The sequence below is a fragment of the Camelina sativa genome, chromosome 14 (assembly GCF_030686135.1).
Source record: "Camelina sativa cultivar CO46 ecotype springtype chromosome 14, ASM3068613v1".
NCBI classification, from domain to species: Eukaryota; Viridiplantae; Streptophyta; class Magnoliopsida; order Brassicales; family Brassicaceae; genus Camelina; species Camelina sativa.
In genome coordinates this window covers 26,684,142-26,899,605 of record NC_141893.1, presented here as the reverse complement: position 1 = coordinate 26,899,605, position 215,464 = coordinate 26,684,142, and the positions used below count along the sequence as shown (strand labels likewise).

The 215,464-nt window shown below is 36.8% G+C and overlaps 17 protein-coding genes, 3 long non-coding RNA genes and 7 pseudogenes across 33 annotated transcripts; 6 read left to right on the top strand and 21 right to left on the bottom strand.

The window, feature by feature from the left end:
- Positions 1-8,937: 8,937 nt before the first annotated feature.
- LOC147928676 (uncharacterized protein At1g43920, Chloroplastic pseudogene) lies at positions 8,938-9,476 on the bottom strand (annotated as a pseudogene).
- A 15,900-nt stretch (positions 9,477-25,376) lies between these two features.
- LOC147928675 (uncharacterized) lies at positions 25,377-26,214 on the bottom strand. The gene is made up of 3 exons (XM_087486233.1): positions 26,142-26,214; positions 25,999-26,089; positions 25,377-25,932 (listed from the first exon to the last, which is right to left on the bottom strand). The coding sequence occupies exons 1-3, from the start codon at positions 26,212-26,214 to the stop codon at positions 25,377-25,379; spliced, it is 720 nt and encodes a 239-aa protein (XP_087342359.1).
- A 534-nt stretch (positions 26,215-26,748) lies between these two features.
- LOC147928674 (uncharacterized) lies at positions 26,749-30,000 on the bottom strand (annotated as a pseudogene).
- Positions 30,001-34,292: 4,292 nt separating this feature from the next.
- LOC104742268 (putative purine permease 20) lies at positions 34,293-35,828 on the top strand. The gene is made up of 2 exons (XM_087485591.1): positions 34,293-34,452; positions 34,539-35,828. Exons 1-2 carry the CDS (start codon positions 34,410-34,412, stop codon positions 35,663-35,665), a joined length of 1,170 nt encoding a protein of 389 aa, XP_087341717.1. The 5' UTR covers positions 34,293-34,409; the 3' UTR covers positions 35,666-35,828.
- A 57-nt stretch (positions 35,829-35,885) lies between these two features.
- LOC104742267 (pentatricopeptide repeat-containing protein DWY1, chloroplastic) lies at positions 35,886-36,713 on the bottom strand. Its single transcript, XM_010463255.3, has one exon. The coding sequence runs from the start codon at positions 36,711-36,713 to the stop codon at positions 35,949-35,951; it is 765 nt and encodes a 254-aa protein (XP_010461557.1). The 3' UTR covers positions 35,886-35,948.
- Positions 35,886-38,559, bottom strand: LOC104742266 (octanoyltransferase LIP2p2, chloroplastic). Its single transcript, XM_010463254.3, has 5 exons — positions 38,044-38,559; positions 37,673-37,937; positions 37,425-37,575; positions 37,015-37,338; positions 35,886-36,924 (listed from the first exon to the last, which is right to left on the bottom strand). The coding sequence occupies exons 1-4, from the start codon at positions 38,175-38,177 to the stop codon at positions 37,031-37,033; spliced, it is 858 nt and encodes a 285-aa protein (XP_010461556.1). The 5' UTR covers positions 38,178-38,559; the 3' UTR covers positions 35,886-36,924; positions 37,015-37,030.
- A 3,392-nt stretch (positions 38,560-41,951) lies between these two features.
- Positions 41,952-43,627, top strand: LOC147928673 (uncharacterized). Its single transcript, XR_015580599.1, has 2 exons — positions 41,952-43,191; positions 43,279-43,627. It is a non-coding gene; the product is annotated as an uncharacterized LOC147928673 (long non-coding RNA).
- On the bottom strand, positions 43,433-48,130 carry LOC104742265 (uncharacterized). Of its 2 annotated transcripts, none has more exons than XR_015580598.1 (15): positions 47,821-48,116; positions 47,636-47,731; positions 47,383-47,533; positions 46,919-47,016; positions 46,488-46,549; positions 46,294-46,385; positions 46,079-46,202; positions 45,832-45,918; positions 45,481-45,571; positions 45,207-45,321; positions 44,725-44,825; positions 44,341-44,406; positions 44,179-44,266; positions 43,953-44,013; positions 43,433-43,863 (listed from the first exon to the last, which is right to left on the bottom strand). XR_015580598.1 is itself a non-coding variant. In XM_087485723.1 (15 exons), the coding sequence occupies exons 2-15, from the start codon at positions 47,709-47,711 to the stop codon at positions 43,665-43,667; spliced, it is 1,404 nt and encodes a 467-aa protein (XP_087341849.1). In that variant the 5' UTR covers positions 47,712-47,731; positions 47,821-48,130; the 3' UTR covers positions 43,433-43,664. The 2 variants fall into 2 exon arrangements, 1 of the variants encoding a protein (XP_087341849.1); XM_087485723.1 differs by having other exon boundaries at positions 45,214-45,321; positions 47,821-48,130.
- Positions 48,131-49,204: 1,074 nt separating this feature from the next.
- LOC104742263 (exocyst complex component SEC3A) lies at positions 49,205-56,093 on the bottom strand. Of its 2 annotated transcripts, none has more exons than XM_087485851.1 (25): positions 55,712-56,093; positions 55,154-55,224; positions 54,915-54,995; positions 54,679-54,746; positions 54,453-54,555; positions 54,137-54,285; positions 53,615-53,732; positions 53,399-53,503; positions 53,100-53,201; positions 52,887-53,024; positions 52,575-52,703; positions 52,410-52,490; positions 52,256-52,330; positions 51,902-52,072; positions 51,651-51,807; positions 51,508-51,572; positions 51,238-51,411; positions 51,077-51,156; positions 50,779-50,860; positions 50,395-50,492; positions 50,194-50,302; positions 50,000-50,068; positions 49,811-49,876; positions 49,637-49,726; positions 49,205-49,533 (listed from the first exon to the last, which is right to left on the bottom strand). In XM_087485851.1, the coding sequence occupies exons 1-25, from the start codon at positions 55,884-55,886 to the stop codon at positions 49,423-49,425; spliced, it is 2,667 nt and encodes an 888-aa protein (XP_087341977.1). In that variant the 5' UTR covers positions 55,887-56,093; the 3' UTR covers positions 49,205-49,422. The 2 variants fall into 2 exon arrangements, with proteins under 2 accessions (XP_087341977.1, XP_087341978.1); XM_087485852.1 differs by having other exon boundaries at positions 51,241-51,411.
- A 7,289-nt stretch (positions 56,094-63,382) lies between these two features.
- Positions 63,383-67,181, bottom strand: LOC104742262 (protein DETOXIFICATION 33). The gene is made up of 9 exons (XM_010463249.3): positions 66,538-67,181; positions 65,287-65,482; positions 64,854-65,199; positions 64,674-64,760; positions 64,531-64,587; positions 64,211-64,449; positions 63,997-64,115; positions 63,767-63,853; positions 63,383-63,675 (listed from the first exon to the last, which is right to left on the bottom strand). Exons 1-9 carry the CDS (start codon positions 66,808-66,810, stop codon positions 63,622-63,624), a joined length of 1,458 nt encoding a protein of 485 aa, XP_010461551.1. The 5' UTR covers positions 66,811-67,181; the 3' UTR covers positions 63,383-63,621.
- A 4,001-nt stretch (positions 67,182-71,182) lies between these two features.
- LOC109128723 (uncharacterized) lies at positions 71,183-73,339 on the top strand. Its single transcript, XM_019235578.2, has 2 exons — positions 71,183-72,148; positions 72,608-73,339. Exons 1-2 carry the CDS (start codon positions 71,183-71,185, stop codon positions 73,337-73,339), a joined length of 1,698 nt encoding a protein of 565 aa, XP_019091123.2.
- Positions 73,340-77,174: 3,835 nt separating this feature from the next.
- Positions 77,175-81,039, bottom strand: LOC147928672 (uncharacterized; annotated as a pseudogene).
- A 1,530-nt stretch (positions 81,040-82,569) lies between these two features.
- LOC104743909 (uncharacterized) lies at positions 82,570-86,065 on the bottom strand (annotated as a pseudogene).
- A 3,228-nt stretch (positions 86,066-89,293) lies between these two features.
- LOC147928671 (uncharacterized) lies at positions 89,294-90,263 on the bottom strand. Its single transcript, XM_087486232.1, has 2 exons — positions 90,192-90,263; positions 89,294-89,821 (listed from the first exon to the last, which is right to left on the bottom strand). Exons 1-2 carry the CDS (start codon positions 90,261-90,263, stop codon positions 89,294-89,296), a joined length of 600 nt encoding a protein of 199 aa, XP_087342358.1.
- A 9,359-nt stretch (positions 90,264-99,622) lies between these two features.
- On the top strand, positions 99,623-103,599 carry LOC104742261 (type IV inositol polyphosphate 5-phosphatase 11). Of its 5 annotated transcripts, none has more exons than XM_010463247.3 (8): positions 99,623-99,981; positions 101,070-101,141; positions 101,294-101,444; positions 101,595-101,725; positions 101,838-101,914; positions 102,439-102,564; positions 102,663-102,838; positions 103,126-103,599. In XM_010463247.3, the coding sequence occupies exons 2-8, from the start codon at positions 101,098-101,100 to the stop codon at positions 103,420-103,422; spliced, it is 1,002 nt and encodes a 333-aa protein (XP_010461549.1). In that variant the 5' UTR covers positions 99,623-99,981; positions 101,070-101,097; the 3' UTR covers positions 103,423-103,599. The 5 variants fall into 5 exon arrangements, with proteins under 5 accessions (XP_010461549.1, XP_019091344.1, XP_010461548.1 ...); XM_019235799.2 differs by having other exon boundaries at positions 99,626-99,981; positions 101,084-101,141; XM_010463246.3 differs by having other exon boundaries at positions 99,626-99,981; positions 100,792-101,141.
- A 2,847-nt stretch (positions 103,600-106,446) lies between these two features.
- LOC104742260 (polyadenylate-binding protein RBP47C') lies at positions 106,447-109,598 on the bottom strand. Its single transcript, XM_087484992.1, has 6 exons — positions 108,954-109,598; positions 108,210-108,678; positions 107,989-108,047; positions 107,731-107,861; positions 107,544-107,640; positions 106,447-106,893 (listed from the first exon to the last, which is right to left on the bottom strand). Exons 1-6 carry the CDS (start codon positions 109,368-109,370, stop codon positions 106,729-106,731), a joined length of 1,338 nt encoding a protein of 445 aa, XP_087341118.1. The 5' UTR covers positions 109,371-109,598; the 3' UTR covers positions 106,447-106,728.
- Positions 109,599-110,680: 1,082 nt separating this feature from the next.
- Positions 110,681-111,976, bottom strand: LOC104743907 (uncharacterized). 4 transcript variants are annotated; one of them, XR_015580670.1, is made up of 5 exons: positions 111,817-111,942; positions 111,579-111,685; positions 111,370-111,384; positions 111,156-111,277; positions 110,681-111,050 (listed from the first exon to the last, which is right to left on the bottom strand). It is a non-coding gene; the product is annotated as an uncharacterized LOC104743907 (long non-coding RNA). The 4 variants fall into 4 exon arrangements; XR_015580671.1 differs by lacking the exon at positions 111,370-111,384 and having other exon boundaries at positions 111,156-111,292; positions 111,817-111,976; XR_015580669.1 differs by lacking the exon at positions 111,370-111,384 and having other exon boundaries at positions 111,156-111,292; positions 111,579-111,737; positions 111,817-111,958.
- Positions 111,977-112,037: 61 nt separating this feature from the next.
- Positions 112,038-113,484, bottom strand: LOC147928670 (uncharacterized). Its single transcript, XR_015580672.1, has 2 exons — positions 113,368-113,484; positions 112,038-113,281 (listed from the first exon to the last, which is right to left on the bottom strand). It is a non-coding gene; the product is annotated as an uncharacterized LOC147928670 (long non-coding RNA).
- A 689-nt stretch (positions 113,485-114,173) lies between these two features.
- LOC109128846 (precursor of CEP1 pseudogene) lies at positions 114,174-114,833 on the bottom strand (annotated as a pseudogene). The gene has a single exon (XR_015580676.1). The product of XR_015580676.1 is annotated as a precursor of CEP1 pseudogene (transcript).
- An 8,227-nt stretch (positions 114,834-123,060) lies between these two features.
- Positions 123,061-124,817, bottom strand: LOC104742259 (putative carboxylesterase 2). The gene is made up of 2 exons (XM_010463242.2): positions 124,357-124,817; positions 123,061-123,789 (listed from the first exon to the last, which is right to left on the bottom strand). The coding sequence occupies exons 1-2, from the start codon at positions 124,695-124,697 to the stop codon at positions 123,186-123,188; spliced, it is 945 nt and encodes a 314-aa protein (XP_010461544.2). The 5' UTR covers positions 124,698-124,817; the 3' UTR covers positions 123,061-123,185.
- Positions 124,818-125,161: 344 nt separating this feature from the next.
- Positions 125,162-128,597, top strand: LOC104742258 (succinate dehydrogenase subunit 5, mitochondrial). The gene is made up of 5 exons (XM_087485845.1): positions 125,162-125,200; positions 126,702-126,965; positions 127,158-127,468; positions 127,566-127,751; positions 128,334-128,597. The coding sequence occupies exons 2-5, from the start codon at positions 126,800-126,802 to the stop codon at positions 128,388-128,390; spliced, it is 720 nt and encodes a 239-aa protein (XP_087341971.1). The 5' UTR covers positions 125,162-125,200; positions 126,702-126,799; the 3' UTR covers positions 128,391-128,597.
- On the bottom strand, positions 128,520-130,247 carry LOC104758043 (uncharacterized). 3 transcript variants are annotated; one of them, XM_087485846.1, is made up of 3 exons: positions 130,026-130,247; positions 129,233-129,509; positions 128,520-129,118 (listed from the first exon to the last, which is right to left on the bottom strand). In XM_087485846.1, exons 2-3 carry the CDS (start codon positions 129,377-129,379, stop codon positions 128,684-128,686), a joined length of 582 nt encoding a protein of 193 aa, XP_087341972.1. In that variant the 5' UTR covers positions 129,380-129,509; positions 130,026-130,247; the 3' UTR covers positions 128,520-128,683. The 3 variants fall into 3 exon arrangements, with proteins under 3 accessions (XP_087341972.1, XP_087341974.1, XP_087341973.1); XM_087485848.1 differs by having other exon boundaries at positions 129,233-129,409; positions 130,026-130,209; XM_087485847.1 differs by having other exon boundaries at positions 129,233-129,422; positions 130,026-130,188.
- A 7,144-nt stretch (positions 130,248-137,391) lies between these two features.
- Positions 137,392-138,888, bottom strand: LOC104743906 (putative xyloglucan galactosyltransferase GT12 pseudogene; annotated as a pseudogene).
- Positions 138,889-153,946: 15,058 nt separating this feature from the next.
- LOC147928669 (uncharacterized) lies at positions 153,947-154,847 on the top strand. The gene is made up of 2 exons (XM_087486231.1): positions 153,947-153,952; positions 154,041-154,847. Exons 1-2 carry the CDS (start codon positions 153,947-153,949, stop codon positions 154,845-154,847), a joined length of 813 nt encoding a protein of 270 aa, XP_087342357.1.
- An 11,215-nt stretch (positions 154,848-166,062) lies between these two features.
- LOC104742255 (uncharacterized) lies at positions 166,063-166,487 on the bottom strand. The gene has a single exon (XM_010463239.2). The coding sequence runs from the start codon at positions 166,388-166,390 to the stop codon at positions 166,250-166,252; it is 141 nt and encodes a 46-aa protein (XP_010461541.1). The 5' UTR covers positions 166,391-166,487; the 3' UTR covers positions 166,063-166,249.
- Positions 166,488-168,446: 1,959 nt separating this feature from the next.
- LOC104742254 (uncharacterized) lies at positions 168,447-168,916 on the bottom strand. Its single transcript, XM_010463238.2, has one exon. It carries the CDS (start codon positions 168,831-168,833, stop codon positions 168,681-168,683), a length of 153 nt encoding a protein of 50 aa, XP_010461540.1. The 5' UTR covers positions 168,834-168,916; the 3' UTR covers positions 168,447-168,680.
- A 24,993-nt stretch (positions 168,917-193,909) lies between these two features.
- Positions 193,910-195,731, bottom strand: LOC104743904 (superoxide dismutase [Cu-Zn] 1-like; annotated as a pseudogene). Its single transcript, XR_015579367.1, has 7 exons — positions 195,503-195,731; positions 195,393-195,412; positions 195,122-195,217; positions 194,899-194,930; positions 194,722-194,797; positions 194,486-194,539; positions 193,910-194,130 (listed from the first exon to the last, which is right to left on the bottom strand). The product of XR_015579367.1 is annotated as a superoxide dismutase [Cu-Zn] 1-like (transcript).
- Between the last annotated feature and the right edge of the window lie 19,733 nt (positions 195,732-215,464).

The window sequence follows — 215,464 nt, the reverse complement described above, 5'->3', positions numbered from 1 at the left end:
TGCTTAAAACCTTATTGTTGTAAACATTACTTGACTAGAATTGATGGTTGTATAAATCACCTTAACTAGTATTTAACCATTGGTACACCACGAGACAACCTTTTTTATAACTTTTGTATTTAATATTCATGATTTTTTTTTAATACAATGTTTGAGTTTAAAACAAAATATATAGATGTCACAATGTTGCAACAATTTCGCTACTCCTCTGTGACCACTTTGTTAATCTATTTGATAGTTGTCTAATTATTCAATAATGACTACTATGATGGTATTATAGAGTAAATCAAATAGTTTATGAGATTAAAATTTTGTTTTGAAATTTTCATAAAATTACAAACCTTCTTATGAAATAATATATAACTCTTTAGAATGATTGTAACCTTGCTGCCCCCTCTCCAACATTGGAACTCTAGCTGTAGAACTCCTCTACCTAGACCTGCTTGTATTAGCTTTATGTCATGATCAATTTGTTTAGTATCGGTCTATGCTTGGTCAAGTCGAGGTTTTCTAGGTAGCAGAATTGTGTTGTCTTCAGAATTGCTTGATAGAATTTATTATTGAGGCAAGTTGACTAATGGCTTTTGGATGTATGCAATGTGTAATGCTAAGTTTGAAGCTGTACCGTCTGTTTGGTTGCATCCGATGTTTGTCCCCATTGGTCCCTTTGGTCACACACCGCCACTTGATGGAAAGCTTGGATCTGATCTCATATCTCAGGATCAAACCAGCTACAAGCCTTGTGTGGCATTCCTTAACCTCCATTGCCATGAGTTTAATGCGAGGGAGGATCAACCTGCTTTGTCACAGTTTGACACCGATCACATACGAATCATGGTTGTAGATTTTTTCACAAGCATGAGGTTTGATCCTAACAGGTTGAAGGACTTTGCTCCCATCTTATTGAGCCCTCTCAAGTTGGCGAGAATCCTCTTAAGTGTTCCCCCAGTGGAACCTTCTTCTTCAAGCTCGATCTCGTTATCTGCTAGAGCTGTTTGTGACCATTCGTTGGTCGAGGATATCGTGAAGCTCAACTTCCATGACGAATCCGCTGTGGCCCCAACAGATTTTTCAAATATTGCTAGACATGGTAAAGTTGAAAAACTCATGGAGCTCTTACCATTATTTCCCTTTGCTTATCCTGTACTTTGGTGTATGGACTCACCTCATTTGAGGCTTTAGTATTAATGGAAGTTATATGACAAAAGTATATATATATATATAGGGTACTTGTGTTGTTTCCGTCTTGTAAAAACTCGCAGCAAGTACCTAAAAATTTATAAATCTACAACAAAATGTCCGATGGAATTCAAATAGTACCTTATCTACTTGATGATGAATTTGTTAAAATCGTCAGGCTTCTCACAATTGAGGGGTTATCATTCCTTGGTCCAATATTGAAGTCTAGTCGTTAAGGAGTCATAGTCATCTACATGCCCGAAGTTCTAAATGATGCTGATATCTACAACATTTGTTGTCATCTTTCTTGGTTCCAAACATGCGAGAACCCAAATGGAAGGGCTTCATAGAAGTTTTTTTAAAAGATGCTTAGAAGCTGGGAACAAAATAGCAATCTACTACGAAGGCCTCCAGGTTGTAGCCGAGGATAGAGACATTAAGCGTTGTATTGCACTTCTCAGTTGTAAAAATCGCGCAGAAGCTGATGCGACACTTGCATGTGGGATTCTATCTATGTTAGATGAGAACGAGGAGATGACTGTTTATTATCTTCACCAGTTTGATGCACATCACTAACCATTGCAATCAGACGGTTTAAGGCTTATCAGTGATGATGTATTCAAAATGTTATCTAAATATAGGACGACGCTCAAAAATACATACATCGATTCACTTGCGTATCCTTTCAGTTCATTTATCCTGTTGTATGGAGGTATGACGCTATTATCAATTCTATTGAGACTATGACATCTTGTCTACAAAATGCGGTCTGTGGTGGTTGGTCAAATCTATCTGTGAGATCCTATTTTTTTGTTTTTTGGCAGCCAGTTTTAATCTAATCGTTATGTACTATGTTGGGTATTAATATGAAATGCAACGTTTGTGTAATATTTATGTACGCACTCTGTTTTCCTGTCCCATTTTATTTCTCATGTACTCTTATTCCTTTTTCCTTGTCCCTTATGCTTAAGATGTTTCTATGTGTTTTTGTTTTCCCATATAATATATGATGGTTTACCGTGTTCCCCACTCACTTGCTAATATGTTTGATGCATTTTCTTACGTGAAGATAATTACAACATTTTCGCCTCACGTTCATTTAAAGTAAAAACCAACAAGTTGTAAATATTCCTAAAAAGGTTGATTAGATTGAAGTAAATGTATAATATAATTGTTTTGATATGGAAAATATTTGAAAACAACCCTATTTATGACTTATTTGTTGAAACTTATATCTCTTTCATTGGCATGTGTTCGAGATACACATTCTATCGTGGGTATATCCACCTACCAAGACTTTGAACATATTTAAAACATACTTAACAACATGATGAAGAAGTACTTATGATAATATTCACTATTCGCGTTAACACAATGATTTGACGTGGACAATATGTATTAAGTAACACGAGTACACCCATCGTTCTAAAACTTATAAATTAAACAAAATAAATGCTACATTGCATATATATAAATAAGTTAAGTATTAACATCATAAAAAGAGAGAGAGAAGAAAGAAATATAACATCTATCTTTAAACTTAGTCCTCCAAAAACGCAAGACTGCAACAAATGGTTTGTAAGCAGAAGGCCACCAATGATTACCAAAGAAATCAGCTGCTACATTGTACGCGACACATTGCAACCCATGACCACTAAAAACAGTAACATTAATATTTAGCCGTCAAAAGACATTCAATTTCTTGGGTTCACAATAATCTAATAAATGTAAAAAACTAATAATCGATTAAAATGTCTCACTCTAGGTTCATCATTGAAAACCAAATTATCAGATCTTTTCGTTATAACGAACAGCAGTTGGATCATCAACATGTATCATTGGTTCCACGCGGACTATTTCCCACATCGTATCTAACATGTCAAGAGATTACAATTAGCGGCATCGATGATTAATAATATTACAATATAACCAGTTATACACGTTACCTAAGCAGAAGATGTTGGCCAGAGCAGACCATCCATCATTAATCTTGTCTAAGGTTTGGTAGTCCATGAATTGATTGTTCAATAAGCTATCAATGTTTTCAAGAATTGTGTTTGTAGTGAATTTGATCCGGTAGTTAGTATCTACAACCTTCACACCGGAACTCTCGACTTCAACCTTGAAATTTAAAATGGTTTTCCACTCATCCTCCTCGATCCCTTTATGTATGCATAACCGGTGAACAAGGTTGTCACTTATTGTTGCTTGCATCTTGTCACCCTACCGATCATGGAAGAAAAAACAGTAATTTTGATTACAACCATGATAATAATTAACTATTGAATGACTTTGAATACGAAAGTTACTTAAAAATACATCGCAAACAACCAGTCCAGAGGTGAAAATGTCGTCATCTCTCTTGTTCCATTTCCTTATGATCTTAACAGAAACCTTCCAATCATAACGCACTAAATGGACATCGTTAAGTCGGTCAAAATGAACCATAACTTTGTAACAATTTTTTTGAGGAGGATGTCGTATTGTAAGAGACGAATGAATATGAAATCAGTGAGATTGTCTATTTTATAAGCGGCTAACGGTGACCTTTCGGTTTACCCTTTCGGGTCTTTTCAAAATATCGTAATTGTTAGTGGTTGTAACTCTAAACCATTTAATTAGATACATCACATCTAATAAATGATGAAAACCGTGACAAAATAAATTGTAACTTTTAATAAACTATAATCAGGCCCAACCCACATAAAATGGGCTGAATAATGTGGCCATGGAAAATAATGTCGCCCACATAATGTTCAATATTTTCCAATTAATAGAAGGAGGAAGGTCCATAAATATATGGTATTTCAGATCCGTACACCAGTTTTAAAGAAATTTGCTAATATTGGGTAAAGATAGATGATCATGCAACTGGCGAGTAAGGCAAAGATAGTTTTCCGGAGTTGATACCCGGTTTATTACCTGTACACAAATAGATTTAACATGGCGATTGTTACACTCTCGTCCCCTAAAGTCGTACTCTTAGTTTGTTAATGACCGTCCGATTGAGTTATAGTTATAGATATGTACCCTTTGTGTTCATGTTACTACCACAAAATCCATTATTTATATGTTACTACCACAAATTTAACTTACAAAAAAGAAAAACACATAATGAATGACACGATTATCATGACATTATAAGTCCAAACATAGAAAACAAAATGCAGATTTAGGCTTCTTAGTTACTATTACAACAATGAAATGGTGATGATGATTGCGAGAACCGATTTGTCTCCAATTATGCGTCGGTGGTTGATTTCAGCTGCTTATAAAACTAAACGTCAGTCTTCAGTTTGCGGATTTGGTCTCTTGCGTTAATAAACGCCACTTTTTGCCATCCGTGTTGACTCTCTTTTACTCCGACAACATCTAGGGTTCCTCAAACACTGTGATATCTCACACCGGGTAAATCCTTAACCCTTCCCCTGAGGTGGCTCGCTGTCTACCAAGGCAAAGAAATCAGATCCCCTATTGAACCTGATGTTAATCATGGCACACTTGTATAACGCTGGTGCGAGTTTGCATTAGTCGACGACATTAGTACAGCCAGAATATCGCTGCAATTGCAGAGGGGGGACCCTAACGGAAGGAGCGAAACTGAACTAAAGCTAGTGTTATAGTACATGACTAACTAATTTTTCAGATTGGATATGTGAGACGAAAAAATTAATATGCAGTGGGCAATGTAGTTGAGCTAAAGAATGATGATGCTTAGGGGTGTCCATTACGAGGACGCATTTCAAATGGCAAATAAAGCAAATTTGACAGATAAAGACGAAATACATGTCATTTCCTTGAGAAATAAAGTAATGGCAATGCCTGATACTGATTTGCTACTCCGCCAAGGAAGGCATAGGTCAACACATTCTATTATCCTAGTAGGACATGATTAATTCCTCCACCTGATTGTGCCAAAGTGTGCAAGAAAAAGTATGGGCGTTTTGAAAACGAGTGCAATGACTGTTATCTATAGTGGGTTTTGAGGCGAGTGTACAAGTTGGTCTGACACCGTACATGCAGCAGTGTATGGCCAGGAGTAGAAGTAAGGTTTGATAACGGAAGAGGTGTTCAGCCAATTATCCTTCAGCTTCGGTTTACCCTATGTAGGATCCTTCTTCCGACTGTATCCATGTACTCTGTCAATAGGTTTTGTAATATCGTAACTTCATGTGCCATATGAGAAGATTGTAATTTCGTGTGCCAACTGGTTTAGTAATATATTCAAATTAATGTGAAATATGACAAGGTTGTAATATACGGTGTCAACTAGACAATTATAGCCGGTGAACAGGTTCGAATATATAAACAAAATATTGAATTGAAGTTCTGCGACAAAAATAAGGGGTTTAACATTAGATGGGCGTTGGTCATATGTTAACGAAACATAACTCAAATTATAACCATACATTGGGACAAATAAATTAAAGGGAAAAATGTCATAAAAAGCCTGAACTTTTCATTTTCGTTGAATTAAAGTCTGAACTTTGTATATGGTGAATTAAATGTCAAATTGTTTGTTGACTTACCTTTTAAATCTCCAACTTTTGTTGACTCGGCCAATTTGAGAACAAAGTTAAGTCACTAAACGGATGAATTAAACGCGGTTAAGTTTCTGTCAATGAAACCGTTAGCAGTTAAACCACAGTCGTTTTAAGCAAAACGAAAACCCCCAAATCATAAATCAGTTATCTCTTGCTTAGAACCCTAATAATTAAAAAACCCCAAATCGTAAATCATCTTCTTCAATTCTTCGATTCTTCTTCGATTTCATCTATTCTTTTTAATCGTTAAGTAATGGTGAAAAAAAAAGAAGCTCTCTACGCGTCATCCTCCTAAACGAAAGAGGGTTGATGTGGAATCGACATGAGACAAAGTCGGATCAACTTCTCCCAGCTTGGCTGCTCCCGAATTGACTGCTCCCGGCTTGACTTCTCCCAAATTGACTGATGGTGTAAGGAATGCTCTTGTACTGTTTGCTGGTGATGCTGCTGGTGAGAAAAACCGTGACGATGTTAGTGAAGATGACTGTGAGGTTGTAGGAGAAGAAGATTGTGATGGTATTGGGTATGAAGATACTGGCGATATGGATAGAAATTGTCTTGGTTTAGAAGAAGTTTTTTGTGAAGAGGCAGTGAATCAATTTGGAGAGAATGCAAGAGATGAGGAAGACTTGACCAATGCAGATAGTGGAGATGATATTTGGGAAGAAGAGAAGATTCCAGATCCTTTATTTGATAGTGAAGACGAAGATAATGTTGAAGGCGATAATGTCGAACATGAAGATCCTGAAGAGCTGCTGCATTTAGGGAAAACGTTTAGGTCTCCAGATGATTTCAAGCTTGCTGTTTTGAGGTACTCTCTTAAAACTAGATATGAAATTAAGTTGTATAGATCACAAGCTATGAAGATTGAGGCAAGATGTACTTATGTTGACGAGAAAGGTAAGTGCCTATGGAGATACTATTGTGCTAAGATAAGAAGAAACACAAGATGCAAATAAATCAGTATGATGATAAGCATAGATGTGTGAGGTCAGGTTACAGTCACATGCTAAAGCGAGGAACAATAGCTTCGTTATTTTTAGAGAGGTTAAGAAAACAACCCAAAGATCACCAAACAAGAGATGAAAGCAGAGATTAAGAGAGAATACAATCTGGAAGTTAGTGAAGAACAGTGCTCAAAGGAAAAATCAAGACTTAGGCGAGAAACGAGTGCTGGTCATCAAGAACACTTTTCACGCATTTGGGATTATCAAGCTGAAATTCTCTGATCAAATGAATCGTGAATTTTTGAGGTTGAGACTATTCCAGGGCCAACAGCGGGAAGCTTGCAACGGTTATATCGTCTATTTGTGTGTTTAAAATCACAATGAGATGCATGGAAGCAAACATGTAGACCCATATTAGGAATAGATGGTGCTTTCTTAAAATGGGATATAAAGGGACATCTATTAGCTGCAGTTGGAAGAGATGGAAACAATAGGATAGTCCCAATTGCTTGGGCAGTGGTTGAGATTGAGAATGATGACAAATGGGACTGGTTTATGAGGTTACTCTCTTCTAATTTGGGTCTTGGGGATGGAAGCAAAATAGCTATACTATACGACAAGCAATCAGTAAGTATATTTCTGTTTGATATATGTTTTTTTGTGTTTATATTGTCTTTTAACTAAGGTTATTTATTTTGCAGGTTCTTGTGAAAGCTATCTATAGCATTCTCCCCAAGTAGAACATCGTCAGTGTGCTAAACATATTATGGAGAATTGGAAGAGGGATAGTCATGATATGGAACTACAACGTCTGTTTTGGAAGATTGCTCGCATTGGAAAATACAATATGAATATGGCAGCATTGCAGAGATACAATCCAGGTACTTTTGCTTCCTTATTAAAAACTAAGCCAGAGATATGGTCTAGAGCTTTTTTCAGAGTAGGCACATGTTGCAATGATAACTTGAACAACCTGAGTGAATCATTTAATAGAACCATACGCCAAGCTAGGAGGAACCTTTACTAGAAATGCTTGAGGATATTAGGAGACAATGTATGGTTAGAAATCAGAAAAGGCATATTATAGACAAGATTCACGAAGAGAGCACATTTCGAGATAGAATAAATGATAGAAGGGTCACAGTTTTGCATAAGAAGCATGGCTAGGAATGATAGACAAGAGTTGGAGTTGCATGATGATACTTACTGTGTAGATATGAATGATCGCACATGTGGATGCATTAAGTGGCAGATGACTGGAATCCCATGCGTCCATGCTGCTTCTGTTATCATAGCAAAAAAAAAAGAAGGTTGAAGATTATGTCAGCGACTGGTACACAACAAAAATGTGGCAGAAAACTTATGAAGATGATATTGCGCCTGTTCAATGTCAGACTGAGTGGCCTAGGATGAATTGATTAGGAGTTTTGCAACCACCATGGAGAAAAGGCAATCGTGGTAGACCTCCTAGCCATGTTATGAAGAAGGGAAGATTTGAAACTACCTCTTCAAGCACCACCAGATTATCACGACAAGGTAGAGTAATGACATGTACAAACTGCAAACAAGGTCATAATCGACTATCTTGTAGCAGATCAACCGAAAAGGCCAAGAGGTCGACCAAGGAAGGACCAGGTTTGTCCTTAATTTCTTGGTTTATGTATGTTAACACAACAATTTCTCAGTTTATGTATGTTAAATTTAAATTTCTTGGTTTATATCGGAACCAAGGAATGCATTGTTTGGACAAGGACAAGCACAATCACAAGGAGAATCACAACCACAAGCAACACAGTGTGAACCTCAACAAGGATCACAACCCTCTCAAGGATCACATATGCCAGCACCACAACCGCAAACAACACAGTGGGAACCTCAACAAAGATCACAACCCTCTCAAGGGTCACAAATGCCAGCACCCAAAAGGCAAGTACATAGGACTCCAACACCAATACCTTCAGAACCACAATGGGAACAACAAGCACCACAGAGGCAACCAGCGTCGGGAGGTTGGACATCATGGTTTCATTGCTCAAGTTGGGATGAATGATTTATTTTGTAGTTTGTAGACCGTGAGTTATGTTTCTTTTGTTGTCACATGAGTTATGTTAGACCATGAATGATGTCTCTTTTTTTGTTTAGTAACCCCTTTATTTTGAATGAACCATAACTCTGTCTTTTATTATGAATGAACCATCTCTAACTCTTTCAACGAAACAAACTGATTTCATTACCAACCATACAAACCAACATAACGGTAAACAACACTAATAACCGAGAAAAAACTTGGGTTGTTTTACTTTACCAACCATTAGGTAAACAATGAAAATTGTCATTACACAAAGCCACAGAAAACACAATTTCCACAACAGTTTAAGCTTGCAGATGTCTCTTTTCCTTTGCATTGCATCTTTCTTCAACTCTTGCATAGAAACATTGAGCTCAATTAACTCAGCTTTGGCTTTGACAATCTCATTTGCCGTGATTCCTAGTTTTGGTAATGCATTTTCAACTTCCACATAGACAGCATCCTCGACCCACTTAAAAAAGTGACTCTAATGCATAACAAACAAAATTACCATTACCATAACACACAGAAACAACATAAAAAAACTATGACCTTGCACTTACATCTCTCTTGCTTGTCCACGAGCTTGCATCTCGCTTGTCAATGCAACGGAAGAACGGGCGTCCAGGATTATCTTGAGTTTTTTAATGTAAATTTCAATACACGTAATCCACAAACACACTTCAAGGGCAATCCACGATCACCGATTATCACTGATGTCTCCGAGCTAGAACTCATAGTAATTGGAAGAATAAATCAAAATCGGATGAAAGTGAGAAGAAATAAAGAGGTATCGAAAAGAAATAGAGACGAATCGAAGAATTGAAGAAGAAGATTTACATTTGGGGGTTTTTAATTTTTAGGGTTCTGAGAAAGATATAACTGAATTATGATTTGGGGTTTTCGTTTTGCTTAAAACGACTGTGGTTTAACTATTAACGGTTGCATTGACAGAAACTTAACTGCGTTTAATTCCTCCGCTTAGTGACTTAACGTCGTGCTCAAATTGGCCGAGTCAACAATAGTTGGAGATTTTAAAGGTAAGTCAACAAACAATTCGACATTTAATTCACCATATACAAAGTTCAGACTTTAATTCAACCAAAATAAAAAGTCTGACTTTTTATGAAATTTTCCCATAAATTAAATCAGAAAGTACTATTTAATCAGTGTCTATGAAATTAATTAAAAACACAATGAAATTAATTAAATTTGTGGCTTAATAAAATGAATATTAAAAAACATTGTTAATATCACCAAGGACTGTAAACCTTTCTATGACCTTTCGATTTTCTCCCTTTCAACTTCTGTTATTCGTTTCTAACTTTTACTGGAGCCATGGCCGACAACAAACGCATGAGTTCATCTAGGTTTGCAGAACCCCTCGCGGACTCAATAAATGGGCCTTTCAATTCTAATATTTCTGACAATCCATCGGACCCATATCATTCGAGATGGTCTTCAACACATGAAAAAACTGCGGCACCTTCTCTGGTGCATGCAGGTGGAGGAGCTTACTTTGCCAGAAATGCAAGTATTATTTTGTAAAACTGGTGACCCACTACTGATGGCTTCTTCCGATTTTTTAAGCGGTTATAGAGAATCTATATTTGAAACGGTTAAATTGGTCCGATCACATTTCTCGATTGGTAACTGCTTTGTGGGGAAAAAAATTTAAACAGTTAGACGTTGTATCCCTATATATATTTCTCTCTAATTTCAGTAGATAGAGGAAACTAATTTTCTGAAAATTTCATAATTCTTGTGTAGCTATGGATGAAAACAAAAATTTGATGATGTCTGAGGAAGACCTACAGTGGCGTACACTACCTACACGACTATTTCCTGTGGGGCTGTACCCTCAAGGAGGAAGGTTGAACATATACTCAAAACCATATCTTATTTGAACATTGGTTTCAATATTGGGAGAGAAGATTCCAGAAATGGCTAAATTATGGGGATCACAGTTTAATAAACTTTTCATCCTGCCCATGCAGATGTCGTCAAACTCTGTAAAGGTCATACATGGCCTTCTATCGCAGCAACTAGTAACAAAGAAGAAACATGAAATGTGGATTGCATTTGGTGGCAAGCCTTTCAGTTTCAGGTATTCACTTTGTGAATTCCACATAATTACTGGCCTAAGATGTAGACCGCTACCTAGTCCACCCACAACTTCCCCTAGACAACGAAGAGAATTATGTGGGATTACCTATTTGGGAACAAATGTAACAACATGATTGTCAACAATTTGGTTAACAAGTTAACAAGCTAGAGAAAGAAGATAATGGTTCGTGGAAAAGGCTACCATTCGCCTTTCTCATCATTGTTGACAGGTTGCTTATTTGCTCCTACAAGACACTAGAAATATCACCAGATTTCATGGAGATGTTAGTAGACCAGGAATCTTTCCTTGCTTATTCATGGGGAAGATTCTCCTTCTTGAAGACATATTTCATTTCAAGTTTGAGGCAGTCGAACAGTGCATGTTACGGGTTCCCTCTTCATTTACAACTCTTAGCGTTTGAGGCAATATCTTTGCTGAAGACAAAGAAACCAAATGCGGAAGACATGACTTTGTTTCTAGAAAACCCAACTGGCTGTACATCTACTGTAACACTCTTGATTGAGGAGTCAATTTATGCTGTAGAATCCCTTCCAGAGGTATGTTGTTATTGAACTGTACTATATAAAATAAAGTTTTGCATCTATTTTATTTTAAACATTTGTACAATATTACTGGTAGAACTTCGATTTTAATGTTAGGTTGTATTTGTTATATAGCTGGTTGTACACCACATATTAGATGTTGTGGACTATATCAATGAGTCGGAGTTGTTATGGGAGGATGAGACAACGTAAAACTAAGTTCACATACTCCAAAATTATATTGCACTCCAGCATCCATTCATAGATGCAGACTTTGTTGTTGGAGCCAACTAGATGATATCTAAGACAGTAAAAAAAAAGCCGTACACCAACCTAGAAGTCTTACGTAACCGATATGGTGGTTCACACCTGGTAGGTGATTTTGTATCCCGGGTGAATGAGAAAAAGATAAAAAGAAGAGAAACGATCCTCATGTTGAGATCATGGGAGAAGATGACGTCCTCTCAGGGTCATTGAAGGAAAAAGTGAGTAGGTTGCGTAAGAAGAAGAGTGTGGAAAAGGAGACGGAGCCTCTAAGCCGTTCCTCGCTAAAGTAAAAAAAGAAAGGTACTTCAAAAGTAACCTTCATGAGAGATGATGATATGGAAAATGAACATACTACGACAAGTGGAAGTTCTGATGCGGCTACCTAAACAATCACCGCCAGTTTCTCGAAATTGAGGAGGTTGATTAAAGAGGAGCACATAATTCTCAAGGCTGAAATTCTAGAAGAGCTGGATAGGAAGGTATATTGTAAAGGAGAAAGCACCATCATACGAAACCACACTAGAAGATGATGAAGGAAAGAGAGCTCAACATGACGCAAACAAACAGCCAAGGAGTCAACAGAAGGTCAATGTAGTCGTAAACCTGATAATGATAACATGGAGGATGGTGGTGGAATCAGTGATGGTATATAATATGATCATATATTAGGGGAGTATGGTCTATCTGCAACAGTCCTCAAAAATATCTGCAGGGAGTATATAGTAGAAGGTGGACCTCCAATCAAAACCGAAGAGCAACAAAGCAGAGGGGAATCGATCAAGGAGACAGAAGTAAATAAATACATTGTGTACACTCCATATTATGTCATGTACTAATCGGATTTCACTTACACAACGAAGGGGAGCCAGAGACTGAGAGTAGTAGCCGAACCCATACTATTGAGGACATAGAAATGACAAAGGTATGTAAGCGACCCTCATATAACTAATAATGAGTTGCAATGATGTCTGCCTCATTAACTGTCGTCAATGATTAGGTGGCTGAGATTGATGATGGTGTGGAATCCACATCACAATATGAGACTACTAGTCTCGATGGTGTAGAGTCATTGATAGTAGGCTTTTTACACCAGGATATCAATTCCCTTATGCAGTTGCAATACAAAGGGTTATTAATCTAAATGGTTGTTATGCTAGCAGATAAGATGCAATCAATAACAAGCAAGTCAAGCCAAACAATAACAGGTGTATATGCTAACAACATAAGGTGAACATAGAACAGAAAATAGAAACTAAGAACTACTCGACCATGGTACACTATGCAAGCAATCGTGTACCAGTTCGGGTTATAAGCAAATAAGAACAAAAATCAAGAACAACTCAAATTACCACACAATCAAGCAATCGATTTCATGATTGGGTTGGTGATCGAGTTGATAATAAGTTGTAAATGATGAAGATACAAAAGCTCGTAATGATGGAGTAATTGGATCATAGGTATCGTTAATCAACTTAAAATGTTTTACAAGCCGCATTCAAGCTATTTCCTAGACAATGAACATCAAAGCTATAACTAATCCAATCTCTTGGCATAAGCTACTCTGAATTTATTACTCCCTTACCCAACTCTCATTGGAGAAACATAATCAAACATGCAATAATAATCAGTTCATTCATGTCAATAAACTCCTTACACATTTAATCTTTTAGGCGAAGTGAGCAAATATCTGGCATTAGTTAATTCAGACATTTCATCAAGCACCCCTCGGGGTGGAAATGTTTAAGATCTAATCTCAATCTCTTAGTTCGAAATTAGCATTAAGAACACTAGTCCATAAGGGAAATTTCATTAAAAAAATCAATCTAAAACATCATAATCGATTAAGAACGCCTATCATCTTTATAAACTTTAGTTCACTACTCAGATTTCATGGCAATTGACATAAACTCAAAAATGAATAAGAATTGCTTAACATAAACGTTAGAAAAAAATTAATCGAAATAATGAAAAGAATCAAATGAAATACATAATCAAAAGTAGAAGAACCACAAACCAGAAAAAAAAAAAAAAAAAAAAAAAAAAAAAAAAAAAAAATCCTAACAAAGTTTAAGAAATGTAACATCGGCTCTCAGTTCAGGTGGTGTCTCTCGCTACCCCCCCCCCCCCCTCGAAAATGGGTTAAGAGAGGGTACATATATGGAAACCACTTGACCTAGCCGCAACTGTCATTTGAGGCGTCTACACGAGGCTAGGGTCGAACTCCTCTTTGGATTGAGCTTTGAATGGTTCTTCTTTTGCTCGGCTTCACTAGTTCGGGTTGAACCCTTGGGCTGCTATTCTTTATGATCACACCTTCGGGTTTAATGCTCAGGTTACTCCTCTTTTTCTCATTTCCTCCTTCTCTCTTTCTTGGTAATAACCGAAACTTGTCCATCCTCATTCTTGCTCTTTTTAAGCTCCAACGCACCTATTGTTATCCAAAGTGCAACAATGCAGCAATGCAACACCCTAAACAACCTAAATGCAAATATCTAAGGTTAGGGACCTAAAAACTCTAAGGATAGACTCAAAACAATGCAAGATATGAATAAAAACACTACAAGAAAATCATGTATTGTTAGCATCCGAAAAACGCTATCGAACAATATCATAGCGTTTTAGTAAACGCTCTATCATCGCCCCCGATAATAGGCTGACACATTAGATAGCGCTTTACAGCATGCTATTATGTTTCATCAAATATAGCATTTTTCTATGCAATCGTATATTCAATAATAGCAATTGTACTTTGCTAATAATTATTACAGTATATTTTATTGAAATTAAAATTTTCTGGGTTTTTTTTAGTTTTGGATAATATAAAAAAATAAAAGAGAAACATGTCATAAGTTTATAAAAGTTAATTTTTATTATATTTATATGAAACAGGGATACAAAATATCTATATTACAAAGTAAAATACATAATTAAAATAAATTTAAACAACTCTTGTATTTAAACTTGTAAATTTTCCACACTCTTGAAACTTCTTTGATATCATTATGTAATCAGCTTCAACCTGCAACAAAATAACACAAACACATGAAGAAAAAGAAGCATTAATAATCTAAATTTATAGAAAATAATATAGCAAAGTGATATGCTTTTAGAGAGCATGTTTTGAGTACCTCGGGTGAGTTGAGCCTTGAGTCCTTTAAGCCTTTAAGCCACCTAGTGCCCCAATAATTTATGAACACATCAAAAATTAAACAGTCTGAAGATACAAGAGACTAAGACAAATATATACTACTAACACGTACCATGGAGTTCTTAGTTACTACGACATAACCAGCTTTACAAGTGTCAACCACCATAGCTGACATTTCATCTGAGAAACCCACCAAAGAAAAAAACAATCTTGCACATAAGAACTCAAGAATTCTCAAAAGATGAAACAAAATAGCAGTTCAAAGGTTTTAAAGGGAAACACACATCCACTATACATAGATATACAATGAATGAAAAGGGAGGAGAGTTTCTCTGTCGACTGTCGCACATAGCACAACACCCTTTCATAATATATGAACAAATCAAATCTAGAACCACTCTTAAAAGCTGTTCACTCTCCACGATTTCAAGCATAAGCAACCAAACACGGAATCAACAAAACTAAGATAATTCACAGATTTCACAAAACCATTAAACAAACACATGACTTGAAATTAAAACCTATCGAAACCTACAACAAATAAGAGAACACAATTCAATCACTGATCAACCAACCCTTAAGAATCAAAACTGAGATGAACAAGATTGATTATAGATAGAAACACTCCCCAAACAGATCTAGAAACCATGATTTTGATTTGATAACTTTGAATCGCTAGCATGATTGAGAGGAGATCCGACGAACCTGTGGCGAGTGCTGTGGTTGTGTGGTCTTGAAAGATCCGCCCACTCTCGTAATTTGGAGACTCTCCTTTCACGTTACTCCCAAATTCCAGATTATTGGTGAACCCTAAATCAAAATCTCAAACACCAAGAAGAATTAGGGACAAACTCACTGCCTAAGATGTGGGAACGACAACAGATCTAAGAAACGATGATGGAGCCATGAAGGCAACACAGACAAAGACGACAGGGATGGAGGAAGAATCCGAGAAGCGATGTTTCTGGATTTGGATCTGAGGAATTGGAGACGAAGGACTCGGAGGAGATTCAGATGATGATATGGCTGGAGTGTGTGAATCCGAGATCTGAAGCGGGATTGTTGTGCTAGGGAGGAGAACAAGAATTATTGGGAAGATAAAGAGACTGTGTGTTGGTATTTTTCTCGTAGAAGAGACTGTGTGTTGAAAGAAAGAGATAAGATTGTGTATTTGTTTGTGTGTGTCGTTTAAGTGTTTAGGACAACTGAAGTTTGGAGATAATTTTCATTAAAATTTGGGCGGACAACGAAATTTTATTATTCATAGCGTTTATCATTTTAGAAACGCTATAAAAAGATAGACGTAAACCAACCATAGCATTAACACATAAAACGTTATACTAAATTGTTATCAATACTCGTTTTTATTATAGTGAAAAGATGCCTAAGAAAGTGTAAAATAGAGAGATATCAACACTCCCAAATAAGAGGATGAGGTTTGAAAGTGGAAACTCAAAGCCAAAACTAACTGATTGATTAGTTAAATTCAATGTCCAAGTTATTAACTCTAAGATTCATGGTGAAGGAGTCTACTTAAGAACTTTGGCCACACAAATCACAAAACAACCTGATTCTATCCTTAATCTACACTTGCATTCAGATTTATCATTCCCTTTAACATTCATTAGCAGAAAACCATAAATCTAGCTATACATTGTCATCAAACTCATTTGGCGAGGGTAGAGGTTTTACAGACAAAGGTGGTCTGTTTTTCAAAGAGTTTATCTTTTAAAAACTGGTTTCTCTCAGCAAAAATAGATTGAACTTTAGAAAAATGTTAAAGGTAAGCTCCAACAGATGCATACAACAATAGAATCCCATCTACCCAAATGTACATATATTAGTATTGATCATTCTTAGTCTACACCCGCCAATTGTCTAATTTCTACACTTTAGCTTTTCTAAACCCATTCCTTCTCTTAAGCTAGTCTTTAGCAGGTCTTCTTTCTTTTTGAACTCTTCTAGCGGCTTGAGAATCTTATCAAACTATGGTTCTAAATTCTTTTCTTTTTCTTTCCTTAGAACCAATTTTTTTTTTTTACTTTCTATTCTCCCTTTTTCCTAAAGACTTTGTACCCTTTTGTTTCCTATTATTATTTTTTTTCTTTTCTTTTTAAACCAAAAACTCCCAAATCCAAGAAACAAGTGCCCACTAGTCCTACTCCTATCTAGTCCGGATAACATGAACTAGAACAACATAGGATCATATTCTTGTCGGCTCAAATCTAACTGAAACGATCCGACCCGTTTTTTTAAATATTAATTAACTAGTGGTCTCATACACACTAGCCACCTAACCACAAACACACAACAACGGTTAACATAAACGATACCATTAAACAAAAAATTAACCAATAACCAAATTCCTGTATTAATTCCATAATAATTAAACCAATAAACAAATCCAACATAAATCAATGAACCAGCAATCCTAGAAACCATTCTAAGGATTCAACCCTAGCAACCTAACAGAAGCCAAACAACAACCAATCGAGCCACTAGAACATCCTCCTCTTCATTGCCTTGATTCCACAATCACACTTTGCCTTTACCTGCACCACAAACACAAATTGAGATGCATGAGTATTATAAACACTCAGTGAGACAATCCTCCCATCTACTGGGTTATACACACAAGCAACTGAGATTCTAATGTCAAGCAATCAAGAAACAAACACAAAAACCATGAAAAACAAGTATCAGTTGCTCGTTGGAAGCGTGGTGTCGACCGACACTACCCCACAATGTCGATCGATATTGCTCCATGGTGTCGACCGACACCCACCTGTTTTTGATCAACATTGACTCCACAAACACGATCTGCTCAAAGCCGAAAGTCAAATCTCAACTCCCATCACCTCCAATCCATCCAAAATGATCAAACGCCATATGAATTCGTAGGAACCCTATAGCAACCATAACCAGCAAGAAAAACACCACAACAACACAAAACAAGCAAGACAAAAGGAAATCTCAGGCTTAGATCAGCCATGGTCATCCACTCACTTCTTTTCAGGAAATTTCTTACCCAAACTGACGAATCCAACACCCAAGCAATCCTCCTAACACGTCTCTAGCCCTGGATCTTCACTCCCACAGAAGGATCTCCAAGGAAAGGCAAAAAGCTCCAAAATCTCCCAAGAACGCTCTCTCTCTCTCTGTTTCTCTCTAAAACGGCGAATGACTCTCCTTTTCCACGACCTAGGTCGACTTCTCATTTAAATACCTTGATTTGGGAAATCCACTTATACCAAACCGACCCAAATCAATCGGTTCAAACCAGAATTTACTGGTGTCGACCGACACCACCTTGGTGTCGACAGACACCACCCTTGGTGTAGATCGACACCCATCTCCAAAACCCATATTTTGGTTCGCGGATGTTACAATTCTCCCCCACCAACATACATTTGATCCCCAATCTCGAACAACCATCATCCAAGGACTCTCTTGCAACCGTCTCCACGGCCCGCACTTCCTCCGACCGATCTACGAAGGTCACCTCTAGGCGATAGACTCACGTTCTAGATATTATTTGCTCTCGACTTTTGGAATTTTCTTTACTCATAGATCTCGACATTGAGTTTCATTGGCCCCTCATCATGCCTAAGCCCGCATGCCATAATATATATGGAAGTCCAATATTCGTCTCTCGGGGTGCCACCCTAAAACGCTCCCCCAGATTGTCTAGAGTCGTTCAGGACCAACTGTCCCTAGAGCAAACAATCCTGAACACGTCTAAGCCCTATCCCTAACCAGGTTTCCTTCTTGTGGCTCGCGTAAGACAACACAATGTCCTACGTACCACATATCCCCTCACTGGAATACCTCATGACCACACAAGAATCATCAAAATACCACAATGGCCGCCTCAAAGGCCAACAAATTGTCCTAAACTGGACAGCCACGAAGGCCAAAAATGTCTAAACAGACTGCCACCAATGCCAAACAAATTTCCTAAACAAGACCACCACCAAGGCCAAACAAATGTCCTAAACAGGACCATCACAAAGAACACTTATCCCGAAGGACCATCACAAAGACCACTTGTCCCAAAGGACCATCACGAAGACCACTCGTCCCGTAGGACCGTCACAAAGATCATACATCTCAAAGGATCATCACGAAGACCACTCATCCCGAAGGATTGCCTAAACAGGCCACGTGTATCGAAGGACCGTCACGAAGAAAACACATCCCAAAGGACCGCCTAAAAAGCCCGCCATAATTGGCTCAACAACCCGCCACAAAGGCCAAACAATGTCTCAAAAGACCGCCACACACGGGCACAGAATGACTCAAAAGTCTGCCACAAAGGTCACACAAGATCCACTAGGCTCTCAACCACTAAAAATAGACAAATTCTAACTCCCATTAGACTTTCCATGTTTAGAACTTTCCATTTCAGGAAACTTTTCTCTTTTAACACCAGCCTCGCGGAAACTCGTATCCGGAACACCACCTCATCTTGGTACTTAGTCGCACAACCAACCACCCATAAATGACCAAGTAACAAGAGAGATGGGCTGAAATACTCCATTCCCACTCTAGCCACGGACTACAGATGGACCAAACAAACTCATGTTGCGGCCTGCGTCTCGGACCACTTCTTGAACCTTACCTTCATCCTCGCCTCTGACTCCCAAGTCTGCTCCTCAACACCATCACAGTCCCCTAGGACTATCATCAAAGGAATCTTCCTCTTATGAAGTTCCTTGATTCTCCTCTCGAGAACCCTCACCGGCCTGGCCTCCAAAGTCATGTTGGCCTGAAGATCCTCATGAATCTTAGCCAACAACTGATCATCGTTGCAGAGACACTTTCGCAACATAGACACATGGAAAACCTTGTGGTATGCACACATAACCTCATGCAACTCCAACCTATATGATACCGGTCCCACCCACCCCATCACTCTGAATGGACCCGTATACCTCGGACTCAACTTAGTCTTTGTCAGTTACCTGTTCGGACTCTGCAACATGGCCATCTTGAGGTACACTCTTTATCCCACCTGAAACTCAAGATCTCTCCTCCTCTTATTGGCATAACTCCTCTGCTGATCCTGAGCTTCCTTCATGTTCAGCTTCAGAACTCGGATCTTCTCCGAGGTCTTCTGAACAAAAATTACCCCGTACACGCTCCTCTCCCCCACCTGATTCCAGCATAATGGTGTACGACATGGCCTCCCATACAACGCCTTATAAGGATCCATCACAATACTCACCTGGTAGCTGTTGTTGTAAGAAAACTCTATTAAGCTCAGGTGATCTTCCCAATGGCCACCCCAATCCAGCACACACATCCTCAGTAAATCCTCCAACGTCTAAATAGTCCTCTCTGACTGCCCATCTGTCTGGAGATGGTAGGCTGTACTCATATGCACCTTAGTGCCCATCTCTGCCTAAAATGCCCTCCAAAACACCGAAGTGAATTTGGAATCCCTATCAGACACAATACTCGCTAGCACCTCATGCAATCTGATTATCTCCTTCACATATTTCTTAGCCAAGACCGCTGCTCCATCAATCTTCTTAATGGCCAGAAAATGTGCCAACTTAGTCAACCGGTCCACAATGACCCAAATCGCTTCAAAGTTCCGAGACACTGGTAAACCTACCACTAAGTCCATAGTAATCATGTCCCACTTCCACTATGGAATGGGAAGACTCTTCAGCAATCTGCCTGGAACCTTATGCTCAACCTTCACTAGCTGGCAAACATCGCACCTCACGACCCAACCAGCTACGTCCTTCTTCATCCTGACCCAGTGGTAGTACCACTTGAGGTCACCGTACATCTTACTCGCTCCTGGATGAATAGAGAACATGCTCGCATGAGCCTCTCTCAGGATCTCCTACCTCAACTCCTTATCCTTGGGCACACATATCTGACCGTGCACAAGTATGGTACCATTGAAAGAGACCTGATACTCTGAATCAGAAACTGTAGGGGCATTCACAAGCCCCACATCCTTCTTATGAGCTAACCGCACCATGCACAAAATATCTGCTCTATCAGCCGCGTCCAAACTCAACGGCTCTTAAGAAATAACACACAACCTTAATCCACTAATCTCTCCTACCAACGTCTCAATATTCTGCTCCTAAGTCGAAGTCGTCTGCTTCCTACTTAGAGCATCTGCAACCAGGTTAGCCTTACTGGGGTGGTAGGCTATCTCCATATCAGAATCCGCCACCAGCTCCATCCACCGCCTCTGCCTCAAATTCAGCTCATGCTGAGTGAATATATATTTCAGGCTCTTATGATATGTAAAAACCTGTGCTTTCGCACCATAAAGACAAGATCTCCAAATTTTCAGGGCAAAGACTACAACAGCCATCTCCAAATCATGAGTACGGTAATTTTCCTTATGCTTCCGCAACTGTCGTGAAGCGTAGGCAATTACCTTCCCATGCTGCATCAACACACACTTCAAACAACTCTGGATGCATCTGTATAAACCACATAGGGCTTTCCCTGATCTAGCAATTCCAACACTGGCGTAGTAGTAAACATCTTCGTCAGGCTTGCGAAATCCTCCTCACTCCCTTGACCAAACAAAAGGAACTTCTCCTGTCAGTTTAGTCAACGGTCGTGCCTTGCTTGCAAACCCATGCACAAATCTCCTGTAATAACCTGCCAACCCAAGAAAACTCCTGATCTCTGTGGCATTATGCGGCCTAGGCCAATCTCTGATAGCCTGAATCTTCGTCAAATCTACAGAAACCCCCTCTACAGACACAATGTGACCCATAAATCCCATCTCTCGCTGCCAGAAACTACACTTGTTCAACTTAGCAAACAACTTCTGCTCCCGCAGCTTCTTTAGAACTGCTCTCAAATGCACAACATGCTCCTCATGGAACTTTTTTTTGGGTTAACAATCTCTATTTGCCACTCTATTTTGTTTAATTCAATCTCTTGCCATACCTTTGAACTCAACCTTTTCTTTCAATCCTTGTGTTGATTTGTTGAGTGAGGCCTCTTTGATGATAATGTTATAGGTTGTGAAATCTTGAGAATATTGAGAATGACAAAGAACTGGCTCTTGTTTTAGCTAGGTTTGGAATCTTTAGAACTAGCTAATAGGACTGATTTTGAAAGAAATAGGTGGTTAGAGTTTTGATTTGGGTAAAGGTTTGGAAACAAGAGAGATTAAGGGGGGAGAAAAGAAAGAATTACTTGGTCAAAAGAAAAGAAAATATCTATCTTCAAGGTTAAGTTTGGTTAAAAGCTCTAAGTCTCTTAAGAAGAAGAAAAGAAAGAAAAGTCTAGCTGATGTCTCCTAGAAAAGTTTTAAACAAAAAAAAAAGTCTAGCTGATGTCTCCTAGAAAAGTTTTAAACAAAAAAGAAAGAAAAAAAAAAGAATGCTAAAACATAGTTTAATAAGAATGGGAGTTCATCAAAGAAGTTTCAAAGAAGTAAAAAAAAAACGGGAGCTTATGTTTAAACTGAAGCCTTAGAGATAAGTAAAGAAGAGAAGGGGTTAAAGTTGAATCAAGTTGAGTTTTTGGGTTAGTAAAAAGGAAAAGAAGGATGAGAAAAAGGGTAGAAATGCTTCTAGGTGGGTAGAACATCAAGAGCTAAGCTTTGTATGCCCAAATTGTTCTCAGTCTTAGATTGGTTTCAATATTGTCTAGCATTTCTCTTTGTTTGAGAGTAAACCACCCAAAAACATCATTTCCCACCTTTTTATAAAAACTCTTTCTCTTAAACTAATTGAGCTTGATTTATTTTCCATTTGCAAGATCACACCAAACACTTTAATGAATGTGAAAGAGATGTTCAATAGGATTGCAAGTCTTTACTATTAGATAGAAGGTGAACTAGAATGGTGCATTGTGATAAGCAAAGAAAAATATTTGTAAGGACTTTGATTGATCTTAGCACCATATAATTACATTTAAGAACTATGGTTTGAATCCTTTGTTGATACTTTTTGGTTCTGAATCTTTTTTCAAACCTCTCTCTCTCACTTTTTGTTTGGTTCTTGCTTGAGGACTAGCAAGAGATAAGTTTGGGGGAGTTGATATCTTGTGTTTTTGTTGGGTTTTAAGCCTTGTTTTTTTTTGAATGAATGTAAAATTTTATTCATCAAAAAAACATGTTCTTAACAACAAGTGTAACATGTTTGATTCTAGTTATGTGAAAATCATGACGACAACTTTACGTTCTAGTGGAAAACCAGATTGTGAGGATGTCTTCGTAACGGCGATTACCAGAGTTCAAAAGGATGAGCAGCTTATTCTGAATGGTCTAGTCAATCCAATGACCAAGTTGAGTTGCATAGGTCGGGAATTCAACATGCCTGTGGTTGTTGCGCTCTCGCCATAGTGTATATAGCGTTGTCTGAAACGTGTATCGCAGGAACAATAGAGTATGCTTACCAAGTGTAGTATCAGTAATGAGCGTCTGAATTGTGTCCCAGTCCGATGTAGAGTATGCACTAAGGAAACCAGTTGTGAGTTTGCTCCAAATCTGATGTGAGAAGGGACACTGGAAGAAAAGATGATTCCTTGTTTCCAGTGAGGATTTGCAGAAAGAGCATAAAGAGTCAGAATTCCTGTTCCACTTCAACATATGGTCCCCTGTCGAGAGTCTGTTAAGCATACCAAGCCAAGTTATAAAAGCAAATTTTGGGGTTGCCTGGGAAAACCATACACCTGGTGCCCAAGTATGTTTTGATTTCTCTGTACGCATCTGTTGCCAAAGTTTCCCGGGTCGAGAACCGAGGTTTGAAACCTGTGTTCCCCTTCCAGAGATGCAAATCCTCTGTATTTGGTTTCCTCTTTGCTCTAACAATTGTAATTTCTGCTTCAATGTGGTTTAAAGCTTCACCCCTACGTCGCTGTGCTCAATGGTTTGACATTACAGTTGCCACAGTCGTATGCTTAGGGATTCCCAAATCTATACAACTCCTGTCACCTAACAGATCATGTAACGTGCCTAATGAAGTCCATTGATCATACCAGAAGGAGGTTGACTCACCGTTTTGTATGTCCTTACAGTGAAAGTCCTTTGCCAGTACTTTGAGTTTGAGCAACTTACGCCACCACCAGGATCCCTGAGAAGGTGTTTCTCCGATGTCCTAGAAGGAGCTTTGACGAATGAGGTAGGTGTGAATCCACTTACCCCACAAAGAATCTTTAGATAGTAACCTCCAAATGAGCTTATGTCCACAAACGATGTTTATCTCTTTTAATGACCGTAGGCCTAACCCACCCTCACACTGCGATGAGCAAATATCTTGCCAAGCAACCATTGCCTTACAAGTTTTAAGGTCGGGACCACTCCATAGGAAAGCAGAGCAAAGCTTTTCGATCTCTTTCATGCATTTTCAAGGTAGACGAAACGCAGAAGACCAAAAATTAGTAATACTCATAAGAACCGACTTGATAAGCTGTAGTCGTCCCCCATAGGACAAGAATCTACCTGTCCAATTACCGATTCAATGTCGAATTTTTGCGAGCAGCGGTGCATAGTCATGGCTGGTCATAGACTTGGTTAGAAGTGGAAGACCAAGGTAACGGACTGGTAGTGTGCCAACTTCAAACGGGAAAGTTGATCTGATCGCCTCTTGAGTAGATTGAGATATCCCAGCCATATAGAGGGTTGACTTCTCGAGACTAATCTTCAGACCCGAGATTGTGGCAAACTCATCAAATATTTGGATCACACCTTCTCATGATCGTGTTGTGCCCTCTACGAAAACCATAAGATCATCCGCAAAGCAGAGATGCGTGAGGAATAGGTTATGACATCTAGGGTGATAGCCAAACCTACTCTCTGCAGTTGCTTTATTTATCAAATGTGATAGAACATTCATATAGATGACGAACAAATACGGAGAGAGAGAGCAGCCCTGTCACAGTCCGCGGGCACTACCAAAGAAACCTGCTAGCTCGCCGTTGACATGCACTGAGAAGGTAGCTGTGGAAATGCATAACCGAATCCAATGAATGAATTGTTCAGGGAAGCGTAAAGCGTGTAGTGTGTTATGCAGAAAAATCCACTGATCATAGTCAAAGGCTTTAGATATATCTATCTTCATAGCACAATAAGGGGAGATGTCTTCTTTATGGTAATCTTTTACCAGTTCTGATGCTTGGAGAACATTCTCCATGAGTAGCATGTCCTTCACAAAAGCTGATTGGTTAGGAGAGATAGTCTCAGGGAGTATGCCTTTGAGGCGATTAGCAAGGATTTTCGAAATCACTTTGTAGATGACATTACAACATGATATCGGCATGTACTCTTTCATGACTCTAGTAGCATTGTTTTTAAGAATCAAAGCAAGAATAGTGGTATTTGCACCCTTTGGCAAAAAACCTTTTTGAAAAAAAGAGTGTACGACCACCGTGAAGTTATTATCAATAATAGACCATGGATTCTTATAAAACTCACTCCTAATCTCATCTGCCGGACTTTTGTTTGCAGGCATGGAGAACAGCACACTCCTAATCTCATCTGCAGAAACTTCTCTGATCAACATGGTTGTGTGAGTGTCACTACAGCGAAATGGCAATAAAGATTCAAGCGAGTCCACCGTAGTTCCTGCATAATCTCTAGGTTATTGTCCAAGAAAATCAGAGAAAAACCTAACTGCCTCTTGTTTAATGGTCGCTTGAGTGGTTGCAACAGAACCGTCTACACAGTGAACCTCACGAATAGAGTTTTGACTTTCACGTATTTTTACCGCATTGTGAAAAACATGGTTATTCTGATCCCCTACATGGAGCCAGTGCAATTTTGATCGCTGTTTCAAGAACTCCTCTTCAAGTCCAGCGACACAATGCAATCTCTCAAATGCCACGGCCTCCTCTTGCACAGCAGCAACAGTTGGATTTGCCAAAGTCTCAGCTTGCTTGGTGCACAACTCAGCATGAGCATCACGAGCTCGTTTGACCAGGTCTCCCAGTCGATCCTTCGTATAGGCACGAATACCCTGTTTCAGGCCCTTAAGTTTCTTCATAAATCTGAACATTGCGGAAGTAGAAAGAAATAGAGCCTCTGTTTCATCCCAATACGATCGTACAAGAGGCACAAAATCGGCCAGATTAGCAACTGAGTTCATAAACTTAAACGGCTTTTTCAGAGCAGGCGTACCCACGTCTAACTGTACCCGACTGCGAAGTTGATCAGAGCATCCTCCAGCCTCAAAGGCACAGTAAGCATGCGGGAATCAATGCAACCAGACATCATTAATAAGAACACGATCCAATTTTTTGCAGATGAGACCATTTTCACGCTTGTTACACCTGGTGAACAACGGACCATGATATCCTATATCCGTCAAGTTGCAGTGACTTACAGCACCTTGAAAAATCACACATACCCGCAGGCAAAACAGGAGAAAGAGAATAATCAAAGTGTTCCTCTCCATCCAGTATTTCGTTTAAATCACCCATTAGTAACCACGGCTTGTTCCGGAATAGTGGAGAATCATGATAGTTTCGCTTATCGTCCTATAATTCCCTTCTCTCTTCCATCGTATTCTTTGCGTAGATGAACGAACAGAAAAACTCCTCTGCTTCACCAGGAAGCAAAACAGAGCAAGTGACAATTTGATCACTCTTAAAACCGGACTCAACCTCACATTTGGTCTCCAGATAACCGAAATTCGACCTAGACGATGATATTCATAATTTGCCAAAAATGACCAAGCGGGAAAGACCGAGGATACAATTGCATCTGCTTTTGTTTCCTTGACTCGCGTCTCCAAAAGGCAGCCAAATTGCATCTCAGAATTTCTTGTCCAGTCACGAACCACAGAATGTTTAATTGTTTTGTTGAAGTTGTGTACATTCCATGAGAAACACATCATTTAAACATTGCGACGAGGAAGCTTCTTCGAAACAACCGAGGTAGTAGCCTTAGTTGCAAGCGCTGAAGTTTCCACATTACCCTGCTGTTTCCGTTGAGATAGACGTGCCGATGGAGGTCTACCCCCCCCCCCTTCCAGCATCATTTAGCTCGATCTGATCGGTATTACGAGCTAGCTCTGTCTGCATAGCAAATGCATCAGCAGAGGACTTCACAGGAGCCTGACCCGCAATATCAGTTGTCTCAGTAATTTCCCCATCTTCTTCCTCATCCAGACTGAGGACAGCAAATTTTAATGTCAATACTATAGGGATACTTGAGTCAGAGCCAGATAGATTATGAGGACTACGACTAGTTTTTGATTGTGAGACAGCGGACCACTCCCCCAAATTCTCCGTCAAGTCCACAACCTTGTGACCCTCCTCCGCAGACATATCATCAACTGACTCCTTGTCCTGCGGTGGAAGCGTAATTGAAGTCTCAGATGCGGAAGTTTGGACAACACCACTCGCTACTGTGCTTACTGGTTCTTTGACTGCTTGTTGAAGAGTTTGAGACGTTCCCACTGTCGTGGTTGCGACACACCTAACTGCCAGATGTCCCCATTTCTCACAAACAGTGCATCTTGGTGGCAGCCAAGGATAGTGAAAATCAACACAAAACTCAGACCCGTTTTTAGAATAATAGATACTTGTAGGCGGTACTTTCGATAGATCCACATTAACAAAAACCTTTGCAACATCAAAATTTAAACAAGCCAAAGTATCAGGATGCAACCATACTGGCGCTCCCACCGCACTAGTAATGAAACTAAGCTCTTCTAGGAGTACAAATGCATCAGAATCTTCTTCAAATGAACCCAAAGTGGGATCGATTTTTCCTCTGGTTGAGTCTTTTCAGCGACCGGAGACCACTTCGAGACCACCATTGGCACTTCTGCTATATTCCACATACCACGCTTTAGGATCCTAGCCCAGATGAGTTGATCAGGGACCTTAAAACGCAGAGTAGTGGCATTCACTTCATAAACAGCAATCCCATGGAACTCTGGACCCTGCTTCCAGATCTTGTTTAATATGACATGAACTTTTCTAATGTGGGGAGAAGTGTCCAGGAATTTACCGACTAGGAAATCCTCCCAAAGCGGCGTAGCATTGTTAAGGACTTCATCCGGAATCTCCACGGAGCACTTTCCCTCTGAAGTTTTTAGATCGACATCAAAATTTTGCAGAACTTGTTTGTTTTTAACAATTGAAACCCAAGACTCCTTCACTTTAGGACTAGAGACATCTGAAGCTCCCTCAGATCACTCCAACATCCCACTCCGAGCAGCCTAACGGCGCCGGCAGGCAAAACTTGTCAAACACGAAACCAAAAACCCTAATCGCCAATTTTTTCGCCTCCTTAGCAAAACGCACCGTTTGCCTATTTTAAGCCTTGTTTTTGCATAGTTTTGTTGCATAATCTTGTTATTCTAGGTTGTTTTAGGAGCATATGTATCTATTGTGTTATCTCTCAGGTTCTTGGAGTAATCCCATCACATTTGGAGCATTTGGACTTGTTTTGGTGCAAAGAAGCAAAGAAGAGTGAAGTGGAGAAATGGCACAAGATCAAGGAGCATCACCGGCCTAGCCCATCGGTCAAAGCCTCCCCGGTTGACCCCATCAGCCACCTCCCATCGGCCAAACCCTGCCTGATGCCACTCCTCGACGTCAAGATCAGGAGCCACACGCGGCCACCTCCCGCGGCCAAACCTTGCCCGCTTGAAGCCATCAGCCACCTCCTGCGGCCAAACCTTGCCCGCGTGAAGCCATCGGTCACCCTCAATTAGGCTGATTGAACCCACTTAGGCGACGATCAGGAGCCACACGCGAGCAATCCAATCGGCCAAGTGGTGGCCGATGGAGCCACGCGACCTCACCAATCAGTCAAGTCGTCCCCATAGCCGCCTAAGTCCACATTTGTTTTAGTTTTGATCCGGGTTTGACCCAGCTTTTTTTGGGTTGACCTGAGCTCCCTTCTATTTTCCTATAAATACTCTAACCCTACTAAGGGGAGACTGGTCTTTTTTTATCTCTTGTTTAGCAGCCACTTAGGGTTCTTAAGCTTATCTACTCTTGGTTTGTTGAATGATTGAGTACTTCTAAGTTTTTAATAGCAATTTCTTCTTCTAATCTCTTATTATGATTTCACAAAGATCAAACTCTTTCCTTTGTGTGATCATGATGATGAGTGAGTAGATCAATAGAACTTTGGGCTAGGTAGATTAGGGAGATAGATGATTGATCTTTGATGTCTAAGGCTTTATTTCTGTGTTTCCTATCTTGTTTAGTGTTAATAATGCTAGATAGCCTTGATCAAGCTTGAATCTAGATATTAGGATTTCCATGCTCAGAAGGTGTTTGATGAAATTCCTGAACCAAACTATTCAAGAGTTTTGCATTCCTAGCCAATGGAAATTGATGATTAGGGTGTTTAGTGGTATTTAGAGTTGTTTATAATGCATGCATACCTTGTGATTGCCTTTGGAAATTGTTGATTATCACTTGATTAGCATAGGATCTCTATCATGGAAATGGATTGATTTGCTAAGTGTTCTTAGCCATAAGATTGTTCTTAATTGTTGCTTAGACATCTAGGATTGGTTAGCTATCTCCCAAGTCAATTACCTTGCCCAAGGTTCACTTGTTTAATCTTGATTTAAAGTATGTTTCTAGTTGTGTATTGTTTCTTTGAGTTTGCATTGCTTTGAGTTGTCTAGTTTTCTTTCTTTGAATAAGTTTGTTAGTTAAGATTGTTAAAAAAGAACATGTTCCTGTTAAGTTTAGATTAAGCATCTTGTGCATTCTTAGTGAGTTGGTTAATGCAGATTGTGGATTGATAATTTAATTGAAAGTAAAAGTACTACATCAGGGCTGATAAGCAAATCCGCTGGCCACGACTCTCCTGGGATCTGAATATCAACTCCTCTCGCCCATCCAATGACTCTCATAAACTTGTCTCCCGCAACTCTGACAACTCTCCCTCGCTCTCCGGGATCTTCTTTGATATTAGCGCTCTCTGCGCATTCCAGGGTAATGAAGCTATGAGTTACTCCAGAATCAAACATAACATGGGACCTAAACCCACCCACCAACAAGGTCCCTACACAAACCTTATGTGTTGAGAACCTAACCCTTTATCACAGGCAAAACATAAAGTCTGAACCTACTAAAAACTCACAAAGTCTGGGTACCAAAAATTATACATGTGGTCGCCTCGACACTGGTTCCACCAGTCTCAACCGTTGTGTACACCCATGGCACCTGCTCAATCTGTGCCACCTGTTGCACTTCGGGCTGCATTCCAAGCTGCATTGCCGCTATCGCCATCTACTGTAACTTGGGACACTTGGTCTTGATATGCCTAGGCTCCCTACAATGATAGCAAACCCGTGCCACTGTTTGAGTTGTCGGTGTGGCACTCCTCTGGGGACAGCTAGCCTCCCTTTGATCCATGATGGAAAATACTTGCGGTTGAACTCCTCCACAAAGTCAGCCCAAGTCATCTCCCTCTGCACCCTCCTGGCAGCCACTAATCTCCACCACAAGTAGGTATCACCAATCAGGTTGTAGACCCTTATGTCCATCAAACAATCCTGAGGACATCTGAGAGATTGGAAGTTATGTTCCACTCTCGCCCTCCACACATCTGCATTGGTAGGATCTGAATCTCCCGAAAACCGCTCAGTACCGATATTCCCATATTTCTCAGCATATTGATATAACGAGAATGAGCTCCTACATCCGCAGCCACTGGTTGATGTACCTCCGCCGCCACTGACGACACCACCAGAGCCTGCGCCGATACCACTATTAGCAACCGCTCCAAAACCCGTGCCAACAAGTCCACAAGATCAACATATCCCACACGGGCTCCACCTGTTGGGACTCTCGCACCCAGAAACCTAGCATCACTGGCCAACCCAGCACCGACACCGCCCACACCGACTCTCTCATCACCTACGGTCCTATCGGTACCCCCACCGGCCACACTCATGGACCCCTCGTAGAGGCCCTGCGACTCGCCGACGCGCTCAGCTGTCACGCTCTAGTCCATGGTATCATTAACCATTGAGCCTCTTCCCCTACCATGACCACGTCCGCATCCACAACCACGTCCGTGTCCACAACCAGCAACAGCACCACCTCTAACCATATGTAGTACCATTAAAAGAGGCTAAGCAAACAATCCAACAAAACACAAAACAAAAACTCACCGTGGAATCACACTCTAGGCTCGAAGACAATGTTCTACGACTACATGCCACACACAATTGACTAACTCACATAATCAATCACATCATGCAAATCCACAACATCAACAACAGAAACCTAGTGAACCTAAACCTAGAACCGTAAGAGCTCTGATACCAAACTGAAATGACTGACCCGTTTTAAAAAAAATATATATTAATTAACTAGTGTTCCCATACCTACTAGCCACCTAACCACAAACACACAACAGCGGACAACATAAACGATACTATTAAACCAAGAATTAATCAATAACCAAATATCCAGTATTAATTCCATAACAATTAAACCAATAAACAAATCCAACATAAATCAAAATGCTGAGTATTAGTTCATAACAAACATCGGTGACATATCGCATATACCTTTTAAAATTCTCTCTAACATATAGCTCAGATGTATTCCACAAGTTCCTTCACATAAACCAAAATCGTCGAACACCATACTAGTAAAGTCTTCAAACATGCTTTCATTATCAACATTTATAATCCTGCAACCTTTCCTATTATCAACATCAAAAAGTCATTGCTTTTTGTCAATCCTCCAGCTACCCCATACCAAAACGATATCTTGCATTTCTGTCTCCAACCGGATGACAGTTGTAACGTCCCGACCGCCACCTTTTCGTGGGCCCATGTCCAATCCCAATCAATGGGTCCACCTTCCTTAATGGGTCTCACGTCCTCTCATTACGTCCGTGAGCCCATACATATACGACGGTCAATTTGCTTCGTTCAGGAAGCTTTAAAGACTTGCTCACCGTCCCTACAAATCACCACATGATCTTTTCTTTTGTTTTTTCCTCACTCGCACAGTTCCGACAATCACTTCCTGGAAGGTCACCCATTCTTAGACTACTCCAGCTGTAGCATGCTTAACTCTCGAGTTCTCTCAAGACCCTTGACCGAAAAAGTAATTGCACTTTAGTGACATAGGTGGCCAAATTAATTCTTTTAAACATCTCTGCAAACCAGAGTGTCACAATTCACCCCCACTAACAGATTGCAACGTCCTCGTTGCGTATCAAAACATTCACCCCCGACGGTGTGAGCCCACTTGACTCCACACTCGTCTAGTTTTGGCTATGATACCACTTGTAATGTCCTGACCACCACCTTTTAGTGGGCCCATGTCTAATCCTAGTCAATGTGTCCACTTTCTTTAATGGATCTAACATCCTCTCACTAATCCCGTGAGCCCATCCATATACGATGGTCAGTTTTCTACGTCTAGGAGGCTTTAAAGACTTGTTTACTGTCCCTACAAATCAGCAAATGATCTTTTCTTGTGTTTTGTCCTAACTCTCCCTTTAAAATAATATAATAATATATTTAATACATAAAAATATAAATGTAGATATAACCTTTATATTTATATATATATATATATATATATGTATGTATATATATTATCTTATGTTAGTTTAATTTGTTATGTTATATATATATTAAAAAATTATTGAAATTAAAAATGTAGATATAATGTTTTTTATAAAAGTATTATATATATATATTAATTATTTTGTAATTAATGTGTTACATGTGTATATTTAAAATTATTAAATTACAAATATATATATATATATATATAATATTTATTAAATGTGCAAAAATATATTAAAGTATTATATAGCAATGAGTGATTATTAATTTTTCTAATGAAACACATTTAGATTATAAATATTTAGTTAATATAATATATTAAATATAAATATAAAATCTAATCTCTCACTCCTCTACCAATCAATTAATCAAAGCATACATTTTATGCAACTTACTACTTATTATGACACCCCGTATTGCGGAAAGATTTAAAAGAATTGATTTGGCCATCTAAGTCTCCAAAGTGCAATTATCTTTTCGGTCAAAGATCTTAAGAGAACTCCACAGTTAAGGGGCTTTTGCTGGAGTAGTCTCAGGATGGCTGATCTTCCGAGAAGTAACTGTCGGAACTGTGCGAGTGAGGATAAAACGCAGGGAAAGATCATGTGGTGATTTGTAGGGAAGGTAACAAGTCCTTAAAACCTCCCAGACGTAGTAAACCGGCCGTCAAATATTGATGGACTCATGGACCTAGTGAGAAGACGTGAGATCCAATAAAAAAGGTGAGTCTATGGACTAGGATTATACATAGGACCCACTAAGAGATGGATGACGGTCCGGAGATTCCAGTATATATAGATTTTGATGAAATTAATAAAATCATAAAAAATGAATAAGTGAAATAATTTAAATGACTAATAGAGAATTTTCTATAATTTTGTAAAGTTTCTCAAATCATCTCTTTGACTTTATTTTTCTACAATTATATAATCAAATGTACTGATATCTCCTTTAAAAATATAAATCTATAATTTCACATTTCACAGAACACTGAGTTGTTCTAATGGAATTGTCATAAGCGTGCGAGGAGTGTGTATTAAAATGGTCAATATCGAAACTCTAGCGACATTTAGAACTAACATATATATAGTTCAAAATTCTTTCTAATCATTACCTATTTGTTTTAAGTTGGATCATATTTAATAAAATGACGAGAAGAGTGTTTATAGAATTATCAACTAACCTGAATTTGGAGACCTGATTCATGAGTTGAGTCAAATTAGCCGTATGACCTATAGAGGACAAATGGTTGTCTCATGCAGTCTGCTCAACTTCTGATCTGTCATTATCTTGGTTGGAAAATCATGTTTCATGTTTGTAAACGTATATGGCATCTCTTACGGATGAATCTCGAGGCCGAGGAGTCGAATTGCGGTGCTAATCAAATTAAGTTCTCGTACTTTTCCACTATAGCCGAAATTATTTTCTTTTCTAGTATTTCTTTTTCATTATGGATTTGTCGTGTTGATTTCAACAAACGAAGAAGATGGATTTGTGCTGAATTCAACAAACGAAAGAATGTTGATCAATTAAATAACTCATATAATAATTAAACAAGAAAATAGAAAGCGATCATGTAATTTCTTATTATTATTCATTTGTAATAGAACATAATCATTAGACATTTATAATAAAAATATATATACTGATACATAATCAGACAAAACAACCTGCTCACAGAAACTTATGTATATTCAAATCTGCAATAGCAATTAATAAAGGGAGAAAGGCTCCACAATTTGAAAATTAGTGTATTATATTTATTTCGTTATTTTCGTTTTTTTTTTATTTGGTTTGAAGCATTACGATGAATATATCATTTGAACGACATAATAAAATCATTTGCACCGCGTTGAAATTCTAAACCAGTTGGGTATTGTTGGCTGGCATGTTTGATTATGTATCTTTTACTTTGCTTAGTTGACCGTACAATCAAATAATACATAATATATGTGATGCAACGTCATGGCTATAATTTTTTTTCTTGTTGCAATATTCATTTCTGTCTATATATGTTTGTATGAGACAAAAACAAAATCCATCTAGAGTGAAACATTCTTCTAATATATTTGTAGTTACGTTCCATCCTCCACAAGGAACTTCATGGGTTTACACACTAGTGAATCTCCGGACCGAATCACACAAGGTACGTACGTTGTGCACATTGATATTACACTGATGAATGTTTTGATTTATACAAGTTTGAGTTTTTGTTGGTTTTATTTCATGAAGAAGAAGAAGAAGCCAATATTGGAGTTGAGAATCAACCAAGAGCAACGACTTCAATACCCCAAGTTATCAAGACACGAAACTGGTGGATTTGTTTATTTGTCTGCTCGGGTTTGGTTGTAACAGGACGTGTTTTAGCCACACTTCTTCTTAACTTCTACTTCATCCAAACAGGACGAGATGTTTGTGATGACCCTAAACAATTTAAAGGCACATGGCTTCAGTCTTTTATCCAGAACGCTGCGTTTCCATTTACAGCGTTGCTTCTTCTCTTATGGCGTTCTTTGTTCTCCACCCATAGAGAAACTCAATCTTCTTCGTCTTTTGTCAAACTCTTTCTTCTTTACATCTCTCTCGGTGTCCTCTTTGCTGCTTATAGCCAACTCTATGCGATAGGGAGAACTCATTGTGTGTTCTTCTTTTGGATCTTTACAACACAATTGATCTTCACTTCCATATTTACAGCAATCATCAACAAACACAAATTCAACCGTTGGATCATATTATCCATCGTCCTTTCTGGAATTGCCACAGGCATTACATCTTCGGATGATGCTTATTATCCCTGCGAAGGTGAAGGTGGGAAAATGAGCTACGGTGCTTGGTGTGGCTTATTTGGCACGGTAGCCTTCTCTTTATCTCTCTGTATCATGCAATTAGGGTTCCAAAAGGTTATACCGAACACAGAGAGTAGAGTTTCCGCGGTGATGTTGATGCAAACTAACGCTTCTATGATTGCAACGTTGATATGTTTGGTTGGATTGTTCATAAGCGGTGAATTCAAAGATATCAAGGAAGATTTCGAGACGTTTACAAAGGGGAGGCCGCTTTACGTTTTGAGTCTTATCGGTTTATCACTTGCGTGGCAAGTAATGTCTTTAGGGCTAGTGGGTCTTGTGTGTTTAGCGTCTTCTCTTTTCTCTAATGTCGTCAGCTTCTCTGCGTCACCATTAGCTAACATTTTCGTTGTCTTGGCGTTTTCGTTTATGGATGATGATGTTGACTGGTTTAAGGGAGGAGCTCTGTTAGCTGGGATCCTTGGGTTTGCATCTTATATTTATTCCTTTTACAAGGCTACTAAGAAAAGAGAAATAGCAAGCCAAAGTGAAACAGAGAGTGTGTGTGATTGATGATATGTATATTTGTGATGCTATATATTTCATGTAATTAAGAGTGTTTCGGTTTGTCCATTTCACTGATGTTATTATGTAGGATTGAAGGGTTTGGTACCTTCTTGCATTTGTGTTCAATGTTTATGTTATAATTGGCTTCGATTTGATTAGTTTTTTTTCATTCAGTTTTCGATTTTGTTCTTGAACATTTTCGAATTGTTCTTTTTGCCCACCCCAATTTTGAAAGGATTTAAATTATAGTGAATTTGGTTGAAATTAACAATCTTTTCATACAAAAATTCTACCAATAATCTCCACAAGAACAGCTACCATCTCTAAAATGATGAAACCTCTTGTTATCTCTTACAATGATCTCTCTATCTTCAATACTCGATAATATCTTTATGAAGTTATGGCAATCTCCGCATATCCTCAGATTCTTCATCACCCTTATAGTAGTGCCTGGAGACGTGTTTATAAGACCGAAAGCGATAGCTAAACGTTCACTGTGATGCATCAATGCTTTCTCTTTAGCTTCTTGGTCGATATCATGAAGCACATACTTCGTGTCTGGTACATAGCCTGCATCTCTCACTTCTTTCTCTAAAGACTTCAGCTTTACGTAGGCCTTGCTTCTATCTGCAATAGCTTTCTTCTCACCTGAAATCTCTGGCTTATCTCCTCTAACCTTTGTCGACTGACCAGAAGGTGAGATATGTTGTAAAGTAGTATCTTTACTAACTACCGAACCTGGATTGGTGTTTTTGTCGTTTCCCCTGCGGTAAGAAAGTTCTCTAGCTGTTAATCTGCCACCATTCGAACCATCTAAGTTTCTTTCAGCGGTCTTAACAAACATTTTGTGAGCAGTTTCCTTGACTTTGGTCTCAACTCCATCAGAGCTTACCTTTTCCTCGGGTTCAACAAAGCTTTGAACTTGACCCTCACCCGCAATTGCCTTTGCTCTTGAGGTGATTCGTTGAAAAGATGAAGTTTCTCTCTCAAATGGGATTGCTTTAGGGACAGGGAAGGAGCAAAATCTCATGGAGAAAGCAGCCTCCAGAGCCATCCCTTTGTGGTCAGTTCGAGAAACAGATAAGCTTTTTTTGGAGGGTAACTCACTATGTGGAGAGAGAAATAGAGAGATCAATCTCTCACACACAAACAACTTCACAAACTGCCAATAAAACCTCTGTTTACCTATTAGCAGTGGTCCACAAAAAAAGTCTCCTTCATAACCACTATCTCATAAATCACTTGTTAGCTGAGTATCAACAAATCTGAAAAGATAAAAAATTTCTGATCAAGAACAAGAACCACAAATGCTAATTGAAACGGAATGATTAAGAATGCAAAGATTTTGGTTGTACCAATGACACAAATCCTTTAGCTTTCCAGTTTCAATACTGTTTGCTTTTCAATTTGAAGCTGGAAAACTTCAGAGAATTCCTTTAGTAACGACTCATGAGCTACATCTAACAACTCCAAATCGTCAAGCTTAGTATAACACATGTCCCCAATTACGTGTTCTCCAACCTCAATCAAACCCTTTACACTTCCAACCCCACGGTTTCTTATCCCACATGGAACTATCGAGTTAAAGGGTGTTAAATCTGTTGTGACATTAAGAGCTAGACCATGATATGTCATCCATTTCGACACACGGATACCTATCGCCGCCACTTTCTTATTGCCTATATAGAGAAAAAGATCAAACACATTACTACACCGCCAAGATCAGATCAAATCAGAGCTAGAAGTAAAACAAAAGTGGACATACCAACCCAAACTCCAGTAAAACCGTCAAGACGAGACGCTTTAATGGAGAAAGCAGAGGAAAGAACACGAATGGCTACTTCCTCAAGCTTCCTTAGGTACCAATGAAGATCCATCTTGTGATTCCGGAGATTGATTATAGGATACATAACTAACTACATTTTCAAATTCGCACTTAACAACTATCAACAACAACACAACATAATTGATGAAATTGTAAGAAAAACAAATGAGATTTGAATGTGTTTTTACCTGACCAGGACCATGGTAAGTGACTTCACCACCACGTTCAGTTCGATAGATATCAAAAGGTGCATCCTTTACATCAAAATTGAGATAATCCTCTGAACTTCCAGTTCCCATTGTGTAAACTGGAGGATGCTGTAATAAAATCACTGTATCTGAGCACTCTTGGTTTCTATCAATCAGAGCTTTTTTCTCATTGACAATGTTTTTTTGCCATGACCAAGCTTTCTTGTATGGAACCAATTGATCGTAGAGATCAAAACACTCGCACCTGCCAAAAAAAACAGAGAATGTTATATGCATTGATGGAGGAATGCAGATAACGTGTTCGATAAAATTCCTGAGAGACTTAAGATTTGAAAATTTAGGATTATTACTTTCTTGGGTTTTTGTGATTCTCCGAGTTTATCATCTGGACAGATGCTAATACTCTGTTTCTGTTGAGGTTACTATGATGGTGATGATATAGCTTCGGGTTCAAAACAGAGCTTGTTGAAATGGAAAAATTCATGTCTTTCGAGATAAAAATTACCAAAATTTTAAGGCTTAGGAGTTTCGAAGAAGAAGAAGATTCAGTGTTGTTCTTAGAGATAGAAATGGCGGAGACACCGATGAGATGGTGAAGGGTAGTTTCGAAATATTAGAACATTGTTAGGGCTATTTTGGTCTTTTAAAATAAGGTTTTGCCCTAGTTAGTGTGTTAGTATAAATAGGCATAGAACCCGAAAGGTTGAGAATTGTATTCAGAAAACACACAAAATCTTCAAGTTTCGCTTTGTTTTTGTCCAAATTATGTTTTGAAATGAAAAGAAATTATCGTTTATCTTCATAAATACGATTTTTCTTTTCTTTTTGTTAAGACAAACGATAATCTCCTTATCATTTCAAACTATGATTTTTTTTTTTTTCTGAATGATTTCAATTTGTGTTGATGTTTTTCGGTGAGAGAACGAAAAGAAAAATATTAAATTGTGGCGATGATGAAGAAAAAATGACCTTTTATCACATGATTGAGATTATTTTTTAATCTCGTGATTACCTTTCAAGCACTTCTGAGCCATGTTTTTTTCAATTCTAATGATGGATTTTTTATTTTTAGTGAAGAATAATAAAAAAAAGAGTTTTAGAAGAATATTAAAGACTGATTTTGAATTATCAATAAAAATATATATATGCGCTGAAATGACTGATTTTTTATTCATCTGTAATGGATTTGTTAATTCCCGCAAGGTTAATGACAATTATAAGCAAGAAAAAGAGAATCGGAGGCGGCTTCAATTAGGGTTTTTGATGTTGACCTCCTTGATGAGGAAGAAGAACTAGGGATTAAAAATTACAAAATAATGATTAATTTTGTTTTAGAGATCAAAACACTATTTGAAGCATCGTAGTTCCCAGAATGCATATCTATGTTACACTTGGATTCGGTAAGAGAATATGTATGAATGATATAAACAAAATAAGCAAATACAAAGATTTGAAACAAACTCGAATATACTTTCAAACTAGAACTACCAAAAATTGATCTAGAAGATGAAACCAATATACTTCATAGAAAATGGTTAAAGATAAACGCTGTAGAGAAGACGATTAAGTTATGGTTATGATTGGATAACAAATGGTTGAATAGTAGTAATGAGATAGTTGCAGAATATAACACAAAATAAATTAAAATATGAATGAAAAGAATATTTGAAAAATTCTTCTAATTTTTTTTTAAGAGAATAATATATAGAATAAAATATATATATATATTATAATTTACTAGTACTACACAATAACTTCAGATTAATATAAGAAAACAGAAAAAAAATTCAATGAAAATTAAGTAATGGATTTTTTTTAAATGGGGGAAATAAGTCAATAACTATACCCTTCTTTCATAAGGATTGAGTTGTTTTGGAGTTGGTCAAAATGATAAAAAGATTTGGTGGTAAAGACGGAAAAGAGATAATTTTCGTAAGATTTTAGAAAATAACATATAAATATCTAATCTTCACATGTTATATTTAATTGAATAACATGTTATTTGTCAAAACATAAATGTGTTTTACAAAACAATATGTTTATGGAAAAGAATTAAACTAAATAGCGTTGAACTTGTAAAAAATTTGTTATATATTGAAGTAAATAGCAATGCATTTAGAAAAAATAAAGTTATTTACAAAATAAACTCTTGTTAACCGGATAGAAGAAAAGAAGATTTACAATGACGAAAAAGGAAAAGTAAAGAAAATTTAGATTTAAGAAGGAATATTTTTTTCGTTTGTTGGAGAGAGAAATAAAATTTGACAAAGGGAAAATATGTCGGTGACATAGATCAAGTGGAGAAGTCGAAAGATAAAGAGAATCCGCTAATATGGAAAGAGATTCAGTCGTTAAAAAGAGAGAAAATCCAATGAAAGGCTAAATTGAAATCGGAAGCAACAGAAAGAAAAACTTGTTATGGAAGAGAGAAAATACTACATTAACTCATGCTCAATATCTTAATTTCTCTCCCGAATTTGTGTAAGAGTTTTCTATTGGGTTTACCATATTGCATAACTGTTTTACAAAAATATTAAATTCATAACGTTAAATAACTAAACTAACCCTGACCAACTTTAGAAACAAATATCAAAAATACCTTTCTAGAAATTCATCAAAAATAACTTGTTTGTAGCCCCAACAATTCAGAATTTGTCTAGGAGAATCAACAAATAAAACTTATCTACAAAAAATAAAAAAATCATGTATACCTTATCCTCTCTATTAGTTTTTTTTTTCTTTTTCAAAACATTTACAGCTCATTTCTTTTGCTCAAATAAAATGTCAATATTGTAACTATACAATGTCGTCTCATGTTTATACTGTGTCATAAATAGGACACAATCAATTTCAACTTCGCTCATTAAGAAGAGCGCATTTACGACTTTTTAAATGCCTCTTGTGGTAAAACAAGAAAGGAGTTTTCTCTTGTGGTAGAATAGAAAAGATTTTAACTAAATGTTGTATTCTCAACTAAAATCCTTTTGTGTAATTGGTGCATATTCTCGTAATTCGAACTAGGGATTTTCATGAGAAATGCCACTTTAAAAACAAAACTCAACAAAAATGCCACTTTACAACTTTCCTTCTTAGAAATGCAGTTTCAGCTTTTGTGTCATAGGTGGAAAAGACAAAATTACACTTGAAAATACAAGAAGAAATAAGCATGGATACGAGCATTGATTGTGGGAAGTGACAAGAATGGACAAGTTATTAGAGAGGCATGAATGACTTATTTGGTCCACTCTTTTGTAGGTACATGGTAGATCAGTTGTTGGGAAATTATGGACAATTTGTTTGGTCCACTCGTCTACAGATGGTGTTCCACCAGATCTGGTTCTTCTAACAAATATGTGCTCCGTAGTGTAAAAATGGCTTTAGAAGAGTAGTTAGTAAAATGGACAAGTTTGGTCTATCAGTCTGGTTTAATGAATTTGTTCCACCGGATTTGGTCTACCAGTCTGGTCCACCGGATTTTGTCTATCGAGAGACAAAAGACATAAATTTGGTTGACTATAACCTGGTTGGAAAGTAAATCTGGTTCACTGGAAGTGAAGCATATGTGTCTTTTGAATCGGAAATTTCTAGGGGCAACTGAATGAGATGGATGGTTGAAATGAGAGAGTTGAAAGTTTGGAGAGAGAAAGTTTAAGGTTCTCAGAAAAAATGGTGGCTTGGAGAAAGATGAAGGTTTGGAGAGAGAAAGTTGAAACTTCTTGAAAACAAAAAAAGATCTCGTTGGTTTGTTATGTTTAAGTTGCAAAAATGTATAATGTTTTTTTGAGAGATTTTAGTGAGAAATGCTATTTTCAAACATTTGTTACTGTGAGGAAGTGGAATTGCTCTTAACATTTGTTATAAAGATTGGTAATGTACATCGCATATTTGGCTAATTATCTATTACTAATAGCCTAATTCTAAAGAGAAACTAATAAAATGACTATGGTTCAGTTTTTTCCAGGTAAATGACTCTTTTTGTGGAAGGTTAGGGTTGGGGTTAAAACCAAATTAACCCTTTAATCTATAGTTTTTATAAAATGATACATTTGTTTTAAAAGATGAGACTGGCAACAACGACAACGAAAAGAGATCCAGCCTCTACTGTTATCATGATGATGGTGGTGGATAAGGATGAGGTGGTGGTGGTTATTGAGGTGACGGTGATGGATTTGAAAGAGATAATAACAGAGATTTACATATCTGATGGAGGCGGAAGTTGTCGAGAGTTAAAATCTTGTAGAGGCGTTAGTGGGAAACTGGGGATTTTTTTTTTTTACCAGAACCCATTATATTAAGCTATGATCAAGCAACTCTCTTCTAGGGAAAGCCTTACAAACATCATATAACTTACATGGGTAACACTAAAACAAACTTCACGGGAATTTAGAACCCGGACCAAAATATAACAAAATAAATGGCTAAAACAATGCCATAGATAAAGGATTGCAACAATCCAAAGGATAAGGAATGATAACACAAAAGCATACCATTCAGTCTTAAAGATACTATGACCAGCCAAGGCCACATACTTTTTAATGTAGCTTCTCCAAATCCTATACAAGGAATTAGAGTGACTACTACTCCCTGATTGCCCCAGAGGTATGAGAACCTCCAAAACCCGGTACAGGCAAAGGCAAAAAGGAAGGGCAGAACATCCCGTGAAAGCGAGGCAACACACTTCTTCTTCTGCTGGGAAGGACCGTCTGTAACTAAGAGCCAAAGACGCCAACACGAGAAGGGAAGTATCCAGCCGTTCGTCGATCCTAGAAGCATGAAAAACCAGAGAGGGAAGTTGTCCAACCCTTTTGGATCTCGTGGACTTCCGATTGTAGATGAACAACATAACTGATTGCACCAACTTATCTCGGTTATAGGTAACCGGAGTGTCATAACCAATGACAGAGAAGTCTCGATTTGCATATCTAATCCACCGTGTGCATAAGCGAGAAGGATATGGCAAAACCGGAATGTTCATAGTGGTAACAAACAGGGGGATAACACACTGAAGCTGTAAACTGAGAGAAGAGAGGAAACCTAGAGATGAGCATATTTCTAGTCGACAGTGAGGACACTTTGTCGTCCCTTGTTGCATCTGCGAGGAATTGATCATTTGGCGATGATGGGCGGATCACCTTCCCCCTCCCCAACATCATTTTTCCCTTGTCGATCCTCCAGAGTCGTCTCTGATTGGTGCCGGTGGTTTCCCTCACTGCCTGACGGAGTGGATCCAAGACGTGGTTTCCTCAATTTCACAGAAATCGGATTTGTGCTTTGACACTTAGGGGAGTTTGAAAATCGCAGATTTAATAATTTTCTTGAAGCTGCTCCTTGGTTTTCCAGAAGCCCACCAGATTGGGCCTTATCTTTAACTTTTTGGTCTTTTTTTTTGTTTTTGTTCTCCTTCTTTTTGCTTGGGCCCTTTGATCGGCCTGTTCCAGCAGAAGGGAGAGGAGGTCGACTGCTATTCCCCTCGTCGAACTTTGTGGGATCCAACAAAGGTATCGTCACCGGATCACCCTTCTCCTCCCCGTTAGTTTGAACTTCACCTCCTAACAGATCCTCCTCTTCTATTTCGATATTTGTAGGATCCCAGTCGGATGCCACTGCCTCTCTAAACGCATCTGCATCTTCCTCTGTCCATTCCAAATCTACTTTATCTAAATCATCATATCTAAATCATCATAGTGGGGAACTGGGGATTATAAAGGTAGCAATGGTGATCCAAAAGAGGTGATCAAGGAGGAAAAAGAACAAAAATTATAGTACTTTTAAGAAATAACATGGATCAGAGGATGTTTCTCAACAACATGGGTGAGAGCATGTTCTCTCATTTTTAAGTTAGTGTGAGGAAGACACCACTAAATGTATACTCACGTGTTATGGAACTTTAACTTCCATAAGTCAATAATATCTGAGTGTAACTTATCCCCCAAATATAACCAAAAGCTGTCAGCAAAAGATGAAAGACGGACTAAAAGTGATGATTCCCTCTGGTAGGACGACATACATGGTTGCGTTTACGAGCATGTTCTTCGTTGTGGTGTTGTGTCCTACATGCGTATCCATACCAACAATCTTCCCTCGCTGCTACACCCGCTGGCAAATGATTTCTAGGTAGTGTTATCCGGAACCAGTATAAAAGGAACCCCACCAGCTTATCATAACAATCACTGCATGTATAAGATAACATACATCACAATCGAAAGAAACTTAAAGGACCATAAATCAGAAGAGTATACACCCTAGACCATTAACTTACTTGCAAACATGTGTTGATGCAGTTATCATCTCAGCATGATTTAGAGGCATTCTCGAGCGGTCTGGATAAAAAGACATCATTACAAATCAATACATAAGACATGAGCGAATCAAGAATGATAAGAACTATTTCATGGTAGAGCTCAATGTGGTACATCAAGTTCAGTTGTTTTTAACATCTAACGTTTCTTAATGTGCTATAGCTAAGCTGGGAATCTTGAGATTACCGATTTCTCTATTGCTGAAACGCATGAACCACTCTGCTACAACATCCGGCACAGTTTTTCCCATGTGGACAATGCATCTTTGGGTTATCTACAAAATCCACAGAGAATGTCACCAAAAAGAAAGACAGTCCAGTACTCTGTTAAGGGAAATTAATTCCTTACATCTTGTTCATGGCGATTCATTTCATGGGTTATCGATGGAATCCTGGTAACTGTGCGTTCCGAGATCTGCAAATATTAGTAAGAAATAATGAGAAAAGAGAGGAATAAATTTTAAAATATATTATGAACATATTATCATGCAAGCGACTGGAGGAGAAGGGAAACCACTAGGTAAATCTAAAAAACTTACGAAAACAACAAAACAAAACTATCTTAGTCATAATTCCTAACCACAGGGAAATATTTCATTGCAATACCTCATAGATAGAAAAGAAAATGTAAGATCAAGTCAAAGTTTAAGGATATCAGTCTTAACTAATTCACTCTAATCTTACACAACATAACTAACATGGGTAAATATTGGACAATCGTAGCTCAACCTACAGGTCTGAAAGTGTCACGACTGCAGACTGGACTAGATACACCTTGTGTAACATTTTCGGAACTCCAATAAGCACCACAAAATGGCCTATCGCATCCCTTGCCTGCAATAAACTAGCATTAAGTGTGTATATATAATATTTTCAGAGACTCCTACTGAACAGGTTGATACTAGTATAGTCACTATCAGTTAAACCTTTCAATATTCAGCTCTAAGAAACAGAAAAATATTCTTCTCTGTATTCTACTCGCACCCCCAATGTGTTTTTTACCCACTTTAGGACATATAAGACATCAGTACAAAACATAGTCACCATCATGCATCTTTTTACTTAATACCAATTTTCCTAACAGAGCAATGCAAGCAACAACAACAATAAACTTACAATATCAAAAGGGGGGATAAAATATAGGAAGCAGTCTTGAGAGCTAAATGCTAAACTCTTTAAACTGTGAACATTGCAAAATAAAGAAGCATGTATTACCACTTACAGTGTAATGGCACTTGGAGATTGGCTCTGAAGGGCATCATTCCTTGACACAGGTGGCATTGCAGATGTGCACCATGATGTTCACACCGATAACCACCAATATTAGCAACTGAGAACAGAGACAATGACATCAATTACTAGTTACTAATTATCCCACATCACCTCCTCCCCCGAGGAACCAATGTTAATTAAGCAGTCTGATGCATGATACATATTGGGTTTATATATTGTGAAAATATAAGCAAACATTCAGATAAATTTATATTACCACATTGTGGGCATTGTAAAGGCAAGCTATCTCTTTCTTCAAGTGGGGGCGAGAGAATATTCGAACGACGTTTTCTCTTGCTCCCAATTATCTAAAACATATGTCAATTGTAGTGTTCAAGAAAGCATCACAGGAACATAAAACCCACGACGTTGACCAAAAAAAAAAGGTACATATAACCACGATTAGTTGCACCAGAAATACCAATAGCGTGTTTACGAAATGGTAATGATTCATTAGTGACTTACACCAAAAAGTCAATGTGCAGCAGACATAATCATTTTGATAACAAAGCCGTTATATACTTCTAACAACAATTACTTAATAGAAGATATTGCAGAAAATACTTACAAGATTTGATTGTATCGATGCAGATGAGTCCAACACTGCAATATCTTCAGCTGGCCGCCTCAGTGCAGCATCCGCGTTTAATATATCCTAACATAAGAGGGTCTGAAATAGTCATCAAAAGCTCAAGCGTAAATGAAGCACAAGAATATATGAAAAAGGTTCTCTAGGAGAAGAATTACCAATGGAAAGAACATTTATAGGTATATTGTAAATGAAGAAAATGCTTGCAGTGAACAGATAATTCTACCTCTTGTATGTTTTTAAGAAAATGATTTTTCCCCACATATTGTACTGTTGTTCTGCATTGTGGACATAACACATGTTGATGTTTTGCTTTCGATCTCCGCATCCATTCTGAAAAACAGCCATTACTGGAGGCAGAACACATCATCCATCAACTACCAATAAAGTGAACTATGCCTGTCATGAATGAGAACTAAACAAAATCAACAAATGGCAGACCAGAAATTGTGAAGGCAAGGTGCAGCTGTGACAACATCATGCCATATGTTTAAGCAGATACTGCATTTCGCATGTTCAGGATCTATGGATATCTGGAAAAGGAATTTCAAAGAGAGAGATAAGAAGTTCGACATAAATTCTCAAAAAAAGGTAGGGTTATGGAATATGGACTATATATGGATGTCATAGAGCACCTTTAATAGCTGGGTTCTGGATTCTGGAGCAGGCATTATTGTAAATCTGTACTGCAAGTACCCTAACAAATTGAACAAAATCAAGGTTGAAAATATATATATATAACGTAACTTCAGAAACAAAGAAACCCACACAAACAGTAGCTTGAAATAAAGTCTGGAACCTCAGCTTCCTTATGAGAGGCTTAGAACTATTTTTTTTTTTTTAAAACTAAGAGGCTTAGAACTACTTAAATGAGAAACATTCATACCAATTACTTTCTTCCAACATAGATACAGTGTAACAAGAATGCACCACATATTGTTATTTTTTGAAGTACAGCATTTCATTTCCCTCGACTAGTACAATTACCCATTCCATTTTCTAGATAAAAACAATTAGGCTTTGGGAAATAAACTCAGAAAGATAAAAAAAGGTAAGCCGGTCTAACCTTGTCCTTCAGGGCCAGGAACAATTTCAGATCCACTCATGATATCAACAGCACCATCTTTCGGGATGACAGCCTCGTCAACAAGTATAGCATCGAAACTAAGCAAGCATCAGAAAGCGCAACAAATCAAAATAAAAAAAAGATGTGATGGTAACTGAGAAAACAAACATCAACACGCAGAAGGTTTACAAGAATCCAAAATGGAACTGTGTAGCCAGAAATCAAGCGTTCATTCAATTAAAAATTAGTAGCAAACAATACTCAAAGCTAGCAACATGTTAATTCCCTATGCTGGTTCGATAAAAAAATATTTGGTTTCTCAGTATTGATTAAAGTCCCAGACACAAAAATGCTATATTTCTGATAGTCTTTTTAAACTTGAAATGAACTTTGCCTACAAAGTTACATACAAACTACAAGGCATTGTAAGTGAAGGTCACTTAAATAAATAGTTATCAGCATACCTCTGATTATGTATAGTAGCAGAACCTTGACCCAAATTCTTTGTTATTCTGCACCATTCGTGTTTTTCTAAGGACGACGGTTTAATCTCAGAGCATATTACCATATCATCGCACTTAATCTCGACATCTGAGAATTTGGTGTCGAGAGGAACTGCAAATTTGTAACCGAATCAGTATGAACAGTTCAGTAAAAACATTCGATAACTAAATTCGGAAAAAAATTGATCTGAATAATGAAATAGAGAACACTGACCCAGTTTGGCCCATGTATCATCATCACCAGAAGGTTTCGAACCAGAGGATTGTCCAGTTTCCGCCTTCGTCGTCATCGGAGTTCAATTGCGAAAATCTAACAACAACGGTTATTTCAAAATTGATCGAAACAAAGAGAAGACAAGTTGATCGAAACAATGTCAATTTTTTTGTGGTGAAAATTACCTTCGTAAGAACAGTAGATATTTCAAACTGGGAGAATTGAACAGAAAACTGAGAAAGGTCCCTCCTCTATTTTGACTTCGTCGCGAGGAAGAAGATGATTTCGAGAAAGAGTGTGGTATGCACGATTCTTCTTTGGGGTCTAGGGTTTCTCTCACTGTCTTCTATAACACAGCACCATGTTAGATTGTTGAAGAAGACTCTCTCTCTCTCTCTCTCAAATAATTCTTTAAACAAAAAAAAAGGGACTTACAATTAGTTTTTGTGCACACACCGGAGAATAAGTACGTTACCGATTTAACAAATCGGCGAAGTCGAATCTCTTTAAACCTTTGTCACTTAAAATCGAATCGAATCGAACCAAACCAAACCAAACGGATTCTAATACAGTAATAAATAAATCTGTTGGTTTTTGATATATATAACTAGATATTTACCTATATATATAACTAATATTTAATTTGTATAGAAATTAGAAAGTACATTATTTTGTTAGTAGTATAGAATTCCTAGGTGTACTAAAAGTAGGAATGTTATATTGACAGGTAATACTTAACTATGTATGTTTTGCTCATATATTTATAGAAAAATAGATGTTATATTCATAAAATATAAACAAATCAATAAACTAATTGACATGTGGTTCAACCAGTCCGACTAATTGACCCAGCAGCCCGAAAGATTTCCTGTTCACCTTCCAGTCTGGTTTTAAAAACATTGTCCTTTATTGATTATGCTGATTGTTTAGGGAAATGTTTGTATGAAGAAAATATTGTTTTGTATAATTGGAAACTTAATATTAATTAAATTAATTATAAACTTAATACTTAATGTTAAAGGAACTGGTTTCGATTGTTTGAAAATTTTATTAGGATAGAAAATTTTGTTTCCAAAAATAAAACTTAATATTAATTAATTAAATAAAAACAAATTAATAATTAATGCTAATGGTATTTTTGTAAATAGGTTGCAACTCCAGGATTTATTTGTTAAATGTTTCAAAAAATGTATATATAGATTTGTCTCATTTCTAATATGCAGTATGCTTTTCGCACTTGAAACATAAAATAATATGTAATATTTGAATTCAAATGAAATAGAAATACAAATTTTTGAAGACCATTATCAATATTGTTGATGTGCATAAAGTTTTGTACTTAGTTAATAGCTAACGCTTTTGTGCACAACAGAAATTACAAAATATTATTGTTTATGATGTATGTATATAAAATGCTCAAAGTGCTAAACACGATTCGTATTATTCACTGAAAAGTTAATTAACTTTGCTAATCTGGTAGGAGATAAACAACTCCTTTTATACGTCCTAGCTTTAAAATCCACATCCTTAACACATTACTCCGAACACTTTGTAGTTATGCACACCTAGTTAGAACACACAATCTTTTTACTTTTCGTGCAGGCTTTTAACGGATCATACAAAAGTGGAAAATTGGAAAGAAAAAAAAGAAAGAATTAATAGTAGTGCCACACAGTAATTATAAGAAGACTTGTATGTATCCGTGAAATGACCGAGAACGTCGTAACAAAGGGCGATATATATAACAACTGCCTTCAGTTTTGGTTCTGTCACTTTGTTTTTTTTTTTTACATAGAAGCAAGAAGTCCCCTCATTTCAGTTACTCCAGGAACGTTTTCACTCGGGTAAACTTTGGCTACGAGCTGCACGAAGCTCTCATACTTGTCCAGAAATTCCTTCTGTTTAAATTGACACAAACAACGCATTTATGCAAACATTTGAGCTAATGCACTGTTATTTATTAATTATTACTCTCTTCAACTTTTCAGTTTAATATGGTACCTTGCATTTATCCCACAATGATGGTAGCAACTCCTCGGACGCTAAATTCTTCTGCAATTTCTTATACATTGCTGCAATCGATTTGTCCACCTAAACAAAAACGAGAAGAAGTGGAAAGGTATATATTAAAAGTTCAGTAAACAATTAATACACTCTGAAGGAACAATTGTTTACCCCTGACAAGCTGGATTTTAACATCTTCCGGAGTTCCATTTTCGACAAACCAAGCTGAAATGGTATCTGACATACAGAGAAAATGTACCAGGTTTTTCTTTAATATAGAAACCGAAAGTAAAATGCAAACACACAGTTAACACAATGAGAGAGTGATATTATGGTGAAACTAGTTAACTAACAACTAACCTCTTCAGGGGTGATAGTATACATGAAATCCTCAATCTTTTTAGCAAATTGGAAAAGTCTTTCGAATTGCTGCAGGGACGAAAGATCACATGAAACAAACACAAACGGGTGTACCCTAACAATTAACTCCAAAAGAATGGAAAAAAAGAAGAAGAGAGTTATGCTATTAGCTGCAAATGGGAAGCACCACTTACGTAGTAAATTATCATGCTAATGTGGCGCGTACAAGCTTGTTCATATGCTTCACTTGCTTGGTGATAGAACTTGGCTAATGTCGGTACAACATTAGCCAGGTCATACAGGCTGCACACACAAAAATTACAAGGTTAGGGAATATGAGTAGTCGAGAAAGAGAAGACAAACACAGAGAGAGAGAGGGTTAGAAAAGGACCTACCTATTTTGAAAAGCAGCATAGTTTTCTAAAAGGAGAATATCTGCATATTTAGGATCTTGCTGGGCGATCTTCTCGAGGGTCACAAACATTATGCTTACCTATATTAGGAGTCAGACTGTTAGCTAAAGCGGAAAAGAAAGAAAAGAAATTGATAATAGTAAATGCAGAGATGATCTGAGATATGCTTTATTTATACTGTACGTTGTTGTTATTCAAGTCGAGAATGAACTAATGGTGGATCTGTACATTCTAAGTGAAATAAGATCAAATGCAGAGGTTGGTTTTCTGTTACTGTCTGACGTGACACACATTATTCTTTGCTTGCATGATTAGTGTAATTTCACTGGTCAAATGCTATAAACTCATAGAAATAGCAGTACTCACAAATTTTGTGTATGCCTGATCAACCAAATCTCTAGATTGCCCTTGTATGTACTGTTCCATACGAGTAGCAAGTGCTGCAAATCTATGAAAATGAGATGATAATGTTAGGATAGCCTCCAGCAATACTAGAACGGGATCAGTTCGACCATCTGTCCAACAATCTAATTGGGAGAAATAGTTCAGAACCACAAATTAATTGAAATTGCTTACAAGGTGGACGGAAATACTATCTGGTGGGGAAAGAAATAAGTATTCACATGGAACTATACTGTTTTAATAATATGAACTTCCTGATTACCTTGGAATATATGGCAAGACACCCATCTGTCTTACATTACGTTCATTTCTTTCAATTTGGTGACAAGCTTCATCCACAAACTGCAGTTAAAGTTAACTTGAATTGATTAGTAGAAATGGTATGCCAGGAATATAATCTACACAAAATCTGAGTAGACGGACTACACGGCTGAATTGCATAGAAACCCTCGACTCCAGATCTCCCAGCAATAGGCGAACAAATCCTGCAGCATCAGCTTTCTGACCAGATAGATAACGTTCAGTTATACCATGCATTGATATACATCGTAGGGGATCAATTTTATATGCCCAGTCAACAACAGCATAGAAATCCTCCTGCAGTGACAAGAACAAAAATCTCTTATTTAGTAAGATAAATGAACGCTGACTCTAAATTTCAACATATAAACTTTATTTTGAGGGACATCTTACCTGTATACCATCAAGTAAATCTTGAAGAGATTCATTCAATGCCGTCAGGTCTGGGGAGGTTTTACCTGCAATATCGGAAAATTGTTTTGCTTTCAGAACAATTAGACCTTACATAAGAAGATGTAACTGCAGGTTGAGATTACCAGTTTTCTTGTCAGTCTCATCAATGTCCATGATCCCCAAATCATCATCATCATTACCATCGTCATTGTTGGACTGGTTTTTATTATCATTGCCAGCACCTCCAGGAGGAGCAAGAGCTGGTACCTCAAAGCACATGAAGTGTGCAAAGAAGGAACTCTGTAGTATGAAGCAGAAAAAGAAACATGAGGATTTCGTACATACATCAGCTGCATCTAAAGGACAAACAGAAAATCATTGGGTTAACAATTACCTCATCCACAAGAAGCGGGATGAATATTGTTAGCATTTTGGCATAAGCATCTGACACTGCAGAGGTGTCAGTGTTTGCATTCTGACTAGAACCCGTAGATCCTTCTAGCCAGACAGTAGGATTTCGTGATACTTTTGTGCTTGCACGAAGCTCATTCGCGAATTCACGAGCCTGTATATTTTAAAGAAATCAATATTTAGCAACTGAATATTTAACGCTCTGGAGGAAGAAAAACATATGTTTGCTGAATATCCACGCATTTTAACATTCAGTACGTTTTTGCAGCCTGGGTCAATTAAGAGTTCCAGTAAATCAGTTGTCAATATAAAAAAGAAAGGAATATTTGCTCCTCACCTCCCGGCGAAGGAGCAAGTTCAGAGAGCTACAGTATGCTTTTCTCAATGGTCCCAAACAATTCTTATCAAGACCCTGAAAAGAGGGAGGAGACAAGTTGTCAACGTACTGAATTGAGCTTTCAGAATATCACCTAGTCATTTCTCGGTTTTACCTTTAAATGTTGCAAAAGACGAGCATATGTTCTGCATTTATACCGTAAATCTGCATGGTCAGGCCTCTTCAGCTGCCCTCTCTGTTTACAAGATGCAGCGATATATATTCAGAATTATAATCTTTAGATTCATATTGGAAAGATGGAATTTTACAAAAGTAGTACCTGAGAGAAGTAGCTTTTGTCGCTGATCATGAAATCTACCAAACTAGCAAAGTAGTTTCTCAAGAACTCAGAAGCTCTCCTTACAAAAGTAGCTTTTAATTTTTCTAGTTCTGCTCTTTTCTCTCTTACCTGAAGAAAATACAGCACGAGTAGCCCAAATTCAGGTAATTGTACAAAACCTAGACATTTCTACGAATGATTCATACTGTTAATATTATTTTCTAACCCCGACATGTAATATAATAAACCAAACTCTTTAACAAAATAGAATACTTATGAGCGAATAAGAAAGATTGAAGTGCATAGGCATACAGCTCGCATATTAGCATAGATCGGATCTAAGTTGGGTACTTCAAGGCCCCTTAAAGCTTTGGCTAACCACTCGCAAGCCTCGATATTTTGGAGCATGTCTGCTTCATCAAATGAGCCTCCTGTTAGGGATGCTGCATACTGCAATCAACAACATTTTTTAAGTGAACCAAGTAGATAGATGAGAAGCCAGCACAAAAATAAAGCGAAACAAACCTCAGATGGCACACGCAGTCTCTCAATAACTTTATCAAGTTCCTCAATGAGAGCTTTATTGTTTACAGACTGCATTTCTAGCTTGTTGTTTCGAGTTTCTATCTGGATACCATACAAGAAAGTGAGAATATGTGTTGACATATGAAGCAATGATCAGTCCAACAACACAAGTACTTGAAATCAATTTCTCTTTCTCTCTTACTCTCGCAGCAGATTCCATAAGTAATATGAAAGCCATAACCAGCCACAAATAATAAACAAATCACCACGAATGATTATTTATAGGAAGTGAGTCCTACCGATTCAATGTCTTCCCTCATGTGTCTAAGTTTAATGTTGAATATTCCTAACCATTCATCCATGTCATCAACAATATTTGTAGCTGCCTCTAGTCCATTCAAAACCTGAAAAAACATGAAGATGAGGATATAACAAGAAAAATTAAACCGTGATCTTCCCATCAACTGTTCAAATACCAAGATAGTCTTGAATAATAATTAGCATAAAATTATTACCTCATCTACTAATGGTTCGCTTTCCAGAATTGCATGTACATTTGCCGCTTCAAGAGCTTGGAGCTCTCGCTTCAGTCTTTCAGAAAAGGCCTCAGCTTCACCAATGCCCATTACGTAACTGCATAAGTCAATTATATCAGTCGACTGAACAACCTGAAAAAACTAAGTGGAACAGATAACTGCTTCCATTATTTACTTATCCCCAGCAACCTAGTTTTCAGAGAATAATGCCAATAGTATATGTTTAATACAATCAAGAAGAAAAATAAGTATGTGAGCTATAATTACTATGAATGCTGGACATACAAACAATTCTGCTTAATCAGAAACCTATTGCCACAAGCTTTAACTTAATGGGAAGGAGTCCTGGGTTATTTACTCTTATCTCTTCATTCCATATAACTATAACACAAAGTAGATAATAAAGCAGTCATCCTTTGTAAAACATATACTGATTTTTACATAAGAAAAAAGGAGGAAATGCGTGAACAGAAAGGATTTAACCAAAGAAAAAAAACATACGTTCCCAAGAGAGCCTCCATATCCTCTTCCTCGGCCTGAGAGACTAGTTCTTTCTCAACAGTAACTTTCAAGTCGCTTTCTGTTACGGTTTCAGTAACAGGCTCACCATCTTCTGTACTTCTTTGAGTAGTGACTACTGGAGTGTTATCCTAGACCAATAATACGAAACAGAAAGATAAAGCAGATAAAATTATTATATGAAAAGCACTCACGTATCTGAAAAGCAGAATGAGTTTAACAAGTACATACAGAAGCTTGTTTTGAAATTAAGAGACTTCGACAAAAAACAGAAGACAGAAAAAGTTCTAATCCGCACCTTAGCCCAAAGGGCCATCTCGACAATATCTATACCAACAACTTTGGGAAGGCGGCCTAATACGTCTTTGCATATGTTCAATATGCAAACTAAAAGTCGGTTCCTACAATCAAGGTAGAGAAACGTTATGTATTTAATGAGCAAAACTACAATAAAAAATATATCATTGCTTAACATCTATACGTCACATACTGAAAGAGTTAATGTATATTCCTAACTGTGGTACCTGTCATCAGTGTTGCGCATGGTCCACTGAGGAGGAGCAACACTTTGACTCCTGAGATTGTCAAACCCCTAAAAGACTATGCATCAGCAAAAGCAGGGGTGAAATTGAAAATATTAAACAGTATTTTACAGTTATGCATTCTGCTTTTGTGTTCCATTTCTTATACTACATACTACAAATATTTCTTCTTGAAATCTTACAAATACCACTTCAATAAAATCATTGAGTAATCTTACCAGGGTAAAAGTGCATCCACTTGGATCATTAGTTATGACTTCCACCTTTGACAGATGCTTGAGTTTATACATTTTAGCAGGCTGAATGAAAAAAGAATTATAAAACATCATCATGTCATTCTGAACTTCGAATAATCTGCTATCGTGGTATAAATTTGATTTTTATCAATCAAAATGTTAAAGCCTGTGAGTTTCTCGTGAAAGTGTGCCTCATTTAGAAAAAAAATTATGAAGACTACCTCAAGGACTCCTCCACTTGAATACTTCATGACACGAAGAAATGCTTTCTTCCGTTGACCCTTCGATTTGACTGTCGAAAGCAGAATAAAAACGCATATAAGTTGATTACAACTCTTAAGAACCTGATAATATCTGACAAGAAAGCTTGAAAAACACATGGATCCAAGGCATCATATCACAAACTTGAATCAGAACACACTGGGTTGTTTCACCTAATAGAGTACACACTACCAAAATCTTTTTTGCTGACAGGGTAAAAAACTTTTCTGAGCTCTGAAGAGTCTCGAAATGGCCAAGAACAGTGAAATATTATAAGGATTTTGTATTCTACAGATTCCTTTCCATGGCACAAGCCCCAAATCAATTACATTACTATGCTTATCTTAATACCAGTGGAAATCAACTTTGAGACTGTACAGGAAACAAAACTCCGATCTAATGCAATAGACACTAAAACTTAAAGCTTAATTTAGGGGGAAAAACGCGAAATCGAGTAATTGAATCCAGAAAATGAAATCAAATCTGAAGAATCAAAGAAGAGAAGAAGAAGGAATCACCGGAAAGAGCGAGAACCCTGGGTTTAGCCATTTGTCGACCCAATTTCCCAGACTTGCCCCAAACACCGCGACTCTTGGCGACGCGTATCGACATAACGATCGATTGCTTCGTTCCTTCGATCCCAGCCTCGCAAGCTCGCCGTAGCTCTTCATCGTCGGCGCTTGATTTCGCCATTGTTGTTGTTGTTGTTGCGCTTGTCTCTCGCTCAGCGGATCCAGCAAGGAGGTGATGATGATGACCGGGTAAACAAGAGAAAGAGGAAATTAGGCTTTTGCGACGGATTAAGAAAGCTGAATAATCTCTTTTGTTCCCATTTCAGTAATTATGTTCCGAATTTACGTGGCAAGCCATTTATTGTAATGGCAACAAAATGTGTATGGCAAACAAAATAAAAAATAAAATTTTCAGATAAAATATTTTGCGGATTTAAATTATGATTTTCGTTAAATTTGTATTTTAAAAATTTATATACAGGAAAGTTAATTTGTTTATTATTCATGTAATATTTTTTCATTCCAAAATAGAATTGTCAAATTAAGTTTAGAAAAAAAAAACTTCTAATTATATTACACAAGAATAAAACATCGAAAATTTTCAAATAGACCTTAGAAGTGTTACAAAAGTGGCTGTCAGATTGACTTTAGATTTACGATTAATGTTGTAGTTTAGACTGTATGATCTAACGTTATATGTTTTTAAATTTGTGTTGTGGTTTAGTTTCTTTTTAACTAGACAATTAATTAATAAAATATTTTTCTACACAACAATCACTATAATTCACGAGACAAATAATATATTCAAGCACAGATCTTGAGATTTTCAGATAAATATAATATCTTTACCAGAAGTCTGTGGAATTGTATCTAATGTGAGATTCATGTCAAAAGTCAGCTGATCAAACTTTGGAGGAAGCTCCCAGCAAATGCGTTTATCAAAGTCAATTTCAAACCACAATGTGTGAGGTTACACATTAAGAACTCGAGTGCTTATGACAATGTCTTTTTGGCAGGAATAGATTGTTCTCAACATCCTCTCTACAATAATAATAACAAAAAAAATATAGTAACAAGATATTTTGATGACTACGAGAAAAGTAGTAACGAATTCAAAGCTAAAATATATGTATATATATATATATTATTGTAATATACAAAGACACTATTTACTTTTATAAGGCGTCTTTTTAAACGGATTATAATCCTTGGATGGTTCTGATGGCATTGAAATTTGTACTCTCTTAGGAGGGAAGACTATAGAAACGTTCGTCGTCTGAATGAAGTTAAAATGGTTTAACTCATTCATCCACTAAATAGGAGATGAAAGAGTTGAACAAATTTAAGTTATAATTTGTTCATTTCTTCAACTTTTTTGGTTGAATGGGATGAATAAGTATTTCAACATTAATCTCTGTAATGCCGGTGAACCGAGTTAGGTTTTTTTGAAGGTTGGTGTCGACCGACACCATATTGTTTAAAGGTTGTCGGTTTTGTTCGTTCTCTGGTTCTGTGCGGTTTAGTGGTTTTGGAAAAAACCCTAAACTTTCTCTATAAAAGGAAAACGCTCTCTTCATGTGAGGGATTCCTTCCCCAGCCGTTTTCCTGCCCTATAGAAAAGAAGAGAGATGTGGGGATATCTGGATGTTAAGGAGGTGAGAAGTTGGATTTGGGGATGAGAAAGAAGGGGAGTGGTGATGATGTGGCGTGGAGGAGGAGGGGGAAGCTCTGCTGGTGGTGAGGTATTGCTCCTTCCTCAGATTCCGTCCTTAACCCAAGGTAAGTGGTTGTCGTTAAGCCCTTGTCCGCTGCATTTTTGTTGTTTCTTGATTTGCGTTGTTGTTGTCCGCTTGCTATACCTAAGGATTATCGACCGATATCATGCTGCAATGTTATGTACAAAGTTATCTCAAAAATCCTTGCCAACCGACTCAAGATCATCCTCCCCAAATTCATCGCGCCCAACCAGTCTGCTTTTGTCAAGAACCGATTGTTGATGGAGAATATATTGCTTGCTACAGAAGTCATCAAGGATTACCACAACAACAATGTCTCTCCGCGCTGTGCCCTAAAGATTGATATCTCCAAAGCTTTTGATTCTGTACAATGGAGCTTTCTACTCACTACTCTGTGAGCTCTTGACTTTCCTGAGCAGTACATTTCCTGGATTCAGACCTGCATCTTCACTGCTTCGTTCTCTGTCCAAGTTAATGGCAAACTTGCTGGCTATTTTAATAGCAAACGAGGTCTTCGCCAAGGATGCTCACTCAATCCCTACCTCTTTGTTATTTGCATGAATGTCTTATCTCGCAGTTTTGGGTAAGGCTACAGGCAACAATGTTTTTGGCTATCACCCTCAATGTAAACACATGAAGCTCACTCACCTCTGTTTTGCAGATGATTTACTCGTCTTTGTGGACGGACAACAGTCATCAATCACGGGTGTTCTGAAGGTTTTTGAGGATTTTGCTACTCATTCGGGTCTCAAAGTTAGCATGGAGAAATCTACAATATATACAGCTGGTATCACGATGGAAGACAGAGAGGAGATTCTCAGGCACTTTCCATTCGAGTATGGCTCTATACCAGTTCGATACCTCGGGTTACCTCTACTACCAAAGAGAATGTCCTCGGCTGATTACATTCCTTTATTAGAGATGATAAAGTCGAAGATAGGTTCCTGGACAGCTCGGGTACTCTCTTTTGCGGGGAGGCTTCAGCTCATCTGTTCAGTAATTTCAAGCATCACCAACTTTTGGATTTCAGCTTTCCGCTTGCCTAAAGCCTGCATTAAAGAGATAGACCAGTTATGCTCTGCTTTCTTGTGGTCCGGTCCTTCACTGAATGCCAAGAAAACAAAAGTTGCTTGGTCTGAGGTGTGTCTCCCAAAACGTGAGGGAGGTTTAGGACTTCGCTCGATCGAAGAAGCTAATAAGGTGTCTGTTCTCAAACTGATATGGAGACTACTCTCAGCAAAAGACTCTTTATGGGTAAATTGGGTCAAACGTTACCTTATCCGTAGCGGTTCAATCTGGACAGAGAAACCTAATCCTACCTTGGGTTCATGGATTTGGAAGAAACTCTTGAAATATAGAGATTTGGCACAACAATTCCATCGAGTGGAAGCACACAATGGAGAACACACATCTTTTTGGTTCGATATTTGGTCTCCCCTGGGACGACTTTATGAGACGCTAGGCGAAAGAGGTTGCATTACTATGGGTATACCATCATCGAGCACTCTGGCTGAAGCAGTTGTTATGACTAGGCGACGAATGCATTGATCGGCTTTTCTTAGCTCCGTTGAAGAGGAGATACAAAAATATCAGTCTATCCGGATAGCAGGAGAGCAGGATGTAGCTCTGTGGAAGGGTCACAATGATCACTACGACAACCAATTCACAACCAAAGCTACTTGGTACCATTTACACCAAGCCAAGCCCATAATGGAGAACTACCGTGCCATCTGGTTCCCTAATATTACTCCAAAATATGCTTTCATCACATGGTTGGTAGCAAAGAACAAGTTAGCGACCGGAGAGCGTATGAATAAATGGAATCCTAATGCCATCACAAGCTGCATCTTCTGCAGTAACACGATGGAAACAAGAGAGCACCTATTTTTCATGTGTCAATTCTCCAAACAAATATGGGAGTCGCTAGTGAAACGGCTACTCAAGGATAAGTACACTACACACTGGAAAGAGGTTATGGTTTTGCTAGCGGGTGACACTCTGGACAAGACAACACGGTTCCTAGCGGGATATGCCTTTCAGAATACCATTCATGCACTATGGAGAGAAAGAAATGATCGACGTCACGACGAGAAACCTTCGACAGTGGAATGTATTATCAAGCTGATAGATAAGAATGTTTGAAACCGGGTGAGCACAACAAAGGAAGGTGGTGGTCCTATGATCCAAGTCTGGTTTTCTGCAAGATTCTATTAATCATGTTCTTTAAAATTATTTTGAAAACGTTTAAACAAGCTTTGTAACAAGTTTATTTTTTCTTTAAATATAATTTAACATTAAATTCAAAAAAAAAAAAGTGGTTGATGTTAGGCTTATCTAGGGTTTTGGGATGATTGGGGTGGGTTTGTCATGGGTAAGATGGATTGAAAAGAATCCATGGGTTGTTTTTATGGTTGTTGTCATTGTGAATATGTTGGGTATATGCTTAATCGTTGAGGAAAGAGTATTGGTCGTAGAGTTAGGTTTTGTTGGCCGAGAGGTGCTTGAAATCGGCTACGGGTCGTATTTCAGAAGTTGTGTCGATCAACACCATAGTGGTGTCGGTTTCGGTCGACACCAACACCAACATACGAACAATGAGAACTGGTCCATGATGGCTACTTCGGGGAAACGTTTAGAGGATGAAACGGAGTCCGATTGGGCTGAAATTTTGTGTGGAGCTTCGTAGTGTTACAGGCTCCATATCCAACGGTGAATTTATGAAATGAACGGTAGGTTTGTGTTTTTAATCAAGTGTTTGTATTGAGGTCTGGCATAGACGGTTTTGTGGTAAGATTGGGGTGTCGAGCGACACCAGGATTGTTTTGGTCGACATCAGCATGTTGTTGTGTGTTTGGGTCCTAGGAGGACAGCTGGAGTTAGGTTTGGATAAGGGGAGATCAATGGAAGTGATGTCGTGGGCGTTGGTGTCAACCGACACTAGGAGAGTGTCATCGACACCATGTGTGTTGGTTCGCAAGTGGTGCGATGGGTGACGTTCGACACCAGGTGAAGGTGTCATTCGACCACAAAGGAGTTGAAAGTGAATTAGAGTATTCGTGGGGAAGTGTTGTCCGTGGCTTGATGGAATCAAATATTCTGGCCTACCTCTCTTGTTACTTGGTCGCTAGGGGTGTTTGGTTGTGCGACTCAATAACTAGATGAGGTGGAGTTTGGCATTTTTTGTAGGAGTTTTTGTAAAGAGTGATTTCTACGTCGGTTGTCTCGTCGGAATTATGGGTTCCGATGATATCGTTTCCTGTGGCTCATGTGCAGGATTAGCAATCCGGGTGCGATCGTCTCAATCTCAAATATAAAAATAATTGGATGAATGCTTATTCAACTTTTTCAACTTATTAATTTAAGCCATCGATTTGCACCCTTAATTTATTTTTTCAACTTTTTAAGTTCAATGGGTTGATAGTTTTTTTACAACCTCTTTCATTCAAATAATGACAATTGGTTAAATAAATTTTTTCAACATTTTCAACTTTGCAACCATTTGCACCCATAAAATTATTTCTTTTATCGTGTTTTCAATTTTTGAACTTCATTTTTGTTTTTGTCAACGAACTTCATTGTCGTTTTACATAAATTTGTTATTTTTACTAACTAATTTATATTGTATCTATAGACTTATAGCCTTATAATAAACTGTTTGATACAACTATAAGAAACTAAATATTAGACGTATACATTGTTCTATCTAATATGATAATATAGCTCTTTTTGATTGGTTAGTAGGAGAGACCATTTTCTATTATATACAAATTTGCTTTTTCTTTGTTTCTTATAATAGTTTTAAATATATATATACATATATATATATATATAAAAGATATTTTATGATAATGATTTAGTTATTTTTCCTTTTCTACTTCTTTTTTGTATGCTTTTTTCATGAATATAAGAGTCGTATGTGGAGTTACATACGTTTTACTGCGAGTTTTTCAACGATGCATTGTGCATGATTTAATAAGTCAATACATCTTGATATTTTTGTACTATTATGTAAAGTTTTATATTTTCTTTAGTAATAATATGATTAAGTTCAATTAAACAAAAATAAAACAATGAATTTAGAATTAAGAGATAATATCAAAAGGAGGATGTCACATGTCAACTCTACAATGCTTGTTTTAAAAAAACAGTAGTTTATTATATAATATTTAAATGGTAAAAAGTTAACAAAATTTTTTGTATCTTAAAATTAACATGTGACGTTTTGTAAGATCTCATAACTAAATTGGTAGAACTATAGTTTACTGAGACATATTTTTTACAATTCTATATAGATTTTCAAATCATTCATTGAATAACAGGCCATGGAAATAAGAGATAGAAAATGTATTAGTTTCTTATAAAATATAATAAAATTAAAATAGATACCAAAATTTACGGTTATACCGTATTTGAATCACTTGAACTTCTTATAAATATACTAACATGTAATCTATACAAACTAAAACCAACATTTGCTTTCAAATCTTCAAAAGTGAGATACATGAAACATTTGAAACACCATTAGTTATATTAAAAAATGATGTCATAGAATTTTAATTTTTATGAGGGATTTGATATATGATGGTGTTTACTGAGGTGTTTGCTATTTATAGGGAAATTGTTGATAAAAATGTGTAGGTCATGCACAATTGAGTGTAAGTTACAAAACTAAGTTGACATAATTGTGTTTTTAATGCATTTAGTTTTGTTTTAATGTAAAAAAAATCTTAAAGGTTTAGATAGTATTGTTAGTGGGTTAAATGAGTTAATTGCAGTATTGTACAATTAAGATGATTAAAATTAGAAAGATTCATATATATCCTATATTAATCACCAAATTACATATTCTTATACCTCTAAATATATATATATATATAAAGAATAAAATTTAAAACAAATTGTTTATAACAAATTACATATATGTTATTTATGTAGGTAATTCACATTTAAGTGTAGTAATTGATCGGTCAACCATTAACATGGTTTAGAAAACATTACCAAAATAATTTAACTTAATTGCGTTATGTAGTTGTGTTTTAACGTAAGAATAATAGTAGCAATATTAAAGTACCCAATAAATGTAGAGAACTGTTAATATTAATTGTGTAGTTAAGATGATTAAAATAAAAAAAGATTTTAAAATAAATTTTAATATATTGATACAATTAAATCTAATGAAAATTGGTGCATAGTTAAGATTGAAAGTTTTTGGGTGGCTCTACTTTATTATTAAGATTAAAAGTTGATTAAAAATATAGAATTTTGTCCAAAAATAAAAAATAAAAAAAAAAGATTAAAAATATAGAAAATCCCAAAATGTCTGTTTCATGTGATTTTTTTATATAATGGAAATCGATTTACGGTCAGGTGAGAGAAACAGATTTGACGATTCACTTCCTTCACACTTTGATTCTCACAAAATATTTTTGCGTTTGAACCTTCTTTACCACCTATGGCCGGGGGATTCTCTAATGCTTATGATATTGACGTCAAGTTCTTGCTGTGGTTAAACCTTGTCAAGTACTTCATTTCATGATTTTTTTTTGGTTGTTCATGACCTTTAAGGTGAAATCTTGGAGTTCAATACTTAGATTTAAACCCACTTAAGGCTTCAAAAAGCTTTTAAATATCATGTCCTTCGATGATGTTGTAATGTCAAGATCTAGAAAGAAAAAAAAATTGAACCTAGAAGCTAACCTAAGAATGTCTAAGCTTCAATATTGGTATATCATATACCGTATATGAGTGAGAATCCAGATGATCAATTATATTTATACCTGAAAACAAAGATATTTCAAATTCTCCATGAGACATTCTTCCAATATCATGGGCAAACCCCTAATGAACCGAATATCATCCTTCGTGAAGAATGGGTACATGTCACTCCATAATGGATTCGCACGTCATCATTTTGGATCAACTCTGACGATCAACAAGCCTATGAAAATCAAACCTCATAGTTCAGTTAATCAAATGTTTAACTCAGTAAACCATCCCAGATCTAAGAGTAGGACTAAAACTAACAAAACCCCTCTAACATTCCCAGAGAGACTCGTTAACTTCAGTTTAGGCATATCGGTAAAAAGCAAAAAAAAAAACAAATAGAGGGGTTTGATACATTTTGTTCTGGTGACAGAACAAAAAAAAGAGAAATCGAGGATTGATGATCCCAAGAGTTGATCACTCCCGAGCTGTTCCTCCCCATCTCTGAACCCGACTCTCCGCTTGCTCAGCCTACATAATTTATAGAGCTAATTAATGAAATGATCAAACCAAACACAAAAGAGGAACTACATAACAGAAATAAAGAGATTTAGTAAGAGACCTCTTTGTTCCAATTAGTGTAGTAGATGATTCCAATCAATATAAGTGTTTGCAAGCATATTCCAGCTACCATACCTCCCCATATTCCCTACAAAAATTTTACAAATATATTAACACCAAATTAAAAACGAACAATGCTAATTAATGTGAATTAAAAAATATACAAATAGTCATAATCCCTTGTGTAAGAGTGAATTAAAAAAAGGTTAATCACGTCGGTTAAAAGCTAACCTGAACGCCAAAGTCTAGTGTGAATCCAAGAATAAGACCAGCAGGAAGTCCAATAATGTAATAACACGCAATGTTAACGTATGCAACAAGAGCCTGCCACCCAGCTCCAACCGCAACCCCTAAAATAAAATGAAGTACCAAAATTGATCACAAACTCAAATGTTTTCTGATCCTAATTTGTTTTTAATTATTATTATGATTCATCATGAGGTACCTGACAAGACGGGCTGGAGGCTGTTCAAGACGACAGTGAAGCCCAACAAGACGGCTATTCTTGTGGTTTCTGCTGCCACTGCTTCGCTAGAAGTGAAAAGATAAGGGAAACTGTTTTTTGTGGCTAAGACAACAATCATGCACACAACCCCAATAAGAGTTGAAGTTATGGAGACAACTATCACCGAGAATTTAGCTAAAGCTGCATTTCCCGCACCCAGCTCATTTGATACCCTTACACTGATCACACCGAGAGACAAAGTTCAACAGTTCATGAGAGTTTAACTAATGTGGCTCTAGAGAAACAATATGAAAACTTACCTTATGGCAGCGTTAAACCCTATTGATATCATGGCAGTCCACCCTTCTATGTTCATGCTGTGATACCCAAAACGTACACAAGGTTACTAAAACAAACCTATTTTCAATGAGAAATACACAAAGATCATCACAAAATCGATTACCAAATGGAGATGGCATCGACTGGTATCAACGGATTAGGAAGAAGACCGGTAACAACGACTAGAACCATCAAGTACCAAAACTCCAAACTGCAAAATACAAAGAACTAACATGTCACATTCTAATCGGAATTGTAGCTTACGTAAATCAAAAACTATCTAAGCCAGAAAATGAAATGGTACCAGAGCATAACAGCAGAGGCTAAGGAAAGTTTAACAAATCCATAGAGGTCCTGAAACGCCAGCCGAGAAAATCCAGTCCATGCACCGTCTGATTTAGTGATTAAAATATACAAAAGCTGACCAATAACAATCAACCACCACGAGGTATTGAGAGTGATGGCTGCACCTACAAGTCCCCACTTAAAGTAAAGGATTAAGAGCCAACTAAATACTGCGTGTATAACCAAAACCACTCCAGAGATCCAAGCCATCACAAGAACTTTCCTCTGTGACTGCAAAAATTTCTGTATCGGGAAGTTGGCTGCATACGCAAATAGTTGTGGAATCATCCACAGTGCGAATTTCCCTGTCAAGTTAAAAAAGGTTAGCATCTAGAAACTGTGAACTTTCAACTCAAAAACCAATTGGCCTAAAGTAATAAAAAGAATTATACCCGCGGCATTAGAGATCTTAGGAGCTTCGCCGAAGAAGGAAAGAATAGGAGGAGCCCAAATGTAGACGGGAAGCAAACACAAAGCAGTGGTAAAGAGAATGACCCACGAACGTTGCATATATATTCCCATCATCCTAATCTGTCCCGCGCCATATGCTTGTCCGCACAATGTCTCCAACGCACTCCCCATCCCTAACTGCAACCAGTTTCCATCACCACAATATTAAATTTGCTAGTATTGGTTGATCTCTTAGATTGTACCATAGGAAAGCTTAAAGTGATTAGGGCGGGAATGATAAAATACTGTGACATTGCAACTGGTTCATGACAAGCAACTTAACGCTCATATTTTAATTTTTATCTTTCATCTTCTACTCTTTCAAAATGTTTTATAACTAAACAGAATTTATAGTTATGTTAATTGGATACAGACCAAGTCTCTAAAACATGCCCTTTCTATTTTAGATATACTAAAAAGTTTGGGAACTATCTGTAAGTTTTTACTTTTTAATACTTTCCTTAAACACGTTAAGTCTCATTGCTATCTTTGTAAACTAAACTTGAAAAGTAACCATTTTCTTTGCTAAATGTAGACGAAAATAAATAAGTACATATTATTGAGTAAGCTAATGAAAATATTGAATTTATTAATTCACAGATTTTGGTATTTTTATAATATTATTTTTGGTGATAGGCTGGAAACACACAAAGTTGAAGAATAAACAAACCAATTAAACATGTGGTAACAAGGAGTGAAGTGTGTCTAGTGGAGAGGATAAGAAAAGGGGATGGTCCAAGCCTCGGCACAAGTTTCCACTTTCCAGTTACAATCATGTTTTCTTGTTTCGCTATCCAAACATATTTTACAAATAGATTTAAAAAAAAAAAGTATATATTCATAAAATTTCTATGAAAGTGGGTGTACTTTCAAACTATCGTATGAGTAAAAAGTCAGTTTTAGTAAAATTAAGGAACTCCTATTTTCCAAAGTTACTCTTTCTGTAATTAAGTTTAACCTAAACTGATCCTTTTTGTCACCAAACTAACTAAGCCCTTACAATCAGAAAAAGAATATATATTTAACAAAATTAAGAAACTATTTAAAATGTATGGGAAGATCTACTTTGATATTAACGAATAGAATAAAAGAAGCTAATCCACTAAAATATCGATTTTAGATTGTGTGGCCTTTATTGGAACAGAATATAAATTACCAAGAACAAGACACGTATGAAGGGTTACGTAACGCACCATGACACCAAAGGCAAGACCGGAGATGACAGAGTTCTCAACTGAAACAGCGGCGAGCTCGAGTTCGCCGAGACGACCTGAGAAAGTCTGAGTGAGTGCGCCGAGAGAGTATTGACTGATGGCTGTAAAGATCGCCGGCCCCGCTAGCTCCCAAAGCCGCTTGGACTCTTCGCCGAACTCTTTGGCCCATACTTTAGACGCCGGTTTGGTTCCGTTGAGTTCCGGCGGATCACGAGGGTCAAGCAACGGCAAAGTGTTATTCTTTCCAACCATGGTCGTACGTGAGAAGCTCCGTCTTTAATTCTCTTCTTCCTATAGCTTTCTCTTGGTTCTGATAAGCATTAAATAGCAAGGATGGAGACAGGGGTAGGTACCAAAACCAAAAATGTCCGAATAGGATAAAAAAGTGTCTGACATGAGATCTGTCAACAAAAGGAAAAAAATAAACCGCCACAAATGACTGAACGAAGGAAATAAAAAGGAAGCAATGATTTCTAATAAGTTATTCAATTTTGCTTGGGCCGAGTGACGCTATAGGTTGTTTAAGAAGTTTGGCCCGTAACTGTACGTCAGCACGTCTAGTAGTCAAGAAGTACGTGAATTGAGGTTGAAGGAAAGAAAAAAAGGGATGTGGTAATGTGAATAAGCAAGGTACGTAGGTCACACTTTAATTTCTTGTAGAAGGATTTAACCTACTCGTACAAGTAATTAGTATTATTGTAGCGCAGTAGCAAAAAATCGTACAGCTCTGTTTAATTGATACTGAAGTTTATGGACCAATTAAGACGTACCAGCTCCTTATATATATTTCTACCGTAGTTATAAATAATCAGACAGCTCTGTTTAGTCATAAATTTGGTGCAAAGAGTGACAATAGCAATGGGGCCTTTTTGGTCAACTTACCCCCAATCGCGTTGAACTGGTGGATTTTGTGTGGATTTTGTTCTGATAACATTTATCAAGTCACCTTTTGTTCACCAGAACATAGATTTTGTGTAGTTTCCCTACACTTTTGGTCCGATATTGCATATCTACTACTAGACCAAAGCGTGACGTTGGACAGGAATGATACTTTCCAGCAGTAGCACATCAGTTCACTTCCACCTTCGACAGTAGGCTCTCCGTCTAGATTTGGTGAGAGATAAATGATTAGAGACATGGTCGTTCCATTTCTTAGGCCAACTTCTTCGTATTCAGGCCGTCTTAGGCTATAGGCAACATAGGCATTTGCCATGGGTCCAAAACAATTTTTTTTAAAATTTCTCAAGAGAAAAGGGTCCATTTTTACAAAAATAAAAAATTTTAGTAAAAACTTTGTTTTTTTTTTTTTTGGTTTTCCAAGGACCCTCAGATCTAATGAGACGGCACTATTCGTATTATTCCTCACAGAACAATCTTAAAACATGATTTATGCCCTCGACTACCGCAATTCAGCCATCTTTAGTCTAGCAAATCCGTCGAAGAGTTCTATCTTCTTTTCTGGATTATTTTAGTCTATATTTTTTGAAAAAAAATTCATTAATATTTTTTTCTTAATAAACTAACATTTCAAAATTGAAAAAAGATCCAGTGGGAGAGTACTTAGAGTAGTAGAGCTACCTTTTTCTTGCCGTCTCGCCACATCTCATAGGTGACAATTTGCCATTCCTGAATTTTGGAGGGTTGTTGTCTAAATGCCTCAACTTGTCAAGAATTGAGTTCCAACGGCATGGGAAACACGTACGTGTGTCTAATTCGAATTATTGTCGATCGTTAAATCTGCTCAGGAAAAAGAACTTTCAAATAGAAAACAAAAACTGGAGGAGAGATTCTGGGTCACAACGCGAGCTGTAAGCTCCAAACATAAAAGAATAGTTGCTGTTCTGTTGTCAAATTGCCAAGTACAAAAAGAAAACAATAAATTATCTCGTTCATTGTGCAAGAAACATGGGTTATGATTAGATCAGCCGGATCAGTCTCTGGTTTTGTTTTACGGCTTGTAAATATTGATATATTAGACCATGTGTATCGGAGGATTCTCACTTGAATTCTCAATAATATAAAAATAAAAATAATGAAAAGTATGAGTGAGAATCTATTTCTCATTTGAGAATTTTGAGAGATTAACTTTTCATATGTCAATTTGTAATTGGTTTTGAATTCTAAAAAATAAAATTATATATAATTAAATTAAATTAAATTAAATTACATATAATAAAATATAATTTTTTGAAAAACTGTGAGAATTTCTCACCATTGCATATGCTCTTAGACCAAGACCAACATAGCAACAATGTAAGATTTCTTTTTTAAAAAAGTATTATTTTAAACATATATATATATATATTATTTTTTATTTGTAGTATCCATTAAAAAAATGACACCTGTTTATTTGATATGAAGAACGTTTCTAGACTAAGCAATTTTAGCATCGATTCTCTCTTTTTTTTCTCATTCATTATTATATATATATATATTTTTTTTAAAGAATTCTCTTGATTAGCATTTTTATTGTTTTGGGCTTTGTTGTAGTTAAGAGTGAACATACTGAAGCATATAAGGTTTTGAACATATGTTAAGTACAGACGTAGACCTTGTAATTACATAGTAATGCGTTAGTTATAGTTGTTACCGTAAACAATCATATTAATGTATTTAAATTTAAAACTGAGAAAGATAACAAATGAACACATCTAAAGTGTATTCGCGGTTTTATGAAAATACCAAATGGAAAACTAAAGATAAGAAAATAGACTGAGAATAAAATGTAGGTGAAATTTCATAGTTTAAATCTAATTCAACTTTTGTTTTAATAGAGGAATGGAGTCATGGTAATTGCATTGAATGGATTTGAACTTATGATGGTGGGAAACTCGAAGGTAGTGAGGACGAAGCACATGAGAAGGTAGAGAAAGAGAAGGCCTAACCCCCCATAGAGAACGACGAAGGTAGAGAAAGAGAAGGCCTAACCCCCCATAGAGAACGACAAAGAGGAAGGTGAGCATGCGATGTTAATTATTAGAGTGGATATATGATATTTTAAGGTTAGATCTTCTTTAGTATTATGGGCCAATAATGGGAGAAATATTTGATGTTGATGATGAAACAGAACTTAGGAAGTAGCCATACTGAAGCAGCATATTAGAGCATGTGCATTGGTAGAGACTCAAATTAATCTCTCACTAATATAATATTAGTTTTTTTAGTGTAGATAAATTTGAGAACTTTTGATTAATTTTGTATGTCCATTGGTGTGAGAAATCCAATGAGTTTCTCATTCTTACAATATTATTATTTTTAATATAAATTATATTTTAAGATAATTTTATTTGAATATTTATTTTGTTATTTTGTATTTTATCTTAACATTATTAATATTTTATAAACAAACTAAATTATTTATTAAATAAATTTAATTTTATTAATTAGTTATATTTTATATAATATCAATTAATATTACTTTAAAATAATATGAACTAAATAATATTATGCAAAATAGAACTTGTTAAATAGCTAGTTTTATTTTATGATTTATAAAAAAAAAAAACAAATAATAACAAATAAACTGTTTAATTAAGATTTCAAATTTTTTATGGAGTTAATTTATTATAACAAATTCTAACAACTTAGAAAGTGACATGTGTCACATGAGAAATGGATCTTATGAGTTTCTCAAGGTTTCTCATATTGGAAACCTTGAGAATCGTTTCTTCTTCCTTTTTATTAAAATATTATTTTTTTTTTCTTTTTGATTTATTTTGATTATGAGAAATTCAGTGAGAACCTACCAATGCACATACCTTAGAGTTGTTGATAAATGGAAATGGGCCCACGGGAAGTAGAAGAGGAAGCAGTTAAGAAAATTGTGGAGAAAGGAGAAGAGAGAATAACTAACTTTATAGATAGATAGATTACTACAAAGAAAAGCTTAAATTAAATCAATTAAACTGAATCATAAAACTAAGAGGGGGGAGGGGGTATTAAACATGTATTTTAGAAGATTTTAGATTTTTTTAAAATCACTTGTTATTCAACTTGTGATTTTAAAAACACTTACCAAATCCAGTGTTATTGAATATGAGATTTCTATAAAATCATTCAAAATAACCTTACAGTATCTTGTTATTTAATCAATAATTTGTAAAAATTATATCAAATCAACTGTTATTCAAAATAAAACTTTTTTAAAGAAAAACCCAAAACATTGATTTTAGGAGACTTTGAATACTTTTGTACTTGAAAATTTTAAATGAGAAAATCTCACCTCTAGAGGTGTTATTTCATTGGATTTATTATTTGTTTCCAATATAATAATAATAAAAAGTCATAGGAAAAAATGGTTAGTCCATGTTCTCATCGTTGTATCTCTCTTGTTCTTCAATCTAAAAAATAACTGGGTTTCAGTCGGATTGAATCAGATTTCAATTCTCAATGTAAGTGTTCTTACGGTATCTTTAACCGATTGAGTACTTGGCGTAACTCTTAGATCCGTTCTTTCTTTATCGCATTCTTGGTTATGGCGAATTCAGTACCCGATTCAATTCAACAACCTGATCAATACAACAATCCTTACTTTCTTCATGGAACTGATCTTGTCGAATTAGTTTTAGTCTCGGATAGATTGACAACAGATGCAAAGTTTAACTCATGACGAAGGTCCATGCGAATGACACTTAATGTCGGGAACAAGCTTGGATTCATTGACGGTACGATCTCTAAACCATCCTCAGATCATCGAGATTTTGGATCCTGGTCACGTTGCATAGATATGGTGTCTACTTGGTTAATGAATTCTGTGTCCAATAAAATAGGCCAAAGTTTTTTGTTTATTCCAACAGCAGAAGGAATATGGAAGGATGCTCTCAGAGTTTATGAAATAGAGCAGAAGCTAAGTTCAATTCAACAAGGAGCGATGGATGTAACTGCCTATTACACTGAGTTGGAAACTCTCTGGGAGGAGCACAAGAACTATATTGGGCTGCCTGTTTGCACTTGTGGCAAGTGTGAAAGTAGTGCTGCTTTGTTGTGGGAGAAATTGCAACAGAGGAGCCGTGTAACTAAATTTTTGATGGGTTTGAATGACTCATATGAAGCCACTCGAAGCCAGATCTTAATGATCAAGCCTATGCCATCAATCGAGCATGCTTTCCACATGGTGACTCAAGATGAGTGGCAAAAGATCATTACTAAGCCTACTCAAACTGATGGTGTTGTTTTTCAAACTTTTGGTCTTCCTACTATAGTTGTATATGATGTTCCTACCTATGAAGGTCCTATAGATAATGTGGCTTATGCTGTTCAGAATACATATCGCCCAAGGAAATCTCGTCCTCTTTGTACTCATTGTGGGATGTCAGGACATGTTGTTCAGAAGTGCTTCAAGTTACATGGATATCCTCCTGATTATATTCCTGGTTTCAAGAGTATTTCTTCTGGCTATCACTCTCAACGTATGGCTAATCCACAGAATGTTCAACAAAAAGGTCAATCTCAGTCTATCACTTCACAGTATCATCTGAGGGCTCATACAGTTGCGAACATCACATCTTCTTCGTCATATGTCCCTCCACCTGCTTTGAATGCAATTAACTTGGATGTTAGCAAGATGACCTCTGATCCAACAACTCTCGACGTACATGCAACTTCTAGAAAACTAGGCTCCTTCTAAGGTTTGTTCCATTTCTGAACATCGTGCCATGGCTATTCAATCCTCTGTTGGTACTATACATTTTCCTTCTACATCTCTTTGTTATGAAATCAACATCTTACTTTCCAACACCAATGTTTATCATCTCTCTATACCAATCTTCCTCATGGTTCTTGGATTATAGACACTAGTGCTACCACGCATGTTTGTTCTGATTTAGCCTTGTTTAGAGAAATTGTTCCTATCTCTGGTGTAATGGTCTCATTACCTAACAACACTAGAGTTGAAATTGCACATACATGCATAGTTCATCTCACACATTCACTCATTTTGCATGATGTTTTACATGTTCCATCATTCAAATTTAATCTCATCTCTGGCAGTATTTTGTTAAAGTCTTGTAATTGTTCTGCCCATTTCTTTGCTAATTCATGTTTCATTTAGGAGTTTATTCAGGGCTTGGTGATTGGTAAATGCATACTACTGCCTAATCTTTACATATTGCAACTTGACTCCTCTGCACCACATGCTTCGTCTTCTTTAGCATCTTCGTCTTCATCGCATTTATGTGGATCCTTGACGGTTGATGAAGATCTCTGGCATACTCGCCTTGGACATCTATCTTCTGACAAGCTACAACATATTTCGGGTACTGTATCAAAGTCTAAAAAGAGTTTGTCTCCTTGTCTTGTTTGCCATTTAGCTAAACAGAAAAAGTTTTCATATGAGTCTCATAGTAAACTGTCAGCTTTACCATTTGATTTACTTCACTTAGATATATGGGGTCCATTCTCAACAGAGTCTGTAGATGGTTATAAAATTTTTCTTACTATTGTTGATGATTGTACTAGAGCTACATGGGTTTACATGTTAAAAAATAAAAGAGAAGTTTTTACATATTTTCAAGATTTTATACAGTTAGTTCTTACTCAAGATAAATCTTCTATTAAGACCATCAGAAGATATAATGCCCCAGAATTAGCTTTTACAGAACTTGTTAAGAAGAATGGCATTATCCATCAATTTTCTTGTGCTTATACTCCTCAACAGAACTCCATTGTTGAAAGAAAGCATCAACACCTTTTAAATATAGCTAGAGCTCTGTTTTTTCAATCAAACATGCCACTAGCATATGGGAGTGATTGTGTCTTGATTGCAGTTTTTCTGATTAATTGAACTCCATCTACTTTACTTAATAATGCAACACCTTATGAGTTACTCACTAATCGCAAACCAGATTATGCTTTACTTAGGACTTTTGGCTGTTTGTGTTATGTTTCAACATTACAAAAGGATCGCCATAAATTTAGTCCTCGTGTTGATAAGTGTGTATTCTTAGGATATGCCTCTTATTATAAAGGCTATAAGGTTCTGCATCTAAATTCAAATTCTATTTCAGTTTCTTGAAATGTTGTTTTCCATGAAACCATTTTTCCTTTTCATGATATATCTGTATCTTCACCACCAACAATTTTTAACTGAAGTATTTTGCCTATCTCTGTTGCTTTACCTGATGATGTGATGCATACATCGATGATTACTCCTGCATCACCATCTCATGCATCATCTACTCATACATCTCAATATCATACACCCTCTAGTGTCGATCACAATCCCACAGAGACTATTACATCCGATACTGGTATTGTTTCTTTACACAATGCTAGACCAAAACCCTCTAGTGTCCGATTACCATTGTGATCTTGCACGTATCTCTCCACCAATCCCTCTTCCACAAACACATAAAACACCATATCCTCTTTCTTTTGTTCTTTCTTACACCAACATTAAAAACCCATATCAGTTTATTGTTCTTTCTTTTTCTCTCGAAACAGAACCTACTTCTTTTAAGCAAGCCATCCATTGTAAGAAATGGACGAGGGCTATGGATGTGGAGCTTGATAATATGGAGGTAACTGGCACATTTGAGGTTGTTTCATTACCCCTAGGTAAAAATGTCGTTGTGGTGTAAATGGGTTTATACCATAAAATACAATGCTGATGGTAGTATTGAAATATATAAAGCTCGATTAGTGGCCAAGGGTTACACACAACATGAAGGTGTAAACTTCTTTGAAACATATTCACCTGTTGCTAGGATGGGGAGTGTGAAGTTTATTCTTGGTCTGGCAGCTAAATAGGGTTGGAGTCTTTGTCAAATGGATGTCACAAGTGCGTTTCTACACAGTGACCTTGAGGAGGAAATCTACATGAGCTTACCTCTTGGCTATACTCCAGTTTCTGGTGTCTTGCCACCGTGTCCAGTTTGTCGATTGAAGAATTCTATCTACGGCTTGAAGCAAGCTTCCCGCCAATGGTATAAGTGCTTCTCAACTGTTCTTTTGAACAATGGTTTTACACAAGCTCCTTCTGAAAACACTTTATTTGTCAAAATGACCGATTCATCTTTTATAGCACTTCTAATGTATGTTGATGACATCATGATTGCAAGTAATAGTGATGTGGAGGTGCCGTCTGTGAAGGCGATTCTGGCAAAGGCTTTTAAGATTAAAGATTTAGGCCAGACACGGTTTTTCTAGGGCTTGAGATAGCTCGCAATGCGGAAGTGATATCACCTAGTCAAAGGAAGTATTGCTTGGATCTTCTGAATGATACATGTTATCTAGATTGCAAACCTAAGAATGTTCCTATGGACCCTACAAAGTCATTGTTCAAAGAAACTGGTGTACTCCTTCCTATGGAAGAGATACGGTCTTATAGGGCTTTGATTGGACGTTTGATGTATCTGACTATTACTCGGCCAGACATTACCTTTGTTGTGAACAAGTTGAGCCAATACCTCTCCTGTCCTACTGATGTGCATTTATAGGCTCCTTAACATGTTCTAAAATACCTTAAAGGGAATCAAGGACAAGGTCTATTCTACTATGCTCATGATGATCTTCACTTAACTGCTTTTTCCGATGCAGACTTGGGCACTTGTCAGGACACTCGACGATTAGTAACAGGAGTGTGCACGTTCCTAGGTACCTCCCTCATTACTTGGAAATCCAAGAAGCAGAAAATCGTCAGTAGTAGCAGTACTTAATCGGAGTATATAGCCATGGCTTTAGCTTCTGATGAATTGGTTTGGCTAACACAACTACTACAAGATCTTCATATTCCGGTTAAAGGTCTGATTAAGCTGTTGTGTGACAACAAAGCCGCTACTCACATTTCCAATAATCTGGTCTTTCATGAACATATCAAACATATGGAGATTGACTTACACAGAACGAGAGATCGGGTTCTAGCTGGTGTTCAACAGGTACTTCATGTATCTACATGGAATCAACTAGCGGATATACTTACCAAACCCTTACTGGCGAGACCATTTCACTCTCTACTAAACACTATAATGTTATACTAAGTATAGCTTATATTATATATTATAGTTGAAATGTATTAAGTGTATTAAGTTTCCTTTTTCTTAATATGCTTAGTATATAACAAAGATGTAATTCTTCAAACTTCAATTAATGAGAAATCAGTTTCTTCTTCCTTCCTCTCTCTAACTGTTAACAGAGCTTAATTCTGCTTTCTTAGTAAAGCTTCAAAAATTTCCTGCCTTTTCTACACGTTTTGTTTCTACAACAGGTAAACCATATCAACTCCCCTCACCTATCATCTCCATTACTGCGAAGTTCGTCTCATTTGTTTGTGGCGGTTTTGCTGCTGCTTTTAACATCATTGCGTTTCTCGAGGAATCTCTTCTAGTCTTCTAGAGGGCCATGTAAGAAATCCTAACAACGTAACTAGCATTTGATAGATATGTGCAACTCGTTTTTCAAACAAATTAACCTTTTTAATGTTAATTTGAAGTGGCTTGAATTAGTAGAACTAGATGATGCACTTACAAAAAGTTTCTCATCCTCGCGATGAAAACGATGTGAGATTCTCGAAGGAGGCAAGTGGTGGGAGCATGAGTAATGAGTATATTCCCTGAGCCATTTTATCCTAACAAAGCTCGTCCCAATATTATTTGAAATCCATTCTTTTGTTTTAAAAATCTCCTACAATCACTGTTATTATTCTTTTATAATCTCACAAAGTCACAAACTGTTTTTCGTTTTTACTAACAAAAAATATATCAATTCCACCAAATATCATAAAAACTCACTTAATTCTTCCAAAATCCAAAATTATATAATTCCACAAAATCTTCTATAATCCATGTTTAATACCCCCTTCTAAGTGATACAATTTTAAATTACTTATTTATAATTGATACAAAAATTTAAAATGTAACATCATTTGCAATAACCAATGTCGTTTTAATTTGTGTGGCATCAATTGTTTAAAACAGATGTAAATAAAAAGTAATTTGTATCACTATTACATATTGATATAAATGTATTAATTTACATCACTTAAGAAAATGATATATGATTTACATCACTAAAAAGTGATGCTGATAAATATACTAATTACATCAAAAAAAAATTGTATTGATTCTTATAAAACTGGTAATTTAGCATCACTTTTTATGGCTTTACATCACCTTTTTATAATTGCTGAACCAAGAAAAAAACCTTTTCTTTCTAATTTTTTTTTATCTCCCTAATTCATTATTTTGTTAGAAACAGAATATTCCACTACAGGAAATGTGGGTATTAATAGCGGTCGTTAAACGCTATGAGTTCATAATTATAGCGTTTCCTAAAACGCTATGAGATCGCCCGTTATAGTAGGTCAGACACTTTGAATAGTGGATTGTTGGTGTGCTATAGTTAACTATACAACAATAGTGTTGTCTACTGTGCAATTGTTAATATGTATAGTAACGTGATACAAATGTTATTAAAACTCATTAATTTGATTTTACCTATAGCAAAGATAGCAAATGTTTTGTGTTATTAGTTTGTTTTTAAATTATTCATAATTTATTTATTAAAAATAATTACAAATTATTTATTATTTTATATAAAAATTTTATTTCGAATATTTGTAAAAAAAAACCAATTAAAGTTAATACAAAATATATAAAAATTTAAATGTTTAGAAAACCATAACAAATTTCATTGTTTACAAAAACCACAAACACCTATCAATCTACCACTAACAAGCCTTCACAATCATCCCTAACATAAACACTATCATCATCACAAGCTTCATCATCCAAATCATCGACTTCTTGGAAAGGCAAAGGTGTAGCACCTAAATCTTCTTCTGTTTCCAACTCATGATACCCTCTAGGTGGTGCTCTCATAACAACATACCAATTTGAATTATCAACTTCCCTAGAATAGAAAACTTGTTTTGCTTGAGAAGGTAGAATGAATGGATCTTTCAAATAGGCTGTTTGGTTCATATGAAGGTTGACAAGAGTGAAACCATCTTCCTCCTTCACACCATTCCCTGTGTTGGCCCAATTGCATCTGAACAGCGGCACTTTGAACATGTGATAGTCCATAAGTAAAATATCCTTTATCACTCCATAATATCTAAGCATATTAGCGACTTGTCTCATATCTCGAGCACTTGATCTACACATGCTAAATACTTCATAAGTTACTCCACTGTTTTGTGTCTTCTGCTTAACCGCATCTGTATGAAACGTTGCCCATTAACGATAAATCCTTTATATGCTAAAGCAACATTTCTTGGTCCAAATGCCAACCACCTTATCTCCTTAGAATGACTATTTGTTGCGTCTGAATGAATCTGCCACAGTAAAATTCCAACCTTGATCATCAAGCAGAAGTACTAAAATGATAATCACGAATACCACTCATCAAGATACAACCTAAGCTAACCAATCACTAAGCAAAACATGATCATGAAACTAACAATTTGTGCCAAGAAAACTAGTCATCAAGCTAAAAGCTAAGCTAACCAGTCATTAAGCAAAACATGATCATGAAGCTACCAATCTGTGCTAGGAAACCATTCATCAAGCTACAAGATAAGCTAACAATCTGTTCCAAGAAAACCAGCCATCAAGCTACAAGATAAGCTAACCAGTCATCAAGCAAAACATTATCATGAAGCTAACAACCTAATCAGTCAATTTAACAAGTTGTATAACAAATAATCAAGAAGACAAGTTGCATTTGGAAACCTTTATTTTAAGCCATTGTGCAAACTGCTCAGTATGGGTTTTCCATAACAAAGTTTCATTTTTAGCACATCGAGCATCATTAGCTTGTAATTTTTCCAAATGCATCCTGATTTTACATTGAACAACAGTTTTGAGAATGAAATTATAATAATAATTAGTAGATGAAACATAAAGGGTTACCTCTTACTCGACATAAAGATCCAAAGATGCCATGTTCATTAGCACATAGCGATGTGCAATGTCTCTATCTTTATCTGATAGGGTAACTTCGATACCCTTCTGCAGAGATCGACCTTCAACCACGCTTCTATCAGCCTCAATATCTTCATTGCGATTAACTGTTTCTTGAACTGGTACTGAATCTTTAAGGAACTCTAAACAAAATGCAACAGATTCTCCAGCTAAATACCCCTCAGCCATACATGCTTCCGGCCTTGCATGATTCTTAACAAAAGCCTTTAGTGTTTTCATGTACCTATAACTCAGTTAAGAAATGAATATTAGTTGAACATAATTGCAGGAAATACATATATTGAAGCAAATAAGTACATCAAACCTTTCGAAGGGATACATCCAGCGGAAGTGTATTGGTCCTCCCAAACGTGCCTCTTTTGATAGATGTATTGGAAGGTGGAACATGATATCAAAAAAGGATGGAGGGAAGAAGCGCTCTAGTTGACACATTGTTTCCACAAACTCTGTCTCCATTGTCATAAGTTTCTCCGGGTCGATGATGCGCTGACACAACCTGTTGAAGTAACTGCATAATCTATTTATGGCAATCCTAGAACCCTTATGTAACAACCCTCTTAATGAAGCCGGTAACAAGTTTTGTACTAGGACATGATGATCATGCGACTTTAAACTACCTATATTTGGAGGGTTAACTGAAACACAATTCGCAATATTACCACAATAACCATCAGGACCTCTAAACTTAGATAACCTTTGGCAGAAAATGGTCTTCTCTTTCTTGGATAACCAATAGGCTGCTGGAGGTAAGTATGTTTTCTTTCCCCTGACCTCTGTGTGCAAGTGATTTCTGATTCCAATATCTTCTAAGTCTTTTCTTGCTTTCAAACCATCTTTTGACTTAGCACTTTGCATCAAGATAGACAATATAGCATCCGACACATTTTTTTCTACGTGCATAACATCAATATTATGACGAACAGGCAAATCCTAACTCATTAAAGAATAAACTGTTAGGCTTACTCAATAACTTTAAAGTTATTAAACTATTCATTAAAGAATAAACTGTTAGGCTTACTCAATAACTTTACTTTACTTTCCAGTAAGGTTGTTCAAAGAATATTGATCTCTTATTCCACCGCCATAGATCATTTGATTCTTCAGACTCTTCTTCTTGATCCACCTCATCATCTTCCAACTCGGTTCTTTTTCTTTTATTTTTCTTGTCTAGAGGTTTTTCAAATTCATTCCTAAAAGCTTGTAGTGTCTCATATATTTCAGCGCCAGTTTGTATCCTTTTGGCATTCCCTTCCTCAACAGTGTTGTCAAAACAAGCTTTTTTATATCTGTAACGATGGCCAGACGGTAGTCTCTTTCTATTCCCCATATAGACAAACTTACGGCTAAACTTAAGCCATCTGGAAGTGTATCTTTTCCACATACATTGCAGGCTTGTTTCCCCTTCACTTTACATCCATACAATGTTCCTAAGGCTGGATATTCACTTATACTCCAAAGCAGCATGACTCTAAGTGTGAAATTCTCTTTCGCAAATGATTCATAGACTTCAATACCCTCAGCCCACAAATCTTTTAAATCGTCTATCAGTGGTGCCAAGTAAACATCTATGTTATTACCAGGAGCTGTTGGACCAGGGATCAACAAAGTCAACATTATATTGTCAGCCTTCATACATATAGTCGGAGGCGTGTTATAGTTCACCAACAACACTGGCCATGTGCTGTGATTGGTGTTTTGCATGGAGAAAGGGTTCACCCCATCTGTAGAAATTCCAAGTCGAAGATTCCTTGGTTCAGCAGTAAAGTCTGGCCATTTAGCATTCACTTGTGCCCATGATATAGAATCAACGGGGTGTCGCAATGTACCATATTCAGTGCAATTGGTATAGTGCAACCGCAAATCTTCAGCCATCTTTTTTGATCTAAACATCCTCCTAAATCTGTCCTTGATTGGAAAATATCTAAGGACCTTTGCTAGAATCCCAACCTTTATCTCGTTATTGTGCTTATCCTTTTCCCATCTTGAAACTTTGCATATTGGACAGCTATCTAACTTCTCAAACTCCTTCCTATGTAATATGCAATAATTCTTGCAAGCATGAATATTTTCGTATCTAAAACCAAATATCTTCATAAATTTTTTGATTGCAGCTAAACTCTTCGGAAGTACATTGTCTTCAGGTAGCATGTCCTGAATTAAATCCAACAGCTGATCAAAGTAGTTCTCTGACACACCACTCTTAACCTTGAATCTGTAAAGTCCCATATATAATTTCTGAAACCTTTGTGTATTAGATACAATCAGAGTACAATGGAGTTTCAGCTTCTCTTAACTTTTTCCTCATCGTCGTTTGCCTCTAAAGCTTCATCATCATTCCTCTGATTTGGTTCACCTTCACCCATAGAGAATGTTGTCTTAAACAAGTCAAATGCCTCTGTTTGATGTTGAGGACCACTGGCTTCTGTAGATGCTCTTTTTCACCATGAATACTCCAACAAGAAGTCTTATACTTCTTATCCATACCTCTTATCACTAGATGCTCAACAATTTCATCTATAAACTGATGGCCTAAATTGCGGCGATCTCTACATGGGCATAGCATTTCACACAGATTGCCCAATCTTCTTGCTGATGAATTGGCGAATTTTGTTGCTCCTTCTAAGTACTCGATACTATTCATACATTATAAATTGGAAAAGAATTTATATTTCTTTCAATCAGTTAATATAAAGTAAGCTCGATAGAATTTACTGTATACCTTGGCAGCAAAATTCACGTTTTATCCATTTGGTCACGATGGAGATGGATCCGTTCTGAAACGATTTCCTGAACTCAAATCGAGTTGGGGAAGTTTTGGTAAACCCTAAAGATGAGTTGTGTTCTGTAAGCTTGCAATCTCAGAGGTTAGTCACCATTGGCTAAGAACAATAACGGCTCAGATCAAAGTTAGCGAGACAGATCAACGGGGTAGGTTTCACCTAGATTGCAATCTCGGAGGTTACTGCTCATTGGCTATGAACAAGAACTGATCAGATCAAAGTTAGCGAGGCAGATCAACGGGGTAGGTTTCGCTTAGATTGATATCTCGGAGGTTACTGCTCATTGGCTAAGAACAAGAACGGATCAGATCAAAGTTAGCGAGACAGATCAACGGTGTACATTAGTCGCGTCTACAATAAGAAAGGATGGCTGAGATCCTAGTCGGCGTTATCTAACGGTGTAGGATTCGTCCTACAATCTGGGAGGTTACTTCTCATTTGTTAAGAGTTGTTGTTTTTTTCATTTTAAATCCGAAAATTATCATATAAAATAGGTTATTAATCAAAAAATATAAATTATTTTTTTAAAAATATCAATATAAGTATTTCATATTTTAGAATATTATTTCTTATAATTATAAATTTTATAATTAAGAACAATTAATATAAGTTAGTATTCCAACACTAAGACTTAGTTTAGGGTATAGGGTTTAGACTTTGGGGTTTATATTTTTTTACTTTAGTGTTTATGTTTTATACTTTAGGATTTAGAATTTTAACTATAATGTTTGAGGATTAGAGTTTTAACTTTATGTTTTTGATTATAGCGCACAAAGGAAGCACAACAATACAAATTTTTAGCAAACCGGTGAATAATTTGATTGCATAAGAAACCTAAATAAAACAACTACGTTAAAGCAAACTTTCAATTGAAAGTTTGAAACATATACAATCAAAATGGCTAACTTCATATGATTGAAATGGTTGTTTTTCACATCTCCAAACTGGTTTAATTTAGACATCTCCAAACCGGTTTAGACATAACCAGTTTAATTTAGACATAATCGAAACCCGTTTAGACATACTCGACTCAATTTAGACATCTCCAAACCGGTTTAATTTTCGAAATTTCCAGCACCGGTTTAATCAGCCATGATTTCACAATTGACTTAATTAGCCATAACCGGTTTAATTTTCAAAATTTCCAGCACCGATCAAATTCCAACAATTAGCAAAATTGATAATTATGAGAATTAGTGACATTTGAGATAAATTAGCTAAGCAATTGGTACTATCATTAACCAAAATAAAAATTCATTACAATACCAAAACACAATAAGCGTTAAATAGCAATACTGAAAATTGTCAAAGTTTCACACAAACTTTATTTTATCATTTGGCCATGCTACAACTGAACCTATTGCATCAGAAATGTATTCAATCTCTGAATTTGACCTCGAGACCTTTGCATTACCAATCTTAGCCACTTCAACCCAGACCTTGCTTGCATTTGTACTTAGTGGTACATGATGGCACGAGTCGTTCGGATCTGTTGAAACTACTCTTCCTTCAGCTACCTTACGTCCAGAGTTGCTGCAATCTAAAAGAAAACACTTCTGCTTTGGACTTTTGGTGGAACTATTGCTGTCTGGACTCTACAACTCAAAGCAAATAATAGAAGCAAGTTCCAACATCAATGAAATTTCCAACATCAATCAACAGACAAACAAATGAAATAACTTAATTTCAATAAGATACCTCGACTTTAGGTAGTGTTGCATCTTTAGTGGTTCCAGCCGTGTCGTCAATCTTTAGGACTGGCCATGCGATTTTCTCGTTAATTGCATCACCAATTAAACTAATATCAGTAGTTGGCCTCCACAAATGAGCATTCTCATTGAACACCTTCACAACTTCAATACAAACAGCACTTGGACCTAGAGGTATATTGTTAACCTTCTCTTTGGAGTTAGATGAGCACACAACACCTTCAGCAATAACCTCATCGTCTTCATTAGTCCAATCATATATTTTGCATCTTCGAGTTTCACCTTCCTTGTTTTGCTAAAATGTAAGAAGCTAATGATTAGAGATATATCACCTCACCACAAGAAATGAAGATTTAAAAACTTTACCATGGATACATCTTCAGAAGCGACTGGATCCTTATACAAAAGCACCTTGTTCATTGGCCAAGGTATTTTGCATCCCACAGCTTCCTCAAGATATAGCACATCCGTTGTAGGCCTCCAAAGAGAAGTGTCTGAGCTTAGTGCTAACTTAACAAGGACAGCCATTGCATTAGGACCAATTGGTATACGACCAATTTTGTACATCAGTTCAGCAGAACAGAATTCTCCTTAACCAACAACTACATCTCCTGATTGAATCCAATCCAGTATTTGTACTCTAACTCCTTCTTTGAATCCACCAATACTCTCAGATGTTTCAGTATCACCATTACTTGTCTGAAATAAGGAAAAGGAATTCGTAAATGTCTTAAAACCAAACCAATTGACCGAACAATAACGAAATGGATTACCTTCTTTCCAGCTAAGTCTCGGAAAATGCCCCTTAACTCTTCAATCTCACTTTTCATTTCTGCCATCTTTGCGACTCTAGATTGCAGAAATGAAAAGTGAGATTGAAGAGTTAAGGGGCATTGTCCGAGAAATGCTAACTTAGTAGCTATAATCCCTCTACCAAACCCCCTTACTCATCCAGGTTTGTCTTTTCCCAAAATCTTGCCCACAACATCTTCTCTTATGTTATCAGCAGTTGATGTAGAGTCCATTTGACTATCAAGTGATTGTATTTGTTCCTGATACAAACATTTAAACACAAGAAAACTCATTGATCGTAATCCATTAATTATACACAATATAACAAGTTTCAGAATTCTTAAAATAGTCTCAGCAAATTGAGGCTTCACGGGTCTACCATCAGCATGAGTGTGTCCCGCAATCCATACCTTACTCCTAGTCACCTTATTTGGGTCTCTACTCTTTTTTTTTTCTATATAAAGTACATACATATCTCAATACCATTTTATTCTAACAAGATATACAATATATATAGATATTTGACAACTATTATTACCATATCATCAACTAAACGAAGCATTCCTTTGCGGCTGGTGGTGTGAGGAATCTGATTTTGTCTCATATTCCTGTAATTGTTACTTATTTCCTACATTATAAATATCAGTGTGATTAAATCTATCAAACATGACATATAAACAAGAAATTTACTTAGTTGTAGATAACTAACCGTGAAAGCTGCATTAGTCTTGCTCCTAACCCAAGAGTTCCACACTTGAATGGATGGGATGTTGATGGGTTTTAAATCTATTCTCTTAGCAGCAGTCTTCGCAGCACGTACATTTGACAATAGCCTTGACTTCCAACCCTTCAGATATTTCCGATTTGCTTGAAAATAACAACTTTATGCCATTCTTCTTGCAAGTTAAACCTCCCCTGCATCACATACAACAAGCAAAGGTAAAGCATGTTTCATATCTGTTCAACAAAAAATAGTTGCATATAAATATATATCTGAATTTTTCCCCACATTGCTTGTTTAGTCACTGCATCAACTTTTCTCCAATCAGAAAGTGTAACCGGAACGTGTTCCCTCACAAGGACATTAAGAAAAGATGATAATGTTATTGAACAAGGTCCAACGTGATCACCAAAGTCATTGAAAGTAACTGAAACATTTTCATTAGGATTTTCAGCCACTTTACGCATCTTTGTTGGTCCTCTTTTCTTTCTTTCTTTCACTCTTTCCTCTGGTACCTGACTTCTTTCATCCGTGTTGCTAGGAATCGCATTATCTTGACCAATGCCAACACCATCTTCTTCCATATTGGCAGCTTCTTCTTCATCCTCCTGCTGTTCCTGTCCAGTCAAACAAGCTTCTCCTTCTATCTCAGAATCTTCTTTCTCATCTTCAGACATTGCTTTCTCAGTCTGAGCAGCCTCCGGTGTTACATCTTTGTCATTACCCTTCTCAGAATCTTCTTTCTCATCTTCAGACATTGCTTTCTCAGTCTGATCAGCCTCCGGTGTTACATCTTTGTCATTACCCTTCTCAGAATCTTCTTTCTCATCTTCAGACATTGCTTGAGGTGTAACATCTTCTACCTCATCATATTGAGCAGCCACTTTCTTGCTTCTAGTACTACTTCTCCTAGCCACTTTCTTTGCTTTTCTCTTCTTATTCACCTTTAGTGTTGTTGCTGGAGCAGCTTGTAGTGTTATCTCTTCTACCTCCTCTTGTCTTCGCCATTTATGAAATTGATAAATGAAGAACAGTTTCAATCAACATAAAATCGAAACCCAAAAATCATAATCGAAACAGAAAATTAAAATTGAAACAAGAAATGTGCCAAACTTCGACATGCATGTTCACCGAAACTAAGAATCAAAACCCAAAATCAAAATCGATACACAAAATCACAAACTTCCGCATCAATGTTCACACAACCCAAGAATCGGAGCCCCTAATCAAAATGGTTTTCCATTCCAACGAACAAATAAGCTACGATTGAATGAAAACATACCTATTGAAGATTCCAGGAAGATTGTGAGAAATCGAGTTGAGAGACTGAGAAATCAAGCAGACACAGTGAGAAATCGAGTGAGATAAAGTGCAAATTAGAGGGAGAGACTGAGAAAGCAAGTGAGATTGAGAGAAATCGAGTGAGAGTTGCAGATTTTGAGCTCAATATCTGAAGAAATCGAGTGATATCGAAAGAGATCGAGAACTTCTCGATGATTTTGCCTTAGGCAAAAAAATGAGAAATGACTTTTCGGATTTTCTTTTATTTTGCCTTAGCCAAAATTTTACTTTTTCCCCTCTTACCATTTTCAATAGCGGGATAATAAAGATCTAGAACCAAAAAATTGTCCCGCTTCACTTTTATTATACCGCTTAAATAATTTGTAGCGTTTACAATATACAAAATGCTATCTTTAAATCACGATTCAGTCAAACATAGCATATACATACAAAACACTATCTTATGGTGCTATCAATACCCATATATTTCCTGTAGTGTCCATTTTTCCACGATTAAGTGAATCAAATTATAAATTTTCCTAGAAAGTAGAATCCTAACTTCTCTAATATCTCAAGATATCTAAGCTACCTTTTCACTATCTAATTCTAACATTTTTTTAATTATTTTTTAATATAGCTTCTTTTTTTTTGTTCGAAAGTCGAATTTGATTAAAGAGCCTAAACCGGGTTTGGTACATAGCGTTTAAGATTTTCTTTTGCCAACACATCGACTTCATGATTAAAATTCCTTGAGATAAACAAAAAGCAAATTTGATGAAAATATGAGGAAAGATGTAGGATATCTGATAGTATCCCATGGAGCTCCTTGTGTGAGTTCTCCTTTGTGATGGCTTTGATGACTTGCTTGGAGTCTGAAGCGATTAAGAGGTTTGTAAATCCTAGATCAAGTGCTGCTTGCATCGCATGTTATATGGCGATTGCTTCTGCCGATAGCGGGGATCATGTGTGAGGGTTGTGGTCGGATCCAGTGAGTGTCCTATCATCTTCCGTTTTAAAAATCCATCCAAATCCAGCTTTTTCAGTTCACTGTTCCAAGCTGCATCCATTTGGCATCTGATCTTAGAAGGGTTGATGTCGATCTGGTGGTTCCTTACTGATATCGGGGTGTTGGTCGGTTGGGTTATCTGGGCTGAGTTCCATTCCAAGGCGGAAATGATAGCTTGGGTTAGGGCTTCACGAGGAGGTTTTTTTATTGCATTGAAAAGCATATGGTTTCTTGTCTTCCATATCGCCCATAGGATCCAAGGGGGAAGTGGACAGTCTCCAAGCCCACAACGAGGAAGGCTTATTAACAAGCTGGTCTTTTCAAATAAAGATCTGAAGGATTCAAGCTGATTTAGATTTAGTGGGTTCTTGAAAGGAGCTATTGTCCAAATTTGGGTTTCAAAGTCGCAAGTGAAGAAGAGATGAAGAGTGGATTCTTCTTGCCCACAGAACGGGCGTTTAGCCTCAGTGTTTATCCCCCTTGTTCCAAGATTATTTCCCACCGATAGGGTGCCTCTCAATGCTTTCCAAAGGAAAACTTTTACCGTCTGGGAAGTTTTCTGTTTCCATATCTCCTTGGACCAATAAAAGACTTGAATCTGAGTTTGGTTAGTTGTATTACTATCCTTCTCTTTTAGACTTTCATAGTAACTTGTTTTCACTGAGTATTCTCCTGTTGGTGTTGGCTGCTATGCAAAGGAATCTGTCGCGCCACATTTTCTTGTTCTAATCACCAGTATGTCTTCTGCTGAACCTGCGAAGGTACACTTAATTTTCTCTACATCCCATTCTAGAGAGTTTGGATAGAAAATATGTGATAACTTTAAATTCTGTGAGGCTTCTAGAGGAGGACATTGGAATGGATGGGGAATTCTGTGAGAGCCAAGGGTCATACCAGATGGAGGTCTGTTGACCATTACCGATGATTTTGCCTGGTTGTTTTTTAGTAGATCTTTGCCAATACATATTCCTCTCCAGAGGTATTATTTGGCGGTTTGCATTCAGGGAAAGAGGAGCTATGGCATTATTTCCCAAGGAGAACTTTTGCTAACAGACATGATGGGTTTGTAAGTATTCGCCAACTCGTTTTTGCCAATAAAGGATCATTAAAACTTCCTAATCCTCCCTCTCTTTTTGGTTTTGTCAGTTTTGTCCATGACACCCAACACGTCTTCTTTTTCTCCATCGAGGAGTCCCACAAGAACAGTGTGAGGATTGAGTGTATTTGTTTATACATAGAGTTTGGTAGCTTAAAACATGACATGGTATAGGTTGTTAAGGCTGAAAGCACTGACTTAAATATCACCATTTTGCCTGCTATAGATAGGATTCAGAAGGATCAACTTTTTACTTTCGTCTAATCCTGTCTAAAATGCTTGTGAACAGGATTACCCAAATATTTACCTTTTCCTCCTTCTTGTTGTATTCCTAGTTGAGTTTTCACTCTGATCTTAATGGTTTCCTCGGTTATAGCTGAGAAGGTAATGGTGGACTTGAGTGGGTTGAGAATTTTGTTGAGGGTTGCACATTATTGATTCTTTGATTTGCAGAAGAACATTGTATCATCAGCAAAGAGTAGGTGATTTACCTTACGGCTTTCTTTTCCCAGTTGGATTTCTGCCAAAGTGCCATCTAATTGTGCTTTGTTGCAGAGGCTCGATAGGACTTCACTACACAGGATGAAGACAAAAGGAGAAAGAGGGTCTCCTTGTCGGATGCCTCTTTGTGGGGTGACAAGTCCCCTCACCGTTCCATTTATAAGGTAAGTGTACGAGACTGTGGTTATGCATTGCATAATACAATTTCTCCATTTGGGATGAAAACCAAGTCTCTTCATTACCAACCTGATAAATTCTCCACTCTGTCATACGCTTTAACCATGTCTGTTTTAACTGCCATATAACACCGTTTTTTGGCCTTTGATGTATGTAGGTAGTGAAGGGCTTCATGGGTGATTAGGAAATTACCCGTAATGACTCTCTTGGGGACAAAAGCAGATTGGTTTGCAGAGATCAGCTTCTGGAGTGTTGGTTGGAGCCTGCTAGTGAGAATTTTAGAGATGATCTTGTAGTATACGGAGTAGAGGGCGATTGGTCTATATTCTTTCATGTTTTTTTAGCTCTTGGTCTTTGGAATGAGTCTAACATGTGTAACATTTATGTTTGCAGGGAGAATACCGGTGGTGAAGAAGTTTTGAACCTCAAGGATAATTTGATTCTCTATTGTCTGCCAGTTTGTTTGGAAGAAGCTCGCAGAAAAGCCATCCAGGCCTGGAGCTTTATCAGGGTGGATTGAGAAGCATGCCCTTTTGATCTCTGCCACACTAGGTAAGTCAATTAATTTACTATTTACTTCATTTGTGATGCACGGTTTAATAGCTTATGAAATTGTTGATTCTCTTTCTCCCTCTTTTGCAGTGAACAGTGTGGTATAATAGGATATGATAACCTCCACTATCTGGTCCTCATCATAGACAGCTTGCCCTGTCTCATTTTCTAATAGTGAGAACTTCTTCATAGTATAGCGGCCTCATGTGATTGCGTGGAAGTACCCGGTGTTTTTATCACTGGGAGTGAGCCAAAGTTGGCAGCTATGCTGTTTCCAGAATTCTTCCTCATCCTTGTATGCCAAACTGAGAGCCTCATTTGATGCATGGATTGTCTCAGTTGTTGCCTCTGGCTTTATCATGAATTTCTCCAGTTTCCTACGACATTCGGTTATTCTTTTTTGGCTATTAAGGTGTGTTTCTCTGCTCCATTTGATAATTGCGTTTCTGCACCTGGTAAGCTTTGGCTCCACCTTTTCTATAATTTCTAGTTTCCAGCTGTCTATAATGATTTTTGTGACTTCGGGGTTGTTCCTGAGTCTTCTGTCATATCTTAACATGCCTCTTTTCCTCTTCCTTTTTAGGTCAAAATATGTTAGCAGTGGTCTATGGTCAGAGCCCTCAAAACTCAGATAGTCACTTCTTCCTGAAGGGAAGGTTGTTGCCCATTCACTATTTGACATCGCCCAATCTAGTCGGCAGTAGACTACATGATCCTGTAGTTTAACTCTCTATGAAAAGAAATTTCCAGAGTAACTTAGGTCGAAGAGATCACATTCTAACATAAAGGTTTGAAGGTCAATAAACGATCATTCCGGTCGTAAAGGTCCTCCAGACTTCTTAGATAAGTCAATGATATCGTTAAAATTGCCTGCTTGGAGCCATGCTTCTGATATGTGTTGGCCTATGGTTGAGATCTGGCCCCATATATTTTTCCTCTTTGTTTTATCAGGCTCTACGTAGACAAATGTAACTCCTTTTGGCTTCAATGTGTGTATCAATGAAATTTTGGTTCTCTGAGAGGATTTGCAGTTTGATATCGGTATTCCATAGAAGGGCTAGTCCTCCTCCTCTAGGGGTGTGGGGAGGTATGAGTCTAACCTCTGAGAAACCTAGAGACTGAGTCATATTGAGCACAACTTCGTTGCGATTCTTTGTCTCCATGAGGAACATTATGTCTGGAGGTATGCTTTTCTACATATTCTTTAGACGTCGGACTGTTGTGGGATCTCCCAAACCATAACAATTCCAGCTGATAACTTTTAAGGAAAAGAGGGGGTGGATTGTGAAAATCCACCCTTGGTTTCACCATCGCTGGTATGAGGGTTTGGTTTGGTGGTGCTTTGCTTGTGGACGGGCCATTTGCATCATCTCTGGAGGTACTTTCTGGCTGAGGACAATTCCTTTTGCCTTGTGCGTTAAAAATTTTCGCTTGATAAAATGTATTTCCTAGAGGTTGTTTTCCTTTTGGGGGAGTTGTGGATCAAAGCTCTGTTTCTCTTGCTGGATTTGGCTCCATATAAACTGAGAGAGGCTTTTAAACTTGTCCAATTAAGTGGGGTTCTCCCTCTTTTATTTTTTGTAGTTGAGGTATCTTGGGTTGGGACATTAGCAGGGTGAGGAGGCAGATCTGCGGACATTGTTGGTTCCATACAAGGTTATAAGGTAGTAGGGTTAATTCTCTCTGTGTGCGTTAAAATTTGTGCTGCAGTCTCTGCCATCAGACCTCTAACTTGACCTTGTAAAACTCTTTGTTTCCTTGGCAGGCTTTCAGTGGGATCAGCACAAGATGTGTTTTGGATTGTTACCTCTTGCAGTTCCCCCATGATATCTTTAGTGGTGGGCAGGGAGGGTTTGCGGGGTGGGGGTTTTTCTGTCTTTAATTTTCGGTCTAAAGGTGTTCTTCTCAGATGATTTAGCCCAGTTTAGTTCTTTTTGGTTTACCTTTTCCCTCCATTGGGGATTGTGATTTTGGACAATGGTATGGTGGCTACTCTCTAGGCTTGATGAGTGTCTTTGGTAGGGAAGTTTTCTTTTTGGGGGAGATCTGCATTCACGGTTTCTAGAGTTGGTCATTGGGGTGATTTGGGAGTCCCTGGCTTCTTACGATCTCTTTCGCGGGGTGTGTTCGTATTGAGAGTTATTGTATCTTGAATCTGTGGGGTAATAGGATCTCTCAAGCTCCTTGTATGAGTCTCTACTTCTGCTTGGTACAGATCCAGGAGTAGGGGATCTTCTTGGTGGCTGCAAATTTCCGTAGGGATTAGGGGCTTCCTTGCCATTGGAGAAATCTATTATTGTGTCTTTTATGAGCGATTGTAGTCCAACAACCATAACTTTAACTTTCACTGAGGAGATAGAGATTTCCATATCCAACACTTCGTCAAGTTCTTCACCAATTATCTGAAACATTTCAGGTTTCCAAAAGTGTTTAGGAGGCCTTGGGATTCTATCCAAAAGGGGATTTTGGAGGGATAAGTATCTGATACAATCGGTTCCCACTGTTGTAAAATGAACATCCACTGGTCAAAGTGATAAGGCCTATTGTCGAGAACTTTCTAGAGATCTTCTGCAAATTCAAAGCTGAACCGGAACATACTTGTAACGCTCCTGAACCGTCTTACGGCCAAAAAACCACAACCGGCTCGAGAAAGCTACGATGAATGCAACCGTATATGATCCGTCCGAGGTTCCACCAACGAATTAGGTCCCTCAGTCAGTTTATTGGCTATGCTTTCCCGCTGCACACATCCTTTAGGCTTTTCAACCCTTGGGACGGACGATGCGTTATGCTGGCCCGCACTAGGCCATGTACCATTTCCACTTGTCCGAATATATAAAAATAACTTTTATTATTACTTAGTACATTGTTGCATTTAAAACAAAGAACAAGTAAAACAGATGGATCTATTTCGAAGAAAACATGTTAAAAGGCATAGGATTTTGCAAAACAGCATAAAAACATCATATCCGGTTTCTTAGCTGCCCCAACTCTACACACTTTAGTCTTCCCTGCAAGACAAAAATATTGGAATGGATTGAGTAATCTTTGGATAACCCTCTAACATGCATTCTCCCCACCCATCTACCCCACAACATCAAGTAAACAAAACACGCAATGCGAAAACGATAAACAAGCAGCAGGCAAACACACACAAGAATAAGCTAGAAACAATCAAGCAGAGTTGACTAATCTAGACTCTTATTCAACCTTAGCATCCACGCCACATCACCCGTCACAACCAATGGGTAGAGGATGCTAGTAGTGCATCAAGGTACTCTTGACCATTACTAGACCATACATAACCTAGAAAACCATGCCTTATACTAGGCAACCATGCCATGTCCTAGGGCCCTTCGATAATCTGTCCCGTCCCAAATACACTTTCCGCGTTAAAACTACAAAGGTAACCAACCAGACTCACCAACCACATCCTCCGCTTTGATACCACCCAGGTAACCAACTGGGTACACATGGCCGCATCGTCATGCAGCAGTTCGGGCTAGTAGCTTGCTAGACACCGAAATGTCCTTACTGTGTGATCCCTTTGGATTAGCTCACTGGACTTCCACAACACACTTCGGGGACAGAAGATCGACCTCTAGATACGAATCGAAACATTTAATTCGCAAACTAGCTAGGACAAGTACTATAATTCTAAGTTTAACGATACAAAGAATTAAGTACTTCTACACACCCAATGAATTCAAGCAAGATAATCAAGCATAACAATGCAACGAAAATCAAGCAAGAAACACCACAACAAACCTTAAGAAGAGTACAATCAAACAACTTAAGAATTCCTACACATGCATGCATGCCCTTTTTATGCACAAAAAAAATGGTGCCACTCAACCAACTAGTTTAACTTCTCATCAAGTAAACTTAGGTTATTTCCCACAATTTTTATCCATGCATGCAAGCCCTTAAATCTGATTTTTATGCAAGAATTTTACAATAAAAATCCAATAATTAAATCTCCCATCATGTAAACATTTTTCTCATTCTTTTCAACATGCATGCGCCTTATTTTTATCCCAAAATTTTTCGCATGAATTCTTCAATAAACCCATCAAATAGACTGATCTTTCATCAAGTCCCTTGAGTTAAAACTCCTCAAATTATGCATGTTTCTCACATATTTTAACATGCATGTCACCTCATATCCGAATTATATGCAAGAAAAATTCTTGCAAATATTTCCACTAATTGAACTGATCTCATCTCCTCAAATTTATGCATGCAATGTTTCTTTCACCCATGCAGCAACAAATCAAACTCCCCAAGACTTCATGCAATTCTCCCCCAAGAATGCATGCAAGTCTACTTAAATTTTAGCTTGTCTGCATGCATTCTAACAAGACTACATGCAACAAGCAACATGCAACAAACAAGGACTGATGCAAGAGCTAGAGAGCTAATGCATCATTCACAAACAAACAACCACAACTCACAGTTTTTAGCAGATTTTTGATTATCTTGGCTTCAGCACACCACAGATCTGACAGCACTTCACCCTCCTCTTAGCCCCTATCTCCAAGGAATCCTCATCTTCTTCCTCTCCTTTGATCGAACAGCTTTTGATTCTCACTCAAGGCTCTAACAAAAATTTGAGAGAGTTTTGGTGTTTCTTTAGGCTAAAGATGTCGAAAGTGAGGCATAGATGACTTATTTATAGCCTCTCAACTCAAGTTCCATGCAAAACCACGTGGCGAGTTCGGCGTGACAAGTGTTCTGTTTTTCGCATGCGTCTGACACGTCCCGAGTGCACGGTCCCCTTGGTTGTGTCTGGTCCATTCGTCCACAACGTACGGTATTCCGTCTGTGGTGAACAGTCCTCTTACCATTCAGTTCATACGTACCAAACGTGTTCGGTATGTACCGCGTCTACTCCAACAATGGCACCGTGGTACATTGGCCAGTCAGCTGGTACACGGCCATTCTGTTTCCATGGTCCGTTCTTCGACTTCCCTCACTTCTAACTCGACCATTTCTTTCCTTAGTATGCTTTTAAACTTTCAACCAATGTCTTCCTCTCGACCATCGGCCATCTCCCTCATTGGCTCAATGGTTCATGTCCGTTCTTTGGCCATCAGCCCTTTCGCATCTTAGTGGTCTTTCTTCACAAGTCTCTCGGTCGTTCCCCAATGTTTTTCATTCTCCATCTTTTTGAGTTCTTTCCGAGTCCTTTCATCGAAGGAAGGCTTTCCTCTCCATGGGAGGGTTTTAAAAGACTAGCTCCAGACAGAAAGCAAAGCAAAAAGTAAAGGATGGGGATTTAGGGATACCATATTTGTAGAAAAACCTTCGGTTTTTTCGCTCACTATTTGTTGCTCTGCTGATGAGTTTGGATGGTTTAGTCGACATATGTCATCAAAGGAGTCTCATCGGTCATCAGAATTTGCGTGGCTTCCTACGGACCGTTGGTTTTTTCTTCTTTTAGGAAGAGAAGGTGGGTGAGATCCATTTTTTAAAAAGTTTCATTCTGTTTTGGGGGGGTATTGGAGTCTGTGCATGGGAGCAAAAACCTCTCCCGAAAACCTATCTAAAACCTCACACTTCGAATATAACTTCTTCTTCTTCATTTCATCTTCTTCTTTCTTTTATCAATATACTTTATTGTAACTTTGAAGTGATTTGTCCTTTCTATGCTATTCAAGCACACCCGAGAAGAACAGAACCCCAAAACAAATAGAACATAAAACCATCCACCATCCCTAGATTTTGAATCATTCATGTCTATGTTTGTGTAACCAGTGAAGAAGTCGGAGTCACCAGCTCCCAGTTTTACTCCTAATTAAGAAGATCGTAGAAGACATCGCAACCAAATGTCAACGGTGTAAAATTCTCAGGCTAAGGTGTTCAATTTCATACAACTTTTGTTATCAAGAAGTTGAAAGATGGTGAGAGAGACCGTGAAAAGGATAAAAACATAAAGCACAATGTAAATATTTTTTTGATGATGTCAATTGATATTTCTGGGATTTTGAGGCTTAGAAGAAGCTTAGCGGGCGTGATGGAGATTATAGAGACATACGTTTATGTGATTCACTAATGGGGGTTAGTTCTCACCCCCATCATAGGCCCGACCCATGACCTTAGCAAAAACCAAAAACCAAAGGATAGTATTCTTAGAATGTGGGTGAGGGCCTTTTGGTCATTTCGATGAACGAACCGACACATTATCCTATAAAAACGGACGTACAACACCTAAAAAAGGGATCATGAAAAAAGGGGAAGAAACAGTTAGAGAAAGGACAAGCGATTGATGGTTGACTCGTCGATTAGATAAATTTGACGAACCATTCGAGGTCGTTCGTCTTTTAATAACATACAACTCTCATCGTGTTTTGGTCGTCTAGTTTAGCATTGTAACCCAACTTTTACAAGCTTCCGCTTATATTTATAAAGGGAATTTCGATACAACTTTCCACCAAACAAATCTCTAATTATGACCGATCTGGATATCAACAATTTGGCGCGCCAGGTAAGGAAAGCCAAGTTGAAATTTTCTTTAAAATACAAAAAAATGAATCTATAGAAGCTCGACAAGATGAACGAACAAGTGATCTTGAAATCGTTGAAAACCAGTGTTCTAGCCGAAGAAAAGAGAGATTAGAGTTTTAAAACTCTGTTTAAGAATAATTCATAAAAGTTGTTCTTCCTACAAGGTCTCGATTCTCCTATATAGAGAATAACCAAAACCTATTCTTTATAACAATTGTAAAGTTTCTATTATTCTTAGAATCTAGAACTAAAAATAAAGAAAAATTGCCAATTGCAATCTTAAAAAAAATAAAAAACCAGGGAGGCAAAAGATAAAGAAACTAAAGAACACCGCCTCAACACCCTGCATCACTTGATCACTTGTCTCTTTATTATTTGTACTATTAGACTACTGTTAGCCTCTCACTGACCCCAAAATTAATGAAAAAATGACTGAAGGAAGACCGAATGGAACATGAGTATAGAGTAAATAAAAATAGCCAAATATACACTCCCCCTAATATATATACCGTACTGATTAAAAAAGGAATCAATATCTGACTAAAAAGGTAAATGCAACACTGCGATGTCTAAGGAAAATATAATAATACAAAATCTTAGAAGTTATCTAAAAAAAGATATGCACTTATCAAATCCTTTTTTTTTTTGTTACAAAAGAGTTTTCAAAAGAAAAAAATATATTTAGAGAAATTTGACTGTATAATCAACAAAAAATCTTTAATTTATTTGATAACTATTTTAACCATAAAACTGTTATATACTCTATATTTTCTATATTAATTACAAAATTACCCTTACCATTACCACCATTTATCACCATCTCCTACCACTACCAACCACCATCCACCACCACCTCCGACCACCGTTCACTATCTCCGACCACCGTGCACTATCTCCGGCCATCGCACACCACCACTTCCGGCCACCGGCCGGCCACCACTTCCAATCACCTTCCTCCACCACCTCTAGCCACCTCCGGCCACCTTCCTCCACCACCATCAAAACCACACTTGGTAATTATTTCTACCCCTTATGCTATTTACTTATTTTTTTGAATTATTATGCTATATTCTTAATTATATACCAGAATTTGGTTAGTAGGCAAATTGGCCCATATATTTAGGTGTATATATATAACATTAAACCTAACAAAAAAAATCAACATACACATCTCTCTTTCTGTGTCACAAAAATGGGAAACGAAACATTACTTCCCCAACCCCAACACACCTCTCTATGGACTACACTGAAACAAAAAGGTTATGTGGGTGGGTTCTTAATACTATTAGTTTGCTTGCTCCTCATTTCTACCGTAATCTTTTCTATCTACGACATAGAGACAACACAAGATTCGTATGAAGAAAATTATGTGCCGGATATTACAGTGCCATCAATGGATTTCACCGTGCTTAATATGACCGAGACTCGTCTTAGTGTAAGATGGGATTTATTGATTAGGATTCCTCCAGATCTTCCTGGTTTCTATATGTGTCTCGAGGGAGATTTTCAGGTTTTCATAATTTACAGAGGTGTAACCATTGCTACTTCATCCATAGAGAGGTTACAATTCTAAAATTTATACACTCCATTTTTGTTTTTTGTAAATCTATTTAACTTTGTTCATATATTGGATGTTTGATGACTATAAAAACTTATGGCCGTTAGCTAAGTTTTGTTCACATATTATGTTCGATTACTAACATAGGTTAACTCTTGTGTGTAATTAGTTATAGTCTCAGACCGTGGTGGGCTAATCTACTTAAGGTTTCATCTATTGCTTCGGAAGTAGATATGGACGGTTTGATTGTGAAAGATATCATGGAGAGTATTAAGGAAAGAAGTGAAATGCGGTTCGGGTCGAGATTGCATTTTCGGGATTGCAGATATGAGACGACTGGAAAGATGAACTATGCGTGTGATGATGCCTTGTTGCAGTTCGAGCCCGGCTCTCATAGAACGGCAAGTTTATTATTTGGCAACCATTCTACTTGTTCTTTGGTTGTTTAGCTTTCAAATGTTGGATATTCATTGCCTTTTGATATTGATTTAAACATTACTTGATCCAATAATCCATTTAAATTCGAAATACATATATGAAACGTAATATATATAAGTCTGAACACACGCTACCCGAATTCAGTATGAAGGAATCTCAATCGCATAAAATTGATGGTAAAAAAGAAGGCCTCATTCTTTTGAAATATTAAATAGAAAAGTATATTCTCTCGAGAGAATGATGAGAGTCTATCGAGATTAACGACTTGAAAAGCGACTATCTATTTTATATCGATCGGAAAAATGGAAGTGGACTTGACATGGGTCAATCTTTAAGTTGGTTTAAAGTCAGAAAACCGGCCATAGAACTTCATTAACATTGGTTAGATAAATATCCTGATATGTAAGTTATGACACAGTGAAATTCATGCATTTGTCAACATGGCTACTGCTTTACTCATGCGAAGCTGGTGCATGATATATATGAAAACTTTTTTCTGCACGAGTGTATTTAGTTTGGTGTATCGCATGCATTGCCTACATTGCTTTAAACAAACATGCACTATAGCTCAATGATATGAGAACTTTGTGCGACATGCTTATTGACTTAAGTCTGTGGGCTTTAAAAATTCAAGGCTCCAGGAGATCTATGCAGGTTCTTACATGATGTAACTTCGGAGATGTGATTGTAGATCCTTCAGAAATGTCACACAAAGAAATCCCTAGCTACATGGACCATACTGACTAACAAACAATACGTACGTCCACCTGTCATATTCTTTTCAGTTTACTTGGAAAATAAAAATCACCAAAATATTAACTAAATAACAAGAAAAAGAAACACTTCAATAGAAGAGCCACTTGAAACCACATAAACTTCAACAACCAACAGCAACACAAATTTGTGGACAAGAATATCTTATTTATACATAATATGTGGACGTGAATTTAGTTTGTTGAAACTCCAAGACTAGTGGATAAGAACATGTTAGTAGTTTTGATATTTAGAACTTCACCAAACCCGACGCAGAATCTAATAGAATGGTGAATAAATGTAACATTTTTTTGTTTCTGGAATGGATAAAATCGTAACTGTAACTTATTGAACTATGGTTTAGCCATTTAGGAATGGTTTGCGTCTGTTATTTATATGGGTTTGTTGGCAAAATAGTACATTTTCAAAACTTAATTGGAATTGTAGTACATTTACTATTTATAATTGGAAAAATAGATGGATACACTATTTGTATAATATAAAAAATGTGAGATAGATAAGAAAGTGGGTTATAGTGTAGTAGTGTAAAATTACAAAAGGGTAGCTGCATAAAAGACATCTGTACAGCATATTTAGTGTACACATTTATTACACACATATAAATATTTTTATTTCATTCATATTGAATATATTATATATCATCTGTACGGATAAAAACATGTATATTAACATATATATAAGTACACTAAATGAACTGTACGGATTAAACTTGTGTATTATTATTCATTTGTATACTTGATATTTGTACACATTATAATGTGTACAGACACCTGTACAGACAAATGTACACATTATAATGTGTACAGACACCTGTACAGACAAATGTACACATTATAATGTGTACAGACACCTGTACACTTAATAATGTGTACGGATACAAAACTTATAAAAAATATTTAACATTATCAAATATAATCATTACACAAAATGCATATCAAATTATAAAGAAAAAACATATATTTTTTTGTATTTGTAAAAAAATTAAAAATATATATATATATTGAATAGTATTTTAGTTATTAGATTCAAGGGGTAATTTAATAAAAAATATATATATCTATTTAATTTTAATTGCACATTTGTAAATAAAATAGTTAGTAGAAGATTCAAAAGTAATTCAAATAGTAGTAAATAGTGAAAATGTGTGTTTTGCCAAATTTAAATAGTGAATGTACTAATTCTCCCAGTTAAGTTTTAAAAATGTACTAAAACTCCAATTTTCTCTATTTATATGATACCGAACCGATTTAGATAACCGATAGGTATGAGAAGTTTATTCCCACTAACTTCACTAGAACCACTCATTTCTATCTCTATAACTTCTCTTACTGTGGCCTATAAAAGAGAGAATGCTAGAGAGAGGTTAACGCGTAAACACTTGATGACTTTGTTTCAACAAAAAAAGACACTTGATCACTAGAAAGAACTCTAGAGACTAGAGATCTGTAGTAAAACATTTTCGAGAGAGAAAGCTGGTAAAATTAATCGGAAGGGAGCTTCAACAGTTAATAAAGTCATTAGCTTATGTATGTGATCTTATCCCCTACCTCTGCGTCCATTTCCTAATCAAATCCGAAACAAAATTCCATCGCTACTAAACCGGGTTAATTAAGGTACGTGCTCGGTTTAATGTTTTTTCGCATAAGACTCTTTACATATAATATTTGGATGTATATGTAATTTCTGGGATGAGTTAAACAAACAAACTGGACGAAAGTTGATTAGTTTGTCGGCTAAATCCTGATAGTCACCACCGACCACTTGATTACTGTTTAGGTCGATCTCCCATGTTGTAGTTGGAGAAGTGTGGTATCAGGTCACTTGAGTAGCATACAAAATGGGGAAAAAAAAACAGTATCAACAAAAAAACTATTAACTGAATTGATCCATATATCGAGCGGTCCATATATATTATAAAACTAAATTTAGTCAACATGCAAAGGATATAAAATGGTGGAATATAATTAAGTATTCATCCACATTTTGCTAAAATAGAACACTGTTTTATTTTACATAAAATGGACTAATCATTTTACCCATTCTAGTACTAAAATAAATATAAAGAAAATATATACTATGATAAAAATCCATGTTTACCAATTTTAGAATCTTAAGATAAAAATTTCAACATTGAGTATTTCAAGAAAAACTCTCTTTACATAGAAATTAAAAATTATCAACTAATAGATATTTCTTTAACATAAGAAAATATTTTGGTCCCAATAATATTAATTTATACAAGTTTTACGCTATATTTCGCATAAGCACACACACAATTAATTTCCATTAAATGATTTACATCGCATGTGGTGATGATGTGGATAGGTGAATCATCCGCATTTGTTTACTATAATAATATCAACATTGAAATTCTAATAAAAATCTAAGATTCTACTGAACTTTTTCTTTTCTTTATCCTCTAGAGATTTCCTGATGAAGAAAAAACCACCAAAGTCATTATCAAATTCGACCGTCCATTCGAAGACGTACACGTCTTTGTAGTCAACACCATTCACCTAACCTTCCTAGAAAACCACGTAACATTGCATGTGCCTAATTTCTCTTAAGCAACCCCAATCAATATATAGATGATGACTCTTGTAAATTTTCTCATTATATCATTCCTCTTTAAATTTCCCCACTTCCTCTCTCGACACATTTCTCTCTCTCTCTCTCTTTCTCTATAAAAAAAAACCTTTAGAATCTTGCTTTTAGCGGAGAAACACTGCATGCAGACAATGGGGAATACGAATTCGATGTTTGGACTAAAAAGGTAATAGTTGTTATCATACCAATCTTGTCTCCTACGTTATTTTCTATATATAAAAGTACTATTCACAAAGATACGATTATAGATCTTGAAGATAGAGATTTAACTCAAACGTGGAAAAGTAGTTAATGACTTTGAGTTGTTATATCTTATAGGTTTTCAAAAAACAAGCAAACTCCGATTGGTTCGTTTGCCAACAACTCATCTCACGATGGTATTAAAACAATTGAAGCTGTCAAGAGTTGCAGTTTTTCTAGGAAAGCAGATCTTTGCATCCGTATCATCACATGGAACATGAATGGAAAGGTACGTACGTACGCAAAAATTAGTTGAATACGTAGCACATATATATTAATTAGCTGTAAATTATGTTTAAATGTCACTTTATGATGAACACAAAGAGTATTAGATTCAATTATACGAATTTATCATTAATTGTTATTCTTTCATGTGAAGGTGTCATATGAGGATTTGGTTGAGCTTCTTGGCGAAGACAGGAAGTTCGATTTGCTTGTCGTTGGCTTACAAGAGGCTCCCAAAGAAAATGTTGCTCAATTTTTGGAGACGGCTACATCTCCAACTCACGTGTAAGCTAGTACTCTACACATTCTTTCAATTTATTGATCCACCAAAAGTGTTCTTTCTTCTATTCCTCTGCAATTGTAACATTGGAAGGTTCCATATCGAAATGAAATGCAGGCTTCTAGGGACGGCAAAATTGCAATCGATCCATCTATATTTGTTTGGGCCAAAGAATTCACACGCATTAGTAAAAGGTACGTATATATTAATTTATCTATATCTTCACTAGATGTATATTTTAACAAATTGTATAAATAATTTCATTCTAAACATTTCTATCCAACATTTTAGGTTATTTTACCAAAATATCTCTAGAGTATCAAATTAATATTGATAAAATAAATGGAGTTCTTTTTTTCTAACCGCAATGGAAGAGTATATAAACATATTCTTTTCACTCAATATATATATATATATATATATATATATATATATATATATATATATATATATATATATATATATATATCTTACTCCCTACATTTGTATTTTTTGGCATTTTTGACACATAAAAAAAACAGAAAATAAGTTTTAAATCCTTACAAAACAAGTTGTTAATTGTTGACATTTCTGTTATATTATTTCTGTTATATATATATTTATATATATATATATATATATACAACTAATTTGGACTTAGGTAAAATTCTGTGTTTCATGCCAAACTTTATAATTTTTTATAAGGTAAAATAACATAATCGTGTACGATTAATTGCAGAATTAAAGGCGGAGAGACATTCAGTAGGTGGATGTGGAGGTTTCATTGGAAGAAAAAAAGGAGCCGTGGCTATTCGTATTAACTACGATGACATCAAAATGGTTTTCATCTCTTGCCATCTCTCTGGTACCTACTTCATTTTATTTTTTTATAGTTAAATTACAATTAAAAATATCATATTAATAGGTACTAATAATTATTATTGTAATAAATTAATAATGCAGCTCATGCAAAGAAAGTGGATCAAAGAAATACAGAGTTGAAACACATAGCAAATTCGCTATTATCAAGAGACAAAAGGACACGTGATCTTACTGTTTGGCTTGGAGATCTCAATTACAGGATCCAAGATGCCTCTAACCGTCCTGTTCGATCTCTTATCCACAACCACCTTCAATCTGTAAGTCTCCAATTCCATGATATGCAAATACTATCTTGATACTTTATTTTGTTTTATTATTATCTTGATACTTACGGATAGAGATTGGGAACAAGAATATATATACTCTTCAAGTATTATATATATAATTAAAGATTGCATAAATATTGGTTTTGATTTAGTACAAAATACTATTACCATTAGATTTTGAAGATAAAATTTTATTTCATTCTATTTTTAAAAATGTAGGTATTCGGTTTGGTTTCCTAACCATTTTTAATTCTATTGAATTTAATTACTTTGTGCAGGTTCTTGTGAGTAAAGATCAACTCTTGCAAGAAGCTGAGAGAGGTGAAATATTCAAGGGTTACTCTGAAGGAACTTTAGGGTTTAAACCAACTTACAAATACAATGTAGGAAGCAACGACTATGATACAAGCCATAAGGTCAGGGTTCCAGCTTGGACAGATAGGATCTTATTCAAGATCCAAGATACTGACAATATCCAAGCAACTCTTCACTCTTATGATTCCATAGACCAAATATATGGTTCCGATCATAAACCTGTAAAAGCGGATCTTTGCTTGAAGTGGGTCAACAATTAGTTAATAGATGCATACAGTTTATGAAGGATTTAATTAGAAGATATGCAATAATGCATTATTGCTGTTATGAGAGTAAATAGTTGGAAACATTTTTAATTTTTTTTGTTAGTTATTATATTAATGTTTTTAAAGTTAAAAGTTGCAAGTTCACAACTCTATAAAGTTCCAATTGTGAAAGTCTTGAATATGTGTCACACAAGTTTCTTAAAGTTTGCTTTCATGAGTGGCAGATAGTTTACTTCAGAATCAAGCCTTGCATTAGCCTTCATGAGCCATACCAAATTCTTGTACACCTATTTCTACTAAACCAATAATTACGTTCCCTTTCTTTGAATTTTATTAAATTTTTTCTTAAATTGGTTTAGCTCGTGTATCGTGTTCGTGCTCACTATCTCTTATTTGTACTCCGTTTAGCGTATACGTACTCCCTTTCTCATCTTTTTACACCATGTCTCTTATATATACACTTCATAATTTCTTCATATTACTACAATTAGAGGTTCATACGTACACTCATATGCACAAGTATTACCTGTTAACCCCTAATATCAAATTTAATTGTATGGCATATTATTAAGAGACATGGAGCACGTATTATACGTATTATACTAAACGGAGCACGGACACGAAACATGGAGTATGAACAAGAGAAGGGATCGGAGTACGAGAGATATGGTGTTTTCACTATCATGTTCACAAGTATTATGTGTTAACAAACCTCTACTGGCTACTAAGAGAACGAACACCACCTCAAAAGTACGTACACACTAAAAAAGAGTACAAACAAGAGATATGGGGTACTGACACATTGATTAAAATTTGGAACACATTGATTAAAATTTGGAACACGTTGACCAAAATTTGGAACCTTTTGGTCAACTATTATAAATTTTATAAATAGATAACATTTCAACAGAAAAGGAAAAATAACTTCTGCAAAGCATATCATCATTTGAAGTTAAAGCTCCCATAGTGTAATTACTTTCTCTCTTTCATCCGTATACAAAGCAAACACAAAGAGACCGAGGAAAAACCTAAATCGCTCTCGCTATGTGACTCTAACGAGTTTCATTGCCTCTAGGAGAACTAGTACAGTTAAAATGTTAGTGACAACAAATCTCGTGCTTTTGTGGATAAGAGGGAGACACACCGAAGTGTTTCATCATGGACTTTTCCCCGAAAGACTATTAGACAGGAGGTTGGAATATTTTCCGACTAATGTTAGGGGTAGTCTGGTCGTCTGCATTTCTGACTACCAACACAATTATGATTTTTGTTTCCAAGGTAGATTAAATCTGGGTTAGTTTCTTCCACCCTTTCCCTAATTTTCCCTTACCATTGAACCACAGTTGTACGGGCTACTATGATATTTTAACGAATTATTAATTTTTTAATTTTTTTTAGATGCACATTATTTCTAAAAATTTCTATATATCAATCATCAAGTTGAATTTCTATATAAGTATCATACGTTATTTCAACTGTTTCTCCCCTCTCTCCTCTTAAACAAAGAAATAATAGTGAAGAAATCCAAGAAATAAATATACCCGATTATTAATGGCAATGAAGAAAGGCCAAAAATGAGCTCATTAAGAAAATTTTAACTAGTCTTATACAAACTAAAATAGTGAATCCCGTAGCATAGTAGGACATTAAGTAACATGTCTTCTAAAACATACAAATTCACCATGTTTAATTGTAACAGAGGCAGTTGAAACTTTGGTAAATGAACTAACTGTTGGCTTTCGACATTTGTATGTTAGTTCATTTACCCATGCCTCAAATTGCAAATGCCATCAAATTTCACAAAAGTGTTAAACAAACGAAAAAGAGATGAGAGGAGAGAGATATCGTAGAAAAATATTTAGAGAAGCTCACCTTTCTTGTATTTTGGATTCAATGATTTTTGTTTTCTTCTAAAAGTCCAAGTATTTATATCCATAAATCCCAGTATTAGTCAAACATTATAAAGTTAATCTTGGGTTTTTGGGTAATAGAATTTATAAATTTAGGTCACTAAATTTTGTATACTTATCAACTTGACAACTTCAAACTTTGTTGGCTGGTAATTTATTTTTCAAAAAAGTTATTTTGGCGCGTTATTTACTTTTGTTACTAAGTTTTCTTGGCGTGCATTTGAGTTGTGATTTTAAAACAAGTACTCATAAGTTTTTCCAATACTTTCAACAGAATCCTTCGTTAATATTCAACAAACAAGTATAAAACATTATAAATATCATCATGTTCACAAAGGATAGCTAGTCGACATTGAACTATTCTTGAGTGATACTAAAGAGTAGGCCTGCGACTTTGACCCTACCTGAAGCTGCCGAACCGACCGAACCCAAATTTTTCGGGTTTTGGTTCAACCAAATTTAGAGTTCGGTTTAATTTGGAAAGATTGAAAATTTGGCTCGGTACCCGACCAGAACCGAACCGACCCGACCCGATTATCCAATTTTTTTTTTAATAAAACAAAAAATTATACCAAAGTATATTGTAATTAAACCGGTTTTAACCAGTATTGAACCGATTTTAATCGATTTTTGGATTTAAATCGGATAAACCCAAGACCAATTCCCACTCGATCCGACCGACTCAAAACCCGACCCGATCCAAACCGATTTTTTGTTCGGTTTTGGTGGAGTTTTTAAAAACCCCAATATCCGAAAAAAACCAACCCAACCCGATCCGTGTACCCGAACTCGCAGGCCTACTAAAGAGAATCCAAATATTGATCCACTATTCCATAGAAAGTTCTAATCTTTCAAGGTTCTAGCTATTCAAGGACTGTACGTGGACCAAGTTGTTGGAGAATTGCTTCCTTGAGACGACCCAAAGAGGATTTAAGACGTAGTTAAAGTCTAAAGTATATGTAGTAAGCTCAGTAGCTCACTTGACGATCATTATTAGTGTTATAGGCCACATGGCGATCACTATCTCCAAACACAATAACGAAACAAACCTAAGAGTTTAGATTCGTTCCACAACGTTAAACTAATGACATGTTTAGCAAAAGAAAAATAATAATCAATCGGTTCAACTCACTTCTTCTTTGATCAATAGGTTCCATAGTGAAAAACATCCGAAGAAACAAATCAAATTAATCAATCAAATCCAAGTCTCCTAAATTACTGCTATGGTTTCCACCAAAATTCATTTTTCACTAAAAAGATAAAGCCCTAAACTCAAAGAGAGACAAGAAGGCAACCATTTTTGCCTCCTTGTACCTCTTAACATCACCTAACTTGAGTGAGTTTTTGTTTGCCTACAGATAGATGATCAGAGATTAAGCTTTTAGTTTCCTCAGCTAACTTGTTGCTGATGGCCACCGTACATTGGATACCCTCCGTAAGGTGCAGCGGGATACATTCTCGGGTCATGAGGTTGCGGTGCCATGTATCCATACCCATTGAAATACTGTCCTCCGTAGTATGGTACAACCCATTGGTTTCCATACTTATCTCTAGGCTGCAACACAACACAAAACTTGTTACAATCAGAGGCATTCAAATCTCAGGTGAGAGCATGATATAGATCACACAAGGAAAGTACTCAAAGAAGGGTGGGCGTAAAAAAAAACAAACAGAAACAAACTTATTTCCACACTTAACCATACTAATAGTCTTACAAACCAAATTGAGCTGATATAAAACTTAGTGCAACCAGAAATTCTTCAAAAACAATAATACATATCAAAACGTTTAATCATGCCAAATCTATATAATATTAATTAACATCCATGAAGTTATAACATTTTATGAAAAATTAATAGGTTTTCCAAAACAGAAGTAAAAAAAAATGAATCAAACGTCCTAAAAAGTATTATCAATGAAGCTCATGATTCAATCAGCTCGGTTTATCTCAGACTAGGTTCACATAGGGGTTCTAACACAAAATCAAACTTTCTTTAATTACTATAATAGAGAACAGTTTTGGGTTTTGTTCTATGGCCTGAACTTATTGTGTTGATAACACAATAAGCCTGTTTTGTCAACACTTATAAGCAGTAACACATTGATTCGAAGCAGTAACATTGATTCAAAGCTTTGTTACTGTTTAAGATTTGCATTTTGATACACTTGTACCAGGATTAGACACTATTATCTAGTGTGATTTACCTGCTTATTGGCTGGACTATGTCCCCACGAAAGCCGAACTGTTTGCTTTCCAATTACAGTCCCATTTAGTTTCTCCAAAGCCTCCTCTGCATTTGGTCTGCAACCAAATGTTACGGTGGCAAAACAACAATAAGAAAATTACTTAATTCATGGTTACTATATAAACATCGGCATTTAATGTTGTTACCTGTTAACAAACTGAACAAACCCACATCCTTTACCAACAGGAATCTTGACAGAGACTATTTCCCCATAATCAGAGAAAGGTTGCCTTAGGTCTTCGTCAGTGACACTAGAGTCAAGTCCTCCAACAAATATCTATGTTATAAAACATGGATTAAACGGGAAAGATATAAAAGAGATTAACCTTCTCTTGTCACAATCACATGGAAAGGTAGAAGAAAACAAGAAGATACTACTAAAGAAAAAAAAAAATAACAATTACTGTTGTGTTCAATGTGTCCCCTTCAGGACGCGCCATGGCACCATTCGACATGTATCCACCTACCATAGTCAAAAAAAAGTTTTAAGTACACAACATGTTGTTGCAATACAACTCGGTAACACAAGCTTTAACAATGGGCAAATAAATCACAAAGACTCAGACTTAACACAAATATCAATAGACTGGACACAACGAACTATAGGGTATCGAAAAGACATTACCTTGTTGATAACCAGTACTCTTCCTCGGGGTAGCAGGACCGATACGCATAGCTCTACTAGAACACTTAACACCATTCATCTCAGTCATGGCTTTGGTCCTTTCATTATCATCACCAAACCTCACAAAGCCGTAGCCTTTCGATCTTCTAGTAGTAGCATCAAAGACAACTTTAGCAGCTTTAACCGACGGGTACTTCTCAGAGAACGTCTCGTGCAGCAAAGTATCAGACACATCCGGAGCCAAATCCCCCACGAAGATAGAGAGATCAGGTCCATTGTTCTCCAACCGCTTCTCACCAGTGCTAAAACTAGCCCAGTTCAAACGGAAAGGCTGCTCAGTAGTTGGCATAGTCGCTCCATTAAACTTCTGCAAAACCTTATCAGCTACATCATGGGATTCAAACTCCACGAATCCATAGCCTTCTGAATAACCATTGTGCTTGTTACGGATCACCTTAACGGAAACAATCTGTATTTGTATTACCAACAGAGAAGAGTACAAAAGAAACAGAGATAAAAAACAGAGTCAGCGAGTTACGTACGTAAAATCAAAAAAAAAAAGCAAACTTTATATGATAGATGCTGAAAAGGGTAAGGTCAAAAAGCATTAAAAGTCAACGAGAACAGAATCAAGAAACTGTTAATGTACAATCTAAGACGCTAATCAAGAGATACATAAATGTTTGTGTAATAATGTTAGAGAGAGAATGAGATAATGATATAGAGAGAGAGAGAGAAGCAAACCTCGCCGGCGGATCCAAAAGAAGAATTAAGATAAGGCTCATCCATCCAATGATGCAAATCACCAACCCAAATGGTTTTGTTCTCACCATTAGAAGCGTTCTGATGCTTATTGTTATTACCACCGCGAGAGAGATGGGGGTGGTGCTGATTCGGATATTGATGATAAGGTGAGTACGGAGGCGGTGGAGGCGGCGGCGCGTACATCATATGGTGAGGCAGTACAACCGCTGGTGGATATCTCATAGCCATATACTGTGGCGGCGGTGGCGGTGGCGTCGGCGTCACAGATGCTTTTGGTTGGTTCTCCTCTTCTTCAACCGGTGGCTGCGGCTGTGGTGGCTGTGGAGGAGCAGGTTGATTGGTGTCGACCAAAGGCTGAGAATCCGAGGATTCAGATTCAATCTTGACGTCTGCCATGAATTTGCGGCGCTATGTGTAAGGTGTGATGTGATGTGATATTTAGATTAGGGTTAGATTCGGACCAAACAGGGAAGTTTGGAGAGTTGGGTTTCAGAGTTCTATTAATGGCAAAGTTTAGGGTCCAAATTAGGGGTCTTTTTTTTATTATCCGGTTAAAGTGGGGAACTTGGCAAAAAGAAAAAGAAAAAGAAAATAAACACAAATACGGGTCGGGTTTATGGGTTTGTATTGTGTGTAGTGTGTACTAGGTTTTTTACGGTTTCTGTTTCTGACCTAGTTTTGTGAAAACCGTTGGATTGTACGGATAGAGATAGATCTTAACCGTTGGTTGCTTTTGTTTTTGCTATCTATGTGTTTGTGTTTTTTTGGATTCGCTCGCATGATGCACTTTCTCCTTTTTCTTATTTATTATTTTTTTTTTTTGGTACATACATATAGTATGCTTTATTATTCCTTTTTCTTACTACTCTTTTTTAGCTTTACTTTCCAGTTTTTAGATTGCTTTCTATATAACACCAAAATTTATGAACACTGTGAAACAAAACATTTATTATATAAAGATTGTTGCAAAACTAACATTTGGTAAATGTAATATCAAAAGGGGTATTGTTAGTATGTATGTGAAGAAATAATCAAAATTAAAGAAATGTATTTGGATTTAGTAGTAATTTAGCTCTTAAATAGTAGTAAAGAAGAGAATAGTAGTAATTTAGCGGCAGGATCATAAGATGCATGGTGGCTACTATAGGTGTGCCGAGGGGAGGACGGTTTTAGGCCTTGACACTGCAGGGTCTTTTGACTTCAGTATCAAGTGGGGGTCGATGTGTCTTATATATCTCTTGGTTTTAATTTTTTCTTTACATTGTACGCTTCTCAAAGTTTTTGATTCTATCAGATGACAAAAGAAATAATAGTAAAGGAAAAAAAAAGTAAATGGAAAACAATTATTCTGTGCGATATATGTAGTTTTTTTTTTTTGTTGAACAACACTTGTTTTCATTTCACTAAGATAGAAATCAAGTACAAAGAGTTAAGGACATCTCCACTGATGCATCTTAAACAAAGTTGCTTAACACATTTTTCTTATTAATTTTGATAAAAGTTAGATTAAGAACTTCTTAAGAAACTGTAAATATTTATGGGTCCATTGAGAGTTGCTAAAAAGTTAGATTAAGAACTTTTTGTCTTATTCTTCTTTTCCCAAACCTCATGGAATGACACAAAGTGAAACACAAATCAATCAAACATGTTAAATTAAACTAAAACTCATACATAAAAACAAAACTGAAGCACTTAAATTCATTACATAACAAAGAAACATCAACTGATTGTGATTATATATGAAATCAAACAAGTTAAACTCATTACATAAACATAAACATAAACAGAAACAACATACAAGCAGACATCTAAATTCAAACATAAGTGTTAACTGTGACAACATCCAACAATGGAATGCATGAGTCAAGAATATGGATCTGCAATTCCCGGTCATTTCATATATATATGAGAATGTACCTCTCAGTTTGAACGGTTTTTTTGCAAGCACGAGGGTAAGGAAGACATGGAACATAGCAGCGTACAAATGCTTCAGAGAATGGCCACTAATAATATGATGAGTCCAACTATATATAGGCTTATCAGCAGCTTCTTCCACCTTAGCTAAGAGATAAAATCCTGCAATTTCAGCCAATTGAATCTCGAATAAGAACCAGAGGTAAGAAAGCTATAACTGCAAAAGCAAACTGAAGATATATATCAACACAATCCCTTAGCACTAACCTGCAGCCCAAAGCCAATACGTAGAATGTGTATACATTGGAGGTGATAAAATAACCATCAAGGGAATGACAATGCAATGAACAAATTGTACTAAAGCATATAGTTTAAGGTCATCGAAAAACCTGTAATATTACAGCCTCTCATGTCAGCTTACTCTTAACTTCAAAATGGTATCATTAAAAACCAGTTGAGAGTTTTAAGGAATTTGAGTTACCTCCAATATAAAATGCTGATAAGGCAAGCAAGAAGCAAAGGAACAATGGAGTAAGTAACCCTTATGCTCATCAATCCTCTCAATTACAAATATAGCCATGATTGATGTGAAGGCAATAGTTATTTCATCCAAAAACGAGTGATCAAAAACAAGACACAAAAAGCAAGTCTCAGAGAAGAGAAGAGAAGAGAAGAGATAAAGAAGCGTACAAGAAGACGATCCCAGAGGAGAGTTGCATCGTTAGGGTGAAGATGATAGTAAGAAGTTCCAAAAGCAACAGCTGCAACACCAACGTTGTCCTAAGTCTGAATCGAATCTGAAAAGTCAGAAGTCTATCTTCTTTTCAATATTCCAAATCGAAGATTCGACTTCAATAACAAAAAAAAAACAAATCGATAAGAAGAATCAAAACAACAAACACTAGTAGAAGGAGTAATCGAAACTAACCTCATTGAAGAAATCACCCATCCCAGAAACAGAGAGGATGGTGAAGCGACGGAGGAAATCAGAAGCGATGATACGAGAGAGACGAGAGAGACAAGAGAGAAAAAAAAACAAAACTTTTATTTTTTCTTTTTTTACCTGAACCAATCACAAGTTGACACACACAGGTTTCTAAAGAAATCTAAAACATCTAATCTAACGATCGATGCTTAGCAAAATTAATCTTTAAAAATTATATTTATTCTGTTTTATTATTAGCAAACTTGTAAGAAACTTGTTAGATACATTGATGGAGATGACCTAAGGATTCTGAGAATCCAAAAAGTAAAACACTACAACAATAAAGGTCATTCCCCAATGCCTTATAAAGATAGAGAAAAACATAGATAGGATTAGTCAATAATGGGTCCTTGAGAGTTTTGAGTCAAAAGCTAGCTAGCCTCTTGATACATGTGAGATAAGGGATTATCGACATTTCTTCCATGAACAGGTCAATGGAGGATCATCGATATTTCTTCTATGACAGGACAAAGTAACGTTGAGGAAGGGGTCAGAGTCGTGGATCTCACCGGTATGAGAATATCTACATAAAGTAGGACTTTAACAATGGTTCAAGCAATGTTGGTTACGCTCTGGTGCTTGAAGTCGTTTGTTAGTGTTGTCGTAGAGTGAGATAAAAGCTCAGACAAATCATAGCCATACTCAAAGCTCTGTCAACATGGAATTGGGATCCATATACCATTACAAGACAAGCTAAGGGGTTCATAAGACAAAGCCGTAAGGGATTTACCTACCATGATTCTCGGATGATTAAAGTCAAGCCATAGTAACAATGATGCATTACTTCTTAGATGGAGTCTTCTACCATATAGATCATAATCTTCATCACACCAACGACTAAGGTTTTTCCATCGACATAAAGAAACTAACCTGGATTTTAAGGGATAGAAAATTGAAGTACACCTTATGAGCTTTGGCAGTTGAAGCCTTAATGGACCAAAAACAACTTTAGGATCCATTAAGAGGAACCCTATTCGTGTGATGGCTATGCACGGATTGTGACCATGGCGGCTGCCCGGAGGAAGTGGGAGGGCTGGCCTTGAACTCAGACTCATCGGAAAAAGGTGGTGCAATAGTGGCTCGGGATGAGTTTGTTCGGTTATTAAGGCAGGGAGGCAAGAAGGCTCACTCTTTTCAGATTTAATATAAGTTTCCCTCAAAAGAGAATCGTCATGCGCCGTCGATGTCTCCCCTGTGCATGGCGCATCTGCTGGTCCAAGAGAGAAAGCTCCTGCCAGCAACGAAGCCCAGGGTGAGGGATCTTCAGGGGTGAAGTGAAAGCCAGATCGAAAAAATTTCAGATCCAAAACCGGATCCAAGTTTTGTAACCCCTCGGATGCTTCTGGACAAAAGGTGAGGGAGGAGGTTCACCGGAAACCGCTTCCCTTCGTTGATGGTTGATGAAACGCTGCGAAAAATTATAGGGTTCAAAACGTTTTGGAAATTTTTAAAAAGATAGAAATAAAAGGGAAAAATAACTAAAAAGAGGAAAACATTAATTAGGAAAAACTTGAAATAGCAAACAAGTGATTTTATCTTGACGCCGGCGAGCGGAAGCTCCACCAGTGCCGGAAACGGTTTAGACTGGAGGTTGCTCGACAACTTCGCTTGGGAGAGAAAACTTGAAGACCTGTTGTATTGCGATATATGTAGCTTAATTAGCATGTTAATTAATTTAAAGAAAAAATCAATAATTATAATGAAATTAATTATTATGTGCGATCGATGTTGGTAACCAAAAATATCTTCAAATGTCATGAATTTGAATATCGACCATAGAAAATAGACTACTATAATTTTTGTTCTCTCTAGGTCTAAAGTATATTGGTTACAAAAAAAAAATTAACCTATTAATCATCCTTAAGTATCACTCTATCAGTTTGTATTTCGCTTTGTTTTTCTATTTTATGATTTTGTGCTAGTTTCTATTTTATTTTTTTTATGCATATCATGAGTATTCAATGATAGTAAGCTATCCATGAATAGAAATGAGATCAACTGATTTTAAACGAAAAACTGGATAATCTTGTTTTTGACATTTGAGATTTTAGTGAAAATTTCTGCACGTATCCGATCCGGAACCATTTTTAAATCATCAAATATACATTTATAGTGATTTAAACTCCCTCTTTCAAACGCTTATGTCGCGTTATACCACAAGATCCTAACTATACACTCTTGGTTACTCTTTTAGGCCCCTCTTTTTTTTCTTATACTTTACCGTTTCTTTTATGTTTTCTCTTTTCATTTCTAGCCTTACAACTAACAACTTTACTAAGCGTAATCCATTTATATATGTATTTATTGAAAACGAGTTTATTATTCATTATAGAATCTTATAATACGTGACAGGGGAACAAACCCAAGACTAATACATAGTGATCATACTATTTCATAGTACTGTCAAAAAGATTGAAATGCCAAACTGATTTCCAAACATCCCAAAGACATACATACATGATACATATATTTATTATAAAATTGGAAGAAAAGTCTGTAACGATAGTTCATTAAAAAAGTATATATTATGAAATAGACTTTGATGTATGGTATGATCAAATCAGTGTCGCCCGTGAGAGTGTCCTACGCCAGGGCTGTTACCGGGACTTGTAGGCCTAAAGTCAGTGGGGTGTAAGATGACCGCCTTTCCAAGGACACTACGTCGTGTATATGTGACCACAATGGTGGGATTCCTAACCTCAGGTTTCTTCTTATAGATTCGCTCAATCTCTAACGAAGTAGTTTGCAAATGTCTCTCTTCTGTTTTCTGAATTCCATGCACAACAACCAAAGCAAGGAAAAATGTAAATGTAGAAACTGACTTATTCGACATTCCCATGTGTCCGGGACAAAATTGAGATAGTAAGAGAATATGCAAAAAAAAAATAACAAAAAACAAAATATATATGTTAGATAGGAGAACAGAAGATAGAAGAAACAAGAAGCATGAAATATTCGGTATTTATAAAGAAGCAGATTGCATTCATTAGCATTGTCTTAAATGAAACTTTAAATGTGGGGAAATTATACTTCAAAAAGAGAAATGATGATGTTTTATGATGTCTGAGTATATAATGTAATCCAGGTGATTCATACTTCCATATGTTTCCAACTTTGCATGTCTGCTTTGTCTTGTATACATGGGCACATGGCCCATGCATTTACACGCTCAGTTTGTGTCGTATTTATTTAGCTCATATTTTTCACGATCAATGTGGGCAAAGATCCTTCGGATCATCGTCATAAGAAAGTTGTTTGGGTTAAGAGGCGTATTGGTGCCATTGCCAAGAGAGAGTGGCACTAGACGGGGAAAAAAAGGAGAGAAGAGTCTACCAAAAATCGAGTAGGCATGACATGGGCATTCGGTTCAGGTTTTCAGGTTTCAGATTTTCCATTTTGAATAATATACCCCAAATAGAGCCAGAATTTATTTCCGTTTGGTTGAGTTTGCTAGATTTGTATAAAAATTACATGAAATTAAAATTAATTATATATATAGTTTAATTAGTATTATAGAGCTTTTAAGAAATTTAGTTAAACATCAAAATTTAACGAATATCGAGTCGTTTGGCTAAATTGGTTGCACAAATTAAACCCGGTTCAATTCAGATTGAGCTCGGATAATCATATGCAGAAATTTCTATATACACCATTTGGTTAAATATATAAAAATTTGTTTGGTTAGGTTTTTATGGTAACTCATATAGTTATTTTACGAAACTGGCTTCATTATTCTATCATTTTTTTCACAGAGTATTTATCTACATTCAAAATCATACTTAGTTTTCATGATTAATCTATCATTTTCATTACGATATTTAGGGGAAAGCACCGATTAAAGAGAATGATGGAATAGAAAAAAGGGGTTGTTGATATTAAACAAGAAAGAAACATGATAGTAGAAATGAATATCAGACTTTCAAATCAAGCGGAACAGGAGTTTTCATGCGTGAGATGGATCACCTTCCACTATGGCTTGTCCCCGAAAGTACTATACATGCTAGGTTCTCTCGCCTATGGCCTATGCTTTGCTTTTTATAATTACATATGATCTTGTTATCTATCGTATTCAACTATGTAATTATACAAACCGACTTTGCTTTATCAAGTTTTTGTTTTCTTTTTCATGGTAGATAGAACATTAAAAGCGTCCACATTAGTTCTACCGTCCATCAAAGCCGGGAATATAGCGAATTGATATGCGGGGAGCCACAAAATTGTTGGCCAAATTGATTTTTTTCCACCACTGCCCTGTTCTTTACAAGAGTTCAGACTTCATATTCCTTCTTTGTAAAATTTAATGGCTTAAGGGACAGGCTTATCGGTCAAGACGATAAAAGGAAAACACTGTGTAGTTTTATAATTGGTAAAGAATACATTGTACATAATGAGATAGACATTATATTCTTATCACTGGGAAATAGTTAGATTTAATTTAGGTAATCATGTAAATGTAAGTAGATACAAACCTCTAAAGGTGCATTAATTTGAAAGCTGTAGAAACCCATAAGAAGCAGTAATATAGTTCGAAAAATATAACCCTTGTCTATCGTAACTAAGATAATCATGTCATAAGAGACGACCTCAAGACCGAGAGATCTTTGATAATGAAAACGAAGAGAAAAAGACACGAGAAACCGAAAATCATATGGGAAGTTGGGCAAATATTTTTGTTAAAAAGAAAAAAAAGTCTAATCTGTGGTGGTTGAACCTTAAACTATTGTTTCTATAAGTTAATACTTAGTAGTTAGTACAGTAAAACATGTTGGCTTAAGCTTGAAAGACAAGCAAGGTTAAAAGAGGAATTAAAGGCTAGTCCTACTAAATTATGGAAATAGGATTAGCGCAAAGTTATTTAGGAATTATCTAAATAACTAGTCCTAATACAATTAGGAATTGGTGTTAAACCTCTCTGTCTATATAAGGAGGTGTCAAAGCTGTGACACAACTTGTGAGAGACAAGAGAGTTTGTGAAAGCTTAGTTTTGAGTTATTTTCTAAGCAATAAAGGTTTTCTAAGAGAGTTTATTCTTAAGATACTGTTTTGTTAAATTCAATATTTGGTATCAGAGCTTCTATTGAATTTCTGAATCTAGTATTCTTTGAACTAAAGAGAGGATCCTTTTATCTTCACACAAAGTTTTCTTTCATACTTGTAACAAGAGAAGTCGCTCTTGACTACTTTATTTCGAAATCTAAACATGAGTGATGCAGAGAAAGATGCAGGAGCTATTGTTGCTATATCAAATACGGTACGAGAAAGTGGCTCCTCCTCAACCCAATGTCCAATGCTTAATACCACAAACTACACCGTCTGGTCCATGAAGATGGAAATCTTACTACGAATTCACAAGGTTTGGGAGGTTATAGAATCGAGTTCCGAGAATGAAGATAAGAACGACATGGCTAAAGGAGTGTTGTTTCAATCCATACCCGAGGCTCTACTTCTACAAGTAGGAAAACTTAAAACCGCAAAGGCTGTATGGGAAGCGGTAAAGTTACGACATGTTGGTGCAGATAGAGTTCGAGAAGCACGTTTGCAGACTTTAATGGCCAACTTTGACCGATTAAAGATGAAAGAGAATGACAAGATTGATGATTTTGTTGGCAAACTTCTGAAATATCTACAAAGTCTGCAGCTTTAGGAGAAGAGATAGAAGAACCGAAACTTGTGAAGAAGTTTCTCAAAAGTTTACCAAGGAGACGCTACATACATATCATCAAGGCTTTAGAACAAGTACTTGATCTTAATGCAACGAGTTTTGAAGATATTGTAGGCTGACTTAAAGCCTACGAAGAAAGGATTTGTGATGAGGAAGATCATCAAGAAGAAGATCAAGGAAAGCTTATGTACTCAAACGTGGATTCTGAGTCTTTTCAAGGAAACTCGGGAGGTTTTAGAGGACAAGGACAAGGTGGTGGAAGATTTGGAGGTAGATTTGGAAGAGGAAGAGGACGTGGACGTTCTGGTTATCAACAGAAGGATACATCGCAAGTTATTTGCTTTAGATATGACAAGCCTGGTCACTATGCCTCTAATTGCCCAGATAGGTTGCTAAAGCTTCAAGAAACAGAGGAAAACGAAGAAGACAACACTCAGGAAGCTGATGAACTAATGATGCATGAAGTTGTGTATCTAAACAAGCAAAAGGTGAAGCCAAATAAACTCGAGAAGCACTCTGCAGAGGAAACGTATGGTACCTAGATAATGGAGCTAGCAATCATATGTGTGGACATATTAGCTACTTCTTTAGGCTTGACAAGAATATTACAGGAAAAGTGCGGTTCGGGGATGATTCACGTATTGATATCAAAGGAAAGGGATCAATCTTGTTTATTTGTGCTAATGGCGAAAAGAAAATTCTAAATGAGGTCTACTACATACCAGGTTTAAAGAGCAACATCCTAAGTCTTGGTCAAGCAACAGAGTCTGGATGTGAGGTCAGGATGAGGAAGGATTACTTAATCTTATACGATAGAGATGGAAAGTTACTAGTAAGGGCTAGCAGATCAAGAAATCGGTTGTATAAGGTAGTTATGGAAGTTGAAACCACTCATTGTGTACAGCTCAATACCACTAGTGACTCCTCAAGATGGCACACTAGACTTGGGCACATTGGGAGTGATGGAATGAAGACTATGATGCGAAACATGATGGTTACAGGGATACCAAACTTTGAGATCGACAAGGATTTGTGTTCTTCATGTCTGCTCGGAAAACAATCAAGAAGAATATTCCCAAAGGCAACGGCGTATCGTGCCTCTCAGGTACTTGAATTAGTTCACGGAGACCTTTGCGGACCTATCACGCCTGCTACATCAGTTGGGAATCGATATATCTTTGTTTTAATTGATGATCATTCAAGATACATGTGGACACTGCTCTTGAAAGAAAAAGGTGATGCGTTTGAGAGGTTCAAAAGGTTTAAGGCGATAGTTGAGCATGAGACAGGGGTCGCAATTAAAACGTTTAGAACGGACCGTGGTGGAGAGTTTGTGTCAGGAGAGTTCAATAGGTTTTGTGAGGTTTCAGATATACAAAGGCATTTGACAGCTCCTTACTCTCCACAACAAAATGGAGTTGTAGAAAGAAGGAACATAACTCTGTTTGGCAAGACCAGGAGCATCCTAAAACATATGAAAGTCCCAAACTACTTATGGGGAGAAGCGGTGAGGCATGCTACTTACCTCATAAACAGAGTACCAACAAAGGCATTAGTGGCACAAACACCGTACGAGGCGTTTAAGGGTAAGAAACCGAACCTAGAGCATTTGTGTGTGTTTGGCTGCCCTGGCTATGCTAAAGTAGAGACTCCGCACTTGAAGAAACTAGATGATCGATCGCGAGCATTGGTACACCTTGGCACCGAACCAGGATCAAAAGCCTATAGCCTACTTGATCCACTAAAACAGAGGATTGTTATAAACCGAGACGTTGTCTTTGATGAACATACTAGCTGGAGATGGAATAGTGATGAAGTTGATATTGATTCAGGTATGTTCAAAATCGTTTTTGGACAATTCGGTAATAATGGAATAAGAGACTTGATTGAGGTCGAAGAAGCAGAGGTATTTGAGGAAGAAAGAAATGAGTCATGTGATGACAATGGTGTTACCATACTTGATAAGGGGTTCAGTCATGGCAGAGAAGAGGAATCTGTTGCGAGGGATGTAACAGAAACAGATAAGAAACACCAGCAGGTCGCGGAGTCACAGCCTGTACTTCAAAGATCTTCAAGAGTATCGGTCAAACCAAAGTACCTAGATGATTATATTCTTTTGGCTGAACTAGAGGATGATTATGTTTACTTGGCAGAGCTAGAGAGTGAACGATTATTACTCACACTTAATGAGGAACCGTGGGATTATCAAGAAGCTAAAGAGCTGCAGGTGTGGCGTGATGCTTGTCAAGAGGAGTTGACTTCGATAATTAAGAACAATACTTGAAATTTGGTTGATCTTCCACCAGGAGCAAAACCGATTGGTTTAAAATGGGTCTTCAAGATCAAGAGAAACTCAGATGGTAGTATTAACAAATAAAAGGCTCGTCTAGTAGCAAAAGGTTATGTTCAACGTTTTGGTATAGACTTTGATGAAGTCTTTGCTCCAGTAGCTCATATTGAGACCATTCGTTTGATTATTGCACTGGCTGCTTCACGAGGATGGGAAGTACATCATCTTGATGTCAAAACAATATTCCTTCACGGCGACTTGAAGGAAGAAGTTTATGTCTCTCAGCCTGATGGTTTTCTGGTTGCAGGGAGTGAAGGAAAGGTGTATAAGTTAAACAAGGCGTTGTATGGTTTAAAGCAGGCGCCCAGAGCTTGGAATGCTAAGTTAAATCAAACTTTGAAGGAGTTAAAGTTTGAGAAGTGTTCAAAAGAGGCTTCGTTGTATCGAAAGATTGTTGAGGATCATCTTCTCTTGGTGGCAGTTTATGTTGATGATTTACTATCACAGGTTCTTGTATGAAGGTGATTACTGATTTTAAAGTTGGAATGGCTGCAAAGTTTGAGATGAGCGATCTCGGGAAACTCACATACTTCCTTGGGATCGAGGTGATTCAACATGACAATGGTGTTATGTTGAAACAAGAAAGATATGCTGGAAGGATTCTAGAGGAAGCAGGACCAAGAGAATGTAATGCAGTGCTCACGCCTATGGAGTCTGGTTTGAAAATGTCTAAGTCACAAGAAGAGGAAGGTGTTGAAGAAAGGGCGTACAGGAGAAACATTGGGTGTCTTAGGTACCTGTTACACACTAGACCGAATCTTTCCTTTTGTGTTGGTGTCTTGAGTAGGTATATGCGAGAACCTAAGGTATCTCATGGAGCATCATTAAAACAGATACTTAGATACTTGCGGGGAACACTCTCATTCGGACTTAACTACACTCGATCGAAGGGAGCAGAGTTGGTTGGCTATAGTGAAGTTAGTTGTACTCGATTTGATGAAACATGCTTGGTTGGTTTCAGTGATAGCAACCACAATGTCGATGAAGACGATGGGAAGAGCACCACGGGTCACATTTTTTATTTCAATCATTGCCCGATTACTTGGTGCTCGTAAAAACAGGAAACCGTGGCAATGTTTTCTTGTGAGGCGGAGTTCATGGCGGCTACTGAGGCTGCGAAGCAGGCCATATGGCTTCAAGAGCTTCTTGGGCTGGTAACAGGACAAGAAAATAAGAAGGTGCTAATAAGAATCGACAACAAGTCTACTATAGCTCTCACAAAAACTCTTGTTTTCCATGGCAGAAGTAAGCATATACACCGATGTTACCATTTTATCCATGAATGCGCTGAACATGGACTAGTGAAGGTGGAGCATGTACCATGGAGTAAGCAGAAGGCTGATATACTCACAAAAGCATTAGGAAGGATCAAGTTCTTGGAGATGAGAGAACTTGTTGGTGTCAAGGACATATCCAAAGAAGAGATCAAGCTTAAGGGGGAGAATGTTGGCTTAAGCTTGAAAGAGAAGCAAGGTTAAAAGAGGAATTAAAGGCTAGTCCTACCAAGTTATGGAAATAGGATTAGCTCAAAGTTATTTAGGAGTTATCTAAATAACTAGTCCTAATACAATTAGGAATTGGTGTTAAACCTCTCTGTCTATATAAGGAGGTGTCAAAGCTGTGACACAACTTGTGAGAGACAAGAGAGTTTGTGAAAGCTTAGTTTTGAGTTATTTTCTAAGCAATAAAGGTTTTCTAAGAGAGTTTATTCTTAAGATACTGTTTTGTTAAACACTATAAATTAATAAATTTTGTTAGTCCCAAGTCGGGACAGTGTAAAAAACAACAAAATTCGATAAGATAATAAGATAATAATTTTTTTGAAATCCCCATGTAAAATATAGTCCCAATAATATCATAAATTAATAATCATGTAAATTTACATATATATATATATATATGCTGATATAGTAAAGTATGTAATAATGTAGCACATGCCTTAGCTAAATTTGGTTGTATTGATAATAGTTATTACTCTCTTTGTAAAGATTTGCCTTAATCAATATATTTCATTTGTGGAAAAAAAAAAGTAAAGTATGTTTTGTTTAAACCTCATATTTAGAAAACAATTGTTATGTTGTATCTTCAAACTATAATGATATAAAATACTCTATAACATTTCATAAAATAGCTAAAACTTTTTAAAGTTTTTAATTTCTAAATATGCATCATTTACATTTTGATAGTTTGATAGACTATTAAAATACGATAATTGATATTTTTATTAATAAATTTAAATATTTATGTCATGTGTATAAGTGAATTTGTCTATAATATTTGTAATTCATTGTCAATAATATTTTTTAATTATTTCAAATTCAATTCCAGTAGCATAAAATTTACAACATCCAAAATTTTAATCTTATTTTGCAAAATTGTCTCTATTTATATTTTTTTTAAAATTAAACAATTAAAAATATACCTATAAATTAATAATTATTAATTTACACTATAAAATAATAAATATTAATTTATAGATAAATTAATATCACTATAAATTAATAAAATGTCTTAGTCCCAATATTATTAATTTATAGAGGTTTTACTGTAGTAAGTTTCTAGCAGAACTATTATTGTTTATTTGAAAAATATATGGGCATATTAATACATATTATTATGGTGGCTGCAAGCACCAACTTTACTGGCTTGTAACCATGGCCATTCTATTATTGGGTTCGATTGGTGAACACAAAAAATCTATACAACTTGTACAACTTTTAATTTTTACCAATCACAAAATCATTCCACAAAAATTATCAAAAATTATCAAAAGTTATCAAAACAGCTACACCTTTAATCATCCTAATATTTTTGTCAATTGTTTTGTCAAAATAAACTACTTATGAGCAATAAAATATTATACGAAGTTGTTTAAATTCAGGTAGTCCTAAAGTTATGGGGAAAAAATCAGAAGTTTTTGGAACCATGCTAAATAGTAGAAGCTAAGTAGAACTTTTAATGAGGAAAGTAGTATTTCCTAACACTCTAGGTTAATATAAATTCTAATTTTGTCTTGTCCTTGCCACGAAAATGAAGCAAAGGGTGTGTATCAATCCAAGAACTTACGAACAACATACAAACTACAAAGAGAACTTCTCTTTAAACCACACATAAATGTTCAAAATATACAAATTTGGGGAAAATAAAAATAAACAATAACAACAGCATCAACAAAGATGTAAAAACATTTTTTTATTATTATACAAACATTTATTATTATTATTTTAATTTTTTGGTCACCAATATAAAAACATTTAAAACCCCATAAAATTTGGCAAAATAAATCCAAAACTAACAATATCAAACTACGACATGGTTAATAAAGAGAGCCAAGCGTCGTGTCATCTCCACAGCTTCATCACGATCAGGCTCGAAAATATGAAAAACATGATCTTTCCCTTTCGTCTCCATCATCTCAACCTCACCTATCCACTCACCCTTCACCAATCTTTCATAATACAACTTCCCTCTCTCTTTCAATATATCTTTCTCTGCCACAGTGATCATCACTCTCTCACACCCTAACCCTTCAAGATCCGGTGACCCATCAGTAAACGGATTTATCCACGGGTCATCGGATCCTTTCTCGGATGGACACACAAACTCCCACCATCCATCCACCATTTGTTTCCTCGCTTTGTCTTTGATCTCTGATCCAATAGGTTGTGTTCCCCAAAAATACGGATGGATCATTCCAATGCCTTTGATTTTAACGGTCTGATCGGATTGTTTGGCTCGGAATGCAAGGTGGTGCGAGATATTAGCTCCCGCGCTGTCTCCGACTAAGAATAAACGGTCCAAGTCAGCGTAGTCGTTGATCCATGGATCGTTTACCGTTTGGATTGCCTTTAACGCGGTCCATGAGTCCTCGTACGCTGTAGGTAGTGGATGTTCTGGTGCTAGTCTGTCCAAATTAAAAAAAAAAAAAAAGATAAAACAATTGATGGAGTCATTGTGAGTTACAAAATTTGTATTTGGAAATTGTCTTCACCGTTAGAGATTCTACAGAGAAGTATGAACTTTAAAGATTTTGAAATTGGCATATTCAAAATGATCTGAAAATTTGTAGAAATTGAGCCAAAATTCACTAGAAAAGTTTGAGCAAATTGAATAAAATGACCACATTTAACCAAAATTATCAAAATTAACCGAACAACCCATAATTACTACATAAATAAATAACTGAATCATCCTAAATTCTAATCCAAACCGAATGTTTATATTATGATATAATTCAGTATTCGTTAACCAAAGTCCAAACCGAACCAATTTTTGACTATTATGAACAAACCGAAGCGTACTTATTTCGGTTTACGGATTATTTTTACTTGGAAATTATCTACATGCAACAAAATAAACCGATAGTTTGACAAACCGAACCAAATCACTGAAACTCCGGGTTTTTATTTCAACATCAGTCCCGACCGAACCGTAAAATATTAAATAAGTCAACTTAAACCGGATTCGTTACCTGTAACTGACAGAGACGGCGATGACGTTAGCCTGAGCGACGAGTTTGTTCACAGTGGTATGGTAACAAGGAAACGAAGCGGAGGCGATGAGAAACGCACCGCCATGGAAATAAAGCACGAGAGGAAGCTTCTGACCGGGTTGAACCGAGTCGGGTCGATAGATTCTAGCGGATAAACCGGTTTTGGGATCGATGATGATATCTTTAGATAATACACCGGTTTCTTGATCTAAACCAGGAGGACAAACTTCGGTTCCAGCTAGTCTCTCTATCTTACCATCGCTATGGACGACTAACCATGGAAGTAGCTCCAACGGGACTTGGTTCTTCTTAGATTCCATGGAAATGAAAAAAGAGAGTTAAGCTTTGATGTACTCCATGGAGTATATGTTTGGTAGACAAATAAAAATGGGGAGACATAGATAGGGAGAGGCAGCCAATATAAGACTTTTTGATTAAAAATTAATTTTCGAAATAATGATAGGCTGTAATTTAAAAGAAATCATTGAATTTTAATTTGATTAGGTGACTTAAAGTGATCAACGTGTTTGTTCATTTTGACTAAAATTGAATGATGCCACCAACGAACTAAAAAGTAATATAATATTCAGTCTAATTGGTGACGTCCAGATCAGGAGTTAGCGATAAAAAAATACAATTCATTGATTGATGTTGGAACCTCTAGGGCATTATTATTAGTTCTGCACATAACGTAACTTCTGACATAAATATCCTTTTAAGATTTCTAGATAATTATTTTGTGTGATACTTTAAAACATTGGTTTCATAGGCCGATTGGTAACAATTTTTTTTTTTTGATGGTAGAGATTTTGATTTTAAAATTGTAGCGGATGAGAATTTGACTACAGAAATTTTAGTGATTAATTGTAAAATAACTAGTTAATATAAAATTTCGCTAACAACCCAAATATACATTTGAACAATAAATTAAAAATTGTATTATACAATTAGTCAATATGAAATTTCGCTAACAATACAATTTTCTGTCTTTAGTGATTGATTCTTGATCAATTATTATGAAAAATAATAATAGTATTTTTAATTATTCTGAAGTTTTATTTTTTTTTATCCAGTAGTTGTTTAATTTTGAGCAGTAAAAAATTCATTAAACACTAACCCATCCATTTTTTGAATGTTATTCTCTGCGTATTAAAGTAGTGTTTTTTTGGAATAATTCTAGTTCTAGATACTCTCTTACACCATCATTAATGATTATGATGAAAATAAATTAATTATTAGTGAAATGAATCTTACAAGGAAGGAAAAACAATGAGCATAATTAATTCATGACAATAAAATATGTAAAAATTATATATAAATTTGCAGAAAATTTTAAAATATAAAGACGACATTTTAGATTTATTTTTCTTAGATGTGTGTGTTTTTAGTAGTGATGTTAAAACGGGTGGCCCAGGCCCGTTTAGGTCCTGCCCGTTTAGGCCCTGCCCATTTAATTGAATGCCCACTTTTACCCGTTTAAATTTGATACCCGTTTGTTTAAACCCGTTTAAATTACTTTGGCCCGTGTACATAGTTTAGGCCCGTTTAAGTTATATGAATATTTATTACAGAGTACGTTTCACAAAAAAAAATTATATATTACAAAAAGTGTTTCGTTGAGCCGATCGAGCTCTTTCAACTCCTCTTTCATAGATTCAACAAATCAACATCTTCGAAGAATTTGTCGAGATTCAAACCATTGGTGAATCCCGCTGGATTCGCCTCCTCCTCCTCCAGAATCGTCGCTGTGTGGGGATGATTCTCCACCGTGGAAGCGTGAGAATGAGCTGGAAACAAAATCGTGAGATTCAGATCGAAATCAAATCAGAAGGAAGGAGGAGAAGTTCCAAAATTGTTTTACACAAATCAATGAAACAAACCAAACCCAAATATCAAAAACACAAACCTTACACAAACCCAAATATCAATAACCGGAACTGAGACGGTGCTAAGAACGGTGAAAGAACTAAGTGGTTATAGAAGAAAAATCAATCGGGTTACCCGTTTAAAATTAATCAAGACCCTTTAATAAACGGGCTTAAACGAGTGCACCCATTTGAAATTATGTAATTTTTTAACGGGTTTGGGTCTAAAAATAATAGACTGAGCCCATTAAGACCCGCGGGTATAATGCCCAGTTTAACATCACTAGTTTTTAGACTTTAAAAGAAAAAAAAAAATGTCTACGAAAGCTTTAAAGAAAACAAAAGTAGAAAGAAGGAAGATTGTCGAAAAAAACAAAAAAAAGGAATTTTAATCTAAATGGGCTATAATGGGCCAAGATATTTAAGCTCTAAGATTTATGAGCCCAACATCTACTACAGTCCAAATCGTTGTCACCATCATCGGAATGTTCAAAAGAGCTTTCGCATTCAGATAGAGAAAAACTAAAAAAACATCAACTTCTCTGATTAAATCGACGATGGTGCTTCTGAGATCCCTCTGCCGAACCGCTGCGGCGGCCACCGTCGCTACTCTCCGATCTTCGAGATCAGCCGCCACTAATCAGCTATCTCGCAATCGTTTCCTCGCCACGAGAGGATTCTTCGCTGTTTCTTCTTCATCTCCTTCCAATCAAACTCCTTTTGGTTAGTGATTACAAATCGTTTCCCTCTATTGGATCCATACTCTGATTAGGCGTTCTTCCAATTGAGGATTAGGAAAGTTAGATTTATCCTCTTAACTTATCATTTGATTCTCCTCTTGAGACTGATTTGGTTGAGGCCTACTCGAGTGTGCATTTTATATAATTTGACATGGTTGATGGTGAAAATTTTCAGATTTGAGGTATCTTCAAGAAATTGGTATAGGACAGGTGCGGAGATTTAGCGAAGATGTATCTCACATGCCTGAGATGAAAGACTCTGATGTTTTGAATGCATTCAAAGACTTGATGGCTGCAGATTGGGCTGAGCTTCCTTCTGCTGTTGTTGAAGATGCCAAAAGCGCGATATCGAAAAACACAGATGACGAGGCAGGGCAAGAGGCTTTGAAAAACGTGTTCCGAGCAGCTGAAGCTGTTGAGGAATTCGGTGGGATTCTCACTTCCATAAAGATGGAAATCGATGATAGCATTGGAATGAGTGGAGAGGTTTTGTGTTTGTTTGTTTGTTTGCCTCACCCTCGATCGTTTCATTTTTTTTCTGGCTGTTTGATGTTTACTTGTTGTTTGTATTTTGTGTGTGCAGGGTGTGAAGCCTTTACCAAATGATATAACTGATGCGCTGCGTACTGCTTATCAGAGGTATGCTGATTACCTAGAGTCCTTTGAACCTGAAGAAGTTTACTTGAAGAAGAAGGTTGAGATGGAGTTGGGGACAAAGATGATCCACTTGAAGATGAGATGCAGCGGGCTTGGTTCTGAATGGGGAAAGGTAATAAAGTTAGATCCTTTTGACTTGTTTCTAGGAGCCTATACTCTTAAAACTTCTTCTCATGTTGTGATATAACTTGTGATATGGATATTTGACGGTAAGATATAAGCTAGAACAGCCTGATTGAAATATGAGTTTGCATAAGTATTGACAAGTTCAACTTGTTCTTCACATTCTCTCTCACTCATGCTATATGTGATATTTTCCATCTTTTTCTAAACCTTCATGCATCATCCAGGTTCTGAATGTGGAAAAGTAATGAAATTAGATTATATCACTTGATCCTAGGGCTCTATAATCTGAGAACTTATCCTCCAGTGTTATAAGTTGCAGTGTGCAGCTGTGACAGCAACATATAAATTATAAGCTAAGCTAGAACAGCCTGATTCAAGTATGAGTAGTGTAATTATAGACAATTTCAACTTGTCTTCCCCATTCTCTCTTGTTCTATATGTGATCATTTCCATACTTTCTTTGTCAACCTTCATGCATCGTCTAGGCTTGTCCAAATTCATGATTTGAATTATATATGGCATTTTCAGGCACCATTAAGGCTAAGCATTGAATTTGTTTCTTCTGTAGGTCACCGTTCTTGGAACTTCAGGACTCTCGGGGTCGTACGTGGAGCAAAGGGCATAAAACTGAAAGAGAAGATCTTAAATACGAGCAAAACTTGTCATGTTGTTATTGACTTATTGCGTTATTGTGTCTTAGCACATAATAAAGGTCAAACTGACCAAAAGACATATAAGGTGAGTTTGTTCATTGTTTCTTCAAAACGAAGCTTTCAAATTTAGAGCGTAACACCAATTGAAAAATAATCTCACAGCTCCAACGATTTTAACAGGCCCTTGTGTTCTTTCTTTTGTTACTGTTTCTTTACATGAGAGATCTTTTGTTTTTAATGATTCAACATTTAGAGCTGCTTTTTCTCAAACGAATGGAACTGGAGTAACTCTTGTTGGCTTCCTCCAAGACCATGACTCGGCAGGTGACTTTGGAAGAGGTGGAAGCATTGCAGCTTTACGTCCCAAACCAAATGGCCATCCTTGGCAGTGACATAACTCTTGAATTACTGATCCTTTCCTAATCTCATTTACGTAATGCATCTTCCATTGATTCTCCAGCTCTAAACCTTTTAAGCTTGAATTTTTCGAGAACTCAGTTTTCGCCGTCAGATATCCTTCTATGCTCAAATCACTCATACAACATTCTGAAAAACTGCTTCTCACTGAACAAAACTCGTTACCCTCTTCCTTCTCGATGTCGCATTCCTTTGTTGGTTGGTAAGTTAGTCTCTCCATTCCTATCCTTGACTTCTTCCGTAGCTTCTCCATAGCCCGACTTCTAATCTCGAAAACAACATCCTGAAAGCAAACACAATTGCAAAAAGAAAGGTTTTGTAACTCTTGTCGTTGAAGAAGAATGATAGAAGAAAGCAAAATGAAACCGAAAGGCAAATGAATTAGTTTTCTAGTTACTTCATGGTCGTAGTTAAAATCTCCGATAGGCTTGTTATCATCATCCTCTTCGTGATCCGAAAGTGTAACTTTTCTACCTTTGCATCTGTAACAATAAGTGAAGGCATCTCTAACACCTGTGGCCGCGTCATCGGTGCAGAACACCATCCTCAGCTGTAAAAATCTTTCTCTCTCTCTCTGCCCAAATATGCTTTTCGAAAGATGCTCAAATGAGTGAAATTGAGTTGAAAATCTCTAGATGATTTCTTGGTTTAGGTTATATATAGACAACACTGAGCTGCACAATGACAGTTTATCTAACATCACTTGGGTTGTTTTCAGTGCACGCAACACCACTATCGTTTTAATACCTTTTTACTGTGTTCTTAGCTTATGAAGTATGAACAATTAAGGAAATATTATGACCATTGACCAAGATTAGATTCTGGAAGTACAAAATGATATCCAAATTAGACAGCAGGAGATTAAGACAAACAGGATTTAGTAAAATGAAAACACAATTACGAATTCATCCCAATATAAAATCAAAGTGGATTATGTTGGAAAAAAAAATATCATGACTTACTTGAAGCAAAAGACATGATGGTGATAGAGAAACTAAAAGACATGGCACCAAACTAACGTTATCATGATACGCAAAGATGATCTATCTTCTTTTGTGTGTTTACATTTGTTATCTTTCTTACCCACCAAAAAAAACGTATAAAATGAAGAAATCGAACCTTATCTAGAGACCTTCTTCAAGATTTTGATATTGTTTAATTGTTATAGTCAATAATTATAAGAAACATACCTTAAGATCTTTGTAATCTCTATTCCTTCAAGAATTAAGATACTTCCTCAAGAAGCTTAGTTATGTCAATGGCTTTCTTCTTCAGTGTCTTTGGATTCTGTATATATCTCTTTTTTTTTTTTTTTTTTTTTTTTTTTGACATCATAGATATCACCATTATTTCATTCACATGCTCCCACGAAGTAATAATTATACCAAGAACCCAACTTCTTTTTTTTTGTTGGCTATTACTTTTTACCCCAAACTTTAATTTAATTGCTTTCCACATCTATATAGTATAATTAATATTTAGGCGTTCGCAGTTGATTGTGGTTGGCAGTGATTGAAAACTAAAAAAAAAAATCGACTATTGTGTATAGTTTTCAATTTTCTTATAAAATTTAGTATTGCTTTTCACATCTATAGTGTATTTTTCCTTTTTTAACTTTTAAATATACAATATTTTATAAGAAATTAAAAAAAATACTAGACTTTTTATAGGAATTTAAAAACTATATATCTTAATGAAAAATTACCATAGTACCTTATATATTTATCTAAGTATTATTTAAATTAATAAATAAAATTCATTCTAATAGTAAATTATATTTTAAATTTGTAATAATATAAAACAACATAAATTTAAGTAAAATTAGTTACATATTTAGAGTAATAACCACTGTCTAAAACTTTGAATAAATAATTCTATTTACTATCCGAGAAGCTTTAATTTATATTTGTAAAACTTAAGGAATCAAAATATTTTATTTTTGTTTTCTTAATTTTTAGTTATTAATTAAAGAAAAATGTCTTCTTCATTCTCCAAAATTATAATATATATTTCAAATCATCCCAATTATGCTAAAACTCACTCAAATCTCTCAAAATAATGATATTGATATTAGAATAAACTACAAATATTTTATAATCAATATTTTTGCATATAACTAAATTTAAGCTTATTTTATACATGAAATATTACCAATGGTATTGTTGTTTTTCTAACTACGCGAATGAAGATCAATATTTAAAAAGTAGATGTCACGAAGTCTGCATATATTCATCCAAACAATAGATTCTTTATGGTTTAAATCCTACCACTGTACGAAAGACAAAGGTAAAAAGCAACGGCAAAACCATTCCATTTGTGATATTTCTCCATATGTACGTTTGAAGTGCGGTCCGACTTAAAAAAATATTAATATAATTTATAATATATCTATAAATAAATTTTACTAACTTAAACAACAGTATTCAAAAACTTATTTGATGTGGCTCATCTGCTTTTTGAAGACAGTTATCAGTATATCAAAAAATATAATATCAAACAATGTAAAATTTAGATACAGATATTGTAACGCCCCCAAACCGTACTATGATCACCAAGACCATAGCACAGCCCCAAGACGCTACTTTGGAAACACTCGCCAATAGTCCAGCCGGGTATGAGAACAAATCAAGCCCTTCGGCCGGTCTTTTGGTGAGGTTCCCGACCACATGACACATCCTTAAGGCTTTGCAACCCTACGGACATGCCATGTGTTGAGCCGACTCGGACAGAGTCCATATCAGTACAACTCGTTCGATTAAAGAAAATCCGATTCATTGATACTTAAAAGAGTTTACTACACACGGTACACAAAAAGTTCACAAGGCCTAACGCCAAAGTTTGTGTTGTCATACAACATACTTGAGTTTTACAGTAGACACAAAATAAAAACTATTCCGGAGTCCTATCGTTCACCACGCCCTCTAGTTCCCTCTAGGGTTACCTGCAACACAAACATTTATCGTAAGTAATCTAAGATTACTTAGTGAGCTCAGGGCTCCTGCAAAGAATTTAAACCCCAATCCCAAACCCCAACAACAACAACAACATGCAAGTTTAAACATCAACATGCGAACACACAACAACTTGCAAACGTATTAACAACATGCAAACATATACGAAAGACATGTAAGCATAAGTAACTAACATGCAAGCATAAGCAACAACATGCGAACATACAACAATAACTTGCGAACATAGATAACAACATGCGAACATATACAAGGACATGTAAGCATAAGTAACTAACATGCAAGCATAAGCAACAATCAGAGGCAACATGCGGAAGCTAATAAGCCAAGCAAGATTGTTCTACAAGCATTCGCAACTACATGCACAACCAACAACAACATGCAACAATTTAACTTGAACTAAAACAACCGTTTTAACAAGTTTTATCTTATTGGGCCCGGTATGCATCCTTTTCCCTTAACCCCTCATGATTCTCCGAATCACAACCACTAAGGCATGTGATCGGATAACACTCAAAGCCACACCGTCGTGTAGACAGCCTCGGCCAGGGTAGCGAGCCCAGTAACCTCCGAGCTCTTCGTAACCAACCCTACACACACACGAACATGGGTTGCATGTCGCGGCTGTATGTGGTACGGAATGGGAAGGATAGCAATACCAAATCTTACAACGCTTAGCCGGAATTTCTCGCGGACTAAGACGCCTTAAGACTTCACCGAACTTAATACTTGAGTTTATATGGTTTTTAAGCTCATAAGTTTACAAGTATCTTAACTAGTTAACACCCTTGTCACTAGACCATTTCGATCTAGTAACCGATGTAACCTCACGCGCATGCATTTAAACAAGAAAAATACCAAATAAATTTCAAGTAAATGCAACTAAATGCTTCATGCAAACCGCGCACTAGATGGATGTCTTTAATTCCCCATCTAAGCCGGCGAAGTATGTGCCTGAACTCACAGTAAACCGTCGATGATCAGACTCCTTCGACGCTGCTTCTCTCGCGGCACACTCGGATCTTCTTCTTCGGTTAGAATCGATTTCCTTATCGATTTAACCTTGGCCGGTTGTCGATAGTCTCAGCTTGATCCTCTCTTCTTCTTCTCTCGGCAGCAACTCTCTTCTTCTCCACCTCGCGAACCCTCTCTCCCTTCTCTTCTCTTTCGCTCACTTTCTCTCTCAAATTTTCTCTCCTTACCCCCTTGATGACTTATGCGAAAATGAGAGGGATGAAGGCTTATTTATAGAGGGTTTAGGCGGTGGTCGGCAGCCAATGCATGTGGAGCGCTCTCTCCTCCTTAGTCGTCATTAGAGCATGAAGGAACACATGGAGGAAAATCGAGCTTACACCTTGCTTCCACTAAGTTTACTTGATTTCTTTAATCCACCCACTAAACTCCACTAACCACCTTTGATTATTTAATTCTTCCACTAACTCCCATTAGATTAAATTAATCCTCCACCTTGAATAAATTAATCCTCCATTAGTGGGTTCTTTCCCACCTTGAATTCGCGTCCGCGTACGTCCTTGGTCGTTCAGCGTTCAGCCGGTACGTTCTGACGCGTACGTACGTCCGGTACGGTACATGGTACCACTGGCCATATCTTGATTCGTCCAGAATTCTTCGAACATTACTTTTGTAATTCTTCTACTCTCCTCCCTTGCCTTCCATTTGTGTTCCTTGCGCGTCCTTGGACCAGGAATTTTTATTTTAAATTTCACCCCTTGGTGAGGGTCATTACAGATATACTCTCGCCCACTCTTCTTCTACGCATTCATCGTACTTCAGGATGTAGGAAGAGAGAGGATATAGATAGTTCCATTCTGTCGCCATGGTAAAGTAGTACGATGCAATATCTATAAGAAGGAATGTTTCAAAACCCTCTTCATATAATCCCAACTTAATGGAGATATCTAGAACGTTTTTTAATAGTTGCCTATCAATCTGTTTGCCCTGACGTTCTCTTTTTATCTGACCAATTATTTCGGTAAGGGTAAGATAGAATCAAAACCAGGCAGTACCAGAGTGACTAAAGTAACTACATTAAAGATTTCATACTCACAGGTGCTAATACGGCTGTTTTGGCCTCTGACTGTATCCCATTATATATAAACCTTAAGTAAACAAATGTATTGATAGTTACAAGCCATGTTTAAGAAATCGCTAGGCGCTAGTCGGGCGGTCGGGGTGGGCCTAGCGCCTATCGAAAAAAATGGAGATTAAATGTTAATCAGGGAGTAGTTTTAGAGTTATTTTATTAAATTAATAATAAAATAAAAATATATAGTACTAAATATATGTACAATTATATTTATGTTAAAAGAAAACATCAAATAAAATATAAAACTATAGTATTCTTTAAAATTACGGTAAATACATAAAAACATAATTTTAAAATAAAATTTTATGATTTTCGTTATAAATTTATACATTAGTTATTGTAAAACATCACAAACTCTTAATTTAAATGTCTAAATAACAAAAATAATAATTCATTGGCTCTAAAATAACTGGTATACAAAAAAGTATGTGGAAAGTAATCGGATTAGATGAGTTATAATCAAATTAGACAGACATAATTATATAATCGATGCTAGGAGAAGATTAGTTATTAATTAAGATGAAGAGGGTGGACCTCGCGATTTTACGAGGTGTAATCGGTGATAAGCGTGAATTTTTAGAACATGGGTTACAAGTATGAGCTGGCAAATGTATGGACACATACTTTTATGTCATGTGCAGGAAGGAAATAATTTCTCGCGAGTTTTCCTATTTTTGGTTGTAGTGATTAAAGAAGACAGAGATTTGAACCAAGTAAACTAAGAACTACAGGAATATATGCCATACCAGGTCGCGGAATAATTTTTGGTCTTGGTTGGTACATTGGTGTGTTGTCAAGAACAAGCATATCAATGAACCAATTTAGCATGTCGTTATGGTTACTCCAACACTTGACAAGCTTCAAGCTTCATCAGAATATATTCATCGGGCTCTTTGTTTAGAAGCGGCAACGCCTAACCAGACATAATTAAAGAGTTTGCTCAAGTTAAAGGTAAATAAAAAATAAAAAATAAAAAAAGAAGAAGAAGCAAAATGAAAAAATTAAAATAAAGGGTAACTTTAGCTTACCAATTGTTTAGAAATATCTGTAATTGCTTCACAAGTCCTATCATAAAGCTCTACTGTATTAGTGTTGTCGTGAGTTATACGGGTGACGGTTCTGTAGATCACATAAGAATGAACTATGGTAAACTGTTGTAAAACAAAAACAAGAACAATCAGAAATAGAAACACAAGAAAAAAGAGAAGACTATATAAGAGGACCAACATACCTGACGCAACTAAAGTATGCATCATTATCAAAGTCATGAGATTCTCCTGCCAGAGTCCTTTTAAGACTGTTAATAGCATTCTGAACTTCGGACCATCCTTGCTCGAAGTCAATATCCATTTCAAGATGACCGTTTTCAACCTCTTTTTATATATCATAGAAACACAAAATTAAGAGAATCTTAAAAGCAAATAAATAGAAATTGCTGAACGAGTAAATTGACAGATAGAGAATGATAAGAGGAAAGGGCGAAGGCGAGAAAAGGAGGTTGGCGATGTTGCGGGGCAAGAAAAGGAGGTTGTCTCGATTGCGTTTAGCTTTGCTTTCAGTTAGTAGGGTTTTGGAAAATCAAACTACTATATCAACTACCTGTAATTTTTAAACAATTCTATCACACTTTTTCAAATATTTAATTTATAATATTTGAATTTGGCTTTTTTTAGCAAAAAACAAAGATGATAGATATTATTTCAATGATAGATGATGAATAATGAAACAAGTTTATATGAATGTAACGGTCTTACTTATTTGCAGGTTTATGTGAATGTGATTTATTTATATACTCTTAGTTCACATTATTCTCATTACATGTATTTTAGAATTTTTTGATATATTATCTATAAAAAGAATATGAGAAAGTGTGTAATTGGTTGATATTCCATTGAAAAACCAATCATTTATGAATTAAGCATTTGATTTTAATATTTTATTACAACTAGGTGGATATTCATGCTACAAATTTTAAATGTATGTTGTACCAATTATGCTCTTAGCCTTCGAAAACTTCACGTCGATGATTTTAATTTTTAAATTTGAGTTGTAATAGGGTTAAGGTCAGAATTTTGTAAGACCAATCATATTTTAGCTTAAGTATTAATAATGATTTTTGTATGAAAAAACAAAATAATCATGTGAAAGTTTAATTCCACATACTTTACAAACCATAAAACTCATCATGTCAATCCCCTATATATTAAAATCCCCTATATATTAAAAGAGAAGCACTCTCACAAAAACGCTAAGGTGTCGCGCTCACAGAGCTCCTGTACCCTTTTTAATAAATATTCTTACTTCTCATTGTTATTTTCATAAATATGCCACTGAAATATTATGAGACAATGTTTTTATTTCTATTAGTTTTTAAAAGTAAAAGATTTAATCAACTATTTAATCCAAAAATGCATTTAATTATCATTTTTGTAACCTATTTACTTATTAAAAGTAAATTACATTTCAGAAACAAGAAAAAAAATTATTCATTTATTTATCACTTTTATCATTTTTCTCATTGCATTTTTAAACTTATGATTAGTTTAAATTAAATCAATTAGTTTAAAAATATTGCTTTATCTATTTAATGGTATAGTGATAAAGATAATAATGTGAAACATTTAATATGTGAATTTGATTTTTAGACACACAAAAAGACATCAAAACTTTCTATACCACCTTAAAATTATTTTCCAAGTTTAAATATTTCACCGGTAAAACATATTTTACAGAAAATAAACGCAAATTTGAATAAACGAAAAAATTTACTTACATATTTTGTTTCACACAAACGAATCTTAAATCTCAAATAATAATTTTACTCATAAAATTATATTTAAATATATTTGTCCCGCACTATGTGCGGGTTGGTACCTAGTATTATTATATTAACAAAAGAAAAAAAAATGATGTCACCAAGTACCACAAAAGAAACAATTCAATAACCGGGAAATTAGATGTCGCAATCAAATGGTTGAATCATTCATGATTTGATGTAGAATATCATTTGTTGAATACTTGAATTGATTCCTCCCTAATGTCTTTTGACACAATGTGTGTGTGTGAAATGCTTCTCCATTTCACTTTTCCTGTATATATGACCTTGAATATATATGGTTTTAGTTACATATCTCCCATTTATATCATTAAGCTGTCAAAATTCTTGAGAACGAAAAGTCAAATTTTCTTGTAGTAAGTTCAAAACATTCTAATTTATATATCAAAATCCAAATATTAAATAGTCTCTAAATTATATATGTTTTTTCGAGAGACTATATTCTATATTCATATCGTTTGTTTGGTTGCTCCATATCTTAAAGAAGAGAAAGATAAAAGGTTGTAAACTTGTAATGTATGCATAAATGTACTTACAATCGCAAATTGCATCTGAAAGGTGATTCAATGCTATATAAATCTTGACAGTGCATTCATAAACAATAATGTCTTAAGCACTTTTTAATATCTTAACCAATTTTTTTCTTATATAACCTCGAGTCTTTTCAAATCCTATACTTGTGAATACTCACTCTGAAGATCTTTCCCTTCTTCCATCATCTTCTTAACCATTGCTACCCTCTCAAGAATCCTATCCACTGCAATATCAAAAGCATCTTCGATCTTCTCCGGTCCAACCAATCCCGGTTTTCTATATATTATCTTCGGTATAATCTTCGCAACCTCGTTCCTCATCCTCGTAATGCGCTCCTCATCAATCATACCCAAGACGATCTTGAGGCTAACCGTTCCATTTTTCATTTCTTTCTCCGGTATGTAAACCGAGTACTTGGTATAATCCTTAGGGAAATACCAAATATATTGGTTATAACCCGAACCAGGGGTAAAGAAAACCGGTATACAACCAGCCAAAATCGAATCAAATATCGATCTCCGAGTATGCGAATCTCCCGAAGGTTGTAAACAGAAAACCGGATTATCGCAGTCATTAACATTACAGATAAGAAAATTGCATTTACCTTGAGATGCAAGGCACTGCTTATGATCTTCCTTCTTATAGATCCATCCAAATTAGGCCTTGGACCTCCAACAAACGAAAACAAATATTTCCTCTTCACACTCTTCACTTTCCTCTGCCATCTCCAAATCTCGGTTAAGCTCTTTGGATGGAAATAAGTCGGATAAGGAATCGCAAGCTCGTTAGCCCAAGCAGTTGTTTCTATACCTAACATTGTCATGTTTGCGAATTCTGGTAATAGCATCAGATTGCTTCCCCAATCTGAATCTTCGTCGTGAACCCTCCTGAAATCCCAAGCTATCCGTCCGGTTACAAAGAAGTGATCTCGACCGTACATCTTTCCCCATTCGGGTTTCTCTCTCAGCCATTGAGCCAGATTTATCCCCAATTCGTCTCTCACCGTTATGTTGTACCCCCAGAGATGACGACTCACGTCGAACCCCGCGTAGAAGGGGACATAGACGGTAGACCGCTGAGGCTAGAGATGAGTCGTTGGTCAAACACTCGTAGTATTTCATCCTCTCTCGGAAGATAACCGCGAGCAAGAATTGGTTCGTTGAGTACCAAGAACCGGTTTCCACGGTTAAGACTTAGGCTGTGGTGTTATCGGACTCGGACACCTGTGGACTGAGCCCGGAATTGACCATGAATGGACACATATCGAACCATTTGATGAGTGGACGACAGTCTTTGATTATGTCGTCGTTGAATTTGCTTGGAAGATTGTGCATATAGATGTACCTTCCGGCGCAAGTATCTGTTTCTTTTTCTTCCTTAGGCTGTTTCGCTCTGATTCCATCACGCTTATCCGCATTTCTGGTGAGAGTTAGAGTTTGATTATGTGAAGCAGCGAGGGAGATGAAGAAGTTGTTTACTTGATGAGTGATTTTGAGATTTGTTTCGATCAAATCTATTTTATTGATTTGAAACAGAACGAAAAGACAGAACACAAACGAAGCTAAGATGACAACCCAAAGCCTTGGAACATTAAAAATATGTGACATACATTTGGTATTACTTTATCAGATCTAACATTAAAAATATGTGATCTCAAGAAGAAGGAAAATTAAAATATATTTTTTAATTACATTTCCAAACAAAGTAATAGATATTTGACCATTTATGATGAACTGAATTCAAAGGATTATACTCAAATACATTACTCTTTTTGAAAACAAAGTTTCCATCTTGGACACGAAAAGATGATTCACAGACACTATGTCAAGGAGATATCTCAACTCTTTTAGCCAACTGTACTCCACAAATAATAATTAGAAAATAATATGACTATTAGGAAACTTTTATACTCTTATTATACTAATAATATTGTATAATCATTTAAGGTCACGTTTATAAATCATTTTTTTCTGAAACTATTTCTGTCTATAATATTTACCCTAAGAAGATTCTTTTCCTTTTGTTAATATAAACTAAATCAGCACCCACAGTACATTGCGGGACAAATTTTTTTTCTTATAAATATAATTTATATATTATTAAAGTATAATTTGTGTCGAAATTTGTTGTTTAATTATTTTAAGAAAATTACTTAAGTTCACCTCTAGGGGTGAACTTTTGTATTCACCCCTCATCTCTCAACCAATCAGAATGTTCCATCTAATATTTCATTTAAAAAATAAATCAAAATTAAATTAAAAATCAAAACAAATTAAGGAAACAATTTCTGTATACTTTTATTTAAGGAAAATTAAGTATTCACTTGGTTTAGATTTTACAATTAAACGAGATTATATATCGGTTTGGGTTTATAAGTGAGAATTAGGGTTTAGATTTTACAATTAAAATGAAATTATATGTCGGTTTGGGTTTACAAATGAGGTGGTTAGAGTTTACATTTTACAATTAAAATGAAATTATATGTTGGTTTGGGTTTACAAATGAGGTGGTTAGAGTTTAGATTTTACAATTAGAACCAAATTATATGTCGGTTTCGGTTTAAAAATGAGATGGTTATGGTTTAGATTTTATAATTAGAACAAAATTATATGTCGGTTTGAGTTTATAAATGAGATGGTTAGGGTTTAGATTTTATGATTTGAATGAAATTATATGTAGGTTTGGGCTTACAAATGTGATGGTTAGTGTTTAGATTTTAGGATGAAATTATATATCGGTTTGGGTTTATAAAAGAGTGGTTTATGTTTTTAATTCTATAATAATGTATACAGATTTAATTTCCTTATTTACTAAGTGGGTGAATGAAGAGGTTCACCCCTAGTATTGTCTTTATTTTAACATCCTAATATAGATACGAAATCTTATGAGGATTAGAGTAATACAAAAAAAAAAAATCTTAAAATGATTTTATGTAAAGTAATGATTTGTGTATCCGCAAGCACCATCTCTAATATTTCTCCTGTTTGGACAGTTTATTGGCGCCATGAATGCAAGATCTTCACTTGGATCCTCCATGAAGATTTGTAGGGACGTAGGTCTCAGAAAACAAAAAACGAAGCTGCCATTGAATACACAAAGAAGGTTATGTTGTTAAGATCTATGCAAATTTGATGTGGTAAGATGTGAGGTGAGATGATAGCAAGTGAAATTACTTATAGTGGTGTGTAGAGGTTCGTGATAATTGGTAGTAGTTAATGTAATCCTTGGTGAGCAAGTAGAAGATTTTGACAAAATCGAATTTTTTTAATTTTAGAATCGATGATTTTATTCACATTAAACGTGAGTCTCAATGGTAGTAATAAGAAGACATTGATAATTTTCTTCCTTATTATGTCGTTGGGATATCTTGTCAATTTTAGTAAAGAATTTATCATTCAATAGTAGAGGAAGGTGAATTATTGTATATGCAACGATGATTTTTAAGGTAAGTTAAATCATGTTTCCTCTAATAATTTGTCTTTGATTGAACTACAAATAAGGAGATCGTTTATATTACAATTAAGAAGATTATTTATATTGCATTTTTTAGACCGATTGTATGTAAATTTTTCTTAGACCTATAAGTAAAATGAGATATTGCGAAAAACATAGCGAGGCCCATAAAAATAAGGACATTGATTATTATCAAACATAAGCCCATAAAATGAATAAAGATCGATTTAATGCAATGACATTAATGCTCAAATTTTCCAAAACAGATTTAAATGGCAAAAACTGCTGCAAAAATATTAATATAGAGAGCAAAAAGAAATTGTGTTGTCCAAAAAAAAAAATAAAAAGAAACAACAAAAAAATTGTAATTTAACATTAACTCTTTTTTGGGTACAAAGTAAACGATACAAGATTTTTAAGTTATATATAAAAAATTGTAATTTAACATTAACTTTTTTTTGGTACAAAGTAAAAGATACAAGCTTTTTAATTTGTAATATCTGACTGTGTTTAGCTTTGATTGCAGTTAAGCCTTGTTCGTTATGGTGTCGCTGCGACTCTTTTCAGCGATCGAAATTTAAACGTCCACATGACCAAATAAATGGTGATGAATGACAAAACTGTCGCTGCAACTATTTTTACGGAGGTTGCCAGTGTGATCATGAGTCACCAGAATAAACGGCGACAATTAAAATGATCGTTGCAACTCCTTTTTATATAAGCGGTGACTCTTTTTAACAGAAATAGTGACTCATGCCTGGGATTTAAACACTGGTGATGTTAATTTTTTAGTCGCTGAAAGTGGTAGCTGCGATTATGTAAACGAGCAAGCCCTTAGTAGGGTTTTGAATTGAGCTGAAAAAAGGAAAATAAAAAATTGGACTGTTTGGAAACTGGTTTTGTGTGCTCATTTAAAGACTCTTACCGACTGTTTGGAAGTCGGTTTATCTAACTCCGATATTTTGTCCATGCCAACCATAATGTTTTCTATTTATAATTCTTTTTTTTTGTGTGTTTAGTGTTTGCGAAGATTTATCATTTATGGGTTTCTAAAGTTATTACTATCTATATGATTTTTTTTCCGTGTTTAAAATTTAAAGTACTGTACATTATTTTACATCATCATCTGCACTAAAAAAATGAAAAATACTTGGGGTCTCTTTGTCCCTCTTAATTACTGTCACGATCCAACCACCAGTTTTTAGTGGGTTCCATGTCCAATCCCAGTCCATATGTCCACCTTTTTTAAAGGGCCTCATTCCTCTCACTAGGCCCGTGAACCCATCTATATCTGACGGTCGGTTTGCTACGTTCATGAGGTTTTAAATACTTCTTACCTTCCTTACAAATCACCACATGATTTTTCCCTGTGTTTTGTCCTCACTCGCACAGTTCCAACAGTCATTTCCCAGAAGGTCACTCATCTTAAAACTACTCCATCATAAACACGCTTAACTGTGGAGTTCTCTCAGGACCCTTGACCGAAAAGATAAGTGCACTTTGGTGACATAGGTGGCCACATCAATTTTTTTAAACCACTCCGCAAATTTCTGAAACCAGGGTGTCACAATTCACCCCCACTAAAAGATCGTAACGTCCTCGTTGCACACCAAGACCGTCACCCCCTGACGGAGTGAGCCCACTAGAATCCATACTCGAATAGGTTCGGCTCTGATACTACTTGTAACGCCACGACCGCCACCTCTTAGTTGGCCCCATGTCCAATCCTAGTCCATGGGCTCACCTTCCTTAATGGGACTCACGTCCTTTTACTAGGCCCGTGAGCCCATCTATATCCGACGGTCGGTTTGCTACGTTCGGGAGTTTTTAAAAACTTGTTATCATCCCTACAAATCACCACATGATATTTCATTATGTTTTTTCCTCACTCGCATAGTTCCAACAGTCATTTCTTACAAGTTCACCTATCCTAAAACTACTCCAGCATAAGCACACTGTGGAGTTCTCTCAGGACCCTTGACCGAAAAGAGAAGTGCACTTTGGTGATTGTTGTTTGATGCATGTGGAGATTTTATTGCTTGTGTGATAGCTCACTAGATGGGATGATTGCCTCACTCAGTATTTTTGATAATACTTATGCATCTCAATTGTTGTTTGTGGTGCAGATAAACAAAAAATATGATCGTGGAATCAAGGCAATGAAGAGGAGGATGTTCTAGTGGCTCGTTGATGTGTTGTTTATCTCCTATTAAGTTGCTAGCGTGGGTCATTAGAATGATGTTAAATTACTGGTTTATTGCTTCTTGATATTGTTGGTTTATTTGTTTATTCATTTATTGGATTGTTGTTGGATAATTGCTGGTTTAATGTTTTGGTACTTTCGCTGTTTGAATTTGATTGTTGTTAGGTTTTCATTGAGTATGGGATCATTAGTTATTATTATTCAAAAAAAAAATGGGTCGGGTCATTTCAGATTGGTATCAGTGCCTTATGGTTCTAGGTTTGGGTTCATTGTGTTTTGCGTTGTTGATGTTTGGATTGCATGCTTTGATTGATTATGTGAGCTGATCAATTGTGTGTGCCATGGGGTCCTAGAAAATCCTCTTCGAGCCTAAAATATTATTCCACGGTATGTTGTATTCTTTGAGTGGTTTGGTTTATTTTTTGTCTGCTTAGCCTTCTATTCTTGGTAGTGCAGATAATTAGAGGTGTTATTGTTGTTGATCGTAGTTGTGGAAGTAGACACGGACGCAGACTTTGAAAACAACCTGACCCGTTTCTTTTTTAATAATAATAATATATAATTAAGCATCTCATACTACTTAATTAAACCAATCAAATCATAATACATCATTAAACCAGAAACAACCAATATGCACAGCAGAAACATACCAACAATACAAAACCAACATATCATCAATACAATAACATTCCTAACTATTCTATCCAACAACCAAACATAGCTCTATCCAAGGTTCAAACATCAATCACATAACCATAACACAATAACCGAGACCCTAGATCATCCTCCTCCTCATCGCCATAATTGCACGTCACATACTTGCACACTACAAACAACAATTGAGATGCGTAAGTATTATCACAAATACTTAGTGAGACAATCGTCCCATCTACTGCGCTATACACAAAAGCAATTGAGATTCCATGTTAAGCAATTAACAAAACAAACACACAAACCAGGGAAACAAGTATCATCTGCCCGTTGGAAGGGAGGTGTCGACCGACACTAGCCCAGTGTTGACCGACACCACCTCCAATCTGTCCCAAAACTCACCCAAAGGCCACAGTAGACTAAAGGAACCCCTAAACAAACATCCAACACAAAGAAGACAAACACCACAACAACACAAAACATGCAAAACACAAGAGATCTCCAGCTTAGATAAGCCATGGTCATGCACTCACCTCTTTGCAGGAAGTTTTTGACCCAAACTGACGAATCAAACAACTTAGAAGGCTTCTCCTTCGTTCCTAGCACCAGATCTCCACTCCACAGGAACATATCTCACCAAACCAGCTTAAAATCTCCAAAACCCCTCAAGAACACTCTCTTTTCTCTCTTTACTCTCTAGAACGGCAAAACAACTCCTTTTCCACAATCTAGGTTGAGTTTGCTCTTATATACATCGGTTAGGGATTCCCTATTAAGCCAAACCAAATCAAAACGGCCATTTAAATCAACCCGGTCAAACCAAAATAGATGGTGTTGATCGACACTCCCCTTGGTGTCGATCGACACCCTCTCCAAAATTCCACAATTTGGTTCGCAGATGGTACAATTCTCCCCCACCAACAAAGATTCGTCCTCGAATCCTGCAACACCGTCCATCCGCCAAGGACCTCCATGCAACTGTCACCACGACCGCACATCTTTCAACCGGAATGAACACTGTCACTCGTCCAAAAAACTCATTTAACCACCGTCACGACGGTTTGCACCATCCAACCATCCGGTCTGCTGCAACCGGAACATTACTGGTCCAAACCACCTTGACCCCACTGGTCAACACAACTCATACCCCACCGGTCAACCCAAACCAGACTTTCCCAACCATCACAGCATAAACCTGACACTTCCGGTCAATACACATAAACTCCGAGATTGAACCCCCATCAACCCTGAGATCCGCATCCGATCACAACAGGAAATTTGAGATTGAACCCCCATCAATCTCATAAATTTGCATCTGGTCACACTGCTTATCTCCACGTCCTTGACACTTTTTCCCCCAATTCATCTGCTCTTCGGTCGCAACCTTCAAGCCATACCGATCTCACTCTCAGACCCCTCGTCTTCGAGCAGTACCGTCTCACCCTCAGGTCGTCACCCTCGTGATCTCGGTACCAAGAGAACCCCCATCTCCTCTGCCATCCTCAGAACCATAGCCCCTCGAGCTATCGGTATCTAGGGAACCCCTCATTAGAACCCCCATCTCCTCATGAGTTGTTCAGGACCTCTCGCCCTTATAGCAAACGATCATAAAGTTTATAAGCATTTCTCCGATCGGAACCACCCCCCGTGATCCACGTAGAACATCTCTATGTCCTACCAACACCATATTCTCTCCCAGAATATCACCCCTGCCATAGCCATCCCTAGGCCTCAATCCAAACATCTCAAACACTTTGGTGTTCACACACACCCTTTCCAAAAATAGACATGTTCTAACTAATCATAAAACTTTCTATTTTTAGAAACTTTCTATTTATTGTAACGTTTAATTTATAGAACTTTCAATTTATAGAACACTCAAGCGATTTTCTTTTCCACGAGATCCACAAATTACAAATCCCAAAGAACTTCATTTTATTAAAACCTCAAATGTAATAATCGTTTACAATTCCAAACAAAAATGCATAAACGTCAGAAAAAGAGCTAGAAGCTAAAACTAAACTCTAGGTTAGGTACTCGGTCCTCCCTTTGGCTATGCCACAACCTCCATAACCTGCCTCCACTTAGGACATAAAGGCCTGATATGCCCCTTCCCCACAATGATAGCACAATCGACGATATTCTTGCGGGTTACCTTTCTTGGGACTAGGGCTAGGCATTCAGGTAACCCGATTGGGTTCAGGTATTACCTAATCGGGTTTGGGTAAACGGGTTAAGAAAAATAAAACCCATTGGATATTTTTTGATATATGGGTTCGGTTCGGTTTGGGTACTATCGCGTTCGGGTCGGTTCAGGTTACAAATTTTAGAACCCGTGTAGATAGTTATAACACCTCCTAATCTGAGCATCCTCTAACTCCATCGCCCGACCCCCATACATCAAAAGTCAACTAAACACCAAGTCCAGCTCCCGCACTGACCGAGTCCCCTGAGATAACTGTAGGAACTACACCTCCAACCGGTCTAGTGCCTCTCTAGGAAAATACTTGTGGTTGAACACCTCGACGAAGTCAGCCCAAGACATCACCCTCTGCACTCTCCTATAAGCCACTGATCTACACCACAACTGAGCATCACCTTACAGGTTATGGACCTCTATCTCCACCCGAAACTCCTTCGGACATCTGAGAGTCTGGAAGTTATGTTCCACTCCCACCCTCTACGCATCTGCAGCGGTAGGGTAAGAATCACTCGAAAACCGCTCAGTAACGATGTTGCTCATGTCCCTCAGCATACTGACATAACGAGAATGAGCTCTCACATCTGCAACCATTGGCTGCTGCAATCCTGCCGCCACTTGCGGTACTACCTGAGCCTGAGCTGGTACCAGTCTCGGTAACCGCTCCAACAGCTGTGTCAACAAGCCCGCCAGGTCAATACCTCCTCCAGAGGCTCCAACCGCTGGGAATCCCGCACCCAGAACCCCAGCATCACCGGCCACTCTAGCACCGACACCGCCCACACCAACCCCCTCAGCGCCTACGATCCTATTGGTACCTCCGCCAACCACACTCATGGACCCCTCCTGGAACCCCTGCGACTCGCTAACACCCTCAGCTGTCACACTCTGATCCACATTATCACTAACTGTTGGCCTCTGCCCCTACAACGACCACGACCACGTCCATGCCCACGATCTCGATTCTCGACCAGCAACATCACCTTCTCTAACCATCTACACTACCTGAGTAGAAGGCTAAGCACAAAAAAAAACTACAAATACAACACACATCTTACCATGGAATCTCATTGAAGGCTCGAAGAGGATGATACTAAGACTCCATACGACAAACAAATTGACTAACTACCCATCATCAATTCCATCACACAGCATCATGCATCCAGCAACAGGAAAATAATTCAACTAATTAAATTCGTACACCGCTCTAACCCATCCACTTAACCATCATAGAACCGTAAGGGTTCTGATACCAAACTGAAAACAACCCGACCCATTTTTTTTGTTAATAACAATATATAATTAAGCATCTCATACTACTTAATTAAACCAATCAAATCACGATACATCATTAAACCAGCAACAACCAATATGCACAGCGGAAACATACTAACAATACAAAACTAACATATCATCAATACTATTAAATTCCTAACCATTCTATCCAAGAACCAAGCATAAATCTATCCAAGGTTCCAACATCAATAACATAACCATAACACAATAACCGAGACCCTAGATCATCCTCCTCCTCATCGCCATAATTCCACGTCACATACCTGCACACCACAAACAACAATTGAGATGCGTTAGTATATTACAAATACTTAGTGAGGCAATCTTCCCATCTACTGGGCTATACACACAAGCAACTGAGATTCCACTGTTAAGCAATTAACAAAACAAACAAACAAACCAGGGAAACAAGTATCATCTGCTCTCTGGGAGGGAGGTTTCGACCGACAAAGGCTATTGGTGTCGACCGACACTACCCCACAGTGTTGATCGATACTGCTCCTTGGTGTCGACCGACACCCACCTGGTGTTGATCGACACTAACTCCGCAGACATGTTCTGCTCAACGCCGATCAACGAATCTCCAACTCTAACCACCTCCAATTCGTCCCAAACCTCACCTAAAGGCCAGATGTGACTAAAGAAACCCCTAAGCATCCAACACAAACAAGAAAAACACCACAACAACATAAAACAAACAAAATGATACTAGGATTTTTGTATGTCCTGGCAGGTTCAATTAACCTTATGCAGTTGTAATACTTAAGGTGTCAATCCAGTTGAGAAACTTTACTAACAATTGAGATGCAATCAAAGTATGACAAGTTAAGCCAATTCAAAAAGAGTGTTTGTCTAACAATCCTAAAAAGATCAGAATGCAAAACGGAAATGAATCACATAACTAGAAACGAAGATGTATGACAAGAAGCGAACAAGAATAAGTGAAACCGAAAACGATTCTAAGCATGAACTAGATAACAAGAACCGAAACAGTCTCAGGAATGTAATATCAATCAAAAAGATAAAAATCCTAAGGATGGGAATAATTGATGTCGGTAGAGTATCCTAGTCTACAGAGTGTTTAACATGTCACAAGCAAACTATCCCTAAACAATGAACATCACGACTTAGCTAATCCAATCTCTTGGCAGAAGCTACTCAGACTCTACCACTTCCAAACCTAGCTCTCGCTAGAGAAACATGGTCGAGCAGGCATGACGAACCAGTTCATTCACGTCAACGAACACCCCGAACAACTAATCTCTTAGGCTAGGAATGCAAGTCTCTGGCACTAGTTGGTCAGACATTTCATCAAACACCTTTTGGGTGCGGAAATCTCTAAGACCTAGTTCCAATTGATTAGAGAGAAACTAGTATTTCTAACTCTAGTCCAGAAGGGAATCACAAGAATCTAAACTTAAACACCCTACATACTATGATCCTCCACCTATTCTATCCCATCCTCAAGAACTCTAACACTACTCAGATACGGAAATCATCATCACCGAAGATACAGATCCAGAAATCATTGAATCAAGCATGATAATATAGACAAAAATGAGATGAACAAATTTGTAGAAGAAATCCAATGCAAAAACTCAATAAAATCAAAACTATCTGGATTACAAAGTCTCAAGAGTTTTTGGTGGCTAGGTAAAACCTTAAGGAAAATAACAAAACGAGATAAGAGATCCCCCTGGTAAAAACTTAACAAAAAGTATTTATAGAAAAATATAGAAAGCCCTAAAACATAAAATGTCAAGTTAGGCGTCGGTTCGGGAATCGGGTTGTCCAAGTCGCGTGTCGTCAGTCCTGGGAGTGCGTCGGTCGAGCTGGGTCGAGTGGAGTGGTGTTGGCTCGACCCAGAGTGGTGTTGGCTCGAGCAGGGTGTATACGCATCCACTAAAACGATGATAACTCTTGAACCACACCTTCGTTTGGATTGAAATAAACGGCATCGGAAAGATGACTTAATTTTCTACAACTTTGATAAAGACGACGTCGAAAGCTGAATCCCAAGGCAAAATCTCCACTCGACTCGATCAAAGAGGTGGAAGAAGTCGGATGACTGGCGTTGTCGGTCGAGCGAGATGACATCCATTCCAGGCATGATAGATCGAGTGGGATGATGGTACTTCTTCCTAGGAGCGCGTCCAAGTCGCATGTCGGTCGAGTCACATTGCTTCTCTCTCAGGAGCGTCGCTCGAGTCGCATGACGTCTATTCCGGGCATGCTTGGTCGAGCTGCATGTCTCAACCTCCATTCGGTTCCAATAGTCTGGACATCTCTTAAACACCTGAAATAACTCCAATATGCAAGATGTATGCAAGACCAATGCAAATACTACCCAGATATGCATATTAAGCAAAAAAGACTAAAAACAATGCAAAACAATCAGTTAAGAGGACAAAATGAATAACAAATGCCTAATGAAAGAGTTTAAAATATATACATATCACAAAACAAAAGAGATCTCAAGCTTAGATCAGTCATGTTCATGCACTCACCTCTTTGCAGAATTTTTTTAACCCAAACTGACGAATCCAACATCTTAGAAGGCTTCTCTTTCGTTCTTATCACCAGATCTCCACTCCACAGGAACAAATTTCACCAAACTAGCTTAGAATCTCCATAACCCCTCAAGAACACTCTCTCTTCTCTCTTTACTCTCTAGAATGGCAAAATAACTCGTTTTTCATGACCTAGGACGAGTTTTCCTTTATATACATCGGTTAGGGATTCCCAAATAAGCCAAACCAAACCATAACGACCATTTAAATCAACCTGGTTAAACCAAAATTGATGGTGTCGATCGACACTCCCCTTGGTGTCGATCGACACCCACTCCCAAAGTCCACAATTTGGTTCACGGATGTTACAGACGTGGTCGGGTCAACTCCATGTGGGCAGGGAGACTGTGGATCAGAGTGTGACAACTTAGACTCACCTTGGGCGTTCTGTAAAAACCGAAGAAACCAAACCGGACAACCCGAAAATTTCAGTTATCGGGACAAACCGAAAAGAGTAAGGTAAACCGTTCGGCTCAACTGATTTGGGTAATCGGATTTCGATGCGGCTCTGTTTAGTAATCAGATCGATCTGTTTATTAGAATCCACAGCTATATATAAGCATAACCCTAAGCCGTTAACCCTAATTTTTTGTTCTTCGCCTCTGCCTCCTACGATTCCGAGAGCGGTAAAAACTTTACCAGTTCATCTTCTTCTCCAATCTAATCAATAATAATCATCATCACATCTACTTCTATTTTATCAATTCATCCTCTTTCATTTTCTCAATTTTTTCCCCCAAGTGTTATTATCCACTTAGCCTTTTATTAGAGTTTCATCATCCTGTAAAATTTCTTAAGGGTAAGCTCTTCTTCTTGGTCTTTAGTTGATTCTACATTTGATTCTTTGCTCTGTTATCTCTTCTTATATCTTGATAACTTCTTATTCGATTTGGAAAACTTTTGGGTTTGAGTTTCAACTTTCAAATAAGAGATTATCCATTAACTTTTTGAGTTTTTTTTTTTACTTTGTTGTTATTGTGTTCTTGTCGTTGTAAGTCCTAAATAGATTTGTTAATCCTATATTAAACATTTATATTTTCATGTGGCTTTGATGATTGTAGGTGGAAAAATGCATGCCTAGGAACTGTCCATCTTTGCATCTCAGCTCTCTGTCTTAGTTGGCCGTAGATGCACATCATCATTTTTGGAAAACCCTAATGGATTTGGTCATTTGGGCTTGTAACTACTGCACTTGGGACTTGTTTTCAGATTGATTTAGTTTGTTCTGGGCTGGTATATTAGGTCTATTATTATTTTGGTGGTTTGTTTTTTTGTTAATTTAGTCCATTATCTTATTTTTTTTGTTTATTCGGTTCAAATTAACCGAATTAGAAAAAATCACTTAAAATTCGGATTTGATTTAAAACCTAATAACCGACCCGAATAAACCGAGTACCGACTGACCCAAACCGAATTTATTTTCTGTTCAATTAGGCAAGACTTTTCAAAAACCGAATTTTCCCAAAACCAAACAAACCGACCCTAAGAACCCAAACCTGTCGAACGCCCAGGGCTAGCTTAGAGCGTTGGAGAGTCCTAGGCGTTTCTGGAGGGACCAGAGGATTTGGCTCGTAGTGGTACCATTTGGCCCGGTAGAGGGAATCTGAACCAGATGGTGACATTTCTTTTCCAAGTCATGATAGTCTCTTTGAGGAAGACGATATCCCTGAAGTTTAAACTGATAGTTTTTTGAAGGTTATCTCTTAACAAATGACAAGGCAAAAGTTGCATAAAGCTAAGGCTGGAGCCCTTTAAACCTCTAAACCCATCTCCTATATGGATATTTTTTTTTGGAATGTAAGAGGGTTTAACGACTTAGTAAAACGGCTTAGTTTTGGAAATGGTTGAAAAATAATCAACCGTTTTTTGGTGAGCTTATAGAAACCCATGTCAGTCTTCTGAAATTGCAGTGTATAGTTTCTAACGTTTTCCCAGGCTGGTCTTTTGAAGGTAATTAAAATATTTCTGATCTTGGTAACATTTGGATCTATTCTCAGTAAATTGCTGCAGATGATCTCTTGCCTTGTTAAATTGCCTTTTGGTTGTTGTGGGTTTTGTTATCTCTTTGGTTTATGTTTACTCTGTCAGCACTGTGACTAGGAAACTACTTTGGGCAGAATTGGAAACTGTTGCAAACAAGTCTTGGACTGTTCTTGGGGACTTTAATCAAGTTTTCTCCCCTCATTAACACTTCAATGCAGATCCAAACTCCTTCCCAAGTGGTATGTTGGATCTCAATCGTTGCTTCACCAACTCTGCTTTATATGACCTACATGGTCATATAAGCAGGATGTGGGGCTTGTAGCAAAAAAAAAAAAAAATACACAGAAGAGTGGTTAATGATGAGTGGCTTTCATATTTCCGTTCCTCACTGGCTATCTTTGGTGAACGTGGATTCTTAGATCATTGTCCATGTTGTTTATTTCTTGACTTCCACAAGCGAAAGAGTAAGAAACCATTTAAATTCCTGTTTGTGCTCAATCAACATCAGGACTTTTTGCGTTGATTAAACTATGGTGGAATGGCCTTGAGTGTTAGGAGCTTAAGCTGATGATCAGAGCTTTAAGCAAGGAGAATTACTCAGACATAGAAAAGCGAGTGAAGGAGGCCTACACATCTCTTCTCCAATGTCAGCAAAACCTTATTTCTACCTCATCTCCTCATCTGATTATGCAAAAAAGGGAAACTCACAAAAAATGGTGTACTCTAACAAATGCGGAGGAGTCTTTTCAAAGACAAAAATCAAGGATTTGTTGGATTGAAGAAGGGGAAAAAAACTCTAGGTTTTTCCATAAATATGTTCTCAAAAGCTCAGAATGAAATCATCTTCTTCCTTGATAATAGTGATCAGATTCTGGAGTTAAGTATTCAAAACTTGGCAATTGAGTTCTATCAAAATTTCCTCATTCAAAAAAGGTTCAATTCAACGGCCTATGTCCTGGAAATTGCCGCTCGTGCCTCAAAGATGCTCACATGATGCGATTCAGTATATGTCATCTCCTATTATGCCATAGGAAATCAATAATGTGGGTTTCTCCCTATCAAAAAACAAATCTCATGGTCAGGATGTGTATTGAGTGGAATCACTGCATAGTGGAAACAGTAGGTTAGTCTATCATTGATGCAGTCTTGGATTTTTTCAATTCTTGTTAAGCTCTTGAAGCAGTGTAACGCAAAATTCTCTCTTTGATTCCAAAAACACCAAACGTTCAAAGGGTATCAGAATTGAGGCCAAAAGTTTGTCTGAATACTGTCTACAAGGTCGTCTCTTAGATCCTGGAAAACATAATCAAAAAGGTACTCCCTAATCTAATCTGAAGCAATCAGTCTGCAGTTCATTCAAGGCAGATTACCTGTGGAGAATGTCTTGCTAGCAACAGAGCTAGTGCAGGATTACAATCAAAAAAATGTTTCTCAGAGAAGGATGCTAAAAGTGGATCTAAAAAATGCATTTGACTCTTTTCATTACGGTTTCATCATCAATACTCTTAAAGCAATGAACTTCTCGAGTCACTTCATCTCCCTGATCAACGAATGTATTTCCACTACTAGCTTCTCTATTTTTTTAAATGGCGAGCTTTGTAGTTTTTTTAAAGGTGCAAACGGATTGATACAGGGAGATTCTTTGTCCCCTTATCTATTTGTTCTAGCTATGGAAGTATTCTCCTGGATGCTATCAACCAACTACGACAACAACGGCATAGGAATTCATCCAAACGCAAGTGAACCGAAGGTTTCACACTTGGCTTTTGCAGATGACATCATGGTGTTCTTCGATGGCAATAAAAACTCTCTAAGGAACATGGCCAAAGTTCTCTAGGATTTTGCTTCTCTCTCAGGTCTGTCCATGGATAAAAGCAAAACTAAAATATTTATTGCTGGTTTGAACCAAGTTGAAACCTCCCAGATTGCTTCTCTTGGTTTCAAAATCGGTTCACTGCCTATCCACTAAGTAGGTTTCCTTTAATGCTCAGAAATATTAGGCTTTCAAAGTATAGGCCTTTGCTCGAAAAAATAACCAACCAACTCTCTGCTTGGTCTGCTCGCGTTTTATCTTACACTGGAAAAGCTCAGTTGATATCTTTGGTGAATGTCAGCTTTTATTCTTCCTAAAGGTTGTTTGAAAAAGATTGAAAGCTGTGCTCAAATTTTCTTTGGAGTGGTGATGTCAATTAGAAGCTGAAGGGCTCAGTAAAGGTTGCTTGGCAAAACATCTACCAACCCAAGAATGAAGGTGGTCTCGGTTTTAAAGTTTTTAACGAGTGGAATAAAACCTTTTGTCTAAAGCTAATATGGAGGTTGTTTTGAGCTAGTTACTCTCTATGGGCTGAATGACTAAGGAATACAAAGATAAAAGATGATATCTTTTTGTGTATTGACACAAAGAAGCAGACCTCCTGGACCGGGAAAACTATCTTGAACCTGCGTCCTCTAGCTCAAAACTTCATTAGAGGAAACCTGGGCAATGTTGACAGATTCAATTTCTGGTTTGATTGGTGGACACCCTTAGGTCCTCTGATAGACTTTATGGGGTTATTGGGTCCTGCTCAGACATGTATTCCTATAACAGGAACAATCTCAACTGCCTGTTCCACAACTGGTTGGAATCTTAGACCGGCTCGATCCGTAAATGCAGAAGCTCACCACATTTATCTCACCACGGTTCAAATCCCTCTCTACTCTGTCTCATATAATTTTGTATGGTCGATTGACTTTGAGGAACTTGGAAACTTCTCCACCAAAAGAACTTTGAAGTCTCTTCGTCAAAGATCAACCCCTCAAACTTGGACAGAACATGTTAGGCTTAAAGATTCTATGACTAGACACACTTTTATGATGTGGTTGATGCCTTTAGAGAGGATTCCTATAAGAGCAAGACTCGTCCGATGGGGTATGCAACTAGACTTAAGTTGTTGTTTTTGTGGGTCTTATTTGGAATCAAGGGATCATATCTTTCTTCATTGTGAAGTACGTGAGGAGCTCTGGATGAAAGTTAACAAGCGGCTTATAGCCCATTTACCTTTCACACTTGGGCAGCTTTCTCGGCCTGGCTTGACGTCAAGGATAATATCTCCCCTCGTTGTCTCTGTAGACTCATCGCTCAAGCCACCCTTTATGCAATATGGCTGGAACGCAACAATAGATATCCCAACTGCATATCTACTGATGCTCTTGTTCTCTTCAATGCGCTAGACCGACAAATCAGGGATGCAATTTTGGCTAAGCAACATCACAATCAGTTTAAAGATCTTCTCCAAATTTGGCGACTAGTTCAATCTACTCATCTGTCTATATAAGGTAGAGCTTTCCTTGTTTTTTTTTTTTTTTTTTTTGGCAAAGGATGTTCTTATGTTTCTTAGCTGCTTGTATTTATTACTTACTTTTCATTTTAATGAAATTCACATTCTTATAAAAAAAATATTAAAAAAGAAATATTTGTCCTATTTTCTTGAAATATACAATTTAGATCAAATGAGGTTGAGAGTATAAAATGTTGAACGATTTGTAGTGAAGGTGTTAAGTAGACAAACACAAAGGATGCCCGTAGGGCCATTAAAAAATAATGTAAGAAGTACAAAGTCATGGTTAATATATAAACCCAATTATCGACGCTTTAGCCTAATATGATCCGATCCATTTATGCTGCTGGGGCATAATCATAGATAACGTCATCATCGTTGTCACCGTTCTCTACTAATGCTGCTTGACCATACTCAAATACTTGATCATTGATGTTGACTCCACTGTATGTTTCATAGAAATTCTCATGTAGGAAGAGAATAGCTTTGGAGACAAAAATCAATTTTTCTTTCTTTAGAATGAAATACAAATTCAAGCGTTGAAGAGAAAATGAAAACACACAAAAAATTGGTTTGAGTTTGATGAAAGGAATGAGAGGGTATTGGACTCTTTATAAGTGAAACAAAAGTTGATGTATGTTTAGCCTCGTTTCCGTCCTCTACTGACTTCAGCAAGGAGTGTGACATGGTAGTATAAATTGTAGCATGGCACAATAGTTATTACGAATTACAATGAATTTTTTGCCACGTGGGATTTATTCTGACACGTCTGCCCACATATATTGGTTTACAATTCTTATTTGGCTACGTTCTATAGATTGAATATTCTTTTCAAAGAATGACATTTATAAAATTATCTCATGAGAATATCATTTGTAGTGGCAACATAATGGTGTAACCAAAAGGTAGTTGTCTCTGATTTGTAGATATTACCAAGTACAAAAGTTTAAGTGATTCGTTATATATATATTGTGCCATTTCACAATTTTATATCAGCATGTCACAAACCTTGCTGGTGGGATCCAAAAAATATGTTTATGTGATTTCCAGATAGTTTAAAATTTTTTTTTAAGAATTTTTTTTGTTTCCATTTAATTATATAAACTGAGGAAACAAATTAGAATGTAACTTTATTTTTTTTAGAAAATCTCTGCAATAATTTTATAATTAAACTCTTCATAAGTCATTAGAAAATTATCTTATGGATTTGTAGATGTTGGGGAACTGTCGAGGTATGACTCATTAGGACTGGAATGAAATCTTTCAAATTTTAAATTTGGATCATGAGTATTTTCATTTTCACAATATTTTTTAGAGATTTTCTCTGGATATGCTTACATTTTTTTGAAAATTAAGCTAAGCTTTTAACAAATTAAATTTTCTTATTCCAACTGGTAATTCCATAAACAAAGGATTTTGTTTTAGTATAAGTAATTGAATCAGTCAGTGCTGCTAGCTTTACATGTGTCGGAAGCAAATTCTACGTGTCGGAATAAAGCAGTATTCTATTTGTGCCAAGCACACTTGTTTTTAAGCATATCACACTCTTTACTGAGGTTGACCTGAAGACACAATGAGTCCAGATTTTTTCAAACCTTTTTGTTGCCACATATAAATATCCTAGCGATTCTCTCATTCATTCACCAACCTCATAAACCTCTTTCTGTGAGACTGTAACTGTGTCGCATTTGCTTTATATAGTATTTTCGTTTCTTCACTAACCGAAAAAATGACAATGTCGTTTTCTGTTTCCATGTTTGTTCTGTGCAAATGTGACCAAGTACGTGAAACATGCGTCCGAGGTGATGTGACTTGTAATAATGGAGATTTTGAAGACCGTAAGGTTGCATATGTAGAAAATGGCGATGATGATGAGGATGGTATCTATGATTACGCTCCAGCGGCATGAGTGGATTCATTACATTTAGTTCTAGACCAAACAGTAGATAATCGCTTGTTGTAGTGATTTTGTTGCTTCGGGCTTTTTATTTGCTTTGCTGACATTAATGATCTCGTTTGATATTGATATCGTTTGTTCTCATGAGTTGTGAATAAAATGAAAACAGTTCAATGCAGATATGTAAATGCTCAAGAGAATATTAACGAGTTCATAATATCGTTGTGACTACCCTATATATATTTTGTTAACTCATTCAAAATTAATGTATCTCTGAAAAAAAAAATTGATCTGCCAGTTTATATATAGGTAGAATTACAATGCACAAAATTTAAATCAATCTAGATTTTATATATATATATATATATATATAGTTTTTTTTTAAAATACCCAAAGTTAGCAATTCTAGCTTTGCACCTCCCGTGCTTGTTTCTATATATATGCTGCCAGAGATTTTGATGTAATCCTTTAATAGATTGAAACTCACGAGTTATATTATTAACTTTATCCTCAGGCTTTATTAAAACCGATAACTAGTGAAAACTGGAAGGTGAGTAATGCTCGATGTGTTTGACAAAAAAAAAAAAAAAAAAGAGTAATGCTCGATGTATAGATCCAAATCAGAACCATTCACATTATCACTCAGGATATCACACAATTTGAAGGACTTGTTCCTCACGTTAATGATCCTCGATCAGCCACAAGTACATGTACATGGTTCCCTCACTCTCAATCTTTAGATGACTAATCTTATTAGACCACTGGCACTTGGTATAATACTTTGTATGTTTTTCATCATTGAAGACTCTTTATCAAGTCCTCACTACTCTTGAAAGACCAATCACATATCTGAAATTATTTTTTGTAAAGTTATAATTTGGGAAATAGAATTATATAACCCACTTTTTATTTTATTTTGCAAGATACAGTGTGCATGCAGCACATGGGTAACGATTGGTAGGATAATAATCAGGTGCTTGTATGTGTATAATAAAACATTATTGCTTTGAAACTTCGCTCGTTCATTTCCGTAACGTGAGACAAAAAGAGAATTCGAGAGAAGCATATATTAAGTGCCATATAATAGTGAAAGAAGTGTTAAATCAACTAACATAAAGAAACCCTAGGCAAAAAAATCATAAATATATAAAAACAGGTGCAAAATCATGGTTCATATATATATGATCCATTCATGCTGCCGGAGCATAGTCATAGATATCGTCATCATCGTTGTCACCATCTTCTACATAAACAGAGTGAGCATACTCAAATGCTTGATCGCTTCTAGTGGCGACGCCTCCAATGCACGTTCCACATACATTGTCATCTACGAAGTGAACAAATTCGGTAACAGAAACCATACTTCTTAATTTCTTTTATTAATAATGGGGAAAAAAGAAATTATATATCGAATGTAGTAAGAGCAAGTTCAGAACACAAAAGTTTGATGTAAGAGTGAGATTATTGTTGGGCTCTTTATAGGTTGGAACAAAAGTTAATAGAAAGTTTAGACTCACTCCCGTCCTCTTCTGACCTCAGCAAGGAGTGTGACCTGTTAATACAAGTTCAGAATGACACAAGTTCATTGCAGTTAACTCTTTGACACATAGGATTTGTAACGACACGTTCGCTATACATATTGTCTACATTTCTTTATTGTTTATGAAATATTCTTGTCGAAGAAGAAAAGGAAGCTAGAAAAAGGTTGCCTTTTTATCTTATGGGAATATTATTTGCAGTGGCGATAGTGCCTAAAGTTATTGGGATGTTTGCAAAACTAGACCCTAACTTGAGTTAATTGCAATGTTAGATCCTTCTTATTTTTTCTCCAACATTTGCCACTTTTTCCCTATTAAATCTTTGTCCATTTCTTGTATTCACAAAAATGTCATTATTTCTGATTTATTTAAATTTCTTGCGAAAATGTTTATTACATCCATATCCTCATCTTCTTCTTTTATTTACGGTTGTGCCACCGCCATCAATTTTCCAACAACCATGAACAACCAAATTTGAAGCTCTTAAAGCTTCAACAACCTGAATTTGTAAGCTTAAATAACACCCAATGCTATGAGAACTTCATTTTCTTCCATCTCCTCTCCATTTTAATTCAAGAAATTTTGCAAATGCATTCATCTTATTATATGTCATGATTCTTGGATAGTGATTAAATTGGTGCTGGGTTTCTTCCGTGGTGACTAAAGACAACGTTCTCGGTGCTTGACATTTCGAAACAACCACCGATAAGGTTATTTTCCGGTAGATTTCGTGATTTTTCTTGATTTTTTTGCGAAATTAGACTTCATTTGTTAGTCTAAACGTCATAATATCATGTAAAGTCTACTTTGTGGTCAATTTTGCAATTAAAAATTTATCGAATTTCGAGTCCGTAGACTGAAATTTCAGTCTCCTTAATTTCATTTGAAAACAAAAAAATATGGTTCAGACTGCATTATAATCTTTATGTCGGATACTTCGTTTGCAGTCTACTAAGGTGTATTTTTGCAATTGACCAAATTCTTGATTTTTTAGTTATGACTGCCGGACGAAGTCTTCTTCCAATAATAAAAGAGTAGACTTCTATAGTGGCTATTTTTGGATTTGACCAAAATATAAAAACATGGACCGTAATATTATTCAAAACAGTTAATATTTGCTTAAACTAATTTTCATGGGTAATACATACAAACACACTTGTACAAAATATAGCATGGGTAATAAGTAGCATAAATATTGTGACTAAGATATAAAATCTATTAGGGTTTATGAATTATGATCAAAAACTAAAATTTTTATATTAAAAATTTATCAAATGGATCAAAAGAAAAACGAATTACAACATTGATATCCAAAATAGGCATCCGAAACAACATTTACCAACATTTACAAGTGAAAATGTGTTATGTGCCTAAAACCTTCTTAATCTATCTCTTTCTAATATATAACCACATTTCACATGTTCACTTCTATATATCCTCCAAAATTTCGACTCAACTTATTTATTTCAAAACCTACAAATGTCACATAAAGAAAAAAGTTAAATATTACAAAATTTAGAAAATTATGTGAGAGTTAGAGTATGATATTTATAAATAAATTTGTAGTAGTATGAGAGGTTTTTCAGTTTTGTTTTGGTCAAACATCATGGGAGTTATGGTTACATTTCAAAGAATAAATATACCATAGGTTTTGTCTGTGTTTTTTTTTCTTTTTTTGTAAAACACTAATTGTATTGCAATTAATACATTAAAGTGTGTTCATATGATGAAAGATTTGTTTTTTTAAATTTTCAAACATCATAGGAGTTAAATTTTAAAGAATTAATATGCAATAAATTGTGTTAATGATTACTATTAAAGAAATATAAAATATCATATTGTTTTATATCTTGAAATTATTTTAGAATAAATTGAATTGATCTTTTGGCACAAAAATGTGAAACAAATATTATACTTTTTTTTTCAACATTAGTAAAGAATTTAATAACCATCACATTCTACTTTTCAAAAATTATGATATTAATATTTAAATTTTTAATCATCGAAAATTTATTTTTTTCCAAATTTATGATATTAATATTTAATTCTTTCTTATTTGCAAAATTATAATGTTATGGAAATTATATAAAATATTGATAAATGACACCTATGTGAAATTATAATGTTATATTAATTATATAAAATAATGATAAATGATATCTATATATAATTACTAAAAGGACATTGCATAAATGTCAATATATTTTTTAGTACAGAAATATCATTTAAATTTTAGTGAATATGAAACATACTATGTGTACTTTTGAAGAAAATAAATTAAAAAAACTTAATAATTGAGAAGTGAGAAGATATGTCGAAACCATATACTGCCAAATATCGTCGTGTTATGCAAAGTTAGGAGAAAACCTTTTTTCTATTATATAATATATAATCAAAATAGATCCAAAACTCATGGGTCACTCCGATCCAATCTAACAAATAAATTTTAATGTATTGAATATATTGATATTAAGTTGATTGGTCAAACAGGTTTTGAGCGTAACATGTTGATAGGGTCAAAAGCGCACTGCCATGCTAGAACTCCCAGACCTAAAGTGATTGGTGTAGTAAGGCAAAGTAACTCCGCTTTTCCAACGCAAAGCGCAAAAGCACCTGGACGGAGTATCGGGAATGTGTTGGGTTGTAAACTTGTAACTGGTAGTTGAGTTGTAAAGATTGATCGAGTTTTGGAAAGATCTCACTGTTGTTGACATGGCTAACTGACTTTGCCTATATACACACACTAAGTTCTAACTTATATAGGAAATGATCACAAATCTAAGGATATACACAAATATACACGATACGATAAATATAATCCTAATGCTCAAATTGAAATGAATAAAATTCTTTTTAACCCCACATGCATGCTAAAGCAAAGGACATCAGCTAAGCACAAAATAAAAGGCTCGGGTGACACGAAATTGGCAAAGTGCAAAAGAAAATGCACGGATGATTTACTGCAATCTTGGCTCACTGAATCTTGATTCATTTCTTCTTCTACCTTGTTTTTATTATTTTTTTTTTGGAAAAAGTAGAATCTAAGTTGGCTAAGCAATTTTTGAAAATCACTTTAAAACCCTGTATTCCTTATTAACTTAATGAAATTAAAATTCATATAAAAAAAAAAAGGATGACTGCTAATCAAGTTTCTCTCACGCAAGGAATTTTGTTTCTGTTTTGATAGGAATATATCTTAAGCACAAATAGTATGCGTTTTTTATTTTCCGCGACAAATGAAAAGTTGAGCTCTATTGTTGTTCAGAATCTTGATTATTTCGTTGACGTTTTGTCTCATTTATAGATGAACGAATGTTCTTTCTAACATGTAAAAAAATACCGGAGAACAAAATCTTTAAATAGCCAATTTAACAAGAACTTTAACTCATTAGGGTTTGAGATAGTTCCATTTCATTCAAACAGAAAACCATGCGAAAACATGAATATAGATTAATATATTACCTTTGTTCAAAAAAAAAAATGAATATCTTACAAATTTATTCAACGCAATATACATGAATATAGCCACTGTCGTCATCAACCGTCGGTTTAAGTCATTCCTGACGGGTTGCCGATAGAACTGGTCCTTGGTTTCCGGCTGTTTTCTTGTAACGCGTTACGATGAATGCTAAATCTATAAACGACACAAATTAATGGTCCAAGCCTAAAAAGCATTAAAATAAGGGTGAATTAGGTGAGTGACCAAAATAAAAAAAATGTATAGAAAAATATAGCAGTATAAATTAATTAGAAAAACAGGATTAGAGTAGAGTAAAATTACCAATTTAGTGTTTGTGGTAGTGGAAAATAGTGGAGGGCAGTGGAAGCTGATCAAGAGGTGGTGGTCGGTAGCCGGAGGCGGTGGCAGGAGCCGGAGTTCACCGGAAAATGTCACCAGAAAATATTGCCAAAAAATGTCGCCGGAAAATGTCGCCGGAAGTGGCCGAAGGTCGGAGGACGCCGGAGGTCAGAGGTCGCCGGAGTTCGCCGGAGGCTGGAGGTCGCCAAAGTTCGCCGGTGGTCGGAGGTCGCCGGAGTTCGCCGGTGGTTGGAAGTGGCCGACGGGGGTTGGAGGTCGGAGGAAAACTAAACCCTAGAAAATTACATTAGAAATCCAAGTGGTGATGGTTAGGTCTAGTGATAGTGATAAAAAGGAGGTGGTGGCAAGGAAGTAAAAGGGATGATGGTGACCTAAAAGCAAAGTTTAAAATAGGATATATTATAGTTTATACAAGGTATATTAGCTTTGAATAGTTAGAGTAGTTAATTCTTGAATTATAATTTTTTTCTTCGTCATACAACGCAATTCCCCTTAAATGATATAAAATCATGCATGTTATTTTAAAAAACTAATATGATGCACTCATGCTGCTGGAGCATAATCATAGATTTCGTCGTCATCTTGGTCACCATTTTCGACATATGTATCTTGAGAGTATTCACTTACTTGATTATTGTTACCAATGTTACCCTTAATGCAAATTTCACCAACTTGGTCATCATATATCCTGAGAACTCAGATACAGAAATCATTCTTTTTTCTTTCTTTTTTTTTTTCTCTCGTGAATAAAATAAGAAAAAGATGCTAAGTTAAGCAAATCTTGATTCTAAGAAAAAGTGTGTGAACTCATCAATCTGTCTTCAGTCCATCCTCAGGTCAACCTCACTAAAGAGTGTGATGTGCTTAGAAACAAGTGTGCTTGGCTCACTAACAAGTTGATTTTTCTCGCCACGTAGGATTTGCTTACGATACATTCGACGAAATGATAGTGTGGTCCAGTACTTCTAAAGAGCCATTGCATTCAAAATATAGAAAAAATAAAAGGAATCATGATCTTTAAATTTTCTAGTCTTCTTATGGAATAAAGCTTTACATGCAAAGTATAAAAAGGTGAAAGTTATTTAGGGCATACTCTTTGGTTTGGCTACAACGTGTCCACAAAATAATATCTCCCTGTTAAAAATTTAGTATTGGAATATAATCAAATGAATAGTGATTATTAATAAAGACCAGTGATTATTAAAGGTGAAAGTGAGACTTGTATACAAATCCGCAAAAAAATCTGTATATAATAGATGTTTCAATTAAAATTCTCTTTTGTCACACACATAGTTCTTGTGTCACACATGCCTTTTGTCCGTTCTTTCAAATGATGATAAGGTTTTTACTAAAATTTATCGCCATGAAATGTATTTACCTATGATTCGATCTGGAAGAAAACGAGCCATTTTGGGATGCACACACATTTAGAGATGCACGATCGTGTTGAAACGTCAGACATCTATCTTCAGATGTAGACTCTTCCACCATTAGTTTTTCTTCATTTTTTGAATCAAACTTGGAAAAGATGTTATATTTCATTTTCAAGCGATTTAAATGAAATTTAACCGTGTGTCCAAGAGTTATATCTAATTTAGTAAAAACAGGTTTGGTGAGCGGTGAAAGCAGTTTTAGACTTTTAAGACCTAAGACCATGTGTGCAAATAGCGATTTCTCAACTGGGTTCTTACCAATTAGAAAATAAAAAAGAAACAAAAAAGTAGAAGAGAATGTGAGAAACTGTTTTGAACAAATGATATATTTTCACATGATAGATTTTACTTTTCTGATTTATTCTTTAAATAAATAAAAATTTTATATTAAAAATATTAAAATAATATTTTGTGAATATCAACCGAAGTAGATGCTCTAAAAACGCAGAATATGGACAAACCTGTCTCTTTTCTTGATAAATGACCGATGTAGATGCTCTAAGAACGCATATGTGGACAAATCTGTCTCTTTTCCTGATAAACGAGAATTACTTCCTTGTTGGACCGATCGGTCTCTTCCCTATATTCTTTTTTCCTCGTATACAACATGATATACTATAGATCCTGCTATATTGTTTTAAAACCCTATACTCGAATTTTTGGACATGAACATCCACACTTTTAATTTTTAAAAATTATTTTTTGGATAAGCAAATTTGGGATCCACTTTGACAAATTTAAGAAGAATTCTAAACACTTTCTTTTATTTAACAATGAAATCATATTTTTCACATTTATTGGTGTTCTTATTTTGATGTGAGAGAGTAGTTTTAATTGAGTTTTAGGATTCGAAGCAGGGATTCGATGATTTGATTGTTGTTTGAGATTCTATATTGTTAGGTTTTTCAGTTTACATATTGTTATCGCTAAAATTGACTTGATTATCTATGTATCAAAAATGTTCAGTGAAATGTTTGAATGATTGTGAATTTAACAATGCATTTCAAGCCAACAAGAGTTGATGATAGAAAATTTTGTGCATTGAATGAACTTGATGTTAATGCAAGTTTGACTAAGAGATTTGAAATGAGAGTTTAGTTTTCGAATACAATGATTGATACCTCGAGGGAGGATTCATCTATTTTGTGTTCATATTCAAAAACAGTGTTTAATTGTAGAGTTTCTTATCTCGTTGATCTCAAAATTACTGTATGATCCAAAGATTTGTTTTATAAGTTTAATCGTTTATTTTGCTGATATTCCTATAAACAAGAAAAGATAATACAATCATGTACAGTTATGTACAATTAAGTAGCAATATTTACATAAATAATTTTTTTTCTATAACAAATGGTTTTGAAAAAACAACAAATTTTACCTTTATTTTAATATTCTTTTTTCTTCTATTTTTCTTCTCTGAGTGCATCTCTCCCTAAGTGTTTCATAGTACGTATATTTTGGTCATGTTTTCACATTCCCTTGGTCTACAAATCCAATTATTTGTATCATCTTTTTTTTTTGTTCAAAATTATTTGTATCATCTATACATCTACTCAGGGCCGGTCTTAGCAATATCGAGGCCGAAAGCATTTTTATATTATATTATATGATACATACAACTAAAAAAATACAAAGAGTGCAGATTCAGAGATTCGAACCCACGACATAAACTGTTATCTAGTACATAACCATCTTAGCTGAGAAATAGTTTTGCTAACTAACGTAAATAGATCGTATATAATATGTGGCAGAAAGCACATGCTTTAGCTGCTTTAGGGGTGGGCCGGGCCTGCATCTACTAGGCTTACAAATCTGTGTTGATGATTTGTGATAACGAAACACAACAAAAAACATGTTTATTGATATTGTTGTTAGTAATTTATTTTATAATTGATATGTTTAGTTATATACTTATATTTCATCAATAAGTTTTGAGTTACAAAGAACTTATTTTCACAACATAAAATAGGAACCTATTGTATACAAGCGAGAAAAACATATCATATTATCTAGTAGCTTCAACTCTTTCAGGAACTTCATTTAACCGGAAAGAAAAGTGCATGCGTAGAGTTTTATGATTGTATAAATTTAAAATTAGATGATATGTTTCATACATCTATTATATTCTAGGAAACTCATCCATATAATACGTGTAATTTGAAGATTAATTATTCAAGAAAATAATTAAACTGAGACATAATATTTCCTCACAACACAGCAATGATAACGTTACGACAATTTATATAACAAAAACGTCACAGCATGCAACAAATATATTTAGTTTCCATACTGTTACAACCAGTGACTAAAAAGGTGAATAAACCAATCGGTTTAAATTTTATGTTCATCTTTCTTAGCGTCGACTAAAATAGATTAAATTTTAGTTTCCATACGTTGCGTATAAATTAAAGTGAATACGATGGATACACATAAAATGTTATTTAGTTTAAAACTACGAGAAAGAGAAGATTTTGCTTTTACATATAAGGACACCATGTTTGTTCACGCTATCTACATGGTCTAGCTAGCTAGATATCTAAATTACCGTGTCATCTCTTTCTCTCTTTTTTTCCTCCTAAATTCCATTTATATACTAATATGAGACAATCATGCAGCAGGAGCATAATCGTAGCCACTGTCGTCGTCATCACCACCATTCTCACCATATGCCACTCGAGAACTATCCACTACATCTTCAACATACACTGAGGAAGCACGGTCCAAACTCTTGCTCAGTAAAGTCATCATTGCTTCTTTTTTTTGGGTTATGAAAATAGAGTGATATGAAAGCAATGAATAGGTCTAAAGAGAGAAAGCCAAAAGAAGTGTGATGAGCTTTAGATGTTGTTGTGAGTTTGGTGAATATAATAAGAGAGACTAATGAGGATTTTATAGGTGAAAGCTAAAGGTAGAATAAGTGGGGAACGCACTCTGTGGTCAGGACTGCCTTGTGGAGTATGCGAATTAATTCATGTTGCTGTGTGTTTGGCACAATAGATATTACATTTTTTTCTCACACGTAGGATTTTCTTATGCCACATCGGTAACACATGTAAAGCATTTTCGTTTTTCACTAATATTCTTTCCAAAGCACAACAAAATAATTATTAAAAAAAAAAAACAAGATTTGTGGAGCTTTAGTATAAGATTCTATTAGCAACATTGGTTACTTCTAAATAATGAAATTCGGGGAAATGTAAATCAGAGGCCTATAGATAGGCTGGAAATGTATCTTGTGGTAATCTAAAAGGTTAATTACAATACATGATAGACTAACAGATGGTACGAAAACATTTTTTCTATGGTTAATGAACGAAAACAAAATGCTAACTTAAGCAAATCGGAAACAAGATTATTTTAATTGCGTTTGTTGAGTGAATAAGAGATCGTCGCTGGGATCATTGGAGCATCATCAAAGGTATCTAAATTTGAATTTCTCAATCAAGAGTCTCCTATTTAAAAGAATCTGGATTAAGTTTCTTAACTATTTGAGTGACCCATTCATTAAAATATTATTATTATTTTTGAAAGATCCAAGTTAAGATATCATGGATAGGAAGTGCTGTTATAAATGCAAAACATTAAAAAGGTAACACAAATGTGAACCCAATCTGTTATAAGTTCACCCTCAAGCTCAACCTCACTAAAGAGTGTTATGCGCTTGTGGTTGGCAAACATAACAGATAGATTTTTCACACGTAGGATTCCCTCACGACACATTTGACGAAATCATGATGTAGTCCAGTACTTGTGAAGCAGCATCGCATTCAATTTATAACGAAACGAAAGAAATCAAAAACTTTCATGTTTCTAGTACCCTCTTTAATTAGTATCTTTGACTGTTCCGACTCTTTATATTTTTTCTCATACAACTGCAGAGCATTCGTAAATATTTAGGGTTCAATAAACTTAAAAACTGTAACATATTCTATGAAGCCAACCCACACAGTATGTATCACTGGCACTAAAGTACTAACAAATCATGAAAGAGAACTTATTAGCGCTGATTTTTGGTGGCCAATTGGCTATATATTACATCACACTTTTATTTTTTTTATGATTTGGCCATGAATTGAAAAGAAAAAAAAACGAGAAATATATGAAAATAATCCATGGCTATCATGGACTAGCAATGGATTTTCAATACATATAGGCAAAAGATTAGCCACAAAGTAGCCACGAAATAGCCATATATGTTTTATTTTTCCTTTGGGGATAGCACTTTAAGAAGGTCCAGCATTTGGTTATGAGAATCGTAAAGTTTATTTTGGCACATTAAAAGATGTGTTTAGCGCAACAAGTATGAGCAATATATCACATTTGGTGCGACCTCTGATACACCAAATAATTTGCCTCCCAGAAATCAGAGTATGCTTGTTAAGAAAATATCTGCTTAGTCATCCAAAAGGCCAAAATAAATTATCTAGGTTTATTGATTGAAGAATTGCAGTCTTTGTGGAGTAACAGTTCCGCTAAGACCATTCACATCTCTCACTCCTATCTACAAAGCACAGAGGACTTCGCGTGGAGGATGGGAGTTCGATTTTATCTGATCAAACATAATCAACACGTACGTAAAACTAGTTTGGGCTTGCCGCTATGGAGATATATATAATGAACTTGTTACATGTACGGCTACACTTTACTATACTTTCTGATTGTAAAAGGTTTCACATCTTATATGATATAAACCAGTTGGTTTAAAGTTTTGATCCGGAAAAAATGACGAACAATTTAATCTTGCGCTGATGACGAAAGTGAATACTTAACCACAAAACACAGAATCTAGGAAAAGTACTGCTGATACAACAGAAAAATTTAGGAAACTATAAAAATATGTTATTTGGTATGAAAGTTACACTTACTTGGAAAATTAAGAGACAAAACAGTTAAGGAAACCACATGTCTGCTCACTTTGTAAGAAGACTCACAACACTATCTCGTACATTACACGGCCTAGCTAGATATCTAAATTACTTTGTCATGTCTCTCTCTATTTTTTCCTCCAAAATTACATTAATATACTAATAGAAGACAATCACGCAGCAGGAGCATAATCATAGCCACTGTCATCGTCATCACCACCATTCTCAACATACGCCGCTCGAGAACTATCCACCACATCTTCAAGACATACCGTGGAAGCATAGTCAAAGCTCTTGATGACCAAGTTTGCAACGGAAGACATCATTGTTTCTTTTTTTTTGGTTTTGGGTATGAAGAGGATTTAGAGAGATAGACGGAGCTGCTACAAGAAGTGTGATGAGCTTTAAAATGTTATTGTGAGTTTGGTGAATATAATAAGAGAGACTCATGAGGCATTTATAGGTGAAAGTTAAAGGTATAGGCGTATAGCAAGTGGTGAACGCACTTTGTTGGTCAGGACTGCCTTTGTGACTTTGCGAATTGCTCTTGTTGATGTGTGTTTGGCACAATAAATATTACATTTTTTCTCACACGTAGGATTTTCTCATGACACATCTGACGTTAAGGCAACTCATCGGTCCATTTATATTCCTTTCTAGTAACACATGTAAAGCATTTTCCATTAATTTTTCACTAGCTAGTATTCTTCCTTAAGCACAACAAAATAAAAATAATACTAATAATAAGAAACAGAGCTTTAATAGAAAAATCTAGCTGCAACATTTGGTCACTTTTAATTGAACTTCGGAGCATTGAGTTTTAACTTCCGTTCGACTTAAAGACTATTATTAGTTACTATAAAGTGTCCGACCAGGAGAAAAACACATGTGCTTTTATTGTTTTGATCATTTTGGTTTATTTGGTGAATTAGCAACTTTTGGTTTTGTTTCATGAAAACATTAGAAATTATTTGTTTAGTTAGTTTTGTCGTAACAATTTTTTGTTTATAATGATTAGTTTATGTGTCTATTCAATGTAATATATAATCATATATTTAAGAAACAAATAACCAGAAGCTTTGACAAGAGATGAATGAACGATTTGTGTTGTTTATTATGTGACCTAAAGGTCTGTATTTATACAAGTTACAAAGCCAAAAGATATGGCAATATCTACCAAAAGGAAATCTAAATATATACATATATATCCTAATAACTTGTGTATCAAGTATATCCTTAATACCCCCTCAAGTTGGAGCATGCAAATTTTGACTGCCCAACTTGTGTAAAAGCACATCAAAAATTTTGTAACAATTAAAAACACATCAAAAGCACATCAACTTGTGTAACAATTTTTTGTATATAATGAGTAGTTTATGTGTCTGTTCAATGTAATATATCCTACTATATTAATTAGGAAGTACAAATATGATACTAACCTTAAAATGTGTAAAAAATTACATTCGATTGCCATTAAAAATATTTAATTAAAATTAATTAATTAATTAAAAAACGAAAATTGGGGGCACATAAAATAAAATAAATTGTAGAAAAGTAAAAAAAATCTATTAAAATCAAAACTAATTTGTACTTCAAAAAAAAATTAACAGCTAAGATTTTAAAAATCTAATCAAATAAAATCTATATAACTACATATTTTATCAAAAAAGTTTTCCAGCAGGGGTTAAAATTTTTTATCAAAAATCAAATATAATAAAATACATAACAGTTATGTGGCTTAGATTTTAAAAATCAATAAATAAAAAAATAAAAGATTTAGATATAGTATCTTATCTATTTAAAAAGTAATATTTTTCTTTTAGCTACCATTCTTTAGGAAAATAAAACTAAGTTGAGATTTGAATATATTTAATGCTTGAAGCTGCTTATTACAGACAAGTAAGACACTGATTCATTGTTTTTTAAGAGGTTCTTCAGAACCTTCACTAGCTATATTTAGTTGCTCTTTTTTACTTACTTCACAACTATAACATGGATTGCATTTAATTGAGAAAGGTTTAAACAATTTTATTCATTACATGCAAATGTTTTATTGACAGGTTTTCAATAAACATTTTTAAAATACAAAAATTTTAATATAAACAAACTGAATTTTTAATCACAAACCTTTATATATAACATAATAACAAAATAAATTATTAAAAAAATTCATAAAAACAAATTCAGCTCGCTGTTTTCCGCGGGTTAGTACCTAGTAATCATATATTTAAGAAAGAAATAACCAGAAGCTTTGAAGGATCTCGAAAAACCAAAATACAAGACTTTGAATCTATATATACATTTTTGGAGACATTTAGCAAATAAATCTTGTAGTTGCAATATATTTACAAGCATGCCATTAACATTAATTATTAATTTGTTTTTATTTAATTAATTAATATTAAATTTTGATTTTTAGAAACAAAATTTTCTATCCTAATAAAATTTCCAAAACAATCAGAACCACTCCCTTTAAGATTAAGTATTAAGTTTATTATTAATTTAATTAATATTAAGTTTCCAATTTTACAAAACAATATTTTCTCCATACAGATATTTCCTAAACAATCGGCCTAATTAATAAAAAAACAATGTTTTTGAAACCGGACTGGAAGGTGAATCGGAAGTCTTTCGGGTTGCTGGGTTAATTAGTCGGACCGGTTGAACCACGGGTCAATTAGTTTATTGGTTTGCTTATATTTTATGAATATAACATCTACTTTTCTATAAATATATGAACAAAACATACATAGTTAAGTATTAGCGATCAATATAACATTCCTACTTTTAGTAAATGTAGGAATTCTATACTATTAACAAAATACTTTATAATTTCTATACTAACTCATATATCTATATTTGTAAAGTTGTACATTCTTAAAAAAAATACAAATTAAACATTAGATATATATAGTTAATCTGTAAAACAAATTATATATTTTTTTAAATAGCCTTGCGGTATACCGCAGGTGAATATCTAGTATCTTCTATTATAATAAAGTGAAAAGTAAATGCTTTTTCATTTAGAAAGAGTCCAAAAAAAAAAACCTCACTCGCACCAAACACCAAGGGTGATCCAAACACCAAACTTTACAACACAACAACGTCCACAGTTGAGGTAGAGTTAGAAAAAAAAATTATTATATGTAAAAACTAAAAGTTGGTAGAAACATATTTTTGTAACAATGTGAAAAAAAACTTTTAGCAAGATAAAAATAAAATGAAGTAGATTAAAAATATTTAATTTTAAATTCGTGAGAAAGACATGTGTCACAAATATAAAGCGTTAAGTGTCGCACTGCCAGGTAAAGTTAGAAAAAACCTTATTATATATTAAAACTAAAAGTTGGTAAAAACATATTTTTGTAACAATGTGAAAAAAACTTTTAAGTAGACTATACAAAATATAAGTTAAAAATAAAATAAAATCGATTAAAAAATTAATTTTAAATTAGTGAAAAAGACATGTATCACAAATATAGAGCGTCAAAGTGTTTGCACTAGCAAAAAAAGTTAAAAAAAACCTTCTCAGCTTATATAAGATTTTTGGAGCCAACCAAAACAGTTTTATTTGTAATACAGGTTTATTTGCTACTTAGCCATATGGGCTGGATCACGAGACAATATTGTTTGTTTTCCTAGATATGAGTGGGATCACAAAGAACACTCTCAAGAGTTCCGCTTTTGATGCTTCTGTTGAACAAGGTTAAGGAGCAGTCAGGTATCTTTCTTGACTCTTTTACCGGGGGATCTAAAACCAAAACAACTCATCAAGAAAAGTTTCAAATATCAGAATATAATTTGTATCTCCGTTTTTGTCCAGAAGGAATGATAATGTAAACTCGATCTACTTTCTGAGTCTGATTTTAATGAAAGAAAGATTCAATTGACCTCAATTGTGAAAGTATGTATATAGCGAAATATTAACCTTGTGAGATTGGCATAGGATCAATCTATTATAGGGAATATAACCGGATAGTGAATTGAGTTCAATGACGTGAGGATATGAAGACTCGGACCCAGAAACTGAGGTCAGTGAATAAAGTTTGTGGTGGCCAAATTAATAAGTTACTAGATTAAGATATGTGGTAGAGGTTGAAATTCATTTTATTTATATTGTAATTTTTTTATAAAATATAATTTATGTGATTGTTTTTAAAAAACTTTTTTGGATAAAATATTATGTAATAAAATCATATGCTAAATATAATGACTTGAAAAATACATTTCTTTTGTGAATTTGGTTTTTAAAAAGCGAGTTATTATATTATGAGTAATTTAATATATTGTTATACTTTTTGTTTTAATATACATTTCTTTTTGTTTTTTTAAATTCTTTCATATTATAGTGACATATTATTGACATTGCTATAACAAACCAGTTTAGAGTGTTTATAGTTTCTAACTTTAATATTAAGTTTCAATAGTTTAAAAATATTTCAAAATAAATTATTTAAAGTTTATTATATTATATAAAATTATAAAATTTAACAAAAAAGTATGAAATTGATTTTCAATATTCAAATTTTGACCCGTTACTCATTAAACATTTTAATTCAATAGATATTATTTTTAAGAATAATATTAATAAAAATTGAATATTTTGTAGATTGAATCATTTATATTTGTTTTTAAAAATTCAACTTATGGTATATCTGAAAATAAAATTATTTTTTAATTATAATAAATAATATGATAATTTATTTTTTTCACAAAATAGACTCATATATAAAAATGAGAGGTGAAGTATAATAATAATTAACAAACTAATATGTTAAGTTAGATATCAAAGAATTTTATTTGATGAATAATTTAATAAAGGAAATTAATATGGTAAGTTAGATGATATCAAATGATTCTTTAGAATATTTTCTTTAATATTTTTGGAAACAATAAATCCAGACTATACAAATAATAGAAAACTTAATTTATAACCAATTTATAACCAACTTATTAAAATTATATAGTCTACAAAAGAATATTGTGTACTTCCGTTTTATTATATAGGGGATGGGGAGTTTATAAATAAGCAATTTGGACATGGTTGTTTAAAAAATTAGTGATATAAATTATCTTCTTATGTGAGGTGACCTTAGTGCAGTGGCAGGAGGTAAGTCCATTTATAGAAAACACCATCTGTAACATTCACGAACCAAAATCCCGATTTAGAGGATTGCATCGGTCGATGCATATAGTGCATCGGTCGATGCAGGTTCAGTTTTCTGCGGACGAGTTAAGTTAAACACTGCGTTTTGGGTTAGGGAAAACCCTTAAGTCATGTTTTTGTCTCATTCGACGAGTTCAGCCATTTTGGGAGAAAAACCAGAGAGAAAAGAGGTCTTATCAGTTCTTAAGCATTTTTGGGAGATTCTTGGAAGTTTGTGGCGTTTTCCTGTGAGATCTGAGGCTTAGATCGTGGTAGAAACTTCTTAGGAGCGTTTTCTTCCTGTGTGTAACACCTGCAAACCGAAATCCCGGTTTGGGGATTGCATCGGTCGATGCAGGTTCAGTTTTCTGCGTTTTGACTTAAGTGAAACACTGCGTTTTGGGCAAAGGGAAGAGGAAAACCCTTAAGTCGATTCTTTTGTCTCATTAGTCGACTTTGGCCGTTTTTGAGAGAAACAAAGGAGAGAAAGAGTGTTCTTGGTGATTGTTGTGGATTTCTGGCGTTTCCTGGTGAGATCTGACGCTTAGAACGTTGTAGGATCTTGCTAGGAGTGTTCTATTGCTTGTTTGAGGTTCAGATTCTTCTGTGGCGAATGTAAGTGCAGGACCATGGCTTATCAAAGCTACAGCTTCTCTGATCTGCTAGTTTATGTGTTGTTAGGCTTGTTAGATGGTTATTTGGGACGTTAGGAAGGTTTCTTTTAGCTAGGGATCGAGTTTTGTGGTTGCAGGAACAAAGATCCGGCGAGAAGTTTCGGGGAAACACGATGCTCGGCATGTTGCATCGGTCGATGCACTTGGTGCGCTGGTGGATGTAAGTGCGAGGACGGCGCGTAAAACCTTAGGGTTTTTGTGTGATATCGAGCATGTGTCGGTCGATGCAGTGCGAGTGTCGGTTGATGCATGTGTAACTTGCATCGGTCGATGCATCCCTTGTGTCGGTCGATGCATCCCCATGTGGTGTCGGTCGATGCATGTTGGTGTCGGTCGATGCAGAGTCCTGGTTTGTTATTTGTTGTTTGTTGATTGTTGGTTGATGGTTAGAGATGTCTCTATTGCTTGTGTGTATAGCCCAGTAGATGGGAGGATTGCCTTACTGAGTGTTTATTAAATACTCATTCATTGCAATTTGTGTTTGTGGTGCAGATAAAGGCAAAGTGTAATCGTGGAATCAAGGCAATGAAGAGGAGGATGTTCTAGGGACGCGATTGGTTGTTGTTTGGCATTGCTAGGTTGATAGAGTTGGGTCATTAGAAACATTGCTAGGTTGCAGGTTTTATGTTTCCTGATGTTTGGTATTTGGATATTGTTTATGATATAATATTGGTTTACTATTGGTTATTTAATGGAGATTGGTATGGGTTATTTCCGCTGTTGATTGTGATTGTGATTAGGTGTCTAGTGGATATGGGACCACTAGTTGTAGTTTATTTATTATTATTATTATTTATTATTTATTTAAAAAAAAATGGGTCGGGTCGTTTCAGTTTGGTATCAGAGCCCTTACGGTTCTAGGTTTGGGTTCACTAGGATCTGTTGTGATGTTTGGGATCGCATGTCTTGATTGATTATGTGAGTTAGTCAATTGTGGGTGGCATGGAGTCCTAGAACATCCCCTTCGAGCCTACAGTGTATGCTATCATTGCAGGGAGCCAGGGCATATCAGGTCCTTGTGTTCCAAGTTGCAGCTGGTGGCAGTGGCAGCATTGCAGCAGGTGCAGCCTGGAGGGCAGCAGGTGGCACAGATTGAGCAGGCGCCACAGGTTTACACGACTGCAGAGACTAGTGGACGTAGTGCTGGGGTGATCACAAGTATAATTTCTAGTACTTAAACTTTTTGAATTTCAGTAGGTTCAAATTTTATGTTTTTTCCCGTGATAAAGTTTTAGGTTCTCAACACATGAGGTTTGTGTAGGGACCTTCTTGGTGGGCGGATTTAAGTCTCATGGTATGTTTGATTCTGGAGCTTCTCATAGCTTCATTACTCCGGAGTGTGCAGAGAGCGCGGGTTTCAGAGGGGATCGCGGGGAGCATACAGAAGTTGTCAGAGTTGCTGGAGGCAAGTTCCTAAGGGTTATTGGACGAGCCAGAGGAATTGATATGCAGATCGCAGGGGAATCATGGCCAGCGGATTTGCTTATCAGTCCTGTGGAGTTGTATGATGTGATTCTCGGGATGGATGGGTTGCATCGGCATATGGTGCATTTGGATTGCTATCGGGGTAGAGTGGAGTTTAAGCATCCAGGAGGAAAGTTGGTTTTTCAGGGTATTAGACCGACTTCGGGGAGTCTCGTGATCTCGGCCATTCAGGCTGGGAAGATGATCGAGAAGGGCCGTGCGGCTGATTTGGTTACCATATCTATGCCAGAGTCAGTGGGGAAGTCTACGGTTAGTGGTATTCCGGTTGTAGAGGAGTTTGAGGATGTGTTCCAGTCGTTGCAGGGGTTACCACCATCTCGGTCTGATCCTTTTACGATTGAACTGGAACCAGGGACGATGTCGTTATCCAAGGCTCCTTACAGAATGGCTCCAGCAGAGATGGCAGAGCTGAAGAAGCAGCTAGAGGATTTGTTGAGTAAGGGATTCATCCGTCCTAGTGTATCACCGTGGGGAGCACCAGTGTTGTTTGTCAAGAAGAAAGATGGGAGTTTCCGGTTGTGCATTGATTACAAGGGTTTGAACCGGGTCATTGTGAAGAACAAGTACCCTCTTCCGAGGATTGATGAGTTGTTGGATCAGTTGAGGGGTGTTACTTGGTTCTCCAAGGTGGATCTAGCGTCGGGTTATCATCAAATACCGATAGATGAGGCAGATGTGAGGAAGACTGCATTCAGGACGAGGTATGGGCATTATGAGTTTATGAGATTTATGAACAGTGTGTTTTAGGAGTTTCTGGATGTATCTATCATCATTTTCATCGACGATATCCTGGTTTATTCTAAGAGTCTTGAGGAGCATGAAGTGCATTTGAGGGCAGTTTTGGAGAAGCTGCGGGAGCAGAAGTTGTTTGCTAAGTTGAGCAAGTGCAGTTTTTGGCAGCGTGAGATGGGTTTTATGGGTCATATTGTGTCTGCAGATGGAGTTTCTATAGATCCGGAAAAGATTCAGGCTATCAGAGATTGGCCTACACCACAGAATGCCATAGAAATCAGGAGTTTTCTGGGATTGGCAGGTTACTACAGGAGATATGTGCAGGGGTTTGCGAGCAGAGCAAGTCCTATGAATAAGTTGACCGGGAAGGATGTTCCTTTTGTTTGATCACAAGAGTGTGAAGAGGGCTTTGCAAGCCTGAATGAGATGTTGAGTACTGCGCCAGTGTTGGCTTTGCCTAAGCAGGGAGAACCCTATGTGGTTTATACAGATGCATCCAGAGTTGGTTTGGGATGTGTGTTGATGCAGCATGGGAAGATGATTGCCTACGCTTCGCAACAGTTGCGAAAGCATGAGGACAACTATCCTACTCATGACTTGGAGATGGGTGACGTAGTTTTTGCCCTGAAGATTTGGAGATCTTATCTTTATGGTGCAAAGCTACAGGTGTTTACAGATCATAAGAGTCTGAAGTATATGTTCACTTAGCCTGAGCTGAATTTGAGGCAGAGGCGGTGGATGGACCTTGTGGCAGACTATGATTTAGAGATAGCCTATCATCTTGGTAAGGCTAACTTGGTTGCAGATGCTCTGAGTCGGAAGAGGGTAGCTTCGGCTCAGGACCAGGAGATAGAGTTTCTGGTAGGAGAGATTGGTGCGTTGAGTTTGTGTGCTGTGTCTCAGGAACTGTTGGGTTTGGAAGCGGTGATAGAGCAGATCTTCTGAGCAGGGTGCGGTTGGCTCAGGAGAAGGACTTGGGCTGGTGAATGCCTCAAAGGATGTGGATTCAGAGTATCAGGTCTCAGATAATGGTACTATCTTGGTGCACGGTCGGGTTTGTGTGCCCAAAGATGAGGAGTTGAGGCAGGAGATCCTGAGAGAGGCTCATGGGAGCAAGTTTTCTATTCATCCATGAGCGACTAAGATGTACCGTGATCTCAAGAGGTACTATCATTGGGTCGGGATGAAGAAGGATGTAGCTAGTTGGGTCGCGAGGTGCGACGTGTGTCAGCTAGTGAAGGCTGAGAATCAGGTTCCAGGAGGGTTACTGAACAGTCTTCCCATTCCAGAGTGGAAGTGGGATATGATTAATATGGACTTCGTGGTAGGTTTGCCAGTGTCTAGGACGTTTGATGCTATTTGGGTCATTGTGTGATCATGGAATCAGGGCAATGAGGAGGAGGATGTTCTAGAGACTTGATTGATTGTGGTTTAGCTATTGTTAGGTTGCTAGTGTTGAGTTGATAGAATATTGTAAGATGTTGGAACTTGGTTATTGCATTGTTGGTTATTGGATTGTTATTGTTGAAATTCTTATTGGTTTAATGGATTTTTTTTTGTTATCGCTGTTGTTGATTGTTGCTAGGTTGTTAGTGGGTATGGGACCACTAGTGAATTAATATGATTAAAAAACAAAAAAACGGGAAGGGTTGTTTCATTTTGGTATTAGAGCCCTTACGGTTCTAGGTCTAGGGTTCACTATGTTTTTGCTGTTGATGTTAAGGATTTCATGCTAGAGTTGATTATGTGAGTTAGTCAATTGTGTGTGGTATGAGGTCCTAGAACATCCTCTTCGAGGTTGCTTTGTGATTCCACGATGAGTTGTGTTATTGTGCTACTAGAATTATTTGTTGCTTAGCCTTCCGTTCTTGATGATACAGATGGTTAGAGGTGGGGATGCTGTTAATCGTGGGAGTGGTCGTGGTCGTGGATGTGGTCGTGGTCATGGTTGGGGACGGGGTCAGGTTCCCAAGGCCAGTGAGAGTGTGACCCAGAGCATAGCCAGTGAGGAGGTAGCGGAGTCACATGTTCATCCTAGTGTGTCTGGAGACCAGGCTGGTTTGGGTGACGGCAGGGCGAATGGGCCCGGTGTCGGTCACGGTGTTTCCCCAGGTGTGAGGGTTGCAGCGGAGGGTGCTCAAGGCAGGGAGGATGTCTTGATGGCCTTGCTAGCTCAGGTTTTGGCGCCGCTTCCAGCAGCAGTGCCGCCAGAGGTTGGTGGGCAGGTTCCAGTAGTGCCGCCAGTGGTTGGTGGGCAGGATCCAGTGGTGCCGCCTGTGGTTGGTGGGCAGGTCCCAGCGGTGCAGCCTGTGGCGGGTTTGCAGGCAGGTGTGCAGCCGGGGACTGAGGTAGTGGATGCTCAGTATGTTTAGATGATGGTGCAGCTGCAGCGAGTGGGTGCGGGGTCTTTTTCGGGAGGTACGGATCCGAGTGTAGCGGATGAAAGGAGAGAGCTGATGGAGGATCTTTTCTGGTCGTTTTGGTTTCCCGACCAGTTTAGGGTGTATTTGGCATTGCATTACTTGTCAGGTGATGCACGTGTGTCGTGGAGGTCGGTGACAGCACAGAGGGTGTAGCGGGATATGACTTGGGTGGATTTTGTGAGGGAGTTTAACTCCAAGTATTTCCCATAGGAGGCTCTTGATCGCATGGAGGCACGGTTCTTGGGGTTGACTAAGGGGGACCGTACAGTGCGGGAGCTGGATGCAGAGTTCAGTCGGCTTGTGGGGTATGCAAGCCGGGCTTTGGAGCAAGAGTCGGCTCAGGTGCGGAGGTTCTTGTTGGCTCTGCGGGATGATCTGAGGACTCGGTGTAGAATGAGGAGCTATGCTACGAGAGCGGAGCTGGTTGAGGTTGCAGCTGGGATAGAGGAAGACTTGAGGTCACAGGTTGTTGTGGTCAGTCCTTCGGTGTAGCCAAAGCGGTCCCAGCCACATTCTGTTCCTAGCAAGGGCGTCAACCCTGCGCAGGGCCAGAAGCAGAAGTTTGATGATATGCAGAGATCGAGGTAAGGGGGTGCGAGATGCTTTGGGTGTGGTAGCAGGGACCACAAGGTGACCAACTGTCCAAAGAGAGGTGAGCAGAAGGCAGTGACGGAGCAGCGGGCGGTGACGGAGTCGCGGACAGATACTGTTGCAGGGAGACGGGGCATATCAAGCCTCGTTGTACCAAGTTGCAGCAGATGGCAGTAGCAGCGGTGCAGGCTAGAGGTCAGCCAGGAGTGCAGCAGGGTGTGTAGTCGGTGGGTTGGATCGAGCAGACGTCGCGGGTGTACTCGACTGTGGAGACCGGTGGCACCAGTGCAGGAGCGATCATAGGTATAACTTCTGAGATTCCAACTTGGTCAACTCAATAGTTCAGATTATGTTTATTTTTGCTTGTGATTGAATGTTAGGTTCTCAACACACGAGGTTTGTGTAGGGACCTTGTCGGTGGGTGGGTTTATGTCCCACGTTATGTTTGACTCTGGAGCAACTCATTGCTTCATTACTCCGGAGTGCGCGGAGAGCGCTAGTATCAGCGGAGATTCCGGTGAGAGCTCGGGTGTTGTTAGGATTGCAGGAGGAAAGTTCCTGAGAGTCTTCGGTCGAGTGGGGGATGTGGAGATTCAGATTGCGGGGGAGTCGAGGCCGGCATATTTGATTATCAGTCCAGTGGAGTTGTATGATGTGATTCTGGGTACGGATTGGTTGCATCATCATAGTGTGCATTTGGACTGTTACAGGGGCAGAGTTATCTTTGAGCGTCCAGATGGGAAGTTGGTTTTCGAGGGAGTGAGACCGACTTCGGGGAGTCTCGTGATCTTGGCTCTGAAGGCTGGGAAGATAATCTAGAAGGGGCGTGAGGCCTATTTGGTTACAATTTCGATGTCGGAGTCAATGGGGCAGTCTTTTGTTGGAGGTATTCTGGTTGTAGAGGAGTTTGAGGATGTGTTCCAGTTGTTGCAGGGGTTACCACCATCTCGGTCGGATCCTTTTACGATTGAACTGGAACCAGGGACGATGCTGTTATCCAAGACTCCTTACAGAATGGCTCCAGCAAAGATGGCAGAGCTGAAGAAGCAGCTAGAGGATTTGTTGAGTAAGAGTTTTATCCGTCCTAGTTGTTCACTGTGGGGAGCACCAGTGCTGTTTGTTATGAAAAAAGACGGGATTTTCCGGTTGTGTATCTACTATCAGGATTTGAATCCGGTCACTATGAAGAACAAGTACTCTCTCCCGAGAATTGATGAGTTGTTGGATCAGTTGAGGGGTGCTACTTGATTCTCCAAGATTGACTTAGCATTGGGTTATCATCAGATTCCAATACATTAGGCAGATGTGAGGAAGACTTCCTTTAGGACGAGATACGGGCATTATGAGTTTATGGTGATGACGTTTGGTTTGACAAACGCGCCAGCTGCGTTGATGAGATTGATGAACAGCGTGTTTTAGGAGTTTCTGGACGTGTCAGTCATCATTATCATCGATGACATCCTGGTACATTCTAAGAGTTCTGAGAAGCATGCAGTACATTTGAGGGCAGTTCTGGAGAAGTTGCGGGAGCAGAAGTTGTTTGCTAAGCTGAGTAAGTGCAGTTTCTGGCAGCGTGAGATGGGATTTTTAGGCCACATTGTTTCTGCAGAGGGAGTTTCAGTGGATCCCAAGAAGATTCAGGCCATCAGGGAGTGGCCGAGGCCGTAGAGTGCCACTGAGATACAGAGTTTTCTGGGGTTAGCGGGTTACTACAGGTGGTTTGTTCGGGGTTTTGCGAGTATGGCACAGCCGATGACTAAGCTTACAGGAAAGGAGGTCCCATTTGTGTGGTCACCGGAATGTGAGGCGAGTTTTGCAAGCCTCAAGCAGATGTTGACTACAACGCCGGTGTTAGCACTGCCTGAGCAGAACGAGCCCTACGTTGTGTATACAGATGCTTCAGGAGTGGGGTTGGGTTGTGTGCTTATGCAGTAGGGGAAGGTTATAGTCTACACTTCGCGACAGTTGCGAAAGCACGAGGCTAATTATCCTACTCATGATTTGGAGATGGCAGCAGTGATTTTTGCTCTAAAGATTTGGAGGTCTTATCTGTATGGCGGGAAGGTACAGGTATATACAGATCACAAGAGTTTGATGTACATTTTTACTCAGCCAGAGCTGAATTTGAGGTAGAGGCGTTGGATGGATTTAGTAGCGGATTATGATCTGGACATAGCTTACCATCTCGGTAAGGCTAACATGGTTGCAGATGCCTTGGGTAGCGGGCGGCTTCGGCTCAGGAGCAGGATATGGAGGTGTTGGTGGGTGAGATTAGTGCATTGAGGTTGTGTGTTATCTCACAAGAACCTTTGGGTTTGGAGGCAGCTGATCGAGCGGACTTATTGAGTAGAGTGCGGTTAGCTCAAGAGAGTGATAAGGGGCTGGTGAATGCCCCTAAGGTTGCGGGTTCGAAATATCAGGTCTTTGGTAATGGTATTATTCTTGTGCATGGTCGGGTCTGTGTGCCCAAGGGTGAGGATTTGAGGCAGGAGATACTGAGAGAGACTCATTTGAGCAAATTCTCTATTCATCCAGGAGCGACCAAGATATATTGTGACCTCAAGCGGTATTATCAATGGGTCGGGATGAAGAAGGACGTAGCCGATTAGGTGGCGAAGTGTGACACTTGCCAGCTAGTGAAGGCAGAGCATCAGGTTCATGGTGGATTATTGTAGAGTTTGCCCATTCCAGAGTGGAAGTGGGATATGATCACGATAGACTTCGTGTTGGGATTGCTTGTGTCGAGGACGTTTGATGCGATCTGGGTCATTGTGGACCGTTTGACTAAGTCTGCGTGTAACACCCGTACTGTCGCAAAAGACGGAACAACATGTAATCCATCTGGTCTGGCCAAAAAAACGTTTCTTTCTTTAAAATTCACCAACGAACAAACTTCAAACTGCAACGCTTGAAACTTACTAACCTGGGAAAAAGGGAAAGAAAGGGGTGAGGAGATCAAACTCTGCCCACTGGACAAACAGTAATCACGTTCCAAATATAATCAACAACCATTATTTAGCATAGATTCAGAATGTCTATCATTCAAACAAACATTTATTTCTCATCAATAACTTCGATCTTATTTTATGCACTTTCGTGGCAACTACCATATTAAAACATTTCTTTTTTCTTTATATTATTTGAGAAGTTTTACTTTTCTTATAGGTTTGGCCATTAACACTTTTTCTGGCTCCCAAACCCCATTCTTAGAAGACCACGGCCAATAGCTCGATTATTCCCATACTGTTCGTCAGCGGTTTAGGACCTGCAATGAACCTGTCAGTCCATTACAGTCCAACATCCTCAGGTATCTTTTCCTTTCTCATTCTCTTCTCATTCTCATGTATGTTCATAATTATATTTATAATACAGTTTATAAGTTAATTCATAACATCAGATTATGAGCTAATGTGACATAAATCATGTTACTAACAACCTACTTTACCATGCACACAAATCCACACAAACACATTCAACTAACAAACAATTCTTGAGCCTATACTCAGTAACTATCAAAGAGTATATAAAGAAAGAGGCTACTGTATATCCGCAAATACCACCCTCACCTTAGCCTACATGGTCAAATCCACGGTTTAGAAATAGCAACAACGCAAATCCGGCTCATCAACAATTCTCAGTCTGCAACAGTTTAGACCGGTCCAATATTATTTCCCAATAATATACAAAATCAATAACCATGATGTAACCTATTAAACCAACCCAAACCAAAATCTCTAACTTATACTTATACTGTTTCCTTTAATTAAATTAATTAGACCAAGATCTAATAATTTAATACACCACAATTTAACTCCATGAGCACATGCACATGATCGAATTCAGTTCAATAATCAAAGCCCAAATCACCTTAAACGCACAACACCATAATCCCACACGTGACCTTTAACGACACAAGCCAATACATATCACGACAATTAATCTCGGTTCTGAACTTCATTACACAAATTAGAACCCTCGGTTTACTTTGGTTATAGTCCGTGGTTTAATAATCGAAACAACACACAACATCGTCACAAGTGAAGCTTGCTGTTTACCTTTTAACCGCGTTACACATGACGGATCTGCTCCACGATGGCTCAACGTGAAAGTTCAGCTCACGGTGGTCACTTCCTCATGGCTATAATGGCCTCGACGATGGGCTACGGCTGCTCCGGTGTCAGCGGGTGACATCTCCGGTGAAAGATGGTGGTTGACTGACCAATGGTGGTGATCGGTGGTGACCGACGGGAACGATGGAGACCAACGAGAACAACAGACGTTTATCTACGCTTCTCCTCCACGAGACTCACGGCAACAGTAGAGGACCACGACGACTACAACTATCTCACTCTTATTGACTTAGGGTTTTGCTCAAGATCTCTTCCCTTTTGTAAAAACAGCGACGGCGATAGATGCGTATACATACCTATGTATCCACGAGCACACACACAATACACATATAACCTTGTCGTTTTGTTCTTTTGCTCAACTTAGGTCTTAAGGGCTAAACTTAATAACAAAATAAACCGGCCCACTTAGAATTAAGAAATTAGGGTGTTACAATTCTTCCCCAGTTAAAATAAATTCGTCCTTGAATTTGTGAACGTACTTCTCCACTTAATATCCAACCCAATTTGGAATGTCCTTCTTCTAAATGTTCTCTTCGACTTTATGAATTTATCCGCTTAATTAGAATACTAATACTCTAGCTTCTGTTAGCTAGAAATACTTTCACTCTCCTTTCTTTTTGTTCCGAGCATTTGTTTACAATAGTAACAAAACTTTTATGTAATTATGGTTCAATATGATGTCTAGCCATATGACAACATTGGACATCAAGTGTCACAATTCCTTCCATTTCCCAAATATTATATAGAATACTCCAATTTCCAACGAAAGGTATTTCCATTACCTTGACTTGTGAAAATAACCACCAGTTCACCAACATACGACCAACGATCTGGTCTAACAATGTTCGGAAGTGTACACATCCACCATGACCATTACGATTTTGTGCAATACAGAGCTAAATGATCCTCCAAGCTTCCGTTGCACTCACCCTGTAAAGTTGACATCTTTTTGAAAGTTTCCCAATCTTAAATTTAACATAGTGTTTTCGTAACACTCTATTACGGTTCTGGTTCCTTTTGGGTTTCACACTTCCATGCATTTTTTTTTCCCCTTTCAAAGTAGTACTTTCCATATAATCCTCATTCGACACATTCTTTTTTTTTAATCATCTGTAACGCTTACATACCATACTCTGTAGAAGTTCATCATCTAAATTGATGTGTAGTGTCCTCCCACACTGCTCTTTTCCACTTCCTCCGCTGAAATTCCTTTTTATGCTCTCCAAGCACTAGAATAACATCGACTAGTGATCTTTATACAATACCTCATCTTTAAACTTTGTGGTCCCCTCAAAAAAATGTCCTTCCACAATATTAACACCAATATTTTGTCAAATGTCCATTTGACTTTTATAAGCTAGTATCTCACACCTTCGTCCAGTTGAACAACACATCCTTCCATGTGACTCGAGTAATTGGTTTAGCCATAATAGCATATCATGTACCAAACTTCCGTTTATGATTTACTACTTCAAGAAAACTACCGACTTTAATGGCATTCGTGGTCCTCAACATTAACTTCTCCAAGTCAACTTACATTCCAACTTTTGGAAACAATTACCACACTCCTTCGTCTATAAAGGTTCCAATTAGTTGAGTAGTTTGTTTATCCTTACTGCATGTCGCACAAGTATACATTTTGCCAACACCATATCGACTTATATGGTGTTATCATCCATATGAGATTCCTTCCCATTTTTTTCCCTTTTTTTTTCTCCTCTATAGTTTATAGGGCTCCTTCCCACGCTATTTGTCACATTAATGTCGCCACACATATCTTAGGGTGTTTCGTCCCTCTTGAAAAGTTTACTATACTTCCCTAACTATCCTCACGAACTGATCTTCACTTGGAACTTCTTACCAACTCCTTTAAACTTACAGAAAAGGGGGCTCAGATTTCATTTACAAAAACCAAAAGATACAATCAAGACTCCCTAAAATAATAAACCAAACACGCAATCCAATCAAAGAAATAATGCAACACTCAATTTCAATCAAAGCAAACAAAGCACACAAACGTAAAACAGGGTTCAAGTCTTCGTCTTCTTCATCACCAACCTTCTCCATTGGAGGAAGTATCCCTAGTACTCTCACACGGTATTGACGCCTCACCCATCCTCTTCAAGAAAACATTCATCACAAATTTTTTAGCTTCACGCGCAATTGCGGTTCAGGTTCTTACACTGCTTTCGAGGATTGATTTCCACTTGCCACAAAATCAAGCTTAAGATAATAATCCTGCTAACTTTCACAAAATGAAAGTCAAGAACAAGTTTGTTGTTGGTGAATTCAAACTTTTTATACAAAACAAAACTCGTTTCCGGAAACTTTCTTTGAAAACATTTTTTTTTTAAAACAAAACTCATTTTTAAAATCTTGACCCTCCGGGTCAGCACCGGAGTGGCCTTAACCTGGCTCTGATACCAAATGTGATATGTATATATTTTGCATCTCCTTAGCATGTATTTGTCATGCATTTAGCTAGGATAACTAGTCGTTTTGCATCATTTTAGAACCTCTTTTATACACTTTGCATGTTTAGGAAGTTTTTGCATCATCCTTGCATACATTGTGCATTTCGGAGTATTGCAGGTGTCTAGGAGACGTCGGAAACGCAGACGATTGAGCCACCTTCGAGTCACCGATCGAGCCAAGAAATCAAGTCACAGATCGAGCAAAGCAATCGAGCCACTCCGAGCCAAGCAATCGAGCCACTCTCAGCGGCACCAATCGAGCCACTCTTAGCGACACCAATCGAGCCACTCTCAGTGGCACCAATCAAGCCACTCTCAGCGACACCAATTGAGCCACTCTCACCCAAGCAATCGAGCCACTGTGGCCCACTCCGACTTGATGCACATGTCAGGAAGACATTCTGTCTTCCACGCTTCAAGAGATTCCCAAACCGACGCTTCAACTTGTCGTTTTAAGTTTTAGGGATTTACATGTTTTTACTATAAATAAGTTTTGTGAAGTCTTGGCAGAGGACATCTTATCTTTTATCTCGTATTGTTTTCTTTTTCTTAAGGTTAACCTAGCCACCAAATACGTTCTGAGACTTTGTATTCCGATATCTTTGAGATTATTCAGTTTTTCTTTGGATTCCTTCTACAAAGTTGTTCATCTTATTTTTATCTACCTAATAATGCTTGTTTCATTGTTTTCTAAGTTTGCATCCTTGATGATGATTTTCGGATATGAGTAGTGTAGTAGTTCTTGAGGATGAGATAGATTAGGTGGAGGATCTTAGGATGTAGAGTGTTTAAGCTTTGATTTGTATGATTCCCTTCTGGACTAGAGTTAGAAATACTTGTTTCTCTCTGATCAATTGGAACTAGGTCTTAGACATTTCTGCATCCAAAAGGTGTTCGATGAAATGTCTGACCAACTAGTGCCAGAGACTTACGTTCCTAGCCTAAGAGATTAGTTGTCTAGGATGTTTGTTGACGTGAATGAACTTGTTTTTCATGCCATGCTTGATCATGTTTCTCTAGCGAGAGCTAGGTTTGGAAGTGGTTGAGTTTGAGTAGCTTCTGTCAAGAGATTGGATTAGCTAAGACGTGATGTTCATTGTTTAGGGATGGTTTGCTTGTGGCATGTTAAATACTCTATAGACTAGGATACTCCACCGACATCAATTACTCCCATCCTTAGGACCTCTTTCTTTCTGATTTTTATTACATTCCTGAGACTGTTTCGTTTCTTCATGCTTAGAATCGTTTTTGTTTTTACTTTTGTTTACTTCTTTCCATATATTTTTGTTCTAGTTCTGTAGTTCATTTCCGTTTTGCATTTTCATCATTCTAGGATTGTTAGATAAAACACTCTCTTTGAATTGACTTGACTTGTGAAATCCTGATTGCATCTTGAGTGATAGTAAAGTTTCCCAACTGGATTGACACCTTAAGTATTACAACTGCATAAGGTTAATTGAACCTGCTAGGAGACACAAAAAGCCTAGTATCAATTTGGCGCCGTTTCCGGGGAACGAACCCGGGTCACCCGCGTGACAGGCGGGAATACTTACCACTATAGTATCAATTTGGCGCCGTTGCCATTTGGGATTCGTATTGCTACATTTAAGATTTCAAGATTTGCAAGATTAAGTTCTGTTACACTTATCATTCTGAATACTGACTTGTTTTGGTTGTCTGCTTGTTTGTTTTGCATCTCAGTGAACTGTTGATTGCAACCTTGCATGCACACCAGATCAAGAGGGCATCAGAATCTTCTTCCTGTTACCGATGACATCAATCGGTTACAATGACCACGACAAGCTCGTCAACTCACTGATCATCCCGCACCAGTTACTATAGAACAACAGAATGAACCAAATCCAAGACCGCAAAACATTGGTGCTGGGGATGCACCGAACACTCACACTCAGTGTGCTGGAATCATCCTTCCCGCCGTGCAGAACAACAACTTCGAAATCAAAGGCACTCTGAACTCCATGATCCAAGGGAACAAGTTTCATGGGTTGCCTATGGAGGATCCGCTGGACCATTTGGACGAGTTCGACCGTCTGTGTAGTCTCACCACTCTCCCTGGGAGACAAAGCTCATCAATGGGAGAAAAACCTTCCTAAGGGTTCAATCACCACTTGGGATGCCTGTAAGAAAGCCTTCTTAGCAAAGTTTTTCTCCAACTCCAGAACAACACGTCTCAGGAATGAAATTTCTAGCTTTACCACAGCCAGTGTCCACACCATGGTTTCAGCAATGAGTCATTACTGAGCACTCTCTACCGTGGTGTCCTTCCCAAAATACATATGCTGCTTGACACTGCTTCTAACGGTAACTTCCTGAACAAGGGCGTAGATGAAGGTTGGCAACTGGTTGAGAATCTCGCCCAGTCTGACGGCAACTACAATGAAGACTATGACCGCACAGTTAGAGGTGACGCTAGGTCTGAGGAGAAGTACAAGAAGGACCTCAAGAATGTCAATGAGAAACTTGACCGTATCTTGCTAAGCCAGCAGAGGAGCATCCCCTTTTTATCTGAGGATGAACTTTTCCAAGTTCCAGATCGGGAGAGTGAGCAGACTGAGAGATCAACTATGTCCAGAATCTGGGTGGGTACAACAAATGTTACAACCAATACAAGGCAAACCCCAATTTGTCTTACCGAAGTAACAATGTTGCCAATCCACTAGATAAGGTGTACCCGCCTCAACAACAACAGCAAGGTCAACAAAAACCTTTTGTGCCTTACAATCCGGGACTCGCTCCAAAACAATAGTTCCAGCAGGGTTATCCGGCTCCTTCAAGACCACCGCCAGGATTCCTCCCTCAACCTGTTCACCCTACTACATCCCCAGATCAAGAAATGAAGCAAATGATGCAACAACTTCTTCAGGGTCAAGCTAGTGGTTCTATGGATACTGCTAAGAAGTTTGCTGACCTTAGTCAGAGGATGGAATGTTCCTACAATGACCTGAACGTCAAATTTGAAGCTCTGAACTCGAAGATAACGTATATGGAAGGCCAATGTGCTTCTACTTATGCACCAAAGTCTGGCCAATTCCCAGGGAAAGCTGTTTAGAACCCCCAAGGAGTTTGCAAATGCAATTACGTTGAGAAGTGGGAAAACATTGCCTCCCAGACAGGGAGTTCCAGACGTCACTAAGGACAGGGAGGAATTACATGGGGAGGATTTTGTTCAGGATGAAACTCAAATGAAGAACCCAGCCGAAGCAGTCAAGGATCCAGTGAAGCATTCCGAACCTGAAGCTGCTAAGGAGCCTGTTGTTTCTGATGACAGACCTGCGAGGTTCATCCCTCCACCTTACAAGCCTCCTCTACCATTTACAGTGAGGTTTAAGAAGCAGCTTACTGAGAAGTACAAAGCCTTGTTCGAAAAACAAGTCAAGGAGATTGAGTTGAGAATGTCATTTCTGTATGCATTCGCACTTGTTCCTCACTACCAGAAATTCCATAAGGACTTAGTGATGGAGAGATAAAAAAAAGTTCAAGGCATGGTGGTAGTAAGTCTTGAGTGCAGTGCAATCATCCAAAAGAAGATTGTACCCAAGAAGCTCAAAGATCCTGGATCATTCACTCTACCTTGCTCCCTTGGACCTATGTCTTTTGACAGGTGCCTATGTGATCTTGGCGCTTCAGTTAATATGATGTCACTTTCTGTTGCTATGAGGTTGCGTTTTACAAGGTTCAAGGGTTGCGACATCTCTCTCATCCTTGTAGACAGATCAATGAGACTTCCAAATGGTATTTTAGAAGACTTACCCGTCAGGATCAAAGACGTGGAAGTGCCAACCGATTTTGTGGTTCTGGAGATGGATGAAGAACTAAAAGATCCGCTGAATCTTAGGAAGACCGTTCGTGGCGACTGCTGGAGCCATCATTGATGTCAGAAATGGCAAGATTGATCTTAATCTGGGCGAAGACTTCATCATGAAGTTTGACATCAAGGATACTTTGAAGAAGCAAACAATAGGAGGACAAGTCTTCTACATTGAAGAGATGGATAAGTTGGCTGATGAGTTGTTAGAGGAACTAGCTGAAGAGGACCCTCTCAAAACTGCTCTAACCAAGAATGGAGAAGAAGGGTTCCTGCATGAAGAGACCACTTGTTACAAGAATCTGCTAGACTCCCACAGAGAAACAGATGGATCAGAGGAGTTCGAGCAGCTTTTTGACGCAGAGGAGGTATGTGCAGTTGAGACAGAGAGTTTAGAACGTGATATCTCCCACTCGATTGACATCAAGACCCGACCCGAGACACCAACGTCCCGCTCGATCGAGCCACACCCCTCCCACTCGACCGTGATCGCTCCAGTCTCCCATGCTGACGACTGGTCGGAACTGAAGGCTCCAAAGGTAGAACTCAAAACTCTCCCTTCCGGACTCAGGTACGTTTTTCTGGGAACCAATTCTACTTATCCTGTCATAGTAAATGCTAGGTTGAGTGATGATGAATTAGGGAAGCTAGTTACTGAGCTTAAAAAGAAAGGCTATAGGTTATTCTTTAGATGATATCAAGGGAATCTCACCTAGTCTTTGCACCCATAAAATCAATCTTGAAAATGAATCTTATGCTAGTATTGAACCCCAAAGAAGATTGAACCATAACCTGAAGGAAGTAGTAAAGAAAGAAATTTTAAAACTGCTTGATGCTGGAGTTATCTATCCTATCTCTAATAGTACTTGGGTATCTCCAGTGCACTGTGTACCTAAAAAAGGAGGAATCACTGTTATCAAAAATGAAAAAAATGAGCTAATCCCAACTAGGACCATCACAGGACATAGTATGTGCATTGACTATAGGAAGTTGAATGTTGTATCTAGGAAAGACCATTTTCCTCTTCCTTTCATTGATCAAATGTTGGAAAGACTAGCTAGTCATCCTTATTACTGTTTACTTGATGGGTATAACGGATTGTTCCAAATCCCTATCCACCCAAATGATCAGGAAAAGACAACATTTAGTTGTCCTTATGGCACTTTTGCCTACAGACGCATGCCATTTGGTTTGTGCAATGCTCCTACCACCTTTCAAAGGTGCATGACATCGATTTTCTCGGATTTGATTGAGGAGTCAGTGTAAGTGTTTATGGACGACTTATCTGTATACGGTTCCACTTTCTCCTCCTGTTTGTTAAATCTGTGCAGGGTATTGACGCGATGTGAGGAGACGAACCTGGTGCTGAACTGGGAAAAGTGTCACTTCATGGTTGAAGAAGGGATCGTTCTGGGACACAAGATTTCTGAGAAAGGAATTGAGGTTTACAAAGCTAAGATTGATGTCATGGTTCAGCTTCAACCGCCTAAGAAAGTGAAGGACATCATAAACTTTATGGGGCATGCAGGGTTTTAAAGGAGATTCATTAAGGACTTCTCAAAAATTGCAAGACCTTTGACAAGGTTGCTGTGCAAGGGGGTTGAGTTCGAATTTGATGCAGCATGCTTGGAAGCTTTCAACAAGATCAAGGAGGCCTTGGTTTCGGCACCCATAGTACAAGCTCCGAATTGGGATCATCCGTTTGAGATTATGTGTGATGCTTCAGACTTTGCAGTTGGAGCTGTTCTGGGACAGCATATTGACAAGAAGCTTCATGTCATCTACTACGCGAGTCGCACCTTGGAGGAGACTCAAGGAAGATACGCTACTACAAAGAAGGAACTCCTAGCCGTTGTGTTTGCATTCAAAAAATTCAGGAGTTATCTTGTGGGGTCGAAGGTCATTGTGTATACCGATCATGCTGCTCTGAGACACATCTACTCGAAGAAGGATACCAAGCCAAGACTGCTGAGATGGATTCTGCTTCTTCAGGAGTTTGACATGGAGATAGTTGACAAGAAAGGCATAGAAAACGGAGTAGCAGATCATTTGTCAAGAATGAGGATTGAAGATGTTGTTCCCATAGATGATTCGATGCCTGAGGAACAACTTCTGGTCGCCCAAGTTTGTGAGCGGATGCATGACACAGGGGTTGAGAACCTCAGAATCAGATGCATGGCGATCACTTCTGAGACAGCACCATGGTATGCAGATGTCGTGAATTACAAGGTTTGTGGAGAAGTTCCTGATGACATGGATCCCTACAAGAAGAAAAAGTTTTTCAGGGAGGTCAACCACTACTTCTGGGATAAGCCTTACCTGTACAAAAAAGGTTCTGACGGTCTGTTCAGGAGATGCATAGCAGAAGGGGAAGTGCAAGGAGTGCTTGAGCACTGTCACGGCTCCACCTATGGAGGTCACTCCGCCACATTCAAGACAGCTCAAAAGGTTCTTCAAGCAGGTCTCTGGTGGCCAACCTTGTTCAAGGACGCTCACAGTTTCATCACCAAGTGTGATGCTTGTCAGAGGATGGGCAACATCACAAGGAGGAACGAGATGCCCCAGAATCCGATCTTGGAAGTAGAGATATTTGATGTTTGGGGTATAGACTTCATGGTACCTTTCAACCCTCCATCTAATGGTAATGTCTACATTCTGGTAGCAGTTGATTACGTTTCCAAGTGGGTCGAAGCCATTGCCATTCCAACCAATGATCACAAGGTTGTTCTGAAGTTGTTCAAAAGTATAATTTTTCCAAGGTATGGGATACCCAGAGCGGTGATCAGTGATGGTGGAACTCACTTCGTCAACAAGGTGTTTGAGAGTATGCTGAGAAAGTGTGGGGTCAAGCACAATGTATCTATTGTGTATCACCCTCATACCAGCGGACAGGTTGAAGTCTCGAATAAGCAGATCAAGGGTATCTTGTCAAGGATTGTTGGGGTTTCGAAGAAAGATTGGTCTGTCAAGCTGGACGAGACTCTTTGGACGTACAGAACAGCATTCAAGACGCCAATAGGCAGATCCGGCGAAGATCCGGCGGGGATCGAGTTTTGTGGTTGTAGGAACAAAGATCCGGCAAGAAGCTTTGGGGGAAAACGATGCTCGGCATTGCATCAGTTGATGCATTTTGTGCGTCGGTCGATGCAAATGCGAGGACGACGCGTAAAATCTAGGGTTTTCGTGCTATGTCGAGCATGCGTCGGTAGATGCAAGTTAGCCTTGCATCGGTTGATGCAAATCTTGCGTCGGTCGACGCAACCTCCAACTGGTGTCAGTCGATGCATGTTGGTGTCGGTCGATGCTGAGTCCTGGTTTGTTATTGTTGATTGTTTATTGATGGTTAGAGATGTCTCTATTACTTGTGTGTATAGCCCAGTAGATGAGAAGATTGCCTTACTGAGTGTTTATAAAATACTCATGCATTGCAATTTGTGTTTGTGGTGCAGGTAAAGGCAAAGTGTGATCGTGGAATCAGGGCGATGAGGAGGAGGATGTTTTAGAGACTTGATTGATTGTGGTCTAGCTATTGTTAGGTTGCTAGTGTTGAGTTGATAGAACATTGTAGGATGTTGGAACTTGGTTATTGCATTGTTGGTTATTGGATTGTTATTGTTGAAATTCTTATTGGTTTAATGGAATTGTTTTTGTTATCCGCTGTTGTTGATTGTTGCTAGGTGTTTAGTGGATATGAGACCAATAGTGAATTAATATTATTAAAAAATAAAAAAAACGGGAAGGGTTGTTTCACCATCACACCATAGAATCGAGTTTTGTTTCCTACGAATATAGAAATTTAGCTAATGGACCGATCAGTTGTGGTCCAATGGTGGACAAAAAAAAAAAAATCTTCTTATGACTAATAAGACAAAAGGCCTCGATATTTTATCAAAGTTTAGCATAGAAACAACCACTAATCACTGTTAAACCAACTCTCTCTTTTATTCATTAAATTGTAAAAGTACGGAATTTTCTCTGTTTTCTGTCTGAACAAATGCTTTGAGCAACTAAGCTCAGAAGTTATAGCCACACACCAAAAGATACATAAATAATACCAAATCGAGGTCTAAAGTTGGACCTCCTTATTACATCAATCTCTTCTTTGGAAACAGAACAGCTTTAGCCCTGGAGACCAATGATACCTGCAAAATGGTAGACGTAAGCCCAGTCAGTTGATCCTCTGCGGGTTTATTACATTAGGAATGAAACTTAGTATCAGGAACTGTAGTTGTGTGGAATCTCACGAGCCTAAAGTCAATCTCTAGTCACTTCCGAAACATAGAAAAACTATACTGCGTTTTCAGACATAGATGATGTAATAGGTTATCGATTTTCGGCCAAACCCCAAAATGCAAGATGATATATAAAACAAAGATGAACCCCTGAGCTGCCAGAGAATCAATGGAGTTCAAGATGGGAGTGCTGGTAATGACCCAGTTTCTGATAGATTAATTTTCCACAGGACATGAGAGTAAAATGTGGATTAAAATTACTTACCACAGGCAACACGACCGCCTGCGTTTCCGGTAGCCAAGCTGAGTTCATGGCCTCCTAAAAAGGTAAAAAACAGAACGAGTTCAGGTTAAAGAGTGTTCATAGGATACATGTTGAGTCATAAGCGAGATGCAGTAGATGTCCTCAAATGGACTGGATATCCTTTAAACTCAGTTAACATAACAAGGAAACTAGAACAAAAAAAAACTCCATAAAAAAAATTAGACAAATGTAATCACCCTTTCGGAGGCCATCAGGGTCTGCGCGGACAACAACAGCCCTTCCAACAATCGAGTTTGGTCCAGTAAGAGGAATCTGTGCAACGAACACAAAAGTTCTCATATGAGATTGGGTTTACTAGAGCAGTTGTGGATTAGGAAAAAAAAAGAGTATAAAACAGGTACACAGCTACGAACCTGGCAGTCAGTGATGGTGAAGGTGGCAGTTCCTGGAAAAAGAAAAACAAAATACTATATGTAACTCCATGAACACTAAAGCACAATTGAGAGAGTAGCAAAAAATATGATAGATGAAAAACGCAACTATAAAAGTAAGACTGCAAAAGCACAATTGAGAGAGTAGCAAAAAATATGTCTAAAAAAAATCGAGATGAGGGATAGAGATGTTGAGAAGGGATACCATCATCTCCAACAGTGATGTTTCCTAGGTCGCCAACATGTCGATTAGCATCCTATGAGGCACCGTGTGTTTTACCATCAGGGTTGAAATGTGGACCTAGGAATAGGAAAATGACCAAAAGTTTAGTATCAGTTTCAATGACTCAGACGATAACATGAGTTCCCAATTAAAAAACATAGTTATAAGCTCCTCAAACAAGAACAAAAAGCTCATAAAGTTACCAAGCCAATCAAAATTTCCAGAAAGGTGTTCACAGAGGTATGAGAGTTACCAGTAGACATGCAACCTGTCCTGCTACGTCAACTTAATGTATAAGAAACAGTGCAAAGCATATAAGAAAGAAAACCAAATTTTAATGTACGTGCTCAGAGTACTTCATACTTTTGGCCGTGCCACAGGATGGGAATCCTCGAAGACTTCACTTGTTGCATTGCAACTTCCACGGCCTTGTTCAACGGCATTCAAGAAATTAACACCACCAATGAAGCAATCATAACCACCAGCACTTAGTTCACAATTTAAAAGAATGTAATCAATCAAAAACAAGAAATCACCGCTCAAGATTTTAAAAGGTTCCTAATCAAACCCACACACTCATACATGTTTAGCATAGAACATAACCATTTGATCCCAAAACTATTCTCGAAAGTAACATACAAATTTATTCTTATAAAGCTATATTCTTATAAAGCTAAAAAAGATCTAAGTCTCGATAAAATGAAATGTCGTCGTTTTGAATTGGGAAAAAATTAGAAATCCTAGGATTCTTCCTCTTCTTCGCGATTTGTGTTTTATTCGGGTTTTTTCTTCTCCTTATACAATCCACATAGACTGGACGGTTTGCATGAGTCACTGAACCGAGACCTGTTTCTTTTAATGGTAGATCTAAAGGCTTTTATGGATTCTGTTCTGTCCCTCTGAATATTAGAATAATACCAACAGAGTACTTTAATGGCTGACACCAAAATAAAATAGAAAAATAAATACAGCTGTTTTTGTGAATGAAGGAATATTGAAAACCTGAAACCGCGTGATACCTGGACGATCAAAATTATGTTAACCTATTATGATAAGGGTTCTTTTTCTTCGCGATTTGTGTTTCATTCGGGAAGAACCCTAGATTTCTAATTCCCCCAATTCAAAACATTTCATTTAATCGAGACTTAAATTTGTTTTAGGTTTGAATAAATTTGTGTAATACTTTTTAAAGTGGTTGTGGGATTAACTGGTTATATCCTATTTTAAACATGTATGAGTGCGCAGGTTCAAACCATGGGAGTGGAGATTTTTAACATTTTTTTTGCAAGATAACATAGCAAAACGACGTCGATTCGTCTGAGTCAGCATCTCTAACGGTTGACTTAAATCCGTTAACGTAAACTTTGAAATCGACTTAATTTTATAATTATATATATGAATTGTGAATTTTATTAGAGTACAGATCTAAATTACCATTATATAAATGTACATAAAAAAATTAGCCCTTTTGAAGGGTTTACACGTAAGGAAGTAGCCTTTTCTCGTGTTGTATCCATCCAATTATAATCCAATTCTAGAACCTTCTCTTGTTTTTCATTTTTTTTGTTTCACGGCTCACGCGCGAGTCAACCTTGGGTCAGCATAACAAAATCTATCTAATCATTGACGAGGGTAGTTTTGTAGTTTAACTCAACTTACATCAACCAAAATATCTATATACAAGATTATGATCGTACCGCGGGGCAACTTTTTCTTATTTTCTTAATGTACTATTTTAGTACTAATTTTGCTAATGTACTTTTTTATTAATTTTAGTGATTTAGTATATAATTTAGTGTATACCGTACAACAATTTTTTGTATATATAATTTTAGTTAAATCAGTTTGATTCGACTTATTTTATATTGGTGTTGTTAAAATAGTAAAATAAAGATTTAACCTGTATTGAAGTATCATATTAATGATATTTTATTTTTTAGTATTATCAATTCAATCATGTAATATCATATAACCCGTCATGTAATATAACTTGTTTGTGTTATTTTGAAAATTTAATATGTTTTAATATTCATAATTTTAAACTTTTTATTAAGTTTAGATATATCAGTTATAAATTATAAATTTCTTAAAATTCTATAATTTACTATATACGGTAAATTTACGATATATGTATGTTGAACACACACTTTTTATATTAATTGAGTAATATATGTTCGTTGACAAAAATTCAAATCACAATATATGCAGGAAAAAAATTCTATCAACTTTATGTATTACTAGATTAGGACCCGCCCGATGTGCGGGTTTAGAGTTTTTAAAATAAAATAAAATTTAACCAAGAATATAAACTATCTATAAAAGTAATTAGATACACCGAGGTGTCCAACGTAAATATCTGGTGTAAAAGGTGTGAATTGCGGTTGAGACTATTAATCATATTTTTTTTTGAATTGCCCTCACTCGTGAGAAGTTTAGGATTTATCTCTGACTCCGGTCTCATCAGAGGGTTTTTCATATGAGTCGGTGTACTCAAATTTGGATTTTGTTTTCTGGAGGGATGTCTCTCAACAGGGTGATCCTGATTAACTTCTTCAATTACCATGATTTTTATGAGCAATTTGGAAGGCCATAAATAATTTTTTTTAAGGTTTAGAGATCGAGACAAATGATATAATTGCTCAGGCTTTGGGCGATAAGTTAGCTTAGGAAGAGGCGCTATCTTTTATGTAGGCTCCATCTCCGTCCTCGGATGTCCAGGTTTCTTCACCTTGTTGTCAAATTGATGGTTCTTGGAAAGCAACCAATGAGCATTCATGATTGGGCTGGTGGTGTTGCGTTGGTGAGGAGCGAACCTTGTTGTTGGGGGTCAAGTGTCTAAGACGGAGCCCCTCCCCCTGCATTCAGAGTTTGAAGTGTTGTTGTGAGCCATGGAGCGGATACGTGCTGAGTTACTTACTATGGTGCATTCCCCTGAATATTGACCATCCTTCTCCAACTTGCTCAATGAGTTTAATTCGCTGGAGTTTTTTCCACTATTCTCCATCTCTTGGATCCCGCATGCGACAAATTCGAAGACGGATTGTCTTGCCCGTGCTTCACATTCTCTTATCTCTGAAGTTTCTTTTGAAAACCCCTTTCCTCTAGCTTGGGCAACTAACCGAAAAAAATTCCTTTTAATTTATTGTTTGGTTGGAAAAAAAATAGATACACTTTTAGTCAAAGAAAATAGTTGTAGATGAGTTCACAAGTATTAAAATTAAATGAAATTTAACAAATAATATATATTTAATTCTTTTCGTAAGTAAAAACAATGTATAAAAGTAAAGAGATAAACTTTTAGTTATAGAAAATAATTGTTTTTTTTTGCTATAATACACTAATGTATATCCATTTACAAATCTACTGTCTACATTACCACTAAAAAATTATTTGTACACACAAATATATTTTACTGTTAAAATATACTCTTTAGTCTTAACTACTACCAACAAATTGTCTTTATGAACGCATTAAATAACTTATTATATGTCTCTTCACTTTAACATTTTTATAGTTACAAAAACGCATAGGTTAATCTTACATACTCCTATCATATATATTACAATAGCAGTCTTTTGAATAAATTATTTGATTGGTAGAAAAAATATGAGACTATCTATTTTTTTTTACATCAATAATCTTTTTCTTTATGTAAAGGTGAGTATTTACATTTTTTTTAGAAACAATAACTAATTGTATAATTTTCACAATCATTTTTTTATCTTATATAAAAAGTAAGGGTCTTTTTCTTGTAATATAGCAACTTAAAATTAAAATAAGTAAACAATATTATAATTTTGAATTTTATGGTATATATATAATTTATCTTATAATTAGATTTTAGATGAAATTATATTTTATTTTATCTATATACTATTATATCAAACTTTTTTAGGTTAGGTTTTGAATTTTACATTTTTATTTTTTAAAATTTTAATAATGAATTGACATGTGTCAACATCTGAATAATACAATTGACACATGTCAAATATTAATAATGAATTGACATATGTCCACATCTGAATGATACAATTGACACATGTCACAATCTTGTTAATAAGTAATTTTGTCATTAAGGTTTATATAATAACATATGATGATTCACTATATTTAACTTTTAAAATTAAAAAAAAAGATGATAGGAAAATAATATTTCTTAATATGGAATAAATCTTTTATATATCTATATTAATTATAAAATATTATATATATATATATATATATTTAAAATATTTTAATTCTGTTTGGTTATAAGAATAGTAGAGAGAATTAACTAAACTTGTTTGGATATGAATATAAGCATTACATAGTATTAAATCTAAAAACTTTCCAAAATCGTTTTTTGAGCAAAAACTGTTTCAAAAATACTAGTATAGATTCTCAAAAATAGCACAAATTTAAGTTTTTATTCAAAACTAGTACAAATTTTTATATTTTCCAAATTTAGCACACATGATCTAATTAAATAATAATTTTATTATAAATCTAATTATACATGATTCTGTTATGAAGGTTAAGCCTTTGGTCGACGAGTGTGGAGGTGAAATTTGAAAGCCGAAGGATTTCGTCGTATTGCGTGAAGAGGATCGAAGGTTCAATTCAGAGACGACATCTGAGGCAGGTGCGTTCAGCTGCAGCTCCTTCGTCGGATGAGGTCATGGTATGCTGCCGGATCGGTGGCTAGGGAGTAAGAAGGATATGATTGTGAGGAATCTGGAATTGAGAAGGATCATTGGCTGGATTTTGATTAGGGTTTTGATTCTTTTCTAAATCATGATTGTTACCAGTGTTCGTCTCCGTATCTTTATTGTGGATTCGTTGATGGAGAACCGAGATCACAATAGAGCTACGGTAGTGGTGGTGGTGGTGCAGAGACGACGGAGGAGGTGACTGATAGACATGGACCATGTCACATGGTGGAAGTATAATAATATAGGGAAGAGGTAGAAGAAGACATAACCGAAGACAATGGTGGAAGTATATTGATGTTTGAGTTTTGAATCTGTGATTGTATTTGGATATTTAGGTTTGGGTGTGTATCATTGTTTGTTTTCATTAGGTCCGATGATGATTTCATGCATTTGTGCTTATGGAGGCTTGTGTCCGTTGGGTGTTCGAAGTTTGATTTTTGTAGTTTTCTGTGCAAACTTTTGTATATTTTCTCTGTTTTCTTGTTAGATTCGTTGGTACAATTAGTGAATGATGTTTGCTATGATTGAAAAAAGTGACACTGTTTGTTGAATTAAGGTTGTAATAGATACAAATCCTAACTTAAACCTAATGTTTTGTAATGCTATAGTTTCCATGTGTGATTTAGTTTTGTTTTTTTGTTGTTTTTATGTTCAAAGTTCTTGTTTTATTGTTTCCTTGGTAAAATTAGTGATTGTTGTTAATTTGCTGGAACATTAAAACCAGTTCGGTTTCAACTCTTGACTGAACATTATCAACATTCTTCATCCCAATGCATGTTAACAGAAACAGAAAACTGGAGTCACCACCATGCTGGAGACTTTAAAAATCTCATCACCATGCTTATCAGGTTAAATTTTAGTAGTGTAATCCTTTAACTTATTGTTATGTAGTACCTCATATGTTCATAGCATTAAATTTCTTTTAAGTGCTCTTAACAAGGATCTTTACTCTGTTTTTCCTTCTTATCTAAGTCCTCTGTGTTTTTTAGAATATTTTATGCTGTTCCTGGAACTTGAAAAACCAGCATCCAACATCCAACACTTTCCACGAAATTTAGTAAGGATTCGACGAAATTTAAGAAAATACCCTTAAACTTAAGGAGACCTTCATAAAAACTTTGGAACTTTAGGGATGACCTTCATAGAAAGTCTGGATATTGGTAAATGATATCATTATCCCTCACTAATAGAGTAATCTTTCACATGTTGAGACAAAACAATAAAGAAAGATTTATAAACACATTTATTTAAATTTAGAAAGGATTTAATAATATTTAGGAAGAAATTCTTAAACTTCAGGATAACGTTCATAAAATATTTAAGAAGACACAAACTCAAATTATTAATCTTCTATATATAGATAAAATATCAGGATGTGCACAAAATAAAATCAAATATAACTCACCAAGTGGAGTTATATATGATACATTATGGCAAAACATAAATTAAAAGATTCAAAAACTCATTTTTTTAGATTTAGGAAGGTTTTCACGATGTTTAGGAAGATGTTCTTGAAATTTAGAAAATATACAGAAATCCCAGAAATGATGATGATCATAATCAGAAGATCATCTCCCGTTGTACTCCGCATCATCAACACTACTAGCTAACTCCATCATCGAGGAAGCCCAAGCCGAAGACATCGACATCAACATCGACGAAAACGACAAACTTTCGTACATTTATTAACTGCTTTATTTCCAATGACATTATATCAAACACTTGGTATGCAACAACTTTGATGTCCAAAGAGGAGAGAGTACCACTCAAATACACATTTTAGCTTCCAAATTACATATGATTTTCTATGTCATTCACAGTTCAGATTCCAATACCCAATAATTCAAGCCACCACTCATAATCAGATTTCATTTATTACCCAACAATGCACAAACAATTCCAATAGCCAAATTAACTTTGGTTTAGCTCTGAGACCACCACTCATAATCAGACGTACATATCGTAGAAGAGTTTCTTCAGGAATCTCAAAGAATGTTATGGCTGAGAATGGAGTAACAAGGACCTCGCATCTTCGTTACATCGTAAAGACGTGGCTTCTCCGGTCTTTGTTCTCTTCCATCTTCGTTCTTCTTTTGCTTCTTCTTCCAATAATCATCACGATCATATTCACTACAAATTTACCCAATTTCTCATTTAAAAGCCATAAAAATCATTTTGAAAATCTCAAAATTTATGATCGGAATTGATACATAAAGAAGAAGAACAAGACCGAAGGCTTCACCATAAGCATTGGAAACTTCACTTAAGCTTTCAAAATCGTAAGTAAAAGTTATAATTAATTTTATATTTAAGATAAAATAATAACAATAATGTTATTTTTGGAATATTTGAATATGTGTGCTAATTTTGGAAGAAAAACATAAATTAGTGCTATTTTAGGGTATTCTTTTAAATTTAAAATTAGATGATTATGTTTCATACATCTATTATATTCTAGGAAACTCATCCATATAATACGTGTAATTTGAAGATTAATTATTCAAGAAAATAATTAACTGAGATATAATATTTCCTCGCAACACAGCAATGATAACGTTACGACAGATTTGTGAACGGTCACAATTTATATAACAAAACGTCATAGCATGCAACAAATATATTTAGTTTCCATACTGTTACAACCAGTGACTAAAAAAAGTGAATAAACCAGTCGGTTTAAATTTTATGTTCATCTTTCTTAGCGTCGACTAAAATAAAGAACGTTGCGTATAAATTAAAGTGAATACGATGGATACACATAAAATGTTATTTAGTTAAAACTACGAGAAAGAGAAGATTTTGCTTTTACATATAAGGACACCATGTTTGTTCACGCTATCTACATGGTCTAGCTAGCTAGATATCTAAATTACCGTGTCATCTCTTTCTCTCTTTTTTTCCTCCTAAATTTCATTTATATACTAATAGGAGACAATCACGCAGAAGGAGCATAATCGTAGCCACTGTCGTCGTCATCACCACCATTCTCACCATATGCCACTCGAGAACTATCCACTACATCTTCAACATACACTGAGGAAGCACGGACCAAACTCTTGCTCAGTAAAGTCATCATTGCTTCTTTTTTTTGGGTTATGAAAATAGAGCGATATGAAAGCAATGAATAGGTCTAAAGAGAGAAAGCCAAAAGAAGTGTGATGAGCTTTAGATGTTGTTGTGAGTTTGGTGAATATAATAAGAGAGACTAATGAGGATTTTATAGGTGAAAGCTAAGAATAAGTGGGGAACGCACTCTGTTGTCAGGACTGCCTTGTGGAGTATGCGAATTAATTCATGTTGCTGTGTGTTTGGCACAATAGATATTACATTTTTTTCTCACACGTAGGATTTTCTTATGCCACATCGGTAACACATGTAAGGCATTTTCCTTTTTCACTAATATTCTTTCCAAAGCACAACAAAATAATTATTTAAAAAAAAAACAAGATTTGTGGAGCTTTAGTATAAGATTCTAAATAATGAAATTCGGGGAAATAAAAATCAGAGAGGCCTATAGATAGACTGGAAATGTATCTTGTGGCAATCTAAAAGGTTAATTACAATCCATGATAGAGTAACAGATGGTACGAAAACATTTTTTTTATGGTTAATGAACGAAAACAAAATGCTAACTTAAGCAAATCGGAAACAAGATTATTTTATTTGCGTTTGTTGAGTGAATAAGAGATCCTCGCTGGGATCATTGGAGCATCATCAAGGGTATCTAAATTTGAATTTCTCAATCAAGAGTCTCCTATTTAAAAGAATCTGGTTTAAGTTTCTTAACTATTAAAAAAAAAAAAAAAGTTTCTTAACTATTTGAGTGACCCATTCATTAAAATATTATTATTATTATTATTGAAAGATCCAAGTTAAGATATCATGGATAGGAAGTGCTGTTATAAATGCAAAACATTAAAAAGGTTACAAAAATGTGAACCCAATCTGTTATAAGTTCACCCTCAGCTCAACCTCACTAAAGAGTGTTATGCGTTTGTGGTTGGCACAAATAACAGATATATTTTTCTCACGTCGGATTCCCTCAAGACACATTTGACGAAATCATGATGTGGTCCAGTACTTGTGAAGCAGCATCGCGTTCAATATATAACGAAACGAAAGAAATCAAAACCTTTCATTTTTCTAGTACCCTCTTTAAGTAGTATCTTTGACTGTTCCGACTCTTTATATATATTTTCTCATACAACTGCAGATCATTCGTAAATATTTAGGGTTCAATAAATTTAAAAACTATATGATTCAAATAAATGTAACATATTCTATGAAGTATGAACCCAACGTACCCATACAGTATGTATCACTTGCACTAAAGTACTAACAAATCATGAAATAGAAATTATTAGTTCGGAATTATTGGGTGGCCAATTGGCTATATATTACATCACACTTTTATTTTTCCATGATTTGGCAATGAATTGAAAAGAAAGAAAAAAACGAGAAATATATGACTAATTTATGACTTATTGTCTATGAAAATAAGCCATGGCTATCATGGACTAGCAATGGATTTTCAATACATATAGGCAAAAGATTAGCCACAAAGTAGCCACGAAATAGCCATATATGTTTTATTTTTCCTTTGGGGATAGGTTAAATCGATTGTCTTATCTTTTTGATCAACATGAGGCACTTAACGTCCGAAAGAGAAGTATATCAAGCACTTTAAGAAGGTCCAGCATTTGGTTATGAGATAAAGTTTATTTTGGCACATTAAAAGATGTGTTTAGTCCAACAAGTATGAGCAGTGTATCACATTTGGTGCGACCTCTGATACAGACACCAAATAATTTGCCTCCCAGAAATCAGAATATGTGTGTTAAAAAAAATATTTGCTTAGTCATCCAAAAGGCCAAAATAAATTATCTAGGTTTATTGATTAAAGAATTGCAGTCTTTGTGGAGTAACAGTTCCGCTTGAACGTGAAATGTGTATAGTGGAGCAGAAACCAGCCCAACTCAGAAGTCAAGTCAACATTTCCAAGTCAAACATCTCCAAGTCAAGACAAAGTTGATTGTACCTGCAAAACCCCTCCTCCACAACTGTTATGAAGCTCTTGTCGATAAACATGATGACTAGCTCATTCACAGCTGTATACATGAGTCACTTAAGTTTAGAATGTTCCCAATTACTCTATATAAGACAATGTAGCTACAACTTGTAACGGTATTATGAGATTATAATAAAAGAATCAACTTTTATCAATATTCTCCTCTGTTCTTCATGGTATTAGAGCTATTGTAAAACCTTCGCAGGTGTTTCAATGGCTTCTGCATATCCTTTTTGTGATAACATTCATGTTACCATTACTGTTACAATCAAGCTAAACAACTCAAACTATATTCTCTGGAAGACTCAGTTTGAGTCCCTCTTGTCATGCCAAAAGCTCATCGGGTTCGTTAATGGTGTCGTCACAGCTCCACCGCAAACCACCTTGTCAACAACCGGCAACACCGCCACAAAGATTCCTAATCCACAGTATGAATCCTGGTTCTGCACATGTCAGCTTATCCATTTGTGGCTCTTTGGAACTTTGTCAGAAGAGGTACTTGGGTATGTTCACAATCTCACTACCTCTAGAGATATATGGATGTCTTTAGCTGAGAACTTCAATAAGAGTAGTATAGCTAGAGAATTTACTCTCCGCCATAGTTTGTGGGTTCTAGAGAAAAAAAGACATGACTTTTGCGGCTTATTGTAGAGAGTTTATAGCCATATGTGATGCTCTGAGTTCCATTGGTAAACCTATTGATGAGTCTTTGAAGATATTTGGGTTTTTGAATGGTTTGGGTCGTGAATATGATCCCATCACGACTGTTTTCCAAAGCTCACTGAGCAAGGCCTCTCCTCCAAGCTTTGATGATGTTGTCTCTGAAGTCGAAAACTTTGACACCAAGCTTCAGTCTTACACCGTTCCCTGACTCCGTTACGCCTCGTCTCGCGTTTCAAGCTCAACAAACAGGATATGGCAACCAATCACGAGGCGGATACCGCGGTAGAGGGAGGTCTTCAGGGCAAAACATAGGACGTGGTGGTTACTCTTCACAGGGCAGAAGCTTTTCTCAGCATCAATCCAATCCTTAAGTTACCGGAGAGGGTCCTGTTTGCCAGATTTGTGGACGTGTTGACCATCTTGCATCCAACTGTTGGAACAGATTTGATGAAAACTATCAATGACCTGATGTTGCTCAAGTGTTCTCCTCCCTCCAAGTTTCTGATGGTAATGACTAGGTCACAGACTCTGGCGCTACAGCACATGTCACTCCCTCTGCTAACAACTTGCAGTCTGCAACAACCTATACTAGGAATGGCACTGTTTTGGTTGGAGATGGAGCTTATATTCCTATAACACATGTTGGATCCACCACTATCTCTTCCTCGGCAGGTAAGATATCCTTAAATACTGTTTTGGTTTGTCGAGATATGCAAAAGTCTTGTTTCTGTATCGAAACTGTGTGATGATGTGCCTTGTGGAGTTTAGTTTGATACTAATAAAGTCTGTGTTGTTGACATACCCACTCAAAAGGTGGTGGCAAATGGTCCTCGAAGTAGTGGATTATATATGTTGGAGAATCAAGAATTTCTAGCTCTCTTCTCTAATTGTCAATATGCAGCTTCTGAAGACACTTGGCATCATAGACTTGGGCACTCAAACTCTCAAGTTCTCCAACAACTAAAGACCAGCAAGGAAATCAGTTTAAATAAGAGCAGCACCACCTCCATTTGTGAGCCTTGCTAGATGGGGAAGAATAGTAAACTTCAATTTTTTTCTTCAGATTCTCAAGTTTTGTGTTCTCTAGATTGGATACATTGTGATCTTTGAGGACCATCACCAGTTTTATCTAATCAAGGTTTTAAATACTATGCGGTGTTTGTGGATGATTTCTCCCGGTTCACTTGGTTTTATCCTATGCGTACTAAGTCAGAATTCTTCTCTATATTCAAAATATTTCAGAAACAAGTTGAGAATCAATTCAAGACTAAGATAAAAGTGTTTCCGAGTGATGGAGGAGGAGAATTTACAAGCAATGCTCTGAAACTTCACTTATCTGACAATGGAATTTTGCACAGGATTTCATGTCCTTACACCCCTCATTAAAATGGGGTTGTAGAGAGAAAACACAGACACATAGTAGAGCTTGGCTTAACAATGTTATTCCACAGTCATACTCCTCTGCACCATTGGGTAGAAGCCTTTTTCACTACAAGCTTCATCACCAATTTGCTTCCTACTACAACTTTGAATAATTGCAGTCCATATGAGGTCCTCTTTAATCAGAAACCAAACTATTCAATGCTTAGAGTTTTTGGTTCTGCTTGTTATCACTGCCTTCGTCCCATGGCTACTCACAAATTTGATCCAAAATCTCTACAGTGCGTTTTCCTAGGCTACCATACCTAGTACAAAGGGTATAAATGCCTCTACCCTCCGACAGGCAAAGTTTACATCTCTCGCCATGTTGTATTCGATGAAGATTGCTTCCCATTTCAACAATAATACAATATATCAAACACCTCTTCTTCAGACTTGGCAAGCTGCTTCAGTGCCTCCAGTACTACTTTTTTCATCAGAAAAAAAACCAATCTCACCAGTGTACCCTAACAAGGAAAAGACTTCAGCACCAAGTCCGGCTCCTGAGAATGCTCCTGTTGACATTGTAGATCAGGAAAACACTCAGAATCACAATGATTCTAAGACTTCTTCGACTGACGAGACTGACAACTCTGCTACTGAAGAAAATGTAGAGGAAGATCAGCTAGAAGAGGTTCAAGGCAACAACACTCATCCTATGACTATCAGAGCAAAAGCTGGGATTCATAAGCCTAACACTAGGTATATCCTTCTCACCTCTATTTGTGGAGTAACAGTTCCGCTAAGACCATTCACATCTCTCACTCCTATCTACAAAGCGTAGAGGACTTCGCGTGGAGGATGGGAGTTCGATTTTATCAGATCAAACATAATCAACACGTACGTAAAACTAGTTTGGGCTTGCCGCTATGGAGATATATATGTATATATATATATATATATATATATATAATGAACTTAATAATAATTATAGAAATTTATGAACCAATGAAGATTATACGTACGACTACACTTTACTATACTTTCAAATTGTAAAAGGTTTCACATCCTATATGATATAAACCAGTTGGTTTAAACGGGAAAAATGACGGATGAACAATTTAATCTTGCGCTGATGACGAAAGTGAATACTTAACCACAAAACACATAATCTAGGAAAAGTACTACTGATACAATAGAAAATTTTAGGAAACTAAAACATGTTATATTTAAAGAATCAAAAGCACAAAAACCTTAAGCTTGAATACAAAATCCTTCCTTTATTAATGTTTAGAAAATTTTCTCAAAACTAAACACAACCTCTGTTTTTCCTTGTTATCATACATCCTTCTTATAATCTCTATTTATATGGTTCTAGACTTCCTTTTCTAAACCATTCTAACTTCATTTTTAGTTTAGGATTACAACTTTTTCTTTTCCTAACTAGATTTCTATTTCCTTTTAGGATATCTATCCAACATTTACCCCCTTAAGCTTCAAGTTGTTCTTCATGAGATCTTGAACTTCGATTATCTCTCTCATTTCAGTAAACTTGTTTTTCGCCAAGGCTTTGGTAAGAATGTATGCACGCTGCTTTTCTCTAGGTACATGTTCCACTTCAAGTAGTCCATTCTCCACACACTCACGAATTAAATGGAAACGTTTGTGTATGTGTTTACTCTTTTTGTGAAAAACCGGGTTCTTTGTAAGTTCTATGGCCGACTTGTTGTCAATGCGGATAGTCTTCTCATACTCTTTCCCGGTGATCTCACTTAGCAAATCTTGAATCCATATGGCTTGCTTAGCTGCTTCCGTAGCTGCAATAAACTCTGCTTCACATGAGGACAGAAGCACTATTTCTTGTTTTTACGAACACCAAGTTATAGGAGCTCCTCCGAGATAGAAAACATGACCTGTGGTGCTTCTTCCGTTATCAGGATCCGTGTTGTGTCTACTATCACTATAGCCTACAATGTTTGGTGCTCCTCTCTTGTATGAAACTCCATAGCCCATTGTTCCTCTCAAATACCTTAGGATCTGTTTCATTACAATGCCATGAGATTTTCTTGGATCATGCATGTACCTGCTCAAAATCCCTACTGAGAAAGCAATATATGGTCGAGTATGTAACAGATATCTCAAACATCCAATCCTTCTTCGGTAAATGGTCGCGTCAGTTTCTGGTTCATCAAGTCCTTTTAACAATTGCAACCCAAACTCCATTGGTATTACCGTCGAGTTACAAGAATCTAAACCACCTTCCTTAAGAATTCGGCGAGCATAGGCTTCTTGCTTGATTTCTATTCCATTGATTCCTTGACTAACTTCAATACCAAGATAGTAAGTAAGCTTGCCAAGGTCACTCATCTCGAACTTTGTAGACATTCCCGCCTTAAACTCCTTGATGATCTCCAGTGTACTTCCTATTACAAAAAGATCATCAACATATACAGCCACGATCAAAATCTTAGTTCCTTCCTCCTTGCGATACACGAAGCTTTCTTTTTGACACTTCTTAAACTTCATGCTCTTAAGTAAGTGATCGAGTTTTTTGTTCCATGCGCGAGGGGCTTGACGAAGTCCATAAAGAGCTTTCTTGAGTTTGAAAACCTTGTATTCTTCTCCCTTCTTTTCAAACCCTTCAGGTTGTGAGACATAAACATCCTCTATTAGCTCACCATGTAAGAAAGCGGTCTTAACATCGAGATGATGAATTTTCCATCCATGTGAACCTGCTAATCCAATCAACATTCTAATTGTTTCCAGTCTTGCAACCGGAGCGAATACCTTGTCAAAATTAATCCCTTCTCTTTGTGCATATCCTTTAGCAACGAGTCTAGCTTTGAACTTGTTGATTGTTCCATCAGCATTCCTTTTGATCTTAAAAACCCACTTAAGACCAATCACTTTTACACCAAATGGTTTCTCACCTAGACCCCACATATTGTTTTTGTTGATCGAATCGATTTCCTCTTGACAAACCTTTGTCCATTCGACTGATTCTTTTGCTTCTTGATAGTTTATAGGTTCATCGCTTAGCGACAAAAGAAGTATTTCACATTCTAGATCAGCTAGAAGAAAAAAGTCGGCAAGATAACTAGGGGGATTGTGTTGTCGACTTGATCTTCTAAAAGGAGCTGGCTCTGTTTCGATGTTTCCATTATCCTGCACTTCCTCTTCCTCGGTATTTTCTTGATCATATGTGGGTTGAACACTGTTGTCCGTGAATGGTACCTGTCCACTGTCTATAGTTGCTCCCCATGTCATTCGAAACATCCCTGGTTGATCTCCTTTGTTTTCTACTCCCTTCCAAGTCCAAGATTCCTTCTCATTGAAAACCACATCACGACTTACTACCACTCTTCTCGTTGTTGGATTGTAAAGTCGATACGCCTTAGTTCCTGGTTCTATACCTAGGTGGACAAGTGTTTGTGATCGATCATCTAGTTTTTCAAATGCTCTGCCTCTACCTTTGCATGAGCGATGCAGCCAAAAATACTAAGATGCTCGATACTAGGCTTTCTTTCTCTTAAGCATTCATACAATATTTGATTCTTTAGAGCTCGAGTGGGAACTCTGTTGATCAAATATGTCGAATGTCTTACAGCTTCTCCCCATAAATAATTTGGAACATTCATTGCCATAAGAATGCTCCGAGTCATCTTCATCAATGTCCGGTTTCTCCTCTCAACTACTACATTTTTTTGGGGAGTGTAGGGTGTTGTAAGATGCCTTCTGATTCCATTTGCATTACAGAATTCTTGAAAGTCTCTTGATGTAAACTTTCCACCTCTATCTGTGTGTAGAGTTAAAATTTTCTTGTCACATTCCGTCTCGATAAGAGTGAAACGACCTAACTCGTTTTTTTAACTTAATAAATAATAAATAATAAATAACTACACCTAGTGGTCCCATACCCACTAGCCACCTAACCACAAACACATCCAACAGCGGAAGTAACAAATACCAATATCCAATAAATAATTCAATAGATAATAATCAAATATAACAACACTCCAATATCAAACAACAGAAAACAAGGAACCATCAACCTTGCTAGTTCTAAAGACTCAACTCTAGCAATCTAGCAATGCCAGACAACAACCAATCGGGTCCCTAGAACATCCTCCTCTTCATTGCTTTGATTCCACGATCACACTTTGCCTTTACCTGCACCACAAACACATATTGCAATGCATGAGTATTTAATAAACACTCAGTAAGGCAATCCTCCCATATAGTGGGCTATACACACAAGCAACAGAGTCATCTCTAACCATCAAACAACAATCAACAAACAACAAATAACAAACCAGGACTCTGCATCGACCGACACCACAAGGGGATGCATCGACCGACACCACTAGGGGATGCATCAACCGACACCACAAGGGGATGCATCGACCGACACCACTAGGGGATGCATCAACCGACACAAGGGCTGCATCGACCGACACCCAAACTGCATCGACCGACGCATGCTCGACATAACACGAAAACCCTAGGTTTTACGCGCCGTCCTTGCACTTGCATCAACCGACGCAAGATATGCATCGACCGATGGAATGCCGAGCATCGTGTTTTCCCCGAAGCTTCTCGCCGGATCTTCGTTCCTACAACCACCAAACTCGATCCCAAGCCACAAGAAAGCTTCCTAACGTCCAAAATAACGATCTAACAAGTCTAACAACACACAACAAGCAAATTAGAGAGTTCTCTAGCTTAGATAAGCCATGGTCCTGCACTTACCTTTGCCAAGACGATTTTGAACCTTAAACACGCAATAAAACACCTCTAGCAAGCTCCTACAACGTTCTAAGCCTCAGATCTCACAAGAGAACGTCACAAATCCACATAAATCACCAAGAACACCAAGAACTCTTCTTTCTCTCTTCTTTTCTCTCAAAAACGGCCAAAGTCGACTAATGAGACAAAAGAATCGACTTAAGGGTTTTCCTTTTCCCTTTGCCCAAAACGCAGCATTTCACTTAAGTCAAAACGCAGAAACTCAACCTTGCATCTCGAACAACCATCAGTCAAGGACTCCCGTGCAACCGTCTCCACGGCCCGCACTCCTCCGACCGAATTACGAAAGGTCACCTCTAGGTGATAGACTCACGCTCCAGGCATTATTTGCTCTCGACTTTTGGACTTTCCTTTTACTCACAAGCTTAAACCTTGAGTTTTTATTGGCTTCTCATCAGTTCCAAAGTCTTTGGATAATTGGATGACACAAAATAATGAAGGTTTTAATTCTCATTGAGTAACACCAATTTCCAAAATCACTTAGTTATGATTTACAAATATCAAATATACAACTAAATTTTAATCTGATGTACACCGCAAAACACTTTTTTTTAAATAATTATTAAGAAAAATATATGTTGTATTTTTTAATATATTTTGATTAATATTCATCCAAATCCACCAGTAGGCTATTGGTGCGCCAGACGTTCCTCTAACCCTGGTCCTCACCCTTTAACAACCTTCACACAAGACAAGCTGTCCTCATCAGACCTAAGTCTGCATGCCATAATACATAAGGAAAAATCCAATACTCATCTCTCGGGTTGCCACCCTACAGCGCGCCCCCGAATCGTTATCCGAAGTTGATATACCAACCATACTCCCAAGCCACAAAGTCTCAGAATATGGCAATACTAGGAGAACCTAAGTTCCCCAAGAGTCGCGAGCAAACAATTCTGAACACGTCTGAGTCCTATCCCTATCTAGGTTTCCTTCCCGTGGCTCGCGTAAGACATCTCAATATCCTACCAACCACATATCCCTTCACTGGGATACCTCATGACCACACATGGATCATCTCACTGCCACAAGAGCCGCCACAAAGGCCAAACAAATGTCCTAAACAGGACCGCCACCAAGGCCAAACAAATGTCCTAAACATGACCGCCACCAAGGCAAAACAAATGTCCTAAACAGGACCACCACTAAGACAAAACAAATGTCCTAAACAGGACCGTCACAAAGACCATCTGTCCCGAAGGACCGTCACAAAGACCATCTGTCCCGAAGGACCGTCTAAACATGCACTCTAGCTAAACAGCCCGCCACAAAGGCCACACATCTGGCTAAACAGCCCGCCACAAAGGCCATACAATATCTCAAAAGACCACCACTAAGGCCACACAATGACTAAAAAGTCCGCCACAAAGGCCTCACAAGCCCCTCCAAGGCTCTCTCCACTAAAATGGACAAATTTTAACTCACATAAAACTTTCCAATTTTAACATAAAACTTTCCATTTTTAACACTTTCCACTTTTGGAAACTCCTAATTCATGAAACTTTCCTCCAAAAACCCTGCCTCACGTACCCCGAGCACCACCTCATCTTGTTACTTAGTCGCACAACCAACCATCCCAAGCGACCAAGTAAACAAGAGAGATGGGCTGGAATACTCCATTCCCGCTCCAGCCACGGATTATAGATGGGACCAGGCTAGAAAAGCTCAAGTCGCGGCTTGCTTCTCATACCACTTCTTAAACCTTGCCTTCATCCTCGCCTCAGGCTCCCAATTCTGCTCCTCAACAACATCACAGTCTCAAATGACTCTCATCAAAGGAATCTTCTTCTTCCGAAGTTCCTTGATCCTCCTCTCGAGAACCCTCACTGGTCTCGCCTCCAAAGTCATGTTCGGCTGATGATCCTTAGGAATCTTAGCCAACAACTGATCATCCTCACGGAGACACTTCCTCAACATAGAAACATGAAAAACCTTATGGAATGCACGCATAACCTTCAGGTAACTCCAGTCTATAAGCCACTGGTCCAATACGCCAATCACTCTGAACAGACCCATATACCTCGGACTCAACTTAGTCTCAGTCAATGACCTGTTCGGACCCCGCAACATGGCCATCTTGAGGTACACTCTGTCTCCTACCTGAAACTCATGATCTCTCCTCCTCCTATCGGCATAACTCCTCTGCCGATCCTGAGCCTCCTTCATGTTCAGCTTGAGAACCCGAATCTTCTCTGAGGTCTCCTGAACAAAATCTGCCCCGTAAATGCTCCTCTCCACCACCTGAGTCCATCATAACGGTGTACGACACGACCTCCCATACAAAGCCTCATAAGGAGCCATCTTAATACTTGCCTGATAACTGTTGTTGTAAGCAAACACACACATTCTCAGCAAATCCTCCAGCGTCTGGATCGTCCTCTCTGACTGTCCATATGTCTAGGGATGATAAGCTGTACTCATATGCACCTTAGTGCCCATCTCTGCCTGAAACGCTCTCCAGAACACTGAAGTGAACTTGGAATCCCTATCTGACACAATGCTCGCTGGCACCCCATTCAACCTGACTATCTCCTTCACATACTTCTTAGCCAAGACCGCTGCTCCATCAGTCTTCTTAATGGCCAGAAAATGTGCTGACTTAGTCAACCGGTCCACAATGACCCAAATAGCATCAAACGTCCTGGACACTGACAAACCTACCACAAAGTCCATAGTAATCATATCCCACTTTCACTTTGGCATGGGAAGACTCTTCAGTAACCCTCCTGGAATCTGATGCTCAGCCTTCACTAGCGGACACACGTCGTACCTCGCAACCCAACTAGCTACATCCTTCTTCATCCCGACCCAATGATAGTACCTCTTGAGATCACGGTACATCTTAGTCGCTCATGGATGAATAGAAAACTTGCTCCCATGAGCCTCTCTCAGGATCTCCTGCCTCAACTCCTCATCCTTGGGCACACAAATCCGACCGTGCACCAAGATAGTACCATTATCTGATACTCCGAATCAACATCCTTTGAGGCATTCACCAGCCCCAAATCCCCCTCCTGAGCCAACCGCACTCTGCTCAGAAGATCTGCTCTATCAACGGCCTCTAAACCCAACAGTTCCTGAGACACAACACACATACTCAACGCACCGATCTCTCCTACCATAGACTCCATCTCCTGCTCCTGAGCCAAAGCTACCCTCTTCCGACTCAGAGCATCTGTAACCAAGTTAGCCTTACCAGGATGATAGGCTATCTCCAAATCATAGTATGCCACCAGCTCCATCCACCGCCTCTGCCTCAAATTCAGCTCAGGCTGAGTGAATATATACTTCAGACTCTTATGATCTGTAAACACCTATACCTTTGCACCATAAAGATAAGATCTCCAAATCTTCAGGGCAAAAACTACAGCACCCATCTCCAAATCATGAGTAGGATAGTTGCCTTCATGCTTCCGCAACTGCCGCAAAGTGTAGGCAATCACCTTCTCATGCCGCATCAGAACACACCCCAAACCAACTCTAGATGCATCTTTGTAAACCACATAGGGTTCTCCCTGCTCAGGCAAAGCCAACACTGGCGCAGTAGTCAACATCTCCTTCAGGCTTGCAAAGCCTTCCTTACACTCCTCTGACCAAACAAAAGGGACATCCTTCCCTGTCAACTTAGTCATAGGACGTGCTCTGCTCGCAAACCCCTGCACAAATCTCTTGTAGTAACCTGCCAATCCAAGAAAACTCCTAATCTCTGTGGCATTCTGTGGTCTAGGCCAATCCCCG

Excerpts from the sequence above, each read along its gene's own strand:
- LOC147928675 (XM_087486233.1), bottom strand. The coding sequence starts at position 26,214 with ATGGGTGATTTAAACGAAATACTGGATGGAGAGGAACACTTTGATTAT. Across the intron at positions 26,090-26,141 it reads TTCTCCTGTTTTGCCTGCGG|GATATCATGGTCCGTTGTTC; the intron begins GTATGTGTGATT and ends TGACGGATATAG. Across the intron at positions 25,933-25,998 it reads GTTCTTATTAATGATGTCTG|TCGGGTACAGTTAGACGTGG; the intron begins GTTGCATTGATT and ends TCAACTTCGCAG.
- LOC104742268 (XM_087485591.1), top strand. The coding sequence starts at position 34,410 with ATGGGTTTACACACTAGTGAATCTCCGGACCGAATCACACAAG. Across the intron at positions 34,453-34,538 it reads TCCGGACCGAATCACACAAG|AAGAAGAAGAAGCCAATATT; the intron begins GTACGTACGTTG and ends TATTTCATGAAG.
- LOC104742267 (XM_010463255.3), bottom strand. The coding sequence starts at position 36,713 with ATGGCTCTGGAGGCTGCTTTCTCCATGAGATTTTGCTCCTTCCCTGTC.
- LOC104742266 (XM_010463254.3), bottom strand. The coding sequence starts at position 38,177 with ATGAATTTTTCCATTTCAACAAGCTCTGTTTTGAACCCGAAGCTATAT. Across the intron at positions 37,938-38,043 it reads AATCACAAAAACCCAAGAAA|GTGCGAGTGTTTTGATCTCT; the intron begins GTAATAATCCTA and ends TTTTTTTGGCAG. Across the intron at positions 37,576-37,672 it reads CTTACCATGGTCCTGGTCAG|TTAGTTATGTATCCTATAAT; the intron begins GTAAAAACACAT and ends TTGAAAATGTAG.
- LOC104742265 (XM_087485723.1), bottom strand. The coding sequence starts at position 47,711 with ATGACGACGAAGGCGGAAACTGGACAATCCTCTGGTTCGAAACCTTCT. Across the intron at positions 45,919-46,078 it reads TTCTTAAAAACATACAAGAG|GATATATTAAACGCGGATGC; the intron begins GTAGAATTATCT and ends CTCTTATGTTAG. Across the intron at positions 44,014-44,178 it reads TTTCAGCAATAGAGAAATCG|ACCGCTCGAGAATGCCTCTA; the intron begins GTAATCTCAAGA and ends CTTTTTATCCAG.
- LOC104742263 (XM_087485851.1), bottom strand. The coding sequence starts at position 55,886 with ATGGCGAAATCAAGCGCCGACGATGAAGAGCTACGGCGAGCTTGCGAG. Across the intron at positions 51,157-51,237 it reads CTATGCAATTCAGCCGTGTA|TTTGTGGATGAAGCTTGTCA; the intron begins GTCCGTCTACTC and ends CTTTAACTGCAG. Across the intron at positions 50,493-50,778 it reads ATCAGGCATACACAAAATTT|GTAAGCATAATGTTTGTGAC; the intron begins GTGAGTACTGCT and ends CTCCTAATATAG.
- LOC104742262 (XM_010463249.3), bottom strand. The coding sequence starts at position 66,810 with ATGGTTGGAAAGAATAACACTTTGCCGTTGCTTGACCCTCGTGATCCG. Across the intron at positions 65,200-65,286 it reads TAAGATCTCTAATGCCGCGG|GGAAATTCGCACTGTGGATG; the intron begins GTATAATTCTTT and ends TTAACTTGACAG. Across the intron at positions 64,450-64,530 it reads GGGTTTAACGCTGCCATAAG|TGTAAGGGTATCAAATGAGC; the intron begins GTAAGTTTTCAT and ends CGGTGTGATCAG.
- LOC109128723 (XM_019235578.2), top strand. The coding sequence starts at position 71,183 with ATGACACTTAATGTCGGGAACAAGCTTGGATTCATTGACGGTACGATC. Across the intron at positions 72,149-72,607 it reads CTGATCCAACAACTCTCGAC|GAGTTTATTCAGGGCTTGGT; the intron begins GTACATGCAACT and ends TGTTTCATTTAG.
- LOC147928671 (XM_087486232.1), bottom strand. The coding sequence starts at position 90,263 with ATGTTCCTCATGGAGACAAAGAATCGCAACGAAGTTGTGCTCAATATG. Across the intron at positions 89,822-90,191 it reads AGTCTCTAGGTTTCTCAGAG|AGAGTTAAACTACAGGATCA; the intron begins GTTAGACTCATA and ends TTCTTTTCATAG.
- LOC104742261 (XM_010463247.3), top strand. The coding sequence starts at position 101,098 with ATGCAGACAATGGGGAATACGAATTCGATGTTTGGACTAAAAAG. Across the intron at positions 101,142-101,293 it reads TCGATGTTTGGACTAAAAAG|GTTTTCAAAAAACAAGCAAA; the intron begins GTAATAGTTGTT and ends TATATCTTATAG. Across the intron at positions 101,915-102,438 it reads TTCACACGCATTAGTAAAAG|AATTAAAGGCGGAGAGACAT; the intron begins GTACGTATATAT and ends GATTAATTGCAG.
- LOC104742260 (XM_087484992.1), bottom strand. The coding sequence starts at position 109,370 with ATGGCAGACGTCAAGATTGAATCTGAATCCTCGGATTCTCAGCCTTTG. Across the intron at positions 108,679-108,953 it reads CTTTTGGATCCGCCGGCGAG|ATTGTTTCCGTTAAGGTGAT; the intron begins GTTTGCTTCTCT and ends ATACAAATACAG. Across the intron at positions 107,641-107,730 it reads TTTGTTCAGTTTGTTAACAG|ACCAAATGCAGAGGAGGCTT; the intron begins GTAACAACATTA and ends ATTTGGTTGCAG.
- LOC104742259 (XM_010463242.2), bottom strand. The coding sequence starts at position 124,697 with ATGGAATCTAAGAAGAACCAAGTCCCGTTGGAGCTACTTCCATGGTTA. Across the intron at positions 123,790-124,356 it reads GCCGTCTCTGTCAGTTACAG|ACTAGCACCAGAACATCCAC; the intron begins GTAACGAATCCG and ends TAATTTGGACAG.
- LOC104742258 (XM_087485845.1), top strand. The coding sequence starts at position 126,800 with ATGGTGCTTCTGAGATCCCTCTGCCGAACCGCTGCGGCGGCCACCGTC. Across the intron at positions 127,469-127,565 it reads GCATTGGAATGAGTGGAGAG|GGTGTGAAGCCTTTACCAAA; the intron begins GTTTTGTGTTTG and ends TTGTGTGTGCAG. Across the intron at positions 127,752-128,333 it reads TTGGTTCTGAATGGGGAAAG|GTCACCGTTCTTGGAACTTC; the intron begins GTAATAAAGTTA and ends TTTCTTCTGTAG.
- LOC104758043 (XM_087485846.1), bottom strand. The coding sequence starts at position 129,379 with ATGGTGTTCTGCACCGATGACGCGGCCACAGGTGTTAGAGATGCCTTC. Across the intron at positions 129,119-129,232 it reads ATTTTAACTACGACCATGAA|GATGTTGTTTTCGAGATTAG; the intron begins GTAACTAGAAAA and ends GTTTGCTTTCAG.
- LOC104742255 (XM_010463239.2), bottom strand. The coding sequence starts at position 166,390 with ATGATGACTTTACTGAGCAAGAGTTTGGACCGTGCTTCCTCAGTGTAT.
- LOC104742254 (XM_010463238.2), bottom strand. The coding sequence starts at position 168,833 with ATGATGTCTTCCGTTGCAAACTTGGTCATCAAGAGCTTTGACTATGCT.